At 44.5% G+C, this 288358-nt stretch overlaps 1 protein-coding gene across 1 annotated transcript; it reads left to right on the top strand.

Moving 5' to 3' along the window:
• The first annotated feature begins 54616 nt into the window (after window positions 1–54616).
• LOC126203550 (fatty acyl-CoA reductase 1) lies at window positions 54617–287822 on the top strand. The gene is made up of 9 exons (XM_049937871.1): window positions 54617–54764; window positions 140598–140886; window positions 236461–236715; window positions 251991–252136; window positions 262237–262349; window positions 262505–262697; window positions 268527–268766; window positions 276744–277001; window positions 285846–287822. The coding sequence occupies exons 1-9, from the start codon at window positions 54751–54753 to the stop codon at window positions 286054–286056; spliced, it is 1719 nt and encodes a 572-aa protein (XP_049793828.1). The 5' UTR covers window positions 54617–54750; the 3' UTR covers window positions 286057–287822.
• The last annotated feature ends 536 nt before the right edge of the window (window positions 287823–288358 follow it).

Here is a 288358-nt window from a genome sequence, read left to right as displayed (position 1 = left end):
ATTTGAGTTTACCGAAGGCCGCTGCCAATACTGCTCTAAATGTCAACAGTCGAGGTGGCGTTACGTGTTTCTTAGTCTTTAATGGCTCCCGCATTATTTTCATGAGAGAGAGAGAGAGCGAGATTGCACTTGCAGGTCTTAGACAGTCCATACGTACGTCTCAGTCTGTTTACACACGAGCATCGTGCGACTTGGACAGTCGCAAGGTGATCAAGTTTAGCAAGGCCTGAGCGTGGTAAAAGTAACTGTCTGACATGACCAGACTCTGTGTAGCAGGCTTACTAGTGCGTGAAGTCAGATTTTTTAGATGATACTATCACGAATTGCCACAGCTGAGAGAATTGTTCCCCCTCCAAGCCCTATTTTGGAATATTTCGGTTCTTATGAGTTTTCACAGCAGCGGTTAGCCATTAGAATTCTTGAAAAACTGGCAGTGGTGACCGTTTCCTAGATTTTTAGTGCTATGGTTGTAGTAAATTGTGGTAAATTTAGGCTGTGGACAGCACAGATGTAGCAAAGTGTTGATGCGATAATAGTGACTGAATTTTGTGGTGTTAGAGATATCCGATTTTTTGATCCGCGATCAATTGTTAGCGGCTTACAGCTCGCCGAGACGTAATTGGGTTGTTTGCTAGTCTGTCAGTTGCAGATTAAGCTTTCTAAGTGCACCAAACGTGATAACGGCTCGAGCACATTTTGGTGGAGTTTTGGGCCCTAATATATAGCGGACATCATTTGGATCGTTAATTTGTATTGGGCAACAAACAGTTACATAAATCGCACCTTCAGCCGATTTTTAGCGCGCAACATAGTAAAATGGAAACACTAACGAACTGCTCGTAAATAAACTAAGATTTGAATGAAAAGTGCCAAGTGGCCTATTTTCAGATAGGGAATTGTAGCGAGTCGCGTCACGCCAAAGCCTGAAGAGGCAACGCTTTGCTTTGATTGTAAATTGTCAGAGTCAAAGAGGCGGTGGCGTTTAGGACTTTTTTTATTTTTGTCGATTGTGTATTATAGTATTGTGGGGTGCTGATTTGTTGCTGTCACTCGATCATTTACGTCGAGAAAATTGTACTGAAATACATTACACTGTTCAAATAAAGTGACTAAGTAACTGAAATATAAAGAAAGATTGCGTTCTGAATTATAGTTATTGTAGATATATGTAGTAGTTCCGAACTCAATATCATAGAATTTGCATCAAATGTGCTAGATTGACGTAGATAATGTCAGCTAGAAAGAGAATTAATATTTGTAGCATTTTCCTAAATTCTGTATAGTAATCAGAATCAGTAAGTGCCGGCCGAAGTGGCCGTGCGGTTAAAGGCGCTGCAGTCTGGAACCGCAAGACCGCTACGGTCGCAGGTTCGAATCCTGCCTCGGGCATGGATGTTTGTGATGTCCTTAGGTTAGTTAGGTTTAACTAGTTCTAAGTTCTAGGGGACTAATGACCTCAGCAGTTGAGTCCCATAGTGCTCAGAGCCATTTTTTTTAGAATCAGTAAGTGAATTTGCTAAAACCTAAAGAATACAGAAATCTGCAAGTGCTAAGGAAAGCAAACTTAAGAATTTCACTTTGAACATAAAATAGCAGTTGCTCGTTAGTCATAAATTCGGTTTTAGTGAAACTAAATACGTAATTGGAAATCTGTTTGACGGTTTCACCTAGTTAAGGTAAAAAGTAGAGGAAAAGGTAACCGAAAGCAAACCAGATTGGTATTTTGAGACTTTCTTTTGAGTAAATAACAGTTTGTAACGAAGTTTAATAGCAGTTGCGCATTATAGTAGATATTCAAAGATCGTGTTATCTTCGCTATAAATTACGGTCAACTGACACGCTATCTAAAGTTCTCATTACGATATAGTGTTTAAGTGGTAAAGGTAATACACTGAAGCGCCAAAGAAACTGGAATAGGCATTCATATTCAAATACAGAGATATGTAAACAGGCAACGCCTATACGAGACAGGTGTCTGGCGCAGTTGTTAGAACGGTTACTGCTGCTACAGTGGCAGTTTATCAAGATTGAATTGAGTCTGAACGTGGTGTTATAGTCGGCCCACGAGCGATGGGACACAGCATCTCCGAGGTAGCGATGAAGCGGGGATTTTCCCTTATGTCCATTTCACGAGTGTACAGTGTCCGCAGCTCGTGGTCTAGTGGATAGCGTTCGATTACCGGCCGTCTTGGAGATCTTTTCTGCTTGGGGACTGGGTATTTGTGTTGTCCTCATCATTTCATCATCATCATCATTCGTGACAGTGGCTAGATTGAACTGCGTAAAAAAATGGACTGTGTCAAAACTGTGACCTTGTATGGGCGCTGATGACCGAGCAGTTGCGCCCCCCATAAACCAAACATCATCATCAAAACGAGTGTACCGAGAAAATCAGGGATCCGGTAAAACATCAAATCTCCCACATCGCTGCGGCCGGAAAAAGATCCTGCAAGAACGGGACCAACGACGACTGAAGAGAATCGTTCAACGTTACAGAAGAGCAACCCATCCGCAAATGGCTACAGATTTCAATGCGACGCATCAACCAGTGTCATCGTGCGAACCATTCAACGCAACGTCATCGATATAGGCTTTCGGAGCCGAAGACCCACTCGTGTATCCTTGATGGCTGCACGACACAAAACTTTACGCCTCACCTGGACCGTTCATGACTGGAAACATGTTGCCTGGTTGGACTAGTCTCGTTTCAAATTGTATTGAGCGGATGGACGTGTACGGATATGGAGACAACTTCATGGATCCATAGACCCTGCATGTCAGCAGGGGACCGTTCTAGCTGGTAGAGGCTCTGTAATGGTGTGGGGCATGTTTATTTGGAGTGATAAGGGACCCCTGATACCTCGAGATACGTCTGTGACAGGTGACACGTATGTAAGCATCCTGTCTGATCCCCTGCATCCATTCACGTCGATTGTGCGTTCCAACGGGCTTGGGTAATTCCAGCAGGACAATGCGACACCCCACACGTCCAGAATTGCTACAGAGTGGCTCCAGGAAAACTCTTCTGAATTTAAATACTTCCGCTGGCCATCAAACTCCCCAGACATGAACATTATTGGGCATATCTGGGATGCCTTGCAACGTGCTGTTCACAAGAGGTCTCCAGTCTCTCGTGTTCTTACGGATTTATGGACAGCCCCGCAGGAGTCATAGTGTCAGTTCCCTCCACCACTACGTCAGACATTATTCGAGTCCCTGACACGTCATGTTGCAGGTGTACCAGTTTCTTTGGCTCTTGAGCGCAGAAAGCAAAAGATATTCGTGTATATCTATTACATTTGACTACTTCTCAGGAAAAAATAGCCCAAAACATTAGCAGATTATAGTTTACGATTGCCTGTTTTCATTGTCTCTGACGTGTGCACGCAACAACTGTCTGAAACACTAAGAATTATAGTGCTTTAATGAAAAACATATTGTCAGGACGACAATTTCGAATTTTTTTATCCTTGAATACCTATTTGCTCCAGTAATACAACCCATGTGGCCTTGTTAATGTAACTTGTTTTTTGTGGGCATATTTCGAATTACCAAGAAGTGAAGGAAGTGATGCGGAATTCATGGTTTCGTAATCCGTTTAATTCCACTTCTTCTGTATTTGTGCCCGCATCTCGTGGTCGTGCGGTAGCGTTCTCGCTTCCCACGCCCGGGTTCCCGGGTTCGATTCCCGGCGGGGTCAGGGATTTTCTCTGCCTCGTGATGGCTGGGTGTTGTGTGCTGTCCTTAGGTTAGTTACGTTTAAGTAGTTCTAAGTTCTAGGGGACTTATGACCACAGCAGTTGAGTCCCATAGTGCTCAGAGCCATTTGAACCATTTTTCTGTATTTGTATCGATGGCAAATGAAGGTAGAACTCCGAAACAAATGCTTGTTTGCTTACTGGTCCTGCTTCTTGTTCGTTACGTTTTCTGATCTCAACTCGTATGCACAACATTTTTTTATGTTCACGTTTCCAGAAAACTTACCTAGTGTTCTTTACCAGCCCATAAACGTGTGCAATGAAGAAATAAGCAAGGTATGCTATCGTATCTTTGCATGATAAAAAAGTGAACGATTACTGAAATGTCAAAGAAACAGAACTGCATACGTCCATGCAGAAAAGAGTTCTTGTTTTATTAGTTAGTGAATTAGTTTCACTGTAGTTTACACATCTTCTCACTCTGAAAGCTTACTTATAATTCCTCATTCGGTATGTGACCAATAACAGCAATTTACAGGGTATAAGAACGATATATGTTTTAAACAAGTTCCAGCATTGAGCAGTACCATAAATATGATTCAGGGAATGGTCTCGAACTGTTACATCCCGTAAAATGGATATTTTGCCTTAACATGAATGTAAGTCATTTTTAGTAATGATAGCCCAACTGGTGTAACACAGTGACAGTGACTTTCCAACAGTAGCCTATTTTCCTCTTTCCCCGGAATGCTTCTCACCAGTATTTGTCAGTTTTCCAAGAATAACAAAACCTATCACAATTGGAATGTACGTCTAATTTCATCGTCTGCTTTGTCATAAAACAATAGTTAACTGGTTAGTTTCATGTTCTATGTATCATTTACATGATAATCGCAGTTACGTGGAACGAGTCATTTTATATTGGCATCAATTGTTTTAAATATGTCTCCATGCTAATCATTCATTAGTTTCTTGTTTTTGAATTAAATATAGACAAACGTTGGTCAGTAAATACTATCCATCAGCATTTATTCATTACGATAGTAGATAGTCTACTGTTGAATAGGAGGACTTGTCAAAGTGAAACGTTTTGAACTTAGGTTCAAATTGTACTTTGCTCTCTTTCAGGAATTTTATATCACTGGATAAATTATCCAAACTTTTGGATGCAGCGTTGTGAACCTCTGTTTGTGCTAGATATAATTTTAATGTGGCCTGATGAATTTCATCTTTTCTTCCGGTATTGTAAGTCTCTACATCATTATTGCTGTTGAAGTGCAGTGGATTATTTACAACAAAGTTCATGAGCGAATACGTATACTGTGGAACGGATGGATTGCTGCCCAGACACCGAGCAGCAGGCAGGCGCGCCGAAAAGTGTCCACATACAGATTCGGCCAAAGTCTTTTTCATGAAGAAAGCGAAGCACGCATGCGCGTGCGCACGCATACACCCACCCGCCCACCCACGCACACACACATATATATACTCCAAGCTCACAGACACAAGACAGCTGTCTCCAGCTGTTATAGGCAGAATCTTTTTAATTTAAAGTGGGAATTAATGTGAACAGTGAATAATTACTGGCGGGAGCAATTTAAACCACGGCCTGCTGCACCAACAATCAGCACAGTCATGTATCCGTGCGTAATTCGCTTGTGCGGGACGAGAGCGTTGGTCCAGTGCGGCTCGTATGTCAAAGCCTTTGCCGTTTGAAAGGCACTGAAAACCACAGGGAAAACTAAAAATTAACAGCGCAGTCGTAATTCATGTAAACAAAAGAAAATATTGCTTGAAGGGCCGCACTTTCAAACTTTAGATTACGATCGGATCGATTAATACACTAGTAAACGACGCAAGCTGGCAGTTTTGATAAATCAGCTACGTCTCCACTCAATAAAAGCCTCAGATGCTGTTTAGGATACGACCACAAAGGGCGACAGATATCCTCAACTGTCGACAATGGGCAAGGGGGCGTCAGATATCACGGGCAAGTATCACTGCGGCCCGAACTATGGAAGTGTACATGCTGTAAACTTAATGTTTTGGGCTACATAAAATGGGGGACATCGGCTTCAAGCTCGTAACGTAATGAAGACTCCCTTCTTTCTTCACCTCTGTGTTGATTACCATGGAGGTAAAAAAAGAAGGCAGGTGGATTACGCCACAAACTTGAATCCCATATCCGCCGTCTTAACAAGCCCATTCATATCCCCATAGTTCACCGCAGTTTCACTTCCCTGTGACGTCATTCTGTGTCGTATTACTAGAGTAAATACACGTACAGCAACAGAAAAACTTTCGAAATTGCTTTCCTGACACTGTGTTATTCATGGAAGCTATATAATTTTTAGAATTTAAAACAGTTATTGCGTGCACACGATAGAAAGAATGAACAAGAAGCACTCGTAAACATTAGTCCGCTAATGTTTTGGGCTACTTAAAATGGCAGCAGGCCAGCCCACTCTGGCATCAAAACGACGTACAGCGAAAGTTTGTAGTGCCACCTCCCTTCTTTTTTCTACCTCAGTGTTAATTACAGACAGTAATAACTCAGTAGCCGCATTCAAAGATTTTGCTATCTGACGCGAGGAAATTTATAGCATTGAATAAATTATGTCAATTTGCTACGATACATCAGAAGAATTCCCATAGGTATCGTTTTAGAGTTCAGTTTCACCTAAACTAACGCGAGGTTTTGATTTTTACGAGTTAATTAGAATTTTTCAGGACTCTTAGTCATTGCGAGTAGGATTCTTACATAATCTAAGATTCCAATACGAGGCATTAAGCTGTAATATGTCTCGCTGAGTGATGTAAGATTTCGAGTTTCCAAAACCCTGTTTTCTTGTTATATACTACACAGAAACGGCGCTTATCCTTACGGTTATAGACGTTAAGTAAAATATCTTTGTCGTTGTGTAGGATGCTGTTGTACCTCGTTCCACTCATTAGACTTGGACTGATAATTAGGCTCAAAACACTCCTGGAACTTTCTGAGACTAATTTTACGTCACGAGTAAATAACATCTATTTCAATATACACACTATACGTATAATCATTTCTCATGCGTTCGAAGGTAGGTGTACTTAGGTGCTAGCTGAGCAGGAAGTCCAGTAGAAGGCATTGTGACGTTGGTACATGCCGCCATAGTACAGTCGAACAAGAAAACAGCGGCCATAAACTTTTATGAAGACGGAACTGGCAGCTGCCCAAGGCGAACACAACAACGCTGTTTCCCTTGACACTGCAAATTCCAAATGGATATCCTGCCAACACGCATCCACTAGTAAAAATTTTTTGTTTATTTATAGACGCAATCACATTCTTATGACGCAGTCATAACCGGTTTCCGCCATACAATGACCATCTTTAGATTCTATAACAGTACAAAAGAAAATTTATATTAAAACCTAAAAATAAGTGCGATATTTAACCAGGCTTATTAGTAATCTAACTGAATTTATGTCCGAATTTTATAGTTCACACCTAAAGGCGGCATACACTGAACTCAGGTTCATGCGTTGTTAAACTAGCTATAAAATGTAAAACACCAGTCTTACAAAGATACAAAAATTTGTTAGATTTTGTTCCTCCTCTTTGCGCTAGATGCGGGCGTCCTCTATAAGTTAGTCTTTGTTTTTCAAAAGCCTAAAATATGACAAATTTACTATTAATATTTAGGTCAAATTTGTATAAAATTTAAAATTACAGAACAGATCGTTACATCAGTGAAATAACATTTCAGAACAAGGACAAAACGTTGCTATAGATGAAAATAGTAGTAGCACTAGTAGAGCGTATTTCCGACGCCCGATGGCTATTGCCTGTTTATGCCGTTGTCCATCAGTACGGCAGGGACGACACGGGCAGCACGACGGGTGTAGTGCTCTGCTGCAGGTGGATGAGACGCTCCTCCACCTTAAGGGTTCTTCACATCTGCTGCGGCTCGCACTAGGCAGTGCAATACTCGACCCCCGATTTACTGTATTTATTACTTTTCCGTGGCCATTTATGATGCATTAGTCTGTTTAAGTTATCGGAAGTCCTAAATGCAATTTTAACCCCGTTTCTTCGGAATATACGTTCGATTTTCTCTGATGTTTGGCCTATATATTTCATAGCGGCGTACTTATCCTTTTCGGTTGGCAGTTTCGCTTATCGCTCCTTTTTACCTTCTTTTTAATTTTGCTATATATGGAGTTAACTATATCTGGGTCATAATCATTTGCAAGGGCGACCTGTCTTAATATGTCAAGTTCTTTTTACACTTCAATTTGCCATAATGGAAGTCTTACTATTCTTTGTGGCATTGAATAAAATTATGAATGTTTCTGACGTAGCGGGTGATTGCAGTGGGCGTTGATAGTCACGTCCGTACATGTTGCTTTCCTAAATATTTGGAACGCATGTCTACCATTTTTGTTATGAATCGTCAGATCTAGGAAATTTATCTTTTTGGGTACTTCAATTTCTGTCGTGAATTTTATCTTGGAATGCATACTGCATAACTTCTGTGCCACATCTTCTATTTGCGTTTTACTTCCTCTACAAAGAATAATTGAGTCATCGACATATCTTCTGTAATATACTATATTCGTCAAAATCTCTGGATTCGTCTCGAAGAAAGTCTTTTCTAGCTGGTTACTAAAAATGTCTGCTATTGTTCCTGCTAAGCAGTTTCCCATAGCGAGTCCATCGCCTTGTCTGTAACATTTATTGTCAAATAGAAAGTAGTCAAATAGAACAGGCTGCAATATGTCAGTCAGTTCTATAACTTCAGCTTGGCCTAGACGCACGTTAGGTAATAGAATGGTTCTTATGATCTCTATGGCTTCATCGATGGGAATATTTGTATATAAGTTCTCGATATCCATTGATGCGAATGTGGCATCCTCCGGTATCTAGATATCTTTTACTTCCTGCGCAAAGGCCGCACTGCTTTTAACATTATATGCTTTTACCAATACAGTTTTCTGACGTGTGGGATATGATTGAAGATCACCTACATAAAGAGCTAATTTTAGTTAAGACGAGACACGAGAAGACAATTTTTAATTTAAATTCCAGCTGTTTGAGACAGCATAAAAGTAAAGTACAACAAGTCCAAAAATTTTTTAATCATGTTGTAAATTTGTCTACTCTGATTTTAAACACTGACGAAGAACAGTTTTTAAATAGGGGATTACAATATAATATAATAAAGAAACAAGATATAGCTGCAATTAGAAATGCGGTAACTGAGATTAAAATTGCAGGTGTGGTAGGAAAATTGAGCAGAAGTGAACAGTTTATCATTACAGCCAAAAGTGGAAAGTTCTTAAAAAGATCCCAAAATCTTTCACGAAAGGAAATCACCGAGGATAAAGTTATTACAAAGCTCAATAATAAACTTAAATATCAAAAGGTTCTCGTCGCCAGAGCAGATAAAGGCAACAGAGCCGTTTTGATTCATGACACCGATTACATAAAAAAGACAGACGATTTCTTTCAGAAAAATAACATTACAGAAATGAAAAAGGACCCGACAAATAGTTTCCAGAAATAATCAAACAAAAGGATAGATAATTTGAATTTCTTGTTTTCAGATAAAGAAAAAATGTACCTAAAGGTAATAAACACACGTACACCAAACCCAAGAGCGCAAATTAAGCTTCATAAACAAGAAAAACCTCTTTGGCCAGTGATTAATAATATAGATTGTCCTACATACAAGATTAATAGGGAACTCAACTAAATTTTGAAAGATAATTTGTTTACGAAGAATCACACCATGTTTAAAGCAGTGCGGCCTTTCCGCAGGAAGTAAAAGATATCGAGTTATCAGAGGATGCTTGCTACACTCGCATCAATGGATATCGAGAACTTATATATAAATGTTCCCATCGATGAAGCCTTAGAGATAATAAAAACTAATCTATTACGTAACGGGAGTCTATTTGGTTCGTTGGGTGGAGAAGGGACCAAACTACTCGATCATCAGTCCCTCCGACCTTAGATTAATTAAAACCGACAAAATCCCACATTAAAAGAAGCAACTACAGTATGCATAAAATGAGGACAGAAGAGGCGAGCGAAAGAAAGTGACTAATGACAGGGGCGTGAAGGAAGAAGCACAGGAGAAGAGAGATGCTCAAGACATAACAAACCGCATAAGGAAAGGAGTGGGAAGGCAGAGGGCCAGGGTGAACCACCAAGCCCATTTGAAGCCAATCCAGCCGGGGCGAAGGGGGGAGCAAGAGGGACTGCCATCCCTCCATTCACCGATAAGGTGGAAGGTCCCTCCCTTAACATAAAGCGATAAAAAACCCCATCACGAATAAAAAGTAAAACGCGTTCCGCCGTGGAGGCATTGTCAGCCAACACCAGGAGTAGCGAGTCTGGAAAGCTAAAAGTCCGACGCAGGGCGGCTAAGTTGGGGCAGTCCAATAAAATGTGAGCCACAGTCAACATCGATCCACAACGACGGGGGTCCTCACGACGTAGGAGATAACCGTGAGTCAACCAAGTATGGCCGATGCGGAGCTGGCATAGGACGACAGAGGCCTTACGAGAGGCCCAGATGGAGGACCGCCACGAAGTTGTAGAATCCTTAATCGCCCTTAACTTGTTCGGCGAAGAAAGAGTGTGCCATTCTGCATCCCAAAGACCCGAAACCTGATGACGTAATGCCGAGGGAAGGTCTTTTTCCGGAACGCCAGTAGCATGAGATGGCCTGGTAGTAGCTAACTTAGCCAGTCGATCGGCAAGTTCATTGCCAGGAATCCCAACATGGCCTGGGGTCCAAATGAAAACCACCAAGCATCCACGTTGAGCAAGGAGAGAAATTGAGTCCTGGATAGTGATGACCAATAGGTGGCGAGGGAAGCACGGGCCTATAGCGTGCAAACCGCTCAATGAGTCACTACAGATAGTGAAGGATAGTCCTGAGCAGGAGCGGACATGGTCCAGAGCGTGCAATATGGCTACCAATTCTGCAGTAAAAACACTACAGCCATCAGGCAAGGAATGAAGTTCTGAGCATTGCGGATAGGTGTAAGCAAAAGCAGTGTGGCCAGCAACCATGGAGCCATCAGTATCAATCACTTCTGGACCCTGGAATCAACTGAGGAGACAGTAGAATTCGTGGCAAACAGCCATCAGAGGGACAGAATCCTATGAACCGATTGACAGATGAAGACAGAGCTGTGGCCGAGAGATGCACCAAGGAGGGGTACGTGCGTGAAAAGGGAAGAGAGGTGGTAAAGCGAATTGCTGGAGCTCAGATAAGAGAGACTGAATGCGGACAGCCATGGTAAGCCCACATCGTGGCCGCTGCTGCGGCAGGGTGATCTCCGTGTCTGGACGAAGGACACCATAATTAGGGTGCTTTGAGGTGCAGCAAATGTGGAGCGCATGAGATATCAGCTGTTGTTGGCGTAAAACTCGGTGGAATCCCTACCTTTCCGAGAAGGCTAAGTAGGGGGCTAGTCCGGAAGACACCAGTCGCAAGTCGGACCCCACAGTGGTGGATGGGGTCTAGGATCTGCAGTGTACAGAAATGTGTCGCTTGAAGTGTTGAAGAGCACGGCGACGGTCTTTTATGGCTGCAGCAATTTCTGGGATCCACAAAGGGACCATCTTCCAGCATGGGGAACCTGAGGAAGAAGGGATTGCTGAAACAGCTGCTGAAAGGATGGCAGCAGTCAAGGTCTGAATAGATTCGTCAACACTGTCGTATGGCAATACAGAGAGGATGGGAGCAGAGGAGAAGGCACCCCAATCAGATATGGCCCACCTGGGAGGGTGACGGAGTGAGAGACACTGAAGGAAGGTCAAAACAATCGGATAATGGTCGCTGTCACACAAGTCATCATGGACTCCCCACTGAATGGAGGGAAGAAGGCCGGCACTGCAGATGGAGAGGTCAACGGTAGAGAAAGTGCCGTGCACTAAACTAAAGTGTGTGGGAGGACCTGCCTTTAGTAAACAGAGGTCAAGCCCTGCCAGAACATCTTCAACTGTCCTGCCCAGGGCAGTAGTCGTATGAATACCCCAAAGAGAGTTGTGGGCATTAAAGTCCCCTAATAGCAGGAAGGGAGAAGGGAGTTGCTGAAGAAGGGTGGTGAGGGCATGGGATGTGGGTGTTTAGTAAACAGAGGTCAAGAACTGCCAGAACAGCTTCAACTGTCCTCCCCAGGGCAGTAGTCGTATGACTACCCCAAAGAGAGTTGTGGGCATTAGAGTCCCCTAATAGCAGGAAGGGAGAAGGGAGTTGTTGAAGAAGGGTGGTGAGAGCATGGGATGTGGGTGGCCTGTCAGGTGGGAGGTAGAGATTACAGATTATGACTGGAGTGGCCAGATGGACCCTGACAGCAATGGCTTCCGGAGTGGTATGGAGGGGAACCCATTTACTAACAATGTCCTTGCAGACCAATGTGCAAACACCACCAGAAGCCTCCAAAAGGCCAATTCAGTTCCGACAGAAAGTGTGGAACCCACGAAGAGTGGGTGAGTAAGAACTGACAAAATGGGTCTCCTGGAGCACAATACAAGCGGCAAAGTAGAAGGAAAGAAGGGGCTCCAACTCTGGAAGGTTACACAAATACCCATTAAAATTCCACTGGAGGATATTCAAGCCACAGTCCAAAGGGGAAGCGAAGGGACCGGAGTCGGTCACACCGCCGAGTCGCCATCCATCACTGATAAGGATGGGGTAATATCCATATAGGTGGGGTCAGACTCTGTTGGTTTATTGACTGGAGGAGGAGAAGGCAGCACCTCAGGGTGTACTGGAGGGGCCTTGCCCTTGTTCTTGCGTTTCTGCTTCTTCTCTTGGGAAGGAAGAGAAGGGCAGACTTCAGTGAGGGCGAGCACGCAATTACATCGGGCAATCTTGGCACCCACCGGCCACAGATCGTGCTGCTGATGTGGAGCCATAGATCGCCTTTCAGGGGGGTGCCGGGAAGAGGAGTTCCAGAAGGGAGCTCCAGTACTGGCGACTGCTGAAGGAGCGGAGCACTTTTCTGGTGGGGGAGGGGGAACAGCACCCGAAGGGGTGTGTATGTGTACTGATGGGGTGGGGGAGGGACAGTGGGAGAGGGAGGAGGAGGCTGATGGCATGGGGCAAATGGGGTGGGGCTGGGAAGAGGAGGGGGTAGGAGGGGGAATGGACGTAACGGAAGCAAAAGTAGAAGACATAGATACGAGATGAAGCCGGTCATACTTTTGACGAGCCTCAGTGTAGGTGAGGCTCGGATTTCTACTCTTGAATCCTTTCTTTCACAAACACTGGGCATACAGGCGAGTGCAGAGAATGCTGTCCATAACAATTTACAAACACTGGTGGCGAAGCACAGGCACTCCCCTCATGGAGGGGGCGCCCGCAGTCACTGCAGAGGAGATCAGTGGTGCAGTGGGAAGACATGTGTCCAAACTGTAAGCATTTAAAGCATCTCATCGATGGTGGAATATAAGGTTTTACATCACACCGATACACCATTACCTTGACCTTCACTGGTAGGACATTCCCCTCGAAAGCCAAGATACAGCCGCCTGTAGCGGTCTGATTCTTTGGAGGGCATCGCTGCACACGGCCGCTCGAGGTTTGCACGGAGCTTCTTGTCAGTATGGAGAAGAAGATCTCGGTAGAAAATAATACCCTGTACCGAGTTCAAAGATTGTTGAGGTGTGACAGAGACTGGGACGTCACCAAGAAAGTCGCAACCACGCAAGGCATCAGGTTGAGCAGCAGAAGATGTCTTTATAAGCAAAGCGCCAGACCGCATTTTACTCATCGATTCCACTTCGTCATACTTATCTTCAAACGTCTCCACGAAAAACAAAGGCTTGGTCGTGGCAAAACTTCCGCCATCCATCCTGGAACAAACTAGGTAGCGAGGGAAAGGTTTCAACCCAAGCCGACGAGCTTGACCCTCCTCCCAGGGGGTGGCCCGGGAGGAGAAGGCCGAAGGATCAGAAGAATGAGTGTCATGTCTGCTACCACTCTGAGAGACGGCCAATGAATGGTCAGGATGGTGAAGCTTTTGTCGCTTCATGTGCAAGACGTCCGTACCACCCACTTCGATCAGGGGCGCGCCCCCTGGGCGCCACCCAGCCACAGAAAGGCCGTCTGGCACAGCGGCCATTGCTGGGAGTTCTGGTGCCCCAAAGTGATGAGCTTCGACTCCTGGGCATACACGAGGCGTTAACAGCTCATGACTAGCAGTGTGATCCTGTGGTTTCAGGGGGCTCAGCCAAGTGGGTACTTAACATCCCCACTACACGGACTGGCTATAGTGCTGGTGACCTAGCAGGAGGGGGGCCAGGGTGCAAAGGGAAGGAGGAGCGGAGGGGGAGAGTAATCTGCACCATGGAAGCTAGGTAGGGAGTTCATCCCCAAATGGTTCACACTGAACGGAAAATTTTGGGAATGGAGGTCAAACACCAAGGGGACCAAAAACGCTGAAAAGGAGATGGAAACAGCAAACTGAACAATAGCACAGACCAAAACAAAGCCAGGAGGATAGTCAGTCTGACATAAAGAAGTCCACTAAGAGGGAAAAGAGGGGGCATTGTCAAAGGAGTAAGGCTAGGGAGGGAGAGGAGCAGGGATGGTAAGGCAGCCTGGAAAAAAGAGGAGACTGCGATAGCTCGGGACCACGTGCGCGCCACACACGTACCCACAAAATGACTGTGGGCCACCTGGGGGGAACCGGGCGTCTAGGCCAAGCTGAAGTTGTAATACTGATTGACATATTTCAGTCTGTTCTGTTGTATAACTACTTTCTATTTAACAATAAATGTTACAGACAAGGCGATGGACTCGCTATGGGAAACTGCTTAGCAGGAACAATAGCAGACATTTTTAGTAACCAGCTAGAAAAGACTTTCTTCGAGACGAATCCAGAGATTTTGACGAATATAGTATATTACATAAGATATGTCGATGACTCAATTATTCTTTATAGAGGAAGTAAAACGCAAATAGAAGATGTGGCACAGAAGTTATGCAGTATGCATTCCAAGATAAAATTCACGACAGAAATTGAAGTACTCAAAAAGATAAATTTCCTAGATCTGACGATTCATAACAAAAATGGTAGACATGCGTTCCAAATATTTAGGAAAGCAACATGTACGAACGTGACTATCAACGCCCACTGCAATCACCCGCTACGTCAGAAACATTCATATTTTTATTCAATGCGACAAAGAATAGTAAGACTTCCATTATGGCAAATTGAAGTGTAAAAAGAACTTGACATATTAAGACAGGTCGCCCTTGCAAATGGTTATGACCCAGATATAGTTAACTCCATATATAGCAAAATTAAAAAGAAGGTAAAAAGGAGCGATAAGCGAAACCGACAACCGAAAAGGATAAGTACGCCACTATGAAATATATAGGCCAAACATCAGAGAAAATCGAACATATATTCCGAAGAAAAGGGGTTAAAATTGCATTTAGGACTTCCGATAACTTAAACAGACTAATGCATCATAAATGGCCACGGAAAAGTAATAAATATAGTAAATCGGGGGTCGAGTATTGCACTGCCTAGTGCGAGCCGCAGCAGATGTCAAGAACCCTTGAGGAGCGTCTCATCCACCTGCAGCAGAACACTACACCCGTCGCCCTGCCCGTGTCGTCCCTGCCGTACTGATGGACAACGGCATAAACAGGCAATAGCCATCGGGCGTCGGAAATACACTCTACTAGTGCTACTACTATTTTCATCTATAGCAACGTTTTGTCCTTGTTCTGAAATGTTATTTCACTGATGTTACGATCTGTTCTGTAATTTTAAATTTTATATAAATTTGACCTAAATATTAATAGTAAATTTGTCATATTTTAGGCTTTTGAAAAACAAAGACTAACTTATAGAGGACGCGCGCATCTAGCGCAAAGAGGAGGAACAAAATCTAACAAATTTTTGTATCTTTATAAGACTGGTGTTTTACATTTTATAGCTAGTTTAACAACGCATGAACCTGAGTTCAGTGTATGCCGCCTTTAGGTGTGAACTATAAAATTCGGACATAAATTCAGTTAGATTACTAATAAGCCTGGTTAAATATCGCCCTTATTTTTAGGTTTTAATATAAATTTTCTTTTGTACTGTTATAGAATCTAAAGATGGTCATTGTATGGCCGAAACCGCTTATGACTGCGTCATAAGAATGTGATTGCGTCTATAAATAAAGAATAAAATTTTACAAAATAATCAATCACTCACTCCATTGACAAAATGTAGTTTTCTCCACACTAGTGTTGTACCGTCAATTCGAGTTTTTTCTCGCCTTACCGGCCATAATAAAATCTGGTAAAAATGTTAGTATTTAAATTATTCGCATGTATCTGAAAGTTATATTCTGGACAGCAAAATAAAATGTACATATCTCGTACTATTTGTGATCAGTGCGTCTGACTGCTATGTGGACCCTTGTTCGATTCCCGGCACTGCCAACGATCTTTCCTTGGTGGGAGGACTTGTGCGGATAGCACTCAGCATCGTGGTGGCGGTTGAGGATCTACCTGAATGAGACGTGGGTTGGAAAAGCCGACCAGGCGGGAGAGCGGCGTGCTGACCCCATGCCCCTACATTCCGCGTCTGAATGACTCCGTATTGCAGAGGAAGACATGGCGGCCGATCAGTTTTTGGGTAGCAGGAACCTATTACATAATAGCAGCATTACTATGTTTGGTGATTAATAAAGAGAATTCGTCAATAGTTTTCCGTATGGCCCTTAAGTAGTTTAGCATTGATTAAAAGAAGACATGATCTCTCTGCGACTGTCTGTTTTTTGAATGAGCTCTCTCAATCGTCATTGTTGATCAGTTTTGACGATATGCTCATTACCAAGCGCCCTCTACATGATCATATAAGGCGTGCGACATGTAACACGTAACACAGCATTTATTTTGTGAATGATTCAAGATACCGAAATGGTATTATCGGCTTATGATAGTACGCACAGACGCATGTAATTTCATTCAACTCTTTTATCAACTTCTTGTTTCGATACCTCGAACAGTTCACAAAATGAAACGAATGTTACATCGCAATGCGACTCACCACGTATACGCTAATACCACATTGTACAACCATTCACGCGCGACCGCTACGGTCGCAGGTTCGAATCCTGCCTCGGGCATGGATGTGTGTGATGTCCTTAGGTTAGTTAGGTTTAAGTAGTTCTAGGGGACTCATGACCTCAGAAGTTAAGTCCCATAGTGCTCAGAGCCATTTGAACATCCATTCAGAAAACTAAGTGCCTAGGACTGTCTAAATAAACCTTCGATTCAGTTGACTACAGATACTGTGGTATCAAAAAGAGATCACACTGCCACGTTAAAATCGGCAATCGATGCCACAGACGTAAGTGAAATCTCGCTGCAATCCACAACGACGTATGGGAGGCGCTACAGAAGACCACGCCTCCCTCTCACCAACAGCAGTGCTGAGATCAATACAGTGTCGAGAATGCAAGCGCCCTGCCCCAGTTCGACCTCATCTAGAGCAGTCGTCATGGTCTAGGACCAACGAGTAGTTGAAGTTTCATACGAACTTGTAGTGTTGTTAATGTCGAACATTGTATCCCAAGAGAACAATTCGTTAATTAGTGCCTCAAAATGATGCTTTGCTAGTCCATACCAGTTCTAAATTGTCCTGTACTCCTGTGGTGAAAAAGTGTGTCAAAGCTAAGTACATCTTTTATTCATTTATATAATAAAGTGAAATAACATTTTACGTGTTCAAGTTTGATGAGCCTTCTTCCCGGGAAATCAAAGAACCCACAGTTGTGGCCAGACGGAAGTAGTTTCGCCTGGTCGCAACAGAAACAGTCGAGAAACAAAATAACAAGGTACTCTGCTGTCATGTACTGTTTAACGGACATTCCAGATAAATAGGTTTTGTTGTACCCTTGTAAATGGCTAGTCATTTTGTTGCATGCAAACAGCACAGCAATATGTGTGTGTGTTTTGTATATTCCATTTGAAGATTTCTTTTTTCACCCTCTACTGTGTACTATATCCCCCTCTACAGTTTACTATATAGTCAGTTGAGTTGAAGACGCATTTTGATATACATCAGCACCTTTTTTTCAATCTTGAATGCATGTACAATCTGCAATTAACCTATTCGAATAGTGTAACACACAGCGCGCTAACTTAATACAGAACAACGTGAGCTAGACCAGGATCGAAACAGGATGAAGAATTGACATCCGTAGTTGGTACACCAGCCAACTTGAGTTTGGATTTTAGGCGGTTTCCCACGCTCGTTTGGCTGGTACCCAATTGTCACCTCAGATAATAAGATATACAGACAGCTAAAATATGATCACAGACAGGTCGCAGTTTACACAACATACATACATATGACGCACATGACTTCGCTCCATTAACGGCCCTTCACACGCTCAGATATGCGTACAGACTTGTCTATAAAGACAATGTTTGCACTCTGTTACTGTGTAAAGTCTGGTGACCCTTGAATTGACGCAAACCGTGTTAGACAATTCATTCAAGTGTGAGCATGTAAAGGCTACGCACAACGCGTTGCAGACAGAAAGCTCAATGTTTTGCCTTGTGGTGTAGCGTTGCGTTGTGGTGTGGTTTCCTCTTGAAGTATACTGCAGCTGTTAATAATTCTTCACAGGTTTTGTGTAGTTATACATCTGAATTTATGATTTTATTCTTGTTGTTGTCGTTGTGGTCTTCAGTCCAGAGACTGGTTACATGCAGCTCTCCATGCTACTCTATCCTGTGCAAGCTTCTTCATCTCCCAGTACCTACTGCAACCTACATCCTTTGAATCTGTTTAGCGTATTCATCTCTTGGTCTCCCTCTACGATTTTTATCCTCCTCGCTGCCCTCCAATACTAAATTGGTGATTCCTTGATGCCTCAGAATGTGTCCTACCAACCGATCCCTTCTTCTAGTCAAGTTGTGCCACAAATTCCTCTTCTCCCCAGTTCTATTAAACACCTCCTCATTAGTTATGTGATCTACCCATCTAATTTTCAACATTCTTCTGTAGCACCACATTTCAAAAGCTTCTATTCTCTTCTTGTCCAAACTATTTATCGTCCACGTTTCACATCCATACATGGCTACACTCCATACAATTACTTTCAGAAACGACTTCCTGACACTCAAATATATACTCGATGTTAACAAATTTCTCTTTTTCAGAAACGCTTTCCTTGCCATTGCCAATCTACATTTCATATCCTCTCTACGTCGACCATCATCAGTTATTTTGCAACCCAAATAGCAAAACCCTTTTACTACATTAAGCGTCTCATTTCCTAATCAAATTTCCTCGGCATCACCCGGTTTAATTCAACTACATTCCATTATCCTCGTTTTTATTGATGTTCGTCTTATATACTCCTTTGGGGACACTGTCCATTCCGTTCGGCTGCTCTTCCAGGTCCTTTGCTGTCTCTTATAGAATTACAATGTCATCGGCGAACCTCAAAGTTTTTATTTCTTCTCCATGGATTTTAATTCCTACTCCGAATTTTTCTTTTGTTTCCTTTACTGCTTGCGCAATATACAGATTGAATAACATCGGGGATAGGCAACTATTCTGTCTCACTCCCTTCCCAACCACTGCTTTCCTGTCATGCCCCTCGACTCTTATAACTGCCATCTGGTTTCTGTGCAAATTATAAATAGCCTTTCGCTCCCAGTATTTTACCCCTGGCACCTTCAGAATTTGAAAGAGAGTATTCCAGTCAACATTGTCAAAAGCTTTCTCTAAGTCCACAAATGCCAGAAACGAAGGTTTGCCTTTCCTTAATCTATTTTCTAAGATAAGTCGTAGGGTCAGTATTGCCTCATGTGTTCCAACATTTCTACGGAATCCCAAATGATATTCTCCGAGGTCAGCTTCTACCAGTTTTTCAATTCGTCTCTAAAGAATTCGTGTTAGTATTTTGCAGCTGTGGCTTATTAAACTGATAGTTCGGTAATTTTCACATCTGTCAACACCTGCTTTCATTGGGATTGGAATTATTATATTCTTCTTGAAGTCTGAGGGTATTTGGCCTGTCTCATACACCTTGCTCACCAGATGGTAGAGTTTTGTCAGGGCTGGCTCTACCAAGGCTATCAGTAGTTCTAATGGAATGTTGTCCACTCCGTGGTCTTGTTTCGACTTAGGTCTTTCAGTGCTCTGTCAAACCTTTTACGCAGAATCGTATCTCCCATTTCATCTTCATCTACGTACTCTTCCATTTTCATAATACTGTCCACAAGTACATCGCTCTTGTACAGACTATCTATATACTCCTTCCACCTTTCTGCTTTCCCTTCATTGCTTAGAACTGTGTTTCCATCTGAGCTCTTGATATTCATGCAAGTGGTTCTCTTTTCTCCAAAGGCCTCTTTAATTTTCCTGTAGGCAGTATCTATCTTACCCCTAGTGATATACGCCCCTACATCCTTACATTTGTCCTCAAGCCATCCCCGCTTAGCCATTTTGCACTTCCTGTCGATCTCATTTTTGAGACGTCTGTATTCCTTTTTTCATGCTTCATTTACTGCATTTTTGTATTTTCTCCTTTCATCAATTAAATTAAATAGCTCTTCTGTTACCCAAGGATTTCTATTAGCCCTCGTCTTTTTACCAACTTGATCCTCTGCTGCCTTCACTATTTCATCTGTCAAAGCTACCCTTTCTTCTTCTACTGTATTTCTTTCCCCCATTCCTGTCAGTTGTTCCCTTATGCTCTCTCTGAAACTCTGTACAACCTCTGGTTCTTTCAGTTTATCCAGGTCCCATCTCCTTAAATTACCACCTTTTTGCAGTTTCTTCAATTTTTAATCTGCAGTTCATAACCAATAGATTGTGGTCAGAGCCCACATCTGCCCCTGGAAATGTCTTACAATTTAAAACCTTGTTCCTAAATGTCTGTCTTATCATTACATAATCTATCTAATACCTTCTAGTATCTCCAGGCTTCTTCCATGTATACAATCTTCTTTCATGATTCTTGAACCAAGTGTTAGCTATGATTAAGTTATGCTCTGTGCAAAATTCTACTAGATGGCTTCCTCTTTTATTCATTACATTCATTCCATATTCACCTACTACGTTTCCTTCTCTTCCTTTTCCTTCTATCAAATTCCAGTCACCCATGATTATGAAATTTTCGTCTCCCTTTACTATCTGAATAATTTCTTTTATCTCATCGTACATTTCATCAATCTCTTAGTCATTTGCGGAGCTAGTTGGCATACATACTTGTACTACTGTGGTAGGCGTGGGCTTCTTATCTATCCTGGCTACAATAATGCGTTCACTGTGCTGTTTGTAGTAGCTTACCCTCATTCCTATTTTTTTATTCATTATTAAACCTACTCCTCCATTACCCCTATTTGATTTTGTATTTAGAACCCTGTATTCACCTGACCAGAAGTCTTGTTCCTCCTGCCACCGAACTTCACTAATTCCCACTATTATCTAACTTCAACCTATCCATTTCCCTTTTTAAATTTTCTAACCTACCTGCCCGATTAAGGGATCTGATATTCCACGCTCCGACCCGTAGAATGCCAGTTTTCTTTCTCCTGATAACAACGTCCTTCTGAGTAGTCCCCGCCCGGAGATTCAAATGGGGGACTATTTTACCTCCGGAATATTCTACCCAAGAGGATACCATCATCATTTAACCATACATTAAAGCTGCATGCCCTCGGGAAAAATGTCGGCTGTAGTTTCCCCTTGCTTTCAACCGTTCGCAGTACCAGCACAGCAAGGCCGTTTGGTTAGTGTTAAAAGGCCAGATCAATCAATCATCCAGACTGTTGCCCCTGCAACTACTGAAAAGGCTGCTGCCCCTCTTCAGGAACCAGTTCTTAGAACTCTATAAAACATTTCCAAGTGTTTGAAAATTGAGAGCAACGAAGATAGAGGTCACAATAAAAAAAAGTGGACTATGGGAAATTAGTTTCCAAATGTAGAGAAATCAAACCCTATGCGGATCTTGAAATGACTGTAAAGAAAATTAACATCATCTGGAGCGTCTACAGCAGGCAATTGAAGCTATTGTGTAACGCAACTGCAACAACACAAAGAACGTTTCTACTTCCATTCTTAGGTAATTCAGCCAGTCATCTTCCAGTTTTTAGCTACTTCAAAAGATTAATATGCGAAAGCGTTGCACGTTTTAGAAGTCATTATTTTTTCCACCTGCTCCGTACTTTTCATTTCATTTATTGCATATTTAAGAACATGTTAGTTTTCATCATGTAATAACATTTTTTTCGTTATGCAAAATATTATTTTCAGCAAAGAAAGATCAAATAAATAATGAGTTAGAAAAAAAAATTAACCAAAATAGAACCTGAAAATTAGTTAAGGAAAATGGTGCATGTCAAGTAAAACTGTTAGTAATTTAGAAGAGAATGAAAGAAAGATAGGAAACTACAAATAAGAGGGTTGCCTGCCACTGTCAGTGGTCGGAAGGAAAAGCCTTCTCCGTACTAATCTTTTTCTTTTTAAAACTTCCTAAATAATAGCCTTGGACAGGATAATTGTTTTATAAACAAATTTATTCAATTTACCCATGGATAGAAAATATTCTGAGGTCTCGGACAACTGGGTAAGGGTCCATTCTCCTCAGTCAGCCAATGAAACAAGCGATTTTTAAAACTGATTAACCAATCAACGTAAACCATTTGCACATTATTTATTGATTTTTGGACAACGTTTTCTGACTTTTTAAAGAAATTCAGTCACCATTAACCCACCCGTCCGAGCACTTAGAGCTGCTCTGTAAACATGAATTGTGTCCATGACAGAAGTCCTGTAGTTTGCAAAACATCTGAAATCTAAAACGAAACTATTTTCTTAATTTATAGGGTGCTGCACATGGAGTATTAGCACAGTTTATTCAAACTTGAAAAAACAAAGATGCGGTTGTGTTGCGTGGTTTTTGTCTCGTTTCTTGCTGGAACAAATGAATAAATTAATGATGTAGGCCGAAGCAATTATCTAAAATTTGTGCCAGTGCTAAGATTCGAACACAGGTCTTCTATTTACTAGGCAGATGAACTAGCCGTTATGCCACACTGCTAGCGCGGCTACAATAGGTACGCGGATTACCCTAGGACATCTCCCTACCTGATACAAATTTCAACTCACGCCTCAATCCACTGCTGTTCCCCTTCTAAACTCGCGTCAGTATTGCCGATGAGGCCCATTATTGAAATAGCACCTGAGCAATGAGCGAAATGGGTTTAAATCTGCCTATAACTCAGGCCCAGGTCATATATTAATCATAAGCAGTTGGCGTTCCTGAGACATATTGAGTCTCACCTTTATCTACGATACTTTTAATCCTTTGCTTCATCCTACATCATTACTGTAGATAAAGGTGAGACTCGGTATGTCTCAGAAACATCAAATGAATATGATGAATAAATTAAATTAAGAAAATTAGCCCATCTCTCCTTGCGAACATCTGTGGGTAGTTATTCTGCCAAGATTCAGAATAATATCTTTGTTAGTGTGCCCACAGCCCAATCAGCCAGCTTGAGATACAGTACATTTCAAGCTGACGAAATAGATTGCGGGCACACTAATACAGATATGTTGTGGAAATTAGGTTGTATTACTTCTCCGACATGTTCGCTGAGAATAATATGAAAATTTTTTATTTTAATTTATTCATTAGTTACTGCAAGAAACGTAAAGGCAAAACAACATATTCGTTTCAAACGCCCGTCAGTTTATGTTATTTTATTTTTTTCAAATTTCAAACAACTGTACTATTACACCATGCACAATATCCTACAGATTAAAAAATTGTTTGTTTCTTATTTGAAATTAGATTTTCAGACTGAAGGTCTTTCGTCATTAATATAGCAACTTCATCTCCTCAGATGGGGGAGGGGCTTAATGATGCGTGAATTTCTTAAAGAAATCACAAAATGTCGTCCGAGAATCAAAAATTAATGTGCAAAAAGATTTATATTGATTGCTTCTTTAGTTTTTTCAAAAAAATTGTAGAATCGCTTATTTTACTGACTGACTGAGGACACTGGACCCTTTGGCACTGTGAGAAAGTTGCATTGTGATTGAAAGGTGTAAATCCGAATTGCATACGGTAGATCAGACGTGCAGTGGGTTACTGCAAACATGATGACAAATCGGAGTTTGTAAAGGGCCTTTTATGTAATTGGCAATAGCAGAAAAAAAGATTTCTCGCCACAAAGTGGAAATAAAATAAAATAAGATTGCCAAAACTTGTGTGTAGTGGAGCCCATCCAACATGGAGTGACTTAACCAAAAGAAGAAGTGCGATCTGTTTATATACACTGAGGAATCAAAGCATTGTGACCACCTACTTATCAGAGTTGAGGTCGGGAATGGACTCCATGCCACTAGAGGAATCAACTATTTGCATATCAGGAGACAGTACCACTTCCTTGTTTGGATGTGGGTTACAGAGATGGTGGTGAGCAGTGGGACAAAGTATGTGTAAACCCACTCTCCAATGTTGCCAAATTTATTCAAGATCACGGCCATGACGTCATCCAAGATGGCATCCTGTAGACTTAGCAACAGCACATGATGTCATCCAAGATGGTGGCCGTGACGTCAGCTGATGAGGTAAGTACCGTTATCCAAGATGACAGCCTTTGGCGAGAAGTTTGAATTTTGGTGGGAAGATAGGTCAATTGGGCTACCTCCACGAACCTAACCCCCTCCCCTCCCCCCTGCCTTCCCCTCCCCAAGAAAATGGCGGGAAGTTCAAATTCCATCAGGACAATGCAACACACCACGGCTACCTCCACTAACCTAAGAAAATGGTGGGAGAAAGGGCACATGGGCTACCTCCACTAACCTAAGTCACCCAACTGCCACCTCTTCCTAGGAACTGACAGGAAAGGGACTGAGCCTGTGCTGGACATGTCTTTCTTTCCAGTCTGCCATCAGGTGTGTTTGCCATGCGGTATGAGGTCCAACTGACCTAGTACACAGTACTGCCACCCGAGGGCACTGTCATCCCTCCCATGATGTAATTAGAGATGGTGGTCTGAAGGGGGAGAAATAGTGGGAAAAAGACTCAGACTGTTCTGGGCTGCTGGAGAGAGGAAGTAGTGTACTTTATTTATTTTTGGAACAATTTAATTAGGGACAGATTTGGCATAGCATATTTATTACACTGATACAAAACACCCGCCCTGGCATGCAGACCTGCAAACTACTCGTAAATAACGCAGTACACTGATGAGCAGACATCCAAACAACTCGTAAATTACCGAAATAATGCAGCACATAGCATACAGACCTGTAAACTACTCGTAAATCACCGAAATAATGCAGTGCAGTGGAGTGCAGACATGAAAACAACTCCCAAATGATCCAAATGACGCCTGTAAAACGCTCTGCAGACACGCTCACTATTCCTAAACTGTCCAAATAATGCATAGCACAGCCTACAGACATGCTCGCAAAATAATGCAACAGACACACAAACAACTTGTAAAAAAAAGGCTCCAATGCGCACACACCTTGCCCAATGCCCCCTGCACAGGACGCTACCACATAGAATCCCAGAAGTCAGGATGCACCACCAGTGGCCTTCAGCTACCAAGCCACGCATGGGTGCCTGTTCGGGTCCTGCAAGCATGAGGCTGCAACATCCTTTTCATACTTGACACGTGAGAAATTCCTGTCGAAGTAGGTGTTCATCTAGGCACCATTGCTGATGCGATGATGCATAGCTGTGGTGCTGGTCCAGTGCTGAGAGAGATGTCTGCATAGCAGCTAAAAGGTTCACAGTATTATACTCACATCACAGGTCATGCTATAGAAATATATTCGACTGCGATCCTAACGAGACAACCCATTTGTCACTGGTTTTACCCAGCAAATTGCTCCCAGTGTGGGAGGACCGTCTGCCATTGTTTTCTGCAGATGAGACTTTCAGCTGCAAAAAACTACTTTTTTATTGGTCGCCATATTGCACTGACAGTTAAGCCCTGGAAAAGAGCACTACATATCATCAAATACAGAAAGACTTTTACACAATCACACAGCTCCACCACTGAGGATGGGAGTGAAGACTGGAGCAAAGACCTAATTGCAGATTGACTCACCCTCTCAGACTCTGCAGAAATCCGTTCCATTACTTTCCACAATAGCACAGGCTGCTTTCTCTTCCTCGCAATCCTAACAGGACATTTGAACTGCGTCTAGCCATGCTTACCTGCCCAGTGTGGCTGACACATTGCCGCAAAATGCGCACGCATAGCTACACACCATCGTCAGTGCATCTAAAAAGTTGCCGATGTTATATTGATGTCACATAGCCATGTAAAATAAGAACCAAGTCGACCTCTCGAAAATTGTATAGTGTCCCAGAAATACGCTCACTTTCGTAGGAGCTTTCGTGATCTCTCAGCTTGTCTGCATGGAAATTCTTGCCCTAACAGAAGCTGTTTACGAAAATAGCGCAGAATAGCGTCGAATGCATTCTTACTCACAATCCTAGTATGGCACCCCATCCATCACATGTTACCCGTCCTGCTTTAAACATACAAATTATTCTCACTGCTAAGTAGAGACTCCTACATCCCAGCAGAAAGGATATCTTGTGAATGAATGGAGCATTATGAGTGGCTCTTATCGAATTTACCCGCTGGTGTGGAAGCACCGTCCATCTTTTTTTCTCTTTCTGCACATGAGACTTCCAGAGGCAAAAAATTATTTTACTCAGATCGCCATACTGCACTGACAATTAAACCCTGTAAAGTGCCCCTACATATCGTCCAATACGGAAAAACTCTTACTCAATTACACTGCTCTCCCACTATGGACAGAAGAATATTAGAGCATGAAACCGATCTCCAGTCCAGTAATATATCACTGTGTACTGTGTTGATGCAGTAAACATACAATTCGTATCCTATGCCATACAAAATCACCCCTTTTACATCATTTGTACATATACCGCGAAGACAGACAGCATAAGCACATGCACCGTAGGTATACTCGTGGCACTAGATGTTTTCCCACAGCCAATGGTTACACTCCTAACACGTGACCAGAGTGCCCTCAGCGGACCGAAGTCACCCTCAGAACTGTTCTACAAATTCGGGCTCGTTCCCCCTCAGCACAAACGCATTACTGTTTCTGGTCCAAACCTGCTTGCTTGCTATTCTACACCCATCTCCAGACTCTTGGATTACAAGGACACATGTATTTTTGCATGTTTTGCCTTAGTATTATACCATTTACGCGATACTTCTCGATATCAAGCACACACCAGTATCCTACCGACAGCTCTCGCAACATAACTGAAGATATAGACTCGAAATTATTTCTCTACAGGCCCGAAACTTAAGTGAGGCGGAGCACGCTGAAATCCACTGAGTAACTAGAAACTTATCCTGTCTGTGAAGACCTTTACATGAGAACTGGAAAAAAATAGAGGTAACTGATACTACCACTCGCAAATACCGATGTCAGTTATGAAACAGATTCCAAAACATCCCTATAATTTACAAAGTCAACTAAGGTGTTTCTCACATCTAGAGAGCCTGGAATATGTGTCTTCCACCCGTCTTTCAGCTGCTAGATACACACACCACAATCGATGTTTCCTCAACTAAATAAAGGCGCGAAATGTGCAGAAACAGTCAACCGAACAATTTATATGGGCAGGAATAAGGGAGCAGTGAAAACACACGTCCATATTGAATATTCTCAAATTTCCATGTGATCACGAAAGCTATCCAAAACATACTAGGTATTAGTTCGCTATTCGGCCGTCTAGAGGACAACATGGTTAAGCTACTTACATTCCTACGCTCCAACAGGGCTCTCCATTCGGACGGTACCTACTGTTAATGGGAAACGTGAATCATTCCTGCCACAGGTCACCGGCGCTGCACGCCAAGCACACATAGAAAGAATCGTCCTAGGAAAAAAACTGGCCTCATATATATTTCACCCGTGTACTTACAACTAAATGTTTTGATTCCAGTATCAGTTGAACGACATTGAACAAAGAGTGAACTATCGGAAACACACCCTGCTGACTGCTGTGGCTCTGGAAATAGAAATATCGGTACCATTCTTATGACTTGACATACTCTTCCCTGTGCTATCACAGTACTCCACGTCAAATCTGCCAAGCCACTATGAGATAGCCGAAAGGCATGCGTTTAAGCTCACGCAGGCTGGCGTGAGGTCTGGAACAGTTAAAGGAGTAGAGTCTAGTAAAAAAAGTACGTAGATTCTGGAATACTTTAATCCATAATGGGTGAACATCGGTCTGACGGTACATGCATCACAAGATAAATAGCAAATGATAATGGCACCTTGCTAGGTCGTAGCAAATGACGAGCTGAAGGCTAACTATCGTCTCGGCAAATGAGAGCGTAATTTGTCCGTGAACCATCGCTAGCAAAGTCGGCTGTACAACTGGGCGAGTGCTAGGAAGTGTCTCTAGACCTGCCGTGTGGCGGCGCTCGGTCTGCAATCACTGATAGTGGCGACACGCGGGTCCGACGTATACTAACGGACCGCGGCCGATTTAAAGGCTACCACCTAGCAAGTGTGGTGTCTGGCGGTGACACCACATTCCTCCCCCGCAAATCGGCATACGGTTGTGTTATAAGGCTTCCGCCCACCGTGGGGAGGACTCCATGTTGACGTATGCGGCGAGGTGGGGAGCCGAATAACAGGCGAGGCTGTGCCACCCGCACCCTGCCATTCGGTCCACGGGGAACTAGGAAACGCCTGAATACCTGCTCCAGGGTGCACGCCAACATGCGGTGTATATGCCCGCAGAGAGACAGGAGGGGCCGAAGGGTCGACCTCCATCGGGCCGGGGCACCCGACGGGCGAAGACGCCATATGGTCCAGAGCGGGCAAGAGGTCCATGTCGGAGGACAACTGGGCATGGGAAGCGATCGGCGGCGCGTGACCCAGGGAGGTGCCCGGTGGTTGCAGCGAAGCGTCCACTGCGGGCGTCGCCGGCGGGAGAAGAGGCGGCGGCGGTGGCGCGTCGCCATGGGGCAAAATGGAAGGCAGCATCGGTAACACCTGGGGCTGAGGCGAGCCAGTAGATGGGTCCCCAGGATGCTGACCGGACGGCCCCGTCGCTGAAAGCATACGGGGAGCGGAAGATCCCGCGCGACGACAGAGGCGCAGCTGATTGAGATGCCGACGCACCTCACCAGAGGCCCCCAAAACCAGATACATAGCGCGGCCGAGGCAGCGTAGAATGCGCCCTTCGAGCCAACGCCGTGAACCTCGATAGTTACGATAGTAGACAACGTCGCCTGGAGCAAAAGCAGGTGTCTGCCGCTGCACAGGAACCTGATGTGGCGGATGTAGCAAAGACATCAAGGTTCGATGAGGACGACCGTGGAGCAGCCGGCGAGCGACTATCTCGGGGCTGAGAGCGATACGAGGACAAAATGAGCAATAACGCGTCCTCCCGAGAATGCGACTCGTTTAACTTCAACATCTGTGACTTGAAAGTCCTGACCAATCGTTCAGCGGCACCGTTTGACTGTGGCGAAAACGGCGCGGACGTCTGATGTTGAATACCATTGGCCTTGCAGAATGACTGAAATTCTGCGAACATGAATTGTGGGCCATTGTCCGAAACAATAGTCTGTGGCAGACCTTCAATGCAGATAACGCTTGGATGGTGGCAGATGACGTCGTGGAAGACATCCGGACAACAAAAGGAAAATTACTGAATGAATCGACCAGAACCAACCATCGAGCATTCCAGAATGGACCAGCAAAATCGATGTGTAAGCGTTGCCAAGGGGAAGTGGCTTTCGGCCATCCAAAGAATTTCCGCGGTGGTGCGGATTGTTGTTCGGCACACGTCATGCAAGAAGAGCACGTATTCGTAATCGCAGCATCGATTCCGAACCAAGTACAGTGCTGACGAGCAAGTTGTTTCGTTCGCACTATACCCCAATGTCCTTGGTGGAGAAGCCGTAAGACAGAGGACTGTATCGAACGTGGGAACACGACCCTGGACTGATCATTATCAGAACGCAACAGCAAAACACCACGTCATACAAAAAGTTTCTCCTTGTGAGCAAAAAATCGGCGAACCAACGGATCCTTGATCCATGACTTTGACAAAGGCCATTCCGTGGCAACAAAACGCAGAACGGTAGCAAGGACAGAGTCGGCAGCTGTGGCTGTAGCTACATGACGAAAATCAATCGGAAACGATGCGACCACGTCATCGGTTTCCGCATCAATGAACATGCAAGCAAGTTCGGAGGAATCGAATGCTCTATCCTCAGCAACAGGCAAACGGGACAACGCATCGGCGTTTCCGTGCTTAGCAGTGGACTGATACAAGATATCGTAGTGGTACTGCGAGAGGAAAATAGACCAGCGAATGAATTTTTGCACTGTACACGGAGGTACAGGCTTGTTCGGATGAAAAAGCGATGTCCAAGGTTTGTGGTCTGTGATGATGGTAAAGTGACGACCATACAAGAAATCATGAAACTTAGTAACACCAAATACGAGGGCCAATGCTTCTTTTTCGATCTGTGAATAATTTCTTTGCGCAGACGAGAGCAATTTGGACGCAAAGGCAATAGGGCGATCGTGCGATCAATCTTTGTGCGCAAGCACAGCACCGATCCCTAATTCCGATGCATCGACCATCAACAAAAGGGGTTTCTGGGGATCGAATGGCGTAAGGCAAGTATTTGAAAGCAACGCCGATTTCAACTGGCGAAAGGCGCGTTCGCGTTGCGTCGTCCAGACGAATGGAACACCTTTACGGCGTAAGCGATGAAGCGGAGCTGAAATGGAAGAGGTGTGCGGCACATATTTGTTATAATAATTAATTTTTCCCAGCACACTCTGTAGCTGCTTCAAATTCTGCGGCGAAGGCAAGTCTTGTGTGGCACGGAGGTGCTCGGGACTAGGATGTATACCTTGAGCATTGAGTACATGTCCCAGGTAGGGTAAGTCACGAGCAAAAAACACACATTTGTCCTTCCGCAAGCGAAGACCATTTTGTCGCAAGACCTGAACTAATGTTCTGAGATTGGCTAAATGTTCTTCTTCCGTCATTCCAGAGATCACAATATCGTCCAGATAGTTTGCTGCAGTAGGGACCGACGCAAAAACAGTTTGCAGATATTGCTGAAACAACACAAGGGCGGATGCACACCCGAATGGCAGTCTGAATCGATACAAACCAAGATGCGTGTTAACCACCAAAACGCGCTGGGATTCTTCGTCCACCGGTATTTGCAAGTACGCATCTGCTAGGTCCAACTTCGAAAAATATTTACCCGGGCACAGTTTGTCAAAAAGGTCTTCTGGGCGGGGTAAAGGAAAAGTTGCAATCACTAGTTGTGGATTCACTGTTGCCTTGAAGTCCACACAAAGTCTCAATTTTCCGGAAGGTTTTGGCAAAATTACTAACGGTGATGCCCAGAGAGAAGCCTGCACACGTTCAATCACACCTTGTGATTCCAAATCGCGTAATGTGTTTGCGACCTCATCACGCAATGCGTGGGGAACACTGTGCGCTCTGAACAATTTCGGTTGCGCGTGGACTTTCAGTTCCAAATGTGCTTTATAGTTCTTAGCACAACCAAGTCCCGGTGCAAAAATGTCTGCAAACTCTTCACATAGACGAGAAACACTGTCCGAAGGCACAGTTTGGTTCACTGATAGGACGTGATTGACTATAGGCAAGTTAAACAACTGAAATAAATCTAAACCAAACAAGATCACTGCAGAAGTAGAACGAAAGACGTAAAAGGACACAAGTTTTGTTTGTCCCTTGTATGTTGCAAGAAGGCTGCACATTCCTAAGACAGGGATCGCTTGTTCTGAATAACTACTTAACTTAACATTTGCGGCACACAACGGAGGCGTGCCCAGCTGTTTGTACGTGTCGTGATTGATCAGTGAAGCTGCAGCTCCGGTATCGAGCTGGAATGGCATCACTTTGCCGTTAATGTCCAAGTCTATAAAAAGTTTATTGTCCTGCTGACGACAAGAGCGACTGTCTCGTGCAACGTGAACTGACACTGGTACAAAATCACTTGCGACTTGACGCGATTTCCGGCGATGTCGACGCACACGATTTGTGGGACGAACACAGTCACTGTTGGAGAGAGTGGCACTGGGCGGAGTGGAATGAACTACATGAATTTCCATGTGCGAAGTTTCACGATCCGGAGTATCCTTGGTTCGATTCCGATTCCGGCGCGAAGCAAAGTGCCTGGAATGGTTGTGAGTGTCCGATCTCAGCTTTTTCTGGCAAACACTCTGAACATGTCCTTTTTTATTACAGAAAAAGCAAACAGCTTGGCGTGACGGGCAATTCTCACGCGAATGTCTAGTAGCACACCGCGGGCATGATTTCAGCACTGCATTTGCTTGCCCGTGTGGGACACGTGGCTGAGAGCCTGGTGGCAGCTGCTCGGACGGGCGCGAGGGCTGTCTACCGTTCCGTGCGGCGCACCTGGCGGGCTGGTTAATGTGACACACGGCTGGTGAAGTTGCAAATGATGCCTGAGCAAAGTCAAGTGTGTCCTGCCGATCCAATATGTCCATCAATTGTTGAAGGGAGGGATAGACTAGTTTCAAAATCTGTTCCCATATACGAACGTCAGCAACGTTCTGTGCAATTGCATCACGTACCATAGTATCTGAATAAGGGAGTCCACATTCACACTCAAAAGCACAATCCCTAGTAAGGCCTTGCAAGGTTGCAACCCACTCCCAATTAGTCTGACCAGCCGTACGTTTTGTACGAAAGAACATATACCGTTTGGCAACTACATTGACTGATTCTTTGAAATATTCATGTAATGCAGACAAAATTTCGTCGTAGGACAGAGTTGCTACGTCGCGTCGGGGAAACAATTTGACTATCACACGGTATGTGGACACGCCGACGCACGATAATAAGAAAGGCTGCCGCTCGTTACCTTGAATTCTGTAGGCGGCGAGATGGAATCCAAATTGGAGTGACCACTCCGTCCAGCTTTCCAGTGCCGCATCAAAAGGTCGAAAAGGTGGTGCAACTGCGTGTTGCGGCTGCGTGAGCGGTGGAGCGGCGGCTGCCGCATCGTTGTGCATTGCACGTTGACCCTGAACGAGCTGTCCAAGGGCATCCAGTAAGGCCTGCATCTGCTGGTTCTGTAAGCGATAAAATTCGGACAGTACATCTGGAGATGGTGGCGAAGCCATTTCACAAGTAAATCAGTCTGTATCAATACGAACGCAAAGTCCTCGTCGTCAAACTGTTGTGACTTGGCAAGACAGCCAAGCCACTATGAGATAGCCGAAAGGCACGCGTTTAAGCTCGCGCAGGCTGGCGTGAGGTCTGGAACAGTTGAAGGAGTTGAGTCTAGTAAAAAAAGTACGTAGCTTCTGGAATACTTAACTTTAATCCATAATGGGTGAACATCGGTCTGACGGTACATGCATCAAAAGATAAATAGCAAATGATAATGGCACCTTGCTAGGTCGTAGCAAATGACGTAGCTGCAGGCTATGCTAACTATCGTCTCGGCAAATGAGAGCGTAATTTGTCCGTGAACCATCGCTAGCAAAGTCGGCTGTACAACTGGGGCGAGTGCTAGGAAGTGTCTCTAGACCTGCCGTGTGGCGACACGCGAGTCCGACGTATACTAACGGACCGCGGCCGATTTAAAGGCTGCCACCTAGCAAGTGTGGTGTCTGGCGGTGACACCACAAAATCCATACCTTCCTTGCGACTGGACATAGTCATTTCTATTGCACATGCCCGAACACAAACACATAGTTTATAAGTCTGATGCTCAAGACGAACATATCATGCACGCCCTACTACTAAGAATAATACTTTGTCTATAACTGATTGCTGGCGATACGAAATAATACTGATCGAAAATCAACGATGGGTGGACATTTTTCGTAAGTTTTTCTTGCGAGTGCTACCACTGTGTCTTAGAATGAGAGGCGTAATCATCTTACAAATCGCTATATGTTAAAAAAAGATAAACACAACCATATTACCATCGCAAGTGGTCTTGGTTCTACAGGTGCACACAAGCATCCATGTTAAAAGCTATACTGGCTTTATGAATCCACATATTCCATACCTACGAATGATGTGGTTTCTCCAGACAAATACTGTAACACTGTATATTCGGTGATCGCTGGAGTGTATATTTTCAGACCATCAGTTCAGTTACATGTGGCTGATGATGCACCCTCATGATAAAAACCGAATTTTGAATGTGATTCAGCTTGTGGTGTCACAGCCAGACACCACACTTGCTAGGTGGTAGCTTAAATCGGCCGCGGTCCTGTAGTACAGGTCGGACCCGCGTGTCGCCACTGTGTTATCGCAGACCGAGCGCCACCACATGGCAGGTCTCGAGAGACTGACGTGAACTCAGCCCCAGTTGTACGGACGACCTAGCAAGGCGCAGTTATCCATATCTGGAGAGAGTCTCAATTGTATTCACCATAGCGATGTACAAGAACAAATTAAAGTTAAGTATATGAGAAGCTCAGTTCTTTTCTTTATAGCTTTTACCACATATCCTGTTTCAGATTTAACGCAAGACGGCGTGAGTTACGCGTGCCCTATCGGCTACCTTATTTTGGACTGGCTGCTCTTGTCAGTTCACAACACAGCTAAGGAGCATGGTATGAAACCAGTATTTGCAAATCCCTCATGCTGCCGCCACTAGATATTTCTCCAGTATTTGTAACGCATTTTGTCTCGATGACATATCAGAAGTTCTGCAATACATCCACTGAGTTAAAGGCAGTGATTGATTGAGAAGGATCACAAACAGTAGTAGATGGTGTGATGATTGAGATCGTGCTTTTCACATCTCTAGTGCTATGCTTTTGGTAGAAATGATGTCAATAATTTGGACTCAAGTCTTTCCAGTCAACCACATACCTGCATTGGATCCTTTGGATTCTTTAATGATTACAGCCACTAGTGAATCATAGTCCTGTCACTCGAAACGAGCCACCTTTCTCGATCCTATCTGCTACAGTAAAATTACTATCCCTGCAGCTTTGCGCATATTATCGTTCCAGTGTAAGTCGGAACTGAGTAGGAGAAAGCTATATATACCGCCTTCTGCAGCCCTTGTATAAACAGGCGAAGCTGAGTTACTGTGACAGAACTGTGTTTTGACCATTTGATGGAATCAAAGCCTACTCCTGCAACACAAAGTAGTATAAAAGACGGTATGGGAACTTGGGGATGGACGTGGATTTTGCTACTGCATTGTGGTGCATCTCCAAACTACAAGCAGATACTACAGATGCACATCCCTCAGGACCCATTCACGTCTATCGCCCCAACATTCTATCATCGTTATTCTGTACCGTCCAACAAAGAATAAATTACGAACTATAGAAGCTCTACTAACTTCATCTGATAGAGAACTCGATAAGATTTTTACGGCATCTCTCTTCTCCCACATATCGAAAACAAATACCACATGTGTGCCGGCATCAAGCACATGTGACAATCCTATTAAATATACAGGTATTGATCCACTGCACAAAAGTTTCTTCACCTGTACTGTAGGAGAATGACCGTATCCCACAGACGATACTGTAAGTCGCAAGAGATGCACCCTGTGACCCTGTGTCATTGTTTCCGCCACAACTTTAAGGTCTGTGTCAGGTTCTAAATTGACATCGACACGTTCTGATCCATTGCCTCTCGCAGAAAACTAGAAGTCGCACGGTGTAAATGATGTTGTTACTGCGACTACCGCGCCGGCCGAAGTGGCCGTGCGGTTAAAGGCGCTGCAGTCTGGAACCGCAAGACCGCTACGGTCGCAGGTTCGAATCCTGCGTCGGGCATGGATGTTTGTGATGTCCTTAGGTTAGTTAGGTTTAACTAATTCTAAGTTCTAGGGGACTAATGACCTCAGCAGTTGAGTCCCATAGTGCTCAGAGCCATTTGAACCATTTGAACTGCGACTATCATAAGACACCAAACACACTGGATGATTTTAAATAAAAGACAGTTACAACATAAGGAAACTGGAAGAGTGTGGAGGCGTTGTCGAGAGTTTCCAAACTGCTGTACGAAAGTGTTCGCGTACATGACTGCAATATGAGGAATCAGTCGAAACAGGACACAGAGCCATCAGCTATTCCGTCACTCTGACAGATGAGTTTAAATGTAGAGGTCATCAATCACTTTCGGACAGCAGTTTGGAAACTCTCCACAACGCCGCCAAACTCTTCCAGTTTCCCTATGCTGCAACTGTCTTTTACTTAAAATCATCCAGTGTGTTTGGTGTCTTATGGTAGTAGCAGTAACATCATTTACACCGTGCGACGTCTAGTTTTCTGCGAGAGGCAATGGATCAGAACGTGTTAATATCAGTGCAATATGGCGATCAGTAAAAAAATAGATTTTTGCAGCTGAAAGTCTCGTCAGCGACGGACGGTGCTCCCACACCGGCACCAGTTTGATGGGTAAATTCAGTGACGAACAGGTTGTCCTGTTAGGATCGCAGTCGAACATATTTCTAAAGCGTGATCTGTGACGTCAGTATAACGATGCGAACCTTTTAGCTGCTACGCAAACATCTGTCTCGGCGCTGGTTTAGCTGGGTTGCCATTTCATTTCACAGGAGGTCTATTTGGGTTGTCATCCACTGCACCTCTACAGCACAGTGGTACGTCGATGATACACTACGCCCCGTTTTGTCGCCCTTCATGGCAAAACCATCCTCGGCTTACATTTGAGCAACAGAACATTTGGAACGTTATGGGCAGGGCCCTTCAAAAAAGTCGGTATTTTGACGATCTAAATTGCCAATTAGGCTGAATTTGGCACGACAGCCCTCAGGAGGAGAGCCAAAAACTCTATCGATCAATCCCAAGCCCGATAGCTGCTTTCATGAAGGTCAGAGGTAGACCTGCCCATTTTTGTCTTGCTCAGTTTTGTAAAGGTTATTCTCTCGAATAAATCATCCAGTTTTTCTGAAATTGTAATCACTTTTCCGTCTGTACATGTACATCTCCTCTGCCTGTTTCTGTGTCCTTTGAATTACCTATTTATGTGCTTCGTTTTTTTCCTTAGAGTGCAACTCCAATTATCGTCAGTGCTTACCCAGAGGATCGGGAAGAAATCCTTGGTGACGAACTGGCGCAGTTTTCTGAGCTGCTCAAAAAAGATGTGGCTGCTGCTATTTACATCAAAAAGCACGAGCCCCTCGAACTGCAGTTTTATGAACTTTTTAAATTTATTTGAACAGTGTTTCCTACATTTAGAAATAGTCTTACGTGTTCATTTGTCTTTGATGAACACCGACAGCAGTGGAGAACGTTCTTTTTCATTTCAACATTAAGGTGAATTAGAAACCAGTTCAAGAACACCATGGGACAAGAACGTCCAGACAATCCGCACCTTCATGAACGAAGATTGTGAGTTGCTTAAAGACACTGATTTGACTAGTGTTATCCCCAAATTAAATCGAGAAAAGTGCTACTTAATTTTATATCCTAATCTTTTAGGTCTAAGGTACACCAAGAGCCCCTTATTAGAATTTTCTATGGGACCCACGCTGGCTTAATTCGTCAGTGACCGTTCCAGACACTATCATCATCCTAGTACAATAAGAAACGTAATTCATCCGTCAATGGTAACCGACGATGTCCTTGCATTGACATGGCAACATTTAGGAATCGTCTGCCCCGGAGTCACATGTTCAACACTATGCGAGGAACGGTGTGCTCTGAAAGACCTGTGCCTGCACCAGAATTGAACTCCATCGTCAGATATGCCACAGATTGTGGTGTCACCGCCAGACACCACACTTGCTAGGTGGTAGCTTAAATCGGCCGCGGTCCATTAGTACATGTCGGACCCGCGTGTCGCCACTGTCAGGATCGCAGACCGAGCGCCACCACACGGCAGGTCTCGAGAGACTGACTAGCACTCGCCCCAGTTGTACGACGACTTTGTTAGCGACTACACTGACGAAGCCTTTCTCTCATTTGCCGAGAGACAGTTAGAATAGCCTTCAGCTAAGTCCATGTCTACGACCTAGCAAGGCGCCATTAGCCTTAGATAGCTTGTATCTAAAGAGTCTCACTTGTATCGCCACAATCTCCAGATGTCTCATCAAGAACGATGTATACAAAGGATGGATTAAAAGTTAAGTATTCAAGAAGCTACGTACTTTTCTTTATAGCATTCATTACGTATCCTGTTTCAGACCTCACGCCATCCTTCGTGAGTTAGCGCGTTCATCTTGGCCGCCTCTTTCAATTAGTGTGCGTAGTGTTGGCAAGTCTGCCGACACTACACAGATCGCCGCATATCTTGCTTTACAGAGCGCGGAAACGTCTGACCTCCACTTTCTGTCACGAGGTGCGGCCGTCCAACGACGGCTTCGCCGCTTCCGAGTTGCTCGTTCCCAGGCGTCAGGCCACAAAAACCTGTCGTTGTCAGAGTGGCTTATCTCAGTGGGTTTCTACACATGCACCCCGTATCGTAGCTAGAATAATTATCAATTTGTAATTTATTTATTAAAATTTCTGCCAGAGTCGCAAATAATAATTTTATTAGTGGAAAGTTTCGAAATTCTCGTGCATTCTCAAACCATTCCCTGTATTAGATGATACAATGTTATAAACAAAACGTGAAACAGTATCACAGTATTAAATAGACTTTAGAGAAAGGGTCCAAAAGCAAAGTTAACGTATTACATTTAACAGTAACAAGGGTACAAAATAAGCTAAAATTTTCCATTTATTGTAACCCAACACACTGATGCAATAATAAGGGATGATTCAAACCGATAACCACAACATAAAGAGACTTATTCCTTTGCTATGGTAATTCGTCTATGTAAGCGCTCCATTAGATGAAACGGAAATACAACGGGAGTTCTGCATACTCAAACCAGTAGCAGTAGCCACTGGTTTTAAGAGAAGCTTAGTTACACAAATTCTTAACAAGCGAAAAAAGAAACACACATAAGGAAAGAAAGAAATCTATTACATTGAAATATTACGGCCGTTTTGCCAAAAACTTAGCGCACGCTTTCTCTAAACAGAACAAAGTAGCACTTCGAAGTGCAGGTCAGTGAACATTTAAATTAAAACATAAAATCGTAAAAATTTTTTAAAAAGTGTTTTGTATCTGGAGTACATAGACTGCAATATAGAACAAGCCATCGTTTTTATACAATACAAACTGGTCAGAATTTTGCAACTAGGTCCAAGGAACAAGACTGCTAACTACGTATATTACACAAAAACCTGGACTGCTCTTTGACATAATTTCGAAGCTGAAAACATAAAGTGGGTGGTATTGACAGTACTGTTCAAACGCCTAAGGGAATGATCTTAGACATACTTGAAGAATAAGAAACATATAAACGGAAGATTAAGGACCCGAACAAATTGATGAACGAAAACTCCGAGTTTAAATACATTAATTTTTTGCACTTTTCAAAAATGATTCACGTTTCAGTAAACTACTTAGCTTGTGACATAACAACAAATTATAAAATAATACGATAATGTCTGAAACCTTTACAATGTAGCGTCTATGTATTTATTTGTAATATCACGATCTCTGCGAGTTGTAACATTACGATCTCTAAGAGATAGAGAATATGGACACACAATAAACGACTGAAGCCGCCTCTCAAATTTTTGTATCTACACAACTAATGATGCCTATCGAATTTTGATTACATTCAGGCAACCTTAATACAGTCACGTAACATTTGTTTTGTTGATCTGATGTTCAAATGTTCAAATGTGTGTGAAATCTTATGGGACTTAACTGCTAAGGTCATCAGTCCCTAAGCTTACACACTACATAACCTAAATTATCCTAAAGACAAACACACACACACACACATGTCCGAGGGAGGACTCGAACCTCCGCCGGGACCAGCCGCACAGTCCATGACTGCAGCGCCTTACACCGCTCGGCTAATCCCGCGCGGCTGATCTGATGTAAGAACAAATCTATTATGTACAGTGGAACACTACAAATGTAGGTATGACACCAAAGATTTATTGCACTGCTATAATCTGTGCACACAAAATGTTTGAAAATGTTGTATTTCATGTTTCGTTAACAGCATTGTACCTTCTACTAAAAGTAATGGTTTGAGAGTAATCAAAAAGTTCGAGACCAGTGACTACTAAAAATATTATTTTCAACTCTGACAGAAATATTAATTAATAAATATATTGTGTTGCTGATCCGGATACCAAAACAATGTTGAAATTACCTAATTACGCATTCGTCTCTGCTCTGCTTGCATACATTGCTCACTGCGTCACATGCCCCCAACGCCACCAGCGGCATTGAATCTCGCAATGGGCAGTGGCCATCATGTTTTGGATCGTCAACAACCACATGTTCAGGGCATTCGATTGCGACTGTATAGTCGGAATTTAATAGTGAGGTTTAAAACCTTTTTTCGAATAACAGATATCCTCAGTGTTTAAATTCAGCAAGGTTCCTATTACACAGGGTAATATGGACCCGAGACTGCACAGGTGACGAAAACACGGGGCTAATCCAAAATATACACTCCTGGAAATGGAAAAAAGAACACATTGACACCGGTGTGTCAGACCCACCATACTTGCTCCGGACACTGCGAGAGGGCTGTACAAGCAATGATCACACGCACGGCACAGCGGACACACCAGGAACCGCGGTGTTGGCCGTCGAATGGCGCTAGCTGCGCAGCATTTGTGCACCGCCGCCGTCAGTGTCAGCCAGTTTGCCGTGGCATACGGAGCTCCATCGCAGTCTTTAACACTGGTAGCATGCCGCGACAGCGTGGACGTGAACCGTATGTGCAGTTGACGGACTTTGAGCGAGGGCGTATAGTGGGCATGCGGGAGGCCGGGTGGACGTACCGCCGAATTGCTCAACACGTGGGGCGTGAGGTCTCCACAGTACATCGATGTTGTCGCCAGTGGTCGGCGGAAGGTGCACGTGCCCGTCGACCTGGGACCGGACTGCAGCGACGCACGGATGCACGCCAAGGCCGTAGGATCCTACGCAGTGCCGTAGGGGACCGCACCGCCACTTCCCAGCAAATTAGGGACACTGTTGCTCCTGGGGTATCGGCGAGGACCATTCGCAACCGTCTCCATGAAGCTGGGCTACGGTCCCGCACACCGTTAGGCCGTCTTCCTCTCACGCCCCAACATCGTGCAGCCCGCCTCCAGTGGTGTCGCGACAGGCGTGAATGGAGGGACGAATGGAGACGTGTCGTCTTCAGCGATGAGAGTCGCTTCTGCCTTGGTGCCAATGATGGTCGTATGCATGTTTGGCGCCGTGCAGGTGAGCGCCACAATCAGGACTGCATACGACCGAGGCACACAGGGCCAACACCCGGCATCATGGTGTGGGGAGCGATCTCCTACACTGGCTGTACACCACTGGTGATCGTCGAGGGGACACTGAATAGTGCACGGTACATCCAAACCGTCATCGAACCCATCGTTCTACCATTCCTAGACCGGCAAGGGAACTTGCTGTTCCAACAGGACAATGCACGTCCGCATGTATCCCGTGCCACCCAACGTGCTCTAGAAGGTGTAAGTCAACTACCCTGGCCAGCAAGATCTCCGGATCTGTCCCCCATTGAGCATGTTTGGGACTGGATGAAGCGTCGTCTCACGCGGTCTGCACGTGCAGCACGAACGCTGGTGCAACTGAGGCGCCAGGTGGAAATGGCATGGCAAGCCGTTCCACAGGACTACATCCAGCATCTCTACGATCGTCTCCATGGGAGAATAGCAGCCTGCATTGCTGCGAAAGGTGGATATACACTGTACTAGTGCCGACATTGTGCATGCTCTGTTGCCTGTGTCTATGTGCCTGTGGTTCTGTCAGTGTGATCATGTGATGTATCTGACCCCAGGAATGTGTCAATAAAGTTTCCCCTTCCTGGGACAATGAATTCACGGTGTTCTTATTTCAATTTCCAGGAGTGTACTTGTTTTACGCAGGAAACTTCTATTTACTGTATTTTCAAAACATGTTACACGTCACATTCGAAAGCAATCTGCATTATTTAGACGTTACTCGCTAGAATTTGACATTTCGTGTACTGAACTGCACTTCGCGTCATCTTCTTTCAGTTCACGTTCGTTCTTTTCTAACTTACTTCTAATCGAGGTATCTTCCAAAGATCGCGACGCCACACCAAAGTCTGCGGTACACATCTATGGCACAGACATTACCGACCTCTCGCTGCAATCCTCAAGGACGAGTGGGAGAGGCTAAAGAAGACACGCCCTCTCTCTCAACAGAGTAGCACTCTCGCAAAGAAGTCAATATACGGTCGAGCACGGAAGCACTCTGCCCCAGTTCGTGACCTCAGCTGAAGCAGTCAGCATCGCAGAATAGGCCTGAAGAGTTATTCAAGCCTCAGATGGAAACGCTCTTTTGTAAACGTTGAGCTTTGTACTTCAAGAGAATAGTTTGCTAAGTAGTGTCTCAAGAAATGCTTTAAAGTGGCAGTTGTAAATTATCCAGCACTCCTGTGACAAGAAACTTTATTATGTTAAGTAAATCTTTTATCATTTATGTAATAAAGTGAACTTTTATTTCGTAGGTTGTAGTTCTGATGAGCTATCTCTAAGAGCAGTCAAAGAATCCAGATTTATGGCCAGACTACTGTAGTTTGGTCTGGTCATAACTAATTTCTTGTCATTCGTTAGAACAATGCATTAGAGGTTTCATTTGTCATCGTCCAAGCACATCTGAATAGTGCTTAACTTCAGAAACGATAAGAAATGTGGCATTGATTCAGCACTCAGTGTGATAATCCATTTTAGAAGGTGTGGTATTATTGAGGTCTGTCGACTGCAAGAAAACTACGATCGACAATGCATTCCTCCTTGTGATGTTCAACAGTTTGCTTCATTTCGTCTCAACACAGAGCAAAATCATTTTCGTATATTATCGACGTTTACCTTTGAGATTAGGGACGAGACAGACATATTAACAGGAAATCGATCGGAAGTATGTTTCAACGGTAGAGTCCCCGCACCTACCTAAAGTGGGAAACAACGGGAAAATATTTTAGGCATGTCCCACGGCCCGACGCACCGTCTTCCGGTGGGAAAACGTGAGTTACACGTGTAATCGTGATTTGTACGCTGAAATATTTCTTGTAATTATTGTGAGGGATGTCGCCAGCCTCCCGGGGTCCGCCCTAAAGGGGAAACTTAGGCCACGTTTCCGGGGTCCTTGCCGGATCGTGAAGATTGTGAGTCCGGCCAATTTTGAGGTCCAGGACCTCGTATCTGGTCGGAAATCTCGGGTCCACCTCAGTCAAGCTCTGGGTCCGGGTAACATCATAGTCTATGCCATCCCTGTCTTGGCTCCTCCCGTGTTCATCTTTGTGGGATGGAGGTTGAGCTAGTGCGTTTCTGCCGCCAGTTTCCATCGATCGTCATGTTGATCTTTGAGTCGATTTCGATCCTTATTTGTCTTCTGTTCATCTTTGGCGGCGCGGATTTAATTGCAGCTTGTGCGCTCTGCTGGGGAGGTGTTTCGGAATCGGCGGGGAGCGAGAGTCACGTGGGACTGTGTATATAGGCAGGACGGCAAGAGGACGAGTCAGACAACGAAAGAGTGGGGCCAGCGGCTAAAACGTGTTGAGTCGTGAGTGCAGATCCACCGCCCATGGTGATTTGGCTTTCCTACAGGTCGGAAGGACAAGCTCCTTCGAGTCTGTTATAAGCTACGCCAGCCGATTGGATTGGAGTCACTGAGTGGCTTCGGTGGGTTGCGTGCGGCGTAACTGAGTATGCCAGTACACTAAAAATCCTTTGGAATTGTTTTTCTTGTTCATCACTTACCTCGGTGTCGTGACTATCTTGACAGCAGTTGAGGAAGTGTGGCTACACCCAACCAACCGACATGAAGCGTGGTTAAGGACATAGCTAGACGTGCAACGAGCAGTGAGTAAGTCCGGCTCTGGCGTTGCAATACACGCCGAGATACGTCCTCTGTTGTAACTTGTAGTTGATTTGGTAGTTTGGCGTGTAAATGTGCGCCGAGATAATTCTTGTCACCTTAACTTTAGGGTATGGTTTCTAGCGAATTTATTAATCAAAGTTTAAGGGCTGGCACTGACCAAGTAACTCACGGAGGCTAATTTGTTTCTATTCAGTTGTATTGATCACCTGTTCTCTAGATAAGATTGTGTAGTTTATGTCTCAGAATACTGTCTGCCGTTGATGTGTGTTGTGTTACAGATAATTGTCAGCGGTCGACGCGAGCATACTGGGAGCAGAGCACCACGGGGGCAGAGAGGTATTTAAGGCCATGTCCTCTCCTTTACATCTTGGGTTATGTTGTCACTGTTGCGAGATTCCATCTTTCCGGTGGAGAATTATAGCATCTGAAGTTCAATTGCAGTGCAAAGTTGAGTACATTTCTATGTCGTTTCCTGTCTCGTGGGTCTCTCGTATTGATTTGAATCCTTGGTCTGCTCGCGTCTATTGCTAATTCACCTGCAATATTGAAGCAACCTCATTTTAGGGGTATTGTCATATGGCCATGTTCTAGTTGTAATAATTCCAAGAATATTGTTGATTAAATAACTGAGTAAGTAAATCTGAAGATTGGTTTGGTAAAAATTAAAGCACTTCCTTAATTGTTTTAGTCATTTGTATATAGTTTTGTTTAGGAAAGTTGGCTAGCCAAACCTTAAAAGATCTGTGTTCTTATCCTTAATCTGTTCCTCAGTTGATTGGAAGTAATGAGAGTTCTGATGGGAATTGTATGGACATTTGTACTATTTACGTAAAGCTTTACCTGAGTACATTTACGTAGTCAAATTAAAATTTCAAGTTTTATGGGTCTTGTTCCGATTAAAGAAATTTATTTGTTATTTGTCCAAGTGATCTGGCCTTGTAAGGCAGTCTATTGTATTATTGTGATTGTGAGTTTATAGTGCTTTTGATGGTAATAAAATATGTAGCAACTATAACGGATTACTATTGTGATTTTGGTGTATCACTACCGTTACACATTACAATTATGGCAGACTATTTTGTGTTTCATTTCTTGTTGTTATTGTAGAGTGATGTGATGCATTGCTTTAACGCTAGTCAATCAGGTGCAAGCACACGTGTGCATAACTACTGAAACGTACTTGAATTTGAACCTGTTTGCTATATTCAAGCCTTGGTCCCCCGACACTTCCTTCTATTATCAAACTGACGATTTCTTGATGTCTCGGGATGCGTCCTGTTAACTAATCCCTTCTTTTAGTGCAGCTGTGCCACAAATTTCCTTTTCCCTAGGTTAGATTCATCATTTCTTCATCGGTTCTTCGATCTAGCCATCTACTCTCTAGTATTCTTCTGCAGCAGCACATTGCAACAACTTCTGTTCTCTTCTTGTATGAATTGTTCCTCGTGTAGCGGGACTTTGAATTTCGCCGCGCTACACTCGTTCCCTCAGATAAAAAATATCCCGTCGCAGCGGTATGAGCGCTCGACGGCAGAGAAACTACTAAAATTGTAACTCTTTTTTTTTGTTTTGTTTTCTGTTGTTGTTGTGGTCTTCAGTCCTGAGACTGGTTTGATGCAGCTCTCCATGCTACTCTATCCTGTGCAAGCTTCTTCATCTCCCAGTACCTACTGCAACCTACATCCTTCTGAATCTGCTTAGTGTATTCATCTCTTGGTCTCCCTCTACGATTTTTACCCTCCACGGTGCCCTCCAATGCTAAATTTGTGATCCCTTGATGCCTCAAAACATGTCCTACCAACCGATCCCTTCTTCTAGTCAAGTTGTGCCACAAACTTCTCTTCTCCCCAATCCTATTCAATACCTCCTCATTAGTTACGTGATCTACCCACCTTATCTTCAGCATTCTTCTGTAGCACCACATTTCGAAAGCTTCTATTCTCTTCTTGTCCAAACTAGTTATCGTCCATGTTTCACTTCCTTACACGGCTACACTCCATACAAATACTTTCAGAAACGACTTCCTGACACTTAAATCTATACTCGATGTTAACAAATTTCTCTTCTTAGGAAACGCTTTCCTTGCCATTGCCAGTCTACATTTTATATCCTCTCTACTTTGACCATCATTTGTTATTTTGTTCCCCAAACAACAAAACTCCTTTACTACTTTAAGTGTCTCATTTCCTAATCTAATTCCCTCAGCATCACCCGACTTAATTTGACTACATTCCATTATCCTCGTTTTGCTTTTGTTGATGTTCATCTTATATCCTCCTTTCAAGACACTATCCATTCCGTTCAACTGCTCTTCCAAGTCCTTTGCTGTCTCTGACAGAATTACAATGTCATCGGCGAACCTCAAAGTTTTTACTTCTTCTCCATGAATTTTAATACCTACTCCGAATTTTTCTTTTGTTTCCTTTACTGCTTGCTCAATATACAGATTGAATAACATCGGGGAGAGGCTACAACCCTGTCTCACTCCTTTCCCAACCACTGCTTCCCTTTCATGCCCCTCGACTCTTATAACTGCCATCTGGTTTCTGTACAAATTGTAAATAGCCTTCCGCTCCCTGTATTTTACCCCTGCCACCTTCAGAATTTGAAAGAGAGTATTCCAGTTAACATTGTCAAAAGCTTTCTCTAAGTCTACAAATGCTAGAAACGTAGGTTTGCCTTTTCTTAATCTTTCTTCTAAGATAAGTCGTAAGGTCAGTATTGCCTCACGTGTTCCAACATTTCTACGGAATCCAAACTGATCTTCCCCGAGGTCGGCTTCTACCAGTTTTTCCATTCGTCTGTAAAGAATTCGCGTTAGTATTTTGCAGCTGTGACTTATTAAACTGATAGTTCGGTAATTTTCACATCTGTCAACACCTGCTTTCTTTGGGATTGGATTTATTATATTCTTCTTGAAGTCTGAGGGTATTTCGCCTGTCTCATACATCGTGCTCACCAGATGGTAGAGTTTTGTCATGACTGGCTCTCCCGAGGCCATCAGTAGTTCTAATGGAATGTTGTCTACTCCCGGGGCCTTGTTTCGACTCATGTCTTTCAGTGCTCTGTCAAACTCTTCACGCAGTATCTTATGTCCCATTTCGTCTTCATCTACATCCTCTTCCATTTCCATAATATTGTCCTCAAGTACATCGCCCTTGTATAAACCCTCTATATACTCCTTCCACCTTTCTGCCTTCCCTTCTTTGCTTAGAACTGGGTTGCCATCTGAGCTCTTGATATTCATACAAGTGGTTCTCTTCTCTCCAAAGGTCTCTTTAATTTTCCTGTAGGCAGTATCTATCTTACCCCTAGTGAGACAAGCCTCTACATCCTTACATTTGTCCTCTAGCCATCCCTGCTTAGCCATTTTGCACTTCCTGTTTTCTATCCGTTTCTTATTTGTCTCTTGATAGCCGAAGCTTAAGGCAGACGTGATCTGATTAAGACGAAAAAACTTATTAATGTGTAGACATTGTGGAAGTTGTTATGAAATTCGGAGGATGGAGAGAAGCAACTAAAATAAATTGCATTTAACAGCAAGACGGTTTTGTGTACATTAGAAATTCCTGGACAATGAAACTTATTGCAAGATTTCGGAGCCGACTTTTCACACAGAAATGGAGGAGATTTTTGAAGACCTGGACGCCGCACGAAAGAAGACAAGTTAACCTGGTAAAGGATGATTTATCTACGCCACTTCCCCATGTCATTTACATTTTGTTATTCTCTGTTTCTGTTCAGTAAGTTTTGTTGTGGAAATTGGTTTAACTTTTGCTCAAAAACGCCACAAGGACCACCCCAACTATAGCATTTCTGTAATACGAAGTCCGATTTGCTTTTCATTCTTTCCCTTTTTCACGGTCATTAACGATTTTAAAAAACCTATTTTCGCTTACGATTTCTTCCCACATTTTCAAACTTTCTCTTTTCTTCTCTCTTATTTTTTTTATTAACCACTACACTCGTCCACGTTTTAATTCCGTACAAGACTACCTACACTCCGGACAAATATTTTCAGAAAACAATTGCCATTTACACTGATTAGCCAGAACATTATGACTACTGACATACAATCGATACAAACCCGTCCAGACGACAGTACCATCAACTGGTGAGGAATGACGGCTAGTCCTCTCTCTCTCTCTCTCTCTCTCTCTCTCTCTCTCTCACACACACACACACACACACACGTTAAGTGAGTGGACGATCCGTGTATAGAATGGGGAAGGCGCGCGATCTGTCTGACCTCGATGAAGGGCAGATTATGATGGTCCTGAGGACCGGCGCGAACATTTCGGAAGCTGCACGACTTTTTTGGCTTTCGAGGAGTGCTGTGGTGAGTATCTTCAACACGTGTCGAAGCCAGACAGGTGAAACTGGACAGTCGGCGAACTGTGGCGGAACTAATATCAGACTTTAACGCTGGGCCGAGTACACGTGTGTCTGAACACACAGTGCACCGACCACTCCTAACGATAGGCCACCACAGCCAGTGACCCATGCATATGCCGATGTTGACACCATGACACCGGAGACTACGACTGGAATGGCCACTTGACCATTGGCACTGGATGTTGCCACAGTGGCAGAGCGTTGCATGGTCTGACGAAACCCGACACCGTCTTCATCAAGCTGGAAGCTGGTTGGGGGGGGGGGGGGGGGGGGCGGCAGGACGCAGACAAGCTGGCGGTGTCTCCATTATGCTGTGGGGAACATTCATGTGGACACCCAGGGGTCCACTGGAGCTCTTACAAGGCACCATGACGGCCAAGGAGTATCGGACACTTGTTGCAGACCATGTACACCTGTTCCTGACGGCAGTGACATTTTGCAACAAGATAACGAGCCATGCCACCAGGCCAGTAGTGTGATGGAGTGGTTCTAGGGACACAATCGCGAGTCGTAAGTGATATGCTGCCCCCCTCCCCCCCCCCCCTCTCTATCCTCCCCAGAATTTACGGGGATTAGGTGACCTGTCTTTGCAGATGTGGTGTGTAAAAAAAAATGTGTGTGAAACCTTATGGGACTTAACTGCTAAGGTCATCAGTCCCTAAGCTTACACACTACTTAACCTAAATTATCCGAAGGACAAACACACACACCCATGCCCGAGGGAGGACTCGAACCTCCGCCGGGACCAGCCGGCAGATGTGGTGCTTGTTAACTGTGTCCAGCGACCTACCAAGGCCTCATTGCTTCCATGCCACGACACGTTGCTGCTTTTACCCGTGCCAGATGTTAGGTAGACGGTCATAATGTTCTGTCTGAACATTGTGCATTCGACTAGCAAGCACTCGCGGGTTCACGCGGATATCACTGTCTACGACCGGTGGCTTGTCTGGCGTGGCTCTAATAAATAGTATAGGCAAACCCTCCTCATGAATTAGTCTGTTACTGAAAACTGTGTCAAAACCCCTACAACTGTTCAGGGAGTACCCTTCACAAACAGACAGAAACACGTGGAAGGGAAATTTAATTCATTACATTTCAGCCAGTTTGGTTGGCTCAAATGGCTCTGAGCACTATGGGACTCAACTGCTGAGGTCATTAGTCCCCTAGAACTTAGAACTAGTTAAACCTAACTAACCTAAGGACATCACAAACATCCATGCCAGGCAGGATTCGAACCTGCGACCGTAGCGGTCTTGCGGTTCCAGACTGCAGCGCCTTTAACCGCACGGCCACTTCGGCCGGCTCAGCCAGTTTGGACGAAGTATTTATAAATTATGTGCACAAACCTTTTTCATGAATCAGCCAATCTATCAGTGAAAACGATATTAAAATCCGTGGTAGGAAAATGAACAGGAGGGCGGTGGAGATCTAAATTTGTAATATGTATACACGTTAATAAATCCTATTTTTCAGTGATGCTTTCCTTGTTATTGTCAGTCTGCCTTTTATATCCTCTCTACATCGGTCATCGTCCGTTATTTTGCTGCCCACATAGGAAAACTAATGAAATGCTTTGAAGCGTCTCATTTCCTAATCCATTAGCATTACCTAATTTAAGTGGACTGCAACCATTGCCCTTATTTTACTTTTGTTGACGATCCCCATTCCTTCCTTCCTTTATCAAAAATTTTCGAACTATGCACAGATAATCCGCACCGTGATAACTGGGAACTTGCTGCAGTTTTTAATTTTTTTTATTGGTGAATTTGTAACATCCCCTTAGAAAAATAATGAATTACTGTGCTGGTAAACCTCTTATGTTATTTGATTTACAAACAGCTGAGCAAAACTCAACGTACTCAAACAGTTTTCTCTTTACTTATTCTGATCATCACTAAACTCACACACAATATTTTTAGCGCAACGCAATCTGACTCTCAATAATCCCTACAAAAGAATGGCCCTGACTAACAATAACCTATACCTTTCATGAATCACTTACCTCACAAAAATCTTCGTTATTCGAACTACTGCAATACAGCAAGCGCCAATACTGCCAGCTAAATAAAAGATTCTAATTACTGAAGGCACTAACTACTGATAGGCATAGTTAGCAAATGAAGGATTTTGATGTAGAACAAACAATGTATTTACCTTAATCATGTTCAAAAGTCATCATATATATATATATATCAATTCATGACATCCATCTTTACGAATTTCCTCTTTCTGGCGGACACACGTCCACATCGTCCGGTTATAGTGACCCCTCAAAACTCGGACACCTCTCTCTCCACATCCACCACTGCTGGCGGCTCACCTCCAACTGCGCAACGCTACGCGCTGTTCCCATCCAACTGCCCAACACTACTCAAGCGAATATTCCAACAATGAGTCCAACGAGCCACAGCACAATCAGTGATTTTCATACAGAGCGCTACGTGGCGTTACCAAAACATAAAAACCTACACAGCCTACTTATAAATTAACCACTCAGGATCACCCTCCATCTTGATTTTGTCTTCTTTTTCCAGTGCTTCCTCTGTTTCGAATACTCATTCATACAGCCGCTGACAGTCCATGTCGTTCTGGTCTTTATAATTCTTCTTTCTACTTGAAACCTCTCCAGACTCTAGCGTTCTACCAGGAGGACTTGAGGAGCACTGGACCTCTCAAGGTGTTCTTGAACTGTTTCAATTCAAGCCTTGGTAGCCAGTCCTTTCGTTTCAGAGATTATAAAGTATTTGCATAGGTTGTCTGGTTTTGTCCATTGTGATACGAGTTCTAGAAATATTAGCTTCCCTTTCCTCACGCTCTCTGAGATCCTCTCCACATTCTTCTCTTCAGGATTTACAACTTCTCTAATTGTAGGTCATCGAGAGGTGTTCGCTAGCGTACAGGCAATCTGTTTTCACCGCAGGATTATAGTGTCTCAGTTTGAAAACAGGAGATGCATTTCTTTGTTGTAAGAGCTCAACAATATTCAAGAAAGGTAGTAGAAGTAATTCACTAAATTAGAGCCCCATATCGTTAATGTCGATATGCAGCAGGATTTTAGAACGTATATTGTGTTCGAACATTATGAATTACCTCGAAGGAAACGATCTACGGACACACAGTCAACATGGGTTTAAAAAACATCGTTCCTGTGAAACACAATTAGCTCTTTATTCACATGAAGTGCTGAGTGCTATTGACAAGGGATTTCAGATCTATTCCGTATTCCTAGATTTCTGGAAGGCTTTTTACACTGTACCACACAAGCGGCTCGTAGTGAAATTGCATGCTTCTGGAATATCGTCTCAGTTATGTGACTGGATTTGCGATTTCCTGTCAGAGAAGTCACAGTTCGTAGTAATTGACGGAAAGTCATCGAGTAAAACAGAAGTGATTTCTGGCGTTCCCCAAGGTAATGTTATAGGCCGTTTGCTGTTACTTATCTATATAAACGATTTTGGAGACAATGTGAGCAGCCGTCTTCGGTTGTTTGCAGATGACACTATCGACTAATAAAGTCATCAGAAGATCAAAACAAACTGCAAAACGATTTAGAAAAGTAATCTGAATGGTTACACGATAAATCAGTCTAATCTAAAAGCCGTAATTTCAACTAAATACCTAGGTATTACAATTACGAACAACTAAAATTGGAAATAACACACAGAAAATGTTGTGGGCAAGGCTAAGCAGAGGCTGCGTTTTATTGGCAGGACACTTGGGAAATGTATCAGATCTACTAAGGAGACTGGCTATGCTAAACTTGTCCGTGCTCTTTTAGAATACTGCTGTGCGGTGTGGGATCCTTACCAGATAGGACTGACGGAGTACATCGAAAAAGTTCAAAGAAAGGCAGGACGTTTTGTATTATTGCGAAATATCGGAGAGAGTGTCACAAAAACGAAGCAGAATTTGGGCTGGAAATCATTAAGAGAAAGGCGTTTTTCGTTGCGACGCAATCTTCTACCGAAATTCCAGTCACCAACTTTCTCCTCCGAATGCGAAAATATTTTGTTGACACCGACCTACATAGGGAGAAACGATCACCACGATAAAATAAGGGAAATCAGAGCTCGTACGGAAAGATATATGTGTTCATTCTTTCCGCATGCTATACGAGATTGGAATAATAGAGACTTGTGAAGGTGGTTCGATGAACCCTGTAAGACGTCGTGGTCTCCTGACCTTCATTGCTTACATATTTCGCCCTCACAATCATATTCCGCACATCAAGACGCTTCATTCGAACCCGAACTCGATAAGATAAAGTCAATGTTGTATGAATTCATGTAAACGATATGCAAATAACTAGTGTGCACCAGGGTTGACATACTGGCGTACACACATACATTCCAGACACGACGGTCACAGGAGCTTTTAGTTCCAGAGAGGCAGACCACACACCGGGAGGCCAGTCCCTTCAGAGGACGAGTCAACCTCGGCCGCCCGTGGCTCAGACAGCGTGTGCCCAAGTGAAAGGGGGAACGACCCCGTGTTCGGCTTAAAAGCAAATTCCGCTACATTGTGTGGGAGTGACCAGCCTATACATTCTTTACACATAGCACGCAGTTTCAGAGATTTTCATAGGGAGACACCGAGCGAGGTGGCGCAGTGGTTAGACACTGGACTCGCATTCGGAAGGACGACGGTTCAATCCCGCGTCCGGCCATCCTGATTTAGGTTTTCCGTGATTTCCCTAAATCACTCCAGGCAAATGCCGGGATGGTTCCTCTGAAAGGGCACGGCCGACTTCCTTCCCCATCCTTCCCTAAAGATGAGACCGATGACCACGCTGTCTGGTCTCCTTCCCCAAACCAACCAACCAATCATAGGGAGACAGCAAACGCCAAACGCCGATACTACAGATTTCCAGATTGGTCACCTTAAACGAAACGTCATTTTCCCGTTTTAGAAGAGCAATGCTGATTGGCAGACGATATTTCAGACGTCTTGGGCTGAATGAGTAATGGAAGAGACCGAAAGTTATACCCCTTCACGTTTGGCGTGGAGAGGGGCCATTCCATTGTCGCTCTTGGAGCGAGGAACAAGTCTCTCCTCAGTAGCTCACTGGGAGAACACCCGTGTCGAGAGCGAATCGAAGTGTGACTCTATATTGAGTCCTTGCGATTAAGCGTTGTTCACTGTGTTGGCCGACACACTTATTGTGCGGTGTGAATGGACAGAGTTATAGTTAAACGCCTGCGAGCGAATTTTTGAGTGACATCGCGGTGGACTGGTTATCTGATTGGTGTACTACGCCAATAGTTAGACTAGGGGCGAATAGGAGTCCTTGACTTCATCAAGGCGTACGGAGAGTTTGATTGGCGAAGGTCAATCCTGATAGAACGAGAGTTACCTTATTTGTCAGCAGCGAGCGACGCAGACAGCAGTCATCGCAGCTTACGGTATTGTGCGCTACAGCTATTGCGAGCCCCATATTTCCTCCACAACAGTACACTTCACTGCATTTCACACGCGACAGCCTCGACCGTACCTAGCAATATTCTAAAGGATAATTATTCAAGTTGAGTAGGTGCGCCTCTCAGCCATTCTGCCAAGTCAATAACAATCTTACACTTTGTATAGAAATTTCATTAGCGAATCCTATCCTTGAGAGGTAACTACACATTCCGACAAGAACCAGGATATAACTTGTTCAATTCATAACTAAAAGTGCCATTGTGATTTCTCATAATTTTTGCAAAATAAATAATAATTTTCGTTAGTTTCATGTTTTTCTTACTAACTATCACTACTCCAGTACCCCAGTATCCCACTAGTTACGTAAGAAATTTTGTGATTTTTTGTCATTTCCTTACAGCGGACGACTCCAGAAGATATTTATTGCTGAAAGTTTTTCAGGCATTTATCTTTAGAACGATAGGAGCGTCTGTCTGACTTCTGTAGTAGTGTGGGGGTGGAAACTGCATCTTGCAGGAGCTACAGTGTAAAGGGTACATCTCAGATTAATCCGTTGCGCAGAATAACAGAATAGCAGATCAACCCCACGCTCACAACCCTCTGCTAGGCAATTAAATGTGATTTGCAGAGTATCCATGTAGATGTAGTTTAATTTTGTGAGTAATTATGGTTCGTCTCCTCAATCGCCCGCCCCTCCAGTGTGATGCCAATATGAGGGTACCCCCCCCCCCTCACCCCGCCCCCTCCCCACCGCCCCACCCCCATGCTTATATTCTCCAGAAGGCAGCTCTCTAGTGCTGACGGAAAAAGCCATTTCCGTCCTGTGAAGAAACGTGACGTCAATCTGAGACTTTGGCGACGATTCCAGAAGGACGTTGCGAACCTTCTAAGGGCCCAGTGGACGAGACGGTGCGTTCCCTTGCGTAACGCGCGGATCCTTCCATTAGGAGGAGCTCTTAATTGCACGCCCGCGGCCATTGTCTGCACGCTGCAGGTGGGCAGCGCGGATTCCTCGACCGCGTCCAGTTTCTCCGCTCCCCCTCCGCCCCTGCCGCCCCTTCCCCCTCCCCCCGGCGCCGCTGTCGGTTCTCACCGGCGTCGCTTTGAGGCGGCGGGCAGAGGCAGTCGCCGCACAGTGCTACCCGAACGCTGCCGGCAGCTGGACGAAGGCGGCGGCAAGACACACGCAGCGGGCCACACACGGGAATACCGGACAGCGTTGCGCGGACCCACTCACACACCACACGGGCAGCCATGACCGTCGACGGGTGAGTTTCTTCTCCGCAATGTGTTATTAAACAGACATTCGACGCTTTCTTCTTCTTACACTGTTCCCTGTCTGGTGCAACAATATAAGAGCTTTTGGTCCCACTTCTCTCTTCTCACAAGGGAACCTCCCCATCGCACCCTCCTCGCACAGTGGATAGGTCTTGAAAAAATGAACACAGATCAATCGAGAAAACAGGAAGAAGTCGTGTGGAACTATGAAAAAAATAAGAAAAATATACAAACTGAGTAGTCCATGCGATTGGCAACATCAAGGATAATCTGAGCTCAGGAGCGCCGTGGTCCCGTGGTTAGCGTAAGCAGCTGCGGAACGACAGGTCCTTGGTTCAAGTCTTCCCTCGGGTGAAAAGTTTTTTTTCGCAAAGTTATGATTTCCCCGTTCGTTCATTGACGTCTCTGTTCACTGTAATGAGTTTAGTGTCTGTGTTTTGCGACCGCACCGCATAACCATGCGATTAGTAGACGAAAGGACGTGCCTCTCCAATGGGAACCGAAAACATTTGATCGCAAGGTCATAGGTCAACCGATTCCTCCACAGGAAAACACGTCTGATATATTCCATACGACACTGGTCACGGCATGTGCGTCACATGACAGGAATATGTTGTCGACCCACCTAACTTGTACGTTTGGCGAATGGGTAAAAAGATTCCTCTACCTTGCTCGTTTAGGTTTTCTTGTGGATGTCATAATCACTCCCAAAAAAGTGATGAAAACATAAGAGTTTGTCACATAAACTGCAACAAATGAATGCAACAGTTTCACAGTCGCACAGTTTTCCCCGTGCTCTGTCAAAACATATGTTTTTAACGTTTTCAAATTTTTCCTTGTGTAGACCGTCAAATCCTGCATATGTCCAAGCAAATCTGAACATGTCCTGGAATTTTGGAGAGCGAAGTTGATTACATAAAAAATTAAACTCTTCACTGGAGGGAAGACTTGAACCAAGGACCTCTCGTTCCGCACCTGCTCACGCTAACCACGGGACCACGGCGCTCCTGAGCTTACACCCTCCTTGATGTTGCCTATGTTCTGCATGGACTACTCAGTTTGTGTATTTTGCTTATTTTTTTCATAGTTCCATATTGCTTCTTCCTGTTTTCTCGATTGATCTGTGTTCAGTTTTTCAAGGCCTATTCACTGTGCCCACTTATAACTAAATCTGAGGGGGGTGCGATGGGGAGGTTCCCTTGTCATCTAAATCTGTTTCGACAAACTTTTGCCATCATCGGCGTAGTTATACTTTCCGTAAATCTTCTGCAACTGCCATGTATTCGGCCATTTTAATGACAGAAAAATGTTTCCGAATTATATCTCGGTACACTTAGGTGTCAATATGGAGATACCAGGTTTCTTGTCCCGATTTCGCATTAACTGGTAACAAAGGTGTTTGGCTATGGCATTACGAGGAAATCTCGTTTATGGCACAAAAATGCGGAAACCGTTATTGGTTTTTCCGTCTTAAGGAGGGTAGGACGTCAAACGGGACGACTTGGAGCAGGAGTGACGCCACAGTAATTCTTAATTTCCACTGTCTATACTTTTAAAAATAAATTCATAAAACTTTGTCAGAATGACTAGAAAGGGTTCAGGATTTACACTTACAGTGGTGGAAGTTCAAAAATATAAGAAAATAATTTATTTTTTTACATTTGTACTTCACCTTTTTTTCACTTACCATTGGCTGCATTTGTTGCTATAGGTACACCTTTCTTCATAAGTGAGGCAGAGCACAGCATACAAACCATACGTACAGCTGTATGAAACTCTAGAATTTTCCAAATCTTTTAAAAACTGTGGTAAAAATTGAGATAATTAACTATAAAATTTGAGTTTTTTCTAAACATGAAGTTAAAAATGTAACAGCACATTCATTTTTTCATAAATTAAATAATTTCTAGAGTTTCATACACCTGTAAGTATGGTTTGTATGCTGTACAAAATTCATCGAAGAATCTCTCTTACTTATGAAGAAACGTGTGCCTATAGCCACAAACGCAGCTAATAGAAGTGAAAAGATGATGAACTTTCACACGTAAAAAAAAATTATTTTGTTATGTTTTTGAACTTCCACTGCTATGATTGTGAATCCTTAATCCCTCCTGGTCATGCTGACAAAGTTTTATGAATTTATTCGTAAAAGTACAGACAGTGGAAATTAAAATGTCCTGTGGTGTCTCTCCTGCTCCAAGACGGCCCGTTTGACGTCCTACCCCCCTTAAGCTAACTGCAACGACAGTGTATTTTTCACCAGACGCGTTTCGCTTTCATTTATAAAGCATCTTCTGCGACCATTGATGTTTTTACCCTCTTTTTTACATTTTCTGATGTCCTGTGTTTTTCCTACATTGTTAACGGGGGTTTCGCTGTTTTCTGACTTTTATTAACCTGCTTTTTCTAACGTTGCGTCTGTGCTTTTTCGCAGTCACCTCATCTTCGTAAATTTCAGAACAGAAACAGTACTGTAGTGTGGCTTCCACGTGTTTCGCACTCATCACGTAGAATTTGCCTTATAAATAAGTGGAACGAGTCTGGTAAAAAGTACTCGTTCACTACAGTAACCGTAACACGGGAAAACCAATAATAAAATTGATTATAACAGCTGGTGCGGAAGACGACTATACTAACAAACAAATTAAGTACAATCTGTTTTGTCATCCTTAGTACAGGGCAATTCGTAATGAACATAGTGATTAAAAGCACCTATAACTGTATCATACTCAGAGACACATCGCTAATATACAGAGGAAGTAAAAGAAATTTTGTCCCGGCGGAGGTTCGAGTCCTCCCTCGGGCATGGGTGTGTGTGTTTGGCCTTAGGATAATTTAGGTTAAATAGTGTGTAAGCTTAGGGACTGATGATCTTAGAAGTTAAGTACAATAAGATTTCACACACATTTGAACAAAAGAAATTTTAAAAAATCGATTGTTGAGCAAACGCAGAGAATCGGCACGCATATTTTGAAATCAATATCTTCCAAATCGTTGGCTCGGTCGTACTGAACGTGACAATGCAGTGTTCTGCGCTTGGCAACCTAGATTTTCGTACGTGACACCCATAGATTCCTTTTTAGGACGCTCTGTGCAAGTCCTTGTGTATGAGCCTACTTTGGAGAAAAGAGTTCCAGAACGCAAAACGTGTATTTCTAATATGCTCGCGTCGGTAACTCCACATACGCTTCAGGAATTATGGCGTGAAATAGATTATCGTCTCAGATCAGTAGTTGTCAGCCTGGGTGTAATACCCGCTGAGGGATAAAATGGAATTTTCTGCTGGGTAAAAACCAAAAGGCTTTGATTGTGTTTCAGCCATGAAACTAAATTATTTTTAAAAGATCATTACTATTATCAGAATTTGTAAGACTCTAATATTCGTTAAAAAAGTTATGAGTAATTACGTTTTTCTCAATTAATAACATTAATGCCAAACTCTGTGCGGTGGATATTAAGGTTCGTCAATCAGACCACGGACCACACACTTATTCTGTGCCTTGTACCTCTTATCGACGACGATAAAAGTGACGCACATATGTAACAAATACTAAATACATAACGAAAATGTCTTCTACAAGTTGTAGATACCTCCTCCAGTAGATGAGAAATAATTGCTTCATTGCTCACCTCAAAACAGATAAATCAACTAATTGCCAGAATGACAATAGTAAGTGTAGTGCCGTACACAGTATTATTATTATTACTATTATTATTGGAAAAGTGATACACAAAGCATTGGCAGCCCGAATTCTTAGAATATCCGCCAGTTCACAAGTGAGAGGTTCAACAAAAAAGTGATTTACAAACAATAAACTCATTTTAGCTTGGTTGATTTCAAATTGGGGTGGAGGATGCGAGTGGCTCTAGGAAAGGGTGTGGTATAGGGGAAGCGTGTTTTGAAAGTGTCTACCCCCACTCTGGACAGGTAGCATTCTTAAATGTGAAGGTGTTGTAGGTAGCACAAGCGATACACCAGAAATTGCTTCATCATCAATTTTAATACACACACACAAACACAAAACACAAAATGGTTCAAATGGCTCTGAGCACTATGGGACTTAACATCTGTGGTCATCAGGCCCCTAGATGCCTGATGCAGGATTCGAACCTGCGACCGTAGCAGTCGCGTGCGTGGTTCCGGACTGAAGCGCCTAGAACCGCTCGGCCACCGCGGCCGGCCTCTCTCTCTCTCTCTCTCTCTCTCTCTCTCTCTCTCTCTACCTACCCGAACTCAACACCTGGGGATGAAAGACAGTCCGCAGCTCGTGGTCGTGCGGTAGCGTTCTCCCTTCCCACGCCCGGGTTCCCGGGTTCGATTCCCGGCGGGGTCAGGGATTTTCTCTGCCTCGTGATGACTGGGTGTTGTGTGATGTCCTTAGGTTAGTTAGGTTTAAGTAGTTCTAAGTTCTAGGGGACTGATGACCATAGATGTTAAGTCCCATAGTGCTCAGAGCCATTTGAACCGTTTGAAGAAAGACATGTGGCATTGAAGATTAATAGATGTGAAAGTAAATTTTTGAATATCACAGCAATGAAAACAGAAACAAGGAACTGAATGCAACTGGAGCATGATTCATGATATGCACTGACTGAGAACGACACAAATACAAGAAAGGTTACTAGACAAAAGCAGTGCCAATTGTCTAAGTGAGTCAGTAGTTCGACATTCAATAAAACAACCACAAAAACTAAGCATCGTTCATCTTTTAACATTGTAAAAATAAAAGAGTTCAAGGAAAATTTTATTCGAAAATTAGTTAGTTGCTAAAATTGTTGATGGTTGGGGAAGCGCTGGAGATGGATACGGGGGTAGAGAGGAAGGGTGATAACGTTGGGAATCACCGTCTTAGATGTTATCCGTGTGACCGAGAGGGGTCACATAAAACACCTGTAAAGTATGTAACAATTTTTTTTTAGCTTCTTATCGATGTATCGCTATCCATGGAACTGATATTTCCGGTTGTAATTGCTATCTTCATTTTGCATTGCCCTTCACATGCCCTTCTTCATACATCAGTATGTATGTATTCGGTAAACCACTGTGAAGCGTGTGGCTGAGGGTACTTTATATTGTACCAAACATGAAGCTTTCTTTCTGTTCCATTCACGTATGGAACGCGGCAATTACGACTGTTTAAACGCCTCTATGCACGCTGTAATTAGTATAATCTTGCCATCCTGATCTCGACGTGAACTATACACCCATAAGGTGAAACATTATGACCACTGCCTACCGCGACATTTGATGCTGCCTGGTCTCGCTACAGGCATGTGACGCGGTACATAAGCGGAGCAGACACGGGCAGGAGATCATCCTAACGAAGATATGAGCTGAAAATGGGGAAATCCATTGAGATCAGCGACTTTGACTAAGGGCAGATTATTATTACGCAGAGCCTGACAACGAGTATCTCGAAAACGGAAAACGGCGAAGCTGGTCAAATGTTCACGCGCTACTGTCGTACCTACGGAGGGAGGTAGGACAGTGAAACTACCACTAGGCGCTAAATGGTCGGACGTTCACGACTCCTCACAGAATGTGGGGTTCGGAGACCTGTCTGTTCTGCTACACTATGCTACACTACGTCCATGTTTGTCTCAACAAACGTCGTCATCGAGGTGAACGGCGGCTCGAAACATGTAGCGCGCCCAGGACTCAGGCTGATGGGAGCGGTATTACGCTATGGGGGACATTCTCCTGTGCTTGCATGGGGCCTGCGGTAGCAATAGAAGACACGCTGTCAGCTACAAACAACCTGTATCCCTTCAGGCTCGATGTCTTCCCCGACGATAATGTCATCTTTCAGCAGTATAACAACGGTCCGTGTCTCTGATCCAGAACCGTACTACAACGGTTTGAGGAGCATTTTAGTGACCCCATGTTGATGGCTTTGCCACTAAATTCGCCTGATCTAAATCCTATGGAACCGATCTGGGTCGCTATCGGCCGCCATCATCTCGTACGCAAATCAGTACGCGAATTACATGACATGCCCGTAGACATCTAACGCCACATACCACCGCAAACCTATCAGCAAATTGTCGGACACCCGATACACAGAACCAGCGATGTATTTCGTTCCAAATACGGACAAAGAAGCTGTTAAGCAGGTGGTCGTAATGTCTTGGCTCATTAGTTTAACGAGGGAGTTCTAGTACATTCCTAGATTCCTCCGTTAAAACTGGTTCTTAAAACCATATAAGTAGGATAGTATAGTCTGAATCTATGAGACGTCCGCCAGTTAAGGTCTTCCAGCATCTCTGACACTCTCTCTCATAGATCAGACACACCTGCGACGATTCGTGCTGGCCTTCTCAGTACATGTTCTAATTCTCGATACCCCCGTTAGCCTGTCCTGGTATAAGTCCCACAAACATGTGCAGTATTCATGCCGGGGATATAGAAGTGTTTTGTATGCTGTCCGTTTTGTGTTCCAGAATCTTGCTATTCGGACCGTAGCCTGACATTTACTTTATCAAAAAATATGTTTATGTGCCCCTCTTTATGGCGTTTATTACTTTTGAGGGAATTTGTTCTTAGCACCTGAGACTTTGTTTTGCGGATTGCACCCCAAGATGTGTAAAAGAAGTTAAGCGGCCGATCTGAATGAAAATCATTGACTGATAAACAACTGTGTGGTTGCTTGTTTCTCTGTTTATTTGTAACTTGATAGCTTCTTCCGCCTATTGAGTTTTCCAGCATTAGTCAATAATCGATAAAATGTTCGTACTTTTTGACACCCAGCATTGATAGCCGAGCTGTGTTACAGTCAGCAGATAGGTTTTTCTGAAATTTGCATTGCCTCGTGCATCGAAGTGTATGGGGACAACAAAGTAGAATTTCGAAAATAGCGATACGTTTTCCTTTTGAGAGTGGTCTTCTTGCAGTTTTCGCAACAACGTTGGCTGGAATATCGGTACACTGGGGATTCGAGGTATAGGAGCGAGCCATCACATTTGACCAATGGTTCAAATGGCTCTGAGCACTATGGGACTTAACTGCTGAGGTCATCAGTCCCCTAGAACTTAGAACTACTTAAACCTAACTAACCTAAGGACATCACACACATCCATGCCCGAGGCAGTATTCGAATCTGCGACCGTAGTGGTCACGCGGTTCCAGACTGTAGCGCCTAGAACCGCTCGGCCACCCCGGCCGGCCACATTTCACACCTGCTGGATTACGTCTGCAGTAACTGCTGCAGAGTCCTAACCTGTTTGTTCCAAAGCCAAAAGATGGGTATATGAAATTAAATAAAAGTCTATTTAACTACTGAGCATCTATTCGGATTTCTCATAACTGTGGAAGAAGAATACTTGAGATCGAAAGGTGAAGTTCAAGTAGACATGTCCTTTTCCAGAGACACGACAGATGACTGCTACAGTGACTAGCATAACTAAGTGGCTGTGGCTTTGTTTATTCAAACAAAAACCTGAATTGAAATCCAGAGACACGACAGATGACTGCTACAGTGACTAGCATAACTAAGTGGCTGTGGCTTTGTTTATTCAAACAAAAACCTGAATTGAAATGATCGTATGGCATTGTTGGCCGGGAGGCCCCTTGCGGGGAAGTTCGGCCGCCGTATCGCAAGTTCTTCGCCACTTCGGCGACTTGCACGTCAATGATGATGAAATGATGATGATGAACACACAACACCCAGTCATCACGAGGTAGAGAAAATCTCTGACCCCGTCGGGAATCGAACCCGGGACCCCGTGCGCAGGAAGCGAGAACGCTACCGCAAGACCACGAGCTGCGGACACTAAATTATATGTCAGCTGCCAGGTTTCTCGTGCACAAGACGTTTTGCCCAATCTGCGTATCTCGCTCAAAGACGTTTGATTCCGCTATTGGATCTTAAGAAATTTAATATAATTCGTTTGAAATGTAACACGGTCATATTGACTTGTTATTGTCAATTCACAAATAGGACGAATGTAAGGTCCTATTCAGTCAAATGTCTAAAGAGAAAAAGGAACAACTGATTTGTGTTTGGGGGGGTGGAGGGGAGGGGGCGGGAATTTCGTGTGTTGGTAGGTAGACAGGGTGTTTATGTGTGTTTCTGTGATAACGTTATTAGATACAAACTAACAGCTGAGATGATGGAGTGCTGTTGCTACTATTGACGCAGAAAACACAAATCTTAATCATCACTTCAAAATATGAACATCTGTCCTCCGAAAAACGTATTAAGCAATTTAACTTCCACGATGTCTCGTTCTGCTTCTGGAGTGCTATGTGCCACGATTTCCGATAACAGATCGACACTGAACATCACGTCCGAGGTTTTAGAGACTGATTCCTAGCTCAGATAAATGCGCGTGGCAATCGTTTGTGATTATAATGACAGAAACAATGCTGCTTTCGCCTGAACGATAAGTCTAACCACTATGGGGATAATGATAATATGAAATCTCAGTTCTTCCGAATACGAGATTAATTTGTTGACCACTTACTCTCTCAGTCGATCCTTTCGGCATTGGGCAGCGTGTTTCTTAGTAGCACAGGCTGCGTTTCGCTCGATATATGCTCGTAAATACGGTTTACGTAGCAGTACTGAAATACAAAAACTCTAATTTTCGTCGTTGCTTCAATGGCACAGACGCTTGGTGTCTCGTGTTCGCGATCTACTAACAACGTTGTGGCCAGAATTAAAATCTGTAACAATGTACGAGCTTCGTGAGAAACTGTAGTGGCTGTTTGCTACCGAACGTGATGCCTTTGAGAAGCGATGACTTTAAGCTGAATTCAGCCGGTTGTAATGGCGCTGCATCATCCTCGCGTCATGTGGACATGAAGTGCTTAATCAGCGTATTTTCTTATTTCTCAACACCCGTGCAGTGTTGCCAAAAGAGCAGAGACACAAACGCATACGATAACGTCTGTGATCGTTATATGAAATGACGTCGTTCACGCAAAATAAGTAGAAGATGTGCATATTTATTTGCGTATGAATATAGTAGAGTTAAATTAGAAGATACTGAAGGAAATAGATTCGGAAATGAGACACTAAAAGTAGCAGGTGAGTTTTGCTATGTTGGCAGCAAAATAACTGACAAGGGCCGAAGTAGAGAGTGTGTAAAATGTAGACTGGCTATAGGAACCAAAGCATTTCTGAAAAAAATGGGAATTTGTTAACATCGGATGTGATTTTAAGTGTTAGGAACTTCTTTCTTAACGTATTTGTCTGGAGTGTAGCCTCGCGCGGAACCGGAACGTGGACGATAAGCATTTCAGACAAGGAGAGAATAGAGGTTTCTGAAATGTAGTTTTATGAGAGAGTGCTGAAGGTTAAGTCTCATAACTAATGATGGCGTACTGAATCGTATTACGGGAAAAAGAAGTTTATGGCATAACTTGATTAAAAGAATAGATCGGTGAATAGGACTCATTCTGAGGAATCAAGGTACTGCCAGTTTGGTATTGGAAATAAGCGTCGGGAGCAAAAATTGTCGAGGAAGATCAAGGGAAGACCATAGTAAGCAGGTTCAAATAGATGCAGGTCGCAGTAGTTATTCGGAAATGAAGAGGTCTGTACAGGATAGATTGTAGTTGAGAACTGCATCAAATCAGTCTTCGGAGTAAAGGCCCCATGAACAACGTATCCCTTTTTTTTTTGGTCATCAGTCTACTGACTGGTTTGATGCGGCTCGCCACGAATTCTTTCCCTGTGCTAACCTCTTCATCTCAGAGTAGCACTTGCAACCTACGTCCTCAATTATTTGCTTGACGTATTCCAATCTCTGTCTTCCTCTACAGTTTTTCCCCTCTACAGCTCCCTCTAGTACCATGGAAGTCATTCCCTCATGTCTTAGCAGATGTCCTATCATCCTGTCCCTCCTCCTTATCATTGTTTTCCACATATTCCTTTCCTCTCCGATTCTGCGTAGAACCTCTTCATTCCTTACCTTATCAGTCCACCTAATTTTCAACATTCGTCTATAGCACTACATCTCAAATGCTTCGATTCTCTTCTGTTCCGGTTTTCCCACAGTCCATGTTTCACTACCATACAGTGCTGTACTCCAGACGTACATCCTCAGAAATTTCTTCCTCAAATTAAGGCCGGTATTTGATATTAGTAGACTTCTCTTGGCCAGAAATGCCTTTTTTGCCATAGCGAGTCTGCTTTTGATGTCCTCCTTGCTCCGTCCGTCATTGGTTATTTTACTGCCTAGGTAGCAGAATTCCTTAACTTCATTGACTTCGTGACCATCAATCCTGATGTTAAGTTTCTCGCTGTTCTCATTTCTACTACTTCTCATTACCTTCGTCTTTCTCCGATTTACTCTCAAACCATACTTTGTACTCATTAGACTGTTCATTTCGTTCAGCAGATCATTTAATTCTTCTTCACTTTCACTCAGGATAGCAATGTCATCAGCGAATCGTATCACTGATATACTTTCACCTTGTATTTTAATTCCACTCCTGAACCTTTCTTTTATTTCCATCATTGCTTCCTCGATGTACAGATTGAAGAGTAGGGGCGGAAGGCTACAGCCTTGTCTTACATCCTTCTTAATACGAGCACTTCGTTCTTGATCGTCCACTCTTATTATTCCCTCTTGGTTGTTGTACATATTGTATATGACCCATCTCTCCCTATAGCTTAACCCTACTTTTTTCAGAATCTCGAACAGCTTGCACCATTTTATATTGTCGAACGCTTTTTCCAGGTCGACAAATCCTATGAAAGTGTCTTGATTTTTCTTTAGCCTTGCTTCCATTATTAGCCGTAACGTCTGAATTGCCTCTCTCGTCCCTTTACGTTTCCTAAAGCCAAACTGATCGTCACCTAGCGCATTCTCAATTTTCTTTTCCATTCTTCTGTATATTATTCTTGTAAGCAGCTTCGATGCATGAGCTGTTAAGCTGATTGTGCGATAATTCTCGCACTTGTCAGCTCTTGCCGTCTTCGGAATTGTGTGGATGATGCTTTTCCGAAAGTCAGATGGTATATCGCCAGACTCATATATTCTACACACCAACGTGAATAGTCGTTTTGTTGCCACTTCCCCCAATGATTTTAGAAATTCTGATGGAATGTTATCTATCCCTTCTGCCTTATTTGACCGTAAGTCCTCCAAAGCTCTTTTAAATTCCGATTCTAATACTGGATCCCCTATCTCTTCTAAATCGACTCCTGTTTCTTCTTCTATCACATCAGACAAATCTTCACCCTCATAGAGGCTTTCAATGTATTCTTTCCACCTATCTGCTCTCTCCTCTGCATTTAACAGTGGAATTCCCATTGCACTCTTAATGTTACCACCGTTGCTTTTAATGTCATCAAAGGTTGTTTTGACTTTCCTGTATGCTGAGTCTGTCCTTCCGACAATCATATCTTTTTCGATGTCTTCACATTTTTCCTGCAGCCATTTCGTCTTAGCTTCCCTGCACTTCCTATTTATTTCATTCCCCAGCGACTTGTATTTCTGTATTCCTGATTTTCCCGGAACATGTTTGTACTTCCTCCTTTCATCAATCACATGAAGTATTTCTTCTGTTACATATGGTTTCTTCGCAGCTACCTTCTTTGTACCTATGTTTTCCTTCCCAACTTCTGTGATGGCCCTTTTTAGAGATGTCCATTCCTCTTCAACTGTACTGCCTACTGCGCTATTCCTTATTGCTGTATCTATAGCGTTAGAGAACTTCAAACGTATCTCGTCATTCCTTAGTACTTCTGTATCCCACTTCTATGCGTATTGATTCTTCCTGACTAATGTCTTGAACTTCAGCCTACTCTACATCACTACTATATTGTGATCTGAGTCTATATCTGCTCCTGGGTACGCCTTACAATCCAGTATCTGATTTCGGAATCTCTGTCTGACCATGATGTAATCTAATTGAAATCTTCCCGTATCTCCCGGCCTTTTCCAAGTATACCTCCTCCTCTTGTGATTCTTGAACAGGGTATTCGCTATTACTAGCTGAAACTTGTTACAGAACTCAATTAGTCTTTCTCCTCTTTCATTCCTTGTCCCAAGCCCATATACTCCTGTAACCTTTTCTTCTACTCCTTCCCCTACAACTGCATTCCAGTCGCCCATGACTATTAGATTTTCGTCCCCCTTTACATACTGCATTACCCTTTCAATATCCTCATACACTTTCTCTATCTGTTCATCTTCAGCTTGCGACGTCGGCGTGTATACCTGAACTATCGTTGTCGGTGTTGGTCTGCTGTCGATTCTGATTAGAACAACCCGGTCACTGAACTGTTCACAGTAACACACCCTCTGCCCTACCTTCCTATTCATAACGAATCCTACACCTGTTATACCATTTTCTGCTGCTGTTGATATTACCCGATACTCATCTGACCAGAAATCCTTGTCTTCCTTCCACTTCACTTCACTGACCCCTACTATATCTAGATTGAGCCTTTGCATTTCCCTTTTCAGATTTTCTAGTTTCCCTACCACGTTCAAGCTTCTGACATTCCACGCCTTGACTCGTAGAACGTTATCCTTTCGTTGATTATTCAATCTTTGGCTCTGAGCACTATGGGACTCAACTGCTGAGGTTATTAGTCCCCTAGAACTTAGAACTAGTTAAACCTAACTAACCTAAGGACATCACAAACATCCATGCCCGAGGCAGGATTCGAACCTGCGACCGTAGCGGTCTTGCGGTTCCAGACTGCAGCGCCTTTAACCGCACGGCCACTTCGGCCGGCTATTCAATCTTTTTCTCATGGTAACCTCCCCCTTGGCAGTCCCCTCCCGGAGATCCGAATGGGGGACTACTCCGGAATCTTTTGCCAATGGAGAGATCATCATGACACTTCTTCAATTACAGGCCACATGTCCTGTGAATACACGTTACGTGTCTTTAATGCAGTGGTTTCCATTGCCTTCTGCATCCTCATTTCGTTGATCATTGCTGATTCTTCCGCCTTTAGGGGCAATTTCCCACCCCTAGGACAAGAGAGTGCCTTGAACCTCTATCCGCTCCTCCGCCCTCTTTGACAAGGCCGTTGGCAGACTTCTTATGCCGGAAGTCTTCGGCCGCCAATGCTGATTATTTATCAAAATTTAGGCAGTGGCGGGATCGAACCCGGGACTGAAGACGTTTTGATTATGAATCAAAGACGCTATCGATTAACTCAGTTTTTTTGTTACAGAGGGCAGCTAACCCTCTGACCGAACACGCTGAGCTACCATGCCGGCTCCCTAGACCACAGAGCTCTTGCTAACATTAGACGGAAGCTGTACAAGTGCTTTATCGTCTTGTTGCACGAGAAAATTACATCGACAGTCGAATAAAACACATTGGAGGTTACAAGTAAGAAGGTTCCATGACATTTAGCTTGAAAGGATTCGACTACTGAGTTGCTGTTTTTTTTATTATTTGTTTTTTTTTATAGTCATCTGTCCTTCGGTTGATGTGATATTGTCCTCATTTCATCCTATACTACGCTAATCTCTCCCACTTTACGTAGTTACAATACGTAATACTTTACATGATCCGTTTCACATATTCCAGCGTTTATCTGCCTCAAAAACATTTCTTGAGACTTTCCACCTTATAGTATTTGTGGAAGAGGATCCGAACAGAAGTCGCAATGGGTAAGGAACTGTATCGGTATGCGTCAAGACAACAGTACAAATCCCAAACCGCCCATACAGATTTATGTCATCTAAGATTTCCATAAATAGCTTAAAGCAAATACTGCGACGATTCCATTGCAATCGACACACTCAGTTTCCTTTCCCATCCTTTTCTAATGGCATCTTGCGCTTCATTTCTAATGAACTTGTCGTCGACGAAACATTAAGTCCTAATTCTCGTCGTCTGTGTTTATTTTCTCTTCAGTTTCTATTTCATCTCTTGAGTTAAACGTTAACAGCTTTTCATAGCATTACATTTCAAATACAGTATTCTTCTTCTTCTTTTTCTTGAGATATCTCAAGCTTCATGTCCAAACAATGCAGTTTTCCAGACAGACGTGCACTCTCACTTTCAAGAACTTCTTTTTCCGTTGCGGAACGTTATTTTATACTAAAAGAGCTATTTTGTTAATGAATGTATCCTTCGCCTGCGCTAGTTCTTCGTCATCGCGTGTCATGTTACTTCCAAAATACGTAAATTCCTTCACTCGTTCGCCAGCTTGAAGTTTAGTTGTACGATGGTCTCGTTTCTACTTGTCTTCATCACTCTGATTTTAGATTTGTTAATCAATAACCCTGACTCTGCGCTAAGTACACTGTGATTTCCGTTCAACAGATCATGTGTCATTCATCCACTTATTTCAGAGCAGCGCACTACGAACTCTGCATACCTTAACGTTAGTACTCCTGAACTTTCTGTGCTGAAATTTTTCTTTCATGTCCTCCGTTGCTTTATGAATTTACAGTTTAAACAACAAGGATAAGCTGCAATCGTGTCTTGTATACTCGTAACGTAAACTATTCCCCTTTAGCGTTGCACTTTTATTAGGTTGGAAGGCTGTATTTGAAGGCTATAAGGCTCGTACAATGAGGAAAATCACAGAGGTTCCTTGAAATACTGAGATCGGCAAAGAATGCAACATATTTCTTGTGTCGCACAGAATGCAACATATTTCTTGTGCCGATAGAACTAATTCGTATGATATCTAAGAATGAAAAGTGGAGTAATGTCTTTGTTCCCATATTAACGAGAGGCATCTTCGGTTTCGTAGTCACTTACTAAGGCCCATATTACTCTAACAAGGCCCTTTCTCTTACTTTCATAAAAAATATGATAAAAGTATACAGTCAGAGATTTTATGGAACGCCTTTTATAAAAGCTGTTCGACAAAGTTCTTTTACTGTGTAATTCGAACCTAAGGAGGAGTGGAGAGAGTTTGTTGATGACCAACTTGTAATGCTCCATAGATTTATATGTATGGACAGACCTAGATATTTTTAGAACATGAGATACAATCCAAGAGAGAGAGAATGCAGGAAGGGAAGATTGACAACAAGTTGGATCTTAGGGTCTGAATGGTGGAAGAGAAATTGGAAGACTACGGACAAGCTAGTAATAATATGCTCTCTGATCTCAACACGCGAGTCACGTGTTCGCTAAGAGAAGATGATGAACAACAAGAAAAGAAGAAGAAAGAGTTTTGAGAAGACAGCAAGTACATGACTGTCTTAGATGAATAGTATCTCTGTCCTGATGATACAGTTAAGGAGAGCTAGAAACTTCGCTGCGAAATATCCAGAGTGCAAATCAAAGCGTTAACTCATGGAGGCCACGCCAGTAATCAGTGAGGAGAACGAAGACAAAGAGAGTTTTCAAGAAAAGATATCGAAGATATTGGTTTTTGTTTTGATGGAAAGGAGTCGGAATTTTTAAAACGGTTCCAGTACAATGCAGCTGACACAACATGTCTGCTGGACTAGGCGCACAAGCAAAGTTATCGTACTGTGAGAGCCTCCTACTGTAACAGGGGGCAGCGCTTTTTCGCGGACGCCTCGCGAGGTTTTCTGCGTGACTCTGCGTAGCCACTTCGAGAGACAAAATTCCGTCGTGCGTAAGTAGAAAGTTGCGAGGCCTGGCTGCGTTGTTTGGTTACGACTGGGAGCGTGGCGTGGTGTGGTGTGCTGCGGAGAAAGTGAGCTGGGCAGGAGTTGCATCACGTGCCCCGCCGCCGCGCCTCGCCGTTGGACACGTGTTGGACCTCACGAGGGCCGGCCGCGGCGCTCCGTCTGCCTTGGAGAGCGGCGTGCAGCCCTTGAAACGGTGGAGCTGCCTCCCGCCATTGCCACCGACAAGGGGACCGCGCCTTCTCGTCTCCACAGATTTCGTCCAAAATTTATGGAATATGCACAGCTTGGACGGGACTTGTGGTATCGATAGCTACGATGCCACTGCTTAGGTTGGCACTACGACGGACACCGACGACAGCGCCCTCTAGCCGGCGCTGGAGAGCCCTACGAGCATCGCTACAGATTCTGCCCATTTGATCAGGTGCAGCCAGCCAGGGCACTTCGCTTCAGCATCGCACCTACGTACAAAGTTATGTAATCGTTTATCACCTTGTTTTTGCAACCAGTAAACCACGTTCTTGCAGTACCGACTTATATTACTTTTTTTCGTTCCTACCCACGCGCCGCCTCCCAGGGGGGATACAAAAGGAATGCAAGTGACGGAAGTGGTAGCTCCAGATGGCCGAGCGTTTAGAGAAAAATAGTATTTTTGGCGCGGGCCAGGCGCACCGTGAGCCATTTGGTGACAGTAGGACCATACTGATCCAAGTGACAGTTTCCCTTTGTTCTTACCGCTCGGATGCATGGAAGAAAATATAAATTTTCGTGCCACGTGCAAAAGCCACCCTCTTTTGTAAAAACGTCTCTACCTCCACTTTAGAATTGATTTTACATTTAAAAATACATCCTACCGTTCTCATCGAAGCGAAAAACCACACTGGGAGAGTTATGGCTGCAAGTTATAGCTCTGATTAGCGCGAAAGCTGAAGTTCTCCAAGCTTAAAATACGGGGTGATCAAAAAGTCAGTATAAATTTGAAAACTGAATAAATCACGGAATAATGTAGATAGAGAGGTACAAATTGACACACATGCTTGGAATGACATGGGGTTTTATTAGAACCAAAAAAAAATACAGAGGTTCAAAAAATGTCCGAGAGACGGCGCTTCATCTGATCAGAAGAGCAATAATTAGCATAACAAAGTAAGACAAAGCAAAGATGATGTTCTTTACAGGAAATGCTCAATATGTCCACCATCATTCCTCAACAATAGCTGTAGTCGAGGAATAATGTTGTGAACAGTACTGTAAAGCATGTCCGGAGTTATGGCGTCGGATGTTGTCTTTCAGCATCCCTAGAGATGTCGATCGATCACGATAAACTTGAGACTTCAGGTAACCCCAAAGCCAATAATCGCACGGACTGAGGTCTGGGGACCTGGGAGGCCAAGCATGACGAAAGTGGTTGCTGAGCACACGATCATCACCAAACGAGGCGCGCAAGAGATCTTTCACGCGTCTAGTAATATGGGGTGGAGCGCCATCCTGCGTAAACATCGTACGTTCCAGCAGGTGTTTATCAGCCGGGGTGGGGATGATGCGATTCTGTAACATATCGGCGTACCTCTCACCCGTCACGGTAGCAGTCACTGACGTTTTGCTGTCCAGCGCCTTGTGTCGGACATTTTGTGAACGTTGTTTTTTTCGGCTCTAATAAAACCCCATGTCATTCCAAGCATGTGTGTCAATTTTTACCTCTCTATCTACATTATTCCGTTGTTTATTAAGTTTACAAATTTATACTGACTTTTTGATCACCCGGTATTATGATGATTGTGACTTATAGTTTGGAGTTCGTGTAATTTGTTCCATTAAAGTCAAAACAGCAGTAAAAGAAGGGGACAGATATCTTCACGCGTCAGGCATGGATGGACTTCGTGCGAGGCTGTCGGTAGCGTAAGCCTTTCATAGATCGAGATATGACTGACGAGTTCCTGAATTTTGACAGCCTATCATGTCACTACAAAGACTAACAGACTGTTTTCGGAGAGGCTGCAAAGAAATCCGAAAAACAAAAGTCTTCAAAGACCCAGTCCTTATGCTTTAAAATGATGACTGTAACACAAAAGTGTAAAGCGAGTGACCTCACAGCTGATGAAACAGATTTGCAGGCATTTCTGCTAAGCCTCCGACATTCATGTATATATAGTCTAGGGCAGCAACGCCAATACCATACAAAAAATACAAGATATAAAAAATTCTTAAATTTGTTCCATCAGTTCATCATCCATTCCACCTATAGATTTCCCATGTACCCAGAAGAGGATGAGGTGATGAGACCCAGGACACTAAAAACGTGTTAACCTCCGGATCTGAAGAGGATTAAATTTGATTACGTCCTTAGATCATCAGTGTTTCGATGTAACGCAATTGTAATTTCATTCTTTGGTTGTACTAAGGTTGCCTAATGATGAACAAACTTTTTGTATCTTCCGATAAAAAGACTTCAATAAAACATTTCTTATTTATTCTAACATATCAGTCAACATTTCATTAGATATTAAAATGTAATAAATGATCCCTTTCGTTAAAGCACACACAAATGCGTTTCCTTAGTTTTCTTGAAATGATGAGATCGCCACTTGCATCAGCATGGTTCTGCCGTCGCCATCGATGTTGGCGTATGTTCCGCGCAGCGGTTGGCGCAGCCAAAAGAGTGCGGAATGGTAACCGGGAAATGTGGGACCAAGTCTCTCGGCGAAAGCTTTGGTAATTTTTTCACCTTCAATTTTTACTTTACTTACACTGAAAATAAACAGAAATAATGGTCACTATATTATAAGTACTAATATTTACAATTACATGTTTGCTGTAAAGATCCCATACAAGAAAAAAACTTAGTTTGTATCCGTAAAAGGTTTGTTCTCATAGCAGAATTTGGGAGCAAACGACGCGTCACGCTTCATTTCGACATACGAGGGCTATTCGGAAAATGAATTCCGATCTTTCGCGAAATGGAAACCATTTTAAAAATCCGTGCGCACAGTGAGCGCGTAAAGATGCATAGAAAGTGGTGCCTCCCTCCAAGTACGAAGGCCTGGGGAGAAATTTCGCCTGAAGCTATGCAACCTACATAGCAAAACTGGTACTGGCTTCCTTCAAGACAATTATCAACAGCATTCTGCAGGGGCAATGAAGATGCCTTTTCGGTGTTTTCGATGGAAAGCGTTTGATCACCCTCAATACAGCCAGTAATTGGATCCTCTTGAGTTTCATCTCTGCTCACATGAACCGCTGGTTATGAAGGCAACATTTTTGTCACTGTCACCTAGCTGCACATCAGCATAGAGAATTGGTGGAAAGCACTGGCGGCTGCCTTCTGTGACGACGGCAATGGAAAGTTGCTACAATGCTACGACAAATTTCTAACTCGGAGCGCCGACCATGTGGAGAAATAGTTGGAAGGGGTAGCTAACTTTGCAAACAAAACATTTTTGATTTTGTCAGTGGTTTCCATTTCGCGGCCGATCGGAACTTCCTTTCCGAATATCCCTTGCATATTGGCAAGGATAACAATGGAATGTATTTTGATGAAGTCTTCTCGGGGCGTAATTTTTCCTTCTTTCTCGATGAGGTAAGAGCAGTTTTGAAAATTTTTCAAAAAATTCCCACGTGGCTAAGAAAAACGAAAGAAAAGGAGAGACATCGCATAGTTGCACTAGCGTAGTGGGAATAACTTAAAAAGATCATGAAGGCAATCAATCTTCATCTTGAAAAATCTTGTGGTATAATGTGTATATTTCTGTCTTCCCCACGTGTCAAGTAACAGAAGAAATTTGTTCTTCTGTGCGTAGAGCTTCATCAAATTAGACAGAAAATTTACTTATAAGGCTGTTGTAAGTTTCTCACATTTTGACGAAGTATTGACGACATTCCTATATTTTGCTACTTACTCATCCACCATGTTCTGCATCCTCTGTCCAATTGAACCAGTACTTTCCTGTAGGCATACGTAGACTGTTCGCAATAATTTTCGAGAAATGGTCATAGCACACTGCGCTGTATATGAGTGACTTACTTTGTTCAGTTTCGGCTTATTTGCAGTGTCAGCAACGTAAAAATTGAAAAAAAAGACAGTTTCCGCATGGAGACTCGAACCCGCTACCCCCGGTTACCGTTCTCCACTCTTTCCGCTGCGCCAACCACTGCCTGGAACCTCAGCCGGACCGCGCCAAAAATGCCATTTTCTCTAAACGTTTAGCCATCTGGAGCTCCCATGTCCGTTACTTTCTTTTTTGGCCGAGCCTAGTGTACACACACCATAAATTTGGACGAAATCGATGGTGACGAGTAGGCGCGTCCCCTCGTGAGAACTCAGTCGTGTCTGCAGAACCTCACAGAACTTCGTCCGGTAGTTGCGGAGTTCTGTCGTGAGGAAAACGGAAAAATACAGACATTATGCAAACACGCGCTCAGTTTTTCTACTTGCTTACGATTGGGTTTTTCAAGATCGAACGGCTAAAGCCTGATAAAAATGATTTTAATTGGAGATAAATTACGCCTTATGCGCGACACAGAGTTTGTTTTTCCAGTATAGACTATATCTCAATAGTTTCTTTCCTACTTTCAGTATTTCTTTTTTATTTTGGTGCTGACTAGTCACCATCATGTAACAATTCCAATTCCTGTTCTTTCTTTGTCGTTTCCTGTTTTTACAGTACCGTACTCCCTCATTTTCTCTCCGGGTTGTCTTTTTCTTTCTTCTGCGCATATTCTTCCCAATTTCATATTTCTTCTACCTTGAAAGCCTACTAAACTTCATATTTTATACTTAAAAGAGTTTCATTTTGATATTTCCGATTCTTTGATGATGTTTCTTTCTAGTTCTTTTCTTATTTGTGTAATATATGCTTTGTTTCTTTAACAGGTTCTCATTCATTCCGTACAAGGTTAGTCCCACGCCGGCCGGTGTGGCCGTGCGGTTCTAGGCGCTTCAGTCTGGAACCGCGTGACCGCTACGGTCGCAGGTTCGAATCCTGCCTCGGGCATGGATGTGTGTGATGTCCTTAGGTTAGTTAGGTTTAAGTAGTTCTAAGTTCTAGGGGACTGATGACCACAGATGTCAAGTCCCATAGTGCTCAGAGCCATTTGAACCAACCATTAGTCCCACTCTTGCCATTACTTCTGATATTTTCGATGTATCTTCGTAGATCTCCTTGTTACTTCTCATTCTGCAACCATTTGTAGTTTCTAATACACCCACTATTATCCTAACAACGCGCCTTTCAAGTTAGTATTCATATGCATGTAAATATTCTGGTCTTACCGCTGTGGTAAAGTGTTTTGGTTTTGTTTTTCTGAATATGCATTTCTTGTTGAAGATATTTTTGCCAGTAATATGCTCTTTCTATCTTATTAACTCTTACTTTTATTGAAAATTTCTCTAGTCCATCTTATTATATAGTTTCTCCTATATACTCTAATTTAGTAACTAGCACTATTTTGCTTATTTGTGTTTCTGTGTGTTCTCGTGAATTTTTTTTAAATACATTTTATTAATTTTCTTTTTTAAGTTGAAACTTTGAGAGCAGTTCTGTTCGCCATTTTTTTAGAAGTCAGGTTTTCTGAAAGTATCGTAAAATAGTTTTCAAAAGCCACGCAGTTTAATTCTATTTGTACCCTTGCCAGAAATACTGGAGCAGTTTTGCAGTTTTTTCGCTCCAAATTCCAGATCTTTACAATTTTTTTTTCTAAAACACAGTTAAACAGTCAAGGTGATAAACCGCTCCCTGGTGTAACGTCAGTTTTCACTTCGAGTGGCTGTGATACTTCCCACATAAATTTAACTTTAGATGTCATACTTCTTATAGTTTCATGAATTACGTTAGCTGATTTGGTTTTAACACCAAATTCGTTGATGGTTTTATCTATTGTTCCTCTATCTACCGAATAACATACTTCGTAGAAATCAATAACTGAAGCAGTTATAGTTTTGCTGGTTAACACTTTGTGGAGAATTATCGATTTTAAGTTAAAAATCTGTTCTGTGCAGGATCTTTCCCTTCGGAAAGCATCTCGACCTTTTCCAAGTTGTTTTTGTATTTCGTTTATTGTTCTTTCTGAAAAGTATTGTATGATGGTGTCTTCTGGATGCGATATGAATTTCGACTTTAATGGAGCGATAATTTGGCGTTAAATTATACATTAATTTATATATGCAACTAAAACCAAATATCACAGAGATGCGGCATTAGATGTTGTTCGTTTATGCTTGCTGAAAAGTAAGTCTAGAGTACCAATTTGGAAATCACAGAAAATGAGGAGAGCTCCAACATCTAAAGGATGATTTTAATGTACATATGTGTATCTTTTGCACTACTCACAAAGAAGACGCGGGTCCAAAGAGGTGTTGGCAGTGGTTCATGGGAGTCGTGAACCCTTGCCCTAAAAGAAGGCAACATTTTAGTAAATACGAGATTTCTCAGGTAACTCCTGGAGCATGAAGTATCAGACTCGAAAATGGCAGGAACTTTTAAAAATTATAAGCGACGTTTAACACAGGACACTTGTTTTAGCATGAGGATCTGGCCACATGAATGTGCTTACGTCCTCACCGCCTGACCGGCAACGTTTCAGCCAGGAAAAGTCGCCCACATACAGACAGACCGCGTCTCTGTGAACAACAAATCCGACGGAGCGTGAGTTCACAAGTAGGGAGTGGAGTAAGGCAAGACGGAAAGAGGGAGATGGTCCACCAAGAAAAATAAATAACAGAAAAGCCGACTTCTCGGACGTTGGAGGGGACGGCTCAAAGGAACCCCGTTTGCACTGCTTATACGCTTGCACAGTCGTATTGGGTGAACATGAGTTCACAGTCCTGGTGTTAAGGGAAACACTGACAATACCGAGTGCGAGGCTGTGTACATTGTGACGTTGTTAAAGTAGTGAGAGTCTGTTGCTGTCTTAGTTATTACACTACTGGACACTAAAATTGCTACACCACGAAGATGATGTGCTGCAGACGCGAAATTTAACCGACAGGAAGAAGATGCTGTCATATGCAAATTATTAGCTTTTCAGAGCATTGATACAAGGTTGGCGCCGGTGGCGACACCTACAATGTGCTGACATGAGGAAAGTTTCCAGCCGATTTCTCATACAAAAACAGCAGTTGACCGGCTTTGCCGGGTGAAACGTTGGTGTGATGCCTCGTCTAAGGAGGAGAAATGCGTACCATCACGTTTCCGACTTTGAGTAAGGTCGGATTGTAGCCTATCGCGATTACGGTTTATCGTATCGCGACATTGCTGCTCGCGTTGGTCGAGATCCAATGACTGTTAGCAGAATATGGAATCGGTGGGATCAGGAAGGTAATACAGAACGCGGTGCTGGATCCCAACGGCCTCGTATCACTAGCAATCGAGATGACAGGCATCTTATCCGGACGGCTATAACGGATCTTGCTGCCACGTCTCGATCCCTGAGTCAACAGATGGGGACGTTTGCAAGACAACAACCATCTGCACGAACAGTTCGACGACGTTTTCAGCAGCATGAACTATCAGCTCGGAGACCATGGCTGCAGTTACCCTAGACGCTGCATCACAGACAGGAGCGCCTACGATGGTGTACTTAACGACGAACCTGGGTGCACCAATGGCAAAAGTCATGTTTTCGGAAGAATGCAGGTTGTGTTTACAGCATTATGATGGTCGCATCCGTGTTTGGCGACATCGCGGTGAACGCACAGTGGAAGAGTATATTCGTCGTCGCCATACTGGGGTGATGGTATGAGGTGCCATTGGTTACACGTCTCGGTCACCTCCTCTTCGCATTGTGGGCACTTTGAACAGTGGACATTACATTTCAGATGTGTTACGACCCGTGCCTCTACCTTTCATTCGATCCCTGTGAAACCCTACATTTCAGCAGGATAATGCACCAACGCATGTTGCAGGTCCTGTACGGGACTTTCTGGATACAGAAAATGTTCGACTGCTTCCATGGCCAGCACATTCTCCAGATCTTTCACCAATTGAAAACGTCTGGTCAATGGTGGCCGAGCAACTGGCTCGTCATAATACGCCAGTCACTACTCTTGATGGACTGTGGTATCTCGTTGAAGCTGCATGGGCAGCTGTACCTGTACACGCCATCCAATGCCTGTTTGACTCAATGCCCAGGCGTATCAAGGCCGTTATTACGGCCAGAGGTGGTTGTTCTGGGTACTGATTTCTCAGGATCTATGCACCCAAATTGCGTGAAAATGTAAGCACATGTCGGTTCTAGTATAATCATTTGTTCAATGAATACCCGTTTATCATCTGCATTTCTTCTTGGTGTAGCAATTTTAATGGCCAGTAGTGTATATCGATTGCGTAACACATGTACTTCTCAAAATTTTCCGACGAATGCCTCTCAGATGTTGCACTTAAATCAGCTGCAATGTTTTGTTAGTGTTCTGTACCTCAACCGGTAAAAACGGATTCCTTATAGGACCACTTCCTTGTCCGTCTGCGCTGACCTTTGCCTTGTTTCTTTCCCGCCGTCATACCAGGTTAACTATGCAGCACTCGGGGAAATACGGTGATAACGCTGTGGTCGGGTCGCTCTTGGAACTCCTTGGCGTCTTTCCCACACTCAAGCCTTCACAGAGGTGAAGGGTGAGTCATTGTTTGAAAATCCCAGTCCCGTGTACACTGTACGTTAGGCCCTCCGCCCAAGTGTCTCTTGGCGTTTCCGTTCCCGACGTACACGCAAGACTTTCACAAAGAAATCGCGTCAGTGAACTGCCCATTCTCAGATTAGCCGCCACAAGTACTTCAGAACCACGAATAATAATTTGGAAGAATATTCTTAAAAATAACGTAGTAAATTCGATTCCACAGAAGAATGAGTGGTTATGCATGTCAGTGCGAGCAACAGCAGCAGCAGCAGCCAGTGTACAACCAGTGCTGCGACACAGCCTTCCTCCCGACTCCAAGCATGACGGTCTGTAACCGTTTAGTACCCGCCAGCCGCATGGTCAAAGTCAACTTGTTATGTCGACCTGCTGGACGTTGTCGGCCTTGATATAACGATTACAGTCGGTCGCTGGCGCCGTGGGGGTCACATATTCGTTTCTCACCTTCTGTAGTTATTTATCAATTAACCTTTTTGATTCCTGGAGGCTCCAGGACTTACTTATTTATTAAATAAATATTAATATTGTAAGTTTAAACAGTGACAATCTTTGCTGAGGAAGACACTTCAGCTCCGTCTGTATTTTCATGTGTGTTCAGTAAATGCGCTTTCATTGCGAAATGTTCGTTCCCGTTACTCGTACAGCAGTTCCTATTGTAACAGTATTTTCAACCCAATGGATAAAAAAAAGTGCAAAGATTCAACAAAAGTTTGGATTGACATCATTAGAAATTAGTTTAAATATTAAAGAGCTTAGAAATTTAGTAAAAGAAAAAAACTGGATATTTTAAGACACATTGTACACGATAGGCGAAATAAAACTCTCCTGGAAAATATTTCAGACACCTTAAGGTAGGCAACCCAACTTACTCTATCCACTCTATTTGCTTACTACATAAGCTACACTATTGGTCATTAAAATTGATACACCACGAACATGACGTGCTACAGACGCGAAATTTAACCGACAGGAAGAAGATGCTGTCATATGCAAATTATTAGCTTTTCAGAGCATTGATACAAGGTTGGCGCCGGTGGCGACACCTACAATGTGCTGACATGAGGAAAGTTTCCAGCCGATTTCTCATACACAAACAGCAGTTGACTGGCTTTGCCGGGTGAAACATTGTTGTGATGCCTCGTCTAAGGAGGAGAAATGCGTACCATCACGTTTCCGACTTTGAGTAAGGTCGGATTGTAGCCTATCGCGATTGCGGTTTATCGTATCGCGACATTGCTGCTCGCGTTGGTCGAGATCCAGTGACTGTTAGCAGAATATGGAATCGGTGGGATCAGGAAGGTAATACAGAACGCGGTGCTGGATCCCAACGGCCTCGTATCACTAGCAATCGAGATGACAGGCATCTTATCCGGACGGCTATAACGGATCTTGCTGCCACGTCTCGATCCCTGAGTCAACAGATGGGGACGTTTGCAAGACAACAACCATCTGCACGAACAGTTCGACGACGTTATCAGCAGCATGAACTATCAGCTCGGAGACCATGGCTGCAGTTACCCTAGACGCTGCATCACACACAGGAGCGCCTGCGATGGTGTACTTAACGACGAACCTGGGTGCACCAATGGCAAAAGTCATGTTTTCGGAAGAATGCAGGTTGTGTTTACAGCATTATGATGGTCGCATCCGTGTTTGGTGACATCGCGGTGAACGCACAGTGGAAAAGTATATTCGTCGTCGCCATACTGGGGTGATGGTATGAGGTGCCATTGGTTACACGTCTCGGTCACCTCCTCTTCGCATTGTGGGCACTTTGAACAGTGGACATTACATTTCAGATGTGTTACGACCCGTGCCTCGACCCTTCATTCGATCCCTGTGAAACCCTACATTTCAGCAGGATAATGCACCAACGCATGTTGCAGGTCCTGTACGGGACTTTCTGAATACATAAAATGTTCGACTGCTGCCCTGGCCAGCACATTCTCCAGATCTCTTACCAATTGAGAACGTCCGGTCAATGGTGGCCGAGCAACTGGCTCGTCATAATACGCCAGTCACTACTCTTGATGAACTGTGGTATCTCGTTGAAGGTGTACGGGCAGCTGTACCTGTACACGCCATCCAATGCCTGTTTGACTCAATGCCCAGGCGTATCAAGGCCGTTATTACGGCCAGAGGTGGTTGTTCTGGGTACTGATTTCTCAGGATCTATGCACCCAAATTGCGTGAAAATGTAAGCAGATGTCAGTTCTAGTATAATCATTTGTTCAATGAATACCCGTTTATCATCTGCATTTCTTCTTGGTGTAGCAATTTTAATGGCCAGTAGTGTATATCGATTGCGTAACACATGTACTTCTCAAAATTTTCCCACGAATGCCTCTCAGATGTTGCACTTAAATCAGCTGAAATGTTTTGTTAGTGTTCTGTACCTCAACCGGTAAAAACGGATTCCTTATAGGACCACTTCCTTGTCCGTCAGCGCTGACCTTTGCCTTGTTTCTTTCCCGCCGTCACACCAGGTTAACTATGCAGCACTCGGGGAAATACGGTGATAACGCTGTGGTCGGGTCGCTCTTGGAACTCCTTGGCGTCTTTCCCACACTCAAGCCTTCACAGAGGTGAAGGGTGAGTCATTGTTTGAAAATCCCAGTCCCGTGTACACTGTACGTTAGGCCCTCCGCCCAAGTGTCTTTTCGCGTTTCCGTTCTCGACGTACACGCAAGACTTTCACAAAGAAATCGCGTCAGTGAACTGCCCATTCTCAGATTAGCCGCCACAAGTACTTCAGAACCACGAATAATAATTTGGAAGAATATTCTTAAAAATAACGTAGTAAATTCGATTCCACAGAAGAATGAGTGGTTATGCATGTCAGTGCGAGCAACAGCAGCAGCAGCAGCCAGTGTACAACCAGTGCTGCGACACAGCCTTCCTCCCGACTCCAAGCATGACTGTCTGTAACCGTTTAGTACCCGCCAGCCGCATGGTCAAAGTCAACTTGTTATGTCGACCTGCTGGACGTTGTCGGCCTTGATATAACGATTACAGTCGGTCGCTGGCGCCGTGGGGGTCACATGTTCGTTTCTCACCTTCTGTAGTTATTTATCAATTAACCTTTCTGATTCCTGGAGGCTCCAGGACTTACTTATTTATCAAATAAATATTAATATTGTAAGTTTAAACAGTGGCAATCTTTGCTGAGGAAGACACTTCAGCTCCGTCTGTATTTTCATGTGTGTTCAGTAAATGCGCTTTCATTGCGAAATGTTCGTTCCCGTTACTCGTACAGCAGTTCCTATTGTAACAGTATTTTCAACCTAATGGATAAAAAAAGTGCAAAGATTCAACAAAAGTTTGAATTGACATCATTAGAAATTAGTTTAAATATTAAAGAGCTTTGAAATTTAGTAAAAGAAAAAAAAAACGGATATTTTAAGACACATTGTACACGATAGGCGAAATAAAACTCTCCTCGAAAATGTTTCAGACACCTTAAGGTAGGCAACCCAACTTACTCTATCCACTCTATTTGCTTACTACATAAGCTACACTATTGGTCATTAAAATTGATACACCACGAACATGACGTGCTACAGACGCGAAATTTAACCGACAGGAAGAAGATGCTGTCATATGCAAATTATTAGCTTTTCAGAGCATTGATACAAGGTTGGCGCCGGTGGCGACACCTACAATCTGCTGACATGAGGAAAGTTTCCAGCCGATTTCTCATACAAAAACAGCAGTTGACCGGCTTTGCCGGGTGAAACGTTGGTGTGATGCCTCGTCTAAGGAGGAGAAATGCGTACCATCACGTTTCCGACTTTGAGTAAGGTCGGATTGTAGCCTATCGCGATTCCGGTTTATCGTATCGCGACATTGCTGCTCGCGTTGGTCGAGATCCAATGACTGTTAGCAGAATATGGAATCGGTGGGATCAGGAAGGTAATACAGAACGCGGTGCTGGATCCCAACGGCCTCGTATCACTAGCAATCGAGATGACAGGCATCTTATCCGGACGGCTATAACGGATCGTGCAGCCATGTCTCGATCCCTGAGTCAACAGATGGGGACGTTTGCAAGACAACAACCATCTGCACGAACAGTTCGACGACGTTTTCAGCAGCATGAACTATCAGCTCGGAGACCATAGCTGCAGTTACCCTAGACGCTGCATCACAGACAGGAGCGCCTGCAATGGTGTACTTAACGACGAACCTGGGTGCACCAATGGCAAAACGTCATGTTTTCGGAAGAATGCAGGTTGTGTTTACAGCATTATGATGGTCGCATCCGTGTTTGGCGACATCGCGGTGAACGCACAGTGGAAGAGTATATTCGTCGTCGCCATACTGGGGTGATGGTATGAGGTGCCATTGGTTACACGTCTCGGTCACCTCCTCTTCGCATTGCGGGCACTTTGAACAGTGGACATTACATTTCAGATGTGTTACGACCCGTGCCTCTACCCTTCATTCGATCCCTGAGAAACCCTACATTTCAGCAGGATAATGCACGACCGCATGTTGCAGGTCCTGTGCGGGTCTTTCTGGATTCTGTTCGATTGCTGCCCTGGCCAGCACATTCTCCAGAACTCTCACCAATTGAAAACGTCTGGTCAATGGTGGCCGAGCAACTGGCTCGTCACAATACGCCAGTCACTACTCTTGATGAACTGTGGTATCTCGTTGAAGCTGCATGGGCAGCTGTACCTGTACACGCCGTCCAAGCTCTGTTTGACTCAATGCCCTGGCGTATCAAGTCCGTTATTACGGCCAGAGGTGGTTGTTCTGGGTACTGATTTCTCAGGATCTATGCACCCAAATTGCGTGAAAATGTAAACACATGTCAATTCTAGTATAATATATTTGTCCAATGTATTCTCGTTTATCATCTGCATTTCTTCTTGGTGTAGCAATTTTAATGGGCAGTAGTGTAGGTTGCCAACAGTTTGGAGCATGAAATACGCTGACACAAAAGAAATCGCAACACCAGAAACTGATTGACGCAGAGTAATGATATTTCGCGAATACATTAGTCTGCGTAAGATATTTAAGACATTAACTTTGCAAGATGACAGGTTAATGTAAGAGCGAGAGAAGCCATTGTAAATGTGAAATACTGGTAAGCTGTTAATCAGTGTAAACGTCAGAATGTTGAATGCAAGGGTGTAAACCCGAACGCATTGTATTGTACAGGTGCCGCCTGTCAGTTTGTGGGATGGAGTTCCACGCCTGTCGCACTTGATCGGTCGGCACAGGGACTGCTGATGCTGTCTGTGGATGACGCTGGAGTTGTCCTCCGATGATATCCCACACGTCCGCGATTGGAGTCTGATCTGGTGATCGAGCAGGCTAAGGCAACACGTAAACACTATGTAGAGCATGTTGTGTTACAACAGCGATATGCAGGCGAGCGTTGTCCTGTTGGAAAACACCCGCTGTAATGTTGTTCATTAATGGCAGCACAACAGGTCGAGTCACCGGACTGACATACAAATTTGCAGTCCGGGTGCGTGGGGTAACCACGAGACTGCTCCAGCTGTCACCCGAAATCGCGCAGCAGACCATACCTCCAGGTGTATGTCCAGTGTGTTTAGCACGCAGATTGCGTGCAGGTACTCAGCTGGCCTCGTTCTAACCAACACACGGCCATCACTGGCATCGCGGGCCCGCATCTCGTGGTCGTGCGGTAGCGTTCTCGCTTCCCACGCCCGGGTTCCCGGGTTCGATTCCCGGCGGGGTCAGGGATTTTCTCTGCCTCGTGATGGCTGGGTGTTGTGTGATGTCCTTAGGTTAGTTAGGTTTAAGTAGTTCTAAGTTCTAGGGGACTGGATGACAGGGATGTTAAGTCCCATAGTGCTCAGAGCCATTTTTTTGGCATCGCGGCACGACCAACTTTCATCGGAAAACATAATAGAGTCCGCCCTGTCCTCCAATAAGCTCTCGATTGGGGTTAGTGAAATGCGCGCTACAGGGGGGGGGGGGGGGGGGGGTCTGCCTCTGAGCTTTCCTGGAAGTGACCGATTTGTGTCCGTTCGTTGTGTCTCCGCGGTGCCAACTGCCGCTCAGATTGCTTCGACAGAGTCACACGCCGAACACGTTGGTCTTCCCTCTCGGTAGTGCTACGTGCCCGCACGGAGCCGGGTATTCTTGCGATCGTACATTCTCGTGATCACCGCTGCCAGCAGACATGTACAGTGGCTACATTCCTGCCAAGTCTTTCTGCAGTATCGCAGAAACAACATCCAGCCTCTCGTAGCCCTGTTACACGAACTCGTTCAAACTCAGTGAGCTGACCATAACGACGCCTTTGCCGCCCTAAAGTCATTCTTGACTAAATTCAACCCACCCAGTCCAATCTCAAATGTAAATAACGCTGACGACCGTTACATGATGTATTTAAAGTAAACTTGACTTGCATCTTAACACTACCCCTATTCGCGTCACTCTTATACCACTGGCGCGAAATCTGAACAGACATCATCTTTCAGACGTAGGAACACACCTACTAACTGTCGTTTATATCACACAACTCCTACTTGGTGTTACGATTTTCCGTCAGTGTATTTTCCTGGAAAGTTTTATTTCGCGCATCCTGTACTTAAGAATAAAAAATTAATAACAAAGCACGTGTACAGAAGAGATAATTAACATGCGCAATTCGATATTATCACAATACTACGAAAATAAAGGTTGGAGATAAAGGTTGTTCATATCTGCAATATATTAATTTATGAACGAGCAGTTGTGGAAATATTTCCTCAGCGGTTTAGCATTTGCCTTTCACGTGCTCTTGTTCAGTGCCTCTGTTGTTGTTGGTTAGTTGAAAGAAATGGAGAGAACAAATTTTGATCTCTCCACTTCTTTCGTGGTCTACCTATCTATATTTTCCCTGTTGTTCGATAAATCATTGGTATTTGAGGCGTTTTATTTGCATTCATTCTTGTGACACGATCACTCCATTTATTGCTGTACTCTGTGATTTGTTTACTTTTAAGTCATAGTTCTCGTCTGATTCTTGTATTGCAATAATATCAGATAGTTTGTGGCCAGCAGCCGTTCTCAAAAACCTCATTTCCACAACTTGTATTCTTCGTTAACTTTCAGCTGTTATTGTCAAAGTCTCACTGCTATAAAGTACAGAACGTAACGCTATTTTCTGTTCCAATTTATTGCTATTTGCTTCAGCAACTTTTTATTCAGTGTTGTACACTAATCAGTGTATTTTGTTATGATATGTACTGTGGGATGAAACTTTTATATCAGTAGTTTAAACTTCTATTCGTTTTACAGAAAAATTTTATATATTACAGACCTGAAGATAGCTTGTGGATAAGCCGAAACTAGTAATCAAATAAAATTATATTTGCGTTCTTGACTATTAAGGTGTTTTGAACCCACGTATTTCCAAAAAGTTGAACTCATTCTGTCACTCTTTTGTCTGGTCGCTTGTTACAGTTTTCCTTCGGACTAGGTCTTGACCTTTAAAAGCCACAAGTTTTGTTTTTTGTGTCCAGACTGTTACATCTATTGGCAGTAACATGAAATTTATAAACAGCTTCTAGAAGGGTGCGCACGCTGTAAGCTACAGAAATTTGTTATCAGGAAAGAGTGTAGCTGTTAGGTAATTTCGTTGGTTAAAGTTATTGGTAAGCATTGTGTAGCCAAGAAAAATGTCGACTGCAGAGCAGTTGGCGGAGAGACACCGCTATCAAAAACCAGCCGCTTGTACAGACTCCTACACACTCAATCCCGTGCTCTGTCTTAACAAACGCCGGCTGCCTTTTGCGACTGTATCACTGCGCAGGCTGTGGATAAAAATGTGGAACCCACAGAGGCGCCCACTCTTTGGTTGACGGTGTCTTTTCACCACCTGTTCTGTAGTCGACATTTTTCTTGGATACACAGTGCTTACCATTAACTTTAAGCAAAGTAACACAGAAGTGATTTCAGGCGTTCCCCAAGGTACTGTTATAGGCCCTTTGCTGTTCCTTATCCATATAGACGATTTGGGGGACAATCTGAGCAGCCATCTTCGGTTGTTTGCGGATGACGCTGCCGTTTATCGACTAATAAAGTCATCAGAAGATCAAAACAAACCGCAAAACAATTTAGAAAAAAATATCTCAATGCTGTGAAAAGTGGCAGTTGACCCTAAATACCGAAATGTGTGAGGTCATCTCCATGAGTACTAAAAGGAACTCGTTAAACTTCGGATACACGATAAATCAGTCTAATCTAAAAGCCGTAAATTCAACTAAATACCTAGGTATTACAATTACGAACAACTTAAATTGGAAAGAACACACAGAAAATGATGTGGGGAAGGCTAAGCAGAGGCTGCGTTTTATTGGCAGGACACTTAGAAAATGTAACAGACCTACTAAGGAGACTGCCTACACTACGCTTGTCCGTCCTCTTTTAGAATACTGCTGCGCGGTGTGGGATACTTACCAGATAGGACTGACGGAGTACATCGAAAAAGTACAGGTACAGCTGCCTTGAAACCGTTTACAATGCAATGCGTTTTCCTTAGTCACCATTCTACTTGTTTATTGCAACGTCATTGCGTGTTTTCGACATCGCCACGGGGGGGCCAAGTACAATAATATCGCGATCGGATAGCAAATGTTTGCGCAACGTCTATCTGAAGTGGGACATAGGTACCAGCCCAGTAACCCAGTAACTGAGGGTAGAAAACCGACTAAGAACCACACCCAGTCTGGATATCGTTAATCCTCGAGGCGGATTGAATCCGGGGTCATTCTCGCCTTCCCTAATCCTGGAAGAGGCATGCTAATACGCGCGGCTACCAGGGCAAATGCTTTCTTCACTAATGACTCGAGAGTTTTCACCTATGTATCATCCCGAATGCGCCGGTTCCCATTCACTGCGCTTTCGCAAAAATATTCTCATCGATGTATCCATATGCATTAAACAGTTATAGCCATTTGTAATCGCTATGTGTGTTTTGAATTGCTCTGTACACCAAGATAATGAGTTAGCTTTTCTCCAAAAAGTAGTAGGATTTACTTATGCAGCTTATATGGCAGTACTGTAAATTGCAATGCAGAAACTAAGTTGGTTTCCTGTGGGAGCACCGATTACATGCTAGCGATGGAAAAAACCGACAGGTCAACGCCGAATAACTAGTGTTTTTTGGTATTTATTTCCTCTCAGTTATATCAGGTGTTTTTTTTTATTTTTTACAAATAACCGAGTAAAACACCTAAATGTGGATTAGCACTAGCAGTAGTGATAAAATTTTCGTTTTTAAACAAATCTTTTTTTAAAGGAGTAATTTTTATTCGTAAAATTTGCATTTGTTTGAGATACTGCGTTATTATAAAAAATGGAAGAAGCGATCAGTGCTATTCTAACAACAACGCCGACAGAAACGAGCTACAAACACCTAGCATAAGAATTGGTACAGCATTGCTGAAACAGTGATGTTCCGTTGCCGTGTGTCGTAGATCAAGATTCGCGAGTACCTGCGTTGCAGCCACCTGGTCTACACAGTAGTTTCTCGCTGTGGCCGCCTGACATCTGTGGTATTGCAGAATGGCACCATTCCTAGCCTGGAAATTTTTTTAAGAAGCGACTTAGCTATCAAGTACAATGTTTCATTTGCTTTAGGAGATTGGGGATTTGTCTGCCATTTCTGTGAAATAATAAAAGTGGAAGGAAATTATGATAAGAATAATAAATTAAAAACTTAACAACAATTCATTCATAGTAAAAAATAAAAATGGAAAGTAGCTGATCTGCTGAATGGGTCTACATAATACGCCTTTATCCACTTGTAGCCCTTGAAAACGAACAAACTTACACGAAAAATAGGGTTCTTGAACCTCAGTTTTCATCATTTAGCCCTGACTATTCGTAATGCCCAAATAATGGTATGATCCACGATTATAATACGATTTTTGAGCAGAGTTAAAAAAATAGAATTAATAGGCGAATACTAGCTATTCATTGTAGCTTTCAACAACTTATCACTTTTCGACAAAAACAGTGAACGGACTAAGTTTTCTTTTATTTGTTTATTAAATTTAATATTTTGATTCTATGTATCTTGAAACTGACAAAGTCAAAATTTTTCGATCTCTGTTTGATTTCTAGGTTTATTTCAGCAAATAACAGGAATAAAAAAACCGAAAATCGTAAATTTCAGAAACCGGTTATTTTGAGCGGTTTTAAGTGAGGTTAAACTGGCGTGGGAAGAAGACGATATAAGAGAAAACCGGTTGTTTCAGCGATAACCGACATCCCCATTAAATGCACACCTACGCGAGTCTAGTGCTGTACCATTTAACGATAGTTCATCGCGGTCTCAGCCGAGTCGCATACAATTCCCCGAAACTTGAACCGTACCATGTTCGGCAGTTGCCACGATGTGTTGGTGTGTAATACACCCGCCTTATATACCGTATATGTAAGTCTATCACCAAAATGACTATTTACCCGAGAACCTTTACTTCAACTTCGTGATGGCTTGTTCCAACTCTGTGCTTGGCTGCAACCCGTCAGTATGAAAGCTCTCTTTCCAGACGCGTTAACAAATATTGTGCCTTATGAGCGCGCAATAAGTGAAATGAAAACCACACAACGTTTGGCAATGACTGCGCTGCGGTTGCAGCGGTTTGTGTATGTCTCCGTTGCATTATTGGGTTGTTGTGTAGCCTCGATATCGGGGACGGGTGACATCTCTTGCTTCGTTTTGTAGCTCAACAACCAACACGAGGGGACGTAGTTACGTGAGGTCGCTGCTACAGTCGTAATTTGCGCCAACTAGTACCTATTATGCTAAAGAGCGCTCTTATTAATTAAATTTGTGTAAGATAATGGCTCTTTTTGTCCTCATATGATGCATTCTTTCCTGGTGTGTAAAGTCTGCAACTTCGAGAACAACGCATGAAGACTTGGTGTCTTCTTTAACAAATGTTCTCCCTTGTGTGGTCATAAAGAGACAGCCAGTGAGCGACGAGCACGGGGAATTACGTGAATGTAAACTAATTTGCTCCAGATAGTGCCGGTAACACTAAAGAGTGCATTTGCTAACTAAATTAGTTGAATATGTTGGCTCTTCTCGTCGTAATCGGGTGCATCCTTTCACACCTCTGTTTCTAAGCTCTAAGAAGCAAACGCATACGCAAATCCTTCCTCGCCTTATCTTCTATGAGGTGCGTTCGTTATGTTTAAAAATAGAGTTTTGTAGCCAAAATAGTGGGGAATAATATGGTATATTGGAAGCCTGAAAAAAATCTTACTTTCAGGGAAAAAAAGTGTTGCCTTATTTACTGAACGCCTCTAGCATATTGAAAGATGCGGCAGGCAGTAACGCAAAATGAGAGATATTATCGAAGAGTGCGATACGACTAAATCAATTATTAAAGCCGAAGACGACTAAACGGGATGGTGTCGACCTCCGAATGTCAAGGGCGTTGCGTTCTCCAGTGAATCACCTTTGCCGCAGGCCGAAAGGAGCCATGAGGTGATTAATGAGCGTCGAGTCATAAATACAGTCCCCATAACATCCGTAAAATCAGAAAGCTCACGGCATAAAATTGCCGATTGCAAGACGGCAGTAAGGACAGTAATCAATGTGGAAACGCTTTACATGGCAAAATAATCGAAATGATTCACACCTTTTCGCTAATTTCTGATTTGCTAATTACTATGAGCAATACCTGCGCGGAACCTCCCATGTCTACCTGCATAGTTACGTAATGGCACACCTCTAATTGGCCAATTTAATTCTGTTCTTCTGAAGCTGTTCAGCTGCCGGAGCTCGTCAGTGACTGAGGTAGTTGAACCACTGAAGTAGATGTAGTCATTCAACTGGTCTTATTTTAGGGATGTTGGACTCATCTGTCTTTCTATTTATAAAAGTGACTGTATGTTTGAATGTTCCAGCATAGCTCTGGAACACCTTCAGTCATTTCATTCAAACTTGGTGCAAATGTGACATGATACTGTGGGACAATTACCATAGAGGTAAACACCACTAGTGTCTCTATTTTTACGTGTGGCGGAAGGGTGGAAATGTAGTGATATGTAATAACAAATTTGGAACGTCTGGAACTATTTCAATAAAACTTGGTACGTATATGACTTGCTATATAAAAGAAATATTGTAGGACAGTAATTGATCTAGCTCTTCTAGAGATGTCGTGTGTCTCGTAGGGGACGGAAGGAAGTGAAATCTTAATATAACTCGGGAAAGTACAGCGAAGTTTCCAATAAATCTGACACACTTACAACTTACTAACTGGGAGAAAACGTACTGTTGGGATTGGGGATGAGAACGTAGTGAATATGTAAAAAATAATTAAAAGCAGTAGATACAGTCGTCGAATCAAACATTATGGGGATCACAAGGGTCAGTCTTGTCAGTCCCATTGCCATTTAAGCGTGAGTTTTTGTGGGATGAAATGAACAGAAATCTCGAGACCCATCCGGAAATTTTTAGAAATTAGTAGAACTCTACAGAACCTTCTAAAATGAAATTAATAGCCAGTAAAAATATTAACATGCTTTTCTGTTCTGAGATATCATTCATTTTCCTGCGCCCATACAAACAAATGTTGACATTTAAAAACGGAAGTGCGTGGAATTGGGAGAAGGGCGGAATATAAAAATGCCTGGATGTGTTTTTTGAATTTTTTTTTCCTCTCCCCATTAGAGGCCACTTCGGTGACTTGCGTGTCTCTAACCTATCCCAGTAGCTCTACTGGGGAAAAGGGACCTACAGTTCAGTGTGGAATCTGACACACGTGTCGTCCTGGCAAATCGTAAGCTAGGTTAAAGGCAGACTGAAGTATTCTGTGGTCCCACGATAGCGCTACCTTCCGGTTTCCAGGAACGCGTTTTACAACTAAACCCCCAGGCCGATGTTCCATACCATGTTTCCCGAGGGGTGAAGCCGCTATGTGTAAGTACGGGTCAAAGTGGTGTTCCTCCGTTATTTTCCGGTCGCAGTAACAGTTTTCTTAAGCGACTGGTGGAGATGGTCGACAGTAAGCAGGCAGCACCCACTATGGCCTAGGCCGAAGTTAGCATTCTGAATGTTTTTGAACGACCTGACCATGCAGGATACAGGGGTGTACAGACCAGCTAGAACCGCGGGTCGCTAAACCCTCACTGCGACTACGTAGGGGCTGTAAGCTCAAAAATAACACCACGTGAGAGACGTTATTATGAGTATTCTTATTATTTCAAATTGACACCTGACCGCCGTGTCATCCTCAGTTGAAGATGCGGATAGGAGGGGCATGTGGTCAGCACACCGCTCTCCCGGTTGTTATGATGGTTTTCTTTGACCGGAGCCGCTACTATGCGGTGAAATAGCTCCTCAATTGGCATCACGAGGCTGAGTAGACCCCGAAAAATGGCAACAGCGCAAGGCGGCTGGATGGTCACCCATCCAAGTGCCAGCCACGCCCGACAGCGCTTAACTTCGGTGATCTCACGGGATTATCTCCTAACATCGTATCGGTCCTCCTTTTGCTTGGAGTAGTGCACCACCTCGACGGGGCACGGGTTCAACATGTCGCTGGAAGCTCCTGAAAAAATACTGAGCCAAGATGCCTCTATAGCCGTCCGTAATTGCGAAAGTGTTGCCGGCGCAGAATTTTGTACGCGAACTGACCTCTCGATTATGTCTCATAAATGTTCGATGAGGCTCATTCTGGGTGGTCAAATCATTCGCTCGAATTGTCCAGAATGTTCCTCAAAACAATGGCGAACGATTGTGGCCCGGTGACATGGCGCATTGTCATCCATAAAAATTCCTTTGTTGTTTGGGAATATGAAGTTCATGAATGGCTGCAAACGATCTCCAAGTAGACAAATATAACTACACACCTGGAAATTGAAATAAGAACACCGTGAATTCATTGTCCCAGGAAGGGGAAACTTTATTGACACATTCCTGGGGTCAGATACATCACATGATCACACTGACAGAACCACAGGCACATAGACACAGGCAACAGAGCATGCACAATGTCAGCACTAGTACAGTGTATATCCACCTTTCGCAGCAATGCAGGCTGCTATTCTCCCATGGAGACGATCGTAGAGATGCTGGATGTAGTCCTGTGGAACGGCTTGCCATGCCATTTCCACCTGGCGCCTCAGTTGGACCAGCGTTCGTGCTGGACGTGCAGACCGCGTGAGACGACGCTTCATCCAGTCCCAAACATGCTCAATGGGGGACAGATCCGGAGATCTTGCTGGCCAGGGTAGTTGACTTACACCTTCTAGAGCACGTTGGGTGGCACGGGATACATGCGGACGTGCATTGTCCTGTTGGAACAGCAAGTTCCCTTGCCGGTCTAGGAATGGTAGAACGATGGGTTCGATGACGGTTTGGATGTACCGTGCACTATTCAGTGTCCCCTCGACGATCACCAGTGGTGTACTGCCAGTGTAGGAGATCGCTCCCCACACCATGATGCCGGGTGTTGGCCCTGTGTGCCTCGGTCGTATGCAGTCCTGATTGTGGCGCTCACCTGCACGGCGCCAAACACGCATACGACCATCATTGGCACCAAGGCAGAAGCGACTCTCATCGCTGAAGACGACACGTCTCCATTCGTCCCTCCATTCACGCCTGTCGCGACACCACTGGAGGCGGGCTGCACGATGTTGGGGCGTGAGCGGAAGACGGCCTAACGGTGTGCGGGACCGTAGCCCAGCTTCATGGAGACGGTTGCGAATGGTCCTCGCCGATACCCCAGGAGCAACACTGTCCCTAATTTGCTGGGAAGTGGCGGTGCGGTCCCCTACGGCACTGCGTAGGATCCTACGGTCTTGGCGTGCATCCGTGCGTCGCTGCGGTCCGGTCCCAGGTCGACGGGCACGTGCACCTTCCGCCGACCACTGGCGACAACATCGATGTACTGTGGAGACCTCACGCCCCACGTGTTGAGCAATTCGGCGGTACGTCCACCCGGCCTCCCGCATGCCCACTATACGCCCTCGCTCAAAGTCCGTCAACTGCACATACGGTTCACGTCCACGCTGTCGCGGCATGCTACCAGTGTTAAAGACTGCGATGGAGCTCCGTATGCCACGGCAAACTGGCTGACACTGACGGCGGCGGTGCACAAATGCTGCGCAGCTAGCGCCATTCGACGGCCAACACCGCGGTTCCTGGTGTGTCCGCTGTGCCGTGCGTGTGATCATTGCTTGTACAGCCCTCTCGCAGTGTCCGGAGCAAGTATGGTGGGTCTGACACACCGGTGTCAATGTGTTCTTTTTTCCATTTCCAGGAGTGTATTTCCAGTCAATGATCGGCTCAGTTGGACCAGAGGACCCAGTCCATTGCATGTAAACACAGCCCACAGCATTATGTAGCCACCACCAGCTTGCACAGTGCCTTGTTGACAAGCTGGGTCCATGGCTTCGTGGTGCCCACTCTGAGGTGGTTACACTCTGAAAAGGCCACAGAGGAAGACTACCATCATCTCTTACCAACTGAAATCGGTACTCGCCGGACCTGGCGACGGTTTTCCAGTCGTTTAGGGTCCAACCGATCTGGTCACGAACCCAGGACAGGCGCTGCAAGCCATGTCTTGCTGTTTAGCGAAGGCTCTAACGTCGGTCGTCTGCGGCAATGACATGTGCACGCAGGCGTTGCCGTCGGCCACTTCGTTGTCGGTGGTGAGAGGTAATGCCTGAAATTTAGTGTTCTCGGCACACTCTTCAATGCATTGCCCTTTTACACCTTGTCTACGCGGTACTATCGCCACCTATACATGTGCAAAAAATGGTTCAAATGGCACTGAGAACTATAGGACTTAACATCTGAGATCATCAGTCCCTTAGACTTAGAACTACTTAAACCTAACTAACCTAAGGACATCACACACATCCATGCCCGAGGCAGGATTCGAACCTGCGACCGTAGCAGCAGCACGGTTCCGGACTGAAGCGCCTAGAACCGCTCGGCTATATATGTGCATATCGCTGTCCCGTGGGTTTTGTGATCTAACGGCAGGTCTACACAATGAACCAGTTTTTACATGTCCACCTCGAGACATCTGTCGTGACTTTACTTGTAAATTGTGTTCAATGTGGGTTTCCTACAGCATATTATCCATGCTACCTCGCAAGAGAACAATCACATAGGCAAAATTCTGTAAAAATACAGAGGAGCCTTTTTTATCTGTTATTCGGTGCAGGCTCAAGTTTTCTAACGAGTGCCACGTCCATTAAATTATCTTCTCAGTCTCTGTACTACAGAATGACAAACATCGTGGCTTCCGTGAACCGGACGCCTGGTCTTGTAGTGGTATCGGTAAAGTAATCGCTAAAGCATCTACCGGGCAACAACTTACTAAACGGTTTTACCCTCTATCGTAATTTCATTCCCTTTGCCGTCGAACAGCCCTGATCGCTGTGCACATCATCACGCCACTTCCAGGATCCGGGGAGCCGCGCCGGACCCACGTCGAATCCGTCTGGCGGATTAACGAAGAGAGGCGCGGATGCTGGCTGACCAACCTGGAGGCGATTTCCCACATCCGACAAGGCGTATTCGCGGCTGGCACTCACAACCCGCCCCAGTTACACGATTCCAAAACAGTCCGAAAATATTCTCACACTTTGATATGGTATAACACAAGACACAGACAAATGGAGTACACAAATTCCATCCGAGGGCAGGGAGGGGGGAAGGAAGTGTTGGCGACAGCAAAGCCATCCTGCCACCCCGTATCACTAACCTAGCCAAATGCAAATTAACATGCCGATCCTGTAAAGGTGCGGAGAAAGGCTGGGGAAAAGAAGAAAAATAGAATTGGTACATTACCATTTTCGCCGGAGAGCTTTAAAAAATAAAATATATAAGCATAGTTTTCCAAAAAAGTAAAAACATTAAAATAAGGACTTCTTTTTAAGATTGTTAAAGCGATCGATTGTACATTGAATATTTTAAGGAAAAGATTTTTGTTTTTTTTAAAATACATAAAAGTGACGATAATCTTTATTTAAGAAAGGGGCTACTTCATTTCAACTTGACTGACGAGAAGAACACGGCAAGTACCACAACCTGATTTCCTAGAAACTTCGCTCGGTGAAAAAAGAGGTCAAAAGAAGCAAACACGGGTCTCTACTTATCTGTAGATACTCGACAGTTTCTGGAAAAACGACGGTCAAAGTTTTCGAGGTATTCTCTAGAAACATTATGTGTCTTTTACCGTCGGAGATCCTCAGACGAAACGGTAGCACAGTGGATAGCGTGAAGGCTTTTTTAATTTTGCGCCCTGTGTCCGAAACCTGATATTACTTTTATTTCTGTTCTTCATTTATATCCCATGTCTGTAAAAGATTATTACGTGTATTTTTTCCGTGTATATTGATGTAACGTTGTCCTTATTAGTCTACTAATTGTACGTTAGATCAATGAATTTTAAAAAAAAAGAGGAAATTAAGCCGTGCGGGATTAGCCGAGCGGTGTAAGGCGCTGCAGTCATGGACTGTGCGGCTGGTCCCGGCGGAGGTTCGAGTCCTCCCTCGGGCATGGGTGTGTGTGTTTGTCCTTAGGAAAATTTAGGTTAAGTAGTGTGTAAGCTTAGGAACTGATGACCTTAGCAGTTAAGTCCCATAAGATTTCACACACATTTGAACTTTTTTTTTTTGAGAAAATTATTTGAAATTGTCTTAGAGTAAACTTCCTATAGCGTACCCTGATTCATAATCAACTACGAGTGCCAATTTTCGGAAAAGAGGTCCGTTGTGCGTGGTTTGCAGCAAAATTATTGCCAACACGTGAAATCTTCGCCAGTGTTAACGACGTTTCTTTCCCGACTGAGATACATACGCACTAGTGTCACCGTGGCAAACCTGCCTTCGCGCGATGCTCGTGTTGCTCAGAATATGAGCGTTTCGAATGTTTGTACGATCGTTATCATCCAAGAGAATGTGACAAATCCTCCTGAAGAATAAACACATGAATGAAATATAAGAATTAATACAAGAATTGATATGAGAATGAGATATCAGAATATGAGAATTTAAAAAGATTATAACCTCTCAGGATACCCTACAGACATATATTACATGATAAATGTGTGACACTTACTGCCGCGCTGAGTGGCCGCGCGGTTTGAGGCGCCATGTAGCGGATTGCGCGACCTCCCACCGGAATTGCGAGTCCTCCCTCGGGCATGGGTGTGTGTGTTGTTCTTAGCATAAGTAAGTTTAAGTAGTGTGTGAGTCTAGGGGCCAATGACCTCAGCGGTTTGGTTCCTTAGGAACTGACACATTTTTTGTGACACTTATTATGAAAGTCAACTGTAGTGGTACAGTTAATATAAAGCCCTTATATCCCCTAATTTGATAAGAAATTTTTGTTTAGTAAACCTCTACATACATGCGCACATACATGAAAAGAATAAAAATAAACTAAAAACAGCAATCGGGTTTCGAACATGGGGCGCAAATCTAAGAATACACGACACTAACCACCGAGCCACCAGTTCCTGTAAAGATGTAGTGTAAGTAAAAGGCACATACAGTTCCCCGAAAATACCTCGAAAGCTTTTACCTTCGGTTTTTCACAAACGGTTTCGTATCTGCGGATAAGGCAAAGCATGTGTTGCCTTATTTTTACTCCATTTTCACCGAACGAAGCCGCTGGGAAATTGGGTGATGGTACTTGCGTGTTCTCTTAGTGAAATGTACGAAATCTGCCGCAAGTGAGGCGAGTTGTTGAGGGATAGTGTTTTGCTAAGGATGTACTATGAAAAAGATAGGGACCGGTTTGATTCAAAGGGAGTTAAAAAACGTTGGACATGTGTATGTGTGTGTGTGTGTGGTGGAGGGGGGGGGGAGGCTGATATGGAGAGAAGGAGGGAGGACTCACAAAGCTGGGCGGACAGGTAAACCACTCGCCAGCTTTCCTGGGGAGATACGGTGAGGTGACATTATTAAAAGCTTTTCTAAAGCATCTTAGATTTACGACACAAATCGACACCTACTGCAAGTGTGCGAACAGGATTCTGGCGTTTTCCTTGATTCATCGAGCCCGATGAGGCAATCCTATGGGTTGTGAGCGCTCGTTGTGTTCGTGTGAACAAAGCCTAAATTGGAACTTTCAATCTCTGTGATGCAGTAGCCAGCGCCAGACACGCCACGCACTTCTGCGCGAGCTCCAAGCCGACCGAGACGCGCTTTCCTCTCGGCGGTGATTTCCTATCCGTCACGCACGCTTTCTCCCGAAAATTGCGAAAATGTTACGCAGCTGGGCGATGACTACCAACATTCGGTCAGAACTATTGTTTCCTCTTCCGTGTTGCGCAACAAGCGACTGTCGGATGCCGTACGCATGACAAAGAAAGGCCAACGACGTTTAACGGACTCATTATGGTACATACACTGCATTTTAATCTTCTACATATACGTCTACAACTATACTCTTAGAATTAACCCGAGGTGCTTTGCACAAAGTTCTTTTACTCTGCGACATACTAAAGTTTTCGCCGTTAAGCCTGGTTTGACGGTCGCTGTGACCGAGGGGTTTTAGGCGCTTCAGTCCGGAACCGCGCTGCTGCTACGGTCGCAGGTTCGAATCCTGCCTCGGGCATGGATGTGTGTGAGGTTAGTTAGGTGTAAGTAGTTCTAAGTCTAGGGGACTGATGACCTCAGATGTTAAGTCCCATTGTGCTTGGAGCCATTTTAACCATTTTTTAAAACCTGGTTTATACCGAAGCCAATGGAATCCAGCGAGGATTCGCAGACAGTTCGCGAGTGATTTATAGCAGAGGGAACGGAAAACAACACGAAATTACAGCATAGCCTATGAACGCTGCGTCATTGTTCTTTGGCGCTAATAATCGGTATGTGGGATACGACACTATATGGCTAGAGCTGGGACGCAAAACTTTGACATTCAGAGAGGATTGCTGTGCATGGCGAGCGCACTATTTCGGATGAAGTAAGCAAAATGGGACAGGAAAAGAAGAATTTAGGTAGTGAAACGATAGGAAGTAGTGCTCATAACACTATTGCAGCTGCATATTTCCTTAGCATTATTCCAAAACTCGGAACATCGGTTGGCGTTCCACTGGCTTCTTACTACAGTTGACGAGGGGATTTTAAAACACAACATTGACGACCACAGTAGCGTGAAGGAAGGCTACCATTTACTCTCTAGTTCAGTAGTTCCAAACCTGGGCGCAATTAACCCCAAAGGAGTAAAAGGAGAATATCCCAGGGGTGAAAAGAAAAGGAATCGATTGTGTTTCAGTCACGAAGCTAAATTATATGTAAAACATCACTACTATTAACACAATTTTTAAATTCTAGCATTAACATGTGACATTATGTGCTCGAGGTTGCAGCTTACGAAACTAATGAATGAGTCTACCCACTGCGCACATGCTTTTTACTCTCTACCATGCATCTACAGTATGACTAGAATAGAAACATCTACAAAATGTCCTAGAAGTGTTGCGACAGACTTCACAGTGTTCCAGAGGGTTTCTTCAGGAGCAAATCGAGTACTGGAATGTGTCTCTAGAGACGTCATTCGACGACAGTACAGAGTGTGGAAGTTAAAGGCGCTGGCGCCTGTTATTAGGCTACCCCTTCGGCAGCAAATGTGGCTCTGTACGCTGACGGACCGTAGGCGGAATGTCTTGCAATGTTGTTTGTGATTCAGTGACAGTGGTTAGAGAAGATGGAGCTACCTGCTGGATGGATAGGTCTTGTCTCCTATGAAAGCGATGCTGCCTTGATGGATGACTGTTTCTGACACAGGTTTCCAACTGCAGTTTATTTTTCTCGTGAAATCCTCTAAAATCTTCAACGTTATCGGTACACAGGAGAAAAATGGAAACATGTGTCTGAAACCGTCAGCCACCAAGGCATCATGTTCACAGAAGACAAGGCTTGTGTACACAGCAACTAACTCCATCTTCTCCGCTGGCGAGCGTGGCAATCAATCATGATAACCGAACAACAAACAAGACTGTGAAACGTTCTGGCTACGGTCTGTCGAGGTATGAAGTCACGTTTACTGCCGAAAGGGTGGCCTAGTGACAGGTGCAGGCACCTATAACTTCGACGCTTTGTAGCGTCGTTGGATGATGTTTTCAGTCGAGGGTTCCTGTCCTTGATTGATTCCTCGAGACATCCTCTACAACCCATCGAAGTTTGTCGGAACATTTCTGGGACACCCTGTTCATATATCACACGTGCTTAAATATCTCTTGAAAATGCCTTCTCTGAGTTGTAGATAGTTCCTGCAAGGGACCATAAATTGCTTTATTATTCACTTCATAAAAAACAAAATAAGAAACTGCCAGACCAACACAACAATTGCTGCACAACTACACTGCTATATTGCCTACACAGTATAATTGTAATCATTATTGTTATTATTAGTTGCAGTAGTTATACCCAAAGAACTGGAAATCTGAATTCTTGCAAGTTCTACTAGTTCAGAAGTAAGGAGTCCTACAATCAATTGATTTGCAAACTAAGTGTAGTTCACGCATTTTTACTTCACTGGTTTTGCATAGGAGTACAAGGTGGGTGAAGCAAGTGTCGCTAGAAAGAGATGTGTTGTGAAGGAACCATGTATTCCAACAAGTTTCTACCCTCGATGAGGATAGTTAGCTTTCTTTTCTGAGGAGGGGTTGTGGTAGCACTCACGATGCACTGAGAATTGGCTCATCATTCTATAAAAAACATTGTTAGAAATAAGCAGTACAGAAACCAGTTATCTCATTCACTCAGTAGTCTGGGGTTTAATAAAACACATACAAACACGACATATCATTTATTCTTTGTCATATTAAAAATAAAAGGTTTGAAATAAAATTACCTTTCATTCTAAGTTTAGTTAGGTTCTAATATCCGTCATAGTTAGGGAGGGTGGCGAATGGTGTGTGTGTGTGTGTGTGTGTGTGTGTGTGTGTGTGTGTGTGTGTGTGTGTGTGTGGAAGGGGGGGGGGACTAGCTACGCTCTGACTCCACTCAGGGATAAAAATTTGGGAATCACTGTTACGATAGCGACTTTTTTTAATGCAATATCTGATATATATCAGGTAGTTTCTGGAGTGACACATGCGATTTTAAAGTACGTACAAGGAAGCATTCGTCAATAAAATGTGATCTGTCAGATGATAAAATCTGCAGTATAGTTTGCTAGAGGGCAAATTAGCGTGATCCCGGAGAAAGCAGTTTTAAGTACCATCAAAAACCTGTAACATAACAGTGGTTTCATCAACTGTGTGATTACAGCTCTCATTAAGCAACGAGAATAATCACATGGTTCGTATATTTTTAATTGTAATCTGCGTAACAGATATACACTCCCACTCGTTTACATTCATGGAAATTTATTGAGCTTTTCTTTTTTAACGAAGAGAATTACAAATCATGTGCTTATTCACTCCATTGTTTGATGCAAACATCTCACGAATTTATCGGCCTCTCACGTCCATATTGGTTCCCTGAATGCGTCGGCAGTTTTCTACCAGACATATTTCTTTTCCTCTGGCATTTGTGTTGTAGGTCGCTGACGGTCCCCAAGGTAGTTTTATACGCCTTCTGCTGTTCTTTATCTATATGAACGTTGTAGCAGACAATCTGACAGGCGTCTTAGGTTGTTTATAGAGATGCCGTCGATTATCGTACGAAAATATGGTTCGAAAATATGCAATTGACGCTAAATAATAAAATATGTAAAGTCATCCACATGAGTGGTAAAAGGAATTCGTTAAACTACATCTACACGTTCAAATGGTTCAAATGGCTCTGAGCACTCTGGGACTTAACTTTTAAGGTCATCAGTCCCCTAGAACTTAGAACTACTTAAACGTAACGAACCTAAGGACATCACACACATCCATGCCCGAGGCAGGATTCGAACCTGCGACCGTAGCGGTCACGCGGTTCCAGACTGTAGCGCCTAGAACCGCACGGCCACCCCGGCCGGCACAGCTACACGACATATCAATTAAATCTAAAGGCCGTAAATTGAACTAAATACTTAGGAATTACAAATACAAACTACTTAAATTTAAAAGAACACAAAAAATGTTGTGGGGAAGGCGAACCAAAGACTGCGTTTTATTGGCGGAACACGTAAAAAGTATAACAGATCTACTAAAGAGAGTGCCTACACTACGCTTATCCATCCTCTTTTGTAGTACTGCTGAGCGGTTTGGCATCCTTAGCAGATAGGATTAATGGAGTACACCGAGAAAGTTCAAAGAAGAGCAGCACATTTTGTGCTATCGAGAAATAAGGGAGAGTGTGTCACTGATATGATACAGGAATTGGGGTGGACGTCATTAAAACAAAGGCGTTTCTTCACGAAATTTCAATCATCAACTTTCTCCTCCGAATGCGAAAATATTTTGTTGACGCCGAATTACATAGGGAGAAACGATCATTATAATAAAATAAGGGAAATCAGAGCTCGCACGGGAAGATTCGTTTTTTCCGTGTGCTGTTCGAGAGTGGAATGATAGAGAATAAGTGTGAAAGTGATGCGATGAACCCTCTGCCAGGCACTTAAGTTTGATTTGCAGAGTACCCACGTAGATGTAGATGTATCTCAGATGCACCTATGACATGTATATATTCTTCCATAAACAGCATTACATTCTCCTCAAACCACTCCACCGCTCGTGCAACCCATGTCAACGGAAGCAGACAAGGCGGCAGGCGAAAGCTTTCTGTACTGCTAGTGCCGAAGCGGAGAGGGCGCAAAAATTCCTTTCACGGTTCGCTAAAAGACTGACAACCAGCCGAACACCAAAGCACACCGAACACGACCACATGCAGTGCCCTCTCTCTCTCACATCCTGATTACACCAGAGAGAAGTCTCCTTCACTTGTGTTGGGTTCGATGCAAAACAAGTTTCACATTCACGGATAGAGAGTGCGGAGTGCGACAGCTTGTACGCTCCTGTGCGGTCTGTTGCTCACAACTTCAACCTTAGTGTGTAAACCACTGTTAAGTGTGTGGCAGAGGTACTTACCATTGCATCGCGGATTAGAGTTGCTCCTTGGGTGAAGCGCGGAAGGAATGATTGCATAAATGCCTCCGTGCGCACTTAGCTGGCTTAATGTTGTCTTTGCTGCAACTGCGGTTGCTTGGCACTTTGCGAGAAGGCTGTCGTGGAATCGCTTGCGTCTATCTACGAGCGTCTCCAAGTTCAGGGATGCAGCAAAGCTGTGATGCTCTCTCGCTCTCCTGGTGACTCCGTGTTGTCCTTCTTTGTATATATTCAGTATCCCTTGTTACCTCTAGACCGCCCGACGGAAATATTGAAGCATGCAGAAGATATTGTCGGATTTTTCTTTCATACTGTATGCGCAGATGTGAAGGGGTTACGATGTGCATGGTGAACAGTACGTCGATCCTTCTGTGCGGTGGTCAGACGTGGCCGACTGAAACCTTCACAACGAGGATGCCTTCCCACGCAGTTCAACATCGCGCTATCGAGCCAGGAGTACCCCACGAATATGGACATTGTGCGATTCGTGCACCGGGGTAAATGGATATCTCCTTTCAAACTCTGTCCCGTTCTGAGTTCGCTGTCTCACACTAGAAGGCTACGCGGTATCTCCGTGTTCTTCACAGAGGGCACTCACGTCCGTTACGTACGCTACCAGGCCTGGTACCAACAGTAAAATACGAGGTGCATTCAAGTTCTAAGGCCTCCGATTTTTTTTTCTAATTAACTACTCACCCGAAATCGATGAAACTGGCGTTACTTCTCGACGTAATCGCCCTGCAGACGTACACATTTTTCACAACGCTGACGCCATGATTCCATGGCAGCGGCGAAGGCTTCTTTAGGAGTCTGTTTTGACCACTGGAAAATCGCTGAGGCAATAGCAGCACGGCTGGTGAATGTGCGGCCACGGAGAGTGTCTTTCATTGTTGGAAAAAGCCAAAAGTCACTAGGAGCCAGGTCAGGTGAGTAGAGAGCATGAAGAATCACTTCAAGTTGTTATCACGAAGAAACTGTTGCGTAACGTTAGCTCGATGTGCGGGTGCGTTGTCTTGGTGAAACAGCACACGCGCAGCCCTTCCCGGACGTTTTTGTTGCTGTGTAGGAAGGAATTTGTTCTTCAAAACATTTTCGTAGGATGCACCTGTTACCGTAGTGCCCTTTGGAACGCGATGGGTAAGGATTACGCCCTCGCTGTCCCAGAACATGGACACCATCATTTTTTCAGCACTGGCGGTTACCCGAAATTTTTTTGGTGGCGGTGAACCTGTGTGCTTCCATTGAGCTGACTGGCGCTTTGCTTCTGGATTGAAAAATGGCATCCACGTCTCATCCATTGTCACAACCGACGAAAAGAAAGTCCCATTCATGCTGTCGTTGCGCGTCAACATTGCTCGGCAACATGCCACACGGGCAGCCATGTGGTCGTCCGTCAGTATTCGTGGCACCCACCTGGATGACACTTTTCGCATTTTCAGGTCGTCATGCAGGATTGTGTGCACAGAACCCACAGAAATACCAACTCTGGAGGCGATCTGTTCAACAGTCATTCGGCGATCCCCCAAAACAATTCTCTCCACCTTCTCGATCATGTCGTCAGACTGGCTTGTGCGAGCCCGAGGTTGTTTCGGTTTGTTGTCACACGATGTTCTGCCTTCATTAAACTGTCGCACCCACGAACGCACTTTCGACACATCCATAACTCCATCACCACATGTCTCCTTCAACTGTCGATAAATTTCAGTTGGTTTCACACCCCGCAAATTCAGAAAACGAATGATTGCACGCTGTTTAAGTAAGGAAAACGTCGCCATTTTAAGTATTTAAAACAGTTCTCATTCTCGCCGCTGGCGGTAAAATTCCATCTGCCGTACGATGCTGCCATCTCTGGGAGGTATTGACAATGAACGCGGCCTCATTTTAAAACAATGCGCATGTTTCTATCTCTTTCCAGTCCGGAGAAAAAAAATCGGAGGCCTTAGAACTTGAATGCACCTCGTATGAGCAACAGTAGCGCTCTTGGTGGCCGTTCCATGCGTCACAGAGAACTGCAGCACCAATCATTCACATCGCCACCGATTGTGTGTGCGTGTACGGAGTCACGTTGACGTCCGACCATATCTTAAGGGTACTTCACGTTTTTTGCCAGGCAGTATACAGGGTGGTCCATTGATAGTGACCGGGCCAAATATCTCACGAGATAAGCATCAAACGAAAAAAACACAAAGAACGAAACTCGTCTACCTTGAAGGGGGAAACCAGATGGCGTTATGGTTGGCCCGCTAAATGGCGCTGCCATAGGTCAAACGGATATCAGCTGCGTTTTCTTAAATAGGAACCCCCATTTTTTATTGCATATTCGTGTAGTACGTAAAGAAATATGAATGTTTTAGTTGGACCACTTCTTCCGCTTTGTGACAGATGGCGCTGTAATGGTCAAAAACGTATAAGTGCGAGGTATCACGTAACATTCGGCCAGTGCGGATGATATTTGCTTCGTGATACATTACCCCTGTTAAAATGGACCGTTTATCAATTGCGGAAAAGGTCGATATCGCGTTGATGTATGGCTATTGTGATCAAAATGCCCAACGAGTGTGTGCTATGTATGCTGCTCGGTATCCTGGACGACATCATCCAAGTGTCCGGACCGTTCGCCGGATAGTTACGTTATTTAAGGAAACGGGAAGCGTTCAGCCACATGTGAAACGTCAACCACGACCTGCAACAAATGATGATGCCCAAGTAGCTGTTTTAGCTGCTGTCGCGGCTAATCCGAACATCAGTAGCAGACAAATTGCGCGAGAATCGGGAATCTCAAAAATTTCGGTGTTGAGAAAGCTACATCAACATCGTTTGCACCCGTACCATATTTCTATGCACCAGGAATTGCATGGCGACGACTTAGAACGTCGTGTACAGTTCTGCCACTGGGCACAAGAGAAATTATAGGACGATGACAGATTTTTTGCATGCGTTCTATTTAGCGACGAAGTGTCATACACCAACAGCGGTAACGTAAACCGGCATAATATGCACTATTGGGCAACGGAAAATCCACGATGGCTGCGACAAGTGAAACATCAGCGACCTTGGCGTGTTAATGTATGGTGCGGCATTATGGAAGGAAGGATAATTGGCCCCCATTTTATCGATGGTAATCTAAATGGTGCAATGAATGCTGATTTCCTACGTAATATTCTACCGATGTTACTACAAGATGTTTCACTACATGACAGAATGGCGATGTACTTCTAACATGATGGATGTCCGGCACATAGCTCGCGTGCAGTTGAAACGGTACTGAATAGCATATTTCATGACAGGTGGATTGGTCGTCGAAGCACCATACCATGGCCCGCACGTTCACCGGATCTGACGTCCCCGGATTTCTTTCTGTGCGGAAAGTTGAAAGATATTTGCTATCGCGATCCACCGACAACACCTGACAACATGCGTCAGCGCATTGTCAATGCATGGGCGAACATTACGGAAGACCAACTACTCGCTGTTGAGAGGAATGTCGTTACACGTATTGCCAAATGCATTGAGGTTGACGGACATCATTTTGAGCATTTATTGCATTAATTTGGTATTTACAGGTAATGACGCTGTAACAGCATGCGTTCTCAGAAATGATAAGTTCACAAAGGTACATGTATCACATTGGAACAACCGAAATAAAATGTTCGAACGTACCTACGTTCTGTATTTTAATTTAAAAAACCTACCTGTTAGCAACTGTTCGTCTAAAATTGTGAGACATATGTTTGTGACTATTACAGCGCCATTTATCACTAAGCGAAAAAAGTGGTCCACATAAAACAGTCATATTTCTTTACGTACTACACGAATATGTAATAAAAAATGGGGGTTCGTATTTTAAAAAAACGCAGTTGACATCCGTTGGACATATGGCAGCGCCATCTAGCGGGCCAGCCATAGCGCCATGTGGTTTCCCCCTTCAAGCTAGACAAGTTTCGTTCTTTGTAGTTTTTTCGTTTGACGCTTATTTCGTGAGATATTTGGCCCGGTCACGATCAATGGACCACCCTGTGTATTCTCAGTCGTTACATATCTTCCGTTTCAACGGACAGTGTTTTCATTAGTACATCCAACCCTCTGAGGTGTAGTAGCCTCTCTGAGTCACCTATAAAATATAGCACCTACAGCATGATACTCTGATCGCCAGAACATTGTGACCATCTACTTAAGAGCCGGTATGTCCACGTTTGCCACGGATAACAGCGGCGACGCGTCGTGCCATGGAATCAATGAGGCCTTGCTAGGTCGTCGAGGGGGTTGGCACCCCATATGCACACACAACTCACCTAATTCCCGTAAATTTAGGGGAGGGGGGCGATGAGCTCTGACGCCACGTTAAATCACATCCCAGATGTGTTCGATCGGTTTCAGATCTGGCGAGTTGGGAGTCCAGCACATCAATTAGAACTGGCCACTGTGTTTCTCAGACCACTCCATCACACTCCTAGCCTTGCGACATGGCACATTATCTTGCAAAAATTCGATTGCCGACGGAAGAAAGATCGTCATGAAGGAGTGTATGTGGTATGCAACCAGTGCAAAACACTGGCCGTGATGGTGCCGAGCTTCACTGGATCCATGGATCCCCGCGTGAGTGTTCCCCATTGCATAATGGAGCCTCCGCCAGTTGTCTCCGTTCCGCAGTACAGGTGTCAAGGAGCTGTTCGCCTGCAAGACGGCGGATTCGCGCCCTTCCATCGGTATTATGAAGAAGGTTTCGGGATTCATTCATCAGACCACGCAACGCCGATAGTCACGTACCCACTTCAGTCGTTGTTGGCTATGTCGTGGTGTTAACATTGGCACATGCGTGGGTCGTCAGCTGCGGAGACCCATCGTTTGGAGTGTTCGGTGCACTGTGTGTTGAGACACGCTTGCACTCTGTGCAGCATGAAAATCTGATGTTAGTTCTGTCCCAGCTCACCGCCTGTCCTGTTTTACCAGTCTGCCCAGCCTGTGGCGTCCGACATCTGTAATGGAGGGTGGCTGTCCAACCCCAGGACGTCTGGACGTGGTTTCACCCTGGTTTCGCCACGTGTTGAAGACACTCTCCACAGCACTCCTCGAACACCCGACAAGTGGTGCAGTTTCCGAAATGGTCGTGCCGAGCCTCCGAGCCATCACAATCTTCAGTCGGTCAAACTCAGACAGATGACGCACGTTCTCCACTCTACACACGCGCAGCATGCTCACTGAAACTGCACGCACCGTGCGTGTGTCCGACTAGTTGTCATTCCTCGACAGGTGACGCTGCTATCGCCTAGACGGGTTTATCTCGAAAGTTAATAGGTCGATGGACATAATGTTCTGGCTGATCAGTGTATGTCTCGAAAATCATCAACTTCTTTATGCCAGGGACAGTCAATAATTAAAGAGACAAACTGAAGTAGAAAAACAACTGTTTAATTTTGCAAAGTGAGATTTTTGCTACTTCTGAACATAATCCTCACCGACATTAATACACTTATCCCAATGATGAACCGCATTTTTTTTTTTTTACACCTGATGCAAAGGAGTGTATGTTTTGTTGTTTGAGCCACTTTCGCACAAATTCTTTGCCTTCTCGGTGTTGCCAAACTTTTTTACGCATAGTGCCTGCTTTGATAGACCCAAACTTCAGCCAACTGTTAAATATTTCTTAGAAAAGCGTTACCTTTCCTTTCATAGCACTCTTTCAAGCCCATCCACACATCGAGTCTTGTTTCCTTGTGCTGTTGCATTAACTCTTTCGTTACCCACCGTGCACTTGTTTTGCTGCGCTTGAGCTTGTTGCAGATAACGTTATAAATTGTTTTTGCTCTATGTTCCACTATAGTATAAATGTCTTCAGGAATAATGTCGTCAGTGCAGGTTTCAAGCGAAGGAGTTGACACTGCAAGCGGTCAGCCAGGACGTTGCTCGTCAGTCGCTGAGGTTCGACAGTGTTTTGAACTGTTCTATCCATTTTTAAAAAGTTCCGCTTTTCATACAGCTTTCGCCACACTGTAAAATCATTCCAGATAAGATTTTACTCAGTTTTTCAGCTTCAGAAAACAAAAATTAGATCACTGAACGCTGTTCAACCAATGTGGAAACTTCAATCGGACACGCTGTCGTTAAGTGCAGTATTAGACTTGAAAATAAAACAGCTTTTATTCTTCAGCTGTTCTCAGCTGATACCAGTGGTACCTGACTAAAGTCGTGAAAGTGCAAAACTCCTCCTACAATATGTTTCATTCCTATACCAGTTTATCTCTCTAATTACTGAATCTTCCTCGTTTAGAAAATGACTATTTTCCAGTTTTGTCCCTTCCCCACAAAAATTTTCTATGGACGCTCATGTGTCCAGTACTTTAATATCGTTATGTATACTAACACTACGCCCTGTTCCGTCTATATACTTCACTATAGATGATTTTTAAGCTTCATCAAGTCTGAAACAGTCAATAGATTTTTAAAACGAGGTTTAAAGTCTCTGCCCGTTTGGAAAATGTAATACTTGTTGCAATGACAGCATGCAACTTTGTAAATGCCTGACTTGTTCAATTTCTCAGTTGGTTGTAAGATGTCATGGGGCAGTTTCTTCCTTGAACTCTTGGTGGCACTGAAAGTGATTCTGATGATTTAAGTAATTCAACAAAATTTTCACAAGGTGTATCTGAATTAGGATAAAAGTCGCTGACAGCCCTAGTTCTTTACAGGACAGTTACCATAGCAACAACCAATCAGAACACGAGTTTGGTCACACATTCTGTTCCGTGCAGTGCTGCCACATTGGCGTTTTTAGAGCTATCTCTGACTTCTTTTTGAAACTATTTATCTGACAAATGAATGATTTACCTGGCATCCGGAAATAAAGGTTTTTTTCACAATCATTTGGCTTTTTCCTAGCTTTTTTCTTGAAAAGAGGGAAGCATTAAAATCACTATTTCGCAAAGGAAAATTTGTTGCAATGAATCAAGCTTTCAAAACTCACTCCAATATTTCATGAAAATGTATTATTCGATTGAATTAAAAAACACAACAAAGCAAACTAAATTTGTGTTGGTATGTGTTCTGGGCTCGTCGGCATACACAGACCAGAAACATAACTACGAGAAATAAACAGTTTAGAGCCTTACTGAAAACGTTGTTGCAGCATAGCATATTCAGAATAATGAAGGAAAATTTCCAAAGCAAGGCAGATTTTTATTTATGCAGGATGAATCAGAAGTTATACACATCACAGTTGCACTATTAGTGTGCCAGCAGTTGAACTGAGGAGAGGAACAGTGGATTTGTCTTCAGTGCAGTTGTTTGCTACGTGTAAAAACCAATATAATATTACAGTGCAGATATTGTGAAGTTTTTCCTGTAAATCCCCAGCAGAAACGTTATTTACATTTCATTTTTGTTGTGAGAAAAAGAAAGTTATGCGAAAGAAACTGACATGATGATGTTTAGTTAAATTAATTTTTGTGTCGATATATCGAGGTTTTGAAAATGGGCTGACATTTAAATGCACATCATAAAAACAAAATCCGAAATTCTTATATCTTTGTTCGAAGTACCAGTGTCTCGAAAAATCGTTTCCCTGAGCAGATGCATAAGGCACGACACAAAATTTTTATTCTTTTCTGTTCTTCTCTCCGGCTATTAAAGCCGTTAACGTCAAACGTCGTACGTGCATTTAAGATATAATGCAAAACCCTGTGCACAGCTATATCCTGAAGTTGTTTTAAACTGAATTGCACACTTGTTATAAGTAAATCTAAATAAACTATTTTGCAAGAACTTAATTCCAATGGAAAAAATCCATCGGCGTTAATTACATTTTGGTTTATCTGCGTATAAAATTTGATAGCTGGAGCTGTCTAACAATATTACCTACCTTACTGGATCTTTGTATATGTCCCTCCCCCACTTACATACCTTACACAGTATAATTACTGCAGAAATATAACTGCAAAATAATACATCTTTTTTATTTCATATTTCACTTTTTGCAGCCTTTTCCTTAGACACATCTAGCTTATTTCATTTTGGAGAGTTGGCAACCCTGGTCCTGTGCACGGTTGCCATACCGCTCTGCTACCTCAGCTGCGTACGACAACTGCGGCCTGTAACATAATTTTTCGTCATTTCTACTTGTATAGTTCATTTGCGTGGTATGTTTGTTTTACGGAATGCGTGAGGAATGCGTGAAGCCAGTTGTGATCTTGCTTAGGAAAGCGATAAGCCTGTTGTGATCATGTAAAGCAGGGATGACCAATTTGCGGCGCGCAGGCAGCATGCGGCGTAAATCAAGTACCAATGCGGCCGAAGAAGTGAGCATCTGTCCACGATCGGAAAAAAGCCATTTATGCAAAGTTATGATAAACTAAAGATTTTCAATCTGAAACTCCCGCCACAGGATGCTATTCCTTCATTGGTCCACCCCGCCTTTTATTATCATCATTTTTATTGTTAGTGAGGACACCACTGCTGTAAAGCGAACTCAGTACTGCACGTTTATCATAGTACGTATGAACGTACTTAGTACGGGGCACTCAGCTGCTGCTAGCGGAGGGACACACGTCCCTCTTGCGCGCGTCAGCGGCCCGGTAACACCATCCATGCCCCACCCCACCCCCGTCAACTGTCAGCTACTTTGCCATTCTGATCCAGCCATAGATGACTGCGTTGCTGCGAACGCAGACTTTTCCCCACGCCCACGTGCAAAGAGTCTTCTGCTGTCCATCGCCTCCTTTCACTCTCCAAGTCACTGAGCCGTAACGGCTGTCCACAGGATGTACGGAACTTACCCGCTGGTGATGGCCGTCCGAGACAAGAATGAGTGGGGGAATTTCCAAGTCTAGGCGCCTGCTTCTTGTTTATCCTCTCTGTGATCTTTCCTCTGATGGTTTTCTTTCTCATTGTTTCTATTGCTACTTTAGAAATACCCACCGGTGTTAGTCCACAAGCCTGTGTTCCTTCGTCTCTTCGCCATGCGTGGTATTTCTTCCCCTTTATACAGGATTGAGATCCCTTTAACTAGGACCGCGCGTTGTTGGCGCAGTAGTAAAACTCTGGGCTCGCTTCCTGGAGGACATCGATTCAAATCTCAGCCAGGCCACCTACATTTATGTTTCTCGTATTATTACATTGAAAAGGACACAGTCGATTTCCTTCACCATTCCGCCTCTAATCGCCTCGTTGTTTAAGGGGTGCCTGCCCCTAATCATTATCCGTTTTGCTACGGTTCTGAACTTGTACTGACTGCCTTATACAATTTATTTCGAGCTAAAAACCTATAGGTACCGCTACAAGAATAAATGCTTTTCGACTCATTAACTGCTTTTCTGAGATCAACAAACGATGACAACGAGAGCTCAACTATCATAAGTTTTATGATAGTCAAAGGAAAGCTGGACAGAAGCAGATATGATTAACCAACAAGTTAACACAATAAACAGAAGACTTACTTAACTTGTATTTCTCCAAGCCTACGAAGACTCATTACAAATAATACAGCAAGAAACAGAGCCCAGCTATCACAATGTCAACAAGGAAAAGGCTTACTGGAGTAAACACTAACGATGGTGTCGTAGTGAAGAGGCTTCAACTGGGCTAAGTCGCTGTCACCGGCTGCCTATAACACGCCGGCAGAGGTGCTCGTACTCCAGAGCTGCTGGAGGCGTGGCTCAGCGGGCGCGCTCCATTGGGTCCGCCAGATCTCGCGCGACCGCTAACGGCGTCAGACGGATGCTAGAAATTCCATTACCAAATCATGACGATGGTGAAAAAAGAAAAAGTACATCTGGATGCTAGGATGGAGGTTTCAGACACACTCTTCCACAATACATCTCCCAATCTGAACTTGACAGATGAATAATCCTTCGAGAGTCTTCAAGTTGCACTACTTGCCAGTGAGACGTAACAAGAGAGAAGCAGAAAGGGGGACGGCTTTTGTGAAATGTGAAGTGCGAAGAATCGAACTAATCTTGGTGGAGGCTGGCGGCCACGGTCCGGTGAGCCCTGCGGTTGGGCTGTGCCGAGCGCAATGGAGGAGAGAAGAGGAGCATAGCATCCACCAGAGCGAGTCCCGTTACGCGGAATTACGCGAGGCAGCGTAACGCCCGGTGACAGCGGCTGGAGCCGGGGAGAGCAGAGGAGGTTGCGCAAGCGCAGACGGCTGCAACATTTCGCTGACTGGGGGACTGTGGGGTGGGCAGTGGGACGGCTCACACCACGCTGCTGCCGCTGCCGTGGCTGGGTCAGTCGGCTGCGTCCACGGCCGCTTTCCCTAAGCGGCGCGCCGCGGCTTTCCCCGGGGACCAGCTGTGACGTCGACAAGACACACACCGGAAGCCGAGTCCCGCCGCGAGGCGGTGGCATCAGGTGGGACACGTAAAAGCCTAGGCCGTGCTCGCGTCGTCTGCCCTTTACACGGACCAGCGTGGTGGTCAGCGGCGAGTTCTGCACGCGAGGTGAGCCCGTTCTCTGACTCACTGAGTCTTAAAGCTATCCTCTCAAGACACGTGAAAACGCACGTGGACGAGGAGCTGGTGACGTCATAGCATGCAATTCGCGTTCCACTTCACTGCAGAGCGTGAAATAAACAACCTGGCATCTTAGACCTTTGCCTCGTGGAACAGAGGAGCCGCCATGTAGTTCAAATAGTTAAAATTGCTCAAAGCACTAAGGGACTTAACATCTGAGGTCATCAGTCCCCTAGACTTAGAACTACTTAAACATAACTAACCTAAGGAGATCACACAGATACATACCCGAGGCAGGATTCGAACTTGCGACAGTAGCAGCAGCGCAGTTCCGGACTGAAGCGCCTAGAACCGCTCGGCCACAGCGGCCGACCGCCATGTTTTACGGCGTCAAATATCGCATTTGGTTCTTTGTCTTTCTCATAGAGTATGAGGTAGGAATGTAAGCTGCTTCAGTGCGTCAGCAGATTAAGAATCTGTTGTGGACTGACAAGAGCAGCCAGTCCACAATGAAGTAGCCGATAGGGCACGCGTCAACTCACGCCATCTTGCGTTAAATCTGAAACAGGATATGTGGTAAAAGCTATAAAGAAAAGAACGGAGCTTCTCATATACTTATCTTTAATTTCTTCTTGTACATCGCTATGGTGAACACAAGTGAGACTCTCTCCAGATATGGATAACTGCGCCTTGCTAGGTCGTCCGTACTACTGGGGCGAGTTCTAGTCAGTCTCTCCGAGACCTGCCATGTGGTGGCGCTCGGTCTGCGATAACACAGTGGCGACACGCGGGTCCGACATGTACTAGAGGACCGCGGCCGATTTAAGCTACCACCTAGCAAGTGTGGTGTCTCACGGTGACACCACAGAATCTATCGAAAACGCGTCGTTTTAGCTACGATTTGTTATAACAGAATGACAGGAAGCTACATATCGGTATGTAACGACTTCCTGCAGTTGACGTTTTCAGTGTTGTAACTTGTGTACTACGTAGCTCTGCCGCTTCAATGCAATGGCTCAATGATGATAAAAAAAACACGTCTTTCTGGTACAATTTGCATATTAAATATCAAATAATGACATTTACAGATACGGTCTTTAAACTGTATCCCGTATACCGAGGACGAGTTGTTACGTCGAAATTGTAGCGCAAGTGATAGCGTCGTGAGCTCTGAGTTATTTAAAGAAGACGTATGGCTGCGAGACATGGACACTGAACTCATTTACAAAAGGGAAACTTAGGACAGCACAGAGAGCCATGGAGAGATCAATGCTGGGCTATACAAGAAAGGATAGGAAAAGGGCAGATGACATCCAGGTCTGTGACGAAGGTTAATGACATCTTAGAAACAGTAGGTTGCTTAAAATGGCAGTGGACTGGCCACGTCGCAAGAAGAAAAGACAACAGATGAACGAAGCTAGTACTGGAGTGGAGTCCGAGAGAGCACCGGAGGCCTAGAGGAAGACCACCAGACAGATGGGACAAAGACATCAAGAAGATCGCTGGCAACACCTGGCAGAGAACTGCCCAAGACCGTCCCACTTGGAGAAGACTGCTGAAAGCCTACCTGAATCCACGACTCGAAGAGGCCACATCATTTAATGATTGAAATGGCTGATGATGATGATGAGGTCCCCGTCCACCTCCTTCTCATTTTCTTCACCTTATGGGCCTTTTTAATTAATTTAATAGAAATAATGTTTCAAAACTCGATGTTATTTATTATAAATAATATACACTCCTGGAAATGGAAAAAAGAACACATTGACACCGGTGTGTCAGACCCACCATACTTGCTCCGGACACTGCGAGAGGGCTGTACAAGCAATGATCACACGCACGGCACAGCGGACACACCAGGAACCGCAGTGTTGGCCGTCGAATGGCGCTAGCTGCGCAGCATTTGTGCACCGCCGCCGTCAGTGTCAGCCAGTTTGCCGTGGCATACGGAGCTCCATCGCAGTCTTTAACACTGGTAGCATGCCGCGACAGCGTGGGCGTGAACCGTATGTGCAGTTGACGGACTTTGAGCGAGGGCGTATAGTGGGCATGCGGGAGGCCGGGTGGACGTACCGCCGAATTGCTCAACACGTGGGGCGTGAGGTCTCCACAGTACATCGATGTTGTCGCCAGTGGTCGGCGGAAGGTGCACGTGCCCGTCGACCTGGGACCGGACCGCAGCGACGCACGGATGCACGCCAAGACCGTAGGATCCTACGCAGTGCCGTAGGGGACCGCACCGCCACTTCCCAGCAAATTAGGGACACTGTTGCTCCTGGGGTATCGGAGAGGACCATTCGCAACCGTCTCCATGAAGCTGGGCTACGGTCCCGCACACCGTTAGGCCGTCTTCCGCTCACGCCCCAACATCGTGCAGCCCGCCTCCAGTGGTGTCGCGACAGGCGTGAATGGAGGGACGAATGGAGACGTGTCGTCTTCAGCGATGAGAGTCGCTTCTGCCTTGGTGCCAATGATGGTCGTATGCGTGTTTGGCGCCGTGCAGGTGAGCGCCACAATCAGGACTGCATACGACCGAGGCACGCAGGGCCAACACCCGGCATCATGGTGTGGTGAGCGATCTCCTACACTGGCCGTACACCACTGGTGATCGTCGAGGGTACACTGAATAGTGCACGGTACATCCAAACCGTCATCGAACCCATCGTTCTACCATTCCTAGACCGGCAAGGGAACTTGCTGTTCCAACAGGACAATGCACGTCCGCATGTATCCCGTGCCACCCAACGTGCTCTAGAAGGTGTAAGTCAACTACCCTGGCCAGCAAGATCTCCGGATCTGTCCCCCATTGAGCATGTTTGGGACTGGATGAAGCGTCGTCTCACGCGGTCTGCACGTCCAGCACGAACGCTGGTCCAACTGAGGCGCCAGGTGGAAATGGCATGGCAAGCCGTTCCACAGGCCTACATCCAGCATCTCTACGATCGTGTCCATGGGAGAATAGCAGCCTGCATTGCTGCGAAAGGTGGATATACACTGTACTAGTGCCGACACTGTGCATGCTCTGTTGCCTGTGTCTATGTGCCTGTGGTTCTGTCAGTGTGATCATGTGATGTATCTGACCCCAGGAATGTGTCAATAAAGTTTCCCCTTCCTGGGACAATGAATTCACGGTGTTCTTATTTCAATTTCCAGGAGTGTATTTACTCCAATGTCCGCCAGCTTAGCTGGGTGATAACGTGCTCGCCTCCCGTGCAAGCGGATCCGGTTTCGGTTCCCGGCCGGGTTGGAGATTTTCTCCGCTCTGGGACTGGGTGTTGTGTCGTCCTCATCATTTCATCCTCATCGCCGGTGCGCAAGTCGCCCAGTGTGGCTCGACTGTAATAAGATTTGCACTTGGTGGCCGGACTTTCCCGTATGAGGCCTCCCGGCCAACGATGCCATACGCTCGTTTCCATTTTGCTCCACTACTTGTTGTGTAAGCCAATGACTGGAATGTTTCCCCTCTGGACACACCTCTTAAGATGACTGCCAGTCAGTGTCAGTAAGTAAACACAAGTTACACGGTGGTAGTTTTTCCTATAATGAAACTTCCTGTAAAATATACACTTCTGGAAATGGAAAAAAGAACACATTGACACCGGTGTGTCAGACCCACCATACTTGCTCCGGACACTGCGAAAGGGCTGTACAAGCAATGATCACACGCACGGCACAGCGGACACACCAGGAACCGCGGTGTTGGCCGTCGAATGGCGCTAGCTGCGCAGCATTTGTGCACCGCCGCCGTCAGTGTCAGCCGGTTTGCCGTGGCATACGGAGCTCCATCGCAGTCTTTAACACTGGTAGCATGCCGCGACAGCGTGGACGTGAACCGTATGTGCAGTTGACGGACTTGGAGCGAGGGCGTATAGTGGGCATGCGGGAGGCCGGGTGGACGTACCGCCGAATTGCTCAACACGTGGGGCGTGAGGTCTCCACAGTACATCGATGTTGTCGCCAGTGGTCGGCGGAAGGTGCACGTGCCTGTCGACCTGGGACCGGACCGCAGCGACGCACGGATGCACGCCAAGACCGTAGGATCCTACGCAGTGCCGTAGGGGACCGCACCGCCACTTCCCAGCAAATTAGGGACACTGTTGCTCCTGGGGTATCGGCGAGGACCATTCGCAACCGTCTCCATGAAGCTGGGCTACGGTCCCGCACACCGTTAGGCCGTCTTCCGCTCACGCCCCAACATCGTGCAGCCCGCCTCCAGTGGTGTCGCGACAGGCGTGAATGGAGGGACGAATGGAGACGTGTCGTCTTCGGCGATGAGAGTCGCTTCTGCCTTGGTGCCAATGATGGTCGTATGCGTGTTTGGCGCCGTGCAGGTGAGCGCCACAATCAGGACTGCATACGACCGAGGCACACAGGGCCAACACCCGGCATCATGGTGTGGGGAGCGATCTCCTACACTGGCCGTACACCACTGGTGATCGTCGAGGGGACACTGAATAGTGCACGGTACATCCAAACCGTCATCGAACCCATCGTTCTACCATTCCTAGACCGGCAAGGGAACTTGCTGTTCCAACAGGACAATGCACGTCCGCATGTATCCCCTGCCACCCAACGTGCTCTAGAAGGTGTAAGTCAACTACCCTGGCCAGCAAGATCTCCGGATCTGTCCCCCATTGAGCATGTTTGGGACTGGATGAAGCGTCGTCTCACGCGGTCTGCACGTCCAGCACGAACGCTGGTCCAACTGAGGCGCCAGGTGGAAATGGCATGGCAAGCCGTTCCACAGGACTACATCCAGCATCTCTACGATCGTGTCCATGGGAGAATAGCAGCCTGCATTGCTGCGAAAGGTGGATATACACTGTACTAGTGCCGACATTGTGCATGCTCTGTTGCCTGTGTCTATGTGCCTGTGGTTCTGTCAGTGTGATCATGTGATGTATCTGACCCCAGGAATGTGTCAATAAAGTTTCCCCTTCCTGGGACAATGAATTCACGGTGTTCTTATTTCAATTTCCAGGAGTGTATATACCTATCTCTAGGTTTATAGACTGGCTCACGTTTGTATCTTGCCGGTAAACATCTTTTTCAGTGATGATGAGTAGCTTCGAAATAAATCTCCTGTTCCGTATGAATGAAATTACGAAACGAATCTCGATCTTGAAATACATGTGATAAAGTGCGTTATTTCAGTGTGTTGATAGTCTATGCAAAACCGAGAATATGGTTTTATGGACACACAAACTGACCAAAAACGTCCAAATGTGTGTGAAATCTTATGGGACTTAACTGCTAAGGTCATCAGTCCCTAAGCTTACACACTACTTTACCTAATTTATCCTAATGACAAACACACACACCCATGCCAGAGGGAGGGCTCGAACCTCCGCCGGAATCAGCCGCACAGTCCGTGACTGCAGGGCCTCAGACCGCTCAGCTAATCCCGCGCGGCTCACAAACTAACATTAGACATTATCCCTTAACTAAAGTCAGCTAGAAATGGGATAAAAATGCAATTGAGCTAACGAATAACTTCTACTAGACTGTATCTCAAATAGTTCTACAACATTGTCTAATCTTTCTCTAGGAGCAATTCGCTGATCAAACCATCGATAACAGAGTTAACTCAGCTACTTTATGTGCGTCCATTTCCATAAAGAATCTGTGTGGTGTGCAAGCCAAACAGAACCGACTACAGCAGCAGTAAATTGCTGCGAGCGCAAATCACGTTAAGCAGCTCGTGTTGTGTACCACCCGCTCTAACTCTCTTGAGATCGGATGTCCCTTCCGTGTCCATGTCAATGTTAATTGCCTCATCCCATGCGCGACGGTTCTAAGCCTTCGTCACAAGTTGTCGGCTGTATCTAGCTTGCAAATCACTCAGTTTGTTTGCAAGTTCATTGAGTATTCAATGAACTGTGGACAAAGTCCGACCAACAGGCATTACATGCATTGACCAAAAATGATAGTGCATTGAGAATGGCTAGTTTCTAGCTGAAATCTAGATCTGCAAATAAAAATTCCAAAGGACGACTGATAGCTGAAATATATTATTTACAAAAAAAGAAAAGAAGACTTCAACATATACTTCACTACTTGAATCGTCTATATAAACAATCTGATGAGATCTCTAAAACAAAGAGTAAAGTGATGACTCTATGAAACAAAGATCTTATCCGAAATAGAATCATAATACATAGTATCAGTAGCGAAAAAGTATCATCCTGTACTATTTGAAATATGAGATAAGCGTAAACAGTAATAAATGTTTTGTGTAAGACTTGTCACTTCTGGAAGTATATGCGGCGCCATACACAGCACGTTAAAAAAATGGTTAACATTTTATAAAATCATTTATCTTCCACTACTTCTTCATCATGGGCTATAATGCTGTTTAACAACAACAAAAAATAGCTTTAGGTAACACATTAGACGCAAAAATTAATTTTTTGATACGAACAACAGGTTACGCAAAAACAAACCGCATTTCAAACGAAAGAGTGGCAGAAGTTGGAATTAAACCCAACAGAAAGTAGAACAAGTAATTTCCGCATTACGTGGCCTGAATGCAGAGGCTGGGCAACACGCTAAAGTGGAAATTAGAATTAGCTTGCAAACCTGCAGGTAGATGGGATGTGAAAACGGAATGAGGTAAAGGCTTAAACATTGAAATAAAGAAGAAGTTAATATTGTATGTTGCAAGTTCAATGATATGATATGATATTGTTATTCTTGGTGACAGTTTATGATTCACTGTTTAAGTTAATCTTAAATTATCACTAAGGCTGTCAAAATGTTATTTAACTGACATTGACACCGATCTTGTAAACTACAATATTAACTTCTTCTTTTTGAGGATTAGGCCTCTCCTCATTCTGTTCGCACATCTCTTCTACGTGCAGCAATTAAATGATTGACTTTTAGTGCAACCGTGCGACCGTGCATATGCTTTGATAAACCTTTGACGATGACGCCCATCGAAAACAAATTTATGATTCAGATTTGTTCACTTTCTTAGAACAGTGAGACAGCAGTGTACAAACGTATAATAGTCTTCCTGGCATACTTTCCGAACGGCTGAAACAAAAAGTTCACGACACTCCATCAACACTCTACAAGTAGTCAGCTTCTTGCTCACTGCAGTCGCCGGAAAACTAGTGAACCCACACTTCATATTTTTCTCGTGCCTTTGTCCCGCATCGGCGTAGGATCGGCATGGCTATGAACAGTTGTGTAATGGTTAGTTTAAGGTGTGACCGAATACCCTTCCTGTCACAATCCTGTGAACCTCTGGGGCGGAACGTGTCTGCCACAGCTATCTGTGTGTCGTGTTACTCATGTAAAAGTGTACGAAATTTTTCCCAATGGTGCATCTCAGGCAGATCTTGGATACCAGCCCGATATTCACGTAGCGGGCTGTGGTAAACAGCCTAAAAACCGCATCCAGGCTGGCCGGCACACCGACCTGATTCAGCGGAATCAGCCGTGTCGGGGCCCAGCGCAGATCCCCGTTCCGGTAGCACGCACGGCTATTCGGAGGTGTAGCGGAAACTACTACAATCACACTATTCTGAGAAAAAGATATGATTAAGTAATTAGTATTACCTGAGAATTTCATCAGTGCATCTTAAAAGACTTATGCGTGCGAACACATCATTAATTTGTAGCTTAGCACGACGACCGCAATTTCCGACTCCTCCCGTATAATTCACATCGTCCCTAGAGTTAATTGCCGCCTAATCATACCCCACAATTTCAGGGAGAGTCAGCTTCAGGAAATTCGTGAGTTAAAACGTCATACGAAACATCCTGACATGCGACTGCCTTAGACACTTGTTCAAGAAGAACGTGCGTCTTCGCGCTGACCCAGCACGAGTTAAGCTTAATGCAATTTAAAAGTGTTCCCTACCAGACGCGTTTCGCTGTTATTTACAAAGGATTTTCAGTTGTTATTTTCTGTTTCTACGTTTTGCTACTTAGATATTAAAACCAGTTTTTCCTTATAAATTTGGCGTACTTTTTTACGATGTTTTTACCTCTTTTTCACATGTTATGAAGTCCACTGCTGTTCCTCTTGTTGTTAGTGGAGGTTCAAATCGAAAAACACTTCGTTTCACGTTTCGAAATCTTTCTCATTTTACGAACCCGGATATGTATCTGGCAAATTTGCTTTTTTCAGCACTTAATTTTTGCAAAACTTCGTTAACAGTTGACATCGTAGAGATATTTGTGAGTGAAGTGGGGGGGGGGGGGGAGGGAAGGTATGAGTGTGTTATAATTTTGGGAGAGAGCAACAGTGATTATTTTGGAAGGCATAAGGCATCGGGGAGAAACTGGTAGTGGGGATGCGAAGTTAGGAAGAGGAAGGGTTGGACATTAAATTGGTCTCGTGGATATTGCCGGGATCATATGTCTATATTTAACATTACACTATGTGATTATTAATTTAAAAAGTGTGTGGTATGTCAGTTACCAGGTTGCTCTGACCACTGAATAGTTATTTCTTTTCTGTTATAGTTTAACGTATGCGATACTTCTCTTGTAGCGTAGAAGGTGGTTTTTGTTGTTATGTGGTGGTAACTGTTCTGGTTGCGGAGATGTGACTGATGTGGACCCCGTCACATGGTAGTGATCACCAGAGCATCATCTGTAAAAATGTCGAGATTGTTCTATAATGTTGTCGAGCTATTGCGTTTATTATCGAATGTTAACTAATATTATCGAATTTTAATGAATTTTGAAAGATAATGCATATTTCCGAATGTTCTAGAAAGGGCATGGAAACGGCACATATCGCATCGAGCCCAACTCAGGCAAAGTTGTGTTAACCGATGAGTTGTCAGCTAGCAAAGACAGATGAAGAACTCATGTAAATGGTGTACCCGCTTACGGAGAGAAACTATGTAAATAAATAATAGTTGTATAGGTGAACAGTTTCAACAATAACAATGACATACTTCAAGAAACAAATAGTGAATACAATATACAATAGCAGGGTAAGAAAGTCACATATAAAACTATTCATACAGTCATGAATCAAGACGAAAGCGTAAATTTTCGCAACAGAGTTCCTAATTTCGCTCACTGTCCCCTGTATATTCTCGCAAAGAAGCTTTGTAAATAACATCCTCGGGCATGGATGTGTGTGATGGCCTTAGGTTAGTTAGGTTTAATTAGTTCTAAGTTCTAGGCAACTGATGACCTCTGAAGTTAAGTCGCATAGTGCTCAGAGCCATTTTTTTTGTAAATAACATCATAGAAGCGGAAATATTAATCGGGAAAGAAAAATACAAGTCAGTAATCACACCACAAATTCCACTTACTTCAACAAATTTACCATTCAGCCGTAAAAGACTAGAATTTCGGGTAAGACTAGCGTCACTATAACTACCAATAAAGCACAAGCGTAAACAACCCAATGTTGCTGAGTGAACTTGAAAAGATCGTGTTCCTCGGGCGTATAAGTGAAAGAAAACATTGTCCGTACTAGTCTGTATTGTTATCCTTTATTCGTTGTGCGATTGGCCAATTTCGTCTCTTAAGTCGTTTTCCAACACCTAAAAAAGTACATGAACATAACGAATATTACATTAAAATACACACACTGTGGAATATAACTAACCGTAACTACCACTGTGTTTACATTTCACAAAGGCAGTCTTACTTACTTACTCATAAGCAATACCTTATATTCCCTCCTTATATTGGCATACAAACAAAACAAAAAAAAAAAAAAAACATTCCATATGTTCATTCATACGTGGAATAATACATGTGCCTTGCAATCTGAGATCGAAAACGTTGTACCAGAAGCAAATAACCATTTATCTTACGCATAAACCACACGAATTCCACATTCATACTGTGGAACGTATACACAATTACAGTTATAGTTGATGATATTCCACAGTGTCTATATTTTAATGTAATAGTCATCCATATTCATGTATTTTTGTAGGAGATGGAAAATGAGTTAAAGGGTCAAAATTGGCCAATCGCACAATAAATAAAGGGTAATTGTACAGACAACGTTTTCTTTCACAGAATTCTTGGAGGCCGTGGACAAACATATGAAAAAAATTATACCTAGCGTGTTCGCGTGATGGAGAGCCACACAACTTACTCGTCTTTACAACAGAAATCAGAATACTGGATGTAGTTTATAACAATGTACTTTGAATAAGATAGATGCCATGTAAATGAGATTATTAATTACATTTTTTTTTTCTAATGCAGAATACAAATGGAGAAAAAGACGAACCGAAACGGGTCCTTTTCAGCTAGTGCTATATGAAAGTTCTTTGCGCTTTTATCGACACTATAGGGTACAGAAATATTCTGCCACCAAGTGGACGTCACATCAACAACAAACGCCTTCACTCACTTGAAGTATGAATGAAAACGCTACCTTGACTCTGACCGACGAAGCCCTGGAAGCCGTGTTTTCAGAATACTAGCAACGAGGTTCGTCGGCTGACAGACGCCGTTCCCGCTCGCCTTGTGAAGCAGCCAAGGTCTCTGACACGGTCGACCCGGTGTTTCAGTGACGTAAGGCGTGTCTGCATGTTAATACTTGTTATTATCGCTGTCCTGCTCGTGCACGCTGGATGCAACTACTGTATTACAATTTGTGCAAACTTCGCGGCAACCGCGAGAAAACACGGAAATATTTTCTTGTTTTTGATAAAGTAGACAGCAGCACAAAAAAAAAAAATCCAGTGCAAGGCAACGCGATTTACTTCACAAACGGGAAGCTTAATGAGCATTGCCGCCGCCCCGGGCTGCGCAGCTAACCGTTCCGTCACGGTCGATGAAACAGAATAATCGATCATCTCACCTTCCTGCCCCCGTAGACTGCAGAACTACGAAGTAAAGACGCGGTGTGACAAAAGAAGAAGATTTGAAAACTTCGTGAGAGCACGCTTCGAGAGAAGATCTTTGTCACCGCCCAACAGGTTTCGGCAGAAGCCCCTGATGTTACCTCCCTCGTCTGACGATGACACCGCTTAGAGTCCACGCACATTCACTGCTGTGTGCTGCGCCACACAAATCACGCCGCGTACTGCTGCATAGACTTCATCCGGAACGTTTGTTGACAGCCCCGGATTATTTATAATCGCTGCTAAACGTAGCATATACACTACTGGAAATTAAAATTGTTACACCACGAAGGTGACGTGCTACAGACGCGAAATTTAACCGACAGGAAGAAGATGCTGTGATATGGTTCAAATGGCTCTGAGCACTATGGGACTTAACATCTGTGGTCATCAGTCCCCTAGAACTTAGAACTACTTAAACCTAACTAACCTAAGGACTTCACACACATCCATGCCCGAGGCAGGATTCGAACTTGCGACCGTAGCAGTCGCGCGGCTCCGGACTGAGCGCCTAGAACCGCTCGGCCACCGCGGCCGGCTGCTGTGATATGCATATGATTAGCTTTTCAGAGCATTCACACAAGGTTGGCGCCGGTGGCGACACCTACAACGTGCTGACATGAGGAAAGTTTCCACCCGATTTCTCATACAGAAACAGCAGTTGACCGGCGTTGCCTGGTGAAACGTTGTTGTGATGCCTCGTGTAAGGAGCAGAAATGCGTACCATCACATTTCCGACTTTGATAAAGGTCGGATTGTAGCCTACCGCGATTGCGGTTTATCGTATCGTGACATTGCTGCTCACGTTGGTCGAGATCCAATGACTGTTAGCAGAATATGGAATCTATGGGTGCAGGAGGGTAATACGGAACGCCGTGCTGGATCCAAACGGCCTCGTATCACTAGCAGTCGAGATGACAGGCATCTTATTCGCATGGCTGTAACGCATCGTGCAGCCACGTCTCGAGCCCTGAGTCAACAGATGGGGACGTTTGCAAGACAACAACCATCTGCACGAACAGTTCGACGACGTTTGCAGCAGCATGGACTATCAGCTCGGAGACCATGGCTGCAGTTACCCTAGACGCTGCATCACAGACAGGAGCGCCTGCGATGGTGTGCTCAACGATGAACATGGGTGCACGAATGGCAAAATGTCATTTTTTCGGATGAATCCAGGTTCTGTTTACAGCATCATGATGGTCGCATTCGTGTTTGGCGACATCGCGGTGAACGCACATTGGAAGCGTGTACTCGTCATCGCCATACTGGAGTATCACCCGGCGTGATGGTATAGGGTGCCATTGGTTACACGTCTCGGTCACCTCTTGTTCGCATTGACGGCACTTTGAACAGTGGACGATACATTTCAGAGATGTTACGACCCGTGGCTCTACTCTTCATTCGACCCCTGCGAAACCATACATTTCAGCAGGATAATGAACAACCGCATGTTGCAGGTCCCGTACGTGCCTCTCTGGATACAGAAAATGTTCGACTGCTGCCCTGGCCAAGACATTCTCCAGATCTCTCACCAACTGAAAACATCTGGTCAATGGTTGCCGAGCAACTGGCTCGTCACAATACGCCAATCACTACTCTTGATGAACTGTGGTATCGTGTTGAAGCTGAATGGGCAGCTGTACCTGTACACGCCATCCAAGCTCTGTTTGACTCAATGCCGAGGCGTATCAAGGCCGTTATTACGGCCAGAGGTGGTTGTTCTGGGTACTGATTTCTCAGGATCTATGCACCCAAATTGCGTGAAAATGTAATCACATGTCAGTTCTGGTACAATATGTTTGTCTAATGAATATCCGTTTATCATCTGCATTTCTTCTTCGTGTAGCAATTTTAATGGCCAGTAGTGTATAACGCGGCTTATTAAGAGTATGCGCAACCCAGAAGTAAGTAGGTACCCACGAAATCAATAGCAAACACCGACTTTCCCAAGCAGACTCCATATTTTGACAGACCTGGATTATTTATAATCACTGATACACGTAGCCTATGTTATCTGGCTCACTTTGAATAAGCGCAACCCACATGTAAGTAGGTGCCTATAAAATCCGTACCGGACACCAACTTTTCCAAACAGTGAAAGTTTGTTGACAGACCAGGTTTATTTATAACCACTGCTACATGTAGCCTATGTTATCCAGCTCATTTTGCAGACAGGTAACGCACATATACATGTGCCTATAAAATCCACAGCAAATACCTACTTACTCGAACAGTCCCAAACATTTTCTGTCTGATTGAGATCGGATGATTTAACGAGGCAGTCAAGGTACCATAGGGCGCCTGAGTGATTGTCAACCTGCGAACATATGTATGTGGCCCTGTGAACAAGACTGTTGTTATCTTGGAAGGCGGGAGTGTTCAGCAGCCTACTCACAATGAAGATATGAAGTGTGGCCATAAAATATGGGGACTATCACGGTAAAACATTTTATTTAAAAAAACATACATATTTATTTACTGTCACCCTCAGTATTCTCTCCTCTTCTATCCCTACAACGCCCCATGAGAGTTTTCCATTGATGGAAACAGTGTTGGAAGTCTTCCTCTGTGAGCTCCGTAATGACACGTGCCGCTTTGCCTTTCACTGCTTCAACGGAATGAAATCGCGTTACTTTTAATGTAGAAATGGTTCAAATGGCTCTGATCACTATGGGACTTAACAGCTGAGGTCATTAGTCCCCTAGAACTTAGAACTAGTTAAACCTAACTAACCTAAGAACATCACACACATCCATGCCCGAGGCAGGATTCGAACCTGCGACCGTAGCGGTTGCGCGGTTCCGGACTGAAGCGCCTAGAACCGCTCGGCCACCCTGGCCGGCGCGGTAGTCCTCGTAAGGCTGTGGACCACTGCGGCTACGGCTGGGACGGAGCCTCTCCGTCATTTCTAGGGCCAAGGTTAACATACAATACAATACAATACAACATCTGCTTTTGACGCGTTGCCGGGAGCAGGAAGCATGGAAAGTCAGTGAATGGAGGTGCATTCTGTTCAGCGATGGATGACAGGTCTACACTGCCCACGACGATCATCGACGGCGAGTATGGCAGCGACCAGAGGAGAATTCCCATTCTTCCAGTGTTTTGGAGAGGCGAAATGTTATTACTCCTGGCGTCGTAGTGTGGGGAGCCACCGGATAAGAGTCCAGGCCAGGGTTGGAAGTGATTGACGGAACTGTGGAGGCCCAATGGTAAGTCGAGGACATTTTGCATCCTCATTGCTACCCTGGTACCATTTTGCAACGGGACAATGTTCCTCCACTTGCGGCAAGTGTCTCTAATAGCTGTCAGCGTGATGTAGAGGTCTCCTTGAAGCCAGCAAGATTGCCGTATTTTGCCCCGATAGAACACGGGTCAACCAGTGTCAACAGTTGTGGGCCAGCTTGGCTCAGGACAGGATACAATGGCTTTATGGCGACCGTCACAACAGCATCATTGCATGCATCCAGGCCAGAGAATGTGCAACAGCATACTCATCAGTTCTTCGTAAATTTGACTCGATTTCGTAACCACTGAAATAACATCACATACCCCATCAACCCTTGACGTTTCACTTCGTTTCCTCTTCCCCATCTGGCCCACCACTTTTTTTCAGGCAGAGTATTTTGGCCAAAAACGTGCTGGGCTCGCCAATTTTTGTGACGAGAAAACTGTGTCTCACGTCGAGACTAAACTTGTAGGACGCCCCTTTTTTCACTGTTGCGTCATTGTATCAGCTGTATCTCGTGTTTATGAAGGCTGATGCAATATGGTTTCACCAGTCTTCACGTTTACTAAAAGAGTAGCGCTAAGTTCCCTTAGCAATGCCGTTTGGCTTACCAAAGATCTTTCTTTCCCAAGTAAAATCACACTATTTTCTCTTTGGGTTTTGCCATCTGAATTTCACGCGTAATCCACTAACACTTCCCAAGGAGTTGAATGTAGACATTCTTCTTAATTGCGCTGTAGTGGTCTTAAAGTACGCAACCGCTACGGATCCTTTTCATTCTCCTCGGTTTACCATTACGCAGCCCTGAATTGTGTAGAGATTATTACGAGTCGCACGAGTTCAGCTGGTGCCGCCTCGGAGGCGGTGTGAAACGCGCCTTCCTCGGTGCGTGACGAGCGAAAATGAGCGCAAAACCCTCGTCGAGCAGGAAAGCCATTCTGAGTAACGTCCCAGGGGCGCGCCGGTCTCTCCACTGGCACAGTGGAAACCAGGGGGGAGCTCTTCATTTGTCACGAGTCAGGTGGAACTCGTTAACCTTTCCCAGGCAGTCCACTTGGGCGCATCAGTCCTTACGTAAACGGCGCATCTCTTCTGCAAAATATGGCTAGACTCAACTGATATTCACTTTAGGGTAAACGCAACAAATGAAAGGAAATACTCGTATACCGTCGCGATCACGCGTCCACCGTTCTAAAAAGTGCTGCTCTCCGAGGTCAAGTTGACCATCTTGCTTCGGGTCCCAGATTCCAGCCGATATTCGTCGCTGGAATAAAGAAGCGTACGAAACGAGTCGTAATATACAGTGGTTATCCTCCTTTTCAAGAAGGGTCGTGCAACAGATGTGCACAACTACACTCCTATATCTCTGACATCAGTCTATTGCTAAATTTTGGTACACGTTTTGTGTTCGTGAATTATGGTCGTTCTGGAGACAGGCAATCTCCGTTTGGAAATCAACATGGATTTCTTAAACAATAATCTTGTGAAACGCAGATTACCCTGTTCATCCACGGACCCCAGCAGATGGCGGCGCCCAAAATTAATCTATGTTTCTTGACTTCCAGAACATGTTCAACACACAGCGTCATTTATATGAACAAAATACTAGCGTGTAGAATATCAGCTCAGCTTAGTGATTACATTGAAGAGTTCCTATCAAACAGAGAAATACATGTATAAATAACTTGCTGAATAAGGCCTAAAGCTCGTCTAAGCCATCTGCAGATAAGGCTGTTGTAAATATGGAGGTCGTATTGCTAGAAAATTGTAGCGAAATGCTACACTTGGTGCAGGGATTATCAGATGACCCTCAAAATAAACAAATGTAACATATTGCAAATAATAGCCAGAAAGACCCCCCCATTATGGTATCACTAGCTGCTGACCGTGACTGTGCTCTCATATCACTAATTATGTTATGTAAATGATGGTGAGTAAGTAAGGTATGGGACGTTCAGTAACATCAGTTGCCCTCACGTGTCTGCCTAACGGACAATGACCAGCACTCGCTGCCCATCGGTGTGTGCTGTCGGGCACAGGCAAGAGCACATAGCTGTGTTGTGCTATTGATGTAGCTATATATTATACAACGTGTATATTATGCAACAAATTTGATGATTTTTAGAATATGGTTTATGTTCACTGATATACACTACTGGCCATTAAAATTGCTACACCAAGAAGAAATGCAGATGATAAACGGGTATTCATTGGACAAATATATTATACTTGAACTGATATGTGATTACACTTTCACGCAATTTGGGTGCACAGATCCTGAGAAACCAGTACCCAGAACAACCACCTCTGGCCGTAATAACGTTCTTGATACGCCTGGGCATTGAGTCTAACAGAGCTTGGATGGCGTGTACAGGTACAGCTGCCCATGCAGCTTCAACACGATACCACAGTCCATCAAGAATAGTTACTGGCGTATTGTGACGAGCCAGTTGCTCGGCCTCCATTGACCAGACGTTTTCAGTTGGTGAGAGTTCTGGAGAATGTGCTGGCCAGGGCAGCAATCGAACAGAATCCAGAAAGACCCGCACAGGACCTGCAACATGCGGTCGTGCATTATCCTGCTGAAATGTAGGGTTTCGCAGGGATCGAATGAAGGGTAGAGCCACGGGTCGTAACACATCTGAAATGTAACATCCACTGTTCAAAGTGCCGTCAATACAAACAACAGGTGACCGAGATGTGTAACCAAGGGTACCCCATACCATCACGCCGGGTGATACGCCAGTATGGCGATGACGAATACACGCTTCCAATGTGCGTTCACTGGGATGTCGCCAAACACGGATGCGACCATCATGATGCTGTAAACAGAACCTGATTTCATCCGAAAAAATGATGTTTTGCCATTCGTGAACCCAGGTTCGTCTTTGATTACACCATCGCAGGCGCTCCTGTGTGTGATGCAGCGTCAAGGGTAACCACAGCCATGGTCTCCGAGCTGATAGTCCACGCTGCTGCAAACGTCGTCTAACTGTTCGTGCAGATGGTTGTTGTCTTGCAAACGTCCCCATCTGTTGATTCAGGGATCGAGACGTGGCTGCACGATCCGTTACAGCCATGCGGGTAAGATGCCTGTCATCTCGACTGCTAGTGATACGTGGCCGTTGGGATCCAGCACGGCGTTCCGTATTACCCTCCTGAACCCACCGATTCAATATTCTGCTAACAGTCATTGGATCTCGACCAAAGCGAGCAACAATGTGGCGATACGATAAACTGCAATCGCGATAGGCTACAATCCGACCTTTATCAAAGTCGGAAACGTGATGGTACGCATTTCTCCTCGTTACACGAGGCATCACAACAACGTTTCATCAGGCAACGCCGGTCAACTGCTGTTTGAGTATGAGAAATCAGTTGGAAACTTTCCTCATGTCAGCACGTTGTAGGTGTCGCCACCGGCGCAAAGCCTCTTGTGGGTGCTCTGAAAAGCTAATCATTTGCATATCACAGCATTTTCTTCCTGTCGGTTAAATTTCGCGTCTGTATCACGTCATCTTAGTGGTGTAGCAATTTTAATGGCCAGTAGTGTAAAAAAATATGTACCATTCCGCACTTCATTAAGTAGCCTATGTTCTTACTCTCCAAACCAAATTTCATCGAAATCGGGTTCAGCGGTTTAGTCGTGAACACGTGACGGTGTTACTTTCGCATTTATAATATTAGTATGAAAGTATGGAGTTCACGACTGCGGAACAATCACTAGAAGAAGTCACTTCCATAAAAATCAGTGATTATGCGTATGGGGTGATTTGAAGTGGAACAACCACATACAACTAACTGCAGGGAAGGTAAATGGCAAACTGAGATTCTTCGCAAGAATCCTCAGGGAATGTCGTTCACCCCTGCAGGAAATAGCTTACAAAACATTGTTCTACCATTACTTGAATATCGTCTTCAGACTGGAATCTTACCAGCTAGGAGTGGTAGGGGAAACTCAGAAGATCCGACGTTACAAGTAGCAGACCTATTCATTTGCAGTTCCTGAATGAGTGTATAGTGCATCGCGAGTGTCATAGCGTGGAAGTTACCGCCGTTTTATTGCAAGTGTTTCAATCCATCAATTTGGGTGCAGCATTGTGTTTAGCGGTTCCTTTACCGTCCAATTCCTGTTTTCTGTGGTAAGATCCGTTACCCATTCTTTCATTATTGTGTTCCATTCTCTGCACTTTTTTTGGGGACTGGACATTTTTCTGATAGTGTAACTATTTATACGTAGGTTGGAACTATGCAATGGAATCTACTATTTTCGCTGATAGAACATGTTGTTGACACACCTTCCTTACCTCCGAGCAAATGGAATCGCCCGTCCCACGTCACCGGCGTGCCCACAATCGAGGGAAACTCAGCCACTTGTGAGCGAACGGTCTAATGTAACGGTGTCACTATGTTTTCGAAACAGGGACAACGGAGCTGGGTCAAGATTGAATATGCCAGAGGTCGTACAGCACGGCAGTGTCATCAAGGTCTTCAGGAGGCGTGTGGGAAATCGGTATTGCCCTACAGAGCAGTGGCACGTTGGGTAAAAGCCTTGAATGAAGGTCGGCGAACTGTGGCATACATGCATGGGGCAGGTCGTCCTAGTGTCTCTGAAGAAGGAGTGCATGCTGTTGCTGCGTTAGTGGACACAGATCGACGCCATACGATTCGTGAGCTCGCCCACGAAACAGGATTAGCGCATACGACTGTGCTTCGCATCCTGCAGGAACGCCTGGGCATGCGAAAAATTGCATCACGATGGGTTCCGCACGAATTGACGGAAATGCAGAAATGGATGCGTTACGACGCTGCTCAGGCGCACTTGGAGCGCTATGAGCACAAAAGGAGAGGCTTTCTTACGCCGTATCGTAACACTGGATGAGACATGGGCCACATCGTAAGAGCCAAAACTGAAACGCCAATCCAACGAATGGCGTCATTGGGAGTCGCCGCGAAAGTCTAAAGTGCGTCAGAGCCCCAGTATGGTGAAAGTTATGGTGATTCTCGTGTACGACTGTGATGGTGTTATCCCAATGCATTACGCTCCTCTACGGCAGACCGTCAGTGTACAGTATTACTGTTCGTTTTTGGAGGATCACCTGCGACCAGCTTTGCGAAAGAAGCGGCGAAACTTTCTGCGCAACCCACCCATCATTTTGCACGACAATGCGTGGGCGCATACAGCGCAAGCTGTAGCTGCTCTATTCGGTCGTTGTGACTGGTGAGTACTGCACCATCCACAGTACTCCCCGAACTTAAGTCCTTGAGACTTAGATTTGATTCTGAACATCATTTGTAACTTCTACTCGTCCGAGAGCAAATCAATTACTCGCCAAGAGGGTGTTATTTTTGAGTTATGCGTAAACGAAGACGTTGTGACAGGGTTACCTCGTACTCGTGCGTTAATTTCTGAATATACCGTACGATTTCATTATCAGAGTCTACTGACTTGCAATGATGTGTAGCATCCCGGTTCTCCCTCTATTGTTTAGTTGATTCATTAGTGGCCAGCGAAACATCTGTAGTGGGAGAGGGAACCGGACCCACATACGGTCTAGAGACAGACGATCGGCAGCTGAATTATCTCCCGGGGACCAATGACTGTTCATACATCATCGAAAACCCTTTATTCCCTCTTTCCATAGTCTGCCCAAAAATAGACCTGCTACAAGCGATCTCATCGTGACGGATTGGAAGAATGAGCAATGGTCACCGAGAATCTGGCGCTGTTAATTTGTTATCTAGGTACTTCGCATACAGTCACATAACGATAGCTGCAAGTTCTGTGACAACGATTTACGCTCTCCAACCCACTCGCCAATGACCCGAATATCACTCATTTGATCTCGAGTCGACGAAGGAGGCACCCACCACAATGGCTATTCAGCTTTTTCTTATGTTTAACTTTATTCCACATGCTGTATGCTCATCCGTACAGTGTCAGCAACACTTGTTTATCAGGTCACCATTCGTTTGAAGAAACCTCAATTAAGAGCCTGGATAACTAATGGATAAGCGCCTAAGTGTCCAGAACTGACTCTCCACCGTTCACCAACAGATGGAGAATATGACTTTCCCTCTCACTTTACATTAAGTAATGATATAGCGGTAGGACATGTCTTGAAAGGGGGATATAAGATGAGCATCAACAAAAGCAAAACTAGGATAATGGAATGTAGTCGAATTAAGTCGGGTGATGCTGAGGGAATTAGATTAGGAAATGAGACACTTAACGTAGTAAAGCAGTTTTGCTATTTGGGGAGCAAAATAACTGATGATGGTCGAAGTAAAGAGTATATAAAATGTGGACTGGCAATGGCAAGGAAAGCGTTTCTGAAGAAGAGAAATTTGTTAACATCGAGTATAGATTTAAGTGTCAGGAAGTCGTTTCTGAAAGTATTTGTATGGAGTGTAGCCATGTTTGTAAGTGACACAGGGACGATAAATAGTTTGGACAAGAAGAGAATAGAAGCTTTCGAAATGTGGTGCTACAGAAGAATGCTGAAGATTAGATGGGTAGATCACATAACTAATGAGGAGGTATTGAATAGAATTGGGGAGAAGAGGGGTTTGTGGCACAGCTTGACTAGAAGAAGGGATCGGTTGGTAGGACACGTTCTGAGGCATCAAGGGATCACCAATTTAGTACTGTAGGGCAGCTTGGAAGGTAAAAATCGTAGTGGGAGACCAAGAGATGAATATACTAAGCAGATTCAGAAGGATGTAGGTTGCAGTAGGTACTGGGAGATGAAGAAGCTTGCACAGGATAGAGTAGCATGGAGAGCTGCAGCAAACCTGTCTCAGGACTGAAGACCACAACAACAAAACAAAGCTGTAGGAAGGGTAACTTGGCGAAAGTTTCGAACTTCTAAACAGCGAAGAACAAGAACTCAGGAAGTTCGCTCTCCAGTAAAAAGAAGGAAGGCTTTTTTCCGTAATTATTGGGTTTTTTCTCTAACTCGTAGTAGTGCTTCTTGCTATGCAGACTGGAACACTTTATGTAATATATAGAGTCATTAAAGTGTTCTTTGTGAGAGGGGGAGTCCGTTTTTCCGCAGTTATCAACGAATGTCTGCTTAAGTGAGAACCGACATTCTTGTTGCAGCAATCAAAGAACACTTTGTAACATATAGTTGCGTCGAGGTATTCAGCTGCGGGGCAGTAAAGAGAATAAGTGCAATGCGGAAGCCGTCACCCGAGGTCGACCGAGTCGTAAAGTCGGGGGAAGTCTGACAGTCATCAGATAAGCTCCAGGCTACATAGTTCTTACTTCTACAAGGATCCCACCGCACTGTGCATCCTGTATGTTAAGGTGTCGTCCATCAGAGTGACGAAAGGTTACAGCAGGGATGACCATGGCGTGCCAAACTACACGCTGGCCAGGTGTGTGGGCCGTGGCTCGGCCTGTCACGGATTCGCTCGATCGTTCTCCGAAGTACTCGGTACAGTGTAGCATTTCTCAGTCGGCACAACTCTCTTTAGTTCCGCGGAATCGCGATGTCAGCACTGTTTACCCTTCGCTATTTGTTCGTGGTATCTGGCTATCTGTCGTCACAATCCCTTAAAAATGAATGGTAATAACATAAGAGAGGGACGAGGATTCTCAGTATATATTATGCAGCCGCATAAGTGATGGGTATTGCAAATTTGCTTCAAATGGTATTAGAATAACAAGCAGAAAGAGTTTAAAGATTTTGTTGACAGTGAAAAACAAATAATTACAACGATTGCTACACAGGATTCATTGTTTTGTACATCAAAAAGTACTTTTACATATAGTAAAATTTCTGAGGTCGTAGGCATTATTTCACTGTCAACAGCAAAAGTTTTCGATGGAATGGTGTATGGGGTGTGTGGGGATTTTATATACTGAAAAATACGTTGGTTAAGCCAAGGAGCATCTCTGGAACGATTTTTCAATTTAAAATTCGCTTTTGTTGAATTCGCAAAGGAAACAGTGCAGAAACGAAAATTAGAACATCTCGAATGGCTTGTAAACCTCAAATTTTAAGTGGCCTACACACTATTCACCGTAAGACATCACATGGTGAGAAACAACTTCTTTCTGATTTAATGTGTGTTTGATGTGCATTTAAGAAGAAAATCGCATTGTAAAAGGGAAAACTCTTACGACCATGGTCCAGTTCCCTAAGCTCAATGATATTAAAGGAAACGCGAGATTTGAAGAATATAGCGTGGCCTAGAAGAAATTACAACGATAGCTTCCTAAATTTTTCAAGAAGACTGCCAATCTTACATTTGTTTTCGAGCTGTTTGGCATTTCACTTCAAATGGTTCAAATGGCTCTGAGCACTATGGGACTCAACATCTGTGGTCATAAGTCCCCTAGAACTTAGAACTACTTAAACCTAACTCACCTAAGGACATCACACACATCCATGCCCGAGGCAGAATTCGAACCTGCGACCGTAGCAGTCGCGCGGTTCCTGACTGAGCGCCTAGAACCGCTAGACCACCGCGGCCGGCTTCACTTCAAATTCAAATGCCTCTAAGCACTATGGGACTTAACATCTGAGGTCATCAGTCCCTTAGACTTAGAACTACTTAAACCTAACCAACCTAAGGACATCACACACATCCATGCCCGAGGCAGTATTCGAAATTGCGACCGTAGCAGCCGCGCGCTTCCGGACTGAAACGCCTAGAACCGCTCGACCACAGCGGCCAGCCATTTCAGTTTAAAGCACCCTTACGCACGTGCACATGTAACTTATTGATTTTCATGGTAATTCCCCTATGAGGTTGCAAAAATTCTACGACGTTTCCATCAACGTATGTGTGTGAAAGACGTTTCTTCGATTATGAAACTATGTCACTATTATGTGGCAATCCGAGTGCGAAAATCTGTGAAATTGTCTGTGTTTGTCCATATGCCGACAGTATGGCCCATTTAAAAATTACATGTCTTCACAGCACCAAAAATAATTAAATAATACTGAAAATTTTTTTCTTTCTTGTGATCTATGTAGTCGAGAAATGTGAAATATAAAACTAAGTCGCAAGCAATGCGACTGCACTGCCACTTGAATGTGGTGCAGTCATAATTTCCGCCTCTTCCCCCTCCTCACGCTCGGACTGCTTTGCGTGGTGGTGGTGGAGTTGGGGCTGGGGGGGGGGGAGGGGGAGGGTAGAGTGCAGCTAGGCTGAGCGTTGTGGCAAAACGGTCGCCGTATTTACACTCGCTGGTTCTCTAGACATGGTCGCAATGTTCGTGTGGATATTTGTCTTGTTGCAGACAATGTACATGATGTGGCTCTTCGATACTGCATGGCTAAGTGAATAATACTTAGTTATTTAACGTCATATGATTATGGTCATTAGGCCCTCTCTTACATTGGACCAGGGTTTCACACATACAGTATACAGTACATCATAGTTGTACAAGAAAACACCAATTTTAGTATGACAACTAGCATTAAAATCATTCGAGTCTTCGCAGAGGTGGTGTGAGTGAATTATGCTGACTATGTACTAACAGTATTAATTTTGGCATTACTTGTACTGCTGCAGGTGTTGCCAGTAATAATAGTCACAGATAAACGAAGAATTTATGGGTCTACAAAATAGATGTCTGCTGATAAAACGAGTTTACGAGAAATGAAACTTAAGGAGGCTCAAAATGGTTCAAATGGCTCTGAGCACTATGGGACTTAGCATCTGAGGTCATCAGTCCCCTAGAACTTAGAACTACTTAAACCTAACTAACCTAAGGACATAACACACATCCATGCCCGAGGCAGGAATCGAACCTGCGACCGTAGCGGTCGCGCGGTTTCATACTGAAGCGCGTAGAACCGCTCGGCCACACCGGTCGGCTTAAAGAAGGCTACATCAGCTAACAATACTGGGAAATGATTAAGATAAGGTTGGAATGAGGGATGTACAAGGGTAGCAAGTATGTACAGGCACAAGGGTAATCGTACTGTTTCTTTAGTAGATATGTCACTACCTATTTACTGAAGCTGGAGAAGTTACTTAGCTCTCTAATATAATTTGGGAGGCTGTTCCAGAGTCGGGTTCCTGCTGTGGATAAGGACTTCGAGAAGGTGGTTAGAGGATGGAGTGGGACAGAAGTAATTTTGTCCTGATGGGAACGAGTGTTTCAGCAGTACTGTTCTGACAAGTATGTTAAGATCGAGGAGAGATGTGAGTGACAGTGATCATTGATAAGACAGTAGAAAAAGCAGACCATATGGAAATCTCTGCGACTATCTGCACGTAACCAGAATAGCTGTGCGTATGATAGTGAAATGTGATCAAAAAGTCGAACATCATAGATATAAAGAACACAGGCATTCATAACCAGTTCCGGGTGCCATGAGCCAGCAAGACATCATCACTGTAATCAATAATTGACAGTATAAGTGTTTGTACAAGTTTCTTTTTCAGATCAAGAGGAAACACTTTTTCTATTTTTGTTGGGCATGTAGAGCTGCTGATGCCTTCTTGCACACTACAGCTACGTGCTCAGTCAAATTTAGATTTTCATTTATTATTGCTCCTATATTCTTTGCTGAACGAGAGATGATATTTGTACCATTTACGGTGAGCCTAGAATGACCAACCAGCACCGCCTGGTTTTTCGATGGATTTAGCTTTAACCCTGTATCCTGCGGCAGTTTTGATACGGCACACAGATCGGTACTGAGATTCTAGATGGCTGTCTTGGGATTTATTGGTTTTGCATTTAGATACAACTAAAGGTCATGAGGTAGAAGTGGTATCTGCAGCAGGAAAAACTGATGACACATTATTGACATTCAGTGAGGACTTATTACCGAACCATGGGAGACGCCTCATACTACCTGCCTTCATTATGACTTTATGGTGCCGAACATGGCGCAATGCTCGCGAAAGGTCGGATTTTGAGCCAAACAATTGCACTCCACTTGACGAGAAATTTAGGCTGCTAGGTTTGGCAAGTAAAATGTCGATGCTAACGTAGTCAAAAGCTTTGGTGTAGTCTGAGAACGACATGATAGTTGCCTCTTGTGCATCCGTGGCAAGCTTCAGGTCATGTGTTACCTTTATTAAGGCAGATGTTGTTCTGCGATGTTTATGGAATCCAAATTGGTATTGGTCTAGTAGGTTGTTTATAGTTCAATAGTTTATTAGCTGGTCGTGGAAAATATATTCTAAGGCCTTGAACAGTGCAGGAAGAATGCAAATACGTCGGTAATCAGAGGGTGCTGTGGCAACGTCCATTTTAAGTAATGTTTGTCCTCTCTGGCGCCATTCGCTTGGGACCATTGCGCTCCAGCATGACTTTGTTTATGGCTCTCTTAAACCTTTCAGTTCCATATTCGCCTCGCAGTCGTTAAATTCCGATCAATGCGAGCAGCAGTATTGCAGAACGATAAATTGCAGTATCGACAAGTCACGATACTGCCACTGTCGAATTGCGATAGATGATAGTAGATGTTTATCCTTCTTATTCGAGGCGTAGACCAACATTACTGAAACGTGATTTCTGAATGAGAAACCCACAGTTTAAACTTTCCTTGTCTGCAGAATGTAATTAAGTGCTGTTGATCCTACCTAGTTTATGCATCTGCACTAAAATACCATTTGCATATTGAAGCCGCACCTTGATAAAGGTGGCTGTATTTATACTCATGTAACTGCTAACGAAGATGATCCACGTCCAGGAGCATCATCGACAGTTCGAGTCAAGAAAATGTTCAAAAAGTGCCTGTTATTCTTCGAAATTATGGTTGTGTGTCTACCAGATTAAATGAGGAGCTCACTGCAATTCCTAAAACATTCGTATACCATATTATAACTGAAAATTTGGGCAAAAAGAAGATCTGTTGTCTTTTTGTGCCCCACTCATTCACTGGTGATCAAAACGATTGCAGAATGGAACACTGAAAAATTAGGTCGCTATAGACGCGGACTTCATGTCTTGCATAGTAAAAAGTCGTTAAACGTGGTGTTTCCAGTACGAGCCACTTACAAAGCGCGAAAGCTCGGCATTAAAAGGTCCAGAATCTCCGAGAGCGAAGAAAGTATGCTTGCAAGAAAGCCGTATCAAAACACTGTTCACTCTTTCCACGATTCAAAAGGAATTATCCAAAAATAATTCGCTCCACAAGGTCAGATGTGAATCGAAATCACCGCTTGGGTGTTTCAAATCGTCTATGGGAGGGGATAGTTTGGGATCGACTGGAATACCGAAATCTGGAAACATGGTGGTTTTTGCACAACAATGCACCGGCACATGAAAGTAAGATCGCATGCGATTTCTTGGCTCAAAAACATATGGTGGTGCTTGAACATTCTCCTTATTTGCCTCATTTGTTTCCGTGCGACTTCCGCTGAAGGTGGCAATGAAAGATAAGTGTTTCGATACTGTTTTAGATATTCAGAAGGTTACGAGCATGGTACTGCTGGAAATTTTAAAGACTGAGTATCGGAATTGTTTTGAACAATTTTTTTAAAGCTTGCAGTCATGTACTGGCTCACAAAAACCCTATTTTATACAAAAAGTCTACATCTACATTTAAACTCCGCAAGCCATCCAACGGTGTGTGGCGAAGTTCACTTTACGTGCTACTGTCATTACCTCCCTTTCCTGTTCCAGTCGCGTATGGTTCGCGGGAAGAAGGACTGCCGGAAAGCCTCCGTGCGCGGTCGAATCTCTCTAATTTTATATTCGTGATCTCCTCGGGAGGTATAAGTAGGGGGAAGCAACATATTCGATACCTCATCCAGAAACGCACCCTTTCGAAACCTGGACAGCAAGCTCACCGCGATGCAGAGCGCCTCTCTTGCAGAGTCTGCCACTTGAGTTTGCTAAACATCTCCGTAACGCTATCACCCTTACGAAATAACCCTGTGACGAAACGCGCCGCTCTTCTTTGGATCTTCTCTATCTCCTCCGTCAACCCGACCTGGTAAACTAAAAATAAACAACGTCTTGTATTGTACTTTACATCAGTTACCTTTCCTGTACGGCCGACTGTGTTCACTTGGTGCTAATTTGACGTTGGTTGCATGTCGCCTCCGTTATGCTGCCATTTTAATGGCCTGCAGTGTAGGTTTCTTCCAGATATTTGGAAGGTGCCATGTTACATGACTGGAGCACGCATGGCAGACAAGTGTCTGAGAGGTTGTTGTCGTTGTCGTCAGGCTGGAGGAATCTGGGACGAGCGGCAGCGAGAGGGCCATGTCGCGCGAGGAGCCTTCGGCAGCGGACGGGGCGGTGGACTCGCTGGACGTGGAGTCGTTGCCGGACCGCATCAGCAGCATGCTGGACGGCCGGGAGGTGCTGGTCACGGGCGGCACCGGCTTCCTGGGCAAGGTCTTCGTCGAGAAGCTGCTGCGCGTCTGCCCCGGCATCGTGCGCATCTACCTGCTCGTGCGCGCCAAGAAGGGCAAGGACCCCCGACAGCGCATCGACGATATCTTCAGCTCGCCGGTGAGTACTCTCACAACCTCTCTTCCGTGTCCATATTACCTGATGGGAAGTCATCTACTGAAACTGAAGTTACGCTATCTGATCGCAACTACACAGATACCTGTTGTTTGTTGTTGTGGTCTTCAGTCTTGTGACTGGTTTGATGCAGCTCTCAGTGCTACTCAATCCTGTGCAAGCTTCTTCATCTCCCAGTACCTACTGCAACCTACATCCTTCTGAATCTGTTTAGTGTATTCATCTCTTGGTCTCCCTCTACGATTTTTACCCTCCACGCTGCCCTCCAATACTAAATTAGTGATCCCTTGATGCCTCCGAATATGCCCCACCAACCGATCCCTTCTCCTTGTCAAGTTGTGCCACAAATTCCTCTTCTCTCCCGCGCCCGGGTTCGAATCCCGGCGGGGTCAGGGATTTTCTCTGCCTCGTGATGACTGGGTGTTGTGTGATGTCCTTAGGTTAGTTAGGTTTAAGTAGTTCTAAGTTCTAGGGGACTGATGACCATAGATGTTAAGTCCCATAGTGCTCAGAGCCATTTGAACCATTTTCTTCTCTCCAATTCTATTCAATACCTCCTCATTAGTTATGTGATCTACCCATCTAATCTTTAGCATTCTTCTGTAGCACCACATTTCGAAAGCTTCTATTCTCTTCTTGTCTAAACTATTTATCTTCAAGTTTCACTTCCATACGTGGCTACACTCCATACAAATACTTTCAGAAACGACTTCCTGACACTTAAATCTGTACTCGATGTTAACAAATTTCTTTTCTTCAGAAACGCTTTCCTTGCCATTGCCAGTCCACATTTTATATCCTCTCTACTTCGACCATCATCAGTCATTCTGCTCCCCAAATAGCAAAACTCCTTTACTATTTTAAGCCTCTCATTTCCTAATCTAATTCCGTCAGCATCATTCGACTTAATTCGACTACATTCCATTATCCTCGTTTTGCTTTTGTTGATGTTCATCTTATATCCTCCTTTCAAGACACTATCCATTCCGTTCGGCTGCTCTTCCAGGTCCTTTGCTGTCTCTGACAGAATTACAATGTCATCGGTGAACCTCAAAGTTTTTATTTCTTCTCCGTAGATTTTAATACCTACTCCGAATTTTTCTTTTGTTTCCTTTACTGCTTTCTCAATATACAGATTGAATAACTTAGGGGAGAGGCTACAACCCTGTCTCACTCCCTTCCCAACTACTGCTTCCCTTTCATACCCCTCGACTCTTACAACTGCCATCTGGTTTCTGTACAAATTGTAAATAGCCTTTCGCTCCCTGTATTTTACCCCTGCCACCTTCAGAATTTGAAAGAGAATATTCCAGCCAACATTGTCAAAAGCTTTCTCTAAGTCTACAAATGCTAGAAACGTAGGTTTGCGTTTCCTTAATTTTTTTCTAGAAATTATTAGAAAATAGAAAATAGATACCTCTTAGTGGACATTAATATGGAGTCAATCCATCCGCCGCCTTTATGACAGCTTGAGCTCTGCTGGAGACACTTTCAATAGCGTTTCTGAATGTCTGTAGACCCATGCTTCCTCAAGAGCCGAAACCAGAGAACGTATTGATGTGGCATACTGGAGCTTGGAGGGAAGTCGACGTTCCAAATCATCCCACAGACGTTGCGTTGGTTACAGATTGGGACTCTGGATAGGCCAGTCCAGTTCAAGAATGTTATTGTCCACAAACCATTGCCTCATACGTGCTACTTCATGACAGTAAGCATTTGTCGTGCTGATAGAATCAATCATCATCTCCGAACTGATCCTCTACTGTGCGTAGCACACAATGCCGTAAAATCTGTTCATAACCTTTCTCACTTATGAAGGTTTCAGCTCTGCTGGGGACACATTTAGTAAGGTTTCCGAATGTCTGAGGAGGAATGGCAGCACATTATTCCTCAAGAGCCGAAACGAGAGAAGAAACGACACTGGACGCTCGAGTCTGCAGCGAAGTCGACGTCCTAACTTATCCCAGAGATGTTCGGCTTGGTACAGGTCGGGACTCTCGGCAGGCCAGTCCATTTCAGGAATCTTACTGTCCACAAACCGCTGCCTTACAGATGCTGCTTTATGACACAGTTAATTTATCATGCTGATACAATCATCGTCTCCGAACTATAGTGGTGTCCAAAATTAAAGCAACAAACTGCTGTTTCCCCGTCCTGTGTCTAATTCACGATATAATCTTACAAACTGTCAACAGATGTCGTTACGATCGTGTTCTGCGCGGAAGATGGCATTCCGCCAACAATGACATCAGGGCCCGTATCAAGCGAGGCAGTGTTTGCAGGGTAGTCCTACATCCACAATCGCTGTGTACACAGTCACAGACGGTGCTGTACGGCACAGAGAGGACGCCCACAGACTCCCTGCTGTGGAGGAAGAATTGAAGCAGGAGAGTCGCAAACTGATGTGGTCCGATAGCTTAATGTGAATCGTTCTGTTGTTTCTCGGTTGAGGCGACAGTTTATAGAGACCGTAATTGTATTCCGGAGACTAGGACAGGGCGGACCACGTGGGACATCAGAAAGAGTTATTTGGCTGTAAGGACACAACGGTACCGCTTTAGTACTGCACTGCAACTGGCGTCTGACTTCGCAACATCCCCTGGACGTGTTGTATCGAGGGAAACGGTGTACAGAAGGTTTGAGCAGAGTGGCCTTTATTGTTGGAGCCCTGCTGTATGTTTACCTCGGATGTGTCTTCAAGGAAGACAACGTCTGGAGTGGAGCTGTCAACATGCCACCTGTACGTCGAACAATGGCCCAATGTTCTTTCCACAGGTGAATCCCGATTTGGTCTGGAGAGTGATTCTCGACGAATTCGCATCTGAACGGAATGTGGAACACGATTTCGAGACCCAAACATTGTGGAAAGTGACCGATATCGAGGAGGATACCTAATGGTGTGGGCAAGGATTATGTTGACCACTCGAACACATCTTCATGAAATTTTACTGGTGAATTTCCATGATTTAACTGCTTGGGATCTCATGCGCGGTTGTTGCGAGGTGCTGTGGGGCCAGACTCCGTATTGATGGACGGTAATGCGCGGCCTCATAGGGTACGGGTGGTTGATGTTTTTTTTTGGAAACGGAAGATATTGCACACATGACATGGCCTGCTCTCTCTCCAAATTTGAAACCCATAGAGCTTATCTGGGATGCACTAGAGAGGCGGGTTGCATCACGTGGGCATCCACCAACCACTGCGAGCAGCTCTGCAGGAAGAATGGGCGTTATTGCCTCAACAAGAGATTTATGACATCATTCACAGCACGTCCCGTCGTAGTCAGGCCTTTATTGGTGCCAGACGTGGTCACACCCCATACTGAGCACATAACCAGTTGTCAGAATGTGTGTGCAAATCCGTTAAGTTGAAAAAAAAAAAACGAAGAACATTTTTGTCTACCGTTATACATGTTACAGTTGATTACATTCTGTATTATTCACATTGTTTCTACTTTACTATCACCTGCTTATACTGTTTTGTGCCAAAATAAACGCTATGCCTTGTCGATTTAGCCACGTCCCTCTCTCCACTGTCATTCTCTTCAATTCTTCATACGATTTTATCCCCATATCTTCTTTGATGTTATCAAAATACGTAGCTCTTGGCCTGCCTCTTTGTTTTTGCCCTAAAATTTTTCCTTTCAAATACATTCTTTAGGAACTGGTTGTGTCTCATTATGTGCCCTATCATTTTTGATTTTCTTCTTCCTATATACTTTAGCAGCGTTCTGTTCTCATTCACTTTTCTTAAGACCTGTTCATTACTTTTTTTATCTACCCAGCTTGTTTTCGTCATTCTTCTCCATATCCACATTTCCATTGCTTCCAGTCTCTTTTTCTCTTCCTTTTCCAGAGTCCACGCTTCATATCCGTATGTTAAGACACTCCAGACAAAAGTCTTAGCAAACTTTTTCCTACTTTCTAGGCTTATATGATTGTCTGTTAGTGTGTGGAAAGCTAGTTTTGCCAAGGCTATTCTTCTCTTTATATCTGGGATACATTTGTTGTCGTCAGTGATTGTGCTTCACAAATAACAGAAGTTCTCAACCTGCTCTAGAACATCATCTTCTAGTTTAATATTATCTTTAACATTTTCTTTTGTCTTCCCTACTACCATAGTTTTTGTTTTCTTCTTCTTTATTTTTAGATTAAATTCTCTTAGGATTTTGGCAAATTTTAGCAACATAAACTCCATTTCCTTTGCTGAGTCAGCAAGTACTGCTGTATCATCTGCAAAACGGATACAGTGTATTCGTTCCCCGTTAATTTTAATTCCTTTGGTTATTCTTTTCAATTTTTCAATGGTTTTTTCAATAAATAAGTTGAACGAATATGGTTATAATGGGCATCCTTGCCTTACTCCCCTCCTTATTTTTGCTTTCTTCTTTTACACCATTCACTTCTATCTCTGCTTCCTGCCTTTTATACAGGTTCCACATTAATCTTCTGAGCGTCCAATCAAGATTTTTTGCCTTCATTGTTCGGAATAATAATTTCCAATTAAACACGTCAACCTTGCAAAATTTCCGTTTGTTGCTTTAATTTAGGACACCATTGTATTTCTTTACTGTACACAGGATGCGATGCTGTAAAATGTGTTCGTATCCTTCCGTCTTTAGCGTTTTCTTAAACGCAATAAGTGGATCACGCCCCTTAAGACGAAAAACACTCCCATACCGTAACACCGCCTCGTTGTGGCACTACATACAGCGGCAAGCTACGTTCCCCAGACATTCGACAAACCCAAACCTCTCCATCAGATTCCATGATTCATCACTCGTTTCCAGTCATCCATTGTCCAGTGTTGCCGCTCTGTACTCCAGTTCTAGCGTCGCATAGCACTGACTACAGAAATGTGTGGCTCATGAGGAGCTGCTCGATTCCGTTCTTCTTAATTCCCTACACATAGTCATTGTGCTAGCTGACCTGCCGCTATAGCTTTGCAACTAACGAGTCATTCTTTTCGCTTAATGCATGTGACATTTTACAATCACGTTTCGCAATACTCGACCGTCGGTGTCAGTCAGTGCATGGGGTCTACCTGGTCTTGGTCCATCTGCGGTTGTTCCTTTGCGTGTCACTGCTCTCTCCTAATCTAGAGTTACTGCCTCTGTGCTGACAACGCAATACTCACGCCTCCTGCTGTACTGGTGGGTCCGTCTCCCGCAACACTCGGTGGTCAGTTCCCCATTACACAGAGATGTCCGGATACTTTTGCTCAGACAGTGAGTATCTAGAATTCCTCAAGGAAGCGTTACAGGCCCTCTGCTCTTCTTACTCTACGAGGGTCATTCTGTAAAATAAGCAGCAGACATATGTTGTGAAAGACACGAGTGTATGGTTTCGCAGCCATATGTACTGATAAAATTTCCTCGAGCTTCCAGCCGTGTCGAATGGTTTAAAATCCACGAGCTTTCGGCCGAGTTCTCCTCGGCCATCCTCAAGTGGTGACTGTCCTTTTGTTGCTGCTAGCGTCCTTAACTGTGCACATTGCTCACCGTGTGTACCACATCAAGTCGAATGAAATTCCTGCATCTTGGAGAAGGACATATTATGGTCGGCTTTGATGTGGAGTCATTATTCACACGATTTCCCATATAACATTCTATAGCTCTGCTCTCTCAGTTATTTCGACAACACTGTTGTGGATTTATTTAAGCACACACACTGTCGTATTTTTTGTACGATGGACAATATTGTAACCAGGCGGACGGCGTCGCGATGGAGAGCCCATTAGCCCCGGTTATAGCCAATTAGTTTATGGAGTATTTTGAGGACATCGCCCTGAACCGTCTCCTCCAGAGCCTAGCTGCTTTTCTCGTTAGGTCACGAAACATTCGTTGTCTGCTCTTTGGACGTGAAAAGCTGGGACAATTTCTGGACCATATAAACAGTATCCATAACAGAATCAAGTTCACGATGGAGGTAGGGACAGATGAGATGGTGCCTTGCCGTTCCTTGGCGTACTCGTCCAGTATAAAGCGACTAGGTGTCTCAGTCACAGAGTTTACCGAAAACGTACCCACAACGACCAGTAACTGCTCCCTAACAGCTATCACCATCCGTCGGAGGAACGTTCTGTTCCGAAAACCTTGGTGCATCGAGCGGAAGCCGTCTCAGACGCTGAAACCTGTCGCAGAAACTGACCCACTTACAGAAAGTATTCACGGAAAACAGCTACAACAACCGCCAGATTTTGCAAGCCATCTTTCCGAAAACGTGTAAACAGAAAGACTCCGAGGAGGACCCGAAGAAGCTTGCGCTTTTGCCGTTCTGTGGCTCAGTAACAGAGAAGATAAGCCGGCTCCTAACGAGGCATCAAATCGATGCTGTCTTCAGGGGCCCAGCAAAAATTCGACATCTTATGCGGCCCTCGAAAGACGACGGAGACCTCAAACGCCAGGACTGTGTAAAACACGGTGTGAATGTGGACAGTTTTACGTGGGACAGATTGTGCGTGCAATTGAACAGCGCTATGTAGAACACGAGAGATGTTTTCGCCTTCGGCACCCGAAGAAACCAATGGTAGCAGAGCTTGTTCTACAAAACGGACATCGTATTGCATTGGACGAGACATCTGTTGTTCCTCAGACCTACAGTTTCTGTGACAGCATAATAAAAGACGCGACCGAGATAAAAATTTGTGACCACGCCCTCAATGAAGACGGCGGCCTGCAGCTGGCCACGGCTTGGGACCTGGCCGCCGGCCGGGGTGGCCGAGCGGTTCTAGGCGCTACAGTCTGGAACCGCGCGACCGCAACGGTCGCAGGTTCGAATCCTGTCTCGGGCATGGATGTATGTGATGTCCTTAGGTTAGTTAGGTTTAAGTAGTTCTAAGTTCTAGGGGACTGATGACCTCAGATGTAAAGTGCCATAGTGCTCAGAGCCATTTGAACCATTTTGGGACCTGGCCATCGGAAGATTAAACCGGCCGCGGAGGGCGCGAAATGAAAACATTACCTTATACGGCGTTGGAGCGAGCACCAGTGGCGTCACAGACGGCAAAGCGGCTGTATAGGGAATGGTAGCAGAAACAAAAGACAGTCATCATTTGACAATGGCCGACGGGTAATCGGCCGAAGGCTCGTGGATTTTAAACCATTTGGCGCGGCTGGAACCTCAAGAGAATTTTGTAGTAACTGTCGGTCCTGGCTGTTCTTTCACGGCTAATCAAAACTTCAAATATTATTAACTTCACTATTATTCAGCCGAGATTCCGTTACTCTTTGCACTTAGATCACGCAGGTAATTACAGGCCGCTGGAGAGCTAAATGGTGAATGCCATGTACGACATCGATTCTGTAATCGGTTTGGGCTCAAACGTTTATTGATGCTAGCGTTGACGTATGACCCTATTCGGGAAGTCTGCACTTGCCGTTTCGACCACCGCAACGTCGCCAGTGTCGCCAGCCCAAGGCGGCCGGTAGGGGCAGAGCCTTAATGGCCTCTCCTTGGTCCTCCGTCCTAGTCCGCTTGTCACTTTCTAAAGAACGGGCGACGGCCTTGCATCCACCACGTGTTCCCTGCGGAATTCAGTTTTTCACGCAGTCGGCAGGAGCGACTAATCGTATAATGCTTCAGTTGGTAAAACCAATTACCGACCGTAAATTCTGGAACAGTACTGTCAGATTGCTCGAATTCACTGGATGAGTAACAACGCCAACAGTGGCAATGCCAAAAGACAATCTTCAGACTTGGATAATTCAGGAATCACAAACAAAAAAAAAAAGAACGAGAAGGTACCCCAGTAGTCAGATTTTTTAAAGTAAAAGTAGATAAATTACTTCTTTTAATTACTGTGACCTTTAGAACAATAAAATGAGTGTTATTCAGATGGAACGGCTTTAACAGAAACTTAAATTCGTCAAATTTGAGTCAGCTATGAAGTATTAACTGAATAAACTGATACACCGACAGTGACTCATTGGACAACAGTCTGTTTCTTCCCAATCTGAGGGCTGTTCACTCCCCACCAACTCCTTACCTTTTGTCGTCTATTTAATCTATACAGGTTGGTCCATTGATCGTGACCGGGCCAAATTTCTCACGCCCGCATTTCGTGGTCGTGCGGTAGCGTTCTCGCTTCCCACGCCCGGGTTCCCGGGTTCGATTCCCGGCGGGGTCAGGGATTTTCTCTGCCTCGTGATGGCTGGGTGTTGTGTGCTGTCCTTAGGTTAGTTAGGTTTAAGTAGTTCTAAGTTCTAGGGGACTGATGACCATAGATGTTAAGTCCCATAGTGCTCAGAGCCATTTGAACCATTTTTTGAAATTTCTCACGAAATAAGCGTCAAACGAAAAAACTACAAAGAACGAAACTTGTCTACCTTGGAGGGGGAAACCAGATGGCGCTGCCATAGGTCAAACGGATATCAACGGCGCTTTTTAAAAATTGGAACCCCAATTTTTATTACATATTCGTCTAGTACGTAAAGAAATATGAATGTTTTAGTTGGACCACTTTTTTCGCTTTGTGATAGATGGCGCAGTAATAGTCACAAACGTATAAGTACGTTGTATCACGTAACATTCCGCCAGTGCGGACGGTATTTGCTTCGTGATACATTACCCGTGTTAAAATGGATCGTTTAACAATTGCGGAAAAGGTCGATATCGTGTTGATGTATGGCTATTGTGATCAAAATGTCCAATGGGCGTGTGCTATGTATGCTGCTCGGTATCCTGGACGACATCATCAAAGTGTCCGGACCGTTCGCCGGATAGTTACGTTATTTAAGGAAACAGGAAGTGTTCAGCCACATGTGAAACGTCAACCTCGACCTGCAACAAATAATGATGCCCAAGTAGGTGTTTTAGCTGCTGTCGCGAGAATCGGTAATCTCAAAAACGTCGGTGTAGAGAATGCTACACCAAAGTCGATTGCACCCGTACCATATTTCTATGCACCAGGAATTGCATGGCGACGACTTTGAACGTCGTGTACAGTTCTGCCACTGAGCACAAGAGAAATTACGGGAAGATGGCAGATTTTTTGCACGCGTTCTATTTATCGACGAAGCGTCATCCACCAACAGTGGTAACGTAAACCGGCAACGGAAAATCCACGATGGCTGCGACAAGTGGAACACCAGCGACCTTGGCAGGTTAATGTATGGTGCGGCATTATGGAAGGAAGGATAATTGGCCCCCATTTTATCGATGGAAATCTAAATGGTGCAGTGTATGCTGATTTCCTACGTAATGTTCTACCGATGTTACTGCAAGATGTTTCACTGCATGACAGAATGGCGATGTACTTCCAACATGATGGATGTCCGGCACATAGCTCGCGTACGGTTGAAGCGGTATTGAATAGCATATTTCATGACAGGTGGATTGGTCGTGGAAGCACCATACTATGGCCCGCACGTTCACCGGATCTGACGTCCGCGGATTTCTTTCTGTGGGGGAATTTGAAGGATATTTGCTATCGCGATCCACCGACAACGCCTGACAACATGCGTCAGCGCATTGTCAATGCATGTGCGAACATTACGGAAGGCGAACTACTCGCTGTTGAGAGGAATGTCGTTACACGTATTGCCAAATGCATTGAGGTTGACGGACATCATTTTGAGCATTTATTGCATTAATGTGGTATTTACAGGTAATCACGCTGTAACAGCATGCGTTCTCAGAAATGATAAGTTAACAAAGGTACATGTATCACACTGGAACAACCGAAATAAAATGTTGAAAAGTACCTACGTTCTGTATTTTAATTTAAAAAACCTCCCTGTTCCCAGCTGTTCATCTAAAATTGTGAGCCATATAGTTTGTGACTATTACAGCGCCATCTATCACAAAGCGAAAAAAGTGGTCCAACTAATATGTAATAGAAAATGAGGGTTTCCGTTTAAAAAAACGCAGTTGATATCCGTTTGACCTATGGCAGCGCCATCTAGCGGGCCAACCACAGGGCTACCTGGTTTCCCCCTCCAAGCTAGACAAGTTTCGTTCTTTGTAGTTTTATGTTTGACGCTTATTTCGTGAGATATTTGGACCGGTCACGATCAATGGACCACCCTGCATACTGTAAATGTGCTATTAGAGGGGGCTGGTAATCAATTGGGACAGTTGTGAACAGATCAATAGTAATGTTTGTAATCATTCAAAAACACGGCTGATGTCCGGTTAACAACTGTATTAACTCATTTGGAGACTGCCGTGGATACATACAACAGTCGCTGTAGATCATGGTGTTGAAGCGAACCGCGCGTAATTCTCACCGAGTTCTTTCATACAATTGCACCGCAACTGCCACTCGTCTGGCATTCCACTGCTGTCCGTTCCGCGTGTCTCGCCACAGTTAAAGCCGGCTGCTGGCTCTTCCATTTACCCTCAACGCCATCCCCTCCCCTCCCCTCCCCCTTCCCCACCCCTCCCCATCCCACCTGGACTGGCTTTCATACATATTTTCTCAATTGGTACTGTTGTAGTAAATCGTGGTCTTTATTACACACAGATAATATACATAGTTTTACTGTATCTTTCCAATTTACTCTTTAGTTTCCTTATTTTTGTTTGCTATTAATAGAGACAGCAAGGACCTGGAAGAGCAGCTGAACGGAATGGACAGTGTCTTCAAAGGAGGAATAAGATGAACATCAACAAAAGCAAAACGAGGATAATGGAATGTAGTCGAATTAAATCGGGTAATGCTGCGGGAATTAGATTAGGAAATGAGATGCTTAAAGTAGTAAATGAGTTTTGCTATTTGGGGAGCAAAATAACCGATGATGGTCGAGGTAGAAAGGATATAAAATGTAGACTGGCAATGACAAGGAAAGCGTTTCTGAAGAAGAGAAATTCGTTGACATCCAGTATAGATTTAAGTGTCAGGAAGTCGTTTCTGAAAGTATTTGTATGGAGTGTAGCCATGTATGGAAGTGTAACATGGACGATAACCAGTTTGGACAAGAAGAGAATAGAAGCTTTCGAAATGTGGTGCTACAGAAAAATGCTGAAGATAAGGTGGGTAGATCACGTAACTAATGAGGAGGTATTGAATAGGATTGGGGAGAAGAGAAGTTTGTGGCACAACTTGACTAGAAGAAGGGATCGGTTGGTAGGACATGTCCTGAGGCATCAAGGGATCACCAAATTAGTATTGGAGGGCAGCGTGGAGGGTAAAAATCGTAGAGGGAGACCAAGAGATGAATACACTTAGCAGATTCAAAAGGATGTAGGTTGCAGTAGGTACTGGGAGATGAAGAAGCTTGCACAGGATAGAATAGCATGGAGAGCTGCATCAAACTAGTCTCTGGACTGAAGACCACAACAACAATGAGAATAGTGGTTGGATTTAGTGTTTCCTAACGTCTCCACTTCACAACTATATGACTAACTCTGAACATAGGCACACGTTACTGCTACAAAGTCTCTTGGACGGAAAGCGGATCGCTACGACAAGGATCCGCCCGAAAACTCTTTATTTTCTTCGTTGAAACAACATGACAGAAAAGGCGTCTGTTGTTGACACGGCGGGAATACACTTATTTGCCCTAAGATGCAAAATATATACATATTTCTATTTTCGCGAAATGCGGGAGAGAGTGACACGGATCTGATAAGCGAGTTGGGATGGCAATCATTAAAACAAAGGCGTTTTCCGTTGCGGCGACATCTTTTCACGAAATTTCAATCACCAACTTTCTCCTCTGAAAGCGAAAAATTTTTATTGTAGCGAGCCTACATAGGGAGAAACGATCGTCCTAAAATAATAAGAGCTCTTGGAGAAAGAGTTTAGTGTTCATTTTTCCCACGCGCTGTTTGAGAGGGGAGCGGAGAGAAATAGTCTAATGGTGGTTGTAAGAATTCTCTACCAGGCACTTAATTGTGAACTGGAGAGTAGTCATGCAGATGTATAAGCTCACGCCAGACAAGTACGTTTCTTCCACCATAATCTGAGTAAGTTTTCAGTAACACAAAATACCGCAAAAATATCTCTTGTCAAGCAAACGGATCTGGAAAACGTTTATAAAATGAACAACTAGACTGCCGTCTTATGATGATCACCCATATGCATTGCATCGACTACGACTTAAGTGTTACTTTCGTTGTGTTTTCTTTCCTGTCTACGTTATAACTTTCCGTACACTGAATCCACTTACACTATCCAGATTCTGAAACTTCAATATGGCTTTCCTTGTTTTCTTTGCTATCTAAATTATAACTTTCTACATACTTCGAAACCACTTACACTATTCAATTACTCCGCATTACATACACGAAACATCACGTTTAACTATCATCTAGGTATTTACATAGCGATCAAAATGACTTTCATTTACACTATACGATTAGTCCATGTGACCTACACTTCACATAGACGATTAACAATCAACTAGGTTATTGGATAGCAATCAAAATGACTTTTATTTACACATCCCTTCCGCGCAAGTTCAAAGGCGTCTTATGGTGGCTGCGACAAATTACAGCTGCGAGCAGCATCATGTCAGGTTGCTCATCGCGAAGAGAAACATAGTGATCTCTTACAACACTTCCATTTTAAGCTCTGAGAATTATTTACGTCGGAAATTAGTCTGTTTCTTAAAATCTGAAAGCTGATACCCGTTTGTAATTTTCTGGCTACTTCTTTGGGAAAGCAGGGAAGTCCGGTCTGTATTTTACAAAGTAGTATGACTGTAGAACTTTCGAACCCAGCCGGACAAATATAAGGCAGCAAGGGACTTGCCTTTGAAAATACCGCATTCATCGAAGATCAAACACGGTCGACTTGCTTGCGCTCTTATCCGTTCTTAGCACGTTAGAGCTCGCCACCAACTGGTGTGAAAAACTTATGGATGGAAATAATTTTCGTATGATGTGGCCCTGACAATTAAAATAACTTCATGAAACTTGGATCATACATAGAAAGAGCTGCGACAGTGTAGTACAGATGGTAACGGAAAGAAATACGCAATGAGACGAACAGAAATCGCGCATTTATTAAAAAGCAATAATGGCGCTGAAGTCATCACGATTTATGATGATCCCTTTGACACCACTAAAGGCGGGACATGTTACTTAGCAAGATATGTGATCTCCATCGACGGCAGTGCAGGCTCTGCAACGCGCTCCCATTCTGGCCACGAGTTTGGGGGGGGGGGGGGGGGGGGCCTTGTGGTAGGACGTTGCATTCTCATTCTGCCGCCAGCCCGGTTGAGAACTGCTGGATGGGTCGTTGCTGCTTGGGGCCACGCTGCAATACGTCGCCCCAATGCGTCCCACACGTGCTAGCTGGGATTTAAATAGGGCGAATGGGCAGAGGCCAGTCCATTCGCCGAATATCCTGCCGTTCCAAGAGCTGCTCCACCAGCGTTGTTCTACCAGTCGAGGATTGTCAGGCACAGGAATGAAGTCAGCGCCGAATGCGCCCCTGAAAAAACGAACATGGAGAAAAGAGTAGGCCTACAGTGTCACAATAACCGTGCTCAAAGATTTGGAGCTCTGAACGCCCATGCAACATTATGCCTCGCCACACCATAGCACCTGGACCACCAAAACGATCCTGTTGGAAATGTTCCTTGGTGCATTACCTGTTTCCACCTCTCACCATATGAGGATACGTCCAGCATTGTGGAATATTATCGTTTTGGTGAGCTAGGACCCTACGTGCGTTAGCGACAATCCATCAGTTATCAGCCACGCCGGTGGAGGAACTGAAGTCCCTCCCACAAAAGCTCCTTAGCAACGTCCTTGTGGCCAGCACGGGAGCACACTGAAAAGCATGCACTGCCGTCCGTGGTGATCGCATATACTAATAAGAACCATGTCCCATCTTTTGTTATGTTCAGGGGAGCATAATGAATCGCGATGACTTCAGTGTAATTATTGTCTTTCAATAAAAGCGTCATTTATGTTCATCTCACTGCGTATTTCAGTTATCTTCTCTACCACACTGCAGCAGCTCTTTCTACGTATGGTCCATGATTCATCAGCAACTTTACTTGGTAGTGACACATCATGCGAAAATTACTTTGGTTCAAATTGCTCAGAGCACTATGGCACCTGACATCTGAGGTTATCAGTCCCCTAGAACTTAGAGCTACTTAAACCTAACTAACCTAAGAACATCACTCACATCCATGCCCGAGGCAGGATTCGAACCTGCGGCCGTAGCGGTCGCGCGGTTCCAGACTGATGCGCCTAGAACCGCTCGGCCACACCGGCCGGCGAAAATTACTTTCGTCCTTAACCTTTGTACTTCAATGTTTTTAAAAAAAACTCTATCTCTCAAAGTATTCTTGGCTGTTGTAATTGTGATCCATTATCGAAGAAGGGTCTTTTCTGACAAACACCAGGCTAACTTGATGGTGGGGCACAGGCAGTGCCGATTGGAAATGTTTGGAAGGGGATCTTCCGTTATAACCGTAGCTTTACAACCAAGGGGGAAACCATTGCTTTACAAACAAGGGGAAACCGTCGCAATACTTGGTCGGAAACGGGGGATGGAAACTATTTTAGGTGTCCTCCTGGAATGATAGGTGCCAGCCATAAATGTGAAAGCTCAGTGTGTATGTGCGTATTTTTTTATGCCTACACAGAGTTAAATCGATAACATGGTGGACATGTGCCAGTTGCAGGTGACGTGATTTAACCACAATGTGACTGCGTACCCCTATAAGTATTCTGTCCGCTCGTAGGTGGCGGAAGCCAACCGCATTATTGCTTTTAGGCGGTGGGGGTGAAGGAGGCGGATTATTGCACAATAATACTGGTCAAACGTTTGATAAGGATACACAGATGAGATTGGTGGCGTTGCGGGCGCGTGACATCATCAGGAGAGTACACGAGCGTAGCAGAGATGAATGGGCAATCATTCTAGCCGCGATGTTAGGAAATCCCTGACATAAGCGACTTTGGAAAAGGGGAGACAGTGACGGCCCAGCGCCTGGGATCGAGCACCTCAGAAACGGCGAAGCTGGTCGGCTGTTCGCGAGCTCCTGTCCTGAGCATCTCTAGAAAAGGTCGGTGAAACCACCAGCAGGCGAGAAAGTGCTGGACGTCCGTATTTCAGCGCAGTACATAGAGGTCGGAGATTTGCCCGCTCTATAGAGCGAGATAGTTGGAGATCTGTGGCAAATCCGACGACAGAGTATAATGCTGGTGCGGGCTCAAGTGTTTCGGAGCACACAGTTCACAGTGTACGTTGTTCAACAGGGGGCTCTGCAGCAGGCGACCCCTACGTGTACCTATGTTCACCCAAGGACAGCACCATTTACGACTATGGTGGATAGGATACAATCGAGACTGGATTGTAGATCAATGGAAACACGTCGCCTGCTTGGATAAATCACGTTTCTTGTTACAATGCGTCACTGTTCGTGTATGAAAATGCTGTTGCAATGACCCAACCGCGAAAGGTAGCCATAAAGAAAAAGAAAAATCATCAAAGTATGAATGGTCTCTGTAAAGCTTACAACTTACGTAGAGGTGCTCAGTCAAACCGCTTTTGTCAGTCGAATAACAGGCCATTCATTTTGAGAAACCGCTTATTTGACGCACACTGAGCCGGCCGCTGTGGACGAGCGGTTCTAGGTGCTTCATTACGGAACCGCGCTGCTGCTACGGTCGTAGGTTCGAATCCTGCCTCGGGCATGGATGTGTGTGATGTCCTTAAGTTAATTAGGTTTAAGTAGTTCTAAGTCTATGGGACTGTTGACCTCAGATGTTACGTCCCATAGTGCTTAGAGCCATTTGATCCAGTTTTTGACGCACACTTATTGGAAATCGGAGGTAAAAAGCGACGTACTCGCGTATCATGTACAAGCAGACAGCCCCAAACACCATACACAGGGGCCTTAAACGCCAGAGTTCAGGAGTTCCAGCGAGCGACAGTGGCCTCGGATAGACGAGAGTACAGCAAATAATATGTAAGTGAGCATTCAGTCTCGATTAACTTTGTGCATTGAAGAGGACTTGTTTGGTTTGCGTCATACACTTGTCTACGTGTACCTATGACTGTACGTCAGTTCCTTCAGCCTAAAGGATTCGATTAGAAAAATAGAATCTGGCATCTCCATGGTTCGTGGCCTGTAGTACCATGCATCACTATGTATAGCTGATTCTTAACTAAGAGAGAGACCATGTTGGACATTTGTTCTGGTAATTTATTGGAGAATCTATTTCTTATAGAACCGATGTCTGTGCTCTTCTGCAGATTACTTGCTAACATGTGAAGAAGCAATAAAAAAAATAGACCAGTAAGCCAATCTAGAGTGTCATTTCCCCGATGATCACCATATCTACCTCCTTAGCCTAACATCCGAACATTCTGTACTGTCTCCCGGCACAGAGACCTGAAAAATGTGCTTGACACAGACTCTGTTTCACTCGTGTACACAACCGCTCATGTAGCAAGAAACGGATGACCAAAAGTCCTGTTTCATCCCTGATTTGCCCATGAGTTTCTAAATTAAGTATGTTGCGCCCGACGTCGGATTACGACGCGTCATGCAGTAATCGAAGGCACCAACACAGCTGTGGACTACGTGAACATGACAGCTGACTGACTGCACCCCTACACGCCCCATGTCTTCCAGCAGGACTACTCTACGTGTCACAGGACCAGAAGCATGCTTAAGTGGTTTGAAGAGCAAGACCGTCAGCTGACGTTGAAGCCTTTGGTCACCAAAGCAGGCATGAGACGCTCCTGGGTGCAGCCCTGCACCCGCAAACCACCAGCCTGTATGTATGGGCATTTCACGACCCTTAGAGTAGTCATCTGGTGCTACGTGCGACCTGGAAAACTACCAAGGAATTGTCGAATCCATGCCACCCAAAATCGCTATTATTTTGTGTTCCAAAGGTTGACCAACACGCTATTAAGCAGGTAGTCTAAATCGTTTGGCTCAACAGTGTACGAAACAAAATTCTAATTTGATAGAAAAATGATTTTCATAACAGCATAGTCATTAAATATCATCTAACCAACATTGTAAGCCACCTACATGAACCACGCATCCCCTACTTCGAAACGTCGAGAGTTTGTTGCGCCAAAAGCGAGCTGTGATCAAACAGGGAATTTTTGATTTTTCTTAAAGAATCTTTATTTATTCATCAACTTTGTCCCCTTCAAAGTAATCCCCCTCAGATATAATACCCTTGAGCCGGCGCCTTTTCCAATCTTGGAAGCACTTCTGGAACTCACATTTCATTATGATACTCAGCTCCTTCAGCGAATCTGTTTCAATGTCATCTGTGATGGCAAAACGACGTTCTTTCATGGTTCTCATCAGTATCGGGAATAGGAAGAAGTTTCAGGGGGCCATGCCGGCGAATGTGGTCGCTCGACCAACGTAACGGTTTCGTTTTTTGACAAACGATCACTAACAAGCATTGAGATGTGAGCGGGAGCATTCTGATGACACAGTCTCCATGGCGCATAACTTCCAGGTAGTATTCCTTACCGACCTTACGACCATAAGGCAGGAGCTCATGATGCACTATCCCACTGTAATCGAAGAAAACAATGAGAAGAACCTTCACATGTGATCGAACTTGTCGATTTTTTTCGGTGTTGGCTCTTCAGCCAGTTTTCATTGGGGCGATTGGGCCTAGATTTCGACGTCACTCCAATGTACTCCTGTTTCGTCGCCTGTTATAACCTTCAGTAGAAGTTCTCGATCGTCGTCGATTTCATGCATTGATTCCCCGGCGATGTCTGTGCGACGTCGTCTTTAGCCGAAATTCAACAGTTTCGAAACAAATTATTTTGCTACACGTTTCATGCGCAAAACATGCAGAAAGAAAATATGCTTGGTATGAGCCAAAGGTTATGCCGACATCATCAGCAACCTCTCTGATAGTGATTTTCCAGAACGATTTTCTTTACTTCTTCCACACTGTCATCAGTAATTGACGCGATATGGCGTCCAGGAAGAGCGTCGTCTTCAACATCTTCTCGACGCTCTTTGAAACGTTTATACAGTGTGGAGCAAATAAAAGTGACCTGCACCAGTTGCGGCAGCATTAAAGTAGAAGGAAAAAACCTACAGCTACTTCCAACAGGATGTAGCAATTTATCACACAGCCGGCCGAACCTCGAAGCACATTTACACAGTCTCCACGCTTGACAGCGTTCTTAGCAAATGTCAGTCTGATCGCGGCTCTAGCTGGTCATTGAGATGATCTCACCCGTCAGCGTGCGATTACTGTGTGTGGGTACCCTCAGGTCTAAGTCGTATGGTAACAACGCACATAGTCTTCAAAAGCTGCGGCAGAATATTTCGGGCGAGACTGCAGCAATTCAAGCAGTCCAGATTCGATCCGCCTTCAGCAGGTTGCTGACTATGGCCAAAAATGGCCAAGAGATGAATGACAGTCACTTCAACACCTGCTGTAGTCAGGTTAGTACTGTATTTCCTTTCCTCTGCCGCGTTCCTTTGTGCACCGTGTAGCGTCGCAGCTATTATGCGACTGCAGATTTTCGCAGCAAGTTTATTAAGTTATGGCAAGCTGTTTTGGAAGCCTGCAGTATAGTAGCGTTCGTTGGCGGCCGCCATGTGGCCTGCAGTATGCGTCACAGCCACACCTGTCGCCACAGCGGACCGTGAGAATGCTCACTGTAGCGTGTACTAAAATCACTTACTCACCTCACCTAAGAAACTAAATAACTACGTTAAATATTGTCTGTTTTATTTCAAATTTGGTACATGACCTTTTGTTATTCAGACAAGCTTTGTGTCAAAGTTTGATGCCGCTAACGTCAATAGTTTTCAAAATATAAAAAACCTATTAAAAAGTATGCTACTGGCCATTAAAATTGCTACACCAAGAAGAAATGCAGATGATAAACGGGTATTCATTGGACAAATATATTATACTAGAACTGACATGTGATTACATTTTCACGCAATTTGGCTGCATAGATCCTGAGAAATCAGTACCCAGAACAACCACCTCTGGCCGTAGTAACGGCCTTGATACGCCTGGGCATTGAGTCAGACGTGTAACCAATGGCACCCCATACCATCACGCCGGGTGATACGCCAGTATGGCGATGACGAATACACGCTTCCAACGTGCGTTCACCGCGATGTCGCCAAACACGGATGCGACCATCATGATGTTGTAAACAGACGTTTTGCCATTCGTGCACCCAGGTTCGTCGTTGAGTACACCATCGCAGGCGCTCCTATCTGTGATGCAGCGTCAAGGGTAACCGCAGCCATGGACTCCGAGCTGATAGTCCATGCTGCTGCAAACGTCGTTGAACTGTTCGTGCAGATGGTTGTTGTCTTGCAAACGTCCCCATCTGTTGACTCAGGGATCGAGAGGTGGCCGCACGATCCATTACAGCCATGCGGATAAGATGCCTGTCAACTCGACTCCTAGTGATACGAGGCCGTTGGGATCCAGCACGGTGTTCCGTATTACCCTCCTGAACCCACCGATTCCATATTCTGCTAACAGTCATTGGATCTCGACCAATGCGAAAAGCAGTGTCGCGATACAATAAACCGCAATCGTGATAGGCTACAATACGACCTTTATCAAAGTCGGAAACGTGAAGGTACGCATTTCTCCTCCTTACACGAGACATCACAACAACGTTTCACCAGGCAACGCCGGTCAACTGCTGTTTGAGTATGAGAAATCGGTTGGAAACTTTCCTCATGTCAGCACGTTGTAGGTGTCGCCACCGGCGCCAACCTTGAGTGAATGCTCTGAAAAGCCAATCATTTGCATATCACAGCATCTTCTTCCTGTCGGTTAAATTTCGCGTCTGGAGCACGTCATCTTCGTGGTGTAGCAATTTTAATGGACAGTAGTGTACTTAACCCACAGAGGAAACATGACAGTTTAAGTTTCTTTGTCATTTGGAAATACTAACAGCACTCGCAGTGCGCACAAGTTATTTTTAATGAATGTTAATTCTGAACTTTTAATAATTTTGCTTTCGTAAGGAAAATAATAGTTTAAAAGTTGATATTTATATTTTGTGTTACGCTGGGAGTAGATGAGAGTGAACGTGAGTGTATATGTGGTGACATACGTCAAATTTTAATTTTGTAATGTACTACACCACCCGTAACTATCAAGTGTTACGTAACCAGGATGTCCTGAAAACGGTGGAGCCCCCTAACTGGTGAATGACGTATGTCTAGGAGCGTTTGCTTTTGTAATAAGGCACCCAGAAAGATAGTAATAGGATACTTAGTTCTAAAGCATATTTCAAGCATAGTTTTCTTTTGATTTTCGTTTCGTTTGGTTTTGTGGAACATTTTGTGAAATTTTGCAATGTGAAATGATGTAGATGCATCTGCCAATGCTGACTGGAGTAAAGCGGTTTGCGCGCGAAATTGTTCATGAAAGGTTAGTCTGGCTGGATGATCATTTTGACCAACCAATGAGAGAGAAGTCTTTCCCGCGTAACTGAAATAGTTATATGTCCTGTGAGACACGGCATGCAGTCAGTCGTGGACTCGCTGTCGGACGAGAAGGTCGTGTTAAACGTGTCCGAAAAAATTATCTGTAAGATGAAGAAACGACGGTTAAATCGCGCTCGGCTTATCTCGCCGTGCTAGCAGATGCAATTACGGACATTTCGGTGAAGTTTGGAGAGGTTTTGGAATGTTGGTTGCAGAATAAACCGCGTGTGAAACTATCGGCCTTTGTGAATATTCTGCGTGGCGCGTTCCGTATGCATGTACAGAACATTTTGGCGACCATCTTCTTTTGAAGAATCCACTGAAAAGAACCGAATGTGAACTCGTTTTGTAACAGTGTGTTGCCTGTGTGAATCTCGTAGTATTTCGGGTTGGACTTAGCATATTTCTGGCTGTCTTACGTGTGATATAAGCTGCACGTACTAGTAGTAGATGTACTACCAACGTAAATGTGGGCTTGGTGACACAATAAATGAAAAGGACCGTAATAAAACATCAGTATCTACAAACAAACGTTTTTAATGAAGGGAGGATGCACCCACTTTGCCCATTATCAATAGGGATTTACAGGTTTATCTTGTTACTGGAGTTTCGCGGACTTTGTAGTCGTAAGTATGGACGGAGGGTTTCTTGAACGTTGATTTTCTCATCGTCTACATAGTACCTACGAATGCAGAGCAACGGGTAGTAAATGGACACTATACTGAGGTAGGTGGACATCAATCGCGAAACGAGGCCCGCGAACCCAGCCCCGCCGCAACCGGAGCTCTGTTCTCCGAGCAACTTATATTTGCCCCACTCTCTACCACTTGTACATTCTTTTCTAAGTTGTGGCAAAGTCACCAAAAGCTACAGTCAATATTTCGAATACCGTGCTGTACTTTATTCCGGTTTTCAAGCAAAATGTAATGCAAAGCCTTTGTTCCATCTCTCTCGAAAACAAAAAATCGCCGTACCCTGGAAAACACTAACAGCTGAAAATGCAAACATACATCAGGATCACGCATACCAAGAAGATAAAAAAGTTCAAAATCGGATGTATAAATAAATTGGGAAGTCGGATACACGATGCAATTGGGGCACTCTCCCCGCGAAATGCGACGCGTCTAGCGTGCGAGCAACAGAGTTGCCGTCAACCAGTAAACAACCGGAATAGCAGGACAGCGCGTGAGGGGGAGTGGTCCCTTCAAATGGCTCTGAGCACTATGGGACTTACCATCTGAGGTCATCAGTCCCCTAGACTTAGAACTACTTAAACCTAACTAACCTAAGGACATTACACACATCCAGGATTAGAACCTGCGACCGTGGCAGACTGAAGCGCCTAGAACCGCTCGGCCACAGTTGCCGGCTGAGTGGTCCCTGCCGGCGCTGATGCCGGCCTGGTGCTCGTCGAGACGCGGCATCGCTGTCGGCGTGCAGCCTGCGGTACTGTTCCATCTGCTCACATCCTGCTGTCCTTGAGCGCGTCAGCGGATTCAGTGAGGCCTTCTTCTTCTTCTTCTTCTTCTTCTTTCTCTTCCACTTCTCCCTATCCATCTACACTGAAGAGCCAAAGAACCTGGTATAAGCATGCGTATTCAAATACAGAGGTATGTAAACAAGCAGAATACGGCGCTGCGGTCGGCAACGCCTTTGTAAGACAAGAACCTGGCGCAGTTGTTAGATCGGTCACTATTGCTACAATGGCAGGTTATCAACATGTAAGTGAGTTTGAACGTGGTGTTATAGTCGGCGCACGAGCGACTGGACACTGCATCTCCGATGTAACGGATTCTCCCGTGCGACCATTTCAGGACTGTACCGTGAATATTAGGAATCCAGTAAAACATCAAATCTCCGACACCGCTGCGGCCGGAAAAAGGTCCTGCAAGAAAGGGACCAACGACGACTGAAGAGAATCGTTTAACGTGACAGAAATGCGACCCTTCCCGCAGATCGCTGTAGATTTCAACGCTGGTCCATCGACAAGTGTCAGCGTGCGAACTGTTCAACAATACATCATCGATATGTGCTGCGGCCGGTGTGGCGTAGCGGTTCTAGCCGCTTCAGTCTGGAACCGCGCGACCGCTACGGTCGCAGGTTCGAATCCTGCCTCGGGCATGGCTGTGTGTGATGTCCTTAGGTTAGTTAGGTTTAGGTAGTTCTAAGTTCTAGGGGACTGATGACCTCAGAAGTTAAGTCCCATAGTGCTCAGATCCATTTGAACCATTTGGTTGACTTGGCAGCTTTTATACTTGGTCGATTTATCACGTAACCTAAATTTAACGGATTCCTGTTAGTGTTATTATTATTCAGGATCAATTGCGACTTTTCGTACCACACAGATATATTCCCTAAACCATTTGGCAATAGTTTTCGATCTTCTGATGACTTTACTAAATGGTAAATGACAACAGCATCTCCAAAGAATCTAAGAGGTCTGATACGATTTTCTCCTAAATGGTTTACATAGGTTAGAGAGAACCTATAGCCCTTCCTTGGGGAACATCAGCTACCACTTCTCTTTTGATCGATGACCGTCAATTATTTTGAACTTTGGTCTTTCTGACAGGAAATCGCGAATCCAGTCGCTTAACTGAGACTGCATGGGGGCTTAATTATTTATTATGCAAATACTTTTTAATTTTCAGTCGCTGTCTGTCCGGTTACGCAGTCTCGTAAACGGTTGGCCCTGACTAGTATTACTCCGCAATCTGACTGCATAGAATAACAACAAAGAATGAAAGAAAATTTCCGTTAACACAATTAATTAATTAAGTCCCCAGCAACTATAAAACCTACGAAACCAAAGCACAAGTGTAACTGTTCTGTGTGTGGAAGTGTGATTCAACGTACACATCTGGCACGGTTCTTCCTCAATAAGACAAGATATTTTAAATACCATTTATACTGAAGTAGTTAAAAAAATAAACAGAAATACTATAATTGCACATCGAAACCAGAAATACAGTATAATACAAGAACACGAGCCAAATGCTTTGTTGACTGAACCTGTGACCAAGGGGCATTATTGTTTCACACATTTGAAATAAAAAAAAACAAAAAAAAATTTCTTTACCTTTATATATATTGACGAAAAGTACTCTGATCATTACAATATCTCCATTCGAACAGCATCTGGTGTCTAGCCCATCAAAACATCTGCACACAACATGGCCTCAAATATTACAGGTATCAACATCCTCTCTCCAAAGCACTAACTACCACCACATCTCAACAACGACTGACTACTGCCACTTCTCAACAAGCACTGCCAGTGGAGGCGGCGGAATAATACTCTCTGGCGCGATCTCTGGCTCTGTGGCTCAGTGTAGCCACCTTTCAAGCCGATAGTACAGGCACTGAATTAGATCAGGTGCCACTTGTGAGAAACTTCGTGAGAAAAAAAGCTAGTTGTGTTCCACAACAAGGATATTTTATGAATCCGTGCTCGCTGTGAATCAACAGATTGTTTTCCTCGGGATAATTCATAATATTCGAAGACAGTATATGTTGCAAAACACTATCACAAATCGACATCAGCGATACGTCTCTGTAACTCGTCGAATTTCTCTTACTTTCTTTCTTGAGTATCCGAGTGACACGTGCAGCTTTTCCAGTCTTTTTGTACGGACCTTTCGTTGAGTGGGACTTTATATCATTGCTAAGTATGGCGCTATTGCTACAGCATACTCTAAAAGGAATCCAACTGGTATGCAGTCTGGACCGAAAGATTTCCCTTATTAGGTGATTTTAGTTGCTTCGCTACACAGTGGATATCTATTGGTTATTCACGTTTGCTACAGTTCTTGATTCGAATTCCGGAATATTTACTTTGTTTTCTTTGGTGAAGGAATGTCGGAATATCGAATTATATGATTTCCGCTGTAGTGGCACTGTCATTGGTAACATTACCATCGCTGTCGCACGGTGGGGGGGATGAAGGTATTGATTGGGTCTTGCTGCTGGTGTACATTACATACGACCAGAATGTCTTTGGATTTTCTGTCAGATTTCGAGACAGAATTTCGTTGTGTAAACTATATTAAATGCATCTAGGACTGAAATCCGCGCAAAGTTTCGAATTTCTGTACAACTGCGCCAGTCTTAGAGATTTTACGTTTTTTTAAGTTTTTCATGGGTTTTCAATTGCTTCTGTTGCAGTGTTTTGACCTGTTTTATGTACCTGGAAGGTTAGTTCCGTCTCACATTAATTTTTTTGGTTCAAAGCTCTCCACTGCTGCCGTTAGTGTTTCTGTGAATTCAAGCTACATCTGGTCTACACTTTAATAATAAGTTCGGAAGGAATGGAGGCTGTCTTTTGGGAAGACGTTGAGTGAATATTTATATGCTCTTTTAAATTGACACATTTTTTGTTTATTCTTGGTGCGACCTGCGGTAGTAAGAGAATTCACCATCACAACTGTGAACTTCGTGAATATTATTATGGGCGACTTGGTTCCCTTCACATCTCATACGTTCTCCAACGGTGATGGCATTTTCGAGCAAGATAACTGTCCATGATACAAGGCCACAATCGTGCTACATTATTTGAAGAGCATAAAAGTGAACTCAGCCAATTCATGGAACACGACTGGGACGCAGTCAGGCCCCCACAAATTACTACCCCGTAATCCACGGGAAATGAGAGGACAGTTCGAGAAATCTCGCATCACATGTCTCTAAAAACGTACCAGCTCGCTTTCATGATGCGCGTTACCGAAAATGAACGTCGCATACGTATGCATATTTGTGCGGTTCCAATGTTACAAATGGCGCACTATTACAGAAGACGACTGAAGACGCGACACTTTCCTTTCTATGAAAATTTTAATCAAATGGTCTTTTTATAAAGCGACTGTGATTATCAAATGGTTCAAATGGCTCTGAGCACTATGCGACATAACTTCTGGGGTCATCAGTCGCCTAGAACTTAGAACTAATTAAACCTAACTAACCTAAGGACATCACACACATCCATGCCCGAGGCAGGATTCGAACCTGCGACCGGAGCGGCCGCTCGGCTCCAGACTGTAGCGCCTAGAACCCCACGGCCACTCCGACCGGCTACTGTGATTATCGAGAAATTATTTTACTCCGAGTGCACGGATGATTCATCTTTGGAACTAAAAGTTGGCCAAATTACCTTTGTCATTCCACTTGAATCCAGAACGCGTTCTAAATCCGAAAATTGCTACCGCACTTGACATTGCTAGGGCCTTGCGGTTGAATGTAATAGCTTTTAGAAGAGGGGGCGTCGGCTGTGGCTGCGAAAAATTACAGGGTCGTAACCTTACTTGACTCAGCTTCCGAAAGAATGCAATTACCTCTTCAATTTGGGGACGTGGGCGAACTGGTTTAGTTAAGTTGGTATTGCCGAAAATTATACAGACTGAGGCCAAACTCCGCTGACATCATTTCGGAGACTGTCCAACGTCATTTCCTGAGCTTGTTTGTTTTGGGCGCACAAACAACTTGGGTCCTACGGACCCACGTCTAAACCGTAGAACACGAAGACAAAGAGGATTTAAAAACGACTACATGTCAATCCCAATCGACGGAAGAGGAGACAGCTAAAAACAGGGACGTGGAGAAAGGTCTACAAAATACGCCACAGAGAAAATGAGGTCGAGGATAAAAATTAATTGGCCTTTGCCATATTGCTAAGACAGATAAATCTTGGTATTCGGAACCTGTAGGCTCCAGTGAATCGTTACACAGTAACAGTGTAATTATGATTTACTCAGTTTGTTACCTTTTCTCCCTCTGAAAATACCTCCACAATAGTGAAAAAGGCTGCAATGTCCATTCACAAATATGTTCGCCCCTGAATCTTTGTAGTAATGCAACAGCTCTCAGATTCAAAATTGCTGTGATGCATGAGTATCTAGACGACGAGGGACATAAGATGGTGTATGATGAGATGCAAACGATCGCTGCTGCTTCCCACTACAGGGAATGTGTTCTAAAGGAATCTACTGGGATTCGATTGTCTGATAATGTTATTAATGGGGATAAGGGTATCCCTTTAACTAATATGTGGAATCCGATTTGATCTGATATGAGACAACAACAGTCTTCATTTCTACCAGCGCATTCCCTTTGTCAGTGTATGTTGTTTTATCTATTTCTTCCATCGGCGCAGTACTGCTTCACAGCACTGCTGCTCGCCACAGTGTATATACAGGGTGTTTCAAAAATGACCGGTATATTTGAAACGGCAATAAAAACTAAACGAGCAGCGATAGAAATACACCGTTTGTTGCAATATGCATGGGACAACAGTACATTTTCAGGCGGACAAACTTTCGAAATTACAGTAGTTACAATTTTCAAGACAGATGGCGCTGCAAGTGATGTGAAAGATATAGAAGACAACACAGTCTGTGGGTGCGCTATTCTGTACGTCGTCTTTCTGCTGTAAGCGTGTGCTGTTCACAACGTGCAAGTGTGCTGTAGACAACATGGTTTATTCCTTAGAACAGAGTATTTTTCTGGTGTTGGAATTCCACCGCCTAGAACACAGTGTTGTTGCAACAAGACGAAGTTTTCAACGGAGGTTTAATGTAACCAAAGGACCGAAAAGCGATACAATAAAGGATCTGTTTGAAAAATTTCAACGGACTGGGAACGTGACGGATGAACGTGCTGGAAAGGTAGGGCGACCGCGTACGGCAACCACAGAGGGCAACGCGCAGCTAGTGCAGCAGGTGATCCAACAGCGGCCTCGGGTTTCCGTCCGCCGTGTTGCAGCTGCGGTCCAAATGACGCCAACGTCCACGTATCGTCTCATGCGCCAGAGTTTACACCTCTATCCATACAAAATTCAAACGCGGCAACCCCTCAGCGCCGCTATCATTGCTGCACAAGAGACATTTGCTAACGATATAGTGCACAGGATTGATGACGGCGATATGCATGTGGGCAGCATTTGGTTTACTGACGAAGCTTATTTTTACCTGGACGGCTTCGTCGATAAACAGAACTGGCGCATATGGGGAACCGAAAAGCCCCATGTTGCAGTCCCATCGTCCCTGCATCCTCAAAAAGTACTGGTCTGGGCCGCCATGTCTTCCAAAGGAATCATTGGCCCATTTTTCAGATCCGAAACGATTACTGGATCACGCTATCTGGACATTCTTCGTGAATTTGTGGCGGTACAAACTGCCTTAGACGACACTGCGAACAGCTCGTGGTTTATGCAAGATGGTGCCCGGCCACATCGCACGGCCGACGTCTTTAATTTCCTGAATGAATATTTCGATGATCGTGTGATTGCTTTGGGCTATCCGAAACATACAGAAGGCGGCGTGGATTGGCCTCCCTATTCGCCAGACATGAACCCCTGTGACTTCTTTCTGTGGGGACACTTGAAAGACCAGGTGTACCGCCAGAATCCAGAAACAATTGAACAGCTGAAGCAGTACATCTCATCTGCATGTGAAGCCATTCCACCAGACACGTTGTCAAAGGTTTCGGGTAATTTCATTCAGAGACTACGCCATATTATTGCTACGAATGGTGGATATGTGGAAAATATCGTACTATAGAGTTTCCCAGACCGCAGCGCCATCTGTTGTTGAAAATTGTAACTACTGTAATTTCGAAAGTTTGTCTGCCTGAAAATGTACTGTTGTCCCAAGCATATTGCAACAAACGGTGTATTTCAATCGCTGCTCGTTTAGTTTGTATTGCCGTTTCAAATATACCAGTCATTTTTGAAACACCCTGTAGGAGCCAGCGATTCTGTTAGAAACTCTGTTCCGGTGAGAGCGTCCATCATCATACTCACCTGAAGAGGGTAGTCAGTTGGTACGTTGAAATATTGTGCCAAGGTGACTGCATTAACCGGCTGCGTGCCCGAGAAGAGGTGTGGTTGACATCGCTGCGGAAACAGCTTAACGTGCCGTCGTTCTGGCGCTCTTGCTCTGCATTCAGGGACGCTACACACGAGGGGCACATCGGCTGACTCTTCGTCAGTACACCTATCCATGCTGCTGCGTATCACTGTCAACATACACTACAGATGAAACAAATATGGGAGAGAAGCGAGCAGTACTGGAGGCAGGCATGAAGCCAAAGAGCAAAGTGAGTACCGTGAATGAACGCAACAAGCTTTTCACCAAGTAAGACAGACAGTACATATCACTGATATTCGCACTGTTTGCAGTTATTTTCAGTTCAGCAGAGATACAGAGATAAATGTGTGTAAGAAATAAAACAAAATATAATTACTCTGTAACGCGACACCGGAACCCATGGATCCCTTATTCCTTATCCAAAATATTCACTTCGTCTTCAGGCCACGAGTGGCCTGCTGGGACCATCCGACCGCCGTGTCATCCTCAGAGGAGGATGCGGACAGGAGGTGGATGGGGTCAGCAGACCGCTCTCCCGGTCGGTATGATGGTATGCTTGACCGAAGCCGCTACTGTTCGATCGAGTAGCTCCTCAATTGGCATCACGAGGCTGAGTGCACCCCGAAAAATGGGAACAGCGCATGGTGGCCGGACGCTCACTTATCCAAGTGCCGACCACGCCCAACAGCGCTTAACTTCGGTGATCTCACGAGAACCGGTGTATCCACTGCGGCAAAGCCGTTGCCCTATCCAAAATATTCAGAAAATTTAATTTATTTTTATCCATATTTTACAGCTGCAAACGTGATTGTATTCAATACGCTGGAAGTATGGATTAAAAAACGCCTTCAGTGACAAATCTTTCCGTGTTTTATTAAATACACGATGCTTTTCGGATCGTGTGGCTCCAACATCAGATGTAAATCGTCTTACCACATGATTTCTTTTCGCTCTTGAATGAGGTGAAATGCACGTTCCTGTCATGAAAAGGTCTCAGGTTATGAATTTTGTAAGTCAGAGTCGGAAAAAATGCGAAACAATGGAGAAATACACAGTGTAAACTTACTACACAATTCAAGAAAAGAGTTTTGGGCGATAGTTACGAGGCTATATATAAAATTTTCTCAGGCTTCCAGCCGCGTCCAGTGGCTTAAACTCCACGAGCTTTCGGCCGAGTTCTCCTGGGCCATTGTCAAGTGGTGACTGTCGAATGACTGCTGCTTCCGTCCTTATATACACTCCTGGAAATGGAAAAAAGAACACATTGACACCGGTGTATCAGACCCACCATACTTGCTCCGGACACTGCGAGAGGGCTGTACAAGCAATGATCACACGCACGGCACAGCGGACACACCAGGAACCGCGGTGTTGGCCGTCGAATGGCGCTAGCTGCGCAGCATTTGTGCACCGCCGCCGTCAGTGTCAGCCAGTTTGCCGTGGCATACGGAGCTCCATCGCAGTCTTTAACACTGGTAGCATGCCGCGACAGCATGGACGTGAACCGTATGTGCAGTTGACGGACTTTAAGCGAGGGCGTATAGTGGGCATGCGGGAGGCCGGGTGGACGTACCGCCGAATTGCTCAACACGTGGGGCGTGAGGTCTCCACAGTACATCGATGTTGTCGCCAGTGGTCGGCGGAAGGTGCACGTGCCCGTCGACCTGGGACCGGACCGCAGCGACGCACGGATGCACGCCAAGACCGTAGGATCCTACGCAGTGCCGTAGGGGACCGCACCGCCACTTCCCAGCAAATTAGGGACACTGTTGCTCCTGGGGTATCGGCGAGGACCATTCGCAACCGTCTCCATGAAGCTGGGCTACGGTCCCGCACACCGTTAGGCCGTCTTCCGCTCACGCCCCAACATCGTGCAGCCCGCCTCCAGTGGTGTCGCGACAGGCGTGAATGGAGGGACGAATGGAGACGTGTCGTCTTCAGCGATGAGAGTCGCTTCTGCCTTGGTGCCAATGATGGTCGTATGCGTGTTTGGCGCCGTGCAGGTGAGCGCCACAATCAAGACTGCATACGACCGAGGCACACAGGGCCAACACCCGGCATCATGGTGTGGGGAGCGATCTCCTACACTGGCCGTACACCACTGGTGATCGTCGAGGGGACACTGAATAGTGCACGGTACATCCAAACCGTCATCGAACCCATCGTTCTACCATTCCTAGACCGGCAAGGGAACTTGCTGTTCCAACAGGACAATGCACGTCCGCATGTATCCCGTGCCACCCAACGTGCTCTAGAAGGTGTAAGTCAACTACCCTGGCCAGCAAGATCTCCGGATCTATCCCCCATTGAGCATGTTTGGGACTGGATGAAGCGTCGTCTCACGCGGTCTGCACGTCCAGCACGAACGCTGGTCCAACTGAGGCGCCAGGTGGAAATGGCATGGCAAGCCGTTCCACAGGACTACATCCAGCATCTCTACGATCGTCTCCATGGGAGAATAGCAGCCTGCATTGCTGCGAAAGGTGGATATACACTGTACTAGTGCCGACATTGTGCATGCTCTGTTGCCTGTGTCTATGTGCCTGTGGTTCTGTCAGTGTGATCATGTGATGTATCTGACCCTAGGAATGTGTCAATAAAGTTTCCCCTTCCTGGGACAATGAATTCACGGTATTCTTATTTCAATTTCCAGGAGTGTAGTTGCGTTGTCTTCAGTGACGTCACTGGTGCTCGCTCCAGGGCCACATACGGTAATGTTTTCATTGCTCCCATGCCGCGCCCGCTTCAACTTACCGATGGCCGGGTTCCAGGTTGTGCTTTTCTGCAGGCCGCCGTCTTTATTGAGGGTGTTGTCAGAAATTTTTAACTCGATCGTTTCTTTTATAACACTGTCCCAAAAACTAGTAGGCCGCGTAATGACAGGTGTCTCGGCAAATGCAATACGGAGTCCATTTTCTAAAGCATTTTCCGTCACCACTGATTTCTGAGGATACCGTAGGCGAAAACATCTCTCGTGTTCCACACGACCCTGTTCAATAGTACGCACGTGTAGTCTCTTCCATATAGAACTGTCCACACCCACACAGTATTTTATATACTCCTGGGGTTCTGAGTCCAACATCGTCTTTCACAAGCCTCGTTAGCTGTCGAAATGTAGCCGGTACCCTAAAACCTTATCGATTTTATGCTTCTTTAGATGCCGGCTAATCTTTCCTGTTACTGAGCCACAGTCCGGCAAGAACGCAAGCTTCTTCGTGCCCTCCTCGGAGGTCTTCTGCTTATGTTTCTCCAACAAGATGGCTTGCGAAATCTGGCTGTTGTTGTAGCCGTTTTCTTTGAGGACTTTCGGAAGGTTTTCAGCGTCTGAAATGGCTTCCGCTCGATGCACCAGTGTCCTCAGAATAGAAGTTTTCTGCGAAGGATGGTGGTAGCTGGTAGCATGCAGGTATCGGTCTGTGTGGGTGGTTTCCGACAAAAACTGTGGTTGAGACACCCGGCGGTCGAGGATGTCTAGAACAGACGACAGTCAGCATTTGAGAACGGCCGAGGAGAACTAGGCTGAAAGCTCCTGGATTTTAAACCACTGGACGCGGCTGGAAGCCTGACAAAATTCAGCGTTTATCACTTTTTAACACCATCATACATTGGTTTCTCCATCCTGTTCACGTATATCACTCCAGTCAAGAGGCACATTTGTATACACAAATGGCTCTGAGCACTATGCGACTTAACTTCTGAGGTCATCAGTCGCCTAGAACTTAGAACTAATTCAACCTAACTAACCTAAGGACATCACACACATCCATGCCCGAGGCAGGATTCGAACCGACGACCGTAGCGGTCGCGCGGTCCCAGACTGTAGCGCCTAGAACCGCTCGGCCACACCGGCCGGCCCGAAGGAATGGTCTTCGCCTTTTTCGATGCAGATACTCCTTTGGTATCCCATTGTTTAGGTTGTTGTTTGATCTCAGGAGTATAGTAATGTATTCATGTTTCATTCACAGTGACGAAACGACGCTTAAAGTCCTGCGGATTCGTCCTGAACAGTTGAAAACCATCCTTGCAACACTTCACACGATTCTGTTTTTGGTCAAGCGTGAGTAATCGCGGAAGCCATCTTGCGGAAAGCTTTCTCACGTCCAAATATTTATGCAAAATATTATGTACCCGTTCATTCGAGATGCCCACAGCACTAGCGATCTCACGCACCTTAACTGTTCTGTCATCCATCACCATGTCATGGATTTTATCAATGATTTCTGGAATCGTAACCTCCACAGGGTGTCCAGAACCTTCAGCATCACTTGTGCCCAATGGCCACTCCGAAAATTTTGAAACCACTTATAAACTGTTCTAATCGAAGGTGCAGAGTCAGCGTAATGTTTATCAATCTTCTCTTTAGTCTCCTGAGGCGTATTCCCTTTCATAAAGTAATGTTTAAGCACCACACGAAATTCTATTTCGTCCATTTTTCGACAGTCACTCGACTTCCTTGATTCACACGCATGCCAAACACGAAGAAATAGACCAATATGGCTGAAACTTGGTGTGCGTTCTTTCCAAAGATGCTACTAACTAAACATGACGTCGATACGCGCCGGTAGTGCCATCGCTCGGACTTTGCACGGACTTTTCAAACGCCCCTTGTACACCAGTGGATAAAAAATACGTATTTGTCGAATACGACACAATCACATGTCGATCGTACTAGTACACAACCGTCACAAACGTCTGTCTGAACATAATCCATACAAAGCGCCGTCACGGTAATGTCCACTTGGTGACAACTTCACACTTAATAAGTGATACGTGGTTAAAATACACCTTGCATGGAGAAATGACGTCATCCGAAACCGGCTCCGAAGCAATTGTGGTGCACCGCGGGCCATGGATGACAGGGGTGAATGTCGGCTGCGGAGGTTTGTACGGGCAAATAGACGTGCAACTGCTGAGCAACTGAACGCCCAAATGAACCAAGTGGCTACCAAGAGTATCTGCTCACCGACCTGTCAGCTAACGTTGCTGCGTGTGGGCCCTCGCAGCAGGGGCCTGGTTCACGCACACACGCTCACTGCTGTTCATCGGATACGAGGTCTGGAATTACGACGTCAGCGGCCCGCGATGCAGAAGGTGGCTGTTCAGACGGCCACTTTAACGTGACTGAACAGTGTACATCTGGGATAAGACTCGCGAAGACGAGATAAGGGAAATCAGGGCTCGTGCAGAAGAATACAGGCAGTCGTTTTGTCCCTGCTCCATTTGCGAGTGGAACAGCAAAGGGAAGTAGTATCAGTGGTACAAGGTACACTCCGCCATGCACCGTATAGTGGCTTGCGAATTATGTAGGTAGAAGTACACTACTGGCCACTAAAATTGCTACACCACGAAGATGACGTGCTACAGACGCGAAATTTAACCGACAGGAAGAAGATGCTGTAATATGCAAATGATTAGCTTTTCAGAGCATTCACACAAGGTTGGCGCCGGTGACGACACCTACAACGTGCTGACATGAGGAAAGTTTCCAACCGATTTCTCATACACAAACAGCAGTTGACCGACGTTGCCTAGTGAAACGTTGTTGTGATGCCTCGTGTAAGGAGGAGAAATGCGTACCATCACGTTTCTGAATTTTATAAAGGTCGGATTGTAGCCTATCGCGACAATGCTGCTCGTGTTGGTCGAAATCCAATGACTGTTAGCAGAATATGGAATCGGTGGGTTCAGGAGGATGCTGGAGGGTGCTGGATCCCAACGGCCTCGTATCACAAGCAGTCGAGATGACAGGCGTCTTATCCGCATGGCTGTAACGGATCGTGCAGCCACGTCTCGATCCCTGAGTCGGGGACGTTTCCAAGACAACAACCATCTGCACGAACAGTTCGACGACGTTTGCAGCAGCATGGACTATCAGCTCGGAGGCCATGGCTACAGTTACCCTTGACGCTGCATCACAGACAGGAGAGCCGGTGATGGGGTATTCAACGACAAACCTTGGTGCACGAATGGCAAAACGTCATTTTTTCGGATGAATCCAGGTTCTGTTTACAGCATCACGACGGTCGCATCCGTGTTTGGTGACATCGCGGTGAACGTACATTGGAAGCGTGTATTCGTCATCGCCATACTGGCGTATCAACCGGTGTGATGGTATGGGGTGCCATTGGTTACACGTCTCGGTCACTTCTTGTTCGCATTGACGGCACTTGAACAGTGGACATTACATTTCAGATGTGTGGCCCTAACCTTCATTAGATCTCTGCGAAACCCTACATTTCAGCAGGATAATGCACAACCGCATGTTGCAGGTCCTGTACGGGCCTTTCTGGATACAGAAAATGTTAGACTGTTGCCCTGGCCCGCACATTCTCCAGATCTCTCACCAATTGAAAACGTCTGGTCAATGGTGGCCGAGCAACTGGCTCGTCACATTGCACCAGTCACTACTCTTGATGAACTGTGCTATCGTGTTGAAGTTGCATGGGAAGCTGTACCTGTACACGCCATCAAAGCTCTGTTTGACTCAATGCACCAGGCGTATCAAGGCCGTTATTACGGCCAGAGGTGGTTGTTCTGGGTACTGATTTCTCAGGATCTATGCCGGCCGGGGTGGCCAAGCGGTTAAAGGCGCTACAGTCTGGAACCGCGCGGCCGCTACGGTCGCAGGTTCGAATCCTGCCTCGGGCATGGATGTGTGTGATGTCCTTAGGTTAGTTAGGTTTAAGTAGTTCTAAGTTCTAGGGGACTGATGACCTTAGAAGTTAAGTCCCATAGTGCTCAGAGCCATTTGAACCATTTTTTTCTCAGGATCTATGCACCCAAATGGCGTGAAAATCTAGTCACATGTCAGTTCTAGTATAATATATCTGTCCAATGAATACCCGTTTATCATCTGCATCTCTGCTTGGTGTAGCAATTTTAATGACCAGTAGTGTAGATGCAGAACAAGCACCGAAGGTTAGGTCCATGGTTATGTATTCTGGAGAACGAGAACGTGGCGTGTATGAAACATTTAATTTCTGCACTGCTTATTTGCGTCCCTCCATAACATTCGCAAATTATAGATAAGTGCATTAGAAATGTCTCGCATATATTGCTACGGTAACGACGAATGCAGTTACGAGTCGTATAATTCACTACAAATGTGGGAAAGAAAGAAAACAACGAAGTGTGATTGTTGTGCAATCCATCTTATTGCCCACTGCATGACGCAAATCCGCTGTTTTCGCCAGGGAAGGCACTGCCGCCTGTTGGGTAACGCCAGAAGGTAATTAGGTAATCATAGTCGTTAGAACCCTCGTGACAGACAGGCTTTCAGAAGCGCTCACCGTGACCTGCAATAAACTGAGCAACGCAGCACATTGCCTGGCCTCACCCCTCTCATCCCCTCCCCCACCCTTCCGCCTCCGCCTTCCTCCCACGCAGCCACTGTCGCCGGAAGCACGCCGTCTCGTCGTCTCGCATGTGCCCCTGGGTTTCTCAGGCATCGGCTAGACGCCTGTAGGTTGAGGGTCACCGAATCTGCCCATCTCCCCCACCGTTGTGCTATAGACTTACACTATGCGATCAAAAGTGTCCGGGCACCTGGCTGAAAACGACTTACAAGTTCGTGGCGCCCTCCTTATGCTGGAGTTCAATATGGTGTGGGCCCACCTTTAGCTTTGATGACAGCTTCCACTCTCGCAGGCATACGTTCAATCAGGTGCTGGAACGTTTCTTGGGGAATGGCAGCCCATTCTTCACGGAGTGCCGCACTGAGGAGATTTATCGATGTCGGTCAGTGAGGCCTGTCACGAAGTCGGCGTTCCAAAACATCCCGAAGGTGTTCTATAGAATTCAGGTCAGAACTCTATGCAGGCGGTCCATTACAGGGACGTTATTGTCGTGTAACGACTCCATCACAAGCGAACTGGTGCTCGATGATGTTGACAGAGGCAATCGCCATCCCGAATTGCTCTTCAACAATGGTAAGCAAGAAGGTGATTAAAAGATCAATGTAGGCCTGTGCTGTGATAGTGCCACCCAAAACAACAAGGGGTGCAAGACCCCTGCATGAAACAGACGACCACACCATAACACCACCGCCTCCGAATTTTACTGTTGCCACTACACACGCTGGCAGATGACGTTCACCGGTTATTCGCCATACCCACACCGTGCCATCGGATCGCCCCATTGTGTACGATTCGTCACTCCACACAACGTTTTTCCACTGTTCAATCGTCCAATATTTACATTCCTACACGAGGCGAGGCGTCGTTTGGCATTTACCTGCATGATGTGTGGCTTATGAGCAGCCGCTCCACCATGAAATCCAAGTTTTCTCTCCTCCCACCTAACTGTCATAGTACTTGCAGTGCATCCTGATGCAGTTTCGAATTACTGTGTGATGTTCTCGATAGATGTCTGCCTATTACACATTACGACCCTCAACTGTCGGCGGCCTCTGTCAATCAACGGACGAGGTCAGCCTGTACGCTATTGTGCTGTACGTGGCCCTTCACGTTTCCACTTCACTATCACATCGGAAACAGTGGACCTAGGGATGTTTAGGAGTGTGGAAATCTCGCGTACAGCAGACGTATGACATAAGTGACACCCGATCACCTGACCACATTAGAAGTCCGTGAGTTCCGCGGAGCGCCCAGTTCTGCTCTCTCACGATGTCTAATGACTACTGTGGTCGCTGATATGGAGTACCTGGAAATAGGTGACAGCACAATGCATCTAATAATAAAAACGTATGTTTTTGGGGCTGCCCTGATATTTTTGATCACTTAGTGTAGGTGTAGCAAAAACTGCTTCAGTACGGTGTGCTTCTCAAGCTATTTCGAGATTCTTTTTTTTTTTTTTTCCAAAGCTCCGTCATGTCTTCGGTCATCTCCGCTTCTCTGTGGTTGGATAGGATTTAACGGTGCCCTTTATTTAAACTCTGCAGGAGGATTTGTAAGCGCTGTTAGATCCATAAGTTTCACCTCCGTTGGTTGGTTCTGTATATTACATCCCAAAAGAAGAAAAGACACATCATGAAGCAGTAATGCTAATGGGACGAAAATCGATAGATTGATGAACAAATACAAATAAATTATTACAATTTCAGAACATTTGGATGAGTGATTCAACAGAAAGTTTCAGTAAATGAGCAAGTTCATAATCTATTGGTCTGCCTCTGGCCCTTATGCAAGCAGTTATTCAGCTTGCTATTGATTGAGTTGCTGCATATCCTCTTGAAGACATGCATATCGTGCAAATTCTGTTCAATTGGCGCGTTAGATCATCAGAGTCCCGAGTTGCTTGGCGGGCCCCGCCCATAGCACTCCAAACGTTATCAGTTGGGGACAAATCCGGCCACCTTGCTGGCCAAGTTGGTGTTTGACAGGCACGAAGACAAGTAGTAGAGAATCTGTCGCTGTGTGCGGGCGAGCATTATCTTGCTGAAATGTAAGCCCAAGATGGCTTGCCATGAAGGGCAACAAAACGGGACGTAGAATATCGTCGACGTACCTCTGTGCTGTACGGGTGCAACGGGTGACAGCCAAAGGGATTCTGCTATGAAAAGAAATGGCACCCCAGACAATCACTCCTGGTTGTCCTGAAGTAAGGCGGGCCACGGTGAGGTTGGCCACGGCCTTGCAGCAGTGGTAACACCAGTTCACGTCAGAACACCGAAGTTAAGCGCTGTCGGGCTTGGCAAGCACTTGGATGGGTGACCATCCGGTCTGCCGTGCGCTGTTGGCACGTGGGGTGCACTCAGCCCTTGTGAGGCAAATTGAGGAGCTACTTGATTGAGAAGTAGGGGCTCCGGTCTCGGAAACTGACATACGTCCGGGAGAGCGGTGTGCTGACCTCATGCCCCTCCGTATCCTCATCTAGTGACGCCTGTGGTCTGAGGATGACACGGCGGCCGGTCGGTACCTTTGAGCCTTCATGGCATGTTCGGGAGGAGTTTAGTTTTTTTTTAGACAGTCTGGCTGGTATCCCACTGTTGTCCGGGGCGTCTACAGACACGTCTTCGCTGGTTATCAGAGCTCATTTCTGAATGGTACTCATCACTGAAGACAGTTCTACCCCAGTCAATGAGATTCCAGAACTCCCAAGTACTTTTCCTTGCTGGGAGTGCCGGTACACTGAGAACTCTGCCTCAGGAAGCGAACTGGGAAGCTACTTGGAGAAGCAGTGGCTTCAAGGTCTGGCAAGTCAGCGAAATGGGGGGGGGGGGGGAGGCAGAGCGGTGTACTGACCACATGTCCCTTCATATCACAGCCACACGACGCCAAGTAACAGAGGATGACGCGGCGGCCTGTTGACATCCCTAGGGTCTTGAAGGTCTGGACAAGGAGTCTGTATGTTCTATAAAAGCCTTTGGGCCCTGTATTGATGCCAGGAGTCTGCTCTGGTGGTGCCTATGTCTCGAATTACATGTCTGTGTTGGTCTAGCTCCTTGTGTATTTCTGTTTACCAGTGTTTCTGTAATAGTGTGTGTGTGTGTGTGTGTGTGTGTGTGAAATCTTATGGGACTTAACTGCTAAGGTCATCAGTCCCTAAGCTTACACACTACTTAACCTATGTTATCCTAATGACAAACACACACACCCATGCCCAAGGGAGGAGTCGAATCTCCGCCGAGACCAGCCGCACAGTCCATGACTGCAGCGCCTTAGACCGCTCGGCTAATCCCGCGCGGCTTCTGTAATAGTTTTCGTATGTAGCTGTTCACGTTAGTATCCATTTTTAGCTTGACGCCTTAGTACCCATGGGAAGATCTTGTTTTGTAATGCTTGCATGTGATGAATTTAGGTCTTGTTGCCTAGGTCCCTTGGGTGCCTCCCATACACACGCAGAAGACTGACTGCCCCCTCCCCTCCCTTGCCCCCCCCCCCCCCTTGCAACAACTTGAGGCAGCAGCAGTATTTGGACAATTGCGGGACAGGTAACATTAATATTGGCATACCTACGACCCACTGCACAAATAATACCTAAATATCTGCAGATAATTGTTCACAGATTTGACAAAGTGTTTCTTTGGGGAGACCTCAACTCGTAGTACCCGATTTGACAGTGAACTAGAACTAACCCAAAGGGAGAACAGCTGATTAGCTTGGGAGAACAGTTAGTGGCAACCATATGGGGACCCTTCGGTCATATTCGTTGCACAATACCAAGAAATCACAGACCGGACGTGACATTGTGGTGTGACCCAGAGTTGACGACAGTGGTTAACCTCGCATCTGACGACTACCCAGCTACAGGAAAAATCCAAAGAGCAGCCTTCGAGGAATCGAGGCTCAGTTTTACTCACCTGTTGTATACCAAGTGAGACGGCCAGCCGTGTAACAGCAGCATTAACGCAACCGCCTAACGCGGCAGACTAAAAGTCTGTCAGCGCTGCGTCCGAATCTCCCCATGTTCTTTCCTTTTTTCCCCTAATCTTTCACAGAAGAGTTGTATCGCTACAATAAATCATCCATTGTCTGGAAAAATGTGTCACATAGGAGGATGAATATGTATAGGACTAACAACGCCAACGAGTTTCGTAGTCTCAGCTCGACTTCTTCGAGATTATAATACGGAACTTCAAGACTGTCCTTCGTAAATACATAACCGTGGTTGTTTGAAAATTAAACAGCAAGCAGCACTTGTGGTGGGAGAAGTGGAAGTTCGCCTTTCCGTCTAGCAGTGGAATGTAGCATGCGGTGGTTTTACGTAGATTCCTGTTGATATGCGTCTCTTGCGCTAGTTATCTATTAGGCACTAGTATCTGTACTCCGTGTACTGTTAATACATTTAGTGGAAAATAAACACTCCCAGTTGATTCTGGGCGCTGCGTTGTCACTAATTTAAAATGTGCGCTGCGGAAGGGCCGGCTTTAAAATCGAGAAGCAGCATGTAGGTGTTCCGTGTGACGTAGTTAGGTAGAGAGAGAGTGGGTACTCACCATCTCGCTCTTTAGTTTACCAACAGACTACAGCGGTCTCGCATTCGTGAGGTCCTGGGTTCATATCCCCATTCACCCATTCAGATATGAATTTGCCGCGGTTTCCGCAATAGCCGGGTGTTCTTTTTGAATCTGAAGATGTGATGCGGCTTTAATGATCTCACCGTTGACCGGGTATGAAACCCTATTTATCTTTATAATCCTACGAAAAAGTACCTAGTTACGAATCTGTCGCCTGCCGGTGTGGCCGAGCGGTTCTAGGCGCTTCAATGTGGAACCGCGTGACCGCTAAGGTCGCAGATTCGAATCCTGCCTCGGGCATGGATGTGCGTGATGTCCTTAGGTTGGTTATGTTTAAGTAGTTCTAAGTTCTAGGGGACTGATGAACTCTGATGTTAAGTCCCATAGTGCTCAGAGCCATCTGAACCATTTACAGAGCTTGACGGAAGTTGGACAGTAGATAGAAAGAACTGCTACGGTATGGCACAAAACGTAACAGAAAGAAATACACAAACATACGAGCAGAAATCACACTTCTTTTCAGAGACAATAATTATAGTGAACCTGCCGCGATTTATTATGCTCAGCTGAACATCACAGGGGAAATGCTTCATAATACGGAGTGTGACCACCGCGGATGGCAATGCATGCTCTGCGACTCGCTCGCATGCTGGCTAGAAGACTGGTAAGGAATTCGTGTGCCAGGGCATTGTGTTCCTACACCAGCGCTAGACATGCCTTTACATGGCGTTGAGTGTGGAATACGTAATGCACCTAGGAATATTGTTACACATGCTAGTTTTGGTGGTCCAGGTGTTACGGTGCGGTGAAAGATAATGCATAATATTGCATGAGCGTACTGACCTCCAAATCCCTTCACACGATACATTCCCCGGTCAACGTTACTTGATACTGTATTGCTTTTCCATGTGCGTCTTTTCAGGGGTGCATTCGGCCCTGAATTCATTTTCATGGACGATCATGCGCGACCGCATCCATCTGCGCAGGTAGAGTCCTTGGAACGAGAGGATATTCGACGATTGGACTGGCCTATCTGTTCCCCAGACTTACATGCCGTCGAGCACGTGTGGGATGTATTGGGTAGACGTATTCCAGCACGCACAAATGCACCAACATCTATCAACGGCGGCGGTGAAGGATTGGAATGCCCTACCACGAGAACCCCTTAACAACCTTGTAGCCAATATGGTAGCACATTGAGAAGCATGCAGTGCCGTCCGTGGTAATCACACACTCTATTAAGAACCATGTCTCGCCTTTTGTAATATCTAGGGGACCATCATAGACCGCGTTGACGCCAGTACAACTATTGTCTATGAATAAAAGAGTCATTTCTGTTTGTCTCGTTGCGTATTTCTTTCAGTTATCTTCTATACTCTACTATACAGTAGCAGTTCTTTCTATGTGCAGTTCAAATATCATCGCTATGTGTTACTTGGCAGCGACACATCATGCGAACGTTACTTTCGTCCCTGAAGACATCAGCGAAGTTTGTACTTTATTTTATTTTCACTTCAATTTCTTGACTTTCGGGTCGTCCCCTTTCCGCCATCTCAGTGATGGAAAGACGATGCGGTAACGTATTGGAGACGATTTTCTTGTGAGTTGCCACGATTTGAACGTCAGGACAATACAAGACCCAGTCCCGGAGCGGAGTAAATCTCCGACCCTGCCGGGAACTGAACCCGGGATCCTTCGGTTAGGAATCTGACGCACCGACTGCGCAGCCCTCGAGGCGGACTATTGCGTAGTTATAACCCGGTGGCTTTGACTGCTTGTATTCTCGTGTTCTCTGGTGTGTTTGTCGTCTCTTGTTTCCGGTGCTGTCTTGGTTGCATAGGTGATGGAAGTTAATTCTTCATTCTCAGGGCCCGCATCTCGTGGTCGTGTGGTAGCGTTCTCGCTTCCCACGCCCGGGTTCCCGGGTTCGATTCCCGGCGGGGTCAGGGATTTTCTCTGCCTCGTGATGGCTGGGTGTTGTGTGCTGTCCTTAGGTTAGTTAGGTTTGAGTAGTTCTAAGTTCTAGGGGACTTATGACCACAGCAGTTGAGTCCCATAGTGCTCAGAGCCATTCATTCTCAGGGAGCGCTAGTTACCGATGAAGTAGTGCCATTAATCGCTTATAGCGGCTGTGCTCCTCATTTTTCCAACCACGCTGGCTGACGAGGGTGTGAGCTGTACGCCTCGCCTCTGTCTACATCTACATCTACATCTACATTTATACTCTGCAAGCCACCCAACGGTGTTTGGCGGAGGGAACTTTACGTGCCACTGTCATTACCTCCCTTTCCTGTTCCAGTCGCGTATGGTTCGCGGGAAGAACGACTGCCGGAAACCCTCCGTACACGCCCCAATTTCGTGATCTCCTCGGGCGGTATAAGTAGGGGGAAGCAATATATTCGATACCTCATCCAGAAACGCACCCTCTCGAAACCTGGACAGCAAGCTACACCGCGATGCAGAGCGCCTCTCTTGCAGAGTCTGCCACTTGAGTTTGCTAAACATCTCCGTAACGCTATCACGCTTACCAAATAACCCTGTGAAGAAACGCGCCGCTCTTCTTTGGATCTTCTCTATCTCCTCTGTCAACCCGACCTGGTACGGATTCCACACTGATGAGCAATACTCAAGTATAGGTCGAACTAGTGTTTTGTAAGCCACCTCCTTTGTTGATGGACTACATTTTCTAAGGACTGTCCCAATGAATCTCAACCTGGCACCCGCCTTACCAAAAATTGATCATTCCACTTCAAATCGTTCCGCACGCATACTCCCAGATATTTTACAGAAGTAACTGCTACCAGTGTTTGTTCCGCTATCATGTAATCATACAATAAAGGATCCTTCTTTCTATGTATTCGCAATACATTACATTTGTCTATGTTAAGGGTCAGTTGCCACTCCCTGCACCAAGTGCCTACCCGCTGCAGATTTTCCTGCAATTCACTGCACTGAGCGAGGTGGCGCAGTGGTTAGACACTGGACTCGCATTCGGGAGGACGACGGTTCAATCCCGCGTCCGGCCATCCTGATTTAGGTTTTCCGTGATTTCCCTAAATCATTCCAGGCAAATGCCGGCATGGTTCCTCTGCAAGGGCACGGCCGGCTTCCTTCCCCATTCCTTCCCTAATCCGATGAGACCGATGACCATGCTGTCTGGTCTCCTTCCCCAAACAACCAACCAACCAACCAATTCACTGCAATTTTCTAATGCTGCAACTTCTCTGTGTACTACAGCATCATCCGCGAAAAGCTGCATGGAACTCCCGACACTATCTACTAGGTCATTTATATATATTGTGAAAAGCAATGGTCCCATAACACTCCCCTGTGGCACGCCAGAGGTTACTTTAACGTCTGTAGTCTCTCCATTGAGAACAACATGGATATTCCGTAGGCTCTTACTTTGTTTATCAGGCGACAGTGCGGAACTGTATCGAACGCCTGTCATGGACGTACGGTTGTTCAGCCGGGTCCTGCATGTAGTGTGCCGCACAGTCGAGGGGCAGGTGAAATATTTCACGCAGGACCTAATTCCGAACGGCCCTGCAGCCGTTTGATGTGGATAGAAGCCGGGTCCTCACGTACTTCGCAGGCGGAGTCCGTGTGCTCGTCCGGTAGAGACTGGAGTTTACCGATGGCGAGGACTTCTCATTCAGAATTGGACAAAGTGCGCACAGCCGCTGAGTCGTTCGTTTTTGCATATGAAGAACGTGCTGCTTCCACGCGAGCTTCCGGTCCAGGTGGGCACCCAGAGGGAACTTATGCCGCGGAACTTGGCTAACTTACAGAGCTACGAGCTTTGCAAGCAGTCAGTCGGCGGCGGCGCTTGAGACAGTTTCAGGGAGGACGTCGCCCACGAGAAAGCAGGCCGCCACTTTCACCTCCACTCCGCTCACTGGCCGAGTGGCAGGCACTCCAAACGACGGCTAAACGGCCGCGCTCGCCGCTGCGGACTCGAGCGTGGACGCCTTTAAATCAGACAGACTCGCAAATGAAGCTGTGGCCTGAAACCGTCCTCACACGCGACGTGTTTCTGTCCGCGAAGCACGTCAGACGTGGCTTCCACCGTGACTGGTGGATGCACGGAAACGAGCTGATACGTAACACGTGAGGCCTGGGTTACACCGGAGCGAAAGCAAACCAACGAGAAATCTCTTTAAGCCGTCGGCACACGCACCGTGCTGTCGAACGTTAACGTTGAGCGTGCCAAGTTCAACGTGCTGCTGAACGCTCAGGAACGATGCGACTTGTGCATACGGTACGTGCGCCCCAACGTGGTATTCGCGATCGCAACGCACTCTAACGACAGTTGAGGGGTGTTTGTAGTTCGTAAATCACACAGTTTACTCAACGGGCGCGCGTAAAATTCCCACGTTAGCTCTATTAAAACGCACATTTCCTCCATCGTCCACGAAAAGGAAAGTACCGTGTCCAATCAATAAGGACACAGGTTCATAAAAGTTCCATTACAAACAGCGCATTACAAATTTGGAATACTTCAGTACATAAGATAAACATTATTTCATCAAATGGTTCAAATGGCTCTGAGTACTATGGGACTTAACATCTGTGGTCATCAGTCCCCTAGAACTTAGAACTACTTAAACCTAACTAACCTAAGGATATCACACAACACCCAGCCATCACGAGGCAGAGAAAATCCCTGACCCCGCCGGGAATCGAATCCGGGAACCCGGGCGCGGAAAGCGAGAACGGTACCCACATTTTAGTAAAGTCCCAAGGTCAGTCTTACTTGATCACTGTTCCTACCCTGTAGCAGAATCTTCGCAACATGTGAATTACGAAGCCTAAAAGAAAAAGGAGCAAAATATCTTTATACAAGTAGCGCAAGCTGTCCTGTAGATTAAGCCAATCGAACAAAGTCACCCCTCAAAAAAGGTGAACTTATATTTACATAACATCAAATGTTATAGTATATATTTATATTACACTAATAATAAAGTATCAGAACCTAATAAAAACGCGAATGTTAGGAAAAAAATCAGAAGTGTCAAGATGCGAACCACTGCCCCACCAAGCAATTCTGGTGAGGACAGTGACGCTACTCATCACGCCAAACCAACATCACGCCTCGTGCAGCTAATCATTTATATTACCCGTTGCTGAAAACCTTATTCGTAGATATGTTACTAATTGAAATTTAATTATAACAAATGCGTTTTGGGTGGATCTTCAGTGTGTCGCTGCCTTCAAATAGCCTACTCTCATAATACTGAAGTTAGAATAATTCTTTTGCCAAGAATATGATGTTCCCCATTATTTTATTGGAACGAATCACACAGTTAACAACGGGCTTTCCAGTGATTCTCAATTTGCTGGTGCTCAGAAACGGCATATATACATACAGGCTTGAAATGAATGCCAATATGGCGCCTCACAACTATGTACTGAAGGGAGACGGCGTTCCTGTGACGTAGGTGGCGTTGTGCCATCTCATTGGTCAACGCTCAGACGCACGCTCAGAATATCTGACATGCCAGATATTGCTCTGCACGTTCGGAAAGACTCCCGAGCGTGCTATTCCACGCTATGACGTCAGAAACTCGGCACGCTCAATGTTCGGATGCACGGTCCGTGTGCCGACGGCTTTAGTGTAAACGGTATGCGAACGCGAGCGAACTGCATTCGGTGATGTTCGCATTCGCTCACGTTCCGTAGATTGTTAGCCTTTTAGTGAAGCATCAGAGGAAGGTCGCGTCTTCTCCGCCTCGGAACTAGCAGTACAGATAAAATTATCCGATATACAGGGTGTGTCGTCAGGGGCGTTCTGTCTGGTGTTTCGGCAGATACCTGCAGTTTTGTTTTTGCTAAGTGCAGCTGGAATCAGCCCAGACAAATGCCGCTCGTCACTTCTTTCATCCGACGCGCAGCATCGACAGAACGCGCCGGTTTGTTTCCCGTTACAAAGAAAATCGTTTTTAAATCGGAAATTTACGTGCCATTCGATAGAGCGGTCCCAAATGAGTCTAACGCAATATTCCTTTTATCGATTTGTGGTGTCAGAGAGAGTAAAACACGAAGAACTTCCAGTACTTCACCAGCGACAGCCCCGCTCTGACCAGCGCTGACTGCTACCGCCATGCAAAAGTCGCTGCTAGAGTACTGTTTGTTCTTCGCGTTATAATGTCCCTGTTAATACACATCGATAAAAATAATATCGCATGAGACTAATTTTGGATTATTCTGTCAATTGGGCACGTAAAATTCCATTTTAAAAACGATTTCCTTTGTATTGGGAAACAAATCGAAACTGGGAGTCGCATGAGGAACGTCATCGGCAGTATTTCGTTTACTCACTCCTCTACTTTTTTTGTAGGTTTGAGTCGTGCGCCCTGGAGTGGTCTGAAGAATTTAATGTTTCTGATAGAAGACTATAGATTATCATCGGTACTTCTGGGATCCAAGAGATCCACATCGACCGGCCACTGTGGCCGAGCGGTTCTAGGCGCTTCAGTACGGAACCGCGCTGCTGCTACGGTCGCAGGTTCGAATGGTTCAAATGGCTCTGAGCACTATGGGACTCAACTGCTGAGGTCATTAGTCCCCTAGAACTTAGAACTAGTTAAACCTAACTAACCTAAGGACATCACAAACATCCATGCCCGAGGCAGGATTCGAACCTGCGACCGTAGCGGTCTTGCGGTTCCAGACTCCAGCGCCTTTAACCGCACGGCCACTTCGACCAGCTCGCAGGTTCGAATCCTGCCTCGGGCATGGATGTGTGTGCTGTCCTTAGGTTAGTTAGGTTTAAGTAGTTCTAAGTTCTAGGGGACTGATGATCTCATATGTTAAGTCCGATAGTGCTTGGAGCCATTTGATTAAATCCACATCACTCATACTAAAGGAAAGGAAATGTGATTGGTAGAAAACTACCGAAGCACTCCATTATCAAATGGGGACGTGAGAAAGACGATAAGTTCATTAGATACTAGTATTAGGCGAAAACAGGATGAATTACAACAAGTTTTATTAATTCTTTTTATTACAAAAGTAAAGCACAATAAAGTTCCTTGAACACAAACAAATACGAATTTGTGTCAGTTATGTTGAATAAAATTAAAAATATACGAACAGCGTGATCATTTCATAGCTTACGTTAACGGTAGCTGTAATTACATGGCTGATGGATCATTGTTATGTCACAGATTTTTGATGGTAAATAAAAATCGTTTATCTGAGATGACGCTATCTGCCCTCCCACAAGCTATACAGTGCTAGTCTTATTAACGTTTAGAAACACCCGAAGCATCGTAGACGCCGCTGCCACAAGCACTTTAAAATAAGACACAAGGGGGCCACAAATGTCGGGAAGTACCCCAAAAGTGAATGGCAAATGTTGAACAAGTGACGCCACCAGATGAGGTTCTTCGCCGTAACGGCAGCGGTTGGTCTTGTCGACCCTACATTCGCCGATAGGGGGGCAGTGCCATAGATTCCTGCACAACGGAGCAAATTTCGAACGCTTTGTGTAAATCTGTTGTAACGTAGAAATTAAATAATTACTGTCCTCACTGTAGCCAAGCAAAAGCTGCTATTATTTTTCGTTGCTTTCCTTTAACCTTTTTTTTCTTTCTTTGTTTGTTTACAGACGTTATTAGTAAAGATAACGTAGGTCCTTTACTGGAAATGACGAAATTCGGAAGCTTATACTCATTTTGATGTGACACTATATGATAGGTTTTTGTAGTACTGTACTCTGCAATAAACAGCGAAGACCACTTGACCGGTAAGTAAAGTAATAAATCTTACCTCACAAGCTGCGACATGGTCGTGAATGGAACAGTGATCCGAAAATGTAGAATACATTTATTTATTTCACGTCTATGAGCTCAAATATTGTGGGTCCTAAGACTACCGGTTTCGGTCAGCAACGACCATCTTCAGATGTGCTTATAAAAAACGTGACCTAATATACTGGCGCCAAGTGACATTTGACGATGCGAACAATCTCCCATTTCATTGTTCAATCTTCTCTGGGACGTTCAGACAGTCGAACAAACTCACTCATGAACCTCTAGAGCACTCTTATCTCATATCAAATATTACATAAAATACTTCTGTTAAACTTATAACAAAGTCACAGAATCTTTTGCAAAACATAAAAGTGAATAAGAAGTTGTGCGCAGAAAGCAGGAAGCGAATCTGCGACCCTTAATACCGTCCCTCTCTCCACAGCAACACCGCGAACAGACGGCAGTTTGAGTCTAGTCATTCGATCGTACAATGTCCTCAAAGCTTTAACCAACGTTATGTCATTAACCGACATTTAGTTACGTAATATCTTATCAGAAAGACATGTTTTGTATAAACCTGTAATGCGACAGTGCCGTGATTCAGCATATTTTCACATTACGCAAGTTGTAATTGAAGTATTAAAGCCGGCCGCGGTGGTCTCGCGGTTCTAGGCGCGCAGTCCGGAACTGTGCGACTGCTACGGTCGCAGGTTCGAATCCTGCCTCGGGCATGGATGTGTGTGATGTCCTTAGGTTAGGTAGGTTTAAGTAGTTCTAAGTTCTAGGGGACTGATAACCACAGCAGTTGAGTCCCATAGTGCTCAGAGCCATTTGAACCATTTGAAGTATTAAAAGCACTCAGTACAAATAGAGCCTTTAAACCATCAGTATGTCGTTTCCTGCCGTTTCATTATAACAAATCGTACTCAGAGCGATACGTTTCCAAAACACCCTCAATGCGCCGGTGCTATGAAACAGTATATACTCATAAAACGTAAGTTATAAAAACCACTAAATACGGGCCCCAAACACAAACGAGGCAATCCACTATGGCGTCTCCCAGGTTCTGCCAGTGACGTAAATGTGATATTACACCTCACTAGCCACGCATTAAGCATGTTAGATTTTTGTTCCCTAGAGATGGACGTGGCCTGTCACTCTTGAAAATGCTCTGGGAACGTGAAATTCCATGGTATGATGTCTCAAAACTCGACGAGCCCCTCACCAACGCCCTCTTTCTCACTCCATGTGATGACGGCACTTCTGGCTACTAGTTAATCTGTAACGCGGGGCCTACCTATGCCCAGCAAAAGCTTTGTCAACAGAAGGCTATGCATAGTGCAAAGGGGAAAGAGGTAATGAGAGATTCTTGTAGAGCAGACACTATTTTCTAGCATACCACAAGGGGTGCAGAAGATACGACTGCAGCAGTTTCCTGACAAAGAGAAGAAATTAAATAAAATATAACTAAATAAATAACAAGTAATGTATATGATTAATTAAATAATGTAATAAAAATAAAATATAATTAAATAAAACATGAAACATAAAAAATTAAATTAAATAAAAAATAAAATATATATAAATATATTTTAAAAAATTAGGCAACGGCCTTGCCGCAGTGGATACACCGGTTCCCGTGAAATCACCGAACTTAAGCGCTGTTGGGCGTGGGCGGCACTTGGATGGGTGACCATCCAGCCGCCATGCGTTGTTGCCATTTTTCGGGGTGCACTCAGCCTCGTGATGCCAATTGAGGAGCTACTCGACCGAATAGTAGCGGCTTCGGTCAAGAATACCATCATGACGACCAGGAGAGCAGTGTGCTGACCCCACGACCCTCCTATCCGCATCCTCCTCTGAGGATGAGACGGCGGTCGGATGGTCCCGGTAGGCCACTCGTGGCCTGAAGACGGTGTGCTTTTATATTTAAAAAATTAAATGTAATATAAAAAATTCCGGTCGCAAATTCAGATTTTCCGTTGAATTAAGAATCGATTGACATAAAGTCGGTGAAATTAATTGTTAAACAAATGGTAAAATTTTCCCCAACAATTACAGACCACCATAGCCTTACCTAATCAAAGGACTGCCGTCTCGTGCGGGGTGGAGCAATTTTCCGTACCCCAGACTAACTAGGTTGGTTGGTTAGTTTGGGGGAGGGGACCAAACAGCGAGGCCATCGGCCCCATCGGATTAGAGAAAGATGGGGAAGGGAGTCGGCCGTGCCCTTAAAAGGAACCATCCCGACATTTGCTTGGAGCGATTTAGGGAAATCACGGAAAACCTAAATCAGGATGGCCGGACGCAAGTTTGGACTGGCGTCCTCCCGAATGCGAGTCCATTTGCTAACCACTGCACCACCTCGTTCGGTCCACATTAATTATTCACAATGCTTTGCAAGATGGCGGAAATCCACTAAGACTGACCGAACCGTCACTTTGAAATTGACGCCACTGCTAATTCGTGGCGTAGGGACCAGCTCAAAAATGTTCAAAATGTGTTCAAATGTGTGTGAATTCCTAAGTGACCAAACTACTGAGGTCATCGGTCCCTAGACTTACTTATACACTACTTAAATTAACTTAACGCTAAGGACAAGACTCACACCCATGCCCGAAGGAGGACACGAACCTTCGGCTGGAGGGGCCTCACGATTAGTGACATGGCGCCTCAAAACGCGCGGCCACTCCGCGCGGCTACTAGGGACCAGCCTTCTCCGAATTGTCACAACTCCAGTAACTCTAACCTCTGAGCTATGAAGTATAAGAGCTACCCTGTCTATGTTGGCCACGGAGTCCTCTTTCTGATGGCACACGCATACTATGCCGAGAAAGGAGCTCGCCATCTCAGTCGGTCGCAGTTCTAAGTTGGAGCTCGTCGTTATCCTCATCAACGAGGATTTTACCGCCATTTTCCTGCTTATGTGCACGCTCCCTTAACTTGGTAGCAGCCATGGTAGAGCAACTTGTGCTGGCCCAGCTTTCATCAGTAATACAGCTGCAAGTATTTTAGTTGTGTTACTTTTGAATGCATTATGGGAACAGCAGTGATCAATGTATTTGCTATTAAAAAACAGTCTTGATCACGATTTATTTATCAAGGTGACCCGTTTCGACCACTACTGTGGTCATCTTCAGACCATTGAGTAGGAACCTCTTTCTGTTGGAGAATCACTACCACACCCCCTCGCGCAGACCCCACATCACAGCCATTCTCAACCCTGTGAATTATGACCTTTTTCTGTCTGTTGCTAAAGTAAGAGGTGAACTTATTGTGAGCTACTCCTTGTATTCTGTAATGGTCCAATTTCTGGGACAATATTTTCTGATCAACACACGAGAGATATTCTTTATGTTTCATAGGATATAAATTTTTCTGTCACTGCCAGTGTATTTACATCAAATATTTGACGTAATTGTTTCTCACTTATTCTTTTAGCATACATTACACTTTCGTAAACTCTAATTACTGACAAAATTGATAAAAGCAAATACCTACATAAAATGGTTTTAAGCTCATGAAACCAAGTAGCTCAAAAATATGGGCGGCATAGGATTGTAAGTGTTACACGCTGTTTAAAAAGAAAGTGTACCAAGCAAATTACATACGCTACTTTCAAAACATTATTCTAAGAGGTCAACGATAGTGTTTTATACATGATGTGACATTACACCATTGACTACATGTCGTATGGCAGTACATAACAAAAACTTTTAACACCTCAAGGGAGTATTTTTTATGAGTACTCCTCTGCATCGGTGGGTAGTTTCCTCTAGTCTTCAGTGGCGTGGGCGCGTCGCTTGAATCCTCCAACAGAAAGAGGTTCCTACTCAATGGTCTGAAGATGACCACAGTAGTGGTCGAAACCGGTCACCTTGATAAATAAATCGTGATCAAGACTGTTTTTTAATAGCAAATATTTTAGTTGTGATTTCATAGTGATGCAGCTGTTAGCATCCAGACAGGTAGGCGAGATAAAGCTAACTATGATTTCGCTAACTATGATTTCGCAGTAAATGTATTCGCAGTTGTGATTATGAACCACCTTTGGTTGTAGATGGGAATTACGACAGTGAAAATTTGAGCCGAGCCGGGAGTCCAACCCGGATTTCGCAGTTTGCGCGATCAGTGGCCTTAACCGCTTCGGCCATCCGAACACGAATCATAGCCAGACCCAAACTTCTGTATGCCGTCGTCCGTGTGTCAGAATCTGCAGTCGTACGTTACGTATATTCCCGCCCATGAAGGACACATTTATTGTAAGTCGATGGCCTGGTATTGGCGAATAAATAGGAAATAGTAGTGCCTGTGTTATTAAGAAGTACTAAGCAATGTTTCTCTGAACATGCATACATTGTGACCCCGATGGGCACCTTACACTAATTGTATTGGCCGTGACATGAAAGCAAACAGCCTGTGAATATCTTCTTTAGGGATATCTTGCCGTGCCTGAAACTGTTGCTGTGTCAGCTCGTGAAAATTACTGGCTGGGGGCTGGTATCAAAGTACACATAGTCCCACCAAGTACCTGACATGCTCTGTGGGTGACATGAGGGGACAGGGTGGACCACTCAGCAATACGTTCTTTCCTCAAGGCTTTTGTTGTACAAGCCGGAGCGTGGAGTTTCCCATTATCGCGCTTGAATATGCCATTTGGTATCCTGGTCTCGAAGGATATGACAAGTTCGTTGAGCATTCTTCCAACATACTAACGAGCATTCAGCCCCCCACCGACAATTACCGAATCAACCCTGCTGTCATATGTAACAGTCTCTCACGCCATGCCTTCAGGAGTTGTGAGAGTCGTGCGCCTCGAGAATCGCTGCTTACTGTGGCCTTTCACCTCCTGATCTACAGACTCATTGACGTCGATCTAAACGCCGGAAACAGAAGCGCGACTCATCGCTGAACCCACAGCACGCCAGACAGCGTCCCAGTTGACTCTAGGTGTGCGTCATGCAAGTATCTGTTTGCGGTGTGATGCGGGCAATTATCGACGCTAGGAAACTTGGGACACCAACTGAGCTTCCAGGAATCTGTTTCCGCCAACCTGTGGCGTCACTCAGTCTGTAACCTCTGCACGGATTTCACCTATTGTCACCCATCTATTCGTCACAGACGGTGGAGCTGTTATGTATCAGGCGGAACTATGGGCTTCATGGAAAAAGGGGTGATCCGGCTGAGTCACTCAATTTCACTCTTAGTCTGATCACAAAGTTTGGCCATTAATTGCACGCGTTGATCACGTAGGCTGACGTGAGGATCAATGAACTATACTTGACGGGATGTATCTGGAACATCTTAGGTGATTAGAAAGTTAGTAGACAGGAATACAATTAAATACACTCCTGGAAATTGAAATAAGAACACCGTGAATTCATTGTCCCAGGAAGGGGAAACTTTATTGACACATTCCTGGGGTCAGATACATCACATGATCACACTGACAGAACCACAGGCACATAGACACAGGCAACAGAGCATGCACAATGTCGGCACTAGTACAGTGTATATCCACCTTTCGCAGCAATGCAGGCTGCTATTCTCCCATGGAGACGATCGTAGAGATGCTGGATGTAGTCCTGTGGAACGGCTTGCCATGCCATTTCCACCTGGAGCCTCAGTTGGACCAGCGTTCGTGCCGGACGTGCAGACCGCGTGAGACGACGCTTCATCCAGTCCCAAACATGCTCAATGGGGGTCAGATCCGGAGATCTTGCTGGCCAGGGTAGTTGACTTACACCTTCTAGAGCACGTTGGGTGGCACGGGATACATGCGGACGTGCATTGTCCTGTTGAAACAGCAAGTTCCCTTGCCGGTCTAGGAATGGTAGAACGATGGGTTCGATGACGGTTTGGATGTACCGTGCACTATTCAGTGTCCCCTCGACGATCACCAGTGGTGTACGGCCAGTGTAGGAGATCGCTCCCCACACCATGATGCCGGGTGTTAGCCCTGTGTGCCTCGGTCGTATGCAGTCCTGATTGTGGCGCTCACCTGCACGGCGCCAAACACGCATACGACCATCATTGGCACCAAGGCAGAAGCGACTCTCATCGCTGAAGACGACACGTCTCCATTCGTCCCTCCATTCACGCCTGTCGCGACACCACTGGAGGCGGGCTGCACGATGTTGGGGCGTGAGCGGAAGACGGCCTAACGGTGTGCGGGACCGTAGCCCAGCTTCATGGAGACGGTTGCGAATGGTCCTCGCCGATACCCCAGGAGCAACAGTGTCCCTAATTTGCTGGGAAGTGGCAGTGCGGTCCCCTACGGCACTGCGTAGGATCCTACGGTCTTGGCGTGCATCCGTGCGTCGCTGCGGTCCGGTCCCAGGTCGACGGGCACGTGCACCTTCCGCCGACCACTGGCGACAACATCGATGTACTGTGGAGACCTCACGCCCCACGTGTTGAGCAATTCGGCGGTACGTCCACCCGGCCTCCCGCATGCCCACTATACGCCCTCGCTCAAAGTCCGTCAACTGCACATACGGTTCACGTCCACGCTGTCGCGGCATGCTACCAGTGTTAAAGACTGCGATGGAGCTCCGTATGCCACGGCAAACTGGCTGACACTGACGGCGGCGGTGCACAAATGCTGCGCAGCTAGCGCCATTCGACGGCCAACACCGCGGTTCCTGGTGTGTCCGCTGTGCCGTGCGTGTGATCATTGCTTGTACAGCCCTCTCGCAGTGTCCGGAGCAAGTATGGTGGGTCTGACACACCGGTGTCAATGTGTTCTTTTTTCCATTTCCAGGAGTGTACTTAGCTTTAATTCAGCATCAGCGGTGAACTTCGATCTTGAATTTCTACAATAATATTTACAAGTGCAGTTATAGACTGAACTGCGAATACTTCTTTACAATTCTAATTGCTTCACACAAATAGATCAATTGTCAAATAGATCAATGTGGCGCCTGGCTCGGTGGTAGCTACTGACTTAGCTGAAGGCTATGCAAACTAGAGTCCCTGCAAATGAGATCTCTGAAGCTATAACAAGTGAACCATTCCTACTAAAGTCGGCTGTAGAACTGGCCAGTACGCTAGCTTGTCTCGTAAGACCAGCCGAGTGGCGGCGCTCGGTCTGCTAGAGTCGATAGTGGCGACTCGCGGGTTCGATGTGTACTGACGGACTGCGGCCGATTTGAAGCCTACAACCTAGCCAGTGTGGTGCCTTGCGGTGACACCACAGGAACAATCCTACGACCTCCTCGTGGTGTAGGCCTTCTGGGCGGACCCGTGCCATTCTCCTTGCCACATCTCGATCTGCTTCATTGCGCGACAGCCAACTGTATCTGCGGTGTGACTATACGATGCTCCTATGTCCCTCAAGCCAATAAGTCGGCCTTTCTCAAAACCTGAGAGATGGTGATGAGTTATGGTGTGTACAGGTCGTCTGGATAGAATGGTTCGCATACGTCGTATTAGGTTTAGGTCCTCCAAGGTGGACGGAGGCACTGTGACAGTGCAAACAAATTAGTCACACACAACTATACCCCTCATTGCACTGCGATACTTGACTAAAGTTTTACAACAACTCGTTGGATGTGTTTGCGGACGGATACACTTAACCAGTAGCCTGTCAAAGTGTCCGTTGAATACAGGATCAGCAAGACTGTGTCCGTCCTGGGCGCCATACTGTTAATGACTGTAGTAAACACTTGTCCCTATGCGAAGGCTATAGGCGACTCCACTACTAGACCATGTCTCGCAGAGTGCTCTTCACTACGAACTCTAGCTACGAACAGCAGTCCTGGAGCTCTGTACTAGAACTGCCGTACGCCAAAGCCGGACACGAACCACTTTGCTGCCTATACGTCGCAAGTGTCAGTCGTAGCCAGAACAGTATTCTGTGTACTGGTCATTACATTACGGCGAAACTCAGTGAAGACGAATTTGGGGAAATCGTTGGTGCTCGTATGCTGGGCGCTTCCGTAATCAAGGTAGACGAAGAGTTTGGTGTTTCAAAATGCATCTACATCTACATCTGCATGGATACTCTGCAATTCACATTAAGTGCCTGGCAGAGGGTTCATCGAACCACCTTCACAATTCTCTATTATTCCAATCTCGTATAGCGCGCGGACAGAATGAACACCTATATCTTTCCGTACGAGCTCTAATTTCCCTCATTTTTTATCGTGGTGATAGTTCCTCCCTATGTAGGTTGGTGTCAACAAAATATTTTCGCATTCGGAGGAGAAAGTTGGTGATTGGAATTTCGTGAGAAGATTCCGTCGCAAAGAAAAACGCCTTACTTTTAATGATTTCCAGCCCACATCCTATATCGTTTCTGTGACACTCTCTCCCTTATTTCACGTGCTGCCTTTCGCTGAACTTTTTCGATGTACTCCGTCAGTCCTATCTGGTAAGGATCCCACACCGCGCAGCAGTATTCTAAACGAGAACGGACAAGCGTAGTGTAGACAGTCCCCTTAGTAGATCTGTTACATTTTCTAAGTGTTCTGCCAATAAAAAGCAGTCTTTGGTTACTCTTCCCCACAACATTTTCTATGTGTTCCTCCCAATTTAAGTTGTTCGTAATTGTAATACCTAGGTATTTAGTTGAATTTACGGCTTTTAGATTAGACTGATTTATCGTGTAACCGACGTTTAACGAGTTCCTTTCAACACTCATGTGGATGACCTCACACTTTTCGTTATTAGGATCAACTGACACTTTTCGCACCATTCAGATATTTTTTCTAAATCGTTCTGCAATTTGTTTTGATCTTCTGCTGACTGTATTAGTCGATAAATGACAGCGTCATCCGCAAACAACCGAAGAAGGCTGCTCAGATTGTCTCCCAAATCGTTTATATAGATAAGGAACAGCAAAGGGCCTATAACACTACCTTGGGGAACACTAGAAGTCACTTCAGTTTTACTCGATAACTTTCCGTCAATTACTACGAACTGTGACCTCTCTGACAGGAAATCACAAATCCAGTCACATAACTGAGAAGATATTCCACAGGCACACAATTTCACGACGAGCCGCTTGTGTGGTACAGTGTCAAAAGCCTTCCGTAAATCCATAAATACGGAATCGATCTGAAATCCCTTGTCAATAGCACAGAGAAGGCGAAAAAACGTCACTAGCTAAGACACAGCTCGGACGAAAGTGTGCGTTGAGCAGTCGTGACACACGGTCAGTGAAATGGCTTGTAACGAAAAATAAGAGGACGACAGCTGTAAAAATCACTGCAGAACTTAATGTCGCACTCGCGAACTTTGTCAGTACCAGAATAACACGAAGGAAGCTCATTAGCAGGGAATTCGTGAGTGGTCTGGAATTCCAAAACAATTCAGCAGTTATGCAAATATCCGTAACAGGAAATAGTGGTGTCAGCGGCATAAAACCTTGGCAGCGGTGCAATGGGAGAATGTCACTTGATCGGACGAATCTTGTTTCACACTGTTTTCAACTTCTAGTCCAGCTTATGCCCCAAGGGTGAAACATGGCGGGAGTTGAGTGATGATTTGGGCACCCGTATTGTGGTATTCCACAGGCCCCATCGTTATTCTGCAAGGTCACATTAGTGCCAAGTATTATGTGACTATTTTGGCTGGTCAAGTACATCCCACGGTGCAGTGTTTGTTGCGCCATTGGTAATGTTGTGTTCCAAGACCATAGGACCCCTGCTCACACAGCTCGTATCATCCTTGCTTGGTTTTGTGAGCACGAAGATGATCTGTCAAATCTTCCCAGGCCACCACAGTCGCCAGATCTCAATATTACTGAGCCTTTGTGGTCTCCTTTGGAAAGAACGGTGTGTGATTGTTATCCACCTACATCATCATTACGTGAACTTGCCACTATTTTGCAGAAAGAATGGTGCAAGAGTCTCTTGAAACTACACAGGACCTGCATTTATCGCTTTCGGTGCGACTGGAAGCTGTTTTGAGTGCGCAGTAAGCATGGTAATCTGTTGTGTCCTTCGTGTTTCCATATTTTCGTCCACTCCTCTACATATGAAGTGAAATTTAAAACTTTTCGTCTGACTCATGCTTAAAACTGGCAGCTTTAAAACGAATTAGTGGCCCTTATCAACCGGAACGGTGGTTTCCACTTAGAAACAAGGAATCCAGTCATTAAAAAATTTCGTGATTTGCATAGCTGGCGTCATACAGACTTTTTACCATGTGAAGTCGACCGCTCTGATATCGATGAGGCGAGCTTTCACCATGGAATGCGCTCAGAGCAGTGCACAGACTTGGCAGAAGTAAATGTGCTCAAGCAACGCATGCCTAGTGGCAAATGGGTAGACACCATGCATGCGCCAGCAGTCATTTGAAGATAACAAGAAGATTCTGCGCCGAAATATAGTGGCAGGAAGTTCTAGACAACCGGCTTTGATCGAAATTTTAATGGAATAACCTAAATGCGGTTGGTCGGTCAGGGTTTTGAACCCTGCTTCCTCAGACTGCGAAGCCGTTGCGTCAGCAACTGTGCCCCCTCACTCGCTAAACTAAATAAACTTATCTCCTGCCGGACATAGCGCTTTTGTGTTGTTTCTACATATTACGCACTTATCGGCCCGCTTAGCAACAAACCTCGTGACCATACAATGTAAACTTTCACGGCCGGTATTGACTTCACTTAAAACTTCCGGGCTGATAGGCCGTGGTCGAAGTATAAAACTGTCTCCTAACGTTTCGTCTCCGACTGCGGGAGACATCATCGGAGGTAAAACGGCGAACTGCGAAGAGGACTCGAGGAGGCGTTGATTATATAGGCAGTACAGAGGGCGCCACTGTCGATCACGTGGCGTCGGCTATGAGATTGTCTCTGGTAATGCCAACATTCTCGATTGAATGTAATCGATCGTCACGCTTGCGGTGCAACGCTGACATCCAAATTTTATCCAGTTTAACACCTTCGTCTTTCCTGTTAAAATTATTACGATGTTTATCAATCTCGATAGCCTCTCTATACAAGCGTGCATAATAATGCGAGGTTTTTGATATGACGCTCGTCTCGCTGAATTTTATTTCATGATCACCTTCCTGGTAAACATGTTCCGCTACGGCCGATTTATCCGTGTGACCTAGGCGGCAATTCCTTTTATGTTCGACAAGACGGGTGTTCACACTTCTCTTTGTGGTACCGATGTAAACCTGTCCACAACTACAAGGAATTTTATATACCCCCGGTGTAGCCAAAGGGTGCCGTGCATCTTTTGCCGACCTTAAGAATTCTTTTATTTTCCTAGTAGGTCTGAAAATAGTTTCCACCCCATACTTGCCTAAAACTTTCCCAATGCGATCTGTGACCTTGCTAATGAACGGAAGAAAAACTTTGCCCATGGACGACTGTTGTTCGTCGTTACTCCTGATTCTCTGCCTAGAGCGAAGTGCTCGATCTATATCCTTGCTAGAAAAGCCATTCTTCACGAAAGCTGACCGTAGATGTTCAATCTCATCTTTTAAATAAACAGGTTCACAAAGTTTGTGCGCCCTGTCTACCAAAGTTTTCATTACATCTCTTTTTTGTCTAGGGTGGTGGTTTGAATCTTTGTGTAGATAACGATCAGTATGTGTGGGCTTTCTATACACCTTATGGCCCAACGTTCCGTCCGGTCGTTTAATCACAGACACATCGAGGAAGTTCAATTGCCCATTCCTTTCTGTCTCCATAGTGAACTGGATTTTCGGATTAATGCTGTTTAAATGTGTCAGGAAGGCATCCAAATCCTCTGCTCCGTGTGTCCATACTACGAACGTGTCATCGACATAGCGATACCATCTGGCTGGTCTCACACCGATATTGTGGCATTATTCCGACACTGCCTCACCACAACCTACTTTCAATACAATAGTGACTTTTATGAACAGATTGACGGGGTGGCTATGGGCAGTCCTCTCAGTCCTGCTGTGGCTAACTTATTTATGGAGACTTTTGAACAACGGGCGTTGCAGACGGCCAGTAAGAGACAGCGATTCATGGCAATCTCCTGGACATTACAAAAGGTTCTTAATAGGGCGCGTGATGACCACGGTCAATAACGCATTCTCTGTGACGTGCTCGCGTGCTGGGTACAAGGTTGGTAAGGAGTTCTCGTGATGGGGCGTTCCAATGATCTCTCAGTGCTGTCGACATCTAGATTGCCGTTGGTGTCCGTGGACATGCTGCAGAACATCTCCCTAAGACACCCATATGTGTGCGATGGGATTAAAGTTGGGGGAACGGGCGCGCCATTCCGTTCGCCGAATATTATCTCGCGTTTAATGAACAAAGTAAGAGCATATGGACTATCAGACCAATCGTGTGATTGGATTGTAGAGTTCTTAGATAACAGAACGCAGCATGTCATTCTCAATGGAGAGAAGTCTTCCGAAGTAAGAGTGATTTCAGGTGTGCCGCAAGGCAGTGTCGCAGGACCGCTGCTATTCACAATATACATAAATGACCTTGTGGATGACATCGGAAGTTCACTGAGGCTTTTTGCGGATGATGCTGTGGTATATCGAGAGGTTGTAACAATGGAGAAATGTACTGAAATGCAGGAGGATCTGCAACGAATTGACGCATGGTGCAGGGAATGGCAATTGAATCTCATTGTAGACAAGTGTAATGTGCTGCGAATACATAGAAAGAAGAATCCTTTATCACTTAGCTACAATATAGCAGGTCAGCAACTGGAAGCAGTTAATTCCATAAATTATCTGGGAGTAGGCATTAGGAGTGATTTAAAATGGAATGATCATATAAAGTTGATCGTCGGTAAAGCAGATGCCAGACTCAGATTCACTGGAAGAATCCTAAGGAAATGCAATCCGAAAACAAAGGAAGTAGGTTACAGTACACTTGTTCGCCCACTGCTTGAATATTGCTCACCAGTGTGGGATCCGTACCAGATAGGGTTGATAGAAGAGATAGAGAAGATCCAGCGAAGAGCAGCGCGAAAGCGTTACGGAGATGATAGATAAATTCCAGTGGAAGACATTGCAGGAAAGACGCTCGGTACAGGCTTTTGTTGAAGTTTCGAGAACATACCTTCACCGAGGAGTCAAGCAGTATATTGCTCCCTCCTACGTATATCTCGCGAAGAGACCATGAGGATAAAATCAGAGAGATTAGAGCCCACACAGAGGCATACCGACAATCTTTCTTTCCACGAACAGTACGAGACTGGAATAGAAGGGAGAATCGATAGAGGTACTCAAAGTACCCTCCGCCACACACCGTCAGGTGGCTTTCGGAGTATGGATGTAGATGTAGATGTTGCAAGCGCTCCTCCACCTGTGATGTTCAATGCGGTTGCGCATCGTCATCCATAAAAAGGAAGCAAGGGCTGAATGCATAGCTGAGAAGGCCTGTATGGGGAAGGAGTACCGTGCCACAATAACATTTATCGATGAGTGTACCGTGTTCGAAAATTTGGAGTTCAGTACGCCCATGCTACATTATGCCTCACAAATACCATAACACCTCTACCACCATAACGGTTATAATCAACGATGTTTCTTGGTGCATTACGTTGGAGGTAGTCCGGAATCACTACTCAGACTGAATCTGCTCTCATTCGAGAAGAGCACACGACCCCGCTCGTCCTTCGTCCAGTCCCTATCCTCCTGGCACCATCGTAAAATGTACAGCCCATGTGCGGGTGTCAACGGAACGCAACCTCCTGGTCATCGGCCAAAGAGATCAATGTGCCAAAGTGAGATTGTGTGCCTTGCAGTCCTGTTTCACGTGGTTGCAATTGCACAGCCTGTTTGACGCGGGTCTCTTCTTGCCTGCTGGACAATGTAGCGGTCATCCGTTAGTGTAGTTGAGCGTCGTCGACAACCTTATCTACATCTACATCTATGTGATTACTCTGATATTCACAATAAAGTGCCTCGCAGAGGGTTCAGTGAACCACCTTCATGCTGTCTCTTTACCGTTCCACTCTCGAACGGCACGTGGGAAAAACGAGCACTTAAATTTTTCCGTGCGAGCGCTGATTTCTCTTATTTTATCGTGATGATCATTTCTCCCTATGTAGGTGGGTGCCAACAGAATGTTATCGCAATCGGAGGATAAAACTGGTGATTGAAATTTCATGAGAACATCCCGTCGCAACGAAAAACGTCTTTGTTGTAATTATTGGCACTACAATTCGCGTATCATGTCTGTGACACTATCTCCCCTATTTCACGATAATACAAAACGAGCTGCCCTTCTTTGTACTTTTTCGATGTCATCCGTCAGTCCCACCTGATGCGGATCCCACACCGCATAGCAGTACTCCAGAATAGGGCGGACAGGCGTAGTGTAAGCAGTCTCTTTGGTAGACTTGTCGCACATTCTAAGTGTTCTGCCAATGAATCGCAGTCTTTGGTTTGCTCTAGCCACAATATTATCTATGTGATCGTTCCAATTTAGGTTATTTGTAACTGTAATAAGTATTTAGTTGAATTTACAGCCCTCAGATTTGTGTGACTTATCACGTAATCAAAATTTAGCTGATTTCTTTTAGTACTCATGTGAATAACTTCGCACTTTTCTTTATTCAGGGCCAATTGCCAATTTTTGGCACCATACGGATATCTTATCTAAATCATTTTGCAAGTCGTTTTGATCATCTGATGACTTTAGAAGACGGTAGATGACAGCATCATCTGCAAACACTCTAAGATGGCTACTCAGATTGTCTACTATGTCGTTAATATAGATCAGGAACAATAGAGGGCCTATAACACTTCCTTGGAGAACGCCGGATATTACTTCTGTTTTACTCGATGACTTTCCGTCTATTACTACGAACTGTGACCTTTCTGACAGGAAATCACGAATCCAGTCGCACAACTGAGGCGATACTCCGTACGCACGCAGTTTGGTTATAAGACGATTGTGAGGAACGGTGTCGAAAGCCTTCTGGAAATCTAAAAATATGGAATCAATCTGACATCCCCTGTTGATAGCACTTATTACTTCAGGAGTATAAAGAGCTGGTTGTGTTTCACAGGAACGATGTTTTCTGAATCCGTGCTGACTGTATATCAATAAATCGTTTTCTTCGAGGTACTCCATAATGTTCCAATACAGTACATGTTCTAAAACACTACTGCAAATCGACGTTAGTAATATAGGCCTGTAATTCAGATGATTACTCCTACTTCTCTTTTTGGGTGTTGGTGTGACTTGAGCAATTTTCCAGTCTTTATGTACGTATCTTTCTGTGAGCGAGTGGTTGTATATAATTGCTAAATATGGAGCTATTTTATCAGCATACTCTGAGAGGAACATGAGTGGTATGCAATCTGGACCCGAGGCCTTGCCTTTATTAAGTGATTTAAGCTGCTTTGTTACACAGAGGATATCTACTTCTATGTTTCTCATCTTGGCAGTCTCCTTCGAGCAGCAGTGCCATTGGTTCAGAATGCTCCCTACGCAGATGAAACGACTATGTGTACAACACCAAACTACTCGTCACACTTCATCCTCCTTCCAGTTCTCCGACGATTCTTCTCCATGTGGAGGTACCCAAATGTTTTCTCCGTGCCATGTTGATACGAACAACACCGCCACATTACACCGTAACTGCTCGCTGATTGGCACACGCTGTCTTTTCCCGTACATTTCACTCCATACAGTGTTGCGGGGCAGCTCCATATGGCGCTAAAGTCACGCTGACGTCACACTTTGTGAAGTCGAGCTCTTTGCGCACGATCGAGAGACTTCTGCCATCATTCTCTCCACCGAGATGTTAATATATTATGTTGCTTATCTACCTCGTTCTTAATTTTTGGAGAGCAGTGTATGCATGCGAAGTACCGGCTAACTGCAGTTACCAGATTATTTCTTGAAATTTTGGACGATACTGGATGTCTGGAGCTTGCTTCCACGAGATTTCGGCGCAGAAACTTACGATCTTCAAATTAAAACTAGCGCATGCATGGTGTACCAAGTAGTCAGTGCACATGCGTTGCTCGGGAACATCTACTTCTGCTGCCAAGTCTGTGCAGTGATGCGAACGTCCTCAATGGCGAAATCTCGTCTCATTGATATCAGATCGACCGTCCTCACATTGTCAAATCGTGGTATGACACCGGCTACGCAGAGCTCGAAATTTTTCAGTGACTGGATTCCTTGTTGTATCTAAATGGAAACCACCGTTCGGATTGATACGGGCCCCAGACAGTCACATTCCCATTGATTGATTTATAATGAAGTTACAAAGGTTTTACGCATGAGAGTTTTAAATTTCACATCAGATTTGCAGGGTATGGACAAAATGTGGAAACACGAAAAACACAACACATTACCATGCCTAATACGGTGCAAGGAAACCATCGGCACTGAAAACCGCTTCCAGTCATCTAGGAATAAATACAGGTCCCGTATGGTATCAATGGAATCTTATACCGTCACAAGTTCAGGAAACGATGATGGATGTGGATAACGATCATACGCCGTTCTTTCCAAAGTAGACCACAAAAATTCAATAATATTGACATCTCGCGACTGTGGTGACCAGGAGGGGTGCGACAATTCTCCTTCGTGGTCACAAAACCAGTCATGGATGATACGAGCTCTGTGAACAAGGACCCCGTCGTCTTGGAACAATGCGTTACCCATGGGTCAATAACCATTGCACCATGGGATGGATCTGATCAGCCAAAATGGTCACATAGTACATGGCAGTAATGCGACATTGCAGAATAATCATGGGGCCCGTGAAATACCGCAGTATGGCCAAAATCGTCACCGAACTCCCCCACGTTTAACCAGGAGCATGGGCTGGATCAAAAGTTTGAAACAATGTGAAACAAGACTCATCCGACCAAAAGACATTCTTTTATCACTCTGTTGTCCAGATTTTACGGCTTCAGCACCACGTTTACGGATACTTTCATAACTGCTGAATTGTTTTGCAATTACAGCTCACCCTGAGGCACTCTTCGTGTTATATTGGTGCTAACAGATTTCGCGACTGCGACAATCAGTTTTGCAGCTACTTTTATGGCTGTCGTCCTCTCGTTCCTCGTTACAAGCCTCTTGAATGACAGTCTGTCGCGATCACCAACGCTTCGCCACGTCCATATGGTGGCGAACGTCTCTACTTGTGCGATCCTTCGTTTTGCAGTACTGAGAAAAGCGACCGAAGCCGACTTCAGTACTTCCCGCTTAATAAGCCTGTCACCGCGTAACGAGTTTCCGGCGTCTTAAATGAGCGCTTGCGATTGCTGCTGCCACTGCAAGATATAATTTAAACGTGACGTGCTAGAAAACGTAACACCTCTCGCTGCCTTCTCAAGAGCAGCTCTTTTTTTCTTCTTTATGTAGCTAACCTACCACGTAACAGCACGCCGTCTTCATAGCCAACTTTTACAAAGTAAATAGGAAATATATAAGGTAGGAAGCACACATAAACTCAAGCTGCTTTCACAACGCCTCTTCGCTGGACGGTTGCAAATGTCACACAAGTTATCAACACGTGTGCACGGGACCGAGGTCATTAGGTAATGTTGCCAGATCTCTCGACTTTTGCGGGATGTCCCGATTTGTTTACGTGTCTGACCCGTTCCGCGTAAGCCTCATGCGGGACGCCAAATGGAAAATTGGAAATTTGTGGGAAGGTCTTATGGGACCAGACTGCTGAGGTCATCGGTTCCTAAGCTTATGCACTACTTAATTTAACTTGAACTAACTTACGCTAAGGACGACTCACACACCCATGCCCGAGTGCCCGAGGGAGTACTCGAATCTTCTCCGACGAGGGGGAGGGGGGGGGGGGGGGGGCGCGAACCGAGACCTGCTATCCCGCGCGGCGACGCCAAATGAGTCGACTTTTGGGCACTACTAACATTGTACTAATAACAAATCTGTTACGTTGTCGAGTCTATCTGTCTCTCTGTCTGTTTAAATAAGATTCTCCAGACCTGTTAGTTGTATTTCAGTGGGGTTTTCTCAGGTAATTGAGCATAGCTTGGGGCAACGTATAGGTTTTATTTCGTTAAAGTCGCATCACGAAACAAAAGGATAACGTAATTAAAAGTTTTATACATACTAATTCTATAAATACGGAAGTAACTCTGTTACGTTTTCACGGCTAACGTGCTGAACTGATGTCGATAAAATTTGGTATGGAGATAGCTTGTGCTCTGAGGAAGAACGTAGGCTATTTTAGAAAGTATGTAGTACAGGCTAGTTATTGATTTGAAAAATATTACGCGAATCTGAGAAAAATGTTTACTCTTGGAAAAGTTATTTACTATTTGACTTTTGATCTTTATCATATCTGTGAAAACTCTTTTGTTGGTTGATATGCAGTACGATTGAAAATAAAGAATACTTCGTCAATCATTGTTATTTCTTTGTGGTTCGGATTCTTAATTTTCAATGTGAACAATAACGTTCTTGGCATATGAATAAAAGCATTTTTTAAATAATAACTCGTCGGATATTTTACCCTGCATGTAACCATTGGAAGGATGAAACTAGAGATAATTGAATCAAAAAGGTGTCATTCATATCAATAATATAAAATACTGAAGTTAGCACATCCTCATGAAATATACTTACCATTTAAGTATCAAGGTAGTCCACCATCAAAAAACGAATATTGACTGGAGATCAAGACATATCGTATCTCAAACGATTAACTTCCTATCAAATATAGTTCTTTGAGCACGATACGTCGTCAGATTCAGTGAAAAATAGAGCTCTTAGATTTGTTTCCCTCCTGTATAAAGTTACGCGGACGCAAAAGCTGTTATTTCTCTAAGGTAATGCGCCACACCACAGCGTATAAAAGCGTGGTATTAAAACATGAAAGTAACTGCTCAAAAACAAAAAAACAAAAAAAACAACAAAAAAAAGAAAACTCAGCTCAAACCCATGCTGTTGGTTTAAAAACGGATATGACCACTCTTAATCTTGTAAAAATTACGATTTTCCCTAGTACGTCGAGTAATCTTCCCATAGGAATTATAGGAAACACATCCATGTTCCGTTTTATGTGCCGTAGTGAAATGCTTACGTCAATTGAACATTCAGATCGCGTGCTCCACAACTTGAACGTTCCAAGCTTCGGATCATATTTACATCATAGGTCAGGTAAATGATAATATTCCAATGGTTATGATTACAGACGACTGTCCGTCAATTATGTCTTCGATAAACCAACATTATGCTGCTGTCAGAGCCATGGTACGCGATCAAATACGGCCGAAATGCGGATATCGTACCGGATGCCTGACATCTCTACAGTATCAGGAGTCTTGATTGGATTCTCGTCTATCACGACGCCACGTATTTAAAATACCCTTTCCTGAACAGAAACCAGTCGGGCGTCTGGAACTATCCTCAACTAGCAACGGAAACATAAATCCAGGGGATCACTAATTTCGCACATGTAGTACACAATTGTAGTGCTTACTTATTTGTAACAAACGTAGCAAGTGCCGCGACAGTACGACGTGCTTCTCAAATGTTTTCGAGAAATCGAGAATCAAAGTGTTTCGACTCTGTTACGCACCATCTGCGAGCGCCAGTAGCTGAGCAGCGGTGTCAGCGGAACGAGCTAAAGCTGACAAAGTCTTTCCTCGCTGCATTTGGGTCAGGCCTTTTTTCCCCCTTTTTTCCCAACCTTCAACCAAATATTTATATCGCTGCAGCTAATCATGTGTCTTGGGGAAAGGAAAAACAACAAAGATGTTGATAAACGTTTTAGTGCATTCATGGCGAGGTATAGTGAGAAATCTTGATGAAATGAACTTTATTTATTAACGGATTCAAGCGCGTATCGCTAATACGATGTACATTATTGAAAACGGGTATACAGCCCCGTACGACTTCACTGCAATAGGCGTACGAATATGTTCTGCAGCTTCTACAGAAACCAGACACCAGTTGTAAGAGTCAAAAGGCACTGAAGAGAGGCTCTAATTCGGAAGGGAGTGATGCAGAGTCGTATCCTTTATTCAATCAGTACATTAAGCAATTAGTAAAGAAAATCAAGGAGAAATTTGGCAAACGATTCTAAGTTGAAGGGGAAGAAAGAAAAACCTTAGCGTCTGTCGATGACACTGTCAGAGACGGCAGATGACTCGGAAGATACAGAACTCCATAGCCGAGCTCCCTAATGGACGTCTGTCCGGTTGGTGTTCAACTTGGAAATAAGGTGGTTAGAAATCTGGTCGTACATGAAACGTTCATTGCTAGCTAGTATTTGTCCGGCAAGAGGAGAGGAGGCGGTGGCGTAAAGTTTCTGATCACAAGTCTCTTCACGAATACTTCAATTAAATTCCAAACCTCTCCGCAGTGACCTAACCAGATCGGAAAAGGAAGACATCGAAGCCATTCAGAGACGAGCTGCTACATTTGTTAGCGATGGATAAGGTCAAGACGCAAGTATCACGGAGATGAAACTTCCTGACAGATTAAAACTGTGTGCCGGACCAAGACTCAAACTCGGGACTTTTGCCTTTCGCGGGCAATTGCTCTACCAACTGAGCTACCCAATCACGACTCACGACCCGTTCTCACAGCTCCAATTCTGCCGGTACCTCGTCTCCTGCCTTGCCCGCGAAAGGCAAAGGTCCCGAGTTCGAGTCTAGATCCGGCACACAGTTTTAATCTCTCAGGAAGTTACATATCAGCGCACACTCCGCGACAGTGTGAAAATCTCATTCTGATATCACGGAGATGTTTCGCGAACTCAGATGGAGATGCCTGAAGGGAATATGACGTTCTATTCGCGAAACACTATTGAGAAAGTTTAGAGAACCGGCATTTGAAGCTGAAAGGAGCAGGAAGAAAGGTTGGGTTTAATGTCCCGTCGACGTCGAGGTCATTAGAGACGAAGCACAAGCTCAGATTGTGGCAAGGGTGGGGAAGAAACCTGGCCTTGCACTTTCAAAGAAACCATCCCGCCATTTGCCTGGAGTGATTTAGGGAAATCAGGGAAAACCTAAATCGGGATGGCCGGACGCGGGTTTGAACCGTCGCCCTCTAGTGTGCAGATCACTCCATTTGAAGCTGACTGCAGAACGATTCTACTGGCGCCATTGCAAATTTGGCTTAAGGACCTCGAAGACAAGCTCAATTGGGCTCGTACATAGACATAGAACATCCGTTTTTCCCCCGATCTTAGGTTAGGTTAGTGTTGTTTAACGTCCCGTCGACAACGAGGTCATTAGGGACGGAGCACGAGCTCGGGTTAGGGAAGGATGGGGAAGGAAATCGGCCGTGCCCTTTCAAATGAATCATCCCGGCATTTGCCTGAAACGATTTAGGGAAATCACGGAAAACCTAAATCAGGATGGCTGGAGACGGGATTGAACCGTCGTCCTCCCGAATGCGAGTCCAGTGTGCTAACCACTGCGCCACCTCGCTCGGTTCCCACGATCTATTTGCGAGTGGGTCAAGAAAGAAAATAACTAGTACTAATACAAGGTGTCCTCCGTCATGCACCATACGGTGGCTTGTGTGGATTGTAGATATAGATGTAGAACTTAATAAGTAAATCTATTTCTCGTGAGGGATTGTCATTACTCCCCACACGAAAGCGTCTACCTTACATACGTTAACATTTCACGTTTTTCACGATTTCCTTAAAAATTATTTTAGGCTAATCCAGTTGCTTCTCAGGACTCAGAAAGAAAACAGAGATGCGAAATCATAATGAATGATGGACTCTGGAAACAATTCCCCAGGGCCGAGGGCATGGGAAAGCGGTTCTCTGCCATAACTTTTCGTCCATGAATGTTTTTGCAGGCAGATACGCAGGAGGGCTTCTATACAGTTTAAAAAGTAGTTATGAACAGAAGGCAGAAGTGAAGCTGCGAGGGCGAGTCGTGGATTTTGCCTGGATACTTCGGGCGCTAAGGACATTTGCCCATGAAATATGAAAGTTCCAGGTTCGAGTCCCGCTCAGGCACACAGTTGTAATCGTCCAGGATGTTTAAAACAGCTAACACTCCACTGTAAACTGAAGATTTATTCTATAAATGTGTCGGCAACTCGTGCTCTAGTGACTATCGTCGCTGCCTCCAGATTGTGGTGTCCCGGGTCCGATACCCGGCCGGGTCGTAGATGTTCTTCTTCCGAGACTGGCCGGTTGTCTTCTCCTGATGATTCCACATCATCTTCATCACAAGGACGCGCAAGTCGCTGAAGTGACGCCAACCAGAGAGATGGTGTCTCCCGACGAATAGTTCCTTGCATTCACTTCATTTCATTTTTCTAGAAATGTTAAATCTACTCGAAATTTATAAGCTGCAGTTTGCACTTTCAGGAAGAAAATATTTAGCAATTCTTACTTACAAGTGAACCCATCCAAGGGCTGATTTTAATCGGCTTTAAATTTGTTGTAGTGCAAGAGACACTATTTTTTTAAACGTGCCCACACGCGGTTAAGAGAGTGAAATATCCCCTTGAAAAAAAATTCAGTTTAATATTTCTGAATGAATACTGCTGAAACAGTAACACACACGAAAAAACAACCTTCAAATAAAAGTTATACGATTTTTGATATGTTACAACCAGATCTGTTGAAAAAGTAATTTTTTTCGAAATACCCTCTCCTCCATTATTTTGTTTTTTATTTCGACATTTGACTCATAGCAAAATGTATATCATAGTTAATACCAAATTAAATCACGTGTTATGAAGTGGTATTCCAAAGACACATTTGTCGGAAATGTCGATCAAAACCAAAGCGCATCCCTTGGTTAGGTTAACTTGTTAGATTCGTTTTAAATAAGGAGTTAGGCATAACTTGACTACTCCCAGTAATGCGTTTCAAATTTGATTTAATGAGTGCGTATAGTACACATTTCCTTTTGAAAACATAAAGCATTATCTACGTCGTAATTCAATAAGTGCTCTATATGAAAGTGCATTCACCTTTTTCTGGACTCGAACAATCCTTTGCCTTTCTTATCGTTGTACAGGTTTACAATAATGTACAAACATTTTCGAATATAACACAATTAAATCTGTAAACGTTGCAGTTTGAAAATAAAAAAAAATAATACACCAAACGTGTAAAGAAAACAAAAACACAACACAAGATATTTTATATTTCATTATATATACATATATTCTTTTAATTTTATTTATGTGGAAAAGACTTACGAAACAGCCCAACATGACAAGTGGCTCCGGAGCTGACACCTATATAAAATTATTTCTAGCTTATTTCTGACAAATATACCTTTAGATGGTGGTTCAAATGGCTCTGAGCATTATGGGACTTAACATCTGAGGTCATCAGTCTCCTAGAACTTAGAACTACTTAAACCTAACTAACCTAAGGACATGACACACATCCATGCCCAAGGCAGGATTCGAACCTGCTACCCGTAGCAGTCGCGCCGTTCCAGACTGAAGCGCCTAGAACCGCTCGGCCACCACGGTCGGCATACCTTTAGAATACCACATCACATCACATACGACTGTATTTACCATTAACGATACTATACGTGTTGCTATTAGTCAGCTGTCGAAATGTAGAACAAAAGAATGAGTGGGGCGGGGGGAGGAGAAGATTCAGAAAAAATGAAAATATTAAAAACCACAGAACATTTATTTGAAGGTTTTTTTTTCAAAATATTTCGAGGGTATTTATTCAGAAATATTAAACTTAATTTTTTCAAGAGGGTATTTCACCCCCTTAATGGGCGAATGGACACGTATAAAAAAATTATGTGTCTCTTATTTTGCTCTACACATTAATATATTCAAAGTCGATCAAAACCAAAGCGCATCCCTTGGTTAGGTTAACTTGTTAGATTCGTTTTAAATAAGGAGTTAGGCATAACTTGACTACTCCCAGTAATGCATTTCAAATTTGATTTAATGAGTGCGTATAGTACACATTTCCTTTTGAAAACATAAAGCATTATCTACGTCGTAATTCAATAAGTGCTATAAATAATCAAAAAAGACTCACCTGCCCTTCGATACCAATCACAGCTTTCCACACTGACAGCTTCTGTACTGTTTACGCATCTTCCGCAGTACGCTCTCTAGTTCTCTTACAACATATGACGGACACAATGAGGAGAGAACGTGGTACGTGCGCAGACCGCGAAGTGACCGCTGCTAAGCAACGGCTTCCATCTGCAGTCTAGAGAAAATCATTGTTGCGCTGTGTATCTTTGGACCGTAGATGAACCGCTGGTGTGTAACGTCTTTGCAGGTTGTGCAGCAGGGCAGACCAAGTAGCGAAACGAACTGCGCGAGGAGAGCGAGAACATGGTAATAAAACACTAACACTCGACATTATGTCACACTTAAAAACTAAAGAGGAAAGTGAAAGGTGAACAGAAGAATGACAAATACATAACCCATAAAAACTGCAGCGGTACAAATATGTTAAACTAGAGATCTCGACTGCTACGTTTTACGGAAAATTTTGTGTAACAATTGTCGGCAGGTATTTCCCGTTCGCTCATATCTCCCTACGTTGCGATCATCAGCTCCTCGCATTCACGTCTGCCCCCCTGGTTTCTTTATGTCGTCAATCCATTAGATCACGTTAAGGCTTCCTCGAGCTGTTTTCAGGTCAGAGGAATCGTTAGTCCATCTCCCACAATTTCGTCCCGCCACATGCCCACTCCACCTATGTTTCGGTTTCCTAGTAGTCACTATCACGTGCAAACTCTTACAGTTTCTTTCTCGATTTCTTTTTATCCTTCTTCCCCTTCTTGTTATTCCAAACATGCATCCTTCAGAAATGTTTGCGCATGTAGCATTTATTTTTCACTTCTGCAAGTTGGTATTAGCAGTATTACAGTGTATGTACCGTAGATCTTCCGTTTAAGGCACAATGGTAATTCACTTCTGCATAGAGCATCTAGTTTACCAAATGAACACCAAGCCATTTTTACCCACGAATTTATTTCATGCATTGTCCATTCGCTAGTTGTCAGTTGTGCTAAATACATAAATTCGTCAATGTTTTTTGTAAATCTCTCGTAAATTCCTGGTTAGCGAACTGATAGTACATTGTTTTGACCTTCCCATAATTTATCATCAGGCATGTTGCCGTACTACATTTTCGATGTTCATGCATTGGAAGTCCAGCGTAAGGCACGACGTTTAAATTTCTTGCTCCTTTACTACTAAATGTCTTCGTAACACATTTTGCAGACAACATCAATACACACCACTAACTTTACCTACATAATTACAGAATTGTACGCCATATAGTTTAGGAGATATGTCGTCATAGCGAGATGCGTAGAACACTAGCTTTTCTTAAAATGGAGCGCGAATTACTCAGACTATACTCATCTGTTGTTTGATAATCACATCAGACAAATTTACAATACAATTTGAAACCATTCTGTACTTTTTTATGCCTGCTACACCACAAAACAATAACAGAAAAAACCGAGGGCCGTTCAATAAGTAATGCAACACATATTTTCTGAAAGGAGGTTGGTTTTATTCGGGATTCAAATATGCCATATTATTCCACACTTTTAGTTATAAAACCCTATTTTTCATTACAATCTCAGTTCAATGCGTCGGCATTACGTACATTACTGCCAGGGCCTGTATGTCCGCATGGTACCAACGTCTTGCTGCATCAATAATAGCCTCCCCACTATCCGCGTGGAGTGAATTTTTCATTGGGCCACACAGATGCAATTTGGAAGATGCAAGATCCGTGCTGTAGTGCCGGCCGCTGTGATCGAGCGGTTCTAGGCGCTTCAGTCCGGAACCACGCGGCTGCTACGGTCGCAGGTTCGAATCCTGCCTCGGGCATGGATGTGTGTGATGTCTTTAGGTTAGTTAGGTTTAAGTAGTTCTAAGTCTAGGGGACTGATGACCTCAGATGTTAAGTGCCATAGTGCTTAGAGCCACTTGAACCATTTTGAACCGTGCTGTAGCATTGATGGAGAAGAACAGTCCAATGGAGTTTTGTGAGGTCCTCTAGGTTACGCAGACTTTCGTGAGGCCTTATGTTATCATGGAGAAGAGGAAGTTCATTTGCATTTTTGTCTCGACGAACACGCTGAAGTCGTCTCTTTAGCTTCCTGAGGTTAGCATAATACACTTTTGCGTTTGTCGTTACACCACGAGGGAGGACATCAAACAGAATAAGCCCTTCAGAGTCTCAGAAGACCGTCGCCGGGACTTTACCGGCTGATTGTGTGGCTTTGATGTTTACTTCGCTGGAGACGTGGTCGGTGCCCCCTCCCTGTATTTCCGTTTTGTTTCTGGTTTCAAGTGATGAACCTATGTTTCATTTCCTGCGAAGATGTTCGACAAAAATTTGTCACAATCAGCCTCGCAACGCGCAAGCAATGCCGCTCAGGTGGTCCTGCGTTGCTCTTCATGGCTTTCTGTTAGGCGGGTAGGAAGCCAGCGAGAACACACCTTTGAGTGCCGCAACTCGTGAACAGGTGTGTCAGCTCCACCAACAGAGACGTCCTGTTGTGCAGCGAGGTGTTTCATTCCCCGTCGATCATCTGGAACGAGAGTGCCGACATGTTCCAACATTGCAGGGCTCGGGTCAGTGTGCGCCCGGCTGGCACGCGGGACATCGGTCAGGTTTGCGCCATCTTGCAATAATGACAAACGTTTCGCCCAACGACTTACCGTGCTTTTGTTCGCTGGCAGGCTTCCGCAGACGTTCTGCAAGCCCATATGAATATCTGCGATGCTCTAGTTTCCGTCAAAAGAAACTCAATGACAGCACTGTGCTCGGAGCACACCTCCGTCACAGACACCATTTTGGAGGCTGCGTATTGCGCCACCATCTATGGAAACTTCATGAAAATATAAGGGCTGAAGTGGGTATATTCCACGATGTCCCAAAACAAATATCGTATTTTTCAACAAAATTGGCCGAGAAAAAATACACTCGTCGTAGTTTATATTTCAAGCTTTTCATTACCGTGTGGGTGAATGATCCAAAAGTAATAAAAAGCAACATAATTAAGGTTGTGCGTACTCGACCATAAACGTTTTTTACACGCTTAACATCTCCGCCCCCAGTAGCTGAATGGCGCCGGCACGGTACCTCAGCGTGTTCGGTCAGAGGGTTAGCTACCCTCTGTAATAAAAAAAACTGAGTGAACGGATCTACGAACAACCTGAACGGGTGTCATTGGACGTCCGCCACGAACAAATTCAACGAACAATATAGAACAAAATGAGATTTAAAAAAAAAGTGGTCAGCGCGACAGAATGTCAATCCTAAGGGCCCGGGTTCGATTCCCGGCTGGGTCGGAGATTTTCTCCGCTCAGGGACTGTGTGTGGTGTTGTCCTAATCATCATCATTTCAACCCTATCGACGCGAAAGTCGCCGAAATGGCGTCAAATCGAAATACTTGCACCAGGCGAACGGTGTACCCGACGGGAGGCCCAGGTCACACGACGCTTAACGTTAAATGTTTAACATATTAATTCATTCGTAGTGTAATCAAATTTTTAAAGCTGTTTCATACATGGAAGTCGATTGTTTAAGGACTCGGGAGGGGTGGGGGGGAGGGAGGGGAAGGGCGGAGGGGAGGAGTGGTTGTAGCCATTCAGTGCAGATGATTGGGTATATTATAATGTTCTGTTCGCGCTTATGTGGTATGTTGATAACGACAGAAGGTAGATAGTGAAACTCAACGTCGGAAGTAATCCTGCTTCCCCTCTCTGATACCATCGAGGGAACCGCTGAGTTTAACATCCCACTGTGACAGGTGGATCACCGGCAACAGAATCACATGTCGTTCCTCCAGGAGACGCTGCTGAGATGTCTTCCGGCCCGGTGCATAATCTTGTGATCAAGCACTTGGCGCCACCACGTCGCATCCCGTTGCCAGTCAAACTCTCACGATGAATATTGTTCCCACTATCGAAAATCGAACTGGCTACTTCCCAGTCGAGCGGGACAGCGGACTGCGGAAGTGTGTTTCCTTCCGCTTTGTTGTATGAAGCAAGACTCTCTGTTCCTCTGTCTGCGGTGTAGTCACAGCAAGACGTCGAAAGTGTTTTCGCACTCTCACTTTACACCCTCCGCGAAATTTTACACCTCCGTGGAAGTCACGCAATGCGGTTCCGCCCGCTTTCTCCGCACAATGCGAACGTCTCCTCGTTGCCGCTCCAGCGTCGCCACCTTAGCGTGAAATTGAAGAACTAGTCAGGGACCACCTAAGCTGTATCAAGCAAGACCCTCCTCTACGTCTTGCAGCGAGGAACTAAATATCACTCAGCACATTTTGGCGCATTGTCCGACAGCGATCCCGATATACACTGATAGATCTACCGACCTGAAGGAAGAGGATTTGCAAACTTCTTCCCCAGTGTGCTAAACAAACCTGTCTACATGCATCCAACGGAAATTAATTACTTGAATACCGACGTTCTTGCAGTAAGAGAGCCATTCTGATACGCAGTGCATAACATTAACGATATTCTAATAACAACGAATTCGTGTAGCACCCTCGAAGAATCAGAAAATCAGTTCTGTAACTTGAAAACGAACTACACGCTCCGGTCGCATTAACGGGACTACCGCCTATGTTCGCCGTTAACGTGCAGTGGCAGCACTAGCAGTGGAGGGTATATACAGGGTGGTCCATTGATCGTGACCGCCCCAAATATCTCACGAAATAAGCGTCATACGAAAATACTACAAAGAACGAAACTTGTCTAGCTTGAAGGGGAAACCATATGGTGCTATGGTTGGCCCACTAGATGGCGCTGCCATAGGTCAAACGGATATCAACTGCATTTTTTAAAATAGGAACCCCAATTTTTATTTCATATTCGTGTATTACGTAAAGAAATATGAATGTTTTAGTTGGACCACTTTTTTCGCTTTGTGATAGATGGCGCTGTAATACATACATATGGCTCACAATTTTAGACGAACAGTTGGTAACAGTAGGTTTTTTTTTTTAAATTAAAATACAGAACGTAGGTACGTTTGAACATTTTATTTTGGTTGTTCCAATGTGATACATGTACCTTTATAAACTTATCTTTTCTGAGAACGCATGCTGTTACAGCGTGATTACCTATAAATAGCACATTAATGCAATAAATGTTCAAAATTATGTCCCTCAACCTCAATGCATTTGGCAAAACGTGTAACGACATTCCTCTCAACAGCGAGTAGTTCGCCTTCCGTAATGTTCGAACATGCATTGACAATGCGCTGACGCATGTTGTCAGGCGTTGTCGGTGGATGACGATAGCAAATATCCTTCAACTTTCTCCACAGAAAGAAATCCGAGGACGTCAGATCCGGTGAACGTGCGGGCCATGGTATGGTGCTTCGACGACCAATCCACCTGTCATGAAATATGCTATTAAATACCGCTTCAACAGCACGCGAGCTACGTGTCGGATATCCATCATGTTGGAAGTACATCGCTATTCTGTCATGCAGTGAAACATCTTGTAGTAACATCGGTAGAACATTACGTAGGAAATCAGCGTACATTGCACCATTTAGATTACCATCGATAAAATTGGGGCCAATTATCCTTCCTCCATAATGCCGCACCATACATTAACCCTCCAATGTCGCTGATGTTCCAGTTGTCGCAGCCATTGTGGTTTTTCCGCTGCCCAATAGTGCATATTATACCGGTTTACGTTACCGCTGTTGGTGAATGACGTTTCGTCGCTAAACAGAACGTGTGCAAAAAATCGGTCATCGTCCCATAATTTCTCTTGTGACCTGTGGCAGAACTGTAGACGACGTTCCAAGTCGTCGCCATGCAATTCCTGGTGCATAGAAGTATGGTACGGGTGCAATCGATGTTGATGTAGCATCCTCAACACCGACGTTTTTGAGATTCCCGATTATCGCGCAATTTGTCTGCTACTGATGTGCGGATTAGTCGTCCAGGATACCGAGCAGCATACATAACACACGCCCGTTGTGCATTTTAATCACAATAGACATACATCAACACGATATCGACCTTTTCCGAAATTGGTAAACGGTCCATTTTAACACGGGTAGTGTATCACGAAGCAAATACCGTCCGCATTGGCGGAATGTTACGTTCAAATGGTTCAAATGGCTCTGAGCACTATGGGACTTAACATCTGAGATCATCAGTCCCCTAGAACTTAGAACTACTTAAACCTAACTAACCTAAGGACATCACACACATCCATGACCGAGGCAGGATTCGAACCTGCGACCGTTGCGGTCGCGCGGTTCCAGACTTTAGCCCCTAGAACCGCTCGGCCACACCGGCCGGCCGAATGTTACGTGATACCACGAACTTATACGTTTGTGACTATTAAACTTATACGTTTGTGACTATTACAGCGCCATCTATCACAAAGCGAAAAAAGTGGTCCAACTAAAACATTCATATTTCTTTACGTACTACATGAATACGTAATTTAAAAAAAAAAAAAAACGCAGTTGATATCCGTTTGATCTACGGCAGCGGCATCTAGCGGGCCAACCATTGCGCCATCTGGTTTCCCCCTTTCAAGCTAGACGAGTTTCATTCTTTGTAGTTTTTTCGTTTGATGCGTATTTCGTGAGACATTTGGCCCGGTCAATATCAGTGGACCACCCTGCATATAGCGTGCCGTAGGAAGGGCGTAGGGGGAGGGGGGAGACGCGGAAACAGTGCTGTCGTTGTAATGTGCAAACGGAGCGATTTATCTGGCGTCCAAATGAGTATGGTCATTGGCTTTCGGCCAAAGGGAAGCATTTCCGAAACGGCTAAGTTTGTAGAATTTTCTCGTGCCGCCGTGGTTAAAGTATACCGTGCATTGGAAAATGGCGCTACCCAAAACTGCCGCAGAGGCAACTGTGCCGCACCTCGAGGCACAGATGATACGGGAAAAACGTAGACTGCGGAGATGGACAGACACGCAATTGTTGAGCAACTCACCGCTCAGTTGAACCAAGGGGCTATCAAGAGTGTGTCCTGAACGGTCGTTCAGCTTAGTTACTGCGTAGGGGCCCCCACGGCAGGGGGATCATGCATCCGTGCTGACTGCTACCAGTAGTCATCTGCGACGGAGGCTGCAATTAGCACGCCAGTGTCGCAACTGGACAGGCACTGAGCGGCAGCTGGTGGTCTTTTAGGATGAATCACGTTTTATGCTCCATCGGATAGATGACAGCTGGCGTGTACGGCGTGAAACGTCTGAAGGTAAACAGCCTGCAACCAGGAGGGGGCGTTCTGGTCTGGGAAATGTTCTCTTGGCATTCCCTGGGCGATCTCTTTGTTCTGGAAGACTCAGAGTATCAACACAATTATGCATGTATCCTTGGAGACCATGACCATTCCTATATGCTGCTTCTTTTTTCTTGGCATCTACCAGCAGAATAATCCAACGTGTCTCATAAGTCACATTTCACGTGCTTGTTTCCAAGACCTGGCCATCAATCTCTCCGGATCTAACCCAATCGAGAATTTGTGGGACTGCCTCGATCGGGCTTTCACGCCATGAATCCTCAACCGAGAAACCTGTCGCAGCTGACCACGCACTGGAGTCGGCATGGCTTCACGTCCGTGTCGGTACCTCCCAGATCCACAATGACTCTGTTCCTGCGTGCCTCACATCAGTCCGCACTGCAAAAGGTGGCTGCTTATGCTTTTGACAGGTGGTCACAATGTGACTAGGCAGTGTATTACCTCTTCTGTGGACAGGAACTAATCTACCAGTTAATCATACAGTACAAAGAGTGCAACTTGGTTGGTTCAAAGGGTATTCCGGACTCATACTCTCCTAATTAGCAGCGAGTAATATCTCGGTGCGGATACCTTGTGCCGATTCTGGAAAACCTCTGAGACGATGAGGGATCACGAAACTTTCAAGGACTCAGCCATCCATTCGTAAAAGAGCACGATATTTAAAGCTGAAACCTTGACGACGACCTAAAATCAATAATGAGGACACGGATTTTATCCTACATATCTCCGCAGACTGAAAGCTGTAACTTCTTCATGATGCGAAGATGATCCTTCAGAACCGGCAGATCTAAAGCCCATCTATTCCTCGGTTGTTCCCGCACCGGCTTGCGCGCAAAAATCTATAAGGCAGTCGCCAGTACTGGAATTTCCGCTACCTGTAAGTGTCACAAACGTTTCTCGTCTGTCAAAAGTCTACGTTCACACCGCAAGATGCTTTCAAGAGAAAGGCATTCGTCTTTGAATCTCAAGAGGTGGAGACCTCGAGCAACGCCGACAACGTTTGTTCATTGGCTCTACAGATGATCACAGGTTTACTAATGCCGAAAGAAATTCGCATGCACTCATTTTTATAATCGGTTATCCGTGCACGATGTTGATCCTTACACATATTATCTCAAATGACGAACTCCCTAACACCTACTACGGCTGACATAAGATTAGCAGTTACTAACATCCTCAGCATAGGACTGTTACATCACATAAAAAATAAAAATAATAATAAGAGTAAGATAGTTTTCATGGTTGTGCGTTCGCCTTTGTAGCTCTGTTGTGCTCTGAACTCACCCATAGACGTGCGATATGTTCCTAGTGGTTTTTATCATTTTAAACAGTTTTTAACAGAACTTGGTTACAGAGTCCGTGCAACGACTATGACAAAGGCACACATGAGAAAGCAGTGGAAGATAAAAGTAGAAATGTGATTCAAGAAAAACACCTTCGTTATGTCTGGAGAGTAATTTGGCAAGTAACCATAATTTACCAACAAAAGTGAAAGCTTCATCGTACAAGGTAGTAAAGAGGAAAGTCGCAACCAAATCTGAACCTTACGCCATCCATCTAGGGGATTCGCCAACGTGTGACAATTGCGGCTTAATAGATACCCAAGAACATAAATTTGTTTACACTACAATGAAGGAAATCTGGCAACTCATCTGGCAAATGTTTGTCACGATAACCCGAACAGCACTTAACAATATAATGGCTGCAGGTTTTTTTAAATCTCAGTAATGTGCCCTACCCATACACAAAAAGAAATGCTGTAACCGGACTAAAAGGCCAGACAGTACATTACCTCCCGACCGAAGAAAACAAAAGTAAAGAAGATTTCCGGCTATACCTTTTACTGCAACACCATAACCTAATGAAGACGAAAGACTATAAGAAACGCTTTCCCAACTTTCTAAAAATATTATTGTGCGAAACTTTGTGACCATTTGCAAGCGAAAGAGATCTAAAGACAAGAAATAAATAGCTACCTTTTGTTGAATTATTTTTTCTCATGTGTTTGCTTTTTGTGGTGTCTCGGCAGGAAACAGATATTTCCTACGAAATGTACAGATCGGAAGCTCTTTAACCTCGTTTTGCAGCGAAGATACATTCATCATCATTGCAAAACACCAATGAACCATACTAAATTGTTTTGACTATCTGGAGCAGCCAAGATGGTGGTACGGCGGCTTCTGCGAGAGGCGTGCTCAGAGTTCTGGAAAGCTAAATTTACCAAAGAAACCTCGGGTAACCAATGCACAGGTTGAATCATGAAAAGACTGTCGAATAAACCAGTAAACACTTCATCAGTGAAACCTTACGAGCTTTGGGATCGGAAAAACGAATATGACAAAGACCAATTAGCTCTAGTTTTAGTAATACACAACAGGTGGAAGTATTTTATTTAATGGATTTATACAATACAATACATTTTAATTTGCCAACAGCATGGAAAGTATTTCTTAGAATTCTAAACTGATGGAAGATTACATGGCAATAGGTTGGATATGAAAAGAATCATGTGGTGTACTTACCAGATGGCTGTCTTGTGGCTTGCTTCATTTAAGTGAGTTCCGGAGCATCCCTACACACAAAACAGTGGTAATCCGCAAACATTTGCTTCATTCCAACGGCCCTGATATCTTTGTTGCATTACAGAAATATACTAACTGAATGTTTGTGTTCATCACTAAGAACTCCACAACTAGGAAGGAGAAAGTTTCGCTCTGAAGCGAGAAAATGAATTTTAAGGGACATGTTGGATTCGAGTTGACTTTTTTTTTTCAGGAGATCTGTCACCAACTGACTACAGTTTTCATGTCTTTTGTTGCCTAAAAATCCATGAATGATTCCCTTGAAGGCTTCCCAAGCTTCCTTTCCCTTATCCTTCAAACTTCGTTCAGACGCATGATGCTTTATATGTAGTCGAATTTGTGGTTCAGTAAAAATACCTTACATAACTTTTGTATTACTGAAAGTAGGAAATTTGTCTCTTAAGTACTTAAAGTCATTTATTTCGCGGCTCATACTTCTTACAAAATTTTTCATCAAACCACGCTTATATGGAGGGATGGGAGAAGAACATATTTTTGGATCAAGGACAGGCTCAGCAATGGCATCTATCTCGCAGGAGTTAAGGTTTTCTGCCGGCCATTCTACTTGAATATAATGTGATTTCCTATTTTTTATTCTCATGTTTATAAAAGGCAGCAGCCTTTAGTGTACCCGAGTTGCATTGCTAAAAGATCAGCGAAGCCTCCTTTTGTGTTAGCATATTGGACTGAATCGAAGAGAACTGTCACGGGGTATATGTTTCCTGTTTGTGAAGTGCATGACCAGCAAGGATAGAAGTAAGACGGTTTCCCGTTGTGAAGTGACACAGCTTTCGAATTAAGCTTGGAGGTGTCTATGAGCAGCCTTGAATCAGTTGGATCATGATTCAGATATTTCATCAAGGCATTAACGTCTCAGTAAACAGCAAGATTGTCTTCCTTCTGAAGAGAAGGTATCAGATCACCATGACGATGTTGGAGAAAATTTCATTGCTGTAGTCTGGACCCTAGAAGTTCTGTCTTCTTCTTCGACAAATCAAAGTGTCGAATGAGATTTCATCTGACTCCGTCTGTGTGGTTTATCATCTTTTTCGACAAAATAAGACTCGTGGGTTGTGGAATGCTTGTTAGGTTCTTGTTCTTCAACACTGACTTCATTTTCTACTTCATGATCATAAATTTGGGGTGGAGTAGGGAGTTTTAAACTTTCTGAGTATGGAATAGATCGAATAGCAGATCGAAGATTAGGGTGTTGAACTGTTCCTGTTTTTTCATTGACAAACCTGTCAGTGTAAGTGAAGTCAAGAAGAAACAGCAGTTGTCTGTATAATCTGCAGGTACCCACCAAACAATAGGCACAGTAGAAGTCATAGATCTTTCTTTTTGCCAGCATTCTCGTAGCGTAATTCCACAACAGTTGTAACACATATGCGTAGCCCATGACTTATCCTACCCCCCCCCCCCTCCCTACCTTCATACCAAAATAATGCTGGTAGGGTGTCTCCACAACAGACGCCAAATTACATTTTTGTGACGAAAATTTTATTTAAGGAAAATGTAACACTGAATTTACACATTTTCGTCGCATTTTGGTTTAACAAACTTTGCTCTTCAGAAACACTCAAAACTAGAAATTCTGCACTTATTACAACATAAGCAACAGTAATAAATTTGGTAACCTATAGACAACTAAAGAATGTTGTGTTTTTGTCATATAACAAGAGTGGCAATTCCAAAAACAAAATTATTCCAAACTAAAAACCGAGCGAGGTGGTGCAGTGGTTAGCACACTGAACTCGCATTCGGGAAGGCGACGGTTAAAACCCGCGTCCGGCCATCCTGATTCAGGTTTTCCGTGATTTCCCTAAACCGCTTCAGGCAAATGCCTGGCCGCACGGAGTGGCCGCGCGGTTAGAGGCGTCATGTCACGGATTGCGCAGCCGCTCCCGCCAGAGGTTCGAGTCCTCCTTCGGGCATGGGTGTGTGTGTTGTTCTTAGCATAAGTTAGTTTAAGTAGTGTGTAGGTCTAGGGACCGATGAACTCAGCAGTTTGGTCCCTTAGGAATTCACACACATTTTTTGCAAATGCCTGGATGGTTTCTTTGAAAGTGTACGACCGACTTCCTTCCCCATCCTTTGGTCCCCTCCCCCGAATCAACCCCGCTACAGTCGCAGGTTCGAATCCTGCCTCAGACATGGATGTGTGTTATGTTCTTAGTTTAGTAAAGTTTTAAGTAGTTCTAAGTTCTAGGGGACTGATGACCTCAGATGTTAAGTCCCATAGCGCTCAGAGCCATTTGAACCATCTGAATCGAATCAACCAACCAACCAAACAAACAAACTAAAAACATGCATCGGAAGTAATAACATGTACAGTAAGATCTAATCGGTCATTTGTAGGGTTCTGTACTTCAATTGGAATCATCATAGGATTTCTTTATTATCTGTCTGTCTGTCTGTCCAGTTGTTAAAGACCCTCTTCCTCAGAAACAGTTAGAAGTATCAAGTTGATATCTATGTCACGTGCTATGGTCTACGGTCCCTTGGAGGTGTAAATAATTGACGCTTCCGCAAGGCGTTAATTTGTAATTACGTAATATGGAAAAAATATTTCTTTTGTCATTTGTTATCCGACTGTCCGTCTCTCCATCCGCCTGTTAAGATCCCATGTTGTCAGGAACGGGTACACGTACCAAGTTGAAATTTACGCCACGTATTAAAGTCTATAGCTTCCTGGCGGAGTAATAAATATAAGCTTCTAACTCAATACATTCAAAAGATATGGCCATGTGTGTCACATATTTTAACACTCACACACTCACTCGTCAAACGTAGAGAATCTTGTAGGGTACTTACCGTTGACGTAGAATCGTGAAATTTGGCAAGAAGGAAAGTTTAGCAGTACAAGTAAAGGAAAACTATGAAACGTGTTAATTTTTAATTAATTTACACGAATAACATTTTTTTCCACTTGTTATCCGATTTCTTGATATTCCGGGATCGATATCTTGCAAGTTTCAATGTCCAGAACAGGAAAAAATCGATTCTTGGGATGAATGAAATGCTACAGACAGAATCAAGTTTGTGCGGAACCCTCAAAACGCGAGTCCTATGCGCACCTGGCCAGTTTTTTACGGTAATTTTTGAATACCGGAGGTGCAAATATGAGATTGAACCATTTTTGAGCCAGCCACACTCTCGTTGTTGCGGAATGGTTTCAAACGGAACACTGAAATTGAACGCGGTGGTCGACAGAAGACGGTAAAGAGCAGGTTGCCCAGAACGCCAGTGGGAAGTCCACGCCAGTTCTCGACGGACCACGGACCTGGATTCCAGGAGAGAAAGTTCCGCATTTTGAAAGAGTTCCTCATACTGCTGCGCCCGTAAGCGGCTTACTCACGAATGCAGTTGTGTGGGACGGGATAGGACCGGAACCGGCAACTCCAGGGCGAAAGCCGAAGAGGAGATTCATTGGCTCATAAATTGCCCACGTGACGCTACCGTGGGGCTGCCGGGAGAACTGGCCAGCTTCATAAATTCCACTTGTCCCGTTTATCGATTTTATTCGTAATTTCCTCACCACGAGTAACTGAAGTCGAGAATAGATTTCAGTCTATGGGGTATGATTTTTTAAGAAGGTTGCACTCTTAATGAGATGCTGCTGATATATGTAGATAATCTATTATTTACGAATAAAACTCAAAATAGGAATCAACATCAGTCATATTAGACATATGCTGTCGAAAGAGGGCGTAGTAATTCCCAATACGCGTCTCTCCATTGCTGGAGATACCTAGTACATCTGAAACGTCCCCTTTTTGTACAGGACTGTGCTTAAACTGACACACAATATTTTTAGCGCAACGCAATCTGACTTTCAAAAAAATCCCTACAAAAGAATGGCCCTGACTAACATTAAACTATACCTTTCACAAATCACTTACCTCACAAAAATCTTCGCTACTCAAGCTACTGCAATACAGCGAGCGCCACTACTGCCAGCTAAATAAAAGATTCAAAGTACTGAAGGCACTAACTACTGATAGGCATAGTTAGCAAATGAAAGATTTTGATAGAGAACAACCAATGTATTTACCTCAATAGTCATAATATATATAGCAGTTCATGACAAATTTCAAAACTCCGCCATCTCTCTCCCCACATCCACCACTGCTGGCGGCTCACCTCCAACTGCGCAACGCTACGCGCTGTTCATAGCCAGCTGCCTAACACTACAATGGCGAGTATTACAACAATGCAAAGCAGCCACAGACTGCACACAGCACAGCCAGTGATTTTCATACAGAGGTGGCGCTACCAATAAAAAAACCTAAACAGCCTACTTACACATCTAGCAAGTGCAATCACGGTGAGGTGCAGGCAAGCCAAGATGTCTCCTCCACGCAGCACTGGCCGGGCAATCCATGGAGGAGGACCTCATGTTAGTAACTCCTAATGTCACTTCTGAGCCAAACTTGCCTAATACCACCTGTTTTGTAATATTTAATTATTAATGTGTAATTTGTATTACAAGTGCCACAAATGCAGAACACTTCCGGATCCATAAAAAAAATGGCTCTGAGCACTATGGGACTCAACTGCTGAGGTCATACGTCCCCTAGAACTTAGAACTACTTAAACCTAACTAACCTAAGGACAACACACACATCCATGCCCGAGGCATGATTCGAACCTGCGACCGTAGCGGTCGCGCGGTTCCAGACTGTAGCGCCAGAACCGCTCGGCCACCAGCGGCCGGCCCGGATCCATAACATGACTTGTTACATTTAACGTGTACTTCCTTTTTCTTCTCCTAATTTTTAATCTGATGCTTCTGAACCAAAAAGGTCGATAGCTGTGTAACCCTCAGTTTTTGAACGGTTTTTGCGTTAAAAATCCACATCTCATTACCAACTAGTAACTGAGGAGATTCCTTCCTACACAAGCGATAACCTTAGTTTCGAAAGATCTATTTTCATTACTACAAACATTCTGTTCCGCGTTTATACTCTTCTCCTTATTCCTTCTGCTGTCCGCTCCTGGCAATTGAGTGGTCACCGCGACGGAATGTCACATCTAACGGCCCGGGTTCGATTCCCGGCTGGGTCGGAGATTTTCTCCGCTCAGGGACTAGGTGTTGTGTTATCCTTATCATCATCATTTCATCCCAATCGACACGGAAGTCGCCGAAGTGGCGTCAATTCGAAAGACTTGCACCAGGCGAAAGGTCTACCCGACGGGAGGCCGTAGCCACACGGCATTTCCATTCCTCTTGCTACCTATCCGATCATTGACTTTCATCGTCCTAAAGACAAATAACATATAGAAGAATGGAAAATGAAATCGACGCTCTGTTAGAGGGCGATCAGTTTGGCAGGACCAAAGATAAGAGCACAGCAGGTCTGACGAGCTTGATAAATCGAAGCAAGACTTAAGAGAAACAAAGACCACAAAGAAATAGCGTTCGACAGTCTGAAATGGTCCAAGATGTTCGAAATTCTCAGAAAAATAGGTGTAACGTATAGCTAAAGATAGATAATGTATCATATGTACAAGAGCCAAGAGGGTACAATAAGAATGCAAAACCAAGAGAGAAGTGTTCGGTCTTTGTTAAACCTCAGATGCAGTGACGTAAATAAAGAAAAGCTTCAGGAAAAGGATTAAAGTTGAATGGCATGAGTGCAAATATTGACTGAGAGTAAACCGAAGAAATGGGAAATTAATGGGGAGCAGCGGAAATGAAATTAGTGATAAACTTAACATCAAAATTGAGGACCACGAAACTAAGATGTTCTGCTACCTTGGAACCAAAATAACATATGAGGGATGAAGCAAGGTGGACTTATAAAGTTAACTGGCACAAGCGAAGTGGGCATTCTTGGCCAAAAAGTATCAAACGTCGGCCTTAATCCGAGGAAGAAATTCTGAGAATGTACATTTGGTGCAGAGCGTTGTATGGTAGTGAATCATTGACTGTGGGAAAACCAGAAAAGAAGAGAATCGAAGTGTTTGAGATGTGATGCTATAGTCAGATTGAGTGATAAGATTAGGAACGAAGAGGCACTCCTCAGAACCGACGAAGAAAGGAACGTGTGGAGAAGACTGACAAGGTGTTGCAACATGTGTTAAGGCATCAGGGAATAACTTCTAAGGTACTAGAGGAAGCCGTAGCGGTTAAAAACTGTAGGAGAATACAGATATTGTAATAAACCCGGTACATAATTGAGGACGTGGGATGTAAGAGCTACTTTTAGATGAGAGATTGGCACAAGAGAGAGCAATGCGTTACGGGCCACTTCAAACCCATGAGAAGACTGATAACCAAAAATGGAAAAAAACTCGTCAACTGGTTCTGTGGCTTCGCTGTTGATTTGTACAATTTTCGACTCGTTTATTGAGGTTTATTTTAGTGTGATTATAATTTATTTCCAAGTCTACTTCCAAACTTTTTGTGTGTTAAGCTCTTCGTGTGATCTGAAGTTTACCTCAATGAACAGAACACGGTATCAGAGAAACTAAGATGGTTCCATAATGGTCCACTGGTAGGTCTTCTCCGTTGTCTCTGTGCTTTTATCTTCTTGCCTGTTTCGATCATAGTGAATCCTTAATCACGGTTTTTCATATACTCTGTTATCTTTTGAATATTGTACATCTTATTAATTTCTTTGCTTCCAAAATTTCCGCCTTACGCGGAACACAATTCATTTATATTTCGTTGCTCTTTATATGTTTCAGCACTTCATGTGGTATCTTTAGGGATTTTTTCCTTATTACTCTCGCGTAAATCTACGAGCTGATTTGCGCTGATAGTGTTAACGAAACATGTTTTATACTATTTGTTATAATTTCTCGTGCTGTTTCTTTCCTCGACCAGTTTCGTTTGAAAAAATGCGGAATTTGTTGTGGGACATTGCGGAATATTTCCACTTCAGTCACTATCGTTTCATGAAGTTCCGATACGCGGCGGTGCTATACGTACTGTTCAAAATGGCGTCTGTAACGGAGGTGTGTTGCAAGTGGGGAGCTGACATTGTTTTTTTTTCGTAAAAAAAAAAAAAAACATCGCAGATATTCATAGGCGCTAGCAGAACGTCTTCAGAGCTTCATTGGACTGTTTCTCAGTCACTTCACAACCGGGATCTCGCAACTTCCACCTTGCATCTGCTTGGTCCAATGAAGGATGCACCCTGCGGAAAGCAGAATGTGGATGATTGGGAGATTATTAACGCAGCAAGACGTTGGCCTGGACGTCGACCAGTAAAGTGGTACGATGCGGGTATATAAGCCCTCCCAGAAAGCTGGCGTAATGCCGTCGCACTGAACGGAGATTATGTTGGAAAACAAGATTTTGTAACCAAATGAGTGGAGAATAATATTGTGCATTGGAATCCTGTATAAAACCAACTTCCTTTCAGAAAAAAGTGTTGCATTACTTACTGAACGCGCCTCGTATTTCTAGAGAGGACTTCCCTTGAAAACTTTCCAGTTCGTCTTCCTGTACAGCAGATTAAGGGCTGCCTCTGTTGTTTTCGTAGCCTCTGCACGTGTTTCGTTTGTGTTAACATGCGTTGCCAAAGGTCACGGCGCAGCACTGCTGTTTGCTGTTGCCGGTAACCTGCATGCTATTAAATTCTCTGTACCATCAAAGAGATGCATCAGATAACGTGCGGCGTATTTTCCACGTGTAAATGCAGACAGCGTCAGTCAACATAAATCTGCGGTCAGAGGTACGGGGTAAAACTCGTATCAGTGAAAATCTAGCAAACATCTTTTCTCTATAGCGTGACTCGCAGAAGTACTCAATATGCAAACAGCGGAACTCGTCCAGGGTGAAGCTTTTATTTGTCCTTTCTTTGGGCTTAATGTCCCGCCTTTACCGAATTTGTTCCATCTGTATAACCTCTGGTTTATGTAAGTTGCTGGAAGAAAGTGTGGTGGGGACAAGACGTACAGTTGTTACCCGCGCATCTTGAGTTGAGAGAGAGAGATGGAAGCGCCTAGGTGAAAAAGACTGAAGCGATCGTCAAGTGTGGTATTAGGATCATGTCAGTCCCAAGTTTCTAATATTTTAACGAAATTTCATCTTACAATAATTGGAAATAAGCATAGTCAGGGTTAACAGTACTAACTGCTACGAAATATACTGGGTGCTTATAATTAAGATGCAGCTACTCGCAGTTATCCAGTGTGGGCTTTAATTATCGTATGTCAGCGAAACTTGGTACAAACTCTAATGCTTTAAAGCGGAACAGATTTCGCTGAAAAAAATTAGTTGCAATTTTGGCCACCAGGTGCAAATGTGGCGCTGTGAATGCATGAAAGACGTATAGAAATGTTTTCATATGTAATGGATTACGAGCAGGACGCAGGCAGAAAAGGCCATATAAGCGAGAGAGGCATAATGTTTATTTTGTTATTAACCGCTGCGTTCACACTTAGTTCAATATCAGCACCGGAGACGTCGACGAGATGCTGCATCCTTCGTTTATCAATAACCAAACATGAAATTCTGTTAAACACAAGTATCTTTTGACTCATCTTCAGTTTTAGAGTGAATAAAAATTTTGTTAAAAGCAGACTTGACTCTCATTATAAGATGCTTAACTTCTCCTATAGTTTTCCTAATTGGGCAGTGTAAGGATAACTTGGTATAGTAACAAACTCTGCTTTGCTGTGTCGGTCTTGTCCCTTGAGTACAGTGGCCAAATTAGACGAGAGGACATTTTCACTAGCCGCAGTAGAAGCAGCTTGAGCACACACACTCTACCAAATCTATAGACTCTAATTTAAGACGGCGCCTGTCCAACATCTATACTGAAGCGGTCCTGATGCCTCAGCTCCATGATTGCTCGAGTATTTGCATATTGCCACACGTGCGTATTGTGGTAATTATCATCCCATCTGTTGTGAATCCTGCCTCGTCTGTCAACAAAATCAAGGTATCAATTGCTGACCTTTAACGGCCCATATCTCAACAGATATTTTTTTCCTGACTGACACGAGAGAGTGCTGGAAAATAATGCCTGTTCCCAATATAGGTTGAGGTATTGCATGTCATCCATATTACTCGGTCGGCTTTACCGCAACACGGACGCAGGCTGCAACCCTCTGTCGCTAGAGGACTCGGAATTGTACAGTGTGCCGCGCTGGTTCGCCGCGCGGTTTTAGGCGCGTTGTCACGGTTCGCGCTGCTCCCCCGTCGGAGGTTCGAGTCCTCCCTCCGGCATTGGTGTGTGTGTGTGTGTGTGTGTGTGTGTGTGTGTGTGTTGTCCTCAGCGTAAGTTAGTTTAAGTTAGGTTAAGTAGTGTGTAAGCCCATGGACCGATGATCTCAACAGTTTGGTCCCATTGGAACTTACCACAAATTTCCAATTTCCAATTGTACAGTGTGACAAGGCGGCGCGTAATGCAATTCTGTTGGTGCGTGAGCAACAGCGTGCTGTGTGCACAGTGGGTGCCTCGAATGCTCACCCCTGACATGACACAGAGGAGACCAGTCATCTTCCAATAATATCTTTGGGGTTTTGAGCGAGAGTGTCATGGATTGCTTAACAACATCGTGACAGGTGATGAAAGCTGACCCCAAAAACAAGAGAGGACGCCAAAAACTGCAAGACCATGTCACCAACAGGAAAAGTCATGCTAACAGTGCTCTGGGACGTTTAAGATGTGGTGCATTTCGAGTTCATGCCTAAAGGCACCACCATAAACTCTGTAAAGTACTGCGAGGTCCTCAGAAAACTGAAAGCGCGGATTCGAAGAGTTAGTTCACGCATGTAGCACCCTCTTCTTCAGCATGACAATGCCGGACCACACACGGGCGCTGAGACAGCTGCAACGATCCGACGCCCTAGGTTCACTGCCATCGATCATCCTCCATACAGACCCGATTTGGCCTCATCCGATTTTCATCTGTTTCATCAACATAAAGAGTACCTCCGAGGACTTCCCTTTGATAGTGATGGAGGTTGTGGCTCCGTCGATAAAGTCAATCTCTCTACAGTGAAGGTATCAACAAACTGGTCTCCAGTTGGGAGAAGTTATAATGCTGCAGTACGTAGCTTGTGTAATCAAATATCAAATTTGGTGTATTACGTGCTATGCCCCAACAGAGCAAATAGTCCTGTCACGGAAAAGCCACGTATAACACTTTCACCCGCTACTATTATATCATAACCTCAAGGCTGGAGGCAGTTTGTATAATGAAATTATTTTTATTCATCAATTATAGTATAAAGATACTATAATTGATAGTATAGTAAATTCCCTGGGAGGAATTTTGTTATGTTGACCGTGTTGTACCTAACGGAGGTGGCTTATCGGAAGTGAAAGTCAAAATTACGTGAATATTTAAACAGTAACAAACAATGTTTTATCTATCTACACTGTTCGAAGAATAAAGAAAACGGTCGCCATCCTAATTAGACAAGAGAATGAGTAACATTCCTGTTCAAGAACTGAAAATAAGTAACTTCAATGGGCAAACACAGCCTATACTTTTGTCACTCGAGAGTGCAATGAACTCTGACACCTGCATATGTTCACGGTAAGTTTGGAGCTGACAGAGCAGAACAAACTATTTGCATAAATATAACAGATAACCATACACACTATTACTTCCAGGGCTTATTCAAACTGAATGGTCTTTATAACATTACTATTAATATTCACTGTAGAATCATAAAATTGGCAAAGGTTCAATATTACTTTTCAAACATTTTCCTGTCTGACAAAAAATTGTAAATGTAGTTCACTGCAAAAGTAAGAACTTCACTAACAAACAATTTCTCACTGAATTTTGAATAGAAGAAGTTGCTGTTTTCTATTAATTGTTATTTACCATGAGCATAAAGGATAAACTGTGGATCCTATTACACTATTAATATGCATTTTCAATACACAAGAGGAACCCAATATTGTACAGAATTTGACTTGAATAGCAAGAGTAATTGAAAGTTTCTATAATTAAGTAACTTTGTACATTTGAACTACTTTCAATGGGGGGGGGGGGGCTCTTAATCTTGACCATTGTAGCAGAGCAAACTAAACACACTTTCAATACACTAGACAGACAAGTACTTAGCAAGCATGAACATATAACTCTCAACAGTTGCAGTTCTGAACTTTTACTACAGTGAAACACAAACTTGAAATATTTGTAAGATCTTTTCAACAAACAATATTAATTTTAGCACACTCTATTGTCATATTAATTTTAATATGCTTTCAAAAAAGTACTCATGGTTCAAACGGAGAGGAACCTGAGAGGTGTTGTGATAAGGAAAAAATCAAAATACACTCCTGGAAATGGAAAAAAGAACACATTGACACCGGTGTGTCAGACCCACCATACTTGCTCCGGACACTGCGAGAGGGCTGTACAAGCAATGATCACACGCACGGCACAGCGGACACACCAGGACCCGCGGTGTTGGCCGTCGAATGGCGCTAGCTGCGCAGCATTTGTGCACCGCCGCCGTCAGTGTCAGCCAGTTTGCCGTGGCATACGGAGCTCCATCGCAGTCTTTAACACTGGTAGCATGCCGCGACAGCGTGGACGTGAACCGTATGTGCAGTTGACGGACTTTGAGCGAGGGCGTATAGTGGGCATGCGGGAGACCGGGTGGACGTACCGCCGAATTGCTCAACACGTGGGGCGTGAGGTCTCCACAGTATATCGATGTTGTCGCCAGTGGTCGGCGGAAGGTGCACGTGCCCGTCGACCTGGGACCGGACCGCAGCGACGCACGGATGCACGCCAAGACCGTAGGATCCTACGCAGTGCCGTAGGGGACCGCACCGCCACTTCCCAGCAAATTAGGGACACTGTTGCTCCTGGGGTATCGGCGAGGACCATTCGCAACCGTCTCCATGAAGCTGGGCTACGGTCCCGCACACCGTTAGGCCGTCTTCCGCTCACGCCCCAACATCGTGCAGCCCGCCTCCAGTGGTGTCGCGACAGGCGTGAACGGAGGGACGAATGGAGACGTGTCGTCTTCAGCGATGAGAGTCGCTTCTGCCTTGGTGCCAATGATGGTCGTATGCGTGTTTGGCGCCGTGCAGGTGAGCGCCACAATCAGGACTGCATACGACCGAGGCACACAGGGCCAACACCCGGCATCATGGTGTGGGGAGCGATCTCCTACACTGGCCGTACACCACTGCTGATCGTCGAGGGGACACTGAATAGTGCACGGTACATCCAAACCGTCATCGAACCCATCGTTCTACCATTCCTAGACCGGCAAGGGAACTTGCTGTTCCAACAGGACAATGCACGTCCGCATGTATACCGTGCCACCCAACGTGCTCTAGAAGGTGTAAGTCAACTACCCTGGCCAGCAAGATCTCCGGATCTGTCCCCCATTGAGCATGTTTGGGACTGGATGAAGCGTCGTCTCACGCGGTCTGCACGTCCAGCACGAACGCTGGTCCAACTGAGGCGCCAGGTGGAAATGGCATGGCAAGCCGTTCCACAGGACTACATCCAGCATCTCTACGATCGTCTCCATGGGAGAATAGCAGCCTGCATTTCTGCGAAAGGTGGATATACACTGTACTAGTGCCGACATTGTGCATGCTCTGTTGCCTGTGTCTATGTGCCTGTGGTTCTGTCAGTGTGATCATGTGATGTATCTGACCCCAGGAATGTGTCAATAAAGTTTCCCCTTCCTGGGACAATGAATTCACGGTGTTCTTATTTCAATTTCCAGGAGTGTAGGTACATAAATTCAATGTAAATTACCTTATATTTTGCATGTTGGTAGGTGGATTTGCAGGTGGAATTGCAGGACTCTGTCATTTCTTGGTGGCGATGATAGCTATCAATTCAAAAATAGTTCCAGCTCTTTATCTATCCAAGCGAGGCTTTGGAAAGCGCAAATGGTTCAAATGGCTCTGAGCACTATGGGACTTAACATCTGTGGTCATCAGTCCCCTAGAACTTAGAACTACTTAAACCTAACTAACCTAAGGACATCACACACATCCATGGTCGAGGCAGGATTCGAACCTGCGACCGTAGCAGTCTCGCGGTTCCGGACTGAGCGCCTAGAACCGCGAGACCACCGCGGCCGGCGGAAAGCGTCAGAAAAGCCTCTCTCGGAACCAGCACAATACACAACTTTTACATGAGCAGTTGATAGTTTGGTAGCACGTCCCCGACTGACTCTTTGTTCCACCTTTTCTACCTAGGCCAACCACAATTTGCGCGCGCTACACAGTCCCATTCCCGAAGGGAACCACAACACCTTTTACATACAAAATAACTAACAACTCTAAGTGAAGGTCAGCGGTTTACATGACAACAAACAAACATTTTAAATAAAACAGAACATTTGCATGTATTCGTAGTTCTACACAAAATTATTTAAATAAAATTATTTAATTTTAAAGATAACCAAGGAGATTATATGAGGAAGACAAAAGATCATTTGCTCATATTGTGCATATTACAGAGATTACACTTCATTACAGTATCGAATTAATCGTACACTAATTACAGAAGTTCAACGATGGGATGCTGAACAGAATAGAAAGCTAAATGAATCAACAAAAGGTATTTAGTGTCTACGCTATGGTGTTACAAAGTGTGTTCGTTGCCGGGGTGACTATGGTGAGAAATAAATATGTAGACATGTAGAATAAAGATGTAGAATGTTAATAAAAGTTTTTAATAATTTTCACATAAAAATTCGGAGGCATTACTTTTCAGCAATCCTTGCAATTATAGGAACTTTTAATTTTGACTACCGATATATTACAATTTTTTTGTAAAGTAACCTGCATAAAAGAAATGGCAAATTATATAATTTTACACCCTCTTGGATAAATTTCTGTGGACGACCAAGAGCGACAACATCAACATGAGACTTCCATCACACAATTCTATTCAACTCTATAGAGTTCTGATCAGGAAGCAGTTAAAACTGTCTCGAGTGCAATCAGTGGCTGAACCGTGCCGACGTGTTGGTTGCAGCTGTTCGACAAGCTGAAGGCGGAGCGCGGAGCGGAGCTGATCGCCCGCAAAGTGGTGGGCGTGGCTGGGGACGTGGCTGCGCCCGACCTGGGGCTGTCGGCGGCCGACCGCGAGACGCTGTGCGAGCGCGTCTCCATCATCTACCACGCCGCCGCCACCATCCGCTTCGACGAGGAGCTCAAGAAGGCCGTCATGCTCAACACCAGGGGCACCAGGCTCATGCTCGAGCTCGCCAAGGAGGTCAAGAAGCTCGATGTAAGTACCACCCTCCGTACCGTGATGTCAAAAGCAATCCGTACCTAGACTGGATGTCGAACGGCAGCATGTAACACTCCTCCCCCTCTCCTCGTGCTTAAAGTGTTCGTTTAGGGGTCGAAAATGTAATCTGGACAGCCAAAATGTATATTTAGTCGGGGGCGAAGAAGTTAGATACAGGTGAACAGCTTTTACCGTTCGCTTATTACTGAAATTCAATAGATAATACACGGTCCAGTCCAGTCACATTAATATGAGCACCACGTGCAATAACAACTCACAGACGGCATATGTCAACACTAGCGGTGGAGAATAGACGCTGAAGACCCAAAAAAAAAACTGGTACACCTGCCTAATATCGTGTAGGGTCCCCGAGAGCTCGCAGAAGTGCCGCAACACGACGTGCAATGGACTCGACTAACGTCTGCAGTAGTGCTGGAGAGAACACCATGAATCCTACAGGCCTGCCCATAAATCCGTAAGGATACTTAGGTGTGGAGTTCTCTTCTGAATAGCACGCTTCAAGGCAAGCCAGGTATGCTCATTAACGTTCCTATTTCAGGAGTCCCCAGCGGAAGTCTTTAAACTCAGAAGAGTGTTCCTGGAGCCACTCTGTAGCAATTCTGGACGTGTGGGGTGTCGCAATGTTCTACTGAAATTGCCCAAGTCCGTTGGAATGCACTATCGACATAAATGGATGCAGATGATCAGACAGGATGCTTACGTACGTCACCTCTCAAGGTCGTATCTAAACGTATCAGGGGTCCCATATCACTCCAACTGCACACGCCCTACGCCATTACAGAGCCTCCGCCAGCTTGAACAGTCCCCTGCTGACATGCAGGGTCCATGGATTCATGAGGTTGCCTGCATAGCCGTACACGTCCATCCGTTCGATACAACTTGAAACGAGACTCGTTCGACCAGGAAACATGTTTTCAGTCATCATTAGTTCAATGTCGGTGCTGACGGGCCCAGTCGACACGTACAGTTTTGTGTCGTGCAGTCGTCAAGTGTACAAGAGTGAACCTTCTGCTCCGAAAGACCGTACCGATGGCATTTCGTTGAATGATTCGCATACTGGCCCAGCAGTGAAATCTGCAGCAATTTACGGAAGGGTTGCACTTCTGTCACGTTGAACGATTCTCTTCAGTCGTCGTTGGTCCCATTATTGCAGGAACTTTTTCCAGCAGCAGCGATGTCGGAGATTTGACGTTTTACCGGATTCCTGATATCCATGGTGAAGTGGTTGTACGGGGAGGTCCCAACTTCATCGCTACCTGAGAGATGGTGTGTCCCATCGCTCGTACGCCGACTATAACACCACGTTCAAACTCACTTAAATCTTAGAAACCTGCCATTGTAGCAGCAGTGACCGATCTAACAACTGCGCCAGACCATTGTTGTCTTATATAGACGTTGCCCACCGGAGTGCCGTATTCTGCCTGTTTACATATCTCTTTATTTGAATACGCATGTCTGTACCAGTTTCGTTGGCGTTTCTGCGTATAAACAGTGGTGGGGGAGATTCCGCGGAAAATAGTACGAGAGCAGTTCAATAAGTAATGCAACACATTTTTTTTCTCGGCCAATTTTGGTTGAAAAAACCGGAAATTTCTTGTGGAATATTTTCAAACATTCCCTCTTCGTCTCGTATAGTATCATTGACTTCCGACAGGTGGCAGCGCTGTACGGAGCTGTTAAAATGGCGTCTGTAACGGATGTGCGTTGCAAACAACGGGCAGTGATCGAGTTTCTTTTGGCGGAAAACCAGGGCATCTCAGATATTCATAGGCGCTTGCAGAATGTCTACGGTGATCTGGCAGTGGACAAAAGCACAGTGAGTCGTTGGGCAAAGCGTGTGTCATCATCGCCGCAAGGTCAAGCAAGACTGTCTGATCTCCCGCGTGCGGGCCGGCCGTGCACAGCTGTGACTCCTGCAATGGCGGAGCGTGCAAACACACTCGTTCGAGATGATCGACGGATCACCATCAAACAACTCAGTGCTCAACTTGACATCTCTGTTGGTAGTGCTGTCACAATTGTTCACCAGTTGGGATATTCAAAGGTTTGTTCCCGCTGGGTCCCTCGTTGTCTAACCGAACACCATAAAGAGCAAAGGAGAACCATCTGTGCGGAATTGCTTGCTCGTCATGTGGCTGAGGGTGACAATTTCTTGTCAAAGATTGTTACAGGCGATGAAACATGGGTTCATCACTTTGAACCTGAAACAAAACGGCAATCAATGGAGTGGCGCCACACCCACTCCCCTACCAAGAAAAAGTTTAAAGCCATACCCTCAGCTGGTAAAGTCATGGTTACAGTCTTCTGGGACGCTGAAGGGGTTATTCTGTTCGATGTCCTTCCCCATGGTCAAACGATCAACTCTGAAGAAGTGTATTGTGCTACTCTTCAGAAATTGAAGGAACGACTTCAGCGTGTTCGTAGGCACAAAAATCTGAACGAACTTCTCCTTCTTCATGACAACGCAAGACCTCACACAAGTCTTCGCACCCGAGAGGAGCTCACAAAACTTCAGTGGACTGTTCTTCCTCATGCACCCTACAGCCCCGATCTCGCACCGTCGGATTTCCATATGTTTGGCCCAATGAAGGACGCAATCCGTGGGAGGCACTACGCGGATGATGAAGAAGTTATTGATGCAGTACGACGTTGGCTCCGACTTCGACCAGTGGAATGGTACCGTGCAGGCATACAGGCCCTCATTTCAAGGTGGCGTAAGGCCGTAGCATTGAATGGAGATTACGTTGAAAAATAGTGTTGTGTAGCTAAAAGATTGGGGAATAACCTGGTGTATTTCAATGCTGAATAAAACAACCCCTGTTTCAGAAAAAAAATGTGTTGCATTACTTATTGAACTGCCCTCGTACATTCGTTGTTGTACGAGGTGTAAATGGAGCGATTTATCTGATGTCATGGTCATTGGCTTTCAGGCCAAGGGAGGAAGCATTTCCGAAACGGCTAATTTTGTAAACTGTTAGCATCCCCATGGCTAAAGTATAAAGTATACTGCGCATGGAAAATGGCGCTATTCAAAACTGACGCCGAGGCAACTGTAGTCCACCACATGCCATAGATGACTGCGGTGAATGACGGCTGCGGAAATGTGTACGGGCGAATAGATGTGCAAATGTTGAGCAGTTGACCTCCCAGATGAACCAAGCGACAACTAATAGTGTTTCCTCGACGACCGTTCAGCGAACGTTGCTGCATATGGTATTCCGCACCTTTGACTACTGTTCATTGGGGACGAAGGCTAGAATTTGCACGCCAATAGCGTAACTGAACTTCCACTGAGTGGTGACAGATGAAGCACCAAACCTCTTCGATCTAAACTCAATCGAGAATCTGTGAGACGACGTCGAGCAGACTGTTCGTGCCGTAGATCCTCAACTGAGAAACTCAGCGCGTCTTTCCACGGCACCGTAGTCAGCAAGGCCCCACATCCCTGCCAGTACTTCCCAGAATCTCGATGATTCTCTACCTGCACATTCACACTACTAAAGGCGGTTATTCAGACTTTTGACAGATCGTCACATCAATGTGGCTGGACCGCGTGTAATGCATTTGGTTTTACTTAGCGATTAACAAAAAGTACTTGCAGTTGTCATCACTGTTCATTAGACGACAAATTTGATTAACAACCGTTTCGCCCGCACTCCCAGTCATGGTTGTCTTACAACACTGGCTGCGTCAGATTTATCGTTTGAACTTACCATCAGTTTTTTATTTACTTTTGAGTCATCAGTCTACTGACTGATTTCTGGTTTGATGCAACCCATCACGAATTCTTGTCTTGCACTAGCCCCTTCATCTCAGAGTATCACTTGCATCCTAAATCCTCTATTTGTTGGATACATCCCAATCCCTGTCTTTCCCTACAGTTTTTACACTCTACAGCTCCCTGTAGTACCATGAAAACTACTCCGTGACGTCATAGCACATGTCCCGTCATACAATCCCTTCTTCTTGTTAGTGTTTTCAAAAAATGATTCAAATGGCTATGAGCACTATGGGACTTAACTGCTGAGGTCATCAGTCCCCTAGAACTTACAACTACTTAAACCTAACTAACCTAAGGACATCACACACATCCATGCCCGAGGCAGGATTCGAACCTGCGACCGTAGCGGTCGCGCGGTTCCAGACTGTAGCGCCTAGAACCGCTCGGCCACTCCGGCCGGCGTTAGTGTTCTCCATGCGTTTCTCTCTCCTCCAATTCTGCAGAGAATTCCTTATCTCATCAGTCCACCTAATTCTCAACACAACACCACATCACAAACGAGTCGATTCTCTTCTTTTCCGGTTTTCGGGCAGCCGATGAGTCAGTACGATACAATGCTGCGCTCCAAACGTAAATTCTCAAAAATTTATTCTCAAATTAAGACCGATGTTTGATACCAGTAGGTTTCTCTTTGCGGAAAATGCTCTCTTCAGCTGTCTAGTCTTCATTTTATGCACCCCTTAGTTCGTCCATCACGTGTCAATTTGTTGTCAACGTAGCTAAATTCCTTAGCTTCATTTACTTTGTGGTAATCAGTTCCGACAATTTTATTGCTAATCCCATTTCTGATTATCCTCATTCGTTTCCTCATTTTACTCTTAATCCATGCTGTATGCTCACTAGAATATTCGTTCCATTTACTATGTCCTGCGATTCTTTCTTACTTTCACTGAGAGTAGCTACGTCTTCAGCGAACCCTAGCATTGATGTCCTTTGACCCTGAATGTTAGTTCTTCTCTTGAACGTCTCTTTTATTTACGTCATTGTTTTTTCGATGTATAGATTGGACAGTAGAGGCGTAAGACTGCGTCGCTGACACACACACTTTTTATAGTCCAGGCATTTCTCAGTTGGCCTTTTTTTTACATTCATATTGTCTCCTGCTTCTTATTGTACAGGGAGAGGCAAAGAAAAATCGCCCAGAGAGCAGAGATCCAGGATACAAAGAAACATAGCAGAGGAAAGGCAATACAGTACTAACTTGACTATAGCAGACGTTGAAAGTGACCACCGTTCATATCTTGACAGTTTTGGGTCCTTGTCAGCAAGTTTTTAAAGGCGGATCGAAGCTGGACTACTGGAATTGCTGTAGTCTCATCCAGAATGTTGTGCGGCAATTCTTGAAGAGTATGAGGGTTGTTGCGATACATTTTGTGTAACATGCGTCTTTCGCCGTAGCTTACTTCTATTGTTTTAAGAATTTCGAAGAGCTTGCACTGTTTTACAAAGTACTTTTTACAGGCCGACAGATCCTATGAATTTCGTTTAATCTTAAATCAAATAATGCTTCAGGCAAGTACCATTTCTCATCATGTGCATGCGATTGTTAATCTTGGAACATTTGTGCCATCATTCGTCCTACATGTTTCGTTCATAACTTCTCATTACACTACTTTTTCTCTAAATTCTTTAATTAATAGCTTTCCTTTTATCGCACTTTCGCTTTATACCTTCTGTCGACACTTGGCTCCAGTGGTGGTTGCCGTGTCAGACCACAAGAGCACGTGAACACCCTACTTTTGAGACCTTGCGGATTTATTGGTTATTTTTCTCTGAATGTTGTTAAATGTAACATAGATGAGGTAATGTGAAATATACGGCCCCTATATCTACCCCGCTACTTCTCCTGTAGACCTGAAACTTGGCGTCAGGGACGCAAGCACATCTTCAGTTGTGCACGTTTTAAGGGGCTTCTGCGCATGCGCAGCTGGCATGACGAATTGCCTCATGGTTCTAATATATACAGATTTGATTAACAATGTGCACGGTTTGTGGCGTGCACAGGTACGCCTTACCACTCAACTTCAAGTTTCATTCTGTGCCTCTAAGTGTCGCACCCTGCAGCAGACGTCCATCTTCGTTCGTTTGGTAGTTGTAGTTAAATAACAGTTTCTGTTTCAGACTTTCAAGTTTATCTGAATCAAAAAATTTGTGAACATCCAAAATGTATAATCACGAGCCGCTACTGCTTAGTTCACTTATTAGTCACCGTAGTGTATATAACTCGACATTACTTTTTCTTCCCATTGCGCCACACTTTCGTAATCGATTCTCAGCTCCTAGTCTCTCACTCGTGCTTCAAAACGCACTCGCGCTCTACTCGAAAACCTCGCACTGTCAACACGACAAAGTGCACCAAACACAATGATGAATCAAGACGAAAGTGTAAACCTCTCAATGAAGATCCCAAATTCGTTCTGTGTTCCCGATATACCCTCGTAAGAAAGGTTCTAAAAGGTGCCATAGAAGCGAAGGTAATAACCGGAAACGAAAAACGAAAGTCAGTATTCCTGTCAGAAATTCCACTCATTTCCACTTACTTACCACTCACCTTTAAAAGCACCAATCTATGGGCAGATTAGCCTACAGTATTTTAAATGTTATACAAAGGAGATGATTAAATGCATTTTTTTCCAATTCAGAAAACAAACGGAGAAAATATCAACGAAGTGGGTTCTCTTCAGGTAGTAAATTATTAATTTACGTGCCGTAATTTGTATTACACAACTGCAGTAACGGTTGTGTCCAGTTTACTAACCATCAGCTAACAACAGCGTCCGCGCGAAGTGGAACGATTAGAGCTGCATAAGCTAACGATAGGGGCGTGCAAAGAACCGGTTCCTCGTGAACGTAATTCTTTGCATCTTCCGTAAACAAGTGGGCTCACGACTGTGCAAGCTTCCAGGTTGAAGCGATGGTTGACTCGGTACAATGTCATACAGTAGACGAAATGTCCCATCATGGCTATACGTTAATTATTATTTATTTTGTTATTTTCATTGTTATTATTATTATTATTATTATTATTAGTAGTAGTAGTAGTAATACGACTGCAAGTTTCACAGCGGAGGCAGTCGTTTCTGTTTGACGTAAGTTGAAGTTTAGTACAGCATACTTCCAGCTTTTTGGGTGTTATATCAAATGATAGGAATGGTTCAACAGCACATTCCACTAAGCGAAACAAAAGAAAAAAAAATGTCTACTGTATTCTTGAGTTTGAGGTCAAGATTTCTCCAGATTGTGAGAACCAGGGGAAACAAGAGTCTCCACGTGCCACGTAACGCCGTAACACAGTAACTGTATTTCAGTGTTATCCCTTTCTTGTCATGCCTGCTTCCATCACACCAGTTTCTGTCAGTGTTCACGGCTTCCATAATTCGTTCTGGAGTATCTACTGACCATACGGAACACTACTGCCTCCAGTTCATGCTACTGCCTGATGTGCATGTCCGCTTGAAGCTGATTATATTATTTATACATCATTTACACGTATATATATATATATATATATATATATATATATATATATATATATATATATATATGTGTGTGTGTGTGTGTGTGTGTGTGGGTGGGTGGGTGTGGGTGTGTGTGTGTGTGTGTGTGTGTGTGTGTATTACATAATATATATATGTACACATTACGCAATACATATATACATATATATATTATGTAATATATAATTTGTACTCATCTGGGCCCGCTGCAACGTATATGTCATATACGGACATTGTTTATTATGCCATGCGTGCAGGTCTGCATGCTGTTAAAGTTGATGTTAGAGAAAGATCCGGAGTTTCTTCAAAATGTAATCACTGCTGAAGAAACTTGGCTACATCATTTTGATCCTGAGAGCAAACACCAAAGCTCAGTGTGGAAATCTCCTTCATCACAAACTTCCAAAAAAGCAAAAGTGGTCGCTTCTGCTGGGAAAGTTAATGGTCACATCAATAACTGTAAAATACTACAGGGATGTTCTGAAAACATTGCAAGTCCATATCAGGCGCAAAAGAACACATTTCCGTGAAACAGGCTGGATGCTACACCACGATCATGCGCGGAGCATATTGCCAATGTTGTTGCTGAATATCTTGCAAAAATCAACGTGAAGTGCATCCCTCACCCTCCCTATAGTCCGGATTTAGCCCCATGTGATTTTTTTCTATTCCCTAACATGAAGCAAAGCCTTCGTGGGAGTCATTATCAATCATCAGAGGCAGAGGTGAAGGCTGCAGAGGCGATTTTGAAGGACCTCTCAAAAAATGGTTCCCAGCATGTATTTGAAGACTAGCAGAAACGCTGGGACAAGTCCACCGCATTCAGACGACTTTGAAATCGACCATCTAAATTATGGGGATGAGTAAAGGTATGTTGTAAAAAAAATTATGATTATTCTTTATTGAACAGCCCTCGTATATGGAAAATTCTGACAATCTAATATTTGTTGCTCCTGAAAGCTGTCATATAGACAGCGTCCAACTGCTCCTATTAGTGATGTGTGTGTGTGTGTGTGTGTGTGTGTGTGTAAATTCCTAAGGAACCAAACTGCTGAGGTCATCGGTCCCTGGACTTACACACTACTTAAACTAACTTACGCTAAGAACAACACACACACCGATACCCGAGGGAGGACTCGAACCCCCGGCGGGAGGGGCCGAATCCGTGACATGGCGCCTCGAACTGCGCGGCCACTCCTCGAGGCTCCTATTAGCCATTTAATAACACAGGTTATTTGTTTACACCGAGAAGACTATTGGCGTGGTGTCCGACGCGAGTAACTGTATCGACAGAAGGAGAATGGCCATCGCTACCGGGAATTTTCTCGGCGCAACCAACCTAGAGTACCTTACCGACCACACATTACCGTTTCCAGTACTTCTACTTAGTCATAAGTGAAAGCAGACGTGCAACTCGTTGTAAAAGAGTACAGAAATGTTATATGTAACTTATTTTGAAATGGTTAAAGTTTAGTGAGATGTAGAAGGAAGACGGGCTTTGCTCGCATACAAACTAAAGTAGTGCGCTGACCCTCCTCTCCTGAAGTCGACCACAGGCTGCCTGCTAATAATTAATTAATGGATAAGGACTTTGATTTCTAGTATAGTTATTGTTGTGACTGTGTATCGGCACACGGCAGGTGTATATAATTGTATGACCGGGACTCAGACGAACCCACAATAATACTCTTATAAGTCAAATCTTATTCTGTTTAATACGTTTCTTCCACAGCAAACCACTTTCGCTAACAAAGTGTAGACGCGTGGATAACTTGGACGTAGAATGTTGAATTACGTTTGTGAAAAAAAATTGCGATATTGTGGAACACACGAAGACTCCATACAGCGATGTTCCAACAACACGATAATCTCTGGTGTCAGTATCCTCTTCCATGCACTTTTATAACTATAGTATTTAATGGTACGCCTTTTCCTGCCTACATAAGCGTTTAAACAACTCACTTCTAGAAATGTCATTAACGGCACCTCGTCAATAGAGTTTCAGTGTCACTGTTCATATCAGCTATAGTCTCACTCAGAGATATGAATCTTATTGATGATCGGAACGGTGCGTGTTCAGATATCACTCCGATATTAATTCTAACTGACTTGCAAGACCCTAGAAACCTACCAAACAGCACAATTAGATAGTGTAAGTTCTTCAATAATGCCATAGTGCCGTTAATAATTCTATTCGTAACTCACATGCTCTGAATTCACAATCGCAGTAATATCGACTGGTTAAACAAGCATTAACAGTTCGTAAAGCTTCATTAGAGTTCAAAACGCTTCGAGTACTGAAGTGCAAAATAACCAATCTAAATCATCGTAATATTAAATGTCAGGGATATTGCTACACTTCCGATCCTATTTTGTGTGTAAGAACACTTTCTGTCATTTAACTGACAATTTAATCTACTAATAACTTCTCATGAGCTATAAGAATAGTCATTTAAAGTTGCCTGCCTAATCTTCATCCAACTAGAAAATCTCAAAATTGAATATTGCCCTGTCAACCAATTCTCGCAACTGAACTATTTTAATATGTCTTTTCAGAACCCACTACGTACAACCAGTCACCATCACGTACAGATCTGATATATCACAACTTTTCACTGTTAACAGTCGTACATCAGGTACAGAAGTGAATACAATTTTATGTTCATTTATTAGCAAGACATTTTTCATCACATTCAGTCTCGACAATGCCCTTCAAGTCGTCTGCCATCCAGTGGCTCCCAGAACACCCGCTGCCGCGGCGTAAGAATAGCGCTGGAACACTTTGCCCATCGTGGCATCGTGAGTCATGAAACAAATCCAAAACAGACATTTTCAGTACATCAACTCATACAAAATCTATAACACAAAATTGAAACGTTTGTTCCTACTGTTCTGGCGTCGCTCAGCGGAACCTATCAGTGTTTGTCACCATGTGTAGTACACGCTACAGTTGGTAGCGACCGGAAACAAGTGAATATCGGTCCGAAGTCGTACACCGCCTTCAGACTTTTGTACAAGCAGTTACTTCCGTTGTCTTCATCGTCATCATTCATTCCCATTACGGTCGGAGGAAGGCAATGGCAAACCACCTCCACTAGGACCTTGCCTAGTACGGCGGTGCGTGTCTCCCGCATCGTCCCCTGCGCTCCTCGGACTATGGGACCTCATCATCGTCACTGAGTAAAAGTTCATCACGAATGTTTGGGAAGTAAAAACTTTTCCTTCTATGCTCAGTATAATATGGCCCCATGTGTCTTTCGATGGAGGTACTTTATTGTCTACAGTTCCGACGGGAGTATTACACTTTTCAGCTGCTTCTCAGCTATACATTTCCGTACTAACCACTGGAGAGACAAGCTGCAGAGTAACATTATGATAATTTTGATACCTTATTGGTCCTAGTGCGTCTCTTCATTTTAACATCACGTAAAACAAAATGGAAAAATTGAGAAAATTATGAAAATTTTGGTTGACGAAGCTGGCCTGTTTTCCATCAGGCCTCCTGGTGCAACACTATACCTCTTATAAGTTAAAGTTCCATACAGCGGTTTTCTCTCTTCAAGGTACCGCTGGAAAGGTCGGAGAATGATCTCAGAAAATAAAGGACAGAAGAGCTTCGAAAAAAGAGCCCCGTTATTGATCTTCAAAGTAATCACCATTAGCAACAACACACTTCTGACATCGGTTCTAAAGCTGTTGGAAACTGTCACCAAACGCTTCATGTAGAATCGCTCGAAGCACCGCAAAATTCATTCTGAAATAGAATACAGTGGAACCTCGCTTAACGAGCACCTCCTATAACGCGCAATTCGCATAACGAGCAAAACCACTTCTAAAGAAATGACTCGGTTAACGAGTGATGTTTTGCATAACGAGTGATGACCATTTAGCGTGACGTTAGGAACCGTTCGCGCGCGGCGGGGGAAACGTTGGATAATATGAACATCTTTCACTGTCGGCAGCGACATTGGAACAATGTCTTTAGTACGTTTAGCGCTCTTTCTGTTACCATCGTAATGCAGCTTGTGAGCACACATTTTTCTAACCCTGTGTTCGCACAGAGTTTGTTGTGCCCAAATTTTAATAACTTTCGTAGAAGTGTCCCGGAAGATAAAGCCGCAAGAAGACGACCGTAAGAGAAAGAAAAGGACCTTAGAAATGAAACACAAAACATTGAAAAACGCGAGCGTGGTGTGAGCGTTGCTGATTTAGTCAGCGCATTCAGTCGGTCTATATCAACTACACTCCTGGAAATGGAAAAAAGAACACATTGACACCGGTGTGTCAGACCCACCATACTTGCTCCGGACACTGCGAGAGGGCTCTACAAGCAATGATCACACGCACGGCACGGCGGACACACCAGGAACCGCGGTGTTGGCCGTCGAATGGCGCTAGCTGCGCAGCATTTGTGCACCGCCGCCGTCAGTGTCAGCCAGTTTGCCGTGACATACGGAGCTCCATCGCAGTCTTTAACACTGGTAGCATGCCGCGACAGCGTGGACGTGAACCGTATGTGCAGTTGACGGACTTTGAGCGAGGGCGTATAGTGGGCATGCGGGAGGCCGGGTGGACGTACCGCCGAATTGCTCAACACGTGGGGCGTGAGGTCTCCACAGTACATCGATGTTGTCGCCAGTGGTCGGCGGAAGGTGCACGTGCCCGTCGACCTGGGACCGGACCGCAGCGACGCACGGATGCACGCCAAGACCGTAGGATCCTACGCAGTGCCGTAGGGGACCGCACCGCCACTTCCCAGCAAATTAGGGACACTGTTGCTCCTGGGGTATCGGCGAGGACCATTCGCAACCGTCTCCATGAAGCTGGGCTACGGTCCCGCACACCGTTAGGCCGTCTTCCGCTCACGCCCCAACATCGTGCAGCCCGCCTCCAGTGGTGTCGCGACAGGCGTGAATGGAGGGACGAATGGAGACGTGTCGTCTTCAGCGATGAGAGTCGCTTCTGCCTTTGTGCCAATGATGGTCGTATGCGTGTTTGGCGCCGTGCAGGTGAGCGCCACAATCAGGACTGCATACGACCGAGGCACACAGGGCCAACACCCGGCATCATGGTGTGGGGAGCGATCTCCTACACTGGCCGTACACCACTGGTGATCGTCGAGGGGACACTGAATAGTGCACGGTACATCCAAACCGTCATCGAACCCATCGTTTTACCATTCCTAGACCGGCAAGGGAACTTGCTGTTCCAACAGGACAATGCACGTCCGCATGTATCCCGTGCCACCCAACGTGCTCTAGAAGGTGTAAGTCAACTACCCTGGCCAGCAAGATCTCCGGATCTGTCCCCCATTGAGCATGTTTGGGACTGGATGAAGCATCGTCTCACGCGGTCTGCACGTCCAGCACGAACGCTGGTCCAACTGAGGCGCCAGGTGGAAATGGCATGGCAAGCCGTTCCACAGGACTACATCCAGCATCTCTACGATCGTCTCCATGGGAGAATAGCAGCCTGCATTGCTGCGAAAGGTGGATATACACTGTACTAGTGCCGACATTGTGCATGCTCTGTTGTCTGTGTCTATGTGCCTGTGGTTCTGTCAGTGTGATCATGTGATGTATCTGACCCCAGGAATGTGTCAATAAAGTTTCCCCTTCCTGGGACAATGAATTCACGATGTTCTTATTTCAATTTCCAGGAGTGTATTTGCCCTATCCCTAAGAACAAGATTAAGGAGCTAGATGCTTCAAGGGGAGTGACAAGAGTATAAAAAAAAAAAAAACGGTTTAGTATTTTGGACGATGTCGAAAGGTTCTTCCTTATAGGGGTAAATGAAAAGCAATTGTAAGGCGCCGGCCGAAGTGGCCGTGCGGTTAAAGGCGCTGCAGTCTGGAACCGCAAGACCGCTACGGTCGCAGGTTCGAATCCTGCCTCGGGCATGGATGTTTGTGATGTCCTTAGGTTAGTTAGGTTTAACTAGTTCTAAGTTCTAGGGGACTAATGACCTCAGCAGTTGAGTCCCATAGTGCTCAGAGCCATTTGAACCAATTGTAAGGCAACACTATTAACGAGAACATCATTTTTTGAGAAGACGAGAATGACTTTATCCGACCTCGTTAAGAAGACGCCAGGATCGTCAGCGGCCGGAGAAGTGTTTAAGGGAAGCCGTTGGTGGTTCGAGAAGTTTAAGAGAAGAACCGGCATCCACAGCGTTGTGAGGCACGGCGAAGCAGCCAGCTCCGACACAAAGGCAGCAGAGAACTTCATCAGCAACTTCAAGACGCTCGTAGATTCTGAGAGTTATCTGCCGCAACAGGGTTTTCAGTGTGACGAGACGGGCTTATTCTGGAAAAAGACGCCGAGGCGTTGCTCGGTCACAGTTCAGTGAAAGACCATCTCACACTGCCATCCTGGGCCTACGCAAGCTACGACTTGAAAATGAAGCCGCTGCTTGTTTACCATTCAGAAACTCCACGAATCTTCAACAGGTGTAAAGTCCAGAAGAGCAGGTTAAATGTGGTATGGAGGTCCAACAACAAGGCTTGGGTGACACATAGGCTTTTTTGCGAAGTGTCTGGTCCTTCAGTGAAAAAAAATACTTGCTTGAGATGAATCTGCCACTCCATGTCTTGCTTGTTATGGACAACGCTCCTGCCCATTCTCCACCTCCTTGAAAAATTTCAATCCATCAAGATCCAATTTCTGCCTCCCAACACCACTCCGTTACTCCAGCGTATGGACCAGAATATTTAAGAAGCTCTACAGTAAAGCACTCTTCGAGCATTGCTTTGAGTTGACTGAAGCTACCACTCTCAGAGAGTTTTGGAAATATCAGTTCAACATCGTTGCCTGCGTCAAGATGATCGAAAAAGCGTGGGAAGGCGTTACCAAGAAAACCCTTACTTCTCCTCGGAAGAAGCCTTGGCCGCAATGCATTGTCGAATGTGACTCTTGAGGCATTTGAGTCAGTCCTTGTGGAGCGTGTGGTCTACGAGACTGTGTCTTTGGCCAAGAGCATGGGGCTACGGTAACATATAAGTGAGCTTGCGGAAGATCACAGCCAGGGAATGACCACCAAAGAAGTTATGGAGTTGCAATGTGTTTCATAGCAGGAAGTTTGGAGAGGAGTACTTCAGAGGAAGAGGAGGAGGAGGAGGAGGAGGAGGCGATAACAACAAAGCAGCAATCTTCTGGAGCAATAAGAGAAATGCAGAAAGCATGGGAATCAGTTGCAGCGTACAATGAAAATCATCACCCCAATGAAGCAGTGGGTACGAGCGCTACTAATTTATGTGACGATGATGCAGTGTCACATTTTCGCCAAGTGTCGAAGTATCGGCAGAAACAAATGACTACAGATAGCTTCCCAGTAAAAAAGAATTAGTTATGTATCGCGAATAATAACGTAGATAACACTGCATGCATAACTTTTTTGAATAAATGACAGGAATAAGATAAAACTTTTAGTACTTTTTCTACATGGAACGCACTATCGTACTTTATATTAATTTATATGGGATAAATTGTTTCGCTTAACGAGTGTTTCACACTATGAGTAATATTCTGGAACGAATTATGCTCACTGTGCGAGGTTCCACTGTATATTATATTCTGTTAAGCAAAAAAAGTAATTTTTATTCAGACATGAACAAATAAGAAAAGATAGGCACTTCTGATGATTACCAAAAATCGTCACCTTCAAGACGAAAGCTAAAACACCGCAAAACCTAAAAACGCGTGACAGTACTGAACACGCGTGAATTGGCCATTGTTAAGTCCTCTTTGTGCGTTGCAAACAGTGGCGCTCCTAGCGGATAGTTCAGGAACTTGGCAGCGCGCCAAAAATAATCGTTTTTATAAGCCGATGAAGTTGTCCCATGGGCAAAGTCGTCCTAGTTGACGGTACTTTGACGGAAGCTGCTGCTTCTGTTCTACTCAGTTGTTGATTTTACCTATTGCTTCAAACTGGCGCCATCTCTGTTGTACCTGCAATACCTTGCTCTATTTTCCAGGCGTTCATCTACATCTCAACGGCATACTGCCACTTGGAGGAGAAAGTCCTCCACGAGAAAGCGTACCCGCCTCCCACAGACCCACACAAAACGATAAAATTCTGCGAAAACATGAGCGACGAGATCTGCAATTCGATGACCAAAAGGTAAGTCCATCCTCTGTGTCTCTTGCTTAGCTTAATAGTCGGTTTGGGAAAGATCCGTAACTCCCTTTCACACGGGAGGTGGGGCCGTACACCTCCATTCAGTGCTCCGTTACCTACAGCCGATCTTCGACCCACAGGTATAGTTCAGCTGCCGCCTGTCGGGGGATTATAGAACAACTCACAAAATGCTTCTCATTACTGCTGAAAGTGTTGTCGTTATGTTGGCTACAGCCGGGTCACACAGATTAAAAACTGGAAATTTTACGATATCAAGAATCCTGCACCAGTATAATGAATGTGGTAGATATGGGAATTGTCAGGAAAATGTCCACTGGGTGTAAAATAATCCCAAATTCTTCAACAGAACTTTGTATGGAACAATAGGTAATAGGGAGCAGTGAAAGAAAACCAACCACGATACCGTTCAGCAGACGTCTGGATTACTGACGGGTCGAAAACAGACGAAGGTGCCGGGGTCGAGATAGCGGTACAGCCTTGACCAAAGAGCCCATTGTCTCTCGAGAAGCTGATCATGCTATTCCAGACAGAGATATTCGACATAAGAATATGCGCAGACGAGATTATACGTAAGGGTTACAAGGCTCGTTGCATCTATATTCATTCAGACAGTCAAGTAGCTCTGAAGTGCTTATCAGTGAGCACTGAGATGAAAGGCCGTTGCAGAAAGCGGTGAAGCCCTTGTGAGGCTAGTGAAAAGCTACAGTGTAAACCCACTGTGGGTCGCTGGACACTCAGATATTAGTGGAAATTAAGAAACTGATGAGCTAGCCAGGGACGATGAATCCCGTTTGTTTGACCGGAATCTGGTATAACCATCATTAAGGGGATGATAAAATCTAAAATTCGTACAGCGCTCGGATCGAGAGGCTGCATGTAGAACGCTGGACTAAAACCAAAAACCAAAAACATGGCAAGCTAATGATGCCGAAACATGTTTAACGAGAATTTCTGTAATCCTGGACATGTGCAGAAGGATTATTAAACTCGTGGTACGTTTAATGACTGGCATGGGAACTTAAACAAACTTCTGTACATGATCGGAACAGAGTAAGAAGCACATTAGCGCATACTATAAGATACTGGAGATGAAACCTGTTGTGGATTGGCAGGAGAGCCAACCCACGAAGTTTAGAGGAAGCCGAAAGGCACGCGTTTTAGCTCACGCAGGCTGGCGTGAGGTCTGGAACAGGGCAAAGAATTTAGACTAGAAAAAAAAGGATGTAGCTAGTGGAATACTTAACTTTAATCCATTAATGTTGAACGTAGCTCTTGTCTCTACATTATTTACAATATCAATAGTAACTGAACATGGCGCCTTGCTAGGTCGTAGTAAATGACGTAGCTGAAGGCTATGCTAACTATCGTCTCGGCAAATGAGAGCGTATTTTGTCAGTGAACCATCGCTAGCAAAGCCGGCTGTACAACTGGGGCGAGTGCTAGGAAGTCTCTCTAGACCTGCCGTGTGGCGGCGCTCGGTCTGCAATCACTGATAGTGGCGACACGCGGGTCCGACGTATACTAACGGACCGCGGCCGATTTAAAGGCTACCACCTAGCAAGTGTGGTGTCTGGCGGTGACACCACATTCCTCCCCCGCAAATCGGCGTACGGTTGTGTTATAAGGCTTCCGCCCGCCTTGGGGAGGATCCCATGTTGACGTATGCGGCGAGGTGGGGAGCCTAACAACAGGCGAGGCTGTGCCACCCGCACCCTGCCATTCGGTCCGCGGGGAGCTAGGAAACGCCTGAAAACCTACTCCAGGGTGCACGCCAACATGCGGTGTATGCGCCCGCAGAGAGAGGAGGGGCCGAAGGGTCGACCTCCATCGGGCCGGGGCACCCGACGGGCAAAGACGACATATGGTCCGGAGCGGGCAAGAGTTCCATGTCGGAGGACAATTGGTCACGGGAAGCGATCGGCGGCGCGTGACCCAGGGAGGCGCCCGGCGGTTGCAGCGACGCTTCCACTGCGGGCGTCGCCGGCGGGAGAACAGGCGGCGGTGGCGGCGCGTCGCCATGGGGCAAAATGGAAGGCAGCGTCGGTAACACCTGGGGCTGAGGCGAGCCAGTAGATGGGTCCCCAGGGCGCTGACCGGACGGCACCGTCACTGAAAGCAGACGGCGAGCGGCAGATCCCGTGCGACGACAGAGACGCAGCTGGTTGAGTTGCCGGCGCACCGCACCAGAGGCCCCCAAAACCAGATACATAGCGCGACCGAGGCAGCGAAGAATGCGCCCTTCAAGCCAACGCCGTGAACCTCGATAGTGACGATAGTAGACAACGTCGCCTGGAGCAAAAGCAGGTGTCTGCCGCTGCACAGGAACCTGATGTGGCGGATGTACCAAAGACATCAAGGTTCGATGATGACCGTGGAGCAACTCAGCCGGCGAGCGACCATCTCGGGGCTGAGAGCGATACGAGGACAAAACAGCAATAACGCGTCCTCCCGAGAATGCGACTCTTTCAACTTCAACATCTGTGACTTGCAAGTCCTGACCAATCGTTCAGCGGCACCGTTTGACTGTGGCGAAAACGGCGCGGACGTCAGATGTTGAATACCATTGGCCTTGCAGAATGACTGAAATTCTGCGGACATGAATTGTGGGCCATTGTCGGAAACAATAGTCTGTGGAAGACCTTCAATCCAAAAGATAGCAGATAACGCTTGGATGGTGGCAGATGACGTCGTGGAAGACATCCGGACAACAAAAGGAAAATTACTGAATGAATCAACCAGAACCAACCATCGAGCACTCCAGAATGAACCAGCAAAATCGATGTGTAAGCATTGCCAAGTGGAAGTGGCTTTTGGCCATGCAAAGAATTTCCGCGGTGGGGCGGATTGTTGTTCGGCACTCGACATGCAAGAAGAGCACATATTCGTAATCGCAGCATCGATTCCGAACCAAGTACAGTGCTGACGAGCAAGTTGTTTCGTTCTCACTATACCCCAGTGTCCTTGGTGGAGAAGCCGTAAGACAGAGGACTGTAACGAACGTGGGACCACGACCCTGGACTGATCATTATCAGAACGCAACAGCAAAACACCACGTCGAACAAAAAGTCTCTCCTTGTGAGCAAAAAATCGGCGAACCAACGGATACCCGATCCGTGAATTCGACAAGGGCCATTGCGTAGCAACAAAACGCAGAACGGTAGCAAGGACAGGGTCAGCAGCTGTGGCTGTAGCTACACGACGAAAATCAATCGGAAACGATTCGACCACGTCATCGGTTTCCGCATCAATGAACATGCAAGCAAGTTCGGAAGAATCGAATGCTCTATCCTCAGCAACAGGCAAACGGGACAACGCATCGGCGTTTCCGTGCTTAGCAGTGGACCGATACAAGATATCGTAGCGGTACTGCGAGAGGAAAATAGACCGGAGAATGAATTTCTGCGCTGTACGTGGAGGTACAGGCTTGTTCGGATGAAAAAGCGATGTCAAAGGTTTGTGGTCTGTGATGATGGTAAAGTGACGACCATACAAGAAATCATGAAACTTAGTAACACCAAATACGAGAGCCAATGCTTCTTTCTCGTTCTGTGAATAATGTCTTTGCGCAGACGAGAGCAATTTGGACGCAAAGTCAATAGGGCGATCATGCGATCCATCTCTGTGCGCAAGCACAACACCGATCCCGAAATCCGATGCATCCACCATCAACAAAAGGGGTTTCTGGGGATCGAATGGCGTAAGGCAAGTATTGGAAAGCAACGCCGATTTCAACTGGCTAAAGGCGCGTTCGCATTCCGTCGTCCAGACGAACGGAACACCTTTACGGCGTAAGCGATGAAGCAGTGCTGAAATGGAAGAGGCGTGGGGCACATATTTATGGTAATAGTTAACTTTTCCCAGCACACTCTGTAGCTGCTTCAAATTCTGCGGCGAAGGCAAGTCTTGTATGGCACGGAGGTGCTCGGGACTAGGATGTATGCCTTGGGTATTGAGTACATGTCCCAGGTAGGGTAAGTCACGAGCAAAAAACACACATTTGTCCTTCCGCAAGCGAAGACCATTTTGTCGCAAGGCCTGAAATAATGTTCTGAGATTGGCTAAATGTTCTTCTTCCGTCTTTCCGGAGATCACAATATCGTCCAGATAGTTTGCCGCAGTAGGGACCGACGCAAAAACAGTTTGCAGATATTGCTGAAACAATGCAGGGGCGGATGCACACCTGAATGGCAGTCGTTTGAATCGATACAAACCAAGATGCGTGTTAACCACCAAAACGCGCTGGAAGTCTTCATCCACCGGTATTTGCAAGTACGCATCTGCTAGGTCCAACTTCGAAAATATTTACCCAGGCACAGTTTGTCAAAAAGATCTTCCGGGCGGGGTAAAGGAAAAGTTGCAATCACTAGTTGTGGATTCACTGTTGCCTTGAAGTCCACACAAAGTCTCAATTTTCCAGAAGGTTTTGGCAAAACTACTAAGGGTGATGCCCGGAGAGAAGCCTGCACACGTGCAATCACACCTTGTGATTCCAAATCGTGTAATGTTTTTGCGACCTCATCACGCAATGCATGGGGAACATTGCGCGCTCTGAAAAATTTCTGTTGCGTGTTTACTTGCAGTTCCAAATGTGCTTTATAGTTCTTAGCGCAACCAAGGCCCGGTGCAAAAATGTCTGTAAATTCTTCACATAGACGAGAAACACTGTCTGACGGCACAGTCTGGTTCACTGATAGGACCTGAATAGCTAGGTAACTTAACATTTGCGGCACGCAATGGAGGTGTGCCCAGCTGTTTGTACGTGTCGTGATTGATCAGTGAAACTGCAGCTCCGGTATCGAGCTGGAATGGCATCACTTTGCCGTTAATGTCCAAGTCGAAAAAAAGTTTATTGTCCTGCTGACGACAAGAGCGACTATCTCATGCAACGTGAACTGACACTGGTACAAACACACTTGCGACTTGACGGGACTTCCGGCGATGTCGACGCACACTATTTGTGGGATGAACACAGTCACTGTTAGAGAGAGTGGCACTGGGCGGAGTGGAATGAACTACATGAATTTCCATGGTCGAAGTTTCGCGAGCCTGAGTATCCTTGGTTCGATTCTGATTCCGGCGCGAAGCAAAGGGCCTGGAATGGTTGTGAGTGTCCGATCTGAGCTTTTTCTGGCAAACACTCTGAACATGTCCTTTGTTATTACAGAAAAAACAAATAGCTTGGCGTGACGGGCAATTCTCACGCGAATGTCTAGTAGCACACCGCAGGCATGATTTTAGCACTGCATTTGCTTGCCTGCGCGGTACACGTGGCTGAGAGCCTGGTGGCAGTTGCACGGCCGGGCGCGAGGGCTGTTTACTGCTCCGTGCAGCTCGCCCGGCGGGCCGGTTAACGTGACACACGGCTGGTGAAGTTTCAAATGATTCCTGAGCAAAGTCAAGTGTGTCCTGCCGATCCAATATGTCCATCACTTGTTGAAGGGAGGGATTGACTATTTTCAAAATCTGTTCTCTTATACGAACATCAGAAACGTTCTGTGCAATTGCATCACGTATCATAGTATCTGAGTAAGGGAGTCCACATTGACACTCAAAAGCACAATCCCTAGTAAGGCCTTGCAAGGTTGCAACCCTTCCCGATTAGTCTGACCTGCCGTACGTTTCGTACGAAAGAAGGTATACCTTTTGGCAACTACATTGACTGATTCTTTGAAATATGCATCTAATGCAGACAAAATTTCGTCGTAGGACAGAGTTGCTACGTCGCGTCGCGGAAATAATTTGACTATCACACGGTACGTGTGTACCCAAACGGAGGACAACAAAAATGGCTGCCGCTCGTTACCTTGAATTCTGTAGGCGGCGAGTGGAATCCAAATTGGCGTGACCACTCCATCCAGCATCAAAAGGTCGAAAAGTTGGTGCAACTGCGTGTTGTGGCTGCGTTAGCAGTGGAGCGGCGGCTGCCACATCGTTTTGCATTGCTCGTTGACCCTGGACGAACTGTCCAAGGGCATCCAGTAAGACCTGCGTCTGCTGATTCTGTAAGCGATAAAATTCGGACAGTACATCTGGAGATGGTGGCGAAGCCATGACACAAGAAAATCAGGGCAGTAGAGTTAAGAACGCAGTGTGCCCTCTTCGCCAAAATGTTGTGGATTGACAGGAGAGCCAACCCACGAAGTTTAGAGGAAGCCGAAAGGCACGCGTTTTAGCTCACGCAGGCTGGCGTGAGGTCTGGAACAGGACAAAGAATTTAGACTAGAAAAAAAAGGATGTAGCTAGTGAAATACTTAACTTTAATCCATTAATGTTGAACGTAGCTCTTGTCTCTACATTATTTACAATATCAATAGTAACTGAACATGGCGCCTTGCTAGGTCGTAGTAAATGACGTAGCTGAAGGCTATGCTAACTATCGTCTCGGCAAATGAGAGCGTATTTTGTCAGTGAACCATCGCTAGCAAAGTCGGTTGTACAACTGGGGCGAGTGCTAGGAAGTCTCTCTAGACCTGCCGTGTGGCGGCGCTCGGTCTGCAATCACTGATAGTGGCGACACGCGTGTCCGACGTATACTAACGGACCGCGGCCGATTTAAAGGCTACCACCTAGCAAGTGTGGTGTCTGGCGGTGACACCACAAAACCGCTTCACATTTACTCTTGCAAAACCGAAGCACTGGCGACCAAAGACACAAAATACTTGAGTCACTAATTCCTGAAGAGATTGTGACTAACAGAGACCCAATAACAGTATTCCTACTACTCTTTAAGAGTACTGGTCGGCTTTACTGAAATGACAGGGAGATGCACTGCACAATAAATTCTGTTTCGGTGTGGGCACTAAGACCACTGTGGTTTTGTCTCCCTGGTTAAAACAAATCAAATCAATAGTTATACGCACAATACGGGAAAAATTCTGAAGGTCTTTCTTCATGAACTCGATTTTCGGAAAAAAATTCTAAATAAAACGTTGGATATATCACGCCAAGTGCCAGGAACCAGAAAGCCAAATACGCTATTTCTGTTTGTTGTGAGGTCGCCGCATGCACCAGCCACATAAGACCCGTTTCACTGCCTTTCAGTTCTACGTACATTTTAATGTGAAGACGTTTAGGCTTAGCACAGCTCCATTGGGTATGTCTTTTAATGGACGTTATTTGGTTTTACTGATGTTCGCACATACCATGTTACTTGACACGAGCTTCTTTGCTCTAAAATTTATCGTCACCAGTATGTGATTTTACGCTTCCGTGTACTTCTGAAGAAGACAATGTTACAATTATTGAAACCATGGTCAATGAGTGTTAAGAAACCTTTATACCTGCAACTGGTTAGTTGATTTTTTCAGATCGTTCTTGCTGAGAGAGTTGAGGTTGAACGAAACAGAAGATATCATGACTTTTTACGAGTTGATGGTCCAACGTTTGATACAGTACTGGAAAATGGTTGTTCCAATGGTTAAAAAAAACACACACACACACACAACAACAGCGAGAAATGCAACTCCACCAATTCAGCGTTTATCTGCTACGCTACCATACATGGAGATACAGCAGACGGGGGATGACACGTACTGTACACTGTACACTGCTTTGAAGCTGGCGCTGCCATAATAGCAGCTCTTAAACATTAGCAGACTACAGTCTGCTATTGCTTCTTATCCTTAATTTCTGTCGCGTCCACGCAACAGCTGTTACAAATAATAAATATTACAGCGTCAGAAAGGTTTCTTCAGATGTTTTTGGGTCTAAATCATATTTGATCCAGTAATACGACTTATTGGCCACGCTAATGAATCTTTCTTTTTGTTACAAACAAGACAAGTTTCGGACAAACAAGAAGCGAAGTATGTGATGTGAAAAAACTTCCGTAACCCAGCATCTTTCTGAATACAGAATGATGAAACTAATATTCCGTGTATGTCCTCTTCCCGAAAATGTTGAGTAGATATTTTGCTACGTCTGGGTGGTTTGCAATATTGCCTTCTCACAGCGTTCAACTAGAGCGCTCTTCGAATCGTTTTGATAGAAAATCTAAAGTCAAATTGCAGAAATAAAACCAATACTGTAAAAAATTGTTCAAATGGCTCTGAGCACTATGGGACTTAACATCTCAGGTCATCAGTCCCCTAGAACTTAGAACTACTTAAACCTAACTAACCTAAGGACATCACACACATCCATGCCTGAGGCAGGATTCGAACCTACGACCGTAGCGGTCGCGCGGTTCCAGACTGAAGCGCCTAGAACCGCTCAGCCCATTACTGTAAAAGTAACCACCGAAACTAAAATATACATAAAAGAAATATCGCTTGAACTGGTCCACTTAGGAATGAAATGTGATTCCTTTACACTTAAGACTACAATCAGAAATAGTATACATGTAAACAATACAAGTCTTTTTTTTTTTTTTTTTTTAATCAAAACACTTCCACCAGAAGGTAACATTTGGGGCTACTAACATGGGGGACGTCAAATTCGGATTTGCGACGTCATGACAATTTTTATCATACCTCTATACTACGATACCTTGCTAACGGCAATTATTTCGAAAACTTCACTAGCGCAGCTTCAATCAAAGTATAAGTATTTGAGACATCGCTATGGAAATGTGTCACGCAATAATACGTACAGTAAGGGATTATATTCAGGTAAGTAATGTATACTCATACATAAATATCTATATATACTTTTAGTGAAAACTTTTCATTAATCAGCTTTTAAAACATCTTCCTTCGTGCCTGTAAGGGGCCGTTCTCCGTATGATGTGAACTTTCTTCTTTTTTAATATTTCTGTTTTTGTGTCCACCTGCCTTATCATCACACAACGCTGGCAATGATTTGTACATTTTGATGCAGTCTGTTTTCGAAACAACAAAAGCAACAAAGAACTGTTGGACGCAAATATGTCAAAAAATGGTTGGTTCAAATGGCTCTGAGCACTATGGGACTCAACTGCTGAGGTCATAAGTCCCCTAGAACTTAGAACTACTTAAACCTAACTAACCTAAGGACAACACACACATCAATGCCCGAGGCAGGATTCGAACCTGCGACCGTAGCGGTCGCGCGGTTCCAGACTGTAGCGCCAGAACCGCTCGGCCACCAGCGGCCGGCGCAAATATGTCCAGAACATGTAGCGCACGAGAGATTGGGAAGGACGTTGTCAATACTCCTACAGACAGTAAGATATTTCCGACGAGTGCAATATATTTAAAAAGTTTTTGATGTACTCCCTGTCACTGCGCAGCTTTTTAATTAACCCCCACACGTTCGATATTACTGGGAATCTGGAAATGTTGTGCAATGCTATTCACGGTCCAGTGGCCTTTAGAAAGCAGAGAGAAAAGGTAACAACAGGCAGTCTGGTATCCTTAGTTTGCGAGCCATTCTCTTTAAAAGTTTTTGCCGCGAAATAAAGGAATTGAGTAAAAAGCGACTGTTTTGTGCTCTGCCGACTTTCCTTATTGCCCCCTACTACATTTTCTTGTTAAGTTGACTGCCTAGCTTATCCCCGTTGCTGGATTAATCACATTCCCCGTGGCGCTCTTTGTAGACTTATTGTGCAAGAACAGCGTTACTGTAAAAATGTTTTCTTCACTGTCTGTATCTGTGGCGTAGGCTGAAAGACTATTCAGCACACAGAAACGAAGAAAGATTCTTCTACAATCCACAATGAGTTACACGGATTATCAGCTTTAGGAGTGCTTGCTCTGGAATCTGCCTCAAAATTGTACCTCTGCACACTTCATGTAATATTGGCATCAGCGGTGGAACCCCACCGATGGACGCTCAAAACATCGACAAGGTCAATTTAGCTGATGGATGGCGGTTCGCGGTCGTACATACCTAGGGCACAAGGCGTGAGCAAGTCAAAAATCGCATTAGGTGATGCATCCCGCATGCTAATAGGTAGCGAGGAAAGTAACGGTACCTTGACGAATTTAGCATCGTAATTCATCACAAGTGCGACAATTAGTACCGCCTCCCTTAATCTCGTATCCCATTTTTACATCTGCATATATATTTTGTTTTATCGCTACATCATTACTACATTCTAATTAAAAGAAATTAAGCCTGACAATAATGGGCGCTTAATTATCATGACTATGTCTATTCCGCAGTGTTTTGGGAAATCTTCCGAACACTTACGCCTTCACAAAGGCCCTCGCAGAAGGTCTTTGCGTCGAAGCGATGGAGAAAGGTTTACCAGTGTTGATACTCCGACCTTCTGTAGGTGAGCTGAAAACAAATAATAAATATTTCGCTTAAGCTTGAAACTCTCCACAAGTGCTTCTAAACTGATTATTTTTTTAAAAAAATATGAGATGTAAAATACGCTTCACATTATGTGTTTAAATTTAGATCTTGAACCAGTATTATTTTTTCCAGTGATTCCGATATGGAAGGAGCCTCTACCGGGATGGACAGACAATATAAACGGACCAACGGGTCTGCTGATCGGAGCAGGCAAGGGTGTGATCCGTACAATGTACTGCGACCAGAACGGCTATGCTGACTACCTGCCTGTCGACATCGCAGTGAACGGAATAATGATTGCTACGTGGAATTATGTTGCTAATGGGTAAGTGGAGATGCGTTATGATTTTGGAACATGTTCCTGCCTAACGATTGGCAATGTGAATGATCATAACCGCTTGCACTAGTAATTTTAGTACATGTTTCATTCAGTATTTCCAAGCGTCAGAATACTATAGGCCGATTAAAGAAAAACATATGTGTCATTCATGAAAAACGCGACAGTAATGATTAAAAAGGACGTCCATTTTTTCAGCAACAGAAGCAGAAATACGTCATATACTTTCTATAACACAGACTCACATTATTGATGGCCGAGTAAAGCGGCCTCTAGGTGTGCGTAAACTATCAGTAATACTGGATAATAATATTCAGCGTAATGGCCCGTTCGCTCCAGAGCGAATCGATATTGCGCAATATTAGTGTCAGATACGGACACGGGCTGTTATTTGGCTCTTGGACTTGCTTTTCAGTCTCATAAGGGAAACAGGAAGCTTAGACTGATGAATTAGTGGTACAAGAAGAGAGGAAGATTGACGCTGTGAAATTTACTGAGTGACTTGGGTATAAGCGAGCCAAATAATTATCGGAACTTTCTGAGCGTGGACGTATTTTGCAAATGGTTACACCGGTAACTGCGATTGTATCTGCATAATATTTATTCATTTAAATCCAATTTTAAAAACAAGTACACATATTTGTATCTGAACTGCGCTAAAAATTCCCTGCCCTTGCAAAAAGTTCCTGCTATCAAAATAGCGATGCGCTGTATCTAGTAGCTCGTCAGGACCAGCTCTGCTTTTCGAAGCACTCGTAATTCTTTCCAGACCTGTGCTATAATTTGCCCGCAATAAGTTTAATTTCTGTACTAATTGAGGCTCAAATGCTTCCAGCTACATTTCCCTGTATTTCCACAACCAACCGTATTGTACCGTTTTCTTTTAGCGATTACTATACTCGTTTAACACACCATAAGGTTAGCAATCGCTGTGTACTTCCAGTAATTCCCAGACGGACGTGCGTTCCGCTGATTTCAAAGCCATTTCCACTTCGCAAGACAACAAATCATGCAAAATAAATAACAAATCATGCAAAATAAATAGTCCGGTGTAAAAATGTACAATATTAGCCAGAGACTATGCGGGTGGTTTAAAAATAAGAAACGGATTTCACATGTTTGTTAGCAACTCTAAAATATAGAAACAATTTGCGGATGTCACTGGACAGAGTTTTGATACTGCTCCGCTGTTATTTGTTTGTAGCAATATGGCGATTATATTTGGGCGAAGTCAATGCGCTGTTCAAGTGGCACGTGCATTCCTCCGTCGACTGAGCAAGAAGCCGCTTATGCACAAGTAGATTTATGAGTGGCATAGAAAATTCTTGGAAGTTGACATCACGAGGCTGAGTTCATCCCGTTCCATTCCTCCTACTAAAGAAAAATTCTTGGCAGTCCCGGAAACAGAACCCGGGTCCCCCCTCCCCCCCCCCCCCCCCCCTAGTCGCGCCGACGACTCAGCTGCAGAGGGGCGAACTTAATGGTAGATGCAATCAAAAAGAGCGGTCAAATACACTCCTGGAAATTGAAATAAGAACACCGTGAATTCATTGTCCCAGGAAGGGGAAACTTTATTGACACATTCCTGGGGTGAGATACATCACATGATCACACTGACAGAACCACAGGCACATAGCCACAGGCAACAGAGCATGCACAATGTCGGCACTAGTACAGTGTATATCCACCTTTCGCAGCAATGCAGGCTGCTATTCTCCCATGGAGACGATCGTAGAGATGCTGGATGTAGTCCTGTGGAACGGCTTGCCATGCCATTTCCACCTGGCGCCTCAGTTGGATCAGCGTTCGTGCTGGACGTGCAGACCGCGTGAGACGACGCTTCATCCAGTCCCAAACATGCTCAATGGGGGACAGATCCGGAGATCTTGCTGGCCAGGGTAGTTGACTTACACCTTCTAGAGCACGTTGGGTGGCACGGGATACATGCGGACGTGCATTGTCCTGTTGGAACAGCAAGTTCCCTTGCCGGTCTAGGAATGGTAGAACGATGGGTTCGATGACGGTTTGGATGTACCGTGCACTATTCAGTGTCCCCTCGACGATCACCAGTGGTGTACGGCCAGTGTAGGAGATCGCTCCCCACACCATGATGCCGGGTGTTGGCCCTGTGTGCCTCGGTCGTATGCAGTCCTGATTGTGGCGCTCACCTGCACGGCGCCAAACACGCATACGACCATCATTGGCACCAAGGCAGAAGCGACTCTCATCGCTGGAGACGACACGTCTCCATTCGTCCCTCCATTCACGCCTGTCGCGACACCACTGGAGGCGGGCTGCACGATGTTGGGGCGTGAGCGGAAGACGGCCTAACGGTGTGCGGGACCGTAGCCCAGCTTCATGGAGACGGTTGCGAATGGTCCTCGCCGATACCCCAGGAGCAACAGTGTCCCTAATTTGCTGGGAAGTGGCGGTGTGGTCCCCTACGGCACTGCGTAGGATCCTACGGTCTTGGCGTGCATCCGTGCGTCGCTGCGGTCCGGTCCCAGGTCGACGGGCACGTGCACCTTCCGCCGACCATTGGCGACAACATCCATGTACTGTGGAGACCTCACGCCCCACGTGTTGAGCAATTCGGCGGTACGTCCACCCGGTCTCCCGCATGCCCACTATACGCCCTCGCTCAAAGTCCGTCAACTGCACATACGGTTCACGTCCACTCTGTCGCGGCATGCTACCAGTGTTAAAGACTGCGATGGAGCTCCGTATGCCACGGCAAACTGGCTGACACTGACGGCGGCGGTGCACAAATGCTGCGCAGCTAGCGCCATTCGACGGCCAACACCGCGGGTCCTGGTGTGTCCGCTGTGCCGTGCGTGTGATCATTGCTTGTACAGCCCTCTCGCAGTGTCCGGAGCAAGTATGGTGGGTCTGACACACCGGTGTCAATGTGTTCTTTTTTCCATTTCCAGGAGTGTATTTTTGTTGTGCATTAAGCCATACCACACATTAAGTTTCCTTATGAGCTGTACCACGATATGAGGGTTCTCCGACATCCAGATCCGGACATTATGCCCGTTTACTATCCCAGAGTTGTGAAAAGTGGCTCCATCGGAAAAACGTACTTTTTTGGGTAACTATTGTTTGCATCGATTGATTCCAGCATGTAACTAGCAAATTGAGCACCTCGGAGCCTATCGTCCGGCTTCACAGCTTGTAGGAATTGCACTTTGTATGCATGGAAATGCAGCATTTTATGTAAAATCTTGACCATAACGTTCTGAGGTATGCCCATGTCGCTCGAAACACGACGCGTCGATTTCCGTGAATTGAGTTGAAATTCCATGTACACACAGTATCAACGGGGACGTCACTCACTCCATCTCTAGCGCTTCTTGTCTTGTCAGCAACACTGCCAGTCTCCCTAAACTTATCAGACCATCCACTGACGCTATTCACATCTGGCGGATGTCGACCATTGGCACTTCCGAACTGTTGCTGAACTATAAAATGGCTCTGAGCACTATGGGACTCAACTGCTGTGGTCATTAGTCCCCTAGAACTTAGAACTACTTAAACCTAACTAACCTAAGGACATCACAAACATCCATGCCCGAGGTAGGATTCGAACCTGCGACCGTAGCAGTCGCACGGTTCCGAACTGCGCGCCTAGAACCGCGAGACCACCGCGGCCGGCTGCTGAACTATAACAGGCGACCGTGTTTAATGAAACCACATAACGCATTGCGGTTTCTTCTGCATAGCTGCACTCTTAAATTATGGTACACGTAACACAGATGAGTGAAAAGAAATCAGATGCTGTCAGAGTATATGTAGATATTTATCTAAAAGGTGTTTCAGAATGACGTTTTAAAAATTTGGAGGACAGGTTCCTTACACCAAAACAATAAAAAAATGTCCAGTAAACATGGGCTCTGGAATGCATATCTAAAGAATGATTGTGATTTGTGCCTCATTTAGTAATCATAAGTTTCCTCAGTCATCATTTTGGAGAGTACGCTAATATTTTTGCGATCCTTGCCAAGCTTGCGGATCATTTAAGTCCGGATCACCTTGCATGGTTTGCGGCTGACAATCACGTCAGTTAAATACCTAGGCGTACAGTAGCAATGCGGCGTGAAATGGTGTGCGACCCATTGTTGAGTACTGCTCGAGTGTTTGGGATCCCCATCAGATCCGATTATAGGAAGTCATCAAAGCAATTAGAGGCGTGCTGCTAGATTCCTTACCGGTAAGTTCGATCAACAAGCAAGTATTGTGGAAACGCTCCATGAACTCTAACGGGTATCTTTGGACGGGAGGAGACATTCTTTTTGTGAAACCCTATTGAGAAAGTTTGTATACGTTCATTTGCGATAAGAGTGCAGAACGATTCTACTGCTAGGAGTATACATATCGTGGAAGGACCGTGAAGTCTAGGTAAGAGAAATCAGGACTCGTGTGGAAGCATGTATAGCATGTATAGAGTCGTTTTTTCCCTGCTCCATTTGCGAGTGCAACAGAAAAATGGAGTGACTAGCAGTGGTACAACGTACCCTCCACTATCCACCGTACACGGTACCTTCCAGAGTATGTATATAGATGTAGGTATAACTAATAAGCCGCTCCAGCTTTGCACTAATTACTACCCAACCATGATATTTTTGGACTTTGTCTCGTGTGGCAGTCATCTGACCCACGGGGAGACATCACGGTAAACAAAAACCATATCAGTTTTTTCGACATACTACGTGGAAAGTCCGAAAAGCTTCATGAACAAGCAGAGGACGTTTTGATGGGCTTCAGTAACCGACCGAAGTGCTCTCACTCTCAGGTGCAATAATACGATGGTCGTCTAGTAGCCAGCCGGAGTGGCCGTGCGGTTCTAGGCGCTACAGTCTGGAACCGAGCGACCGCTACGGTCGCAGGTTCCAATCCTGCCTCGGCCTGGATGTGTGTGATGTCCTTAGCTTAGTTAGATTTAACTAGTTCTAAGTCTAGGGGACTGATGACCTCAGAAGTTAAGTCGCATAGTGCTCAGAACCATTTGAACCATTTTGGTCGTCTAGTATCTAGGGCCGGACATACACACACAGACTGACGTAATGGAAATAAATTACATACACAAACAATGCTCGTGAATCTGTCTACCTATCTACATCTACATAGATACTCCCCAAGCCGCCGAACGGCGCGTGGGTTAGGGTACGCTGTACCAGTACTAGCCATTTTCTTTTCTGTTCCCCTCGCATGGAGCGAGAGAAAAACGACTATCTATATGCCTCCGTATGGGCCCCAATTTCTCGTATCTTATCTTCGTGGTCCTTACGAGCAATATATGTTGGTGGAAATAGAATCGTTTGGCAGTCACTTTCAAATGTTTCAAATGCCGGTTCTCAAAATTTTCTCAATGGCGTTTCTCGATAGGAATGTCGCCCCCCAGGAATTCTCATTTGAGTTACCGAAGCATTTCCATAACACTTACGTGTTGTTCGAAACTACCGGCAAAAGATCTAGCAGCCCGCCTCTGATTTACTTCCATGTTTTCCTTCAATCTAATCTGGTACAGATCCCAAATACTCGAGCAGTACTCAAGAATAAGTTACACCCGCATCCTGTACAGGTGAACCAATCTTTCCTAAAACTCCCCCAATAAACCGAAGTCAGCCATTCTCCTTCCCTACCACAGTTTTCACGGGGTTACCTTAATTTAGTAATATGTATAGATATAGATTAGATATGTTTCCTTCAGAGACATGCTATAGGCATGTATGCTGTGGTGTTGCTTCCGTACATTTAAAACTGCCTTTTGAGGTAATGGCCAAATGGAAAATTCTAACCACAGAACAATGCTTCCAGGGATAAAGAGAAGAGCATTGTGAACATGACTTCCAGCTCCGAGTTCCAAATTTCATGGGCAGAGATCATCGAGCGGGGCAGGAAGATCACAGAGCGCGTGCCGCTCAATGGCGTGGTGTGGTACCCGGGTGGCAGCATGAAGAGGAGCCGCCTGCTGCACAACATCTGTCTGCTACTCTTCCACTTCATCCCAGCCATCCTCATTGACACACTCATCTTCCTGGCTGGGCACAAACCGATGTGAGTATTAACACGGCGACACTCGTCACTTTCCATTTCGCCTGACCTACTTGTTTCGGTCCAATAACTCTTTCATTTCTGAAAATATTATGAAAAGGATTAGATTTCTACTCATGATAAAGATGACACATTGAGTTGCAGACAAGCATGACATGGGCAGTAAAGCCTTGATTATATGGATGCAGTATAGACACATTTTTAAACCAACTTTTGCAATCTCCTGATTGCTTTAAGTAGCCATCAACTTTATGTTGATGGCTACTTAAAAAAAAGTGATTACCAGTAGGGGCAGGTGGGTCCTCAAGAATACTCATACATCTTTCACCACTGCATCAGCATGCTTTAGACCTCTTCTAGGAAAATTACTGACTGATCCGGTTCCAAATCATGCTATCACTATGAGACAGTCTGATACTAAAATGTTACCAGTATCTGCTTTGAGTTTCAATAATTAACCTTTTGCTAGAACATAACAACTTGACAAGTTTTGCTCATTGTTGCCAAGGGAATGCTCCATAACCCGTAAAACAGAAAGGAAAATAGATAAAAGATGTACAAGTTATGGTTCTTTTTCAGACCTTTGAGTCCTTCAGTGATGAATGACACACCACACTTGGAGTAAAATTTATTTGACACCTGTAAAGTCCAGCTCTTTGGGACAATAGTTCTGAAGTTCCCACAGACTTGGTACTTCCTTCTGCTGTCAACTACATTGGAGAAACAGCTGGCTCACACCATTTTTACACAAATCACCAACAAAATACTGTAACATATTTCTTCCTTGATTTTGGAGTGGATGCTTGACTTTTCACACCATCATGTGACACACCATCAACCACACTTTACACATGACATTCTTGTCAAACTCTCTGTGAACTTGGGAAACCAGAACATGCTCTTTCTTGGGATTAATTGTGGCTGTACTTTGGCATGCAAAATTATGGGCTTGTTTGTCATTCATCTCTTATACAGGTAATGATAACCCTCTCTTCAATGCAACTGCCACGTAGAACCCCTCGTAACCTAATTTGAAAACTAACTGGTGGGAATGTTCATGTGAGGTGACAGGAAATCTTCTGCATGCTGGCCAGTCCAGGTGATGGTCACAGAGTTTCTGAAAGGTGTGAATGGCACAAATTGCTTGGATTTTGGAAAACCCACTCCATCCTATAAAGCTGCTAATAAAAAGTATATTTCCTCTTGCATTGTTCAGGTAGCTGATAATTCCACTGGTGCTCACCCTCATTTCGATTTCTATGGAAGTCTCTCTTACCCCATCCAATACACATAAAATAAGTCTCCACGGTGAATAATTATTCCTTCTTACCGGCTTAGAATAGGTACACTACAATCTGATAAATTGGAATATTTCACTTGTGGTTTACATTCATTTCCCATCAAATTAAATCTTTCTCCACAAAAATGTGAAAGATCATTAATTAACCAACATACCACATTTAATGTTCTGTTATTCGTACAAACCTCAAAAAAATTATTTTCCAGATAGATACAACTTCTGCTTCAAAAATCAGAAATGCCCAGAATTTTTAATTAATAAATGCAAATTTACTTAAAAATTCTATTTCACTGAACTGCAACCACGTGACCTATTTTATCGGAGATGATTTGAAAGATCTTTATTTTCTTCATATAAGTATCAGAAATAGTACAACACGTGCTGAAGCCCAGTTTGGAAAAAGAATGTGTGCAAGAACGAGTGTGCAAAGAAAGACTGCAACTATGCATGAACATCAGAATGTATCAGTTAACTTCTGCTGTGATGTCACATCAAAAAGTAGGTGATTAAATCAGAGAAGTGCTCTGTTCACTGACAAAAAATACTGCTGCTTCCCAAAAGAAACAATAATTTTCTGAAAGCTGATACAGAGCAAAAAGAAGAAAACAAATGCTATATCTGTGAGTAGCTAAATACCAGCACACATGTCAGAACCCAGGAGAGAAACACCTGAAGCCACAATGCAGAAGGGCCTCCTGGAGAAGACAACACAACACCAAGCAGTAGCTGGGCTAAACACAGCTAATTGACAGTGGCTAGAACACAGACAAGGACATGATGAAAGCAACTAATGTAAAAAAATGAAGTGCAAAGTTGAAATTTTGGTGTCAACAGGCCAAGAGCAAAGAGAGACACAATCCAGATTGTGACTAGAGACAAAGATCAAGGGCCAAGCAAGATTGTTATTGAGTGGTCCATAGTACAGTGATGACAGTAATTGACAATATCAGACACAAGTACTCGTACAGAACTGACTAGCTGACTGATCGTTTGCTGGGCAGCCGTACTTATATTAAACCTAAGGAACACTACTGACTGGTGTATTCATGTGCACACTCACATTGCGGAGCGATGTTCTGCAGCAAGATTCTACCTTCCAACGCCCAACTAGGTCCATCTCGTCCTGTCAGTTTCTGAGGAGCTGGACGTCAGATCCCTCCTCTCTGAAACAGGCACATTTGGGCAGAAATGCCCCAGATAGTGTGTGTGGCTGAAATGCAGGTACAGATGAAGACTTGGTCCCTTCAACCTTCAGTGTTGCATAGAGGGTGTTGGGGCCTCCATTGGGATAACATTGGCAATGGGGGTGCCAGAGAGCTCCACTTCTGTGAATGCAGAAGAATTCACTGGTACAACAATGCAGAGTCATAGGGTGCCACCAAGGGTGCTGGCCATGGTGCTATATTGTCACCAGAAGGCAGTGAAGGAGGTGGCAGCAGATGCAGTGCATGTACTTGAAGCCAAAGCTGGTTGTGGTGATGATGCTCAAGCCTCACCTGTGTTTGGATTGACATAACCAACTGCCTGTGGGTCCCCACACTGTCACTGGTGTTCAAGCCTCAGTACTCCCATAAGAAAGGGCCCACATAACTGCTCCAGTTGAGTAACAGTGGGAGGGATGGGACTGCGGTTCTAAAGGAGGCCATATCAGAAGATGAAGCAGGATCACAGTTGCCACCTGTGGAGGAACTCGAGGGGCTATGACTGTTAATTAGCATAGTCTGATAAGTGCTCAAAAACAGGATGATGGCTAACATTCTGGCAGAGGAATCAACTGCATTTTTCATTTGGAATGAGACATTCTGCTTCACTATTTGAGGAAGCATGGAACAGATGGCTGCAGGTTTGTTTTATGCCATAGGCCTCATAGAAAGTTTTAAAAGCAAATTCCATGAATTGCATCCAATTAGTACAGACCAGTGTGTGATGCCACCCTTTGATGGCCAAAACCTAAGCCATGGCACTGAAGGTCGCACTGACCATGCTGGATGCCATGCATACAACATGTGAGTATTTTAAGTAAGTATCCACAATGAGCAATCACATTGATCCCAAAAACAGGCCTGGAAGATCAAGATGAATGTGGCCCCAGGGCAGGCAGAGGGTGAAAGACTGTGGGTGAAAGACTATGAGGGCACTGCCTAGTGGCAAGCACACTTCGTGCAGCCGTGGACCATTCCTTCAATGTCATCATTGACCCCCGGCTAGTACATATGTCAACAAGCTAGTGCCTTCATGCAGGACATCCCACAATGTCCACAATGCAACAGACTCAACACCTGTTGGTGCAAGTCAGCCAGGATGGCCACTCAATACATGTTCATCTCAGATTGCAAAAGAATGATTTCATCAATAACTGTGAGAAATACGTTTCCAACTGAATTCATTTCCAAGCTGGTGGGTGAGGTAAGTTTGCCAGCCATTGGTCATATAGTGGGGATCTAGCTGCAAGGTGGAGTCCTGGCAGAGGGTGACGGTGACACAAGCAGCTGTAATGGGAAACTGTCCAAAATGTGTTGCCACTCAGTATTGATATGGAAGCAGAAGACCTCCTTTGGGCCAGCGGGTAGATGTGACAATGCATCAGCACTGGAATGCTGTGCCACAAGCTTGATGGAGGCATTGGTCTGTTCACTCCAGGAGGCTGGAGCATGGTCCAGATAATGTCATCAGTAATTAGGGGAAACTGTATCCCAAAAAGGTAGAAATAAAGTTTTTTAAATGGTAAACACTATCCCCAGTGCCTCCTTTTCAGTCTGGGAATAGTTGCACTGTGCAGGTTTCATGTTTTTGACTGGTAAGCTATAGACTAGTTGGAGTCATCCCCATTCCTTTGCACCAAGACCACCACGATGCCATATGCAGATGCATCAACTGCCACAATCAATGGGTGACCATGAGAGAATAATGTGAGCGGATTTCAGCATGGTTTTCAATTGGGTAGAATTCCATTCTCAGGCAAGGATCCAGCTGTAGGGCAAAATCCTTGTACGTAGCCGAATGAGTGGTTGGGCAATGTGAGTAAGAACTTGGAATAATAGTCGATTTAGCCCAAAAACATCTGCAATTTAGGAAAGTTTGTTGGGCAAGGAAAGGAGTCTATCACGGTGACTTTCTGATCAGTTGGCCTGTTCCCTCTTTGATAAACCAGTGCCCCAAATACTCCACTTCTGGCTGAAAAAACCTGCACTTCTCTAAATGGCAGTGCAAGTCTGCATCCCCCAAGGTTATAAAAAGGATATGGAGATTTTGCAAATGCTCCTTGTAGCAGGGCTCTACCAGAATGAAATCATCCAAGTAAATCATGCTGTGTCAGCTGTTTCAGAAACTTTTGAAAAATTGTGCTGGCTGAGGTAATGCCAAATGGGAGCGTCTCGTACTTGTACAAACCAAAAGTAGTACTAATGACAATGATGTTCTATGATTCCTCATCTAAGGGTAACTGGAGGTAAGGATCAGTGAGGTCGATCTTGGATTTGTGTTCCCCTCCAGCATATTTGGTGAGAAGATATTACAGCCAGGGGTAGGATAAGTTTCCACCTGTGATTGGATGTTGATTGTAGCCTAGAAATCTCTACAGAATCTGAGAGAACCAGTGGGTGTTGTGATGATAAGTAGGGGAGTGATCCATGTGGCTTGATGATTTAGCTCCTGCTTCATGGCAGAATGTAAGGTAACCAGGACTGGTCTGTAATGGTAAAAACAAGGTGTATCATCTGGCCTTAGGATGATGTGTTCCTGAAAGCCAAAGGCACATCCCAAATCTGACTGAAACAGAGATGCAAACACAGTGCAGATATTGTCCAGTTCCTGGAAATAAACTGCAGTTGATTTGATCTTGAATACATTGCAAATAGAAAATCCTGATGATGTAAAGGCATTGAGGCTGAAAATGTTGATAGCAGATCTGTGTTCCATGACAAAGAACATGATGAGCTGCATGATGCTTTTGTAGGTCACAGTGATTGAGAACTACCCACACAGAGAAATAGAACCATCTTCATAGGCCACCAAATGCCATGAGGATGGGAACAACTCAGATGTGCCCTCTTCAGCTAATAAATGGTAACTCTGCTGTCCACCTGGAAACTGAAGTGCCAGTGAAAAACGTGAAGTATGAGAAACAATTTATGCATCAAAGATTTGTCTGGGGAGACCACGAGCCAACTAAAGTACATATACATTGTCCTTGTGTACTTGCAGGGCAGGATGGGAGTGGGTTCCACAACTTTGACAAACTGGGCACAGACATTCCTATTTGCCACAGCATCTGCAGGATCCCCAACAATCTGGACAGTCTGCTCAGGAGTGAGCGGAAAAATGCTGTGGGCATGAAGGGAATGATCACCATGACCATCAACGAGGGGAACTGGAGGCTCAGACACCATAGAGACTTCGGACAATAATGAATCACAAGTTGCTGCAGCCTGCGATGCTGGGCTGGAATGTATGGTGGTGCACTAACTACCACAGGTTGGGTGTCACCATGAGTCATTTGCTAGCCACCTGCACAATCTTGAATGAATGTATGATACCTAAGATGTTCTCCAACAATGAGCTGTCCAGTTTCAGCACCACTGTGCAGATCTCAGGATTGGGTGCCAGCTACACCACATCATGAATCAAAGAGTCCACGTATGAAGCCTTGCAGCCTTGATTGGCACAAGTGACATTGCACTTGTAGATGACAGGTTGCAAGTCAGTAACTCACGAGCAACATGATTGTCCAGGTATTTATGTTATTGGTGAAACTCAAGCCTGTAGGTAACCACCTGATTTCTTTGGGAATAATAATTAGTCAACAGAACACATATCTCCTGAATGGAGAGTGCAATATGGTAAGAGAGATATGTCAATTTGTGGAGCAGGAAGAATATTTGTGATGGCACCCAAGACAAAAACACTAGTGACTTGAATGGATCAATGAATCTCCAGTGACTTGAAATGCAATTAAATATTTCTTCAGTCAATGCAAATATGTGTTCAGTCGTACATAGTGTCACTGAAATGTGGAAATGACAGAGGAAAAATGGGGGCATTGACTGCAGAGGTTGCTGAGGCTTAGAGAAAGTGGCCTCATACACTCAAAATTTGTCCACCTGAAGCTCAAGTGACTTTTGTAACAATTCTATATGAAGCTGCTACCATTGCATTAGATGCTGCTGTTGCTCCAACAGGCAAACCAATTTAGCATCCATGATACTCAACAACTTCTCTTTTCCTCATTACCAATGCTATATCCATGAGTAGTTATACATCAGCACACACATCAGAACCCAGAAGAGAAACATCTGAAGTTGCACACTGGTATGGCCACCTGTGGAAGAAAACATGACACCAAGTGGTATCCCAGCTAAACACAGCTGACTAACACTGAGCACGACATGGACAGGAACAGGGCCAAAGCAACCTATGTAAGCAATGAAATCCAAATCAGAGACCTTCACCACAATGGTGTCAACATGCCAAGAGCAAAAAGAGACACAATCTGTAGTACAGTGATGGTAGTAATCAACAATATCAGATGCAAGTACAGAACCAACCGGCTGTTCATTGAGCGTTATTGGCCAGTGTATTCTCATGGCGGAATGAGTAGTATGCTCATGCTGCAAGCGCAGAGCTGCAGCAAGACTATGCCCTAGGCCCATTTCCTCTAGACAGCATTCAGTTTCCCTGGAGCTGGGTACCAGAACAAGCAAAGACTATTTCAGAAAAAACTGTTGAAGATTTTACAAAAGGAAATATTCCACACAAAAAGCTCTTATCATAGAGAATAAAAGTTATTTATTCCATGTTATTATTTTATTCACAATCATCTCTTTTGCAATTAATTTTTCCTATAGACATGCAGCATTGAAAAAATTTAAATTTGTGTGTACAACCATGTACAAAAAGGATATTAATTTTGCCAAGAAAGATCTAATTTTGCCAAAAAAAAGATGCTACATTTTCTGGTCTCTAAAACCTATAGAAGATGTGTTTTTGGTAATGTAGTCAGATCAGTGATACCATTTGTGCAGTATTTGTCTGACTGATTTAGTTGTTTTCATCTGGACTGTGACATTTCAACAAGTGACATGTCTGTCATCTTCTGGAAAAGTGCTGAAACACTGTATGGGCTGGTGGTGTAGGCATTCTTGACCCACAAAGTGAGCTGAACTTTGCTGGTTGAACTCTTGACATACAGCTTCTCACATGCATTGCCTCACCAATAGCTCTCCCTCCTGTTTAGCAGATGGTTGTAAATTCTTTTTTTATCAAGTTTCATATCAACACATTGCCAAAAGGTGATAGTGATGAGTATGACAGTCCTCGTAAGTCATGGTTTTTCAGCACTGCTGCCTGACTGGAAACGCAAATGTGTTCCATCAAAATATAGCATGGTTTCCACAGTTTCACCTGGCTGGACACACAAGAGCCTTCCGCATTCACATATAAGTAATGTCTGCTGTTGGCATGTAACATGAGATATCACTATTCACCCCACTCATTACGCTAGTAGCAGACCACTTATTCAGTGGCCCTATTGACTGCATCAGAACAAGGCCAATATAAAGTATTTCTTTATTAAAGTGCCATAACAATACAATTATGGAAATAATCTAATAAAATATAAAATTGAATGATCATTTATTAACATTGCCAATATAATCATTGTGACTTATGACTATTCTTTTCAGAATGATGAGAGTTCAACGAAGAATCATGAAAGGTTTTGAGGTGTTTGAGTACTATGCAAACAATCAGTGGCAGTTTATAAATGATTCTGCACTTGAAGTTAGAAAACAGTTGAACAAAAGGGAAAGGCTTCTTTATAAGATCGATGGAGATGATTTGGATATAGATGCTTACTTTGAAGATTGTATAAGGGCTGCAAGATTATACATCTTGAAAGAGCTACCAGAAACACTTCCAGCTGCCAGAAGACATCTGCGAATGTAAGTATACATACACCAGCATAAAAGATTATATGCAGTCTCTGGGACTTTTAATATGCATCACTGTTATAAATGTATGCTACATAGAAATAACATGCTCCTTACTAATAGATCTGCCGAACAGGGAATTTTTTACACAAATCACACCAATAAGTATCAAGTCACCCACATTGGCAGCTGTAGTTGTCATCCTCGACTGTAATGCTCACAATCACATGGAGCACACTTTATGGCTAATCTAAGGAAACATTGATTACTCAGATGTACACAGTGTTTGACCATTGTAGGGGCAAATGGAAAGGCTGAGTAGAGAACAATGACAGAAGCAAATAATCCTAATAAATGTAAGTTGAGAAACCAAAGGGTTCCACAATATGATACATGCATAAGTGCAGCTATGTCAACATTACAACACTCTCAATGCATAAGACTATTTTTATTTCAAGACACCACAAGTGAGACACTAATAACAAATCTATAACCATCACCCTGAATTCCAAAGTACTGTTAAACACCATTTCGATAACAAGTGTGTTTGTCATGGCTCACCAATAGAGTGGCAGCCTAGGTCCCCTGAACTGAATCCACTGAATTTTGTCTAAATAAATTTAAAAGTTTTGGTGTATTACAGCCCTGCTGACAGCATTGATGAACTCTGGGAGTGCACTGTTGATTGTTGTCAATTCATTTTGAAAACACCTTGGGAGTTTGAATATACACGGGTATCTATGAGAAGACATGCTGTAGCATGCCATCACATGAATAGTACCTATGTGGAACACTCATTGCAATATGCATGTCATCAAATGCATATCTGCAAAGTCACCTGAAGATGGCAAGTAAGAAACTTGCTGAAATGTTGCCGGAGAATGGCGCATTGACTTGGCTGTCAATCTGAGAAGATTTTATCATTATATTCAAAAGTCGTGTACAGGGTTATAGCATAGCACCACTACAATTATTTGTTGACAGTACTGTTGTCTACATGAAAGTATTGTCACTTAGATGGTATAAGAAAATGCAAAATAACTTATACAGTATTTCCATTCTCTTAGATATGGATAAATGCAAAATAACACACTCGAGTGAGATAAATGATCAGTTCTACGTCGTCCTTCCCAGAAGCTTACTGATATCAGGTAAAAGACCCTGAGATTCCAGTACCCATCATAATCAGAAGCTAACCAGCCTCTTGAGCAGTTTTCAAAGCATGTTGGTCAGACTGATCTGCGGGTAGCTGTCAGGAGACGTTGGGTACTTCTCAGGCTTAAGGACAGGGATAACTCTGCTGTCTTGCTATAATGAGGGGAAGACACAAATGAGCCAAATGTGGTTGAAGACCCTGAGTAGATGTTGCCTTTGGGTAACATCAAAGTGTTGGATCATCTGGTTGTGGATGGAATCCGGGCCTGGGGCTGTGTCATGTGAAGATATAAGAGCATCCAAGAATTTCCATTCAATGAAGGGTTCATTATAGGATTCAGTTTAGTGAGGGTTGAAATAGGGGGAGGTTTCTTCAACTCAGTCTTTCTGCTGGAGAAAGGTAGAGGACACCGACGCTGTGACAAAGTGTGTCGCGAGGTGTTTGCATGGACTGATGGATCACAGTAGACACCCTCTGTAGAGTAAAACCTGGGCTGGTTGATTGTCTCTGGTGGCCCAGAAGGCTATGGACCAAATCTGCAATGAAGACACATATGTCTCTGGGGAGGAAACATTGCATTTCCAGCATTCCTTTTTCTCTGCTTAATGAGGTAGCAAGCATTAGCATGGAGATGCGTAAGAGCAATAGGGTTGGTCAAAGAAGGGTGTCGTGTAAATCACTGCAGTACCCGTCAGCAGTCCTGGATAGTGACCGCTGCATTCTTGGTCCACCACAGTACTTGTCAACAGCCACCACTGTACTTGTCAATGACCAGGGGGGACCGGTGGATAGGGGGATAGCAATGCCAGTATAATGAAGAACAGTGCCAGAGATGTCTTGCATGACCGCATCAGTGCAATCCAAGGGAGAGGTGTTGAAGTACACAGCAGATGCAGATAAATGCCAGTTGGCTTTGTGGAATGCCCAACATGGGTGCCTGTCTGCTGACAGTGGCAGGTGAACAATAGAATCACCAGAAAGTGGTCACTGTTACAGAGATCATCATGGAGTGACCAATGTAGGGAAGCCACAAGAGCGGGAAAGGAGATCATAAGATTGGTAGCAGAAAAGGTGCCATGAGTGGTACTGAAGTGGGTAGGGGAACCATCATTGAGGAGACACAAATCAGTCTGTAATATGTTGGTCAATTAGAAGACTGCTACCCATCGAAGTAGCACTCCATCACAGGGGATGGTGTGCATTGAGGTCCCCAAGGAGGAGATATGGGGGCAGAAGTTGCTATATTAAGTTAGGCAGGTCAACACAAAGAAGTGGCCTACCTGGAGGAAGCTATACATTGCAAATGGTGATTGCTGGGCTCATTCACACTCATACTGCTATTGCTTCCAGGTTGGTATCAGGGGTGGTCCAGGCGCCAATGACATTGGTGTGAACCAAAGTGCAGAACTCTCCAGATACTGTCCTAGGGCTGGCACAGTTCCAACAGAACACATGATAACCACAAAATTTTGGAGAGTGGTCATCACAGAAATGCCTTTGGACTTATGTTTCTTCGTCTCCTCTTTTGGAGGTTGAGCGGGGCAGGGCACAGAGGGAGAGCAGGCTTCTGCAGGCTCTGGAACCGAAAGAGAGTGGGCGACCTTGGGGTGCACAGATGATGCATCCCATGGATGAGTTGTGGTAGCAGGCCTCTGTTCTGAGAGATGCTGGAGGGAAGGATTCCAAAAGAAGGGGGGGGGGGGGGGAGCCCCATCACTGGAGGGTCCTGAAGAAGGGGGGGGGCACTTCGTTGGCTAAACAGGGGGAGTGGCAGCCAGAGGGGAGAGCATGGGAACTGTAGGGGAGTGAGAGATGAGAGGGGGATGGGACAGAGAAAAGGAAGAGGTAGAAGGGGAAAGGAAGTAACAGAGGCAAAAGTAGAATAAATCAACACTAGCATAAGATAGATGATCCAGGAGCTTTTACTCTTGGATCTTCTTTTCTTTCTTGTAAACTGAGCAATCTGGCAAGCATGGAGAGTGGCAGTAATGACAATTTACACACACAAGTGGCAGAACACCAGGCCTTCTCTCATGGAATGGATGGCCACAGTCACCACACAGAGGGTGGGAGATATATGCCCAAAACACAAGCACTGAAAGCACCTCATGGTGGCAGGCGATATGGCTTCATGTCACATCAGTAACATGTGACCTTGACTTCTCTGGGAAGATGTCCCCATTGGAATCTGAAATAAAGGTCTTTATGACCCTTGTGCATATGTCAAACAAAACAAATGAAACGTTGCTCCAGATTAGCCTAGGGTTTCTCATTAGTTCACAGGATGAGGTCCCTGTGAAAAGTCACTCCCTGGACCATATTCAGGGACTGATGAGGGGTAATAGGAACTGAAACATTGCCAAGATGATCACAAGCATGAAGAGCTACAGGTTGGGTGGCAGGATAAGCTTTGATCAACAGGGAACCTGACTGCATCTTAGTGAGGGACTCCATTTTGCCCGACTTGTCCTTGATATTCTCCACAAAAAATAATGGCTTTGCGGCAATGAATGTGTCCTAGTACAACCAGGTAGTGGGGAAAGTTTTCATCCCAAGACAGTGGGTGTGGCCCTCCTCCCAGGGTGTAGCCTGGGAAGGGAAGGCTGCAGAGTAATACAAAGCAGCATTCAGTGACCTGCTACCTCTCAAAGAGACAGCCGTTTGAGAACAGACAAAGTTTTGCAGCTTGATATGCTTCATGCACCAAACATCCACCCATTCCGATCATGGGCTTTCCCCATGTGTGCCACCCTGCCACAGCAAGGACCATCTGGCAAGGTGACCATTGCTGGGAGTTCTTATGCTCCAGGATAACAAGCAACCATTCCTTGGCATACATGTGGAGGTAACAACACAGGTATCAGTAGTGTGATCCTTGTGTTGCCAGGGGCTCAGCCCCACCACACAGACTGGCCACTAATGCTGGTGGTCTAGCAGGGTGGAGGGGGCTGTGTGGGGAAGGAAGAAGGGGACGAAAGGGAGGAGAGGAATCCATGCTGTAGGCACTAAGTAGGGAGTTCTTCCCCAAATCGCTCACACTAAAAACAGAAAATTTAGACATGGAGATCAAACCACAAATGGGGACCAAAAAGGATGAAAGAGAACAGGCAAAAGGAACAAATTCACAAGGAATACAGGGAACTAGACAGATAGCCAGCACGACGTAAACAAAATCACCAAAAGAGGGGACAGCAGCAAAGGAGCCAGGATGGGGAAGAAGGGGCGCAGTGAAGAAAATGCAGTCTGGGAAGGCAGAATGGTCTGCAATAGCTCAGGGCCCCATGTGCACCACACACAAACTTACAAAAGAACCATGAGCCCCCTGGAAGAATTTAAATGAGAATTGCTGGCTGAAATGTGAGGTTTCATGTAACTGGGGTGGATCAGTTTACAGAAAAACAATATTTGAGATGGATTTCAGAACAATTCTTCTGCCATCATTCAATATCTAACACAGGAATCATGGGAATTAGACAAATTAGGGTTTCTATAGGGATCACAGTAAGTTATTCGTTTTCTTGCTTCATATGTAAATGGAGGAGGATAGAAAGGGGCTGCAGTTGTTACTTTGAAATATCCTCCATCATGCACTGTATAGTGATTTCTAGATCATATAAATAGATGTAGAAAGTAGTGAGTATACTGCTGATGTTCACTAACAGATTCCAAAGATTACTGCGTATAGTACCAGACATTTGTTTAGTATAATATAAATGTCTGCTTGTGTCTGTGTATGTGCGGATGGATATGTGTGTGTGTGCGAGTGTATACCTGTCCTTTTTTCCCCCAAGGTAAGTCTTTCCGCTCCCAGGATTGGAATGACTCCTTACCCTCTCCCTTAAAACCCACATCCTTTCATCTTTCCCTCTCCTTTCCTCTTTCCCGATGAAGCAACAGTTTGTTGCGAAAGCTTGAATTTCGTGTGTATGTTTGTGTTTGTTTGTGTGTCTGTCGACCTGCCAGCACTTTCGTTCGGTAAGTCACATCATCTTTGTTTTTAGATATATAATATAACGAACCTTAGACATTAGTTTAATAACAATGTGGTAAGGATGGATTGCTTCTCATCATGTAGAGGGATCACTGAGTCAAAGACAGGTACACTGCTAAAATGTTATAAGCTTTCATACAAAGTACTTCAAACCGAGCGAGGTGGCGCCGTGGCTAGCACACTGGACTCGTATTCGGGAGGACGATGGTTCAATCCCGCGTCTGGCCATCCTGATTTAGGTTTTCCGTGATTTCCCTAAATTGCTCCAGGCAAATGGCGAAATGGTTCCTTCGAAAGGGCATGGCCGACTTCCTTCCCTGCCCTTCCCTAATCCAATGAGACCGATGACCTCGCTGTCTGCTCTCCTCCCCCAAACAATCCAATCCAAATCCAATCCTTCTACCAAAACAGGCACACAAACACACTTAGAAGGACTTTGTCCAAAAGCTTATGACAATTTAGCAGACTTTTTCATTGTGCCTGTCTATGTCTCAATGGCTCCTCTATGTGGTGAGTAGCAGTGTATCCTTTCCATATTGTTATTAATCCATCCTGGACTCTCCATTATTAGACATTAGTTTAGTCTACAATGCAGTTTTGCCACCTGACCAGGATTAATAAATAATAATTAAAAACATTTTTCTTGTGATCAAGCAATTGCCCACCAAATGCAGCCCAGCTTACTAGTCTAGAGAAGATTGTTTCCTATAAACTAAATCTTCTCCCGAACTAAGGCTTCTTTGAAAACAACAGTGTTTTGGAGGAGGGGGATGGGGGGACAAGGGGGGGGGGTCAGTATTACATTGTCTAGCTCTGTCTATTGAACTGTTTTACCCACACAGTTACAGTTGTAAAGAAGCCTACAGTATAACATGGAATCCAGACCCTGGGGCAACTTGTCAGGCTTTAGTTACTTTTCAAAATCATTGCTGGAAGTGAAAGAAATGATAACTCACAGTAAAAACCCACACTAGCAGAGAACTGAATCATGAATGTAGAGTTGTGGGGTGGTTCTTATCCACTTAGTGATCAAACCACAAAGTACAACACAGAAATAATCACAAGTCTGACCATCACTATCAAAGCAGATTTTACATGGGCTATAAAACAAAAAATACCCTCCTGGATAGCTACGTGTGTTAAAGCACTGCATCCAGGATGGGAATGTGTGTAAGCCCCAGATCAAATACGTCTGGTGGACTAACAATGAGGGTCAGTGTGCTGGCCAGCTTGGATATGGTTTTTAGGTGATTTCCCACATCCCACTAGCTGAATATTAGGCTAGTAACAAATTCCTGCTTCAGTTACACGATTCACAAATATTTAGAAAACTTTCATTCCATTTCACACAAATAAAACTACACGCAGACAAGGAGTAATGGTGCGGCAACAGAAAAGGCATATGGCCATTATTTAACTTAACCATGCCAAATCTGTTAAGAATCATTCCAACCCTGCATTAATGTGTGACAAAAGCACAATTAAAAGAAGAATATAAAAAATACCACGTTAATCATTAAGTGTTACATACAGACATAATTTTTATTGATTCTTATTCATAATCATATATCTCAACAAGCATCTCGTGTGTGTGTATGTGTGTGTGTGTGTGTGTGTGTGTGTGTGTGTGTGTGACACTAACAGTGAATGAAGTCTATTCCAAGGGTGACCTCCGATGGATAAAGATAGCAAGAAAAATATTGTAGGCAGTGCAATTTTTAATTTAGCCTTGGGTTACTCTAAACTGTTGGTAATAGTCAACTGTCTGAATTTTAGTCTAGTTTTAACCAATAGGTAATGTAAATTACATATGAAAACACAGCTATAAAATGGCAGATAAATTAATTTTTAGATTACATGATTGAAAAATGTTGAGATCTCTGTATTATATGTAGCAATAAAATAAAAGTTTTTTTCTTATATTGCCAGAGCTCATGAACTAATTAATTAATCTTACACTAACTTTACACCAAAAGTGTTTTAGGCTTCATTCTACTAGAAAAAAAGAGTGGTTTTATGTAATTGTTCAGTGCATGTGTGTGATATGGCTGTACTTCTCTTGTTCCTTTCACTGGTCAATTTACATGCATGCTGTTTTGTATCTTCCTTTAAAAAAAGGTACTTTGTGATGAATGGATTCATTAAGAATGTGAAAAATTTGCAATTAACTTCCATACATTCAGTGAATTTGTCCATGTGGATCCATAACATCTGTATTTCCCTCAGGACCAATAAATGCAAGTGGTGGACAATTTCTGAAAGTAAGTACAGTTGTGCATTCATAGTTTTTATGGCATTCCTGCCAAACATTCTGGGCACCAATGGCACATGTCTTCTTCACACAGTCCAGAGACTGAAAGAAGAGTCAGCTTCAAGTTGAACCATGATGGATAGCTGTTCGAATTGTGCCTTCTTCTTTTCCCAAGGCATACTCGATTTCCAAAGCTACTGCCATCAATAAATCATACAAAATAGTGACTATTCCATTTTCCTAGCTGCCTGACCTAGTTCCCTACTGTTTCTTCTTGTTTCCAAACATGAAAAAAATACTTACAGGCAGAAAAATTCTGCTTAAATGAGATCACTGTTGAAACAGAGGCATACTTAAGAAATCTTGATTTTTACTATTTTTGGAGGGGCTTAAAAATGTCCAAAATACTGGGCAATGGTATATACATAAAAAATTATTAAGTTTCTTTTTTTTTTAAATTTCACCTTCAGTCCTAAGAAGGATACCTGTTGAACTGCTCTTGAACAATGCACCTGCAGCAATATGTGATGATAAAGATGATAACAAGGGTACATCAAACAACATGTAACATGTCCCAGTGATAACTGCCACTCTTCTTGCACAGTTACTGTCTCGGCAGAGTTTGGTCTGAGGAGAACAGTTGTGAGCAACAACACATCTCCTGAGAGCGCTATAAGCCATCTGTATGAGACTCAGTAGTCCATATTATAACTCCATTAATTTGTCTTTTTGTTCACAATATTCATCCATAAAATGAACCATGCATGGTTGAGTAATTTTGCCTTGAAGGATAAACTGTCACCTATTGCTCTACATATATGAGCAGTCACAGTGCCTTATGGAAAAACCTGGTCAGAACATCCAGCAAAGAAGGTTCATTCCTCATAGTCCCTTACAGCATATACCAGTTATCATCACCTGTTGTTACCCTTGGCCTTCCAGTTGCCAAACCTGTGGTTAAAAATTTTGCTACTCCATATGAACAAGGTATATTAAACAACACATAACATGCTCCTATGCTAATCAACTTCTGTGGCTAATTCTCCTATCTTCACTACATTTAATGATGCTAACTGGCATAATAACATTGTATATTATACAAAGGATATGTTGCATGACAGACAGGAATTATGAGAAAAAAAGTTACAGGCTGCATATTATCAGCACAATACCTAGTGTCAAGGTTTAGTGTGCAATCACCTGAAGAGTGCCAAAGCAGAACAGTTCAATGCAACTTCTAAAAATGTATTTTACTTCTTTTATGTATTCCATGTACGTATATTAATCACCAGATAAGAATGCCAGTGGAACGAGGGACTCCATTTTTTTCATAACATGAATACAACTAACATATTGTTAATTTACATTAAAAATGTAAAAATAATAATCAGTTGTCTGTATTTATTGAAGCAATTATTGTTTTAAATGTTATTTATAAACTGTCATTTCAATTTTCAGAATGTACTGGGTGGACAAAATAACAAAAGCTGTGTTCCTTGGGCTGTTATTGTGGACACTGGTGTCATACTCTGATGCCATCTTCGACTTCCTACGTGCCTTTCTGAGACTTTTAAATTACTCTGTAGTACAGATCTTCAATGTTTTCAACTCAAGTTCTTCACAGTCACCATCGGTAACACCAGTAATACAAGACAAGTCACTTCTTTGATTCACTGGTAAATAGTGTGTACTAAGTTTGTTGCATAAGGCACTCCTTGTTGTTAGGAGGCAAATGAGTTAAGGACATGGAGATGATGTACAATATAATACGCTTTATAAGTCCTTACATTCATCGTGTATAGCACACATTACATACTACTCTTTCCAATTCAGGTGTAATCTCAACTACTGAAACTGTGTTCCTGTTACGGATGTATAACTGTAGGGAAATAAGTATTGATATGTATGCATGAATTGTGTATTGACACCTGATATAAGTGAGTGTAATACATAAAAGAATAAATTCCTGAAGAAGTATAATCACATAAAACACTACACAGTAACTGTACTGGGTTCCTACAAGTAAAATATTCATTACAATTGTACAAAAGTAATGGAGTTGTTTGCAAATTCTATTAAGGCTCAAAAATATGTTATTGTCATTTTTAATTATGAAATAGATGGCATACAAGGTAATCTCTCAATATTTTCTATGTTTAGTTTGTAGATTCATCTATGACAAAGTACAAATACCTCCAACAAAGCTTTGCAAAGTTTTCCATAAAACGTACATTCAGATAGTGCTACTGTCTTTTTCACCATGTTATATATCACAAATATAATTGTTGTTTCATGTATTTCTATGTCAGTAAACAGAGATGCATTAAATGTTTATGGAACTAATGATGAGTAAGCACCTGCCAGTCTGTGTTCCTGTACAAGCAATCCCGAAAAGAACTGCTGGCAAACTGGTGCACTTTGAAGTGACAGTACACAATATGTTGTTGCTTTCTCAACATGCATCTTGTAGCCTCTTGCATTTCTTTTGGTACAGTAAGGAGTGTACCAAAACATACTTGACCAAACATTGGGAGCAATTTCTACCACGAGAACAATGAAAATAATAATGCAAATCTGTATCCACAAGTACTTTGTATTTGAGTAGTTATTGAAACAACATTTAACCATGAGATATAGCAAATATTCAAATTGTATTAAGCTCATGGCAAATGTTCAAAATAGTCTCCTGTTGTTGCTACACATGCATGACTCATTTTATAGCCTGCCTCACCTTGTTAAAGACCTCCAAATGGTGTCAAATGGTTATTCAGGTTTCCAAGATATGGCAACTCTGTATTTGGAATGTCATTTGCATAAATTAGTTCTTTTAGGAACTCCCACAAATGAAAATCCAAAAGATTGAGTTTAGCCAAATATAAAGGATGCTGACCTGATGCTTTCCTACCTACACATCTGTCATGATTAGGCATTGCCAGTGTACCTTCAACATTGATTAAAAGTGTAGAGACCCAGTATGATTCTTCTTATTACCAGCAGTTCACACTACAGCGCTAAGGTGAGTGGGTGGAGATTTTTTAAATCATTAAACATGAGCATTTACACAAAAACCACACACATGTAACAGTTTTTTTCCTTTACTTTTTCTTCATGCAATTTTTCCTTCTCTTCATTTGAAGAATGAAGACTCATTACAGGGGAGACAATAAATATGAAGCCAAAAAAGTGATTAAAATAACATAAGTTTCTAGCTGTATTTTAAAGGAGGTATGGCAGTGATGATGATGATGATGATGATGATGATAAAGGTAATCATGATGACAAACAAAATGTTTAAATGCCATTACAAGATAATATGGTCATATACAATAACCTGTGTCAATGCTTAAAGTTGCATATAGTTTCCCTGCTAAGAAAAAACTGAATGCAAGCAATCAGACTTTGAACATTAACATGTATTTTGTACCTTGTATTATTTATGTGCAATAAAGAATTTGTTAAAATCTTAAGAATTAATATCATAATATTTTCAGTTTCAAATTTCTGCCTTCTATCTCTTTCACCCATGTTGATCTTTTTACAGCCATCTTGTTATGCATAAGGGAACAACATAATGTAATTTCCTTTGATGATCCACACTGAAGCATTGAGTCGGAGATGACAGTCATGTTAAAGGAACACCTCATTGCTGAATTGCTACTCAGACTAGCAAAATTAATAGTTTAAGTCCTATTTTTTTACAATTTCATAGCTACAGTGCACTTACAGTTTAGATTGGCAAGCATTTGCTAAAACTGCCACATTTCATGTGAGTCAAGTTATACTGCCAGACTTCACAACTCTGTTCTCAAAATCATCTGAATTCATAAAATTATTGCACTTTAAATCCCTTTTATTAGACTGTGTCAATAGAGGTAATTGTGTTCATACATATTTATATCAATTTCTGCTAAAAAGGAAGTACAGTAACTTACTCAAAATTTAGAAGACACTGCCCCATGGTGAAAATGCTG

Source organism: Schistocerca nitens, chromosome 9 (assembly GCF_023898315.1).
Source record: "Schistocerca nitens isolate TAMUIC-IGC-003100 chromosome 9, iqSchNite1.1, whole genome shotgun sequence".
NCBI lineage: Eukaryota > Metazoa > Arthropoda > Insecta > Orthoptera > Acrididae > Schistocerca > Schistocerca nitens.
Note: the sequence above shows the minus strand (reverse complement) of the source record. Positions and strands in the feature narration are given on the sequence as shown.

What these genes read in the sequence shown, in the direction of transcription:
- LOC126203550 (XM_049937871.1), top strand. An exon ending in ACGATATCTTCAGCTCGCCG is followed by an intron (nt 140,887 to 236,460) that starts GTGAGTACTCTC and finishes TGTTGGTTGCAG; the next exon opens with CTGTTCGACAAGCTGAAGGC. An exon ending in CTGGCTGGGCACAAACCGAT is followed by an intron (nt 268,767 to 276,743) that starts GTGAGTATTAAC and finishes TATTCTTTTCAG; the next exon opens with AATGATGAGAGTTCAACGAA.